Genomic DNA, 268,033 nt, shown 5'->3' on the forward strand with positions numbered 1-268,033 from the left:
AAAACAAGGATAATGTTACTATCGGCAACAAGAGAAGAACAAGAAGAGATTGGAAAAATAGCAGACTGTGCTATTACTACTAAACCTGTAAAATATTTAGGAATGGATGTAACAGTTCGAAATGAGAACTTATACAAGGACAATTATCAAAAAATGTGGACAAGCATTACTGAAGACATGCAAAGATGGGAAAAATTGAATATTTCATGGTTAGGAAGAGTTTCTGCTGTTGAATATACTGCCAAAACAGAACTTTTTGTTTCAAATGGTGTCAATTCATATAGATGAAAAGATTTTAAATAAGTGGCAGAAAGTGATAAATGATTCTATAACAAAAGGAAAGAAACTAAGAATAAGATTTAAATTATTACAGGATGAAAAATACAAGTAGGATTGGCAATATTGAATATTAAATTGTATTGCCAGGTTGCAGCATTAGTTTGAGTAACAGATTGGATCATAAATCCAAGCAGAAGACACACAAAATTGGTGTTAAGAAATCACTAAAATCCACTAAATCGCTAAAGTTAAGAAATCACTAAGACTTAAAAATGTTGAGTATAAAATATGGAAGAGATGACTAATTAAAAACTATTGATATTATTGTATAGGTATAAGCAATCAAGGAGAGGGAGAACTATCCCGTAAGCTAGTTATGTCTTCACATATTTAGAATATATTTTTCTGTTGTAGTTCAAATGTAATAGTATTCTGTATAAGTTTCTATGCATCTTCCATTGCCTTTTCTATTTCTCTTTTCAAATAAAACTTATTAAAAAAAATTTAAACTGTAGCAATGCTCCAGCACTTACTTTGATGTGTATTGAGCCTGCTCTTGGAATACTGTGCATCTCCTGCATTTGAGCATACATGACGAGAAAAGGAGTACAACTTTTTACTCACTGCAAGGACTCATTCGTTGCCTTAAATAGGAGGGTGGGTGAGATTGGGTTTAGCATGAATAGTGCACTTAGTAAAAGGACCTGGTGTTATGGACCACGGGGTGGGGGTGTCTTTTCTTCCCTCCCTCTGTTCCCTCAGTTTCTCCAGTAGTGCCTTAACTACCCCTACTAAAACAGAATTTCCTTTCACAAGCCATTGGGGAAAACTGGTTAGCCTTTGAGCATATATAGAGTTCTAGCATGTAACCAAGGGACATGGGTGAGGATTGACAACTTTTCTTAACCAAGAAATATCTTTATTGAATTTAAGACTGCCAGGTCCCCTGGTGGAGGATTCTCCACTCCCAGCATCAGCCACCCACCTGGCCGATGGGGAGGAAAGGTCCGAGGAACAGGCCAGGGAAGCAAAAAACCTCCCAAGCTAGCAGACAGTGGGTGCTCTCCTACCAGACACAATGATTTTACTTCCTTAAGTGACATCATCACGCCCCACCAGGAGCACTCGTGAGCTTTGTGCACACACTAGAAGATTGTCAAGGTAAGTTCCAGGTCTCCCCTGGCTGGGACAGTAAGGGAACCTGGCAACCCTAATTGAACCACTATAAATTACAGAATATAAAGAGCACACAAGTTAGAGGAAATAGAACTTGCCCAAGTTTGCAGCTACAAAAGAAAAGAAGTTGCTACTGTCTAACTGTCACCTTAAGGGTTACCACAAAGTACCTTATTCCTCTCCTACTTAAGATGGGTGCCTGGTGCCTAGAGGAGGAAGCAAGCCCAGCCATCAGTCCCTCTGTCTTCAGACTCCTGATCCTCACTACAGCAGATCAACTAAATGGCAGGAGCTTTTTGTATCCTCTCTTTCCCAAGGAGGGGAGAGTTCCCTCTGCTAAATCCAGCCTCTTTCCAAGCCAGCCGTGGTTAGCTGGCTCTCCTGGCATGTACCTCTCGGCTCACATGTGCCTAGTTTTGTGATGGTACCAAAAGGCTACAACTACATGCAATTTTTGATCCCATGTTGTCAGTTTTCTCAAACATCTATGGAGAGGTGTCAAGCGGAGCAAGTGGCCTCTCCATTGCCTTGCCTTTCCTGACCTCCAGGCTAACTCAGAGCTTGATTATGAAAAGGTGAATCAGAGGTAGGGCTGCCAGTCCACCTGTGGGAGCAGAGAATCCCCTACTCCCACCCTCCCCCTCCTGCCACCGCTCACCTGGCTGTCAGGGGGAGAGGTGGGGGAACAGACCTCCAAGGGCGCACTCCCAGCGTGGCACAGTGACGTCACTTTCAGGGATGAAGTCATTGCACAAGCCATGGGAGTGCTCCCATGCTGGGCCCCAAATGGGGCTCTTCTTTAAGAATCAGCCTGGCATAAAGCACAGGAGCACTCCCATGGCCTGCATGATGATGTCACTGTGAGGGGGGAGAGAGATCTCAGTGACCCTCAATATGGGGCATATCCCATCACTCACTTGGTGAAGGATATACCACCTTTCCACACATGTGAATGTGTGTAGCAGAATACACAGTGAAGTCCAGTGAGAAGAAATATAATTTAAGTTTGTTTAGTTAAAGAAGTTCATTTAAATAACTATTTACAATAATATAAACAACAAACTGAGGGAAACATTCATGCACAGGAGAGAGAGTTTTGCCAACAGACATTTTTACAACTGACATAGACAGAACAGAATCTTCACTCACAGAAGGGAGGGACTACTTCAGGAGCTACAGACAGACAAACTATACAGTATCAAGCCTTTCACTCTGCAAACACCCTGAACATTCAAATGAGACCACAGTGCTTTATTCCTACAGTCGTTCCTGGAAGTGATGTCATCACGCTGTGCCAGGAGTGTACCCTGGGAGGCCATTCCCTCTGCTGGCCAGGTAAGTGGCAGCAGGGGGCAGAGGGTGGGAGCTGGGAAGGACTTCTGGAAGGAGTACTGAGTTTCCCACCCCTCACACCAGGATGGTAAGGAGATCTAGCAAACCTAATTAGAGGCTGGTTTGATATTAAATGGCCCTAGGCCCAATCACAACTCTTGGCTTTCACAATAATATGTAACTGTCATACATCATTGGATGGCTGTCCTTTTGCGAACCACACATTGCAGGATGTTTTCTGCTGAAAGATGTCTTACTCCAGAAACTTAAAGAAAGCATCTATTCTGAGAATTTCTTTTTCAATATGTTTATTTGCATAAATGTCCCACACATGACATCCAATAGTAGACTATCCCTTTTTCTGTACATAGGATTTTTCTGAACAAATCATGGCCGTTTTCACACTGTCTATAAATCGTGCGAGACTCACGGAAGGCTGCCAGCTTTCTTGCGCGATTTTTGACGCCATCTGTTTATGTCACTATCACTAGATCAGGGCTGGTATCCTCTTCCTTGGAGGTTTTCCAGAAAAGTGCAATTACAGAAGGTCCTGCCTCAAGCCAGGACTAGGAGGCTTGTAAGATCCCTTTCAGCTATGATCCTGTATCATTCACACTTACTAATCTTTTGATGATTTAAGCCTTTTGTTTATGAAACTCATGCCCCAAGAAGAATTGTTTTAAATTGTATAATATAACATTTCCCCAGGGGAAAATCCATAATATTCAGTTAAATAGACTTTGGGTCAAATGGAATAGCATTTTTCAAAGGATTATGTTGATGTGGAGATAACTGGGGAAACACCAAGCGAAGTTGGATAGGAGATTTTAGAAATAGTAATTTAGTCGTGTGAGGTACTGTATTTCATTTTCAACATAAAACTCAAAACTGAACATCTGAACCACAATCCAGCAAAGAGCTGGGCTTATTTAAACTAACTGAAATCAGTGAGTTTAAGCACTCAGTGTCAGATTATCGGGTCTAGTTTATATATTTTAACACTGAGTTCTGATGCTTTCATTGGAAACATGAAGCTAATCTAATATCTCTGGCATGTTCAAAATTATGTAGTCATTGTTGATGTCAATTTTTTCCTGGTTGTGAATATGGAGTTTTGGCAGCTAAGGGTAGGAAGGGTCCCAGCAGTTCTCTCCAAAAGAAATTCCTTGACTTATTTTCTTTGAACTTAACACTTTAAAAATGCAGTGAGGTAGTTTAACAAAAGTGTTACGCGTTACCCTTTAAACGTTACTCTAGCCATATGGGAATCATTTTTTCATAAGTGGAAAATGATCCATCCATATTTATATACTTATTTATTTGGACATTTTAACATGATGGCTAAATTAACATTTAAAGGCCACTATAGTATGCTTGGTTGTGACTCTTACCTGCACAGATGACGTATTGTCACATTTCTTCATCAGACTGCTTCGCTTAATAGCTGGGTTGGGCTTTACCCCTTGTTTAATGTGCTCAGTATGAATAGTGATACATACAAATGACTATGAAAAAGGGGGTGAAGCTCCACTACAAGCTTGGGCAGAACACTGCCAAGGTGAGAATGAAATAAAAAATTAAGTGCATTGAGAGAAATAGTTAGCAGACTCAAGCAGTCATAATAATAGCAAGCATATAGCAACAGTATCCATTTTTAGAACACCAATGTAAGGATAGCATGTTCCAAATGCCCATATGCACTGTGTAACATTTCATGCTCAGGAAGGGGAAGACCAAAAGTCAAAGAGGTACAGCGAAAGTCAGTGCTAAGGTGGTTGTGCCAGAAATGGGATTTTTCAGCCCCTAAAACAGTGGCAGTCTTAGGCACGCAAAAATTTCTTGTGAAGATGATACTGAAGCAGGGCTGTGAGTGCTGCATTTCAAGAGGCACAGAAAGATAGCGTGAGAAGAGCATGAGCCCTAGGATGATTTGAGGACAGATTCTGGCTCCAGTTAGGTGGCCAAATGTTTGTTTATTATTTATGCTTGAGTTCAAAACAAATATTTCTCTCCAAGCCTGAAGAACTGGGAAGGGCTAACAGGTATGGTTCCTGGCTGGCCAAAGGTAAAAAGGAGATCTGGGATCCTGGAAAATTTTTCAATTAAGGAAAGAACAGGGAGTTTTTGAACAGGAAAGAACTATATTGGAGGCTGCCTTAGTTAATCATTGAGAGAAAATTCTAGGTCTATGTTTCCAGTAGTCCATATCGGACCACTCTGGACTGAGAGGCTGGGGATGCTAATGTAGGCTTAATTCTTTGTAAAGACTTTTGCATGCTAGAGTGACCAGATTCTAAATGTACTTTGAATAATTAGTGAGGTCCTGATTGATGGTCTGAAGGCCAGAAAAATGAATAGCCTCTTGGTTTCTCTCTTGAGACTGCTATTGTATCCAGTGAGTGTGATATTACGATGGGTGTTAAGCCTGATCCTGCACTTTCTCTGCTGGCTTTCGGTGTTTGTTTTGGCCCAGAACTTGTTTTCTTGGCCTCATGTGACTAAGGCCGATTCCAGACGGCCCTCTGCATCCCGAAACGTCGCGCGTCGTCGCACGGAAAATGCGAAATATCGCGTTTTCTCGCGCAAGTTTTGCACGAGGTCGCACAAAACTCACGTGAGAAAACGCGATATTTCACATTTTACGCGCGGCAACACGCAACGTTTCGAGATGCGGAGGGACGTCTGGAATCGGCCTAACAGAGAGGAGCTGATCTCCATGCCAAAATGGAGGGAAATGCTGCCATGTGAATGGTTGTGGCTGTCCCAGCAAACAGGCAGCTAGCTACATTGTCTCTCATCATCACATACACAGATTAGACTAGGCAGGAGGCACTTTGGCATAGAGAGACAAGGAAATGAACTAGACAGATTGGACATTTCACTAGAAATCCTGTCACAGTAGGGACATCCTGTACTCTTGTTTCATTCACTGACTCAGGTTTTAATGGGCAGAACCCACCATTTACTTGTGGATTAAGTACTTAATGTACATCTGATCTACACTCTGTTTACAAACTGTAAGAAGATTGAAAATGTGAGGATGTGCTCAAAGCAATACATCCAAAGGGGAACTGGAATTATTAGACAGAGTTGGAAACAGGCTGCTGCCAAAACAATATACTTCATAGTCCCAACAGACTTGTTTCGTGGGAAGAGAAAGTTGTATTCGTGTTCAACTGAATATGCTGGATTTCTAATGAAAAATGTTCTGTATGTTTGTCTTGTCCATTAACTGAATATATATATAAATTATAAAAATAAAATCCTGCCACTATTTGTAATGATAAAAACCCAGAGAATTACGTGGAGAAAGACAGAGAAGCTGGGGAGTGGATCAGAAAAGAGCTTCTGCTTTGCATGCAGAAGGTTCCAGATTCAGTCTCCAGGACTAGGCAGCCGGTGATGTGAAAGATCTCTGCCTTGAGACCCTGGAGAGCCACTGCCAGTCTGAGTAGACAATATTGACCTTGATGGACCAAGGGTTTAATTCAGTATGAGACAGTTTCACATGCCGTGTTCAGAAGAAAGGATCACAGGTAGAAGGATTACAGGTGCTTGGGTGATGTACCAAGAGCTAGTATTACCTCAACAAACATAGGTTTATTGCTGGTGTGAACTAGGAAGTCTCTGTTTCAAATCTGATCACACCAACAAACTCACCAGCGGACCTAAACAAGCCACAGTTTTCTCCATCCCATTCACTCATCCCACCTACAAAGAGACTAGAACAGGGTCACCAAGCAGGGCGGTTTGTAAGCATGACAGAGGATCAAGCCACATAACAGAAATGTATTTGCCTCATTATGTATACATGAGAGGTGGAGGATTCAGCTCCTCTCTGACAAGCAGCTCTTTTGATGCAAAATTAAAACACCTCCTGCCTCTTTATATGAACAGGGCAGATACATGAGCAAACAAAACATGGCCACCATATGCAGTGTGATCCTGAGGTACTTATTTGAGATGCATATCAGAAGTAGTATAGACATACTGTGTGTTGTAATAAGTATATATGAAGAAAAAGAAAGGCACCATTCATTGAGAGCTTTTTCACAACTGCTGTTTTATTGTTTGTTTAAAAATTCATATTCCTCCATTCCACCTTAAAATAATTCATAAAATCATAATGATAAATATAGAAAATATAGTTTTTACTCTAACCACAAAGTTAAGGGTGGCACATTCCATGCCAGAAACATAGTGGCATGCATCCAACCATCTGCAGACTGCACAAAGCAGGACTTTCTTCGTTTATCCCTCCTACTGTAGTCCACTAGCCCCTCTTTCTATTTTGACCCTCAGGAACAGTATAGAGAGCAAAGTAAATTTCTACAGTGGAAGAGGGCAATTGGAAGAAATCGCTATCCCCTCTTTGGCAAAGGTCATCTTGCTGGAGGAACCGTATGGGTGGATAGCTTTTTTGCTGATAAAATCTTGTCTCTCCGCCGTGATCTCCCAGCCACAGTTGATACAGTGTGCGAACTGGAGGCTCCTTGACCGCCTTCTGAGATGATATTAGACCATTTCAGTCCACTCTCTGGGGATGAGATTGACAGGATCCTGTGAGCAGTTAGGCCTACCACATGCTCCTTGGACCCGTGTCCTTCGTGGCTGGTGAAGGCCAGCGTAGATGGGCTACGGGATGCCCTGGAGGCCATTGTCAACATGTCTCTGAGCTCCGGGATCTTTCCGGAAGCATTGAAGGAAGCTGTGGTTAGGACTCTCCTGAAAAAACCATCTTTGGACCCTACCGACCCAGTCACTTACCGCCCAGTTTTGAACCTCCCGTTCCTGGGTAAGGTGATTGAGCAGGCGGTGGTAGAGCAGCTGCAGGTCTTCCTGAATGATTCCTCATCCCTAGATCCTTTCCATTTGGGCTTCCATCCAGGACATGGGACGGAGACATTGCTGGTCGCCCTGATGGACGATCTCTGTAGACAGCTGGATCAAGGTGGGTCAATGCTGCTGATATCGTTAGATCTATCAGCAGCATTCGACACGGTCGATCATGACCTGTTGGTCCACCGCCTTGCCAATGTGGGGATTCGAGGGACAGCTCTACAGTGGTTTGTCTCTTTTCTCCACGGTCGGGGACAGAGGGTGGCACTAGGGGAGAAGTTGTCATCCCGCCACCCATTGGTGTGCGGTGTCCCTCAAGGGGCAATACTGTCCCCCTTGCTATTTAACATATATATGAGCCCCCTCGCCCAGCTGGTACGGAGTTTCGGACTTGGGTGCCATCAGTAGGCAGATGACACCCAATTGTATCTGATGATGGACGGCCGGCCTGGCTCTGCCCCATATGTTCTGGAACGTGCCTTTGGAGCTGTGACTGGATGGTTGAAGCAGAGTCGGCTGAGACTGAATCCCTTGAAGACAGAGGTCCTGCATGTGTGTCTAGGGTCCATGGGTGCGGGACTCCAGCTCCCTGCTCTCGATGGAGCGCCACTTATGCCGGTGTTGAGAGTGAGGAGCCTGGGGGTGGTCCTGGATGCTTCCTTGTCTATGGAGGCACAGGTCGCAGCAGTTGTTAGATCCTCTTTCTTCTATCGAAGACAGGCTCGACAACTTGTCCCCTACCTATCGACTCATGACCTTACAACAGTGATCCAGGCAACAGTCACCTCCAGATTAGACTACTGCAACTCACTCTACGCAGGGCTTCCCTTGGGCTTGATCCGGAAATTGCAGCTGGTTCAGAATGCAGCTGCACGGGTGGTTGCCAGAGCACCAATCATGGCTCATATAACACCTATCCTCCGTCAGCTGCACTGGTTACCGGTTGCGTACTGGGTCCGGTTCAAGGTTTTGGTGTTGACCTATAAAGCCTTATGCGGACTGGGCCCAGCATACCTTCAGGACCGCCACTCCCCATATGTTCCCCAGAGGTCACTTCAATCAGCCGCTAAGAACTTGCTGATGGTCCCTGGCCCCAGGAAGGTCTGTCTGGCCTCTACCAGAGCCAGGGCCTTTTTGGTCCTGGCTCCAACCTGGTGGAAGTCTCTGCCTGAGGAAACTAGAGCCTGGCAGGATTTGTTATCTTTCCGCCGGGCCTGCAAGACGGAGATGTTCCACCAAGCATTTGGTGGGGGCTAGGCTGTCCTCTCACCGGCCATACCACTGAAGACTTTCCACCACCCATGCAGGAAAATGCTGTATTTTAATATTTTATACCTGCCAATTTTAATTGTTTTGATATGTTTTAATGTTTTTATAATGTTTTTACTGTTTTAAACTGTTGTTAAACCACCCTGAGCCCATCTGACGGGGAGGGCGGTCTAGAAATATGATTAAATAAATAAATAAATACATGCCACTGTCCTTCACTGAGCAGATGGTAGGATGCAACCCAGGGCTGGCATCAGAATGTCAGCTGCTGCAGCCCAGCTCTTCTGATGGGGCCCTCCTCTGCCTCCCCTGCTGCCCATCTGCTTGTTGTGAGCCCTCCTACCACCCACAGTTCCAGCTGCATACACCACCCAACACAGTCAGAGAAGGGTGGGTAAGCACTGGGAGGTGTGGCAAATGAGTGAGCAGTTGGGGGAAGGATGCATGGGCAGTGGGGAAAAAGAACATAGGCATGTGAGTAGGGGGCATAGTGGCAAGCAGAGGAGGGGAGAGAAGCCCTGGCACACCATGCCAGGGACCACCAAAACTGGAACCAGCCTTGATGAAACCCATACTCAAGTATATCCAAGTCAACATAAAAGTAATATGAAGCAGCTTGAGCCAAACCATTATTTAACTAGCTGAGTGCTGTTGCCCGACGGTGGCTCTCCAGGGTCTCAGGCAGAGGAAGGTCTTTCCCCATGCCAACTCCTGAAGATCATTTAACTGGAGATCTTTTAACCCCAGAATTGAGCTCAGTGTTTGAACCTGGGAGCTTCTGCATAAAAGCATGTACGTGGAGCCCTGACTCTTCTCTGTGATGTGCTTCTTATGCATGCTATTAAAGTTCTTAAAGGTGCTTTCATCAAGCTTGCAGTGCATGCCTAAGTTGACCAAAACACACATTTGCATGATAAACTACCCTTGTCTGCTGTCTCTTCCATATGCACAGATCAAACATGCTTATAAACAGCGTACAAGAAACTCTATAGTGAGTTATACCTTATGTTTGCAAAATTGCATGCATATTAACTATAAAGTCAGCATTAGCAAGTGTGAGAGTAGGAGTCTGCAAAACAAAATGAGAGGAAATACACCCAGAAATTGCTGTTTCATTTCATTAAAGCAGCTTCTGGAACAGTGAACCAAATCTGGGAAACCAAGTTATAATGGCACCCTCCCACTGAAAAGCTCATGTGTTTCATTTCAGTTGTTGTTGTTGTTACGCGGCAGGCAGGCAGGCAGGCAGGCAGCCATTGGAACGACAGCATATTGCTTTTCTTAATGACATTCTACCAACTGGATCCCCAGAGGAGAGAGCCCTTACATTTTACCAGCCAATTAACTTAGTTGGAGGGAAGGGGAAATGTGTGCATGAGGCATTTTTTTTGCAGCACTACCCAGGCACTGGGCTATCTCCCCCACCCCCCATCAGGGCACTTGGACAGTTGGTCACTGTGAGGAAAAATGCCACTGGGTGGGGTACAAATGGTTTGTTCAATCAATCAAACTTGAGAAAAGCCCTGGAAGACTTCAATCATAGGCTGCAATCTTTAAAATGCTTCTCTAGAAGTAAGCATTATTGAATTTTATTTAATTATTTATTTAGACTTTTATATCACCTCTCCCTCAAATGAGGCTGAAAGCAGTTTACTATGTTAAAAACACAATAAATATTGTATATTAAAACTAAAGAACATATCACTACAGTTGAGGGGTCCCACAAGAATAAACCAATAGTTAACTTCATAGTTCCCACCTATGCCACAAACAATCTACTTTTCTCTTCAGGTTCCCAAACTACTACAAGTCTGCTCCCCCTCATCCAGCATCTGCCAAGAAACTTACCTGGGAGTAAGCACTGTTGAATGACATGGGACCTAGAACGGAGTAGACCTGGTTAGGATTGCTTTGTCTTTTGAGCTCTCTCTTTTTCTGAATCAAATGGCAAACATGTACCCCGAGGAAACTTAAGCTACTTCACAGTTCCTACCTTTGCACCAACCAATCAAGTTTTCTTTTCAGGTTTCTCATCCTACTGCAATGCCCCCATCCCATCCAGCATCTGCCAAAGCATTATTAAAAAAAAAAAAAAACATTCTCAACATGAAGCTTAAGGCAAGCCCCCTGCAAGCCATTGGTCTGCTCCACCCTTTCTAAAACAATCTTGCCTGATGCCACAGCCAAAGAAAAACTTACGAAGGAAACATAGGTCTGCTTGGGTAGGGGTGTGGGATTCAGACAATCATTCTGCCTACTTGCCAGCCTGCACTTGGGCAGTAAAGAAAATGGGTAGTGATTAATGTAAGAACACCCCATTTTGTAGCAGAATGTTCAACGTCAAAAAGAAAGGATTTGGATTCACCCCTCACTATGGAATAAAACGGCAAAGCACAAGGAAACATGGCAGCAATAGACAACAGCAGGATGAAAAGGTAATGATTTATTTGCACTATAAATGTGAACATGAAACAGGATTGTTTTTAATGTCACCGCACTGAGCTGGTTGGAGGACTCTCCTGCTTGGGAACTACCCTAGTGCAGCCCCTCTACTGCTTTGCAAACCAGATTTCCGCCATAGTGATAGTGTGCACCTGCCAACACTTGCCTTCTTTGGGGTCTGGTAGTAGTGGTGGTCGTGGTCGTGGTGGTGGTCATGGTCATGTGTGTGTAGTATAATTGAGAAAAAATAGCTTAGAGGGAGAGGGGCTAATGGTCAGTGCCGTTTTTGGTTAAGAGCAAAAATAACCCCCCACTTGAAAAGAGCAGTGTGTGCATGAGCAGCCAACACTGTCCTTGATGCCTTCCTCAAGCATTCTTCAGGGTCTGTAAACACCAAACCTTGTTATTGTGGGAGCTTAAACTTGGTGGATTGATGGTTTGAAGGGAGGACTGTGTTTTGTGCAATTTTGGTGCCATTAACCACAAAAATAGCTGTCCTAAAGAACCTCGAAAATCTAATAGCAAAAACCAAATGAATTAGATCTGAACTGGCAATGTTCCACTCAGAAACACCCCCCCCCCCAATAATGTTGCATACTTTGTTTAGAAACCCCAAATTTGAAACTGAAACAAAATTCTCAGCGCATACCCCTATGTGAGAGAGTTCAACTTGTTAACCTAAATGGGGGTCTCTTTGTGAGTTGGGAGAATTAGTATTCAAGGAGACACAGTGAGAGACGGTAACAAGGATCTCCACCAAATGTATACCAGAATTGTTTCTTTAGAGAAACTCTTAAATGAACAGGCAGATGTTCTAAAGGAAAGGTTTCTTTATTAACAGAGCAATAAAAGGCAAACACACAGAAAATCACACACAGCATACACACAGGGCTAACTAGAAAATCAGAGAGGGAGAGAGGCTCAGGGTAGGGTGATATTTACCAGATTAGGAGAGGGAGGACATCCATAGAGGCAGCAATGTGAGCAACCAGTGCTCCATGGTAAGAAGAAGAAGGCTCAGACATGCGTCTGAGGATGTGCATATGAATCCAAGGAACACACACACAGCACATGGCTGGGAGCAACCCAGTTATAATGCAAAACGTACATCTTCTGCCCCCAAAACAATAGCTTGATGGCTTGTGCAGAGGTGAAACAAACTGGGAAAGGCTGAATTGAACATATCTGGGAGGAACTATAGGTGGTAAGGGTGCTTGATGCCCCATGATTGCTGGATGGGGAGGGCTCATCTGGTCCCTGAAAAGCCCTAAATGGAAAGGTGGGTGAGGGAAGGTATGAAAGTGTGTTGATGAGATCAAGCAGGAACTCCTGGAAGACCTCTAAGTGCTTCTCTGGAGCATAGAGGGGCAGTTAGTCAATCTGACACACCTTCTAGTAATTTTCCAATTCCAGTCAGAATTTGCATCTGTTCTGCCTGGCCAGGAATTGTGCTGTGCTTAAGGCACATGCGGAAAAAGTGGTTTTATGATATTCCATATTCAAAAATTGCCCTTTCAGTAAGGAGAAGGGGTATAGCAGCTAACAAACTGACCAAACTAACAAGCAGGGATGTCTAAGGAAAGCAGAATACAAACGTGCTTGAAAAGTACATTCTTGCGCATGACAAAGTTTCAACCTATGTCCCTTCCCCATTCTTTTAACCAAGTTTCATAGCTGTGTCACTCCTTTTCTCCCCTTTGATGCATGCACAACACACTTTGGGAGTTTTCACATGCAAAGCTTAATTTTTCTTTTAGCCTCTCTTGAGCTAACTATATTCATGTTTTAATGCATGAGAAAGAGAATGCAGAGGAGAGATGTTTGAGATGTAAAAAAGCATTCTAGCAAATACAGGCATAATGTTCCTATTATGAACCGAACTGAAGCAAGAGCTGCTTTAAGCCTCATGGATGGAAAAATCTTTAGGGTTTGTAATTCTCTAGAACTGACTCAGGATTAACTCTGATTTAGTTACTACTGGAAGATCCAGATGTACTCCAAGCATTCCAGGCAGATAAACATCAAAGTGGCAATGAAGAGTGTGTCAGGATTTGAAGTATCTATTTCATATGAACAGAAAATACCCTTATTTAGCTTTCTGCTCACTTACTACAAGAAAGTCTGGGACAACCATCTGCTCAGCTTGGGAAAAAAACCTGACAAATATACATCAGGCATTGTAAGCAGAGAAAATGAAAACAAAGACATTTTGAGTGCAAAAGCTGCCACACCTCTTAAGTCAAGTGTATCACTCCATGAAAAGAGAGAAACAAATGCTGTCAAAATTAGAAAAGAGGATAAATTTATTTATTTAGCACCATTCTTTCCTGCCTTTCATAAAGAAGCTCGGGGCAGCATATGTGGTTCTTTCCCCTCTTCTATTTTAACTTCACAGCCCTTTGAGGTAAGTTAGAATGAGAGAGTATGGCTGGCCCTAGGTTACTCAGTGAGTAGCAAAGAGGGGATTTGAGCCTGGCACTCCCAGGTCCTAGTTGAACACTTTAACCACTATGTCACACATCAGTGATGTAGCAGCGTACATTTATTGTGTAAGACTACAATCATAAGCACACACTGGTTAATAAGAAACTCTTAAGAGCCTTGCTGAATGAGACAAATGGTCCATCTAATCTAGCATCCTCAAATGCACCTAGAAAACCTATAAGATGACATAGAGACCAAAGTTTCCCCTTTTGTTACTGCTCATGAGTTGGTATTCACTGCCTCTGAATATGGAGGCTCCATTTAAATATAGCAGCTAATAACATCCATGAATTTATTTTAATCCCCTTTTAAAATCATTTTAGCGGTGGAGGCCTGATTTATGAGTAAATATGCGAGGATTGCTTTGCTCAAATAACTGCAAGAAGTTTCCTGGACTTACCTGGGGGCCAGTTGGTGGCATGAGGCAGAGACAGAGTGATGGAGAAGGAGGGGTTCTCCCTCTTCCCCGCTTTCTTCTGTGGTCATTTTTGCTGTGGCACATCAGGGAGGGCTCCAGCCAGTTCCTGGGGTTTTAAACAGGCATCAAATCACAGCCTGTCCTGGTAAAGCAGGAACAGAGCTGGCCAGAATTTGGAAGGGCCCTCATATATGCTGGGGGCCAGTCTGCTCTGGCTTCCCCACCAACCCTCCCTTTCTTTATTGGAGTGCATGGATGTGGAACATTTCTGCTCAGTTGCTTTATCACAACTTTCAGGTTGTGGTTTGAGGCATTGGCCAGATCCATTTGGAGTGAGACAGTGCCAATATGCTGTCTCACTCCATTTTGGGGGTTCCCTTAAGGGATTTAGAGGGGAAGCCACCTGAGAACACGCCCAGTTTGGGGGCCATCATCCTGCTTTACTTCCAGATTGCAGGGAAACCACAAAGTGGCTTGCTTCTGGGAGGGATTACATCTCCTACCATCCTGCAGTTGACTCCCAGCAAGCGGGTTGGGAAGGGGTGCCACTGGATTGCAGGCAGGTTATCCAGTGCTTGAATCAGTACTCTGTGCCACGCTAATGCTCCAACGGCTGTAATCAATAAAACTGTGGCCTTCTTTTCTCCAGTCCTGTGTGGTGGTCATTTTGTTCTCCTTTGTCTCCCACCTCCCCCTTTGCCCCTGGGACTACAATGAGCATACTGCCTGTAATCTTGGTGATAGAATTAGACCTCAAAAATTCAGTGATGAAAATGAAGACATTCAATTCAGGAGGAGCTTTCCTATGAAAAATAATGGAAACTGAAGTGAGATACTCTAGTTTGTGTGTTCAGTTTTAGTGCTTTCTTCTTTGCTAAAGCTGAAGTCTGTGTTGAGTTCATTGCCAGACCAGGCACCTAAAAGTTCTGGCATTCAACAAGTAACAAATTGGGTGTCAAGTAGAAAACCTTATCAGCAGATGGAGGACAGATGAGATATTAGAAAAACTGCAATAGAAATTGAAATTTGGATCTAGAATGTGTTTGGATTTCTTTAGACAAAGATTGCCCATAAGACATTCCAATACAATAATTTCCAATAAGGCTTTTTTGTAATTAGTAAAAGAAATGATAATATTATTGCCACATGCACTGAGCCATTCTTGGTTTTACTCTTCCCCCGCTCACCTGAGTTATGTCTATTTCATGGATCCTACTACTCCATTCAGCTAAGTATATAGCCTTCACCCAGTGCAAGAAGCCTTCTTCTGGAGGAAGAGCCAGAAATAATGTCTTCTGCTGGAGGAGTACTCCTTGCACCAGATGAATGCTTCACTTTTAGCTGAGTGGAGTGATAAGAGCCAACCCATAGCCATGAATGGTGGGGGTTGTGCTGCTACCTGATCATCTGCTCAATGGTGAAGAGAAATGTACAACATAAGAAATTTGGGGATGCAAGGAGTTGAACATTCTCCTTGTATCTTGACAAAATGTAAGCAAGGGTGGCTAAAAGGGATAAATTTTAGCACATATTTCCCCACTGGATATGTGTAGTAAAATTATCCTTACCACTTGATAGGAGGATACAGATAATCAAGTGGAAAGAGCTTAGCTTTGGGGAGTTTGGTCATCTATTGGGCTTGGGCAATTAGTATCTTGCATTGTTCTGTGCCCATTGTAGCAAGTTGTCACTTGATAAAAATTTTCAGGATAGCCATGTTGGTCTGTAGTCAAAAAGCAAGATCTGAGTCCAACAGCACCTTAAAGACCAACTAGATTTCCAAGGTATTTGTTTATGAGAGTCAAAGCTCCCTTCATCAGATATGAAGAGTGGAAAAAGGAAGGAGTCTTTATAATCCAGGCAGAGGGTGAGAGGGGTATTGTAAATTAGAGAGGAAGCTAGCTATATGTACAGTGAAATCCTAAGTAGAGTTGCTCCAGTCTAAGCCCATTGAAATCACTGGTAATTAATAGAGCAGGGGTACAAAGTGCAGAAAATTAGCATCAGTAATGCAAGAAAAGTCCTATGTCCGAATTCAGCCCTGGGGGATCCATTGTTGCAAATTTGCTAAAAAACTCAGTTTCAACAATTTTGCTTTGTAATTTCCCTTTGAAGTTTTTCTGCTTAAGTCAGCAATGGAATGTCCCCGATTAAAATGTTCTCCGACTGGTTTTTGAATGCTGTGATTTTTTTAACATCAGATTTATGTCCATTCATTCTTTGTGAAGGCACTGACCTGTTTGTCAAATATAGAGTTGAAGGGCATTGTTGACATTTAATGGCATATTGGAAGATGAATACGCAAATGAGCCTGAAATGGTATAGCTGGTTTTGTTAGGTCCAGTTATTGTGTTTTTGGAGTGTGTGACGGAATGGGCTTTTAGATGAAAAGTTTTCTAAATGCAACACCCAGAGAGTGGAAGAGAAAGGGTTAAAAATGCTTGAAGAGAGAATGATTGACAGGCTGCCCCATTCCAGCCCCCCCCCCTTGATTGGCCAGTGAGAAGGTAGCAATTGGAGGAATTTAAGTTTGAAGTCTGACAAGGAGGATTAGACTAGTAACCCTCTGTAAGGAAAAAGGAAATGTTTGCCCTAACTAGGACAGTTTTAGGTTTAAAGAAGACTTTTAGTTAAAGTACTTAAGTGTGAAAGCCAGCACTAATTTACACAGATAAGATAGAACTGGGGCAGTGTTGTCAGCAGAGGAAGTGGATAGTGAAAAGAGACTCCCCTTCAGCCAAGTGATCAGGTTTATGTCTTTTGGAGAAGATTAATTCCTGCCCAGTGTCTAAAAAGGAGGAGTTGGTTTTGAGGAGGACCCTGGGTCTAGTGTAAAGGGAAACGAGTGCTGTATTGAAGTTAGAAAACCTAAGCTGTAAAGTGAAATCTATGAAGGAACCTTGTGAATATAACCTAAGTCCGAACTACCAACCTCTCATTTCTAAGATCTACTGAAACTAAGCTTTAAGAAGATTATTGTGCCTAATGGTTGTGAAGTATTCTGTTCTACAATTCAAAGTTTACTTCAGCTTTACTTTCCCTACTTACCTATATACCAACCCTACCCATTTAATAAACTTGCTGTTTCCTTTTGAACTTTACTCAGCCTCTAGTACCATTTCATTTGAAAAAGACATGGGCTTTTGCTTCTCCTCTACCAAATATTTGGAATATAAGCCATAAATACATAAGCTTAAAGTGTGGGACAAGAATACCTTTAAATAACACCCACAGACTTGCTACCAAAGGCTGCCCAGCCACAGCAAGCAATCTTGAGAGAGAGAAAATCTGCCTCGCAGTGGGGGTTACATTATAGAGTGAATATGGGGAAATAATTGTATTGTATTCCCCCCAATAGGAAGTAAGTAGAGATGGCTAGAAAGCATGAGATAACTGTTGGAATGAGACACTGTGGCCTAATTTGAATTGAAAGAGTAAAGAGTGTTTGCAGGTGGAGAAGGGGCTTGATACTTTGTATAGTTTCTGTAGTGTCTGTTTATCTGTTGCTATGGAGTTGGCCCCTCCCTGCAGGGAGTGAAGATTCCTTCTGTGTCAGTTAAGATGTCTGCCGCTGTAAGTGCCCCTCTCACCTGTGTATAAGCCATGAATATGTTTCTCTCACAGTTTCTTCTTTATTTTACTGTAAATAGTTATTAAATGAAGTTTCTATTTATCTTCTTACATGATTTTACTTCACACTGGATTCTTCTGTTGACTCTGCTATTCAGTGGTATATTCTGAACTTGGTGAGTGAAGGGATATTGCCCCATCATGAGGGTTGTCAGGGATATTTAATTATAATTCCCCCCTCTCACAATAACAAAAAAGCTAGTAGAATGACAATGGCTAACATTTTGAATTTAGGAAGCATGAACTTATGATTATGCCTTTAAGCTATAGATTTCCCAAGTGATGATTTATTGCTTTGCTACGCAACACAATAATCCTCATAGCGTGTCTTTATTATGATGATCCTATACTACAGGGGGTATGCTAATGGTAATTACTTGCTATGAGGCTTATGAAAGATGCATTGAAAAACATGCTGTGCTCTGGAAATATTAGATAAATGAATATGACAATGTCTGTGTCATGTCTTTCCCCTGAAACAGCTGAGAAAAGCCACAAGCCTCTTCATCCAGCTGCAACTGGAAAATGTTTCAAGCATTTTGATTACAGGCAAGGCATTCAGACATGCTGAGGAAAAAGTGATAAGCATATTTTAAAATTCCTTCCATTGTTTCAGAATGCCATCAGTAACAACTGGAGACTAAACAATGAGGAAAGAGCATAAGCCTCCATCTGTAAACATATAAAGAGATCTAGCATGAGAAGGTTGATCCTCACTGAGACACATCCTTTTTTAAAAAACTGGAGTGAGGGGTTGAGGAGGAGAGGAGAAGCTATTGGGTAAATGAGGAGAGTGGTGAAGAATGTTTTGAAGGGCTTTTATACACACATACACTCTGACTTTTCCACAGCACATAGTCTATTTCCAGGTATATATCTACATACGGAAGCTGCTAAAAACTCTGCCTGTTCTTCCCAAAAAAGCACACAAGCTGAATCAGAAACAGACTGCAACTTGGGGCATTTTAGTTGTAATCACTGGCATCAGATTTAGAAGCAAAGTTCAATATATTATTATAATGGTGTGATTAATACAGCAAAAAGTTGATCCTATTGAATATATTGCAAAGCACATCTGGCTTTCTTATATTACTAGTAGGTTACTTTGTTCTGACAAATGGATTCACATTGAAGGCCAGAGAAGGGAAAGAGAGCAGTTTTTTTATCATAAAACTTTTCACTTTATTGGAGGTAGCATTCTGTACAATTCTGTTCTGTACAATTATGTCCACTGAGGCTCTGGAGTTTCCTTGCACATGATTCTTTAGGGTTTGCCTGGGGACTTCATGGGTCCAAAACTGGGCACTCCCACACACCCCATGAAAAAACCTAAACACTTCCATTTTTCTTCCAGTCACAGAAGCCTTTTCTAACAAAATTCTACCTCAATCTAAAGGCTGATCATCTAAATTCTGCTCAGTTCTAAGGCAGCCATTTTCTCCAGGGGAACTGACCTCTGTCACCTGGAGATCAGTTGGAATTCTGGGAGATCACCAGCCACTATTACCTGAATTGGTCTCCTTGCAAGTAATAGAGAGTGGGGGAATTAGCAGCAAGGTAGACAGCTGTGCGAGACGTGGTAACTACAGGATGTTTTCCACCAATTTTTACAGAGTCCCTTCCCAGATAGCAGATGAGACTGGTGATTTAAGTTCAAAGAGCAATCTTTTATTAAAAGAGGAAAAACACACACACAGGAGTAAATAATAAAATGGTTACGCACACACAGAGTCCTAGGAAGCTAGCCAGAAGTTGAAATAGAGTGAGGGAGGGGAAGTATATTTACCTATCCTGAAGAGTAGTCCAGTCCATGGAGGAAGAGAGTAGCTTCAGATTTCCAGCGTCCTCTGCCAAGGGAGCAAGAGGCTTGGGGTAACCTAAAGGGAGCAGCACTTCAGACCCAATAAGCGTGCACAATCTGAATAGGGCAAGGGCACTATTCTTATAGGGTAAAACATGCCCTGAGGTGGGAAAGCCCACCCAGCCATTGGAACAAAGACTCCAGTGGTCAGTTCCTGGGAATAACAAAGGTTTGATCATCTTGATTACTAGCTGCTGGGGTGTCAAAAGAGAATGCAAAGTCTCTCCTGGAACTGCACAAAACGGGCAGTTTGTTAATGGAGTCCACCGTTGCTAAGTTGATGAATTTCATCGAGGAATGTACCTTTCCCAGGAATGAATTATAAGATCTTATGAATGCTAACTGATTTTCTCCTCAATCATGGGCAGGAGATTTCATCACGGAAGGAGGGGAAAGGAATGTGTTAAGTGGGATGATTCTGTGAGACCTTTGTTGCTCTGGATTCCTTTTGGAGCTGGGGAGTCTGTAAAACTAATCACCACTGGTCACTCTTCATTTACATATGGCATTCCATTCATGCCTGGGTCTCCCCGGAGGGACTCAGCAACTGCTATCTGGAATTCCCATTTGCAAGCCAAGCTGTATTTTAATCCAGGGGTCTTGTAACATTATATCACAGGTAGCTATATTAAATAGCTATTAAAGATGGCGGAGGCCAGTCCGACTGCTTACACCACCACCTGGAGCTTGGGAATTCCACTTTTTAAGCAGAGGAGCAATATGTATTGTGACATCCAGTGCAACAATAATTATAATACACATATAGTGCTTTGGAGTGCTTCACATACATTCTTTTTCAGTAATGTCTTGCATTTTAAAAAAGCAAAACCTCAAAAACAACTTACATGGGCTCCCAATAGACTCAGTACTTCTCATAATAACCCTGTAAGGAAGATTATTACATTTTGAGAATGTAAGGCTGTGATGTAACAGTTAGTTTGCCCAAGGCCACCTAAGAGTTTGTGACAGAAGCAAGCCTGGAACCAAGAACTTACTTATAGTAGAGACTCTTAGGCACAATATGCACATTACAAATAGAGATGGGCACGAACAGCAATACGAACAAAAAAAAGCCACAAACAGCCCAATCTGCTGTTCGAGAACAAGCTGTTCGTGAGGCCCCATTCTAAATGAATAGGTGGTCGTTGCAAGCCTCGTTCGTTGCTGTTCATTGCTGTTCATCAAGCCAGACAGTCTGGCACCTGCAATCAATTCCCTTGGCAACTTAGGCAGGGATTGTCTGAACTCTGTCTGAACTGCTGTTGCCCTGGAAACCCCAATCTAAGCCCAATTTAGCTTAATAGGCAGGTCTTCCTTCCAAGTGTGGAGCTCCAAATTTGTTACAAGGAAACAAAGACCAGGAGGGAGGGGGGCTCCCAGCTCTGGCTTTGCAGACAGTGGAGAGGGAGAGACAGTTTCTGTTGACATTTTGATAGAGTGCATTGGAGCTTGAATTTTCTGTGTAGAGTAGGATAGGGATCTACCCCTTCAAGTTCCAGGGCTGCTGCCAGGCTCTGGGCCAAGCTATTATTTATTATTGGTACCTTTCCTGGTGCCTGCTCAGGTCAGGTTTCTGGGAGTGGTGCGGTAGGGATCTTGACCAAACTTGGATGATGGCTGGAGGAGAGCCTGCTATCCCCCACGAACAGCCAACCACAAACATGTTCATGAACAGGACCATGTTCATAGTTGTTCATGAGTCCCTGTTCGTGGATGGCAACGAACAACAAACATCATGTTCATTTTTTTTTCTGTTCGTGCCCATCTCTAATTATGAAGTCCTTGGGTTTATTGTGGAACTATACAAGGACTTCATATCACATATGCATGTGAGTTTTGTGCCTCCCAGATATACAACAGCTTTTTCCTGTTTGTAACCAACTATAGAGGCAGCTGTAGCTTTCCACTTGCTGTTATTGCTTAGCACCCATGGTTGCCAGGCTGACCCTGGCAACTGGTGGGAAGGCTGGAGGCAGGAACAGTGTGTATGTGATGTCAGTGATAAAACCCAAAAGTGACATAGCTGTCAGAGTGTCAGTTTGCTTGTCAGTTCTCAAGCCAAAGCTATGCCATGTTCTCATGTTATAATCTGTAGTTGTTTAGTTCTCCTCCTCCAGGCCCAGGTGCTGCCCAGGCTGCATATATCCATGGGAGCGAAGAATTCTTATCAACCCGTTCCAGCCGACCTTGACGTCCTCGCCTTCCCAGGCCTTCTAGACAGGACTAAGGGGGGAGGCTGGGAATGGGTGTTTGAAGTGTTGATACTTTCATTTTGTGTGTCATTCTCAACAAAGCTTTCATTCAGCCAAGGCTTTCCTAGTCCTTGGAATATGGATACTTATATCCTGAGCATTGTCTTTCAATAAACCTTTTGGAATCAAGAAACTTTGTGCTTCTTGCAGAAGGGGGGAGACAAACTCTAGATAACTGGGATTCCATAGTCTGACATTTTGTTGAGAATCCCTTTTAACTTCCCCGACCCCTCAACTGGGAGAGATGGATACGGGATTACCTCCGACAGACCCGTCTGATCCAGGCACGGAGGGTGAGGGGCTGTTTTCACAGCCTGACGGTGGGACCGACCAGGCGCGAGCAAACAGGGAAGGCACCAGGCCCCGGACCAGCATGGGACGAGGATTTACCCCTCAGACGTCCGGGCCTGCACCCCGGCAGGGGGGCCCACGGCCCCGGGATACCTGGGAAAGACATTCCAGCACGGTGTTTTCCTGTTCTATGATGGACTTGGCTCCAGTGTCGGAGGACCTGGGAGCAACAGGAGGCCAGATTTGGAAAACCGGCCAGATGTCCACTCTCTCCACCAGAGATGCCCGGGACAGCACTCAGCTGTGGTATCGATGGGATGAGGCGGTGAGGTGTCTGGTGGAAGTGAATCTGCCAAAAGAGACAGGCAGTCTCCCGGATTGGACTACGCCGCGCGCAGAGCTCATGAGCTGGGACTATGCGGATGTCGGTTCAGTCGGGGAGACTGAGACGGGAGTTCCTGAAGGATAGGGATGTTTGGCCACCCTGCAGGGGCAGGCCCAAGTGCTTCAGTACGGAGTATTAGCAATGACTGGAATTGCCGATGGTTGGGTGGCTAGTGCGACTGAGATGTCAGACCAAGGCACTTCGGGGGCAGCTGCTGCATCTGGTCCTCAAACTCAAGTTCAAGAGGCTCAGGCCACGGAGGAGGCGGTGGAGAGAGCCGATCGTCAACAGAGAGCCTGGGAGGAGAGCTTGATCCAGCCGCATGGAGAGGAAGAAACGGAGCCCAACCTCAACGTAGAGGAGGAGAACCGCTGCCAAGCCCTGGAAGTGCAAATGGAGGCGATGCGAACAGATTTAGCACAAGCCACCTATTTGATTGCATTGCTGGTCCAGGGAGAGGAAGGTGCGGGGCGAGCTGGGGCCCAGGCCCCAGCGGAACTACAACAGTTACTTGAGTTAGCGGCAGCCAGAGGCAGTGCAAGACTGGTCGTCCCACCCGCGCCGGGCCCACCACTCCCGTTGCCACCGCCACCGGGAATGGCTGGCCCCGCCAGGCTGGGAGGAGCCGCTCCCACAAGAAATGGAGCGCAAGGGGGGGCAGCGCCCCAAGGACCAGCACCTACCATCGGTGGAGCGGCCCCAGTGGGTCCAGGACCTGCTACCCCTGCGACAGCCGTGCCTCAACCTCAGGGGCCGGCGCCACCGCCGCAGCCGAGGCCGCAACCGGGACCAAGGGGAGCTGGGCCACCAGGGCGACTCCCCATTCCACCTCCACCTCAGCCGCATCCGGGTGCTCCAGGAGTGCTACCAAGACCAAGGATGCTGAGACCTGCACCGGTTCAGCCACGTCCCCAAGGCATACCTCCTAGAGGCCCTGCACCACAATGGCCACCTGTCCAACCTGTCTACATGGGAGGAGCCGGTGAGGGCGAATTACCAATGGGATGGATTAAGCTGGAAGCTACCTTTGATGGTGATCCCCGTAAGTTAGGGTTCTTTGTCGTACAAGCCCTGCAATTCTTCAATCAATGGGGTTACCTGTTCCCCAATGAGGAGAGCTAAGTGATGCATCTTGCAGCCCATCTGGAAGGCATAGCAACTGAATGGTATGTAACCCTCTACTATATGGGGGCCCCAGAGCTGGGAAGTCTGCAAGCCTTTATTGCCGCGCTCAGAGCCCAGTATGAAGACCCTCTTGAAGGGGAATGGGCCCGCACGGAACTGCAAACCTTGCAGCAAGGAGCCCAGTCAGTGAGAGATTATGCAGCCAAGTTCCGTCAGCTGGTGGCCAAGTGCCCACATCAGGAGGAAGGAACCAAAATTGTACTGTTTCGGAATGGGATGAACCCCAAGTTACTGGACAGGGCGCTAATGCAAGATGATCCACCAATGCTTCTGGGGTGGATTCAACTAGCTTGCGAAGTGGAGAATCGCACTCAAGTTGTCCGAATGGTTGAGCAACAACAGGCCATGGGGACCCAACGAGCCCCGCCAAGTCAGCAGGGAGGACGGGGCGCTCCCGCGGTGAGAGAAGCCCGTGAAACGAGGTGGAGACAAGGACTGTGCCTCCAATGTGGAAACAGTGGACATTTTGCGGCCCAATGCCCTCTCCGGGTGCAGGTGCAGGTGCCGGTGCCCTCGGTGCATCCCACTCCGGCCCCACAATCCAGCCAGGGCCGGGGTGCTAGAAAAGGGCGCACTGAGACGGGCTTGGAGGCGGAGGAAGTGTGCATGGAGTTCGAAGCCCAGGTCCCGGAGGCCGATGAGCTCATCCCGCCATCAGGAAACTAGATGGATCTGTTGTGAGGAGGCCCCAACGGCAGATCGAGAAGACGACCACCCCGGAGGAGGTGAGAGAAAGAGGGGCCATATGTTCCCGAGATATTATAGCTCCAGCGCTAGTAAATGGACTGGGGCTAGAAACACATGAACTAAAGGTCCCAATTATCTTTGAGCAAATGGACAGCTCTAATATGAACCCAGCTGTCCTAGAGACAGAGCAAGTGCCCACAGGCATGGGCAAACATTGAGAATTGCGTCCGTTTGTCGTAAGCCAAGCTGCCAAATATCTGCTCATCTTAGGCAGTAGATGGTTATGGGATCATAACCCCTACATCAACTGAGCCAAAGGAATGATAGTGTTTGATCAAGAATATTGCCAAAAACACCGTTGGAAAGCAGAATGGGGTGGAGTAGCCCCCACAGATTCAGAAGATGCCTTGTTAACCGCTGAGGAGCTAAGTCTAAGCCCTCCAGAACATCAAGACATGGCTCAAGCCTTTAGTGAGGAGGAGGCGGATAGCCTACTGCCGCACCGGAACACAGACTGTGCTATTGAATTAATTCCAGGAGAAAAACTCCCCAAAGGAAAATTGTATTCTAGGAGTCCGGCGGAGAGACAGGAACTCAGAAAATTCATAGATAAGAATCTAGAGAGAGGATTTATTCGCCTGGCTAGCTCCCCCCATGCCACCCCTGTGTTATTTGTGAAGAAAAAGGACGGGGGACTCAGACTTTGTACAGACTTTCGAAGCATCAATGCTGTGTCTATGACCAACGCCTATCCATTTCCGTTAATCCGAGACCTGCTAAGTGTAGTGGCGCAGGGTAAGATCTTTTCGAAATTGGATCTCAAAGATGCATATTTTCATGTCAGGATAAGGGAGGGGGATGAATGGAAAACCGCGTTCAATACCCCCCTCGGCCAATTTGAATACCTGGTCATGCCGTTTGGCTTATCTGGGGCCCCTTCGGTATACATATCAATGATAAATGAGGTTCTACATGAATTTTTATACAAAGGGGTCGTTGTTTACCTAGATTACGTGCTTATTTATTCAGAAAATAAAGCGGCACATGTGAAATTAATCCGAAAAGTCCTGGCCACCTTAATGCGCCGCAAACTTCCCATCAAGCTATCCAAATGTGAGTTTCACAAAGAGGAGTTGTACTATTTAGGCTATCGTATTTTGGGGAAAGGACTAAAAATGGACCCGGCTAAAGTAAAAGCAGTGCAAGAGTGGCAGGTGCCCACCACACGCAAACAATTACAGTCGTTCCTGGGCTTTGCTAACTTTTACACACAGTTCATTGAAGGCTTTGCACAGATAGCCCTCCCCCTAACAGAGTTGCTTAAAACAAAAGGGAAAGGAGAGCAAGCCGCCAAACCTACGGCCCAACTCCAGTGGAGTCCAAGCTGTCAGCTAGCCTTCGAAATGATGAAGGATCGGTTTACTACCGAGCCGGTCCTACAACACCCCGATGAGAACAGAGCCTTCATAGTACAAGTGGATGCCAGTGACTCAGCCATTGGGGGCGTCCTCATGCAGAAAGGGGAGGATGGTCAAGTGCAGCCCTGTGCATATTTGTCCAGAAAATTTACAGAAGCGGAACGGAATTGGAGTGTGTGGGAAAAGGAAGCGTTTGCTGTTAAAATTGCTCTGGACTCCTGGTGCCACTGGTTGGAGGGAGTGCGTCATCCATTTCAGGTCTGGACTGATCACAAAAACTTAGAAGCACTCCGAACGCCCCGGCGCCTTAATGCTAAACAACTCAGTTGGGCGGAATTCTTTTCTAAATTTGAATTCACTCTGAATTTCTTACCGGGCAAGTCTAATTTCCTGGCGGATGCCCTTTCGCGCATGCCCCAACACCAGAGCAGGAAGGAGGAGACTATTGACACAGTGTTTCCCCCCACCCAATTGGAGGGAGTGGTTACTACTCGTAGCCAGGCAACCAGGCAGCCAGATAACCAAAAGGGGTGGAGAGCTAAAGTGAAAAGCGAAGTGGAGAAAGAGGGAGAGCAAGCGCCCACAGGAAAAATTTCACAAACGGCAGCTGGAGAGTGGTTTAAGGGAAACCGGCTGTACATCCCTGCTAGTTTAAAATGGATGGTGCTTCAACCATGTCACAATGCCCGGACCGCCGGCCATTTCGGATACCTGAAAACCTTACATTTGATACAAAGACAGTTTTGGTGGCCCAGTATCCGAAGGGATGTGTCTCAATATAGTTTCCTGCCCAACATGTGTTATGGTGTAACCGAGGAGGGGGAAGCCCCCGGGACTACTACAACCCTTAGAAACTCCCAACAGGCCCTGGGAAGTGGTTTCCATGGACTTTATTACTGATCTCCCCCCATCTAAAGGTTGCACCTGTATTCTAGTAGTGGTGGATCTGTTCTCCAAACAAGCCCACTTCATCCCATGTTCCAGTATTCCATCAGCTAAGAAGTTGGCCAGTTTATTCATGAAACATATTGTAAGACTGCATTCTTTTCCTTCCAAGGTAATATCGGATCGAGGAATTCAATTTGTTGCCAACTTCTGGCAGGAGCTTTTACAAGTGGCGGGCATTGAACAAGGAATAAGCTCCGCCCATCATCCCCAGAGTGATGGACAGTCTGAACGAACTAATCAAGTGTTAGAGCAATTCCTCAGATGCTATATTAATTTCCAACAGGATAATTGGACCCAGCTCTTACATCTTGCCAAGTACGCCTACAACAATGCGGTACACAGCTCGACGGGAGAGACTCCCTTTAAAGTTGTCCATGGCTACGAAGGAGTAGCATTCCCCTTTGAGGTGCAACCTCCCAGTACACGCTCAGGGGACTTGGGCGAATGGTGGACCGCCCTGGCAAAACAATGGGTGGAAATCCAAACAACTTTGACTAAAGCCAAAGCTGACTACATGAAGTATGCAGATCGCCTACAACAACGCGGTACACAGCTCGACGGGAGAGACTCCCTTTAAAGTTGTCCATGGCTACGAAGGAGTAGCATTCCCCTTTGAGGTGCAACCTCCCAGTACACGCTCAGGGGACTTGGGCGAATGGTGGACCGCCCTGGCAAAACAATGGGTGGAAATCCAAACAACTTTGACTAAAGCCAAAGCTGACTACAAGAAGTATGCAGATCGCCATCGTGTGGCACAGTGGAAATTACACTCTGGAGATAAAGTGTATGTCTCCACCAAAAACTTCAGAATGGAACAACCTAGTAAAAAGTTGGGCCTGAAATACTTAGGACCCTTCCCAATAAAGAAAGTAATCAATGATGTGACTGTAGAACTGGAATTACCAAAGAATCTACGCCAAGTCCACCCAACTTTCCACATCAGCCTGCTCAAGAAAGCACCTCCCCCAGATGAGTGGCATCCTAGCAGATTGGTGCCACACCCAACCATGATAGAAGATCAAATTCACTATGAAATTGAAGAAGTCTTGGATTCCAAACGCAGACACAATAAGCTCTTTTACCTGGTTAGGTGGAAGGACTTTGAGGAGGGGTTTCGTGAGTGGGTAGAAGCTTCTCATGTAAATGCTCCTAGACTGATTGCTAAGTTCCATAAAAAGTACCCAGAGAAAGTAGGAGCAGAAGGGGGTGGGGAGGGATCTTAAGGGGGGCAGAATGTCAGTGTGTCAGTTTGCTTGTCAGTTCTCAAGCCAAAGCTACACCATGTTCTCATGTTATAATCTGTAGTTGTTTAGTTCTCTCCCTCCAGGCCCAGGTGCTGCCCAGGCCGCATATATCCATGGGAGCGAAGAATTCTTATCAACCCATTCTGGCCGACCTTGACATCCTCGCCTTCCCAGGCCTTCTAGACAGGACTTAGCGGGGAGACTGGGAATGGGTGAAGTGTTGTTACTTTCATTTTGTGTGTCATTCTCAACAAAGCTTTCATTCAGCCAAGGCTTTCCTAGTCCTTGGAATATGGATACTTGTATCCTGAGCACTGTCTTTCAATAAACCTTTTGGAATCAAGAAACTTTGTGCTTCTTGCAGAAGGGGGAAGACAAACTCTAGATAACTGGGATTCCATAGTCTGACATAGCAACATTGCTGATTTTTTCATTTTTCTCCTGCTGCTTCTTGGAGCTGCAGTAGGGTTGCCAGTTCCCCTTACCCTCCCGGTGGGACCTTGCACTTACCTTAATGATCTTCTAGTGAGTGTGCAAACCACATGTGCTCCTGGGGAGCATGCACAATGATGTCACTTCCATAAGTGACATCATCGTGCCCGGCTGGAGCATGCCCACCACCCACCGCCCACTGCCCAGGAGGTTTTTTGCTTCCCAGGCTCATTCCCTGGGCCTTTCCCCACTGCCAGCCAGGTGACTGGCAATAGGGGGCAAAGGCTGGGAGTGGGGGATCCCTTTTCCCCACACAGGGACATGGTAACCCTAAGCCACAGTGTGCAATGGGGCTTGTTGGTGGCCTGACACACCTAAAAGCATCTTATGGAACAGCTATTTGTTCTGTTGTAAAAAATCATGTTAAAACAGAGCCAACATTAGCTACACTGGGTGGTTCAAGGGTGAAATAACAGTGGTGGGAGGGAGGATAATGTTCCTTCCCCTTGTGTGATGTGGTCACAAACAGAAAAGAGCTGGAGTGTGTCTTGGAGGCACCAAATTCCCATTGCCTGTGATACAAAGTCCTGAGGTTGTTTCCCAATAAACATGAGGACTTGATAATTTGTAGATGGGCCCTTCAGCTGCTATATTAGCCAGGGGAAGGCTGTGGGTGGAGATATGGGGGGTGCAATGCTGGCTGTTCCGTCATGTCACTTTGAGTAAAAAAAATGGAATTGATGTGGGTAGCTCTAGGACTCACCAGAAACTCTATGGTAAAACCAGAGTTCCCAGTGATTCCTAGAGCTCCCCTATTTCACATCTGCTTTTCTTTACTGGAAACAACATGGTGCTGCATGCAACACTGTGGTTTTTTAAAAAATCTCTTCTGCTGTTGCTCTAAGTGGCTGTGGTGGGCAGGAGATTCCCTGCCCCACTTGGGTCTTGGCAGCCTCCTTGTCAAGGACAATAACTCTGACAACAAGATCAGCCTTTCAGCCTTCTCTAAGGCATTAATTTTTTGGCATAAAAATGTAAACAACAATTTTAAAGAAAATGTATACACTTCTTCAGTAGTGATAAAATTCATGTTTAGTCATTATCATTAGTCTGCTCTGTTTCCCCTGGTTATGATTCAGCCTTTCACATGATTCAAGGTTTTCTTTCTTTCTTTCTTGACCTTGCACGGTAACTTTTAAAAACACACATAAACACACATACGAAAAGATCTTTTGGCCACAAGGCTGCTATTTCTTGTGTTTAAATCAAAATCATATGGAAAGTGTATTTATTACAGAGACTCTATTTAGACCCTCTCAAGGAAAAAGCAATACTTACAGCAGATGTTTCCTCTTAAGACAGAACATATTAAAGAAACCAGGAAGAACTCTCAACCCAAATGAAGGGCAATCTTTTCAGAGTTCATAGTCTGAATCTAGGCAGCCTTCTCATGCTATGTACAACATTTTCAAAGGTGAAAATTATCTGCTAATGTTACTAGCCCTCTTGACCCAAGCTAGCTCACTCAAGAGTGGCTCTTTAAACAAGCAAAGGGTTAAAGGTCTTCAAAAGGAACAGGAAAGTACATTATATCGTTTTAATGCTGAAGCAGTCTCAGCAAAATAATGATTTTATGGCTTGACAGTATTGAAAAACTAGAACCAGTCAAGATTCGAAGACTGGGGTGTATCTACACTACGAAAGTGCAGCTCAAGTAACACAAGTTTTTATTTGGAAGTAAAGGATTAAACTAGACAAGACCCAAGGAGGTCTGTGATTTAAACTTCCAGCCTTAAAATGCTAAGAGAAGACATATGAAGTCCAAATCAGATTGTAGCAATGTGGGGGTTGTAAGAGGTGAAACCACATCTCCCCCATCAGTGTAAAACTAAACAGAGTTACTCCAGTCTAAACCCATTGAAATCAATGGGCATAGATTAGAGTAACTCGGTTTAGGATAGCACTGCATGTGATTTGATATACATCTGTGCATTCAGATATTAACTCTCAGAAGATGGAGAAATGATGGGGACTGTCTTTGAAGGCTAATACCACAGATTTCCCAGTGCCTTGCCTAGGGTAATCCTTGCTTATGTTAATGGCTGTCATAACGGTAGTCATTAAATTTCATCTTTTAAAAAATCCATTCTCATCTGGATTAATATACTGGCCATTACAGTAGTTTAATTTTTGGGACATTACACCTCTCAGTATCATATAAATGACCTTCAATAAATAAATTGATCTTCAAGAATCTACTTTATGATGATCACTACCTTCCTTTAAAATTATTGTAACATGCATACATTCAAAGAATAAAAGAATCATGCCTTGTTTAATTGAGCTGTTAAATAACGTATCTTTAAAAAGGTCCCAATATCTGTGAATTTTTAGCTATAAAACCATCAGATACTTCAGTTTTATTTTTCTTTAATTTCTTAATCCAAATTAAGATCTTTTGCACAGTAATTATTAGAGCTAAGTCTTGATTGTCCTCTATCAAGAATCTTGGACATAGCAGCTTTTCTTTCTTTTTTAAGTAAGAATTTGCGACAACTTTATATTTTCAGAATTATAGAGCCTTGAATTCACTAATTTCCACCAATGGAAGAGTTTCTACCCATGGAACATGATTTTCTCCCCTCCTCCTCCCATGCAACCCCAAATGCCCCTACATATATTGTTCCTGGGGTCCACTTATCCCCCAGAAGCAGCATTTCAGGAGGCATTTGGGATCCCCTGAAACGGGGGAGAAGATAAGGCAGTTATACTCCATGCTATGGAAATGCTCCAGTGTATTTAAAACATTATTTATTAAATTATTCTTTCAACTCATCATTTAAATTCATCAAGTCCCCAGTGATTTTAAAAACTGGATGGGGGAGACCCACAAAGTTCTAAACAAATCTTTTTAATAGCTGCCAAAATACTTTTGTTGAAGATACTTTAGCAAAAATATACTTCAAATTCACTTTAATAAAAATATTTTTTAAATACATTTGTTTTGCTAAAGATCAACTCTGGAGAGCAACTATCACCTTCAAACCAGTGTCTGCTTTCCCCCCTTGCTCTTTGATGTTTATATGTGCACGCAAATTTCTAGAAAACTATTATGAAAGAACAAGACATCTAACACCCAAGTAAAACTTAATCACCTCCCCCACCCCACCCCCCCAGACACTAGTAATCTCACAGAAAGGCTTTTAAACAGGGCTCATTTCGAGGGGGAATGCACAGGAACGCAGTTCTGGTAGTTCCCCAAAGAGGTCACATGTCCACACCCACCTGACTCTTGGCCATTTTGGGCCCATTTCAGCCTGGATTGGGGCCGAAACGGCCCGGATCGGGCCTCTGACAGGTGGTGGATCACTCTCCCACTCAGCAGTGGCCTGATCCTGACCATTTTGGGCCCCTTTTCAGCTATTTTCAGCCCCTTTTTGCCATTTTGGGCCCAATTTTGGCCCTGAATGGCCAGGATTGTGTCCAAAACAGCCAGGATAGGTGAAGTAAGGGGGTGTGGTATATGCAAATCAGTTATGCCAGTGACATACTCCTGGTGATGTCAAGGGGTGTGGCATATGCTAATGAGCTATGCTAATGAGTTCCTCCAGCTTTTTCTGCAAAATGACCCCTGCTTTTAAGTATCCCACCCCCAGCTACAGTTGCCATGGATAACTAAAATATTGTCACAATAGAAGTGAGTAGTACTGATGGGGGCCTAAGAAGTCAGATACATCAGAATACGAGACACTCAAATGTGAATTTTATTTATATATTTATGTGGATACTTTTACCCCACTTTTCTCCACTGAATGTGGACTCAAAGTGGATTACAGTACAAGAAAACAATAACAACAAACCATTTAATACAACCAATCTACCAGTCAGCAACAAACTTATTCACAGAGGAGGGAAAGGGAGAAGAGCAGGTAATAAAAACTCTACCCATCATGGCAACAGTTTCCCTCCCCACTTCTTCTCCTAGAGACCATCATGAAGAAAATGAAGCATTGATGCTCCTATCCAATAGGACTCTTAGATGTACAAATGCCTACTCATCACCCATAAACAGCAACCACCTAAGATGTTGTACTCTAAACTGGGCGGGGGTGGGGTGGGGGTTGCATTAACTGCCCACACTGCATTCACTATGAGTTTTATGCCTCCTAAAACAGATCTTGTGTGGGGCAACTTCCTTCTTATGCCTATTGGATTCATTAATTGAAAGTGGTTCACAACACAATGCTAAGAGCTGATATTAAAGGGGATACGAGAGAGTGGGTAGAAAAAAATCAATTTGCATGCACACAAACATTGATGCATGCCTAAATGGCTCAGCGAGTCTGAAGTGAAATTCTACAATTCATATTATTTTGCTGTTCTTATACAGGCCAAGCTTCTCCAGGGTTAAGAAGCAAAGGTATGTGCATTTATCCCATTGCCTAGAAATGACACACATTTGCCACCTACAGGAATTTCAACAGTATTTATAGGTAGACTGTAGCAAGCCATGATAGTATATGCTGAATGTCTTTGGCATTGCTCGTTTATTTTCCAGTCTGCCACGCTAATAAGCGCTCAGTTCCAAGTTGGCTCATGGAAGATTCTAGAAAGCTGATGTATTTTCAGACAGTTACTATGGCTTACTTTACAGAAACAAAATCAGTTTCTTATTCAAGGTAAGCAAAATAGCACTGAGTCGTGAAAAATCCTTTTCCTAAAAAACTTCAGATTCAGCATAAAGACTTTAGAGCTTTAAAATCACCTCTCCCCCTCTCCCCCTCATTCTTTTTACTTTAATAAGTCTAAGACATGTATACAGAACTCTATAACAATCTTTCTAAACAATATCCATTGTATCTCTTTCCTTCAAGTGGAAGAAGGAAGAAAGGAAGTTAGTTTGACATGGATTACATGAATTGCCTTGGGTCATTACTGTTCCTGGAACTGAGATTGTCTTTGTCCCTGGTTTCTCACAATGTCATGTATCTAAACATAGCACTGTGAGATAAACTGAACACAGGCAATTGATTTCCATTTGGAGGCCAAAATGAATCAAATACATTCAGTTAAGCTTAAAGAGGGAAATTGTTTTCAGCTTCTAAAAGAGAAAGACTCACTCTTTCCAATGATATGACCAGTTCTGAAGATACAGATACTTTCAACTGCAGCCAGATCCAAGGTCCAGGCAAAGGATGCAAATTTTACATGACAGGTGTCTAAGGTCATTTCCTCATGCTTTTATAGGGACAGCCCACTCATGGAACGCTGGTGGCTTTTTCGCAGGAATTCAGATGTCTTCATTTTCAAAACGATTGTGTGCTGTTTGGCTTCCGGGTTTTTTACACCTTTTCTGGGTCCGCAGAAAGTGCGTTTCCAGAAAAGCCCCCCCAAAAACCAGAAGCCAAACAGCACACAATCATTTTGAAAATGGAGACGACCATTACTTTCTCTAGGGTAGATTTTGCCTTTAATCTTTCCCTTACACCCTCTGGGTAGTTTGCTGCCACCAGGAATATTATATTCCAAGATATTTTATTTAAGTTTTCCCTTTAGTAACGTGCCTAAGTGTCAGGCTCCTTCATGGTTCTATGTGGCCATGAGGATAGGAATGGGATATAGCAATGACAGCTTACTCTGGGATATAATAAAAACAAAATAAACTTTTATTTTTTTCAAGAAGCGTATGTATTGGTTTCATAAAAGTAGTTCTCGGTTCTTAAAGTTACTTCATTTAAACTCATTCACACAAATCTCTTCTAAGGCTTCACACACAGTTAGCCTCTTACTCTGACTCAATATTTCTCACAGACGTTCTTAAAGTTACTTAGGCAGCACACAGCTAGCCTCTCTTTTCCTCACTAAATATTTTTCACAGAAATGCATAAACTGCTTAGGCAGCACATAACTTGCCTGCTTTCTTCTGACTCAATGTTTCTCTTAGAACTGCTTAAATGTATTCAGGCTGCACACAGCTTGCCTGAAACTTTGCTCTCCACTCTTAGTCTAAACTGCATTCACTCTGCCCACACTCTCCGTCATCAACCAATCATATCACTCACTCACCCCTCTCTTTCACCCCCACTCTTCACTTATCTCACACCAAGCATTTAAAGACACATGCACCCATTTACTTAAAATCAATACAGTCTGGATTCCTGGGGGAAAGCCACCAGTGTTCTGTGAATGGGCTGTCCCTATAAGAGCATGAGGAAATGGCCTTAGACACCTGTCATGTAAAATTTACATCCTATATGGCCTAAGGGAGCAACCCTAAGCAGATCTATCATAAAGTAAATCTCACTGAGCTCAATAGGACTTACTGCTAAATAACCATTTATGGGATTTTTAACAAATATGTTATGTTTTGGATTTTGAAATTGTAAGTTGCTTTGAGTATCTAGGCTGCAGAGCACTGTAAATATTTGGAAAGATGTGCATTTAAAAATTGTATTCTGAGGTAAGGATCCAAAGATGTGTAAATTAGCTTTATATTGTAAAGTGGCTATTGACTGACCTGAATAGTCCAGGCAAGTCCAATCTCATTAGATATTGGAAGTTAAGCAGATGGGTTGGCCTTGCATTGTAATTGGATGGGAGACCTCCAAAGATTACCATGGTCACTATGCAGAGGCAGGAAAACTAACAAACACGCCGTGATAAACTAACTAGCACCAAAGGGGTCAAATCCAATTTACTTGATATGTTCAAAAACAGTTAGATACCAATAAATTCAATATGTGCATACAGATAGCTTACATGAATATAAAGCAAACCATATTACAGTAGCAGCATTAGTATCAGCATACAAATAGTATATGCATAGAAGTAGGTTACATGTGCAAAAGGCAGGGCATATTTCAATAACAAGGTCAACAAAATTCCTATGTAGGTAAAGATGTAAAGTGCTTGTGCCTAACAATAGTACTAAATATCAATGAAAAAATTAATCACATGTACATAAGGCAAAGCATACATCAATACTAGCAATAATACAACAAATTTCCTATGTTTTTAAAGTGCCAGTGCCTGTAATTGACAGTGTTGTCTAAAGTTTATCACAGCGTGTTTGTTCGTTTTCCTGCATTTTACCATGGTACTCTCTTGTTTTCTGGTAACTATGCAGAGGCAGGCAATGGCAAACCACCTGTTAGTCTCATGCTACAAAAACTTCATGAGGGGTCGCCATAAATCAGCTGTGGCTTGATGGCACTCTCCACCACCACCGTCACTGACTGATAGTGGTCACATCTGTCCAGTGTATCATGACTTCACTAAATAATTTTTGTATCTCAGAACATCAAAATACAACCTCATTAGTGGCTTACTTAGGCACTTGGCATTTAAAACCCACATACTTGAAGTACTATTGTTACCCAAATAGGAGGTAACAAATTGGTTGGGGCAATTAGCATTAAAGGAGACACAGCAAGAGGGAGTAACTAGGAATCTCTACCTATGTATACAGGGATTTTCCCTTAGAGAACTCTCAAATCAGGCAGATGTTCAACAGGAATGTTTTTTTATTAAAAGAAATAAAAAGGCAATAACATAAATACACACAGCACACATACAAGGCTAACTTATAAAATCTGGGAGGAAAATGGGAGAAAGTAATTTGGAATAGGGTGATAATTGCCAGTCCTGAAGAAGGAGGGGTCCAGGGAGCAGCAGTAAAATGACCAGCTTTTCAAGGAGGAGGGGGAAAAGGCTCAAGCAAACTTGAGGGTAGGTGTATGGATCCAGAATACATGCACACTGAGCACATGGCTGGGAAGCCCAATTATAGGACAAAACATATCCTGGGACAAAACTTGCTCCCCACAAAAAACGCTTAATGGCTTGTCTGGAGATAAAAATACATTGGGAAAGGTTTGGTATGACTATCTGGGACGGACTATAGGTAAAAATATTGCTTGATGACCTGTAAGTATTGGATGGGAAGGCTATCAGGTGTGCTGAATAGCTTTGATTAGGTAAGTGGGAGAGGGGAAGTAAAGGAAGGTTTTGATGAAATTACGCAGGGAGGTTTCTCAGGAAGTCTTGTTATCTCTGCTACTCTTCAGAGCATGGAGGGCTGTTAGTTAATCATCCCCCCTATGGCACATGGCTTGGCTGGAAACTGAAATCACCTAAAATGTAAACAATTGTTTTGTATGGCAGGTTCTCACTGGAAAATGACAGAATAATTACCATACTATATGCCCTTTGTCAAATTAACTTGTGTACTATATTCACCTTGCAAAAAAGATTGCATGGCATAAGACTGGGGATGGAATCAAAATAGCATTGGAAAAGGCAGAATGATTAGCCTGAATTTGTCAGACCTGCATTAATGTTGAATTTTAGAAAATTGCCTAAGGCATTGCTTTTTAAAATAATATTTGGTAATATTATTAGACTGGTTTTTAGCATGTTTATGTTTGGATGTTGTCTCAAAGTATTTGATGAATCCCGAGTCCTATTTTTTTAAAGGCATCTTAGGATTGCCAACTCTGGCTTGGGAATTTCCTAGAGATGTGGGGGTAGTGCCTGAATAAGGGTGGAGAGCTCAGCAGTGGTGTGGTGCCGTAACATCCACCTTCCTAAACTGCCATTTCCTGCAGTGGAACTGGTCTCTGAAGTCTGCCAATTAGTTGTAATGCTGGAAGAATTCCAGGCCCCACTTTGAGGTAGTAACTATTTATGAATACCACACAAATACAAAAATTGTTTGTTATAATATAAACCTTATATTCTGCTTCCAGGATGCTTAGTATCTATAAAACAGTATTTTGTAAAATAGGCAACTGCCTCACCTCAATGGTCATTCATTTTATTTTATTTTTACAGTTCCTACTATCCACCGAACCCTGACCTGGATGGTCTGGGTAGCCAGATCTCATCAGATCTCGGAAGCTAAGCAGAACCAGCGTTGGGTAGTACTTGCATAGGAGACTACCAAGGAAGTCAAGGATTGCAGCGCAGTGGCAAGTGATGGTAGACCACCTCTAAATGTCTTTTACCTTGAAAAACCTAGGGGGTCTCCATAAGTTGGCCGCAACTTGACAGCACATTTTCTCCCCCAACAATCCACCTTTTTAATATATATATATATTAATTTAATATATATAATTAAATTATGCTTAATGAATAGTTACAAATATAATAAAGGTAGATATTATACAATGATATCAAATAAGTATTCTATTACAGATGTTAAAGATAGTTAGCATACAATGATATTATTAGTTTTCTTTCCAATGTTTACTACCTATAAAAAATAGTTAAATAAATGAGTAATTTTTTTTCTTAAGCATTATCCAAAGGCCTGACATTATTATTGAAAAATCTTTATAATATTATACTTGATATAAGGCTCTATTTCTATATTGATGATACTCAGTATATTGGTAAAGATAATATAAAAAATAGATTCTTTTATAAAGGTGATTAAATAAGCATTGTCATAGTGCCAGATCTCCTTCAGTAGATTGGTTACTGAAAATGATATATAAAAAAGAAAACAATGATTTGTCACCATTATTCAAACACTTATTAACCTGCTTAACTAATCCCTCCTTCCCTTCCCCTCTCCGTCTTAACTCTACTCCTTCTTAAAAGAAAAATATTGATTTGTAGCTTTTATTAGAACTCTTATTAACTAAGATAATTCCTTCCTTCATTCCCCCCTCCCACACTTAACCCTAATCCCCCTTTTTTTCAATGATATTAATACCTAGATCGGTTAAATAATATTTTACATACTGATAAATAAACTATGGTCTAAATTATGCTAAACAGTTCCCTGTAGCCTAAGAGATACACCCTATAGACTATTGGTATCTAAATATATACCAAACTTAAAGAACTGTAAAAAAATAAATGGGAGCCCTATATGAGCTCTGCTCCCCCCCCATACCTCTACTCCTATATGATTTTTAAAGATTATACGGTCATAACATATTTACATGATATTAAATTTTGCATTTTACTTGCATCCAACAATCCACCTTGGTTCTGATCCATCTCCACCACCTTTCTCTTTGTGTGTGTGTGCGTGCGCGCGCACACACACACACACACACACACACACACACAAGCTTTTCTTAACAAAATGTATGACTTCACAAAAGCTTGCAGATTGTGATCTTTTCAGCAAACAGCATTGGGGGTTATTTCAAGCTGCAGCAGGAGGGGGAAGATAAGCAGGTTGCACTCCACAGATGGTCTCTGACTCATTACTAGAAATGATCACTTCTGCCCCAGCATCTCCACTATCCCCTGATCTTTTGCTGGCCTATTTAACAATTTCTGCACCTTTATCATTCTTTATTCTACCCCTACCCCCTCTGAATATAGTTCATCCCACACAGATAAGCCTTTTCACTATTTTGTAACAGCACTCAGTATATTGACATAAAACAGAATATTTACTAGGTATCATATCCAGCAAATTACTTCAGGTGCTTATGCAGCAAACTCACTCATTTTGAGAATCTGCACTTGAGGGCTAATGATCTCCATCTACTGGAGAGAGTCCATACATTGCTCATGTACCCCACATGTGCAAATTTGCTAGGCGTAGAACTCCCCTGGGCAAAGTGTTTTCTTTGTTCAGCATCTGTGACTTTTGAGATAAGATCTGAGAGAATGTGCATGTTATTAAGCGCAAATAGAAGAATTTACAGTGGGAAAAAAACTGATTCAAAAACATATACTTACCACCACTGCTTGAAGAAAGTTTAGTGCCTAAAAATAATTGTATTCTGAATTTACTGCGGAAAGCTGCTTTGAGTTAAAAAAATTCTAAAACAGATAAACAATTTCAAAACAATTTTGAACCATTTTAATGGAAGGGCAATTAGAGATTATTAAATTGGTCAGGGAGAAAAGGGCTCACTTCCTGCTGAGATCTAGTGGACAATATCAAAAAACAAGTTAGGGTTATGTTTTTCCACTTTTTTTCCTGTGCAGCCCTTTACAGCATTGAGCCAGCAAAAAATGAGGCCCAACATTAAGGCTACCAAGTTGGTGCTTGGGATAGTTCAGCCTTTTGCAGCAGACCTGGGTCCCAACACTACCATAACAGCACCCATGAGTATCACTTTGAGTCAGGCCTGATGGAGCTCAGCTTTCTTAGAGCAGGGGTAGACCAAAGTAGGGAGAAATCCTAAATGCCTAGTGCCTGAAAACACTTTGCCACCTCACTAAATGTACAATGTCTTTACATAAGAACAAGGTACTTAAGGGACCATGATCAGCAAGCAGTATACCCCAGTTCTGTAGGAAGTTGCTTGAGCCACTACAAAAAAAGCTTCTTTTTTTATACTTGGGCCACTGGATGAGTACTTCACAATCACGACATTCCATTTCCTTTTGAACTATTTTGAATATAAGCCTTTTAGAATACAGAAATGTTATTTCACATTTCACCAGTTTGGTGTAGTGGTAGGACTCTCATCTGGAGAACTTGGTCTGATTCCCTACTCCTCCGCTTGAAGCCAGCTGGGTGACCTTATGTCAGTCACAGCTTCAAGCTCTCTCAGCCTCACCCACCACACATGGTGATTGTCACGATAATAACAACATACTTTTAAAACTGTTCTGAGTGTGACATTAAGTTGTCCTGAAAGGTGGTATATAAATCGAATGTTGCTGTTATACAATACTGTTGCTCTGATCTTGATGGTCCAGGCTAGCCCAATCTCATCAGTTCTTGGGAGCTAAGCAGAGCTGGCCCCAGTTAATACATGGAAGGCAGACCACCTAAGAAATCCAGGGTTGCTATGCAGAGGCAGGCAATGAAAATCCACTTTTGTTTGCTTCTTGCCTTGAAAGCCCTACAGGGTCATCATAAGTCAGATGCAAGTTGATGGCACTTCCCACCACTACAATACTTTGGGGTAGGCCAAATATACTGAAATACTTATCATGGGAGGGGTCTCAAATGCTTCGCTAATGAGTTAGGGACCACAGACTTCACCACTGCTGCCTTGCATATTATCTGTTGCTCGAATATGTACTCATACTACCTGTACTTCATGTTTATCTAATGTCAGTCCTAGAATTATGTTCTGTTTCAGCAATTCTTCAACTCCGTATTGGATCCTTGCTAATGTTATGTCTTTGTTAAATCCTATGCCATTGCTGTGGAAATGTCCTTAATACTGTATGAAAATCTTCCCGATACTGATTGTATTAATCTCATGGTACGTAATCCACCTTGAATCTCCGTGAAAACGGTGGACTATAAATGACATAAATAAATAATAAATAAATAAATTTCTCAATGAACTGAAAATAGCTGCACGTAAGTTAGCCTACTGAATAAAATGGCCACATCATCTGTCTTTCAACTTCTTCCTCTGTGCATAAATAACAAACTGCTGAATCCCAGAACATTTATAAGCAGCCGGGTTCCCAGTGTAGTCTGTTCCTTATTATAAAGCTGTTAAAGCACACATAAGTGTGTAGAAAAATCATATACTGTTCTCTTGCCAAACAACCAAAAAGAAAGAAGATATTGCTGGCAATGTTCAAAATCATTGGAGAAGAAAGCAAAAAAAAAAGAATATCCTTAGGCTACCCAGTGTTGATCATTAAACAGGTTCTGTTAGCCAAATGGGATTTTTAAGCATGGGACAGAGGCACCACCTGTTGGACAAAGTAGAGATAAACTGAATAAAAATTAGCATTCTGTAATTGGGGACTTGAGCATTCCTCAATGCTGGAGCACTCCTTTCTCCCTCCTTTATGGGGGTAAAAAAAGTAGAGTCAGGAGCACTTCAGCCTATAACTGTTTCTCAACATTTTTACTGTTGTCAAAGATAATTGTAGGAGTAGCCCAAGTACAGAACTGGTTCCCTGCTGTTAACATGGGGCACTTTTTCCAGGGACATATTTTCTTGGGTTGCATTCCAGCAACCAATCTCATTCCACTATAAAATTTTCTCACTAAACGAGGAAGAATTAACATATCTGGACACAGTGGGATATGTAGATGAAGGACTTTTAAAGGTAAGACTTCACAAAAATGGACAGGAATTCCTTATTACAATGCCAGTCATCATCCTGCCGAGTTATTTAAGAACTTTCCCTTTAGTTCTTTTTTATATATTAAATGTAATACCACATCATCAGATAGGTATTAGGCTGAATGTAATTCTTTGATACCTTAATTTTTAGCCCGTGGATATCCTTTACAAGTAATAATGGCAGCTAAAAATAGGATTTTTTTTCCAATGGAATTTTCTCCTTTAGCATATAACATCAGACGTGTCATTTTGAAACACTGGCATTTGGTTAATAACATACTGGGATGTGGAAGATATCCTGAAGTAGGTTTTTGTAGAACCTGGTCCATTGGGGATGCCCTGGTACATACAGAACTTAGGGCTCGAGAACACACTATAGACCCTAAGAGACATTTTAAGTTTGGGAGCTTTACCAGTTTTTGCTTTTCTGTTATTGAAAAACAACATAACTTTAATCATGGACATAGTGATATTAATCACATCTTTCTTCAGGAGGCTTTTTCAATACATACTCTGAATACTATACAACCTAATGACTTAAATGATCGGTTGGATTTGTCATCTTCTATCTGTATTATTTTGGCCCCTTTTAAGATGCAGTATCTCTTATAAAATGAGCATGAGTCAGCAGTTATCTTACAGCTGTGATCTTGCAGTGTTTTGAACCTGAGAGAAAAACCTGGTTATCTTGAGCTTTTTGAATCCATGGATAATTATGTAGCTTTTCTAGCTTGCTATTTACCTTTGTACAAATGATAACATGTTAATGCTGTCTTTTTCTGACTGTATCAGGATTTTATACTAAAGATATTTTATTATTTTGGTGGTATGGAGAAAAGTTAGTGTTTAAATTGTTTTAGGTGCCTTCATGTAGAAGAAAAAGTTTATTTCACATAACCTTGAAACAAGAACAATATTTTACTATCTGAAGATTTCAAAATGTACTTTGCTAGTAGCTGTAAAGTTTGGATGTGTGGTTGTTTTTTTGGTGATGTCTACCAGCTCTAATGAAATTTTTTGTATGCTTTGTAATGTGGAATATTTTTATGAAGCTCACAAGGTTTCATGTATTTTTGCCATACAGTTTCTTGTATATAGTCATTGGATTTAGATATTTTGATGTATATCTGGCGCTTAAGTTATGTTAGCTGTTAATGGATTTTTCAATCATTTTGCATTGTTTGCGGGTGTAGGTTTTGTTCCCCTTCATGTAGTAACACATTCTTTCATAGGTCCTTTGAAAGGATACCTTTTTGTTTTATTCTAGTTCTCTATATGACAGCATGAGGAAGCCGCCTATGCATACACAGTATAACCTCATTTGTAAGTTGCCATTCAAGCTCTGGACAACTGTATCTTGGTGTATTAAAATTGCCAGTGGTGAACTTGGCCATAGAATTTGGCCTGTTCCTCCATGCCAAGCAACCTCCTACCAGATGGGTTAAGGGTTAATCTAAGACCTAACCCTAGGCTTACCTGTTCCCTTCTCCCAAGGCAACTGGGACTAAGCCTTCTGTTTTCTAGGCTCTGGTTGCTCCTGGCTGCCCAAGGCTGCCATTTCAGAAGATCTAGACCAAACGTTGTGAAACATTTACATTGCATATACTAAACAACATCTAATTGTCCTGTACACAACCATCTACAGAGGTATACTTGTAACAACCAAAGAAGAATGTATCTGTGTCTTCCTTACACTGACTTAATGTGCCTGGACAAATCCCAAACACTTCATACAATACTTCTGAACTAATTAGGCCCTAAGTCGCCTGCAAGAAATTAAAAATACAAACAGTAAAAGTAGAACCAGCAGTTGTATTCATAGAAAAAAATCAACAACGCACACTAAAAAGAAGGGTTTGGGTACTCTTCTAAAGGGCCAAAAGTACAGATGTGATAGGTTTCTCTCAGGGGAAAAAAGCACCTGGGAGTGAGGAGCAGCATATTTCATAAGGGAATCCATTTCTCAGATATGCAGGGCAGTTTAGGTTTTTAAAGGTTAAAACTAGTGTTATGAATTTGGGCCAGAAAATAAATTACTAAATTACAAGCCAATAGAACTCACAGAATCAGGGTGACATATTCCCAGTGGGCACCTCAAGACCACTGTTCAGCAGTTATTTCTGTACTGACTTCAAGATAGGGTTGCCAACTCCAGCTAGGATTTTTCCTGGTGATTTGAAGGAGGTACCTAGGGAGGACAGAGTTTGGGCAGAAGGAGTCCAACAGGGGCATGATGCCACAGAGCTTACCCTCTGGTGCCATTTCCTCCTGCACAACTGATTTCTGTAATTTGGAGGCAACTGTAATTCTAGGACTCCAGCCCCGCCTTGAGGTTGGTAACCATATTCCAAGGTCCTCCTCATATACAGCAGACTACATAAATCAGATTGAGAAGTTTTCAGGACATACAATTGAGCAGTGAGAGCTTAGCCAACCAGAAGGGGCAGCTATTGTCTCAGTCAGAATTGACAAAACTTAATTTTGGTCAAAGTTGCTACCAGAAATTCTAGGAGTAAAGCTGGAGTCAGTAACTCTCTCCAGCTGCAAGCACGTTCCATGGGGAGTGTGAGTCCATTTAAGACAGTAATATGCAACTTCCTGGATGTCTCATTTTAACATCATAAATAACTTCATATAATCTAGAAAAGAGTCCAGTAGCACCTTTAAGACTAACCAAATTTACTGTAGCATAAGCTTTCGAAAGCTTATGCTACAGTTAAGTTGGTTAGTCTTAAAGGTGCTACTGGACTCTTCTATTTTGCTACTACAGACTAACATGGCTAACTCCTCTGGATATAATCTACAGTGACTCACCTTCACAGGGATCTCAATTTGAAGTAATCAGAGGAATATTTTACATAGAATTGACTTCAAATCCAACTTTTTAAACCTACCAAATGGTCTCCTTTATCTATGACCTTAAGAGCCATCCTTTTTAATACTTTGTTGGGCATATATTCTTGTGTATGTTGTTTGCTGAGAGAGGAAGCAAACATTAGAAACTCAGAAATGGAATTCTAAATTGGGAAGGTAGACCCCTAGAAATTATACAAGGGTACTTTCAATCTACCATAATCCAAACTAGTACAATGTGTCAGAAACACGAAACAAGAAATTTTATTAAAATTTTGAACATTTTCTAAACATTTCTCTTGTTTTCTGTTAGCCTAGCACATGTTAAAGGTAGGCCAAACCCACCCTAAATTTCAACCCAGGAACACTCCTCTGAACCATACAAAGTAGATATATCCAAGTTCAGGATGTTATATCACATGATAAACTTGGCTCAGTGCTATCATTCATATAGAGTGTTAGCCTAGGTCTCCATGTTATGTACTTCCCACAATCACAGTAGTGTATGTTACAGTGTTGCCTTGGTTTTCAAGTCTCACCTGTACCTAGTACACTTGAAAGTCCATTGTACTAACTGCATGCTTCATCCTATACAGTCAAAAAACATCATATCAGGAGACTTCCTGTTTGGGATCCATGGAGGTCTAACGCAGCTCCACTTGCGGAGCTGACCGGACTGCCGTTTTAACCGGCCGGCGGGGTGAAAATAGCCCGCGGCCGACTGCTCTCAGGCGGGGAGCAGGCAAAGAACGCTCAAGACCCTAGGGTGAGCTAGATCTCGGACGAGGGGGGGCTCTACACAGCGAGTCTCCCCCCGATCCTTGAGGTCCCACCTTGCGACGGGTCGGCTATAATCTCTGCGGCAGTTTTGGGGCCAATTCGGCTGGCATAAGACCTACATACCCAAGCATCGATTGGGGGAAGAAGCTGAGAGGAGAACTTAAAATCGAAACAGCGATTACAACCCGAGAAAAGTGAAGAGAAGGTAAAGATCATTATCTTCTGAGACGGGACAGATTGATAAAAACAGAGAGGAAAAAAAGTAGATTTTTAAACTGCAACAGACTAGTGAAAAGGAGGGGAAGACTCGGCAGGAATCGAATTTAAAAAGAGACTAAGTTTAAAGAAGTTATTAAAGAAATGGGACTATTGTTTTGAATACCTGTGGCTTTGGAGCTGTGAGAAAAAGACACCATCGCGAGATCTGCTGTGGGAAGACGGGAGACAGGAAGTGCGTAATAACAATAGAGTGGCTGGAGAGAAGCGGCCCTTGCTGGAGGGCAGGAAGTAGGGAATCGCCATTTTTGAAAGGGGAAGGGTCGCGGCTTCAGCGGAAGAGGAAGTAGGCCATCTTGGATTACAAAATCATAGAGAAACCATAGAGAAAAGACGCCCGACATTTTGGACTCTTTAAAACTTAATTTCTATAAGAAGACCGGGACATTTAAAATAGAAAAACGTTAAATTTTACGCCACGGAGTTAAGGAAGAGAGCGGATTCGTGGGAGCGAGCTAAAGCAAGCCCCACGATGTCAAAAAAAGAGTGGCAATCGGCAATAGAAAACCTGGATAAAAACCTGGACAAAAAACTTTTAGATATGATTAAAGAACTTAAGGACACGAAATTGGAGCTGATAAAAGAGGTTAAAGAGGTTACACAGACAGTAAAATCGGAGCTGTCAGAAGTGAAAAAAGGTATGGAAACAATACGAAGTGAATTACAAGGAACGCAGCAGAGAGTTAAAACAGTAGAAGACGCGATGGAGAATTTAGCAGATACGCAACAAACAGAGATGAGATTGGTGAAGGGGAGAATGTCAGTAGCAGAAACTAAACATATGGAGAAGCAGCTACGTTTTCGTGGCTTGCCAGAAGTGGAAGGAAAGTCAGCGCAAGAACAGATGACTGAGGTGTTGGCTGAGTACCTGGGGAAGGAGGAGGAGGAAGTTGTGGCTATCCTAGATGTGGCATACCGTGTGAATTCGAGAATAGCAACCCAGAGGAAACTACCAAGAGATGTGATTGTGCAGTTTACAACACGAAATATGAAAGAGAGGATTGTGGCAAAACAGTTTCAAGATCCATTGGAGATTGATGGCAAGACGATTATTATAATGAAGGAACTGCCCAGATCAGTGTTACTGGACCGGAAAAAATATAAAGTGCTAATTCAGATTTTGAAGGACATGAAAATCAGGTACAGATGGGAGTTACCGGAAGGAGTGTCCTTTGAGTTTGGAGGGGCCAAAAAACGCATCAGATCTGAGCGAGAGATGGAGCGATTTATTAAGGACAATGAAAAAGACTTACCAACAAGATTATGAGTATGGAGTGTAAAGTATTATCTTGGAATGTAAATGGACTAAACTCACCGAATAAGAGGAAAAATACTTTTCACTGGCTACTAAAACAAAAATGTGACATTGTTTGTTTGCAAGAGACCCATATCAGAAAGCAGGATGTAAAATATTTAAAATCTGGAAAATTGGGCAAAGAATATGTAGCGGCCTCCAACAAGAAAAAAAGAGGAGTGGTGTTGTACATAAAAGAGGAGCTACAGCCAAAATTTGTTATGAGAGATGTGGAAGCTAGATTTGTAGCAGTGGAATGTATTTGGAATTTAAAGAGAGTGTTGGTAGTCGGACTTTATGCACCTAACGGTGCAAAAGAAAGCTTCTTTGAGGATTTAAGGAAGCATTTAGACGATCTTGCATACGACCAGATAATTCTTGCTGGAGACTTCAATGGAGTGACAGACTTGGAACTAGACAAAAAGACTACAACGGCACAAAAGAAAAGAGGACTATTACCAAAGCTTTTTTTTGAGTTGATTCAACAAGAGACTCTTGAAGATGTATGGAGGAGAGAATATCCTAAAAGCAGACAGTTTACTTTTTATTCTGCAAGGCATTCTACATTATCAAGAATTGATATGATCTGGGCCTCAAAAGACTTAGCATTATGGACTAAGGAGGTAGAAATAATGCCTATGGTAGGCTCAGATCACAACCCAATTATGTGGAAATTTGGAAAAAAGAGAAAAAGGAAAGCATGGAGAATAAATGAGGACTTGTTACAGGAAAGAGAGAATATGGAAATACTGAGAAGAGAGACAAAGTTTTTTATACAATACAACGTGAATAAAGAAGTACCAACCAATAAAGTTTGGGATGCTTACAAGGCGGTTGTAAGGGGCATACTAATGGACTTAAATGGTAGAGCAAGAAAGAAGAAAGAGGAGAAAAGACAAGAGATTGAGGAGAAAATAAAAGCCAAAGAAACACAGCTAAAAAAGAGACCAGGGAAAAAGAAGGTATACCAGGAAATTAAAATACTTCAAGAACAGCTAACAGCAATGAGCAATAAAGAATTGGAGTGGAATCTCAAAAGACTGAATCAAAAAGCGTTTGAGGGTGCTAATAAACCTGGGAAGTACCTGGCATGGCAATTGAAGAAGAAAAGGGAAAAGAAGATAATAAATAAAATTTGCGAAGATAACAAAACGTATTTGGAGCAGGCTACCATTAGTAGAGCCTTTTATAAATTTTACGCTAAGCTGTATAATAAAAAAGAAGTAAACAAAGAATCAATAGCGTCATATTTGGAGAAAACCAAACTTCCAGAAATCTCGGAAGCTTGGAGAAATAAGTTGAATAGTGAAGTAACTGACGAGGAAATAAGTAAGGCAATACAATCTGCAAATCTAGGAAAGGCGCCAGGGCCAGATGGACTTACGGCTAAATTCTATAAGACAATGGCTAATGAACTGGCACCATTCCTAAAAGAGGTGATGAATGGGGTTTTAAGGGATCAAAGGATTCCAGAAACTTGGAGTGAAGCGAATATATCATTGATCCCAAAAGAGGGCCAAGACCTGACTAATGTGAAAAATTATAGACCTATATCGCTACTCAACAATGACTACAAAATTTTTGCGAAGATATTGGCGGAGAGATTGAAGGGGTGGCTCTCGGAAGTCATAGAGGAGGAACAAGCAGGCTTTTTGCCAGACAGACAAATAAGAGACAACTTAAGGACAGTGATCAATGCTATTGAATATTATGACAAGCGTTGTGACAAAGAGGTTGGTTTCTTCTTTGTTGACGCTGAAAAAGCGTTTGACAATTTAAACTGGGACTTTATGTTTGCCACTATGGAAAAGCTACAATTGGGAGAAAGATTCATCAGAGCAATTAAGGAAATTTATAGAGACCAGACTGCAGCAATTGTGGTGAATGATGAATTGACCAAGAAATTGACGATAAGTAAAGGAACAAGACAAGGTTGCCCGTTATCTCCATTGTTGTTCATTTTAGTATTGGAGATTCTGATGATACAAATACGTCAAGATGATGAAATTCGTGGAATAAAAATAAAGGACTATTCATACAAGGTCAGAGCATTTGCGGATGACATAATGTTAATTGTAGAGGACCCATTGGAGAACATGCCAAGAGTGATAGATAAGATCAAGGAGTTTGGAGACTTGGCAGGTTTCTTCATTAACAAAAAGAAGTCAAAGATATTATGCAAAAATATGACTAAGCAGAAACAACAATTGTTAATGGAAACAACGGATTGTGAAGTAACAAGTAAAGTGAAATATTTGGGAGTCGAATTAACTGCAAAGAACATAGATCTATTCAAAAACAATTATGAAAAACTATGGACTCAGATAGAGAGAGACTTGATTAAATGGAATAGATTGAATTTGTCATGGTTGGGTAGGATTGCAGCAGTTAAGATGAATGTGTTACCAAGAGTAATGTTCTTGCTACAGACAATACCAATCATCAGAGACTCCAAACAATTTGAAAAATGGCAGAGGAAAATATCAGATTTTGTTTGGGCAGGCAAGAAGCCTCGAGTGAAAGTGAAAGTTTTACAAGATGCAAAGGAAAGAGGCGGAATGCAACTGCCCAATCTGAGACTTTATCATGATGCAATCTGCCTAGTTTGGTTGAAAGAATGGATGACATTAAAGAACAAGAAACTATTAGCCCTAGAGGGATATAAAAAAATATTTGGATGGCACGCATATTTATGGCATGACAAAGTAAAGGTCAACTCGATGTTCCTGCATCACTTTGTTCGGAGAAGTCTATACATAATCTGGAAGAAGTACAGAATTTATCTACAAGAAGGAACCCCTTTGTGGGTGGTTCCATATGAGGTGATAGACCCGAGAGCTGTTGATAATGAACAACAATGTTTAACGTATAAAGAAATAACTAAAACTGAAGCATCCAAACTTAGAATAAAGACACAAGAGGAACTATCACCTAACTACGATTGGTTCCAGTATAGACAGATCAGAGACTTATATAATTCGGACTCTGTAAAGGGAGGTATACGAATAGAGAATTCGGAACTAGAGCAGACCCTTCTTAAAGAAGATAAGAAAAGAATATCCAAGGTATACCAAGTACTGTTGAAGTGGTATACCGAGGATGAGATAGTTAAAACACAAATGGTGAAATGGGCTATAAACTTTAATAAAGAAATAACAATGGAGGCATGGGAATACTTGTGGAAAACTACAATGAAGACAACGACATGTATTAATATCAAAGAGAACATTCATAAAATGATCTATCGTTGGTACATGACACCAAAGAAGATTGCGCTAGGGAATTTGAATACTTCTAATAAATGCTGGAAATGTAAGAAGCATGAGGGCTCCCTCTATCATATGTGGTGGTCGTGTGAGGTAGCCAGGCAGTACTGGGGGGAAATAATAAGAGAAATGAGTGAAATTTTACAATTTCAAATTAATAAGAACCCAGAACTCCTGCTACTGAACTTGGGAATGGAGGGAATTCCAGCCCAACACAGGACGTTGATATTTTATTTGACAGCAGCAGCTAGACTTTTGTATGCGCAAAAATGGAAAGTACAAGAAGTGCCAACTATTGAAGATTGGACTTACAAATTGCTGTATATGGCTGAAATGGACAAGATGACAAGAAAATTGAGAGATCTGGACTCAGGGCAGTTCAACACAGACTGGGAGAAGCTGAAACAATACCTGGAGAAGAAATGGGAGGTGGGAGGAAAACTGTGGCAGTTTGAGAACTACTGAAGTATTGAAGTAGAGGGGGGAGACTTTACCGGGGGGAGAAGAGATAAATGTGAATTAATAAGCAGTCAGATTAATAGATTGACATATATATAGATATATATAGGTTAACAAACAGAACATAGAGAAAATAATTAATTATAAGGACTAAATATAAGGAGCGATTAACTAACAATATTTTCTTTTTTTTCTGACAAGTTTTGTACCAAACTGAATGTCTGAAGATATAGATGGGTCAAATTGATTGACTACGTGAGGAGAGATATATAGAACTATTATAAAAAGATAGAATGAGTAATATATATAGAGAATAAGTCAAATTGTTTGATATAAACGAATGTATGATCTATATGGTTTATGATATATAGAAATACCTGAAATTGAAAAATTGGGATAAATTGTTTATCTAAGATGGAAACAAAGGCTTACAGTTTGGGCATATAATGTTAAAAATAGTTAAGGATGTACTGCTTAGAATAATGGAGAATATATATTTGTTTTAGATAGAGGAAGCTAATAAAAGTAAGGGAAAGGGGACAAAGTAAGGACATACAATTGAGCAGTGAGAGCTTAGCCAACCAGAAGGGGCAGCTATTGTCTCAGTCAGAATTGACAAAACTTAATTTTGGTCAAAGTTGCTACCAGAAATTCTAGGAGTAAAGCTGGAGTCAGTAACTCTCTCCAGCTGCAAGCACGTTCCATGGGGAGTGTGAGTCCATTTAAGACAGTAATATGCAACTTCCTGGATGTCTCATTTTAACATCATAAATAACTTCATATAATCTAGAAAAGAGTCCAGTAGCACCTTTAAGACTAACCAAATTTACTGTAGCATAAGCTTTCGAAAGCTTATGCTACAGTTAAGTTGGTTAGTCTTAAAGGTGCTACTGGACTCTTCTATTTTGCTACTACAGACTAACATGGCTAACTCCTCTGGATATAATCTACAGTGACTCACCTTCACAGGGATCTCAATTTGAAGTAATCAGAGGAATATTTTACATAGAATTGACTTCAAATCCAACTTTTTAAACCTACCAAATGGTCTCCTTTATCTATGACCTTAAGAGCCATCCTTTTTAATACTTTGTTGGGCATATATTCTTGTGTATGTTGTTTGCTGAGAGAGGAAGCAAACATTAGAAACTCAGAAATGGAATTCTAAATTGGGAAGGTAGACCCCTAGAAATTATACAAGGGTACTTTCAATCTACCATAATCCAAACTAGTACAATGTGTCAGAAACACGAAACAAGAAATTTTATTAAAATTTTGAACATTTTCTAAACATTTCTCTTGTTTTCTGTTAGCCTAGCACATGTTAAAGGTAGGCCAAACCCACCCTAAATTTCAACCCAGGAACACTCCTCTGAACCATACAAAGTAGATATATCCAAGTTCAGGATGTTATATCACATGATAAACTTGGCTCAGTGCTATCATTCATATAGAGTGTTAGCCTAGGTCTCCATGTTATGTACTTCCCACAATCACAGTAGTGTATGTTACAGTGTTGCCTTGGTTTTCAAGTCTCACCTGTACCTAGTACACTTGAAAGTCCATTGTACTAACTGCATGCTTCATCCTATACAGTCAAAAAACATCATATCAGTACAGGTAGCCACAGCAAGCTTAGCAGAAATTGGCAGAAATATCTGCCAATGACACCAATATCAGAAAGTTTTATTTTTTAATCATAATTAATAATAGTATCATAAAGAAGCTGCAATGAATGGACTGATCTCATTTCAACAACAAAAGAACAAAAATACATTTATTAAATACTCTTTATTCCAAACCAAATAACCTATAAATTCTGTGCAATGGTTCTTTTCATCTTAAAGGATATTTTTTTCTCTTTGGAAAGAATTTCATGAAGGGTAACTACCTATATTTAAGCATCTGTACCATATAGTGCAAAACCTGATGTTGTGATGAGCTATTGTTTGCCAAAAGTCTGTCACTGGTAAGACTACAATGTATTTCCCTTTTGTTTAAATACTGCTAGCTGTGCTGTTCAAGACATACAGGTCAGCTTTTCATGAAACCTAGTTTATAAACTGCTATAGGTGCTGCTGTTGTTTCTTGTAATTTTCTTCTGAACTTAGTACACTTAGTTTTCTTCTTTGTGCTGCAAAGAAAAGATGGTAGTGCCTAATCATAAACTGATACTCAAGGACAACTTCAGCCATAATTCCTCACTTATTTTTAAGAACTGCATTCTTTTAGAGCACTGCATAAAGAATCTATCTTTAAACAGAAAATTAGCATGTCAAGAACTACAGTCTCACCAACTAAGACGAACATTCAGCTTGTGTTTGATGTGAGAGAATAATTTCAGCAATGGAGCAATTAGCAAGTCAACTATTAGAAATTACTCAAAAGAAATTGTCTGAATAACATCACAGTTCTGGCTCTATTTGCAAGCTGTATATCTTGAAGACACATTCTCCCAGTTGATCACGTTCCAGATAGCTTTGAGATAGTCTGGTCTAACATTTTTATATTGAAGATAATAGGCATGCTCCCACACATCAATCCCTAGCAAGGGAACAAGACCTAGAAAAGAAGAAAATGCATACATCTTATTTAGCTAACAATACTTTAATGCTTGAAACAGCATTGAAAGAGCATTCATTTTTCCATTTTTAGTTAGTACTAAGACCCACATGAGCTTCATACAGTTCAGAGACATATACAGTATTGATTTTTAAGCAATTTAAACACAGCAGAGTTTATTTTTCAAAGAAAAATGGAGACCAGGGTCTTCAGGACACTTTTTTAGAATATTGTATTGTACATGGGGATGATTGTTTTTATATCAGGATAATGTGGTTGGACAGAAAAGGGCAATGGATGCACAATCACCTTCCTAAGGATATCATATGTCTTTAGGTTTGTCTTTTATAGCTGACACACGTATCTAAAAGTGGATGAGAAGTGTTTGCCAAACAACCACAAGTCAGAGAGGTGAATAAACTTTTAACAAAAACAGAGGTAAAGCTTTCGGGTCTTGCATAGTTCCTTCCTATGATTGGCAATATGGTGTGTGGCGGGGGGGGGGATCCCTGCAGAATTGTGTCTAACAGTCCTACTTGATCAGCCAAGAAGTTCAACTAGTCCAGCACTCTGGTTACCACAGTGACCAGCCAGAATCTTTAGAAAGTGCAGAAGGACATGCAGGCAACAGTTCACTCTTGCTGCCGCCAACTTTCCTTTGCATATGGGGTTTTATTTAGTTATAATGGCTAATGGCCATATCCACTGAGGGACTTAACCTCCAGGAATTTAAGCCTCTAAATTCATCTAAAATAAGATAAACAAGTCAGCTACACAATAAAACCACTCCTTTATACATTGTGTCCGTCTTGAGAAGATGTCACTTTCTTCAGAATTCGTGTAGAATTTATAAAGAAAAAAATTAAAATAAACCATCAAAAGAAATCAATGTTAAATATCCAGTCATTAAAAACAAGTTTAAATGAGTGCCTTCCACTTCTTCCTGATTATCTATTGCAAATTCTATACAATTTTTATTTTAGTCTAAAGATATTTAAAACAAAAGTGACCAATGAATTAAAATCAATGCCTAGCACCTCCTAAAAGTAACAGAAATAACTGGTTAGCAAATTGCTTCTGCAAGAAGTCTCCACCTATTGCACAGCAAATCTAGTACCTTCCAATGTCAGCAGAGAAAACCTACCAGTGGTTCCTTGGAGAGGGTCTTGATTGGAACAGGCAGCAAGCTGTAGTCGACCTTGTTCTTTGTTAAAACCAAGCCATCCCCATCCTGAGCCTTGGACACCAACTGATACATTTGTCAATTTCTCCTTAAAGTTTGCAAAGGAGCCAAAATCACGTTTAATGGCTTCCATTAACTCCCCTTCAAAAGAGACCATAATGAAAAAAGAAACACACACAAAAGCAGCACAGTAATTTTCCAATTAGCATCCTAAAGAATTCCCATGCACATAGTAAACCTGGTAAACACTTAACCATGGTCAGCAGAAAGTAACAGGCTGCAGAATCACTTGTTCCCTCTACCCAAAACATTTATAATTATCCCTATCTTTTACTTGTTGCCTTAGCCATTCTTAAGCATCACATTAATATCAATATTAAGGCTTAACCAAGATTAAGTAACTAGCTTCAAACTTTTTTAAAAGAATGAGCCCTAGCTGGTAATGCTGTGACAATGTAATGGAAGCATGAGGGGAAAAAAGAAGGGCCAAGCAAAAGACAATCACTGAGGATCTCTACTAAGCTATGGTTAAGGGATCTTCAGCAGTTCAAGTGTACTCTCTATCCTGAAACTTTTCAGTTCATTCTACACCAAACAATAACTACAGATATCTATCAGCTTTGCCCAGAAACTGTAATTTGACTTTTTCTTAATCATTATCACTAATGTTAAAAGTACCATATAATATCATGATGCAACATCACAACTACATAGTTGTCCCAATTTGAAGAACCAAAGGCTCAGAAGAAGATTGCACATGTACTGGTGTTTCCAAGATTAATAGTGTGAAGTTCATTAGCTTATGCACAAGCTGTCACGATATACCTCTAAAGTTACCCTCAGTAGCCTTACCAGATGGTCCGAAATAAGAGTGAACCGTGACTTACTTACTATACTAATTAAAGATACAATGTAACAAAATATCAATCAGTCTTTATACAGGAATCAAAGTTAATTGAAAACAAACTCTAAATGGTTATGTAGCTGGCAACAGTCAATACACTGAAGGTGCAGTGTATGAAGCAGCTAGCAGCATCATACAAAAACAATATAGTGCAAAAGTGCTTAGTCAATTCTAAATTCTAAAGTGCAAGGGCTAGCTTCAACAAATCACACCTCCTTAAACCACAGAGTATAGACCCAACTTAATGAGTAACAAACCAAGATGCATGGTCAGTTACATATCAGTTTTCATGCACAGTGGCCGTTCGCCATGATTCTTCTCTTTTGGTAACTGCCAGGAGGAAGGGGTTATCAGAAACGGGACTCCTCGCTAGCAAACCCATTACAGTTACTATTCTTTCATTTGAATATTCTTGATGTATGAATTGCTATAAGCCTTGTGCTACTTATTGAAACTTACTTATATCTTGTATCTTGGTTTGCAGCTAGCAGCATCATACAAAAACAATATACAATATACACTTTTTCCGTAACTCTCTCTGTATTGGGGGTTATCAGATGGTCCTGCATGCATTATTAGTTATTCCTTCTGTACAACCAGCTTTTGCACTATATAAGTAATCCACTTGCAGAAATTTGTGTGTGCTGGGTCAGGGTTACTATTAAATTTTTCTTCTTATGCAGTTTTTTTTTGGGGGGGGGAGTCTTCCCCAATATAAGTATTAGCCTCTATAGAAAGCCAACAATTTTGCTTTCATTATTTTTAACTGATATTTAACATGTAACATAAAACATTCTAACCAGTGTCCTGATAGTAATTTTACACAGATGCCAGCCCCTGACACTGGACATGGGAAAGCAATGGATTGACAGTAATGGCATCCTGATTCTTTGTGAACACTGATTGGACCAGGCTAAACTACTTCAGTGGAAGCACCTCAGGAGTGATTTCAGTTGCGTAAAACAAAAGTAAAACTTTTAGACACAAAATGTAATCTTTTTTAAACCAGTATTACAAGTTACAATAAAACACAGCGCCTGTTTACAAACCTTTAGGCTCCCCTCCACCATTTGGAGAAAGGTTTGTCCAGAAAACAGAATGATTGATGTGACCTCCACCATTGAACTTCAGAGCTGGCTGAAGAGACACCTGAGCCGTAACATCACCTGGAAACACAAAGATATATTAGTACATAGCTGCACCACCATCATAAATCTTTTTTATTTTTATCTGCCACAGAGCAGACCACTTAGATAACAGTACTACTGACAATAAATCAGTTGCTGCGTATGAGAGATCAAGCACTTGTCGATGAAGTAGAACTATCTGAATTCTTTGAGACATACACTTGTGCCTCAAAAAAAATTCTGGAGTTCTCCAGAATTACAGCTGATCTTCAGACTACAGAAATCAGCTCCCCTGGAGAAAATGGCAGCTTTGGAGTTTGGCAATACAGCCTCACATCACATGAAGCTGCCTTATCAGGGATGTGCAGTTCAGTTTGGTAATCCCTTAAAAATATGGAACGCCATCGGATTCGGTTGAGTTTAGGATTATTAAACTGAAAAGGGAAACTGAATAAGATTCAGAATACCCAAACTGAAGTTTACTGAATTAATTCAGAAAACTTCAGTAACCACAGCTGGACTGTTCCTTTGCTAAGGAACAGCAAAAAAATACTGTTCCCGGCCCTTTTTTCCCAGATAGGAGGGGTGAGAAGAGGGAGAGTGAGGCAGAGGCAGGAGGAAGGGGGAATGAGAAAGCAAGGGCAGAGCGAGTGGCCAATCCTTGCAGGAGCTCTCCTTCTCTGACCAATAGGATTCTCTAGAAGGAGAAACTGCCCTGCAAATAGTTAAATAGGCAAGCTTGCCTGAAAGCAGCATCTATTTTGTGTGGTATGTGGTTTGCCTGGAGATTGAGACACTGCATGACTGCTGCTGGCTGTTAGCTCTCTCTGGACTGCCCTGCTTTAGAGTTGATTCCTGCCTGTTGTCTGTTGAGATGTAGTCTGCTGCGTCACTTGGAGGACTTCTGTTCTGCTTCTGCATCTGGAGGACTTCTGAATTCCCTAGTTTGAAAGTTGTAGACTATGGCAACTACCCCTCACAGTCTTTCACACCCTTTCTACCCACTCCAAACCTCCCTTTTCACATGTTGGGCAGTATGGGGGCTTCAGTTTGGTTCTGTTGGACTGTCTGGTGTGGATCTTGCATTTGGGAGTGTGCCTTTGGCCACGGTAGTCTTGCTCCATGTTTTTCTGCAGTGGGAGTCAGTTTTGATTCCCCCCCCGTAATAGGAACAAACGGCGTGGATGGGGCACCTTATTCAGGGGTCCACAGAATCGGACTCCAGGGTCCAATCTTCCTGAAACGTGGGGGGGGGGGGTCTTTAGACTGAGGACAGTCAGTAGTAGGTCATCTGCAAATTTGGTGGATTTTCTTTGCAAAATGCCACCACCAGCTTCCTGGATAGCTCCTAGACATTATTCCCTTAGGGAATAATGGAATGGTTGGGCACCTTCTTTGGAGGCCCATGGAGTCCAATCTTTATGAAATTTGGAGAACTTTAGAGGGCAGTCAGGAGTAGATACTCTGCAAATTTGGTGAAGTTTGGTTGAAAATTACCACACCAGGGCACCAGATAGCACCCCCAATTTAATATCCCATAGGAAAGAATGGCGGAACTTTACCAAATCAGTTTGGTAATCAGAGATTGCCAAACTGAGCTTACTAATTTTTTTGTACACCCCTGTCCTTATACAGAATCAGACCATTAGTTCATCATCAAGGTCTCAGGAAAAGTCTTTCACACCAACTCTTGCGTGATCCTTTTCACTGGAGATGACAAGGATTGAACCTAGGGCTTTCTGCGTGCCAAGGACCGCTGAGCCAGGGCCCCTCACATCCCTGTGAGCTCCTTTCCCTCTCCATACTCTGCCCTCCACAGGCTTCACCTCCCAAATTTTCCTAGCCCAGAGTTGGAAATATGGGAGTTCACTTTTTAAAAAATTGGTATTATTTGGATCTGGGCATCCAGAATACCATAGACACTCAGTGTTCTGGATATTAGGGTCCAAAATGTATGATCTGGTATTCAAATTCATGTTTTATTCAGGAATCCAAATGCATTAGGTTCCACTATTCCCTATGGGGGATCCTATCTGGGGGCTAGGGGGGGGGCATTTCTCATGAAAATTCCATCAAAATTGCAGAAAACCTAACCCTTCATGTCCACTACAAATCCCCAAGTTTCAAGTCAATTAGACCAAGGTGTCCGGATTCTATGGGCCCCTGAACAAGGTTCCTCCCAGCCACTCTCCAATGTAGCCATTGGGGGTGGGAATTGTATGCATTCTCCAGGATAAAGAAGGCTTACCCAAACCAGAAAGAGCAACCACTGACCCAAAGCCTGCCCAAAAGAACAAATAAAGCCCAACAGAACTGGAGAATCCCAGCAGAACCCACATGCAGAACTCTTTGCCCTGACAGTACAGCTTGGGTCCCCCTCCCCACCTTTCCTTTGCTTTCCCAGCCAAGGAGGGAGGGAGGGAGATGATTCTCAAAACTGAATGGCACTGCATGTTAGGGAGAGCTGCTGCAAAAGTGCAGCTGTTGCATTTCGAGCCTTGTTTGGATTTCTCAAGCTCCAGTTCTGCTGAGCCAACACCCAGTCAAACCAGCTCCAAAGAACTGCAGATATAACTCCCCTAGTCCAAACTCTTCACAATCCTTGTAAGAGGGGAAATGCTGCAGCCCTGCTGAATTATTAAAAGGATTGCTTGTGGGAAACATGAGAAAAGCCCATAAGGAGCATTCTCTTACACAACCTTTATCATCCAAGCACGATCTCTGAAATGATTCCCTTTAATTATTGAGCAAGTTCCAAGAACTGGTTTTTTCAGCTTGTGCCAGACAGCTGGGCTGGGGGCAAAAGGGCCACCGACTAAGCTTAGACCTAGTAGCATTCTAAACCAGGAAAATGGAACACTGGTGGTGTTTGCTTTCCCAGACCTCACCTCGAATGCTAAATAAGCAAAGCTGAACATGGAGATCATAACAGGAAAAGGAGAAGAGTTTACTGAAGGAGATAGGATGCTGGCTCTGTTACACTGGTAGCAGCTGCTACAAAAGAGCTCAATGGGCTATGACCAGGCTTTTTGGAACTGGGATAGCTGGTCTAACTGTTCCAGCCACATGCACCCCAAAGATTTTTTTTAGTACCTTCCTTTTCTGAAGTGAATATAACTGGAACAGTTTAGACTTGCTTGTTTTTTGAGAGATGCTGAAAATGGTCTTATTAGGTTATCAAAAGCCCACATGCAGCACCTTGCAGTTGTATTTTCTCTGATGAAAAGCTGAACATACTATAGATCAAAACACACACTGAGTCTTTTACTATCACTTTCTAAAATTTGTATGGTTATTGACTGCTGATTTTCCGTTTCATGTAATTTGAGTAGAATCCTTATATCAGGCTATGTATTATTTACTGGCAGCATTTAGAAGGCAGTCAAGGGAAATTCCCCAGAAGCAATGTTGAAGGTGGTTGTTTGCTTATCTTGGGGCCATCAGCCAAGAGAGCACGGCTGCGTTTGTTTAACCATTAAGCTCTCAAAGGTGCAATAGTACTTTTCCTCCCTTACTCTTTTTTTTCTTTGCATAGCTTGTCTGGAACAATTAAAGAATACAGCATACAGCCCTAAGGAAGCTGTATGCAAGCACAACAGTAAAAAAGACAAAAAGACAATCTACCTTCTAAAGGGATACTCTAGAAGCTAAATTCAAAACTATTTCACATACAGTCGACTTGAAGATTTGTCAAGCCCCAAATAAGCTCTGCTGAAATACACTGGAAGTGTAGATAAAATAATAGTAATAACAACAACATTTGATTTATATACCACCCTTCAGGATAACTTAACGCCCACTCAGAGTGGTTTACAAAGTGAGGTGGGCGGGGCTAAGAGAGCTCTGAAAGAGCTGTGACTGACCCAAGGTCACACAGCTGGCTTCAAGTGGAGGACTGGGGAATCAAACCTGGCTCTCCAGATTAGAGTCCTGACACTCTTAACCAAACTGGAATAAATTCAAACAGTTATACACGAGATTATCCATGTCTTGATTGCCAATCCAAAACTGAATATTTTGAATGTATTCTGAATGCTCCCAAAGGAAAAGATCCTATAATCTCCACAGGCAGTTTATTCCATTGGCGTTCTGATAAAAAGCCATGCTTGTAATTTTTAGGTTTTGCTCTCAGGAGTTGCCTTTATAGAACAGGCCATCTCAACTCCTGAGGAAATTTAAAAAAAACCCTACCAATTCATATAAAATGCTGGTATTTTCCTACTGAGGGCCAAACTCCCACACTACTACTGAATTCAGGGAGGTTTCAGAAGAAAGGGGGAAGTTTTCCAGGGAAAGCTTCTGAGGAGAAATATCTCAGAAAAATTCAGGTATGAACACAGATGCCAAAAAAGATCATAACTCTGGACTGCAGCTATAGATTGAAACTTCTTCATAATGTGCATTTTAGTATTTAAATTGCAGTTCTTACATTGATTCAGTGTCCCACTAAGTTAACTCTAGCCTTAATGTTGTAATTCCAAGGTTATCTGCAAGCTTATCTTAAAATACAGTACAATGGAAAGTATATCTAGTAACTGAAATAAATATTGGCCAAATCCTTCCTATACAAAAAATAGCTGCAGTGGGCATAAAGTAAGGTAAAGGCACTGTGTGCACTGGAAGAAACCTGAGCTTCCATCACTACATACTTAAAAGCCTCAAGCTGGGAGCTTTTCCTTCATCTTCTAGATTTCCAAAATTTATAATCTCAACACACAAATGTGGAGTGATTTAATTAAAATGAGTTATATTTGGTTCAATTCACTATTTTAGTTTTTAAACTAGTTTTCAAATATCAGAGTTGCTTTGCCACATTATGTAATCACAAAGGTTAACAGAAGTCAGATTTACAAACACTAGAATGTGGGAGGGGGTGCCTGTTCGGAGCTTCACCTGCTTATTGGGACAATTATTACTCTAATTATACCAAGTGACTGGCAAATTATAACTGTGATATATATATAACTGTGATAAAAAATACTAATAAAGGTGGCAATCAAAACTGCTTGTTGATGAGAAAAAAATGTAAACTCCCCCCCCCCCCCCCGGCCCCGGCCAGTAGAGATCTATACAAGTTCTTAAGTCCCTTTCATTACCATTTAGTTACATTCTGAAATCTTGTTCAGGAGCAAAAGGTGTAAACCACAGCTCCACTGTATGATTGCTGGGAACTTCACAAATACAGAAGATGGTGATCTCTACACCAAACAGCCTCAAGACTCACTACAAGAGACAAATAGGCAGACACACAATGACAGACATGAAGAAACACCTCTAATGAAAAACAATAAGGCAACACACACTCTTACTTACATAGGGCTATCCATACCTTTTGCCAAGGCCTCTTTGTATTTTTCTTCTGTAATATTCAAGTTATTCACATAGGTAGCATGATGTTTGCTGTGGTGAAGTTGCATGATTTCTGCACTAATATGGGGTACCAGGGCACCATAATCATAAGGCAAGTCAGGAAGTGTGTGCTTTTGCCTGGAAACCAGGCACCCAAGAGGTGCAATCAGTTTAGTGCCATTTCTAAAACAGAATTAAAAAAAAGAATATTTGATTATTAAATGACAGTGCTCTTATTCTACCTACTTTGTGGGTCTGCCATATTACTTAACACATTACTATTATTTTATGCAAAGCAGAATCAACACAGAATACACATTTAAACATATTAACATGTTTTACAAACGCATCATATTTTGGGTAGGACCACTGCTCTGTCTATGCACATGGTCCCAGGTTCAATCCTCAGGATCTCCAGTTAAAAAGAATCAGACAGTAGGTGATGAGATGAAGCTTTGTCTGTGACCCTGGAGAGGCTGCTGCCAATCAGAGAAGACAATACTGACCTTGACAGACAAATGGTACAACTCAGTATGAGGCAGCTTCGTGTGTTACATTACACTAAAGAAACACAGTTACAACATCTACATCAAAATTAAGTTGACTGAACATTTAATCTGCCAACTTTTTCATTCTTTACTGCAACCCTCCAAACAATGTAATCATACACAGAGGAACATTATTATCAAATGGAAGAGCTTAAGACACTATACTGCTCAAATGCAAGCGAGCACAAGACGGCACACTAATGATAGACAGAGATAGATCCCTCTCAGCTTTAAGTTTGCTCACATGTCAACACAACAGTTCTGGAATTGCTACAGGTTATAGAAACTTTACTTATTGGTCACTAAGCTGCCGGAAATGAACTGTGGGAGGCAGTACAGTACAAGAAATAAGAGGCAGCATAAACCAAAGAATCAGCTGGGATTCAAAACAGTTACACTTCTGGTGAAAATCTGCAAAAAACCAAAGCCAACCAACCAAACATTTTTAAACTATCAACTACCTACTGTTCACTGTTTAGGGCTGACCCTAAATCTGGATGCTACAGAATAAACTCCGAGTCCTACAAGGATCCAAGAGCTTGAACACTTTTGTGTTTAGAATTGCTACTCTAAGATTTGCAAAGCAAGTGTGTAACACAACTTCTCCTGCAGGCACATCTTCTCCTTAAATTTTCTCTGATCAAGTTCTTCTCCTTAAACCCAGACACATGGGAAACATAACTACCAATTGTGGAAAATTACTTATTTAAAACATTTCTACTCTACCTTTCCACCCAAATAGGGTCCCCAAATGATAAATATCAAAACATTTCAACATTAAAACATTTAGGACATTAAAACAACATTTAAAAAGAATATATATTTACATATATTAAACAATTCAATAAAAACATATAAACAAGCACACACAACACAAACAGGGAGAAGACTCAATAGCAGCTATAGGGATGATGCCAAAATAAAAAAAAATACCCCTTTCACCTGCTGGCAGAGGGAGACAGGCGAGACTCCTTCCAGAAAGACCAAGACAACTATGACTGAGAAGGCCCTTCCTCAGGTTGCCACCTGTCTAGCTTCCAATGAAACGGGCACCCGAATCAGGGTCTCCAAAGGTTACCAGAGTGAACAGGCAGGTTCATATGGAAGTAGGAGACCCTTCAGGTATGCTGGCCCCTACCCATATACAGCTTTAAAGATCAATACCAGCACCTTGAATTGGGCCCAGCTGCAAATTGGAAGCCAGGGTAGATGGAACAAGACTGGAGTGATATGGGCCCTACAACCCACTCAACATTCTGTCTGCAGCATTCTGTACAAACTGTAGCTTCTGTACAGTCTCCAAGAGCAGCCTACACAGAGTCAGTTGCAGTAATCTAATCTAAATGTTACCGGGAGAATACACCAGTGGCAACATCTTTCCAGTCCAGGAAGGACTGCAGCTGGCTCACCAGCTACAGCTGGTAAAAGGCACCAGTTCACCACTGCACCTGTTTATCCAACAGGAGGCCCAGGTCCAGCAGCACCCCCAAGCTACAGACCTGCTCCTTGGCTTTAGTGGACTGTAACCCCACCCAGAACGTGAAATATCCCACCTTCCCCCCACCAGTGGCACCTCCCTTTTGTCAGGATTAAGCTTCAGCTTGTTAGCTCTCACCTACCCCAGACCTACCTCCAGGCACCTGTTCACAGTTTTTATAACCTCCCTGGGATCTGCTGGAAGTGCGACTCAGAAGTTAGGGAGAAAAGGGATATCATGGCAGACGTTCCCTTGATAAATGAGTCATAACATATTTTACCTGGTTCCAAGGAAGATGCTTTTGATTTTTTTCCATAAGGGCCTACAGAGTTACTTGCAACTTCGAGCGCATTCACTCCTACCCTGCCATGACCCAAGTTTCTGCCTCTGCCCAGTTGGCTTCCTTCCAAACACCTCATTGCTCCACTTATCTGTCTCAGCCTCGTCCCGAGTTTCTAATCTCCCGCCTTTCCCTCTACTACGCAGACTCTACTTCCTCGGCAGGCCCACACGTTGCCCTTGGCCAGGAACGCCGAAGGTCCTCACCTGCCCCGGGAGACCAATCGGCAGAGCATACCGGCGATGGGGCCCAGAGTCGGAAGGCAAGGGCGAAGCAAGGGCGTCCGACGCAGACAGCTCAAGCCCTCTCTCACCCCAAGCAGCCGCTGCTCCTGCCTCTCTGTGGGAGGCCTTCCGTAGCCAGCAACGCGCCTGCGTAGCCTAGCCTCTCCCTTCTCTCAGCCAACGCCGAGTAGGGCGGGGAGAAGGTGATTTCTGTCAGCCAGTAATAGAGAGGGCCGGTCTGAGGAGCCGAAAGCAGGCGGGTTAGGGCGGCGGTGCTACCGCGGCTCTTCAGTCTCTTTGCTTCTGGACTTCTGAGCCGCTGCTTCCTCGAGACAGGCCGAATGTGACACTGCGCCTCCGTATCGATGAAATGTTAAATTTCTGCCCGCAGAAAGCCTTTTGGTCATTTGTGGACTCTGGTCATATACTTATTGCCTTTGTTTACTGCATGGCTCCAGTATACCTATCTTTCCTCAGGAATGAAGGAGCCGCCACATGATTTATAAAGGACAAGGTTGCTGAAATGCTTCTTATCGTCCACGAGAATAGCAAGAGTTTAACGTGAAAAAGAAAATAAACGTGTGCTGAACTTAATTCAACGTGCTTTGCTGAGAGAGTGAAGTAAACTAGCGCTGAAAGACCGGGGGGGGGGGGCGTGCACTCTTCTGCGACTGAATGCACGTCAATTTTCCATTGTAATTAAAGATGTGTTTTGCTCCTTGTTTTGAACGTTCGTGGTTGACTGCTATGCACACATAAATGCAGCAAAACCAAAGAATTTGGAACTGGGAACAGAACTCAGCATCCCGAGATACCCAAGAGCGTGAACAATACCTCCTACTGATATTTCACTGATGGGTGTATGAGTGTCCAGGCCTGTGTCCTGCCTATCTTGTCAACCCTGCTAGAATTACTCAAAACATTATATGCAAATTAATTAATATAAATAGCCCAGAATTCAGCAGAAGAGGGGAAAGGTGTTTATAAAAATGAATACCTGGGCTTTTTTTTTAAAAAAATGTATTGACCATTTCAAAATTCAACAATTCATTTTCATGTTCCAAATGCCAGTGGCAAGCAATTTTAATTTCACACAGATTTTTTTCTTTTCAAATGGTTTTAAGTCTGGCCTTCAGATGATCACCGCACAGTATTTCTGGGTTAACTGCAGCTCAGCAGTCCTTGCAGGGATCCCCTGCCCCATTGATAAGAACTCTCCTGCCACAGAATCTCCAAAATGTAGTAATGGTACAAATATTTGAACACACATCACAATCCTTGAACAGTTAGGATTTCCAATACAAATCTCTGTCATCCTGAGAAAACATTTGGTATACAGCAGCATAGATACTGCGCTAAAAATGTATTCTGGAAATGAAAGGGCTCATTAAAGAAAAAATAATACCCCCTCCAAAAAACCCAGAGCTATTTATGTTATGTATAGTCTGCCTTTCTCACTGAGACTCAAGGTGGATTACAGAGTTTAAATCAATACCATCAACAGCGGGACATTCAATAAGCAATAAATTTGAATACAAGCATAAACATGAATAGACGTGAAACACTTGATATAAACCATAATTAATCTGACAACATATTAAACAATGCAGAAATTACCCAGTAGGGATCTATCTACATCAACGGACAGTACCGTCTATAGTACGTGTCCCTTTACCAAAGCATCTCTCAGCCATTTCTTACAGCACAGTCCTATAGCCTGAGCAAGAAAGCCCTCCTAAATAATTCAGTTTTGCAGTTTGCAGAAAGCCAAGAGTGGGAGCTTACCTGACCTCTTCAAGTAAGCCATCTCATAAGGTAGTGGCCACTACACAGAATGCACGTTTATGAGTTGATCTTGCAGAATGCTCCAGATAAATGAAGCCACCATGGCAGAGCATAGGGAAAGAGGTCATCCTGCAAATATGAGGTGTCAAGGCCATGGAGGACTTTGCGATAGCCAAAACCTTGAATTGAGTCCACTAACTCATGAGTAGCCAACTGAGTGACTGCACAATGGGAGTAATATGCACGTTCCACCTAGCTTTCGATAATAATCAAGCTGTGGCTTAACTGAAACAACCAGACTCAACTGACCCTCTATTAAAAATAGGAAGCACAAGGTCCTTCAAAATCTCCACATTCCTAATTTGGCAAGATAAAATTAGGCTTGAATGTTTAAGCACCGTTATGAAACCTGGTTCTAGTTATCGCAAAATAAGCAAATGTCTCTATTGTATTCTTTTTAGCTTGCAGATAGGTGGCTCACGTAAAGGAAGAATTTCTGCTTTTATCATAAACAAATGAGCATGTCACCCAGGAAGCTAGACTGGAATTCTTCTCCCTGGTATGCAAATTTTCTAGTAAGCATTCATTCTCAAGATCCATCCTTTAGTCTGCAATGATGGATCCCAAGAACTTTTTCTTTGTGAGAAATAGGGTTTGATCTAAGGAATTTGCCTACAGTACATTATAAGGTTGAAACCCAAACTCAACGGGGAGAAAAGCCCAACATTCAGAAAGGGAGTTTAAGCACTACTTGACTAAAGGGTAGGTGCCCACCTACAGATTCAAAAGCTTGAACGATCAAAGATACATACTAACCAATGGAAGAACGGGCAAGCTTATTTCAGACTGAAAACTGGTAGAATTTACATATTCAGTTTTCTTTTTCAAGTTCCTAATAAAACTCATTCTTGAGTATTTATGGGTAGATTCATAGGAGTAATACAGCAAATAACATGGAGGAACTGTGAGGCAAACAGTATAAATATGGCCTGTAAGTTTGAAGCAAAGACCACAATCTTTTATTCAGCATGGTCCAGGCAATGCTGACACACAAGGTTATGTCAGCAGAGTGCATAAATTTCAGGTAAATTCCAGGAATGTTTGCAAAGGTATCAGTGCACAACACATGCACTGGCCTGCTATCAAACTGTAAACAACAAGAACCTCTATATGGCATTGTGTTTTCCCCACAACATTCCTTACAAAGAAAAGGAGACATTGATGAAGACTCTTAAGTTCAGTTTTTAAAACATATAGCCTGTATCAGACTCAGATTTCAATTTAAGCCGTTGAGAGAACAATTATATATTAAAAAAATCCATCATACCCCAACCCTCGTGCCTTTTCACCATGACTTACCAAAATTGTGGTTTTGATGGATCCACAATACCCTCCATAATATAAAGGCCACCAAGTTTACCATTTTTGACAAAACCATGGAAGTGTGCAATTATTCACCCAGACACTTCTGAAGGGAACTTCTGACTATTGAAAACTTTTAAAATCTTCTTGGGTCCCTGTGGTGCCACCATACTCAGATCCTGTTCCAGATGCTGCTGTAACACAGCTATGAACAATATACTTTGTGACCATTTGCAGCAATTCCTAGCAATTCAACTCATAGTAGAAGTTATACTACAATGGCATCTGATGCATCAGTGCTGGTACTTACAAACTACAACCGCACCTAAAAATTCTGCCATGGAAAACATTTTGGCCAAATGCTCCTTTCTCCATTCACAACTGGGAGGATGTAACTATGAGTTTGTTACAGAAAAAGTTCAGTCTTTGCAGCAATGCTTGAAGCACCAGGCTTCACCTTTACCAATTAAGACCTTAATCTCCACTGTAAACCCATCCTGAGCTTCTTCACAGTGAACATTCAGTAACAATGTAATTACATCATCATCTACTAGTAGTTTTCAGGCCATAAACTGGGACCCTTAGGGGGTCATGCTGAATTACAAGCCACTTTTTTCATGGATAGCACCCATCCTGCCTCTCGCTATATATTAAAGGAAATACAGCAAGGTGATGCCCCTTAGTGGTGGAGAGGATTCTTCTATGACTCTGACCATTGGGCTTTTCCTCACTATGGTACACTTCCTGGGGCTTGGAATATGTTTCCTGTTCTAGGCTCCCATGGTCTACTGTCCGTAGTCCTGGCCCTGACACCAGAGAGGAGGAATGGGGAGAATGTGAGGGTATAAATGAATGAATGAACATTTTACTAGTTAAAAATATTGGCACTAATGTTCAGAACAGCATCTCCCTCCATATGAGAAGTAGCTTTTATTTACTGATAAAAGCTCTGTAAGGCATACCTTAAACAGACCTCTAAATAGATATCTTTTCTTATTACAATGAAGATCCCAATAAAGGCAGTAATGGAAGACTCAAATGAAGTAGGCACAGGACAAATGCATGGGGACTAAACTACATTATTAAAAATCTTTATTTAGGTTTGGTCAGTACAGGTAAGATAATATTGGAGTCACAGAGCAATATGCATTAACAGGATACAACAGTTCTTAAACTGAGTAACTATGCACACAAAATTCTTAAACATTCGGTCACCTAAAGAACACACAGATGCGTGGTGCCAAAACTGGAACACAAACTACTACAGGACTCCTTCACCAAGTTCTTTTTAGTTATAAAACTACTGTACTGGGCAAACATGGCAATCATTAACCCACAACTATTATGACAACTTTAGAGTGTTATAACAGTATGGGTAAAGAATGCCTTTACACAGCACAAGTTCTAGATATACACAAATTTGTACAGACATCATTTTGTTATACCTGGAAATAAATTCCGTTTTCAACTTCACATTAACTCAAAAAATACCTTGAGCCTACACAAACATCCTTTTAGCAACATTCAACGTAATTGTTAAAATTTCAGAAGTGGCAGAGGTATTGAAGCAAAAAACCACAAAGGCAGAATTGTGACATATATGCACTAATTTGAACAGTTCTGGACAGTTTCTTCTCCCAATTTTAACGACACTATATAAAAACGTTGCAGAAAAAATGTTACAAAACTGAACCCTGTACATTTACATTTGAGTCCAAACCATTCTGAACATGACGAGACCCCGCAGTTCTGTTACCTTTCACACTGACTGTTTTCTCCTCCTGAGGATCATGATTGGAGTCTGTGTCATTTGAATGGTGAGTTAGAGAATTCTCACTACCAGTGGGAGAGTCTACACTTTCGTACCCAGTACTTAGTTGATTTATATAGCTACCAGATCCTCTGCCAGTTCTATCTTCAGAGTGGTTGGAAAGCTTATTACCATTGCTTGGTGAGGGTGGAAAATCATCCTCTGTTCCACTTCCCTCTCTATAAAAACCAGACCCAGATGTCCTCTGATGGGAAGAGCTGCCATTGCTTGGTCCATTAGCCAGACGACTGCAGTCTTTGCCCATGGCCTCTCCCTGATCTGTTGGTTCAGAATTCGGAGTCCTGCTGGTACCTGGGGCTGAGATTTGTGACTGCTGCTGCTGGTACTGAACCAACTGCTGGCGAGTCTCCTTCAGTTGCTGCTGTAAGACTAGAATGGTACTCTGCATACCTTCTACTTCCTCATCGAGCTGGATGATGAAATCATTCAGTTCTACATGGAGAAAACACATTTGGAGGACACACTTAATAGCTCATATTTGTATCACATGGTCACTCACCTCCACATACTTAAGAACAACATTCTTGGACTCATATGATAAGGTCTATTTCTCTCACAACTTTGATGCAGCGTTCTTAAGAAGATTCATCGTGTTTATTTACCGTGAAGAGTCCTGCTGCTAGGACATCACAACTAATGACTGGGCAGAGAAGATGCAATACATACAAAGGGTAAAAGAACACAACCCAACAGGAAAAAATACTGTATCCTTCCCCTTCTAGGAGCAAAAGAATTATACTCCAAATCAGAAGGGCCTCTGCAAATCCACATGTAAGGAATTTTGTTCCTGGGCCTGAATCTGATAAATTATCTATCACCACAATAAAGTCAGAAAACATGAAGGCAGTGCCTACAAAATCTGCTGGGAAGAACATTTGTGACCTGCATGATTACGTGTCTCTTCTAGTTATTCTCCTACACCGTATACTGTTACAGCTCATAATTCTTGTATGACTTCTAAAAAACTCTTCACGTATTGAATTTGGAATAAGGTATGCAACAATATGAACAGCTGCACATATTGATCTACATGCAAATCTTTTCATCGTGGAAACTGTTTCTATGGCTTCGGCAGAATCCTTTGCTTTAGTACAAGGAAATGCAAGGTGCAGGTGCTCTTAATCATTTTAACAACTTCACTATAATGCAAATAATTTGGGACAGAAGCAGCTCAGGGACTGCCTGTTAACAAGACAAGCTTGCATGCATAACAAGATCATCTGGAAAGGCCTTATTTTATGCCCCACTACCTTCACAGGTTTGGTAGGCAATTAAATGGAAAGGGACTTCTTGACAGTGGTAGAGGTTAAAGAGTTTTCCATTCCTTAGGCAGAATATCTATTAGTCTTCCCCGGTTTATTAAAGGCTACTTTGAAAGCACTTTTTATGGTGATATAGTTAACTTGCTGCTTTCCTGTTATAAATGCTGTGGACATATGTGTGTAGTTTGTTTTATTCTGCTTACTTTCTTCCATTTTAAAAATGAACACTCTTATGTATTTTAGATGGCTGTACACTGGATATGGTGGGTGTGGCATTTTTAAAGTAACTGTATTTTGTAAATTGCTGGGGGTGGTAGAGTCTTATAAACCAAGAATGCGTTGTTAAACAAGTATAAAACTCACATGCAATTCCTATTGTCAATAACAAAGATCTAATTTTTTCAGAAACTCTGAAACCATGGGGGAGTTACTTCCCCCCTTTGAAGGGGAAAAAACCCTCAGTATTTCTGGGAAGAATTTAAATATATTCAGTACTTTCTCATCAACAACAATAACAATAACTGCGCGTATATACCGCTCTTCTAGACAGATGAGTGTCTCACCCAGAGCAGTGAACATGTTAGTGTTATTATTATCCCCACAATACAGCTGGGGCTGAGAAGAGTGGCCACCTACTGAGCTCAAGACAGTAGTGGGATTCAAACCAGCAGTGCTGATTCGCAGCTGAACCACTTAATCACTGTGCTACAGCAGCTCTACAAGCCTGAACTTATTTTATATAAAATGCATCATTTATAATTTAGTGCAGAGTTGTATTAATGACTTTTAAAAACAAAATGCATTCATTTTCTATGAGCCAAAGTGCAAATGTACCCAATACTAAAAAGTGCTACAAATTGCTGCTCTAGATACCTTAATTCGTGCCATTTGAGAGTTAAGAAAAATATGTTGAAAATAAAGAACAGACATTTTTTTTATCAAATCTAAATACGTTATTAGGACAGGCAGTGTCTCACAATAAGAATAGCAGTGTATTTAGATAAGGAGTTAAACTATCATGTTAAGAACACTGAACACTTCAGTAGTTTATCATACATGTTATAGCATATGACTTGTGGGCAGAGAAATCACGTCTAAACAACTTGAAAATGCTGTGTTTATCCACAGTATATACAAGAATCTAATGTTGTAGACTAAGATTGTGTTCCATGAAATCCTCATACTATGTATTTTCTGTGAATAAAACACCTTGTCTTAACATTTCAGTTTTTTCCCCATCAGCCTTTACAACTTTATTCAATACCAACGAAGCAATGTAGGGCTCTTTGGCAGATTTCAGACAGCCCCCAAGTATAAAAAAGCACTAACAGTACATTAACCATTAGCCATCACTAATCAAAGTAAATTTGTATAGCTGCAGTGGTCAGAAACGAAGAAAGGGTATAACAGAGAACAGAGATGTTTTAAACAGGTTTGATTCTCAAGTACCCTTCAGACTTATGGTCAAAACACACCTTGCAGATATTCTCTGTACAAAATAACTGACTTGTTCAATGTTTTTGGACCCAACATACATGAAAATTCTAACAGAGACCATTTGGACTTTTACTTAATCTCTTACAGACCAATAATCCTGCAACATCTAGGGTCACAAACAATGAAAGGAAAGACCTGTCCAAAGAGCAATTTTCCATGAAAAGCTTTCAATGTAATGACTAAAGCAAATTCTCTCCCCAAGCTGCTGGTGTTAGAGGAAAATTTCTGTGAGCTGTAGTATATAGCAGCTGGAATACAGCATTTTATCAAATATCTGGATGTCTTTACTGTAATCATGCAACAATATAAAATCCAGCACAATATTCAAAGGCAAGCACAAGTGCAACACTCACTTTAATGCTGTATGGATAATTTCTGTGTGTGTCCTTTTAGGTAATGTAAATGGCTTTTAAAAATAAAAACAGAACTAGGATACAGTAGAATTTACCAACCAAATAGTGATGAGGTTCGAGAGAGCTACTGTAGATACCCAAAGGCTTGCCTTGCTTCAATAGGATTTTTACATATTTTTCCCCATTTGAAAAGCAGGCCCATTTTATATCATAACTAGCAACAAAGCCCGTTGTGGGGAAAAATACAAGGTCTAGAAAGGGCATTACCACCTGCTCTGCACCTGATCCTGGCTGGGTGAGGGGGGGGGGGGTATTGCCTCCTTCTCCACCACTGATCCTGGCCAGGGGAGGGGGGGCAGGCATTGCCTCCTAATCCACTTCTGATCCCGGCTGGAATGGGGGGAGGTAATTGCCACCATTCCCTGCCCAATTGCTGCCAGATGAAGGCGGGAGAGATGGGCTGCCTTGCTGAGTCTTCCCACCATGGTAGTGCCCACTGGAGGCATACCAAGATAAAAGATGAGCCGTCAAGTAATATGGCTTGCCTTTTATATAATAGGACTAGTTTGATACCCATGCTTCACTATAGTATTTAACTACTTTAAATCCAGTTATAATACTTATGGGTATGTAACATTTTTTGGTTTGTGGTTTTGTTTGTTTTTTTAGGTGGTTTTGTAGAGTAATAGCATAGTACCAACTGTCTCTGGGGGGAGGGGGATGAGATCTAGAATGTAGTGAACCCCAATCAGCCTGCATATGCAAATGATCTTGAAAGGCTGGCCAAATCAGGGAAGAGTGGCCGAGCTGGTAGTGGGCAGGAGTGGAAGGAGGCAGCAGCCTGCCAATCACACAGGGAAGCTGTATCCCTTTGGGAAAACACACTTGACCCCTTTTTACCCCCTACGGGGTGAGTTTCTTAAAATCCCTTCTTAGTGGGTGTTTACATCATGAAAGGAACATTCTCCCCAAATTTCATGTTTCTAGGTCCAGGGGTTTGGGATGGAACGTTGATCAGTCAGGACACTTGTCTTTATAGATTACACCGTTTTAAATGCTTTTTGCTGTGTAGCAATGGAAAGTGCTGTTCAAGTAAGTAATATATACAAAGCACCCTTGGACTAACAGTAATTTATGTATTTAAAAACATTTCTATACCACTTTTCTAGTATTCATCATAAAAATAATCTTAAATACACATTTATTTCACTATTAAAAAGTAGGGACCTACAATTCTAAAAAGCTCAAGCTAAATATTAAAAAGAATAAACTGCAACAATTAAACTAAACCAACCAAAGGAAGATTAAAATTCAAAACTTTCTCAGCTGTTGAACCTAAATTGCTGAACTCTCTCCATCAGAAGTCATAACTAGCATCACTTTTACTGGCCCCCTGGCACAAATCTAACAAATATTTGTTCCAGAAGGGAAATAGTTGTTAAATTCTCTGGTATAAAAACAGAAATTTGAATTTAAGTGATTAATTTTAGTTATTATTTTCATTTTTACTGTTATTTATTTCTAGTTTTTTTCATAACCTGCCCTGGAATATTTTATGATTTAAAGAAAGCTCAGTGGGGAATAACAAAAACAATACTCAAACAAAAGCAGAATAAACTTAAATGTGCTTCAATGTAGAGGTGCCAAGCAGCTCTGAAACGAGTTAAAGAAACAAGGCACTATTAATAAGGCAGCTGAGTTAGTCACTACCTGCCCCACCTCAGAAGGAGGGGTACCCAGAGAAGAGCACCTTCCTTTTGAATGCTAGCCAGTTTGTTTTACATGTCAACAGCAAATTATAAATTTATCACAGTAAGGAACAAGTACTTTGTCAGCAGTGTGTATTTATTTTGCGCTGCTCATTTAGGATTTTGCAGAATACAGCAATAGAGTACTATACCCCACCCCCCAGAATGTTTATAAAGAATACTGGTATCATAACATGAGCTAGTGAAGCCTACACAAAGACAATTCTCTATTTTCTTTAAAAAAATCCCTTACCATCCTGACTGCTTTTAAGCTCTTCACTATATTTCTTCTGTAAAGCCAACTCTGCCTCAAGTTGTGCTATACGTCCTTGGGACAGCTGCCTTCCAAGCTCTTGATTCTCCTGGATAAGCATTCGACACTTCGCCATTAACTTTTTGCCTGTTTGGCTGTAAAGGAAAGAGCCATCTATCACAAAACGAAGACAAAATTCTCTTATCTCCCTTGTTAAAATCACTCACTGAGAATGGTATTTCTGCAAGTCTCCTAGCAAAGAATCTTACACAAGATCTTCTGGCCTCATTTGATGAAACTGAAAGACAAGTTCTTCTGTTGAATATTTAAGTGATCAATGCATTAATTGTGATCAAATGATCACTGCAATTCTAAATAAGCATTAGGTAATTTTTCAAACTAAGTTGAGCTCCCACAAAAAGGGGGAGGGGAGGGGAAGAGGTCTCTTTGGATATGGTTGCATTTTCTGGCTTGTGTGTACTGAAAAAAGTGGATAGCTGTGTTGGACTGCAGTAGAACAGCAGTATTTGAAACCAGTGGCATCTTAGAGACCAACAAGCTTTCCTATAAGCTTTCAAGTGTCAGAGCTCCTTTCTTCAAATAAGACAAATGAGCAGGAGAGCTGAGAAAACCTCTGCCTGAGACCATGAAAACCCACTGCCAGTCAGAATAAACAATGCTAGGTTAGATGTACCAACATTATCTGAAGAAGGGAGCTCTCTGACGCTTGACAGTTTATAACCTGAAAATCTTGTTGGTCTCTAAAGTACCACTGGACTCAAATCCTGTGGGGGAAAAACATTTCACATGAATAACCAGGATCCTAATCATGACGACTACTAAAATATGCACATAATCCCATGACTTCAATGTTACAACACATGGAAGGGCTTTACTAACTACACAACAATAGCTGGTCTACCTAAACATAATTAGGACAAGAGCAGCAAAAATTTAGGAAGGTATGCATTAAGTGCTGAGTACCACTAGGAAAATAAAGGGGTACACAATTCAGTCTCTTCCTGTATTGCATGCTTCCTTAATCCTTTCTCCTCCCACTCTCAATGATCCATAACATATATTGGCCCTATATCAAGCATGTTGCAAAATATCCTGTCAACTTTTGATATGCTATTATCTGTCTGCATCTGACTTGCATACACCCAGCACCCCAATCCTTCCCAGTCTACCCCTCACACCCAGAAAACGCTGCCAACCAGCAGAAGTGGGTCCAGGGAAGAATGGACTACTGTATACATGTAAGTGCAGGACAGCTTGGACTTACCAGGAATGGCTACGGACACTGCAGTACACTTGACAAACGGCCAGTAAGGTAGAGTTACTTTGTGCTAAGACTATACTCATTGTCTTGGGCATTATATAAGTAATTCCTACTTAATGTACCACTTGTAATTACTGTGATGGGTAGTTTCTGTCTTTTTATGTAGGGGACTACAAAAAAAATTACAAACATTTAAGGCCATGTGTAAACTTTGTGTATGTGTGCATGCACACGTGTTATACAACCTGTTCTGATCAAGATAAGGAAGCTGTTCAAATTCCATATTAACATACTTCCCATATTTTGTCGAAGGCTTTCACGGCCGGAGAACGATGGTTGTTGTGGATTTTCCGGGCTGTATTGCCGTGGTCTTGGCATTGTAGTTCCTGACGTTTTGCCAGCAGCTGTGGCTGGCATCTTCAGAGGTGTAGCACCAAAAGACTGTGACACTGAGAGATCTCTGTCTTTTGGTGCTACACCTCTGAAGATGCCAGCCACAGCTGCTGGCGAAACGTCAGGAACTACAATACCAAGACCATGGCAATACAGCCCGGAAATTCCACAACAACCATCTTCCCATATTTTGTTGAGCAAATTACACATGCGTAACTATTTCATATTTTAAAATTAAGTTTCAAACATATGACTTGGCATTCAACATAAGATGGCAGAAGTAGAGTACAAGTTTTCCATACTGAAGATACCAGATTCAATCCCCAGCAGGCTGTGCAGGAGTGCTGGGAAAACCTCCACATGAAACCTTGGAAACCCACTGCCATTCAGAATAGACAATGTTTGGTTAGCTGTACCAATAGTCTGATGTAGTACAAGGCAGCTTTGTACATTCAAATATTCCTTAAAGTTGTGTTCTAGCTAGGGGATGGAATAGCAACTAGATTTCTACCCCCTTCTGAGGCTTCATAATGCAAGGAAGATACCCCCTCTCACTGAAGGAATGTACGCAAATTCAGTTTCAGAATTTACATTAAACAACATTGAGGCAAGCTTAAATCACACTATTAAAAGTTTGAGACATAAATTTGATGACTGTCACAACAAAATATCAGAACGAGACTAAGTACTTGGCAATATTTGTCTCATTTATTCTGCTTTTTATCAATTTCCCCTTTAAAATGCTCTTCTGAAGTTGGGATACCATTTATTTTACCCATTTTTCCTGGGTATAGAACTATGTTCTTGAGGCTTAACCATATAGACTCCTTATAATCAAGGCTATAGAATTATACTTGTTTTCCTTGAGAAATCCTTGTTTCTTGCAAACCTATGAGTACCTATCAAAAAGCATAGGCAGACAGATAATGGTTTCACCACTCAATTCTCAACATTTTGACTGTACATAGAAGACATCTGAATTTTTTTTCCTGCACATAACAGACAGGGCTACTTTGTGCAAGGAGTTTTTTCTTTATCTATCACTTACATATAGGAAAGCTAACTATACACCATAATGTGTACCAAATGCACATCTATTTTACTGCAGAAACATGGAACCCACTGCAAATCACAGCTTCTGAATACATGTAAATGTGGTAACATACAAATGAGCATTTGTTACATGCTGTGGCATATACACTTTTTTTCAGTATTAACCAGATATTCATGAAGAAAGATGCTTGGAGTTAGCGCTTGAAGCCTATGGCTGACACCCAGTTAATAAGACTTACAGTGCTAACTCAGTGAATTTTCTTTTTTATTTATTCTGTTTGAACAGCCAGGACCCATGATATGTAATACACTTTTTAAAATACTTTCCTAATTTTGCCATGTGTCATAAAACATGGCTGTCTGTGTAGCCCACTTGGGCTCAGAACAGTACTATCGTTGGATCTTGGTCAATGGCCCCCAAGAATTTCTCCATTATTAGAATACCCATTTTGTATTTTTCAAGCCTTCTTAGATATGGATGTTAAGGCTCCCTTACAAAAGCAGAAGCCTTATTTTACTGTATGAAGGAGGGGAAGGGGTCCCTGATTTTTGCCATTCCCCTTCCTATTGCAGCTTCTGCCGCTACCTTTGATACCATTGCTTAAGAGTCCCCCGACCCTCAGGTGTGATTTCTTAGGGACAGGGGTACAGGTGGAGGCAAAAAGCCCTGTTCTGTTCATATAGCTTTCAAAATTTATTGGAACTAAGTCTGACACACACACTTTAAATTGTTGTTTCAAATTCACCAAATATTTGTAGCACCTAATGACCAAGAAACTACTTCTTGTATATTAAGTTATAGCATTAAATAGATGATAGAGGCAAGAATAACAACTATATAGAAGTTAGAGCTACAGTACCATACTGCTGTGTAAATACTTACCTATTTAACAAACCCAAATATATAGATACTAGAAATATTTCAAAATATTTACTATTAAGTAATTAATGTCCATGGTTCTATTAAAAACAGTTAGATACTACATATGATGTCTGACAGCTGCAAGACCTTATAAACTTAGTATCTTCCCACTGCAATTAAGAGATGTGTCAACAAGGACAATGAAATACAATAATTTAAATAGTTGAAATAATAGTAGGATTTTGAGCACAGACTGGCAAAGACATCAACCCACAAAAAGTGTTACGTAAACACAAGATTTTTACCTTATGACACTCTAGAGTCACTTTAATAGAATGGAAGAGTGCACAAGCACTTTCAAATATGTTAGAAACACTGTGGCAACACACAGAAATGAATGATTTACGGGCAATATATTATGAAAGGGAAACCATTTTGGGGTCCTTCAAAAACGTAGCTAACTGTGCAATGTGAGGCAGTGTAATGTAAGGCAAATCAAATATCTAAGGGGATGTAATTTCATACTAAATCTGATTTTTCAATTAGTGGAGATTTTTGCTATGTATGTCAAAGACTCGTTTGAGATTAGTAAATAGTATTGATTTCTAAAAATCCAAGTAGAAATTTGTTCGCAGATATTTTGTGTTCAACTAGACATGAGTTACTCTCAGATAAAACACCATGTTTAGAACCTAAACACATTTTGTTACCATTCCTTATTAAAACATGGAATCATTTGGTTAACTTGGACTTCACAAATAATCTGTACAACATACCACAATTAACAGAGACCTATGAAGAATGATTTTCTGATAATACATTCAATAAGTTTTACAAAGTCAATTGCAACATACCAAGATACTTTGTTTTCTATTTTTACTGTGAATGTCTTACCTCTGTTTGATGCTAGATCTTTAAAATATTCTTCTACACCATCACACCAAAGCAGCTTTCAGACAATATTTTTATGAATTATGTAACGTTTTCTTTTGATGTATACCAAATGATAAAAAGGATTTATATACCACCACATTTTGTATGTGGCAATGATGATCTAAAACAGAGCTAAAATTTACTTCAAAGTAGCTTAAAAATAGATCAGATGTAATGAATACTGTATCTCGAATAGAAGAACAAGGTAACGATTTTTGCTCTTTTGAGATTTTATCTTCTATTAAATGACATTGAATTTTAAACCTATGGACACTGGCTAAGATACACAAATACTATGCCAGTCCAAACAATGTAAAAGTTCTTGCCACCCTAAGCTGTCCCACAGTACTATTCCTGGAATAATTTGGGACTAAAAAGCAAGAGGCACCAGGAGGTATCATATCTTCTGAACTGATGCCAACCAGCAAGATGCTTACAATTGGCTTCAACAGGACAAGATTTACCTGTTGTCAATGCTTTTAGATTCATATCCCACAAAACTTCACATACAGTAGTATAACTGGCAGTAGTCCCTGCACTATGCATTATAACTATTTCAAGACATGTGATATAGAAGTGCAAAATAAAAGTCAGATATACAATGGATTGCAAAAAAACCCCACACCAGCAATGACAGGAGCTGCCACTATAGTGGCAGCAATGACAGGAGCTGTACTTCTATAGTCTACGTGTATTTCCTCAGGATAAAATGATAAATGGAAGTTAAAAAATCACAACTTTTAAAAAAATATATGCTAGTTGTGACCAAGCATGTCTATATCAAAGTAAAAGATGTAGTTAAATTGCAATTAAACGTTTGTACAGTACTAAACTTATGAATTCACATTTTGCCAGCCATCCACAGAACATTTTGTTATTAAAAACCATAACAAGGTTCACTAAAGTCCTATAAAACCCAAAGGCTAATAAAACCAACACTGACTGTTTGCATGTTTTCATACCTATTCAAAGCTGATTACCAAATGTATCTTTAAACAAAATTCACCTCATTGAGTTTTGACCCAGCAGTTCAGTGAACAATGAGGAAGTCCACAGTCTTAATGGCAAAACTGACTTAATCAGTCTCTAAGTCACTAGGTTTAGTGTTAAGAGCGAAGTATATTCCATTTTTAGGTTTTACTTGAATTTGACATGATCAATTCATGATTTAAAATCTCTAGGTTCTCCTCCAAACTGTCTGTAGACATAGTGTGCCACAGACTTTAGACTTCTGCTTCTCTCTCTATTTTCTTCAAATAGAACCATTTTGCAAATGTCTACATGTTCTAGAAAGGACACTTTTGAGGTGGCCACTTCTTCAGAATAGTCCGACGCTGTCAGGCCTCTGAAGCAAAGGGGGAGAAAAAAAGCTGAAACACAAGGTTCATCTGGTAAGTTTACATTAAGCATTACAAGCTGGACAGTAAAAGAATGTGGCTTTTGGCTCAAAACGTCTGAGTCTTGGTGTGGAAACGAGTACGTGGTTGTCCCACCAAAGCATTCTCTGTCAGGGAAGTCTTGACTGGGGAGTATGTTTTGTTTACCTATCAGGTGTAAATTTCCAGGCACTCAGTTCATTTTGGGCTTGTTCCAGTTTGTCTTTAGTCTGTTCCAGTTCACCTTTCATTTTTAGGAAAAACAAGTTGATGGCTGGATCCACCATTGTTGATCTCAGTTGAGCAACACTCGGCTGCTGGACTTGCTTGAGGTACTGGATCTGATTCTGCATAAAAAGAAAGAAAAATTATTGTCTGCTTTCATAATACATGAGCCCTTAAAACTACTTTCTCTGACAGCCCCACATTATCTTTCAAATTGTCATACTAGTATTTTTATGAACAAGGAACTGAACTCACAACTGAAAATGAATTTGAAGTTTAATCACTCACTAAGTATGTTCTAGAGAACAGTGCAAACCTCAGTTTGCTTTATCAGTGAATTAAGAGATTGTACAGGACCTCTTAAAGCAATGAAGTCCTAAAACATCCTAACTCCAGTTAGGGTGGTAGGCTCACTACAAATCTTTTTAATGTTGTCCATGGTTTTCATCCTTGCATGCCCACCTGTATAAAAATACAGATGGTTAAATGGATTTCCAAGGAGACAGCTAACCAAATTTTGTGATCTTGGTACTTCAAAACGACTTTAAAAAAAAAATCAATTATTACCTATCTTGATAGAAGGAATGCAAGCAGGGCTAAGAATTCCCTTTAACTCTAACATGCTGACCCCTCAACCCACATCAATATTTACTGCTGTAAAACTCAGCTGGCTAGACAATACGTTAGCCCTAAACTGTGGGTCACAGAGGTATTTCAAGACCCCTGAGTATGAATTCAAAGGCAGCCATTCTGGCATGCAAGAACTTTCTTCTCAAGATCCCTACTGCTGCTGGGAGGCAGAAAGCTCACAGAACAAGGAATATGCTGTTTCTAAATGCAAGACAATAATATAGTATTAGACTTTATGGTGATAAAGAAAAAATGAAAATATAACCCCCAGCACCTCTCTACAAGGTCTATTAAGTAGTTTTCAAGGTTTTATCCCACCCATCCCATTTTCAGCAAGAGCTCCAACAGCTGTTTGTTAATAGACTGTTGCGAGTCACTCTGGATTCTTTGGAATGGAAGGGTGGAATATAAATATAGAATATTGGAGATAAAATCCTGCATAAGAGCTAGTCTGATGGCTAAGTGACTGAGCTGTAAACTAGGAGACTGACTTTTCAGATCTCATCCCTATCACAAATTCACTAAATGGTCTCAAGTAAGCCCATCCCTTTGCATTACAGCCTCAACCTTCAATGTGTTATAATCACATACAGTACAAAATTTTTGTACTACTGAGAGAACACTGAGAATGCTAATGGTAAATTTCATAACTACAAAAAACACCTTATTTCATTTAAGAACCACGTAATATCCTGCCACTACAGACCTCTTCATATTGCCCAGCGCTGTTCCTGGAAGTTCCCTAAACCTTAAGGGCAGTATTTTGGGGGCAAAAGGTTGCAGTGGAAGGGGAGAGGCAGAAAAGTTCCACTCTGCAAGTGGAGCTTCATTCTCAGTATTTTTTATCCATCTCTTGAATACAGGTTGCAGAAAAATCCAAGTACACAATATATCCTGAGCTAGGGCCTGGCATCTGAGAGCCTATTATGCTGAGAATAAAGGCATATAGCTGGAAACACCAGCCTAGCCCCTGAGTACCAATATGCAATAGGGCTCCATGCTAATCAGCAGCAGCAAAGAGAAGCCCAATGATTGACAGTACCATCCACAGCACAATTTCTGCATTTATACAGATGCTCTTACGCAAGCAGCAAGTGGCAATACAAACATACAAAACAATTTCACTTACGGTACACTCTTGCATTTCTTGTTCCTTAGTTGCTAGGCGCATCACCAGGATATTTTCCCTTCTAGCAGATTCTTGCTGCTGCTGCTTCAGCTTTTCTTCAGATTCTCTCAATCCAGTTACATCATTAGCTAGTTTAAATGGAAAAAAATACTAGTATAAGTCTTTCAAGTTGTTAAATCACACTACTTTTTATAAACAAAGAGTCATCAGTAAGTTGGTCAATATTTTGTCCCATGCTCCCAAGCCACTCATGGGAATGCAAGAGAGAAATTTAAAAAGCTCTACAACCACAGCTGGGTGAATGTAGCAGCTTTGAAAGAGGCAACCCTAGAGCTACTTTCTTTTCCCATGTCTCTGTTAAGGAGATATCATTCCCCTTATACAAATGGTGACTCCTGTACTGGTAAAGTTGTGGTTTGTTCTTCCGCTCCTGTCATCATACATAATGTGGCTTGAAGGGCAGTGGAACAGAACAAGTTTTTTCCCCCATTTGCAGGGACTAAATACTCTTCCCTATTTGTAACAAAGGTTTTCTTCCTACAGCAATAGCTACGTCAATCCTACTGTAACAAAAACGACAGAGTTTTGTGACCCCTTAAAAACTGCCACATTTAACATGACCCAACTTCTTAAATGCTTGTCCAATTCATGGTATCCTCAGCTGACCGTCTCACCAACATACGATTCAGATGTTTTATCAACCAAGAATGCTGAATTGTGAAACATAATGCAACGTTAACTTGTATACCAGGCAGGAAACTGAAAAGCAGCTTTAGAGGGCTTCAAAGGCTTTCATTAAAACTACACATTAATAATTGTGACTGAGGTATTCTATATATCCATGTACACATACTCTCCTGAGCAAACAAATATTACTTTTTATCTGGATCCACGCCACTGACTTAGCACCACATTTAGAATGTTTCACACAAACAGATTGATAATTAGGTTCTATCAATATTTCCGCAGGCAAGAATAAACTGTTGAACAAGAAAAGCACCAAAAATGGCTGCTTTTGGAAGTCCAGAATGTTCTAAGGGCCTAGTGAGAGAAGGGAATTTAGCATTTCTACATAACTCCATTTCATTTTGAGTTCAGTCAACAGATTCATACTAATTAAAAATCAAACTTGGACTAGAACTCTCTTAGGTACGTTTAGGAAACTAGCTTATTCACTGCACTGTAGAAGCATCACACAGTTACCTGTTAGTCCTTAATTGTCCACGGTATTAATCCCAAGGCAGACAGGCATGTTTTTGTTGAACTTGTATCGCCAAAGGGATAATTTTGCGATTATGCAAAAGAGCTCAAAATAAACTCAAATCCCAAGGATACAGAGCAGTGTAACCACCTATGTTTCATTACCAATTTATAACATGAAGGTTTGGTGGCTTATGTTTACGCAAGTGAGGCAACTCCATTTTTGATGACCAATGAGGGGAAAAAATTGAACAAAAAAGTCAAAGGACTTAAAAACAAAACAATTGTTTTAACTGTCAACCTCAGCTGCACATGGAACAAGAATTTTTGGCTTTTTAAAGTTTAAACTAAATTGGCTAAGACCACCACAGACTTTTGCTTCATTAATATAGACAGTTACTGCATCCAGCACGAGTTCAATATCAGAGGTCTCTTCTCGATTTGGAAAGTGGGTAATGAACACATTAGGTGGTAAATTATTCTCGTTTAGTTCATAGTCATTAATATGAGAACTAACAATATGAAATGTAGCCATAGTTTCCATTAGGTGGATATTTCATTAAGCTTCATCCACAAGCAGATGTTCTCAAATGTGCCATGCCAGGACTTGAATAATCAAATGGAAATAGTCTAAAAATGATTCAAGGAATATGAACTACTTAGGCTCAGATCCTGTTGTCATTCCATCACCATAACAGCATTTCCATTGGTGGAACAGGAGATGGCCGTCTTTGCTGATTCCCCAATCCTATTACAGACACTCCCCTCAACCCCAAAAGTGTTACACCCTGAGGGAGAATGACAACCAGCTTCCAAAAGCAATTCAAATGGAACCCATCTCTCAAAATTATCTTGCAAGGTACCATCGTTGGTTGCCATAGAAACCTGATAGATATGAAGGGGGTGGAGAAAGAGAAAGAGGGGACACAGGAGGATAAAAGGTGAGGACCACCCACAATTTTAAAAGTAAGCCACAGCAAGGTTAAGAAATACATATTCAAATGCTTTTAAATAAAATGGGCATTAATTGCTTATGACATGCTAGTCTAAACTACACAGGACAGCGACAGAGCTTCAGTATGCTGGACATGCTGATGACCCAGCAATGTCATCAACATGCTCCCCCTGCCCCAAAGATAACATTCCAACCCCTTCATAGACTGTGATTCTACAGTGCCTTCCTAAGCAATTACACCCTTCTAAGCCCACTGAAGTCAATGGACTTAGAAAGGTGTAACATTACATAAAACGGCATTGTAACTGATGTGTGAATCAGCTTGTCGAAGCATAATTAAAAGGTATTTTTTAGAAATCCCTTCTGGAATATACTTATGCACAACTCAACTGCTGACTTCCAGAACCACTTTACAGTCACTTCCATTTCTCATGGAAAGCCTCAAATGTCATGTTACAATTCCCTTCCAACTTACAGTTAAGGTCTGTGTATTTGCCCTCCAGAGCTTGCACATATGCTTCATACTGTTTCCATCTAATGAGAGATTTAAAATGTGTTAAATTTAAATGATTATGGCAAAACTAAAATATACAAGAGATTACCGAAACACATACACATTCATTCTACCAACTTCAATAGATTTACTTCCAATCAATCAATATGTTTTTCAGTTTCTATCTACTGTATAAATTACATTAAGATGTATCAACGCATAAAAACTTCGTAACATTGCTAGCTTTTTCTCTTCACAAAAACATTTTTTCTTAAACCCACACAGTTAGCATGGACAATGGTTAGTTTCCTATTCTACCAATGAAAACAGCTGAAGTATTTCAAATAAGTTAATTAACGGTCTCTATTGGAGTGATCATTTTTTACTTTTTTAAAGCTATTATAGGTGGGATTCAAAACGTACAAAATGTTAACATACAGCCTTCCTCCCCATGCAAAGCAGTATTAGTTGTGTACAGAAATTAATAATACTTATGTGATCATTTATTCAGTTTAGCTTGTCACGATTTAGTCCTTCGGCCAAAAATGTAAAGCAAGGTACATGTGGTTATCTCATTTCATCATCACAATTGACAAAGTACAGTAGGATGAGAAACTGTAAATAAGTAAACTTACAGTGAAATCCTAATCACAGTTACTCCAGTCTAAACCAACGCTTAAGACTGGAGTACCTCTCCTTAGGATTTCACTAATAGTAACAGAGTAGGAAGAGCCCTGTGGCGCAGAGTGGTAAGATGCAGTACTGCAGCCCAAGCTCTGCTCACGACCTGAGCTTGATCCTGGCAGAAGCCAGGATCAAATGGCTGGCTCAAGGTTCACATAGCCCTCCATCCTTCCGAGGTCAGTAAAATGAGTACCCAGTTTCCTGGAAGTAAAGTGTAGATGACTGGGGAAGGCAATGGCAAACCACTCCTTAACAAAAAGTCTGCCAAGAAAACGCCGTGATGTGACATCCCCCCATGGGTCAGTAATGACTTGGTGCTTATACAGGGAACTACCTTTACCTTTTGAACAGAGTAGGAACTTGGGCTTCCCAAGGTCCAATCTAATTAACTAGCTTTGATGCTGTTCCAATAAGCTTACCATTACATACTGCATCCTAAACAACTGTATTATACAATTTTAAGCAAATTTCTGAAATCGGTGATGAAGCAAAGCAGTTCCTATAAAAACGAAGAGGGACTCTCAGTGGGAAGGGAGGTTCACATTCTTTCTGACCTGTTCCCTCATGTCTTACAGCATACAGAAACAGCAAAAAAATTGACGTTTTAAATTCTAAACTTACTTAGTCTAAGTATTTCACGTTATTTTCCCCATTGCCAATAAAAAATGCTATAATCTTATCTCTTCTTGCCTAACATCTCAATTTTAGCAAGCTATGAAGTTACAAAGGTACCCTTTCATTGTTGCTTTAAAAACAGCTTTGCTTCCAGTAGTGAGATGTTATCATGAAGATCGAAATTATTCAGAACGCAACACTGAAAAATAAACTGTGCATAAGTAGAATATGATTATTTTACCTTAAGATCAATTCTTCTCTAGGTAGAACCTTGAAGTCTGTTTCACTGAGGCGAGCCTATAGAACAAAAGTAATCAAGATTTAGTCCTACTTTTATTTATTATTTTAAAAAATACAAGAGGCAAAAATTTTCAATCTCACCTTCTTTGGAAGCGGCTCTTCATTAGTCATCGTGAACTCTGGGGAAAGAAGCAACAAACACTAGGGTAATTCAGCCCTCTTAGTTGCAGTCAACATCTTTGTAACACCAAAAAATATTAACGCTAGATCCTATTTTGTATATACTTGAAATAGCACCTAATGAATTAAATACAATTTATTTCTAAATAAACATGCACAGAATCAGGTTATTTATAATCATTATTAACTTCATTCATTGCCTGCTTTTGTCACTAAGACTCAAGACTTTAGAGAACAGAGGCACAAACAAGCCAACGCAGCAGTACTAGACAAGGTTTATACTAGACATGTAAAAATCACTAAAAATCCACTTAAGTTATACCCCATCCCATATGGCTTTTTATGTCTTACAATTTAGTTCCAGTGAGACCCAGCATTCTGTCAACAATTGAACTGCCATACTTTTCTCAGGATCACAGACCTTAGTAACAACAACCATTCTATTTATATACTGCCTTCAAGACAACTTAACACCCACTCAGAGTGGTTTACAAAGTACGTTATTATTATCCCCACAACAATTACGCTGTAAGGTGGGTAAGGCTGAGAGCGCTCTGGAAGAGCTGTGACTAACCCAAGGTCACTCAGCTGGCTTCAAGCAGAGGAGTCGGGAATCAAACAAGTTCTCCAGATTAGTCCCACCGCTCTTAACCACTACACCAAAATGGCTCTTAGCGAACCCAGAACATGTTATTTTGTTTCTATATAGCTTATGGCCTTTACAAGGAACATGGTTATCACTTATCTTGCTGTTGCTTCACAGATATCTTTTATATCTTGTTCCTGTGTGTTTTTGATCTGCATTATTATTAGTCAAAGCACTCCTTTTCCAGGAGAAAACAATCACTGCTTTGTGCACAGAAAAGCTATATCCAATGAAACAAATTTGTGCTTCATGAGATTCATTGCTGGTATCTCCATTATTGTATGGGAACCATCAGTATCTATTAAACTGAAAACATTAACTTTTCTAAATTTCTCCTCCAGTCTGTCAATAACTTGATGACAGACGCTTATTTGATAACTCTATTCAAAAAACGTTTTGATCACAAAAATAGAACAGTATATAAAATCTTTATGACAACTTAAACTAGCTTGAGAGACACTTGAGGAATTTGAGTTATTACTCACAAAATCAGGTTCAACTATCACACCTTCATACATATAACTTGCACCTTGAGAATCAAAATCTTTCAGGATTCATCAACAAACTATCATCTAGTTTCAAAATAAATTTTAAAGTATACTTAAAACAATGTTGCTTATAATGCTGGTAGCTTTACTCAAGCCAGTTTCTCCAGAGCAAGTGAGCAGTACTTTGTGTCTGTTCCAGTTTGTTTTCAGTGTGCAGATGAACCTTGTATATTTGGAACTTGATGTGACACTAGACATCAATGCAAAAGCAAGTTTCTACATCCATACCTTGAACAACTTCATAAATGCTTAACTATTTAAGGGGAACAGTGGAAAGAATCACATTCATATTTATACTAACTTTTTACTAGGTTATGTTGCCAAGATAAAATTAGCTGCATCAAGATAATTCAAACAAAATAATCTTTTAACATACTTTGTAAACTGCAAAGTTTAGACATATTATTGTATGTGGTTAAGCAAATTTATGCATGGCCAGACATTAAAATATAACTTAAGTGAGATATACTAAATATTTGCTGTCAAGCATTTTAATGCCATATATACCACTCTTTTAACTATCAGTAGGGTTCAATGCAAATTGCAACTGACTGTGCGATGAAGCAGATATCTGACTGTGCTGTCATGAGACCAGATGGATTTTCAGTACTTGATGAAACTGCTTTATCTCACAAATCTTATCTAAGCAGAGTATTCCTCTCCAAAGAGCTGAAAGAGACATAATGGTGACCATTAGTAAACTGTTCAAGCATATAAGTGTTCCAAAACAACGCATTATACATGACATGCTAAATATTGGCCCTTTCTAAGTCATTAACTGGTAGCATGCTTACCGCGAGTGTGAATGGACTGACTTATGTATTAAATGTGTCCCTATGTGACAGGGTGAACAGGGAGTATCTCCACCGATAATTGATCTGTGGTTGCACATCAAGTGCTTTAACCCCCTGGATAAAAGTTTCACTTTATGTAGAGTTATAACACACATTAAACTTATGACTGCACAGCAAAGGCATTATTATTTATTTACAACCAGCCTTTCTCACTGAGACCCAAGACGGATTACACAGTGCAAGTGAAATTTTACAGTTAAATTATACTGTAATGCCTAGCCACACATGAAATAGCTTAACAGCATAAAATTATCAAAATACTGCAGTTTACAAAGTATGCAAGGATGTCTATCATATTATGTTGAGCCTTATACCGGCCAGGTAAAGCTTGAGTTTGCCTTTAACAAACCAGCTAATAATGAAAAAAAAGCAACAACCTAGTCTATCTTTAACATCAAGATGGATCGACACAGTAACGACTGTAACAATAACAATGATGCAAACTGCTTTGGATTACCACTTGGGCCAAATACGGGATATAAGTATCTAGATAAATACATCATGGCTTTTTTTGGCACTCCGCAAAATTACTCGTCGCCTAACCATCTATGCTACGTGCAGCTCAGTCCTAAGCTCGTTTATCCAGAAGCAAGCCCGACTGTGCTCCCACGTAAATACGATCGGATTGTAGTCTACGGATTTATGCACCCTAAACACATAAACTGGCCTACTGAACTGAACTCGATTATTCAAACATCATAATAATATAACTTGTCTTTAAGCCTTTACGGAGCTTATATCTAAGGGGTTTACTGCTTTTACATGATTTTGCAATGCCCTTGTTCACCCACACTTCTGTAAACAAGCATCCCCCCCCCCCCCACTTCCCAGCCCAGCAATGGAGACGAACTGCGTGAAATAAGCCCTACAGAGACTAGCTTGACAACAGGGGAAGGTGCAATCACAAGAAAAGGATGCGCGCGGGCGGGGCAGGGAGATGCGGAGACTCGCACAGCATGGACGCAAACATCGCCACAAAACCAACCACGGCCAATGCCCGACAAAGCGGCGGCCTTCGCCCTCATCTTTAATCCCTCTCGGTTCGGTATCGGCGGGCCTATCGCCTCCCTGGCAGCGGAAGTACGGCGGCCCGCGCGTGAAGAGGTTGCTACTCACCTCCCGCCCGCGGCGACGTCGAGGCTTCGTCTCCTCCACGTACAGAGCCTCTCCCAGCCTGGGGGATTTCTGGCGCATCAATAAAACGGGGCCAGCGATACCTGGCCCAGCGGCAGCCGCCGTCACCACGCTCGCTGCTCACCCGCTCTTTATTTGCTGGTTCGCTGCGCTACAAAATGGCGCCGGAGAAGGAAATGAGGAGCCGCCTCGCCCCTTCCTTGCCTCCCGCCGTGGCCGAGCAAGAAGGCAACAGCCGCGCGCAGCCAACCGCTGACGCTCGCCCAACCACTCTCCACTTTCCTCTCTCTAACCCCACCCTCCGCCCAGCGCGCGCATCTTTCTTTCCCTCACGCACTTACCGGCCCGGCCTGCGAGTAACTGCCTCTGCAGCGGCGGCGGCGGCGCTTGCTCGGCACCGGGACTACTTTCTACACCGACTTTTCACCCCCTCCCCTGTATTCTTTCAGTGTCTGAAGTGTTTTCACCCCTTCCGCGAGATAAGGCTGCGGTTCACGCACGGAGACGAGGAGAGGAAAGCGAATATTTCAGCATGACAGTGGCCGGGGAAGAGGGAAGAGAGAGCAAAAAATGCCCGAGGCATAGAAAACCCTCACACCTCCTAAAGTACGCAGCCGCGGAGTATTATGGGAGGGAGAGAATGGCGGAAGGATTTGCACACCGTTTTCTAACCACCTGCAGGAGTAAGGCAGAGATGAGCGGAAGAAGACGAGAAAGCAAGCGATTGCTAAAACAGAGGGTGTAGCGTTAAGCTTTATGGGCGACGCCTGCTTGCTCCGACCCTCGGTTGGGTCAACATATCGGAGTTAAACTGCAATATCTGTATGTTCTTCGTACTCCCGTCGGGGGTTGACCCAGGTATTAAAAATCAATGAATTTGAGCGCGTGTAACTGCATAAAATCGGCCTGTGTTAAGTAGCACGTGGGGGTTGTATTAGGAGTCCAATCCTAACTATAGTTGAAAACAGGTAACAAAAAAATCAATGAAGTTTCCTTACAAATATTCCTGGGACTGCACGCTAAACCGCCGGAGGTAAATGGAATCTAACCGCTCAATCTAGCAAGCTTTACGGAAGACTGAAGAGTGAGGACAGACAGAATTGGGAAACATTCTGTTTCAATTAAACGTACCACAAGAACTCTCCAACAAAGGGCTGAAAAGAGAAAATAAATTTTAACAGAGACTTTATGGCACTAGCAAATGGATTAAGAATTAGAAAGATTACTAGTCGCTATCAGCAATGATAAAGTACATTTGTACGCTACTCTTCCTCCAGGGAACTCGGTAAACTATGTGGTTGTCTCCCTTGTTCCATTTTATTCTCCTAACAACCTGTGAAGTGAGTTAGATGCAGTGCACTTAGCTCAAATTCATCCAGATAAGTTTCATGGCAAGTGGTGGCCTTTCCAGAAGTGCCTTTTTCTTGGAAACAGAATGCTAAAGCGAGTTGACTTTTAGTCCAATTCAGGAAGGCAGTAATCATATTTGCAGCCCTAGGTATATATGATGTAAGTCCAATTGATTTTAGTGTAGGATAGATGAAATTAATGTTTTTAAAATTTATATTGGAATTTTAAAATAATGTTGTAAATGTTAGAGCATTAAAAATTAAGCATGTCCAACCCATTCAGAACTGAATGGCCCTTATCAAACACAAAAAGAAAAATGCTTTTCCAAGATTATAATTAGAGCACAACAAATTACATTGTCGGGTTGACCATTCTGCTGTGGCCTTCTGGTCCACCTGCTGCTACCATGTTTTGTAATCTGCCTCCCCTACTCCATGATATTTGGAGTGCTAGGATGTATTGTCTGTGAATACTGAAAGCCGCATCTCAGATAATTTGGTTTTAACTTTTGTGTTGTGATTATATATTTTTATCTTATGTATTGTATCCTTTATCAAATTATATTACTTTATTCTGTTGAGACCAGCCCTGAGCCCACTTGTGGGGAGGGCGGGTAAAATCTAATAAATTAAAATATAAAATATTATGGGCTTGATACTGAGAAACTGGCAAGTCAAGTCCTCACAAGTACTGCAGTTCCAGAAGATGCTAACCTGTATATCCTTGGAATTGCTATTGCTCGTCCTCGTCACAGGTCCTCATTAAAATATATCTTATTTTCCTCACCCCAAAATGTTCCATGTGGCTTACAATAAAATATCCGCAAATCACGATATAAAATTAATCTCATAACCAGATTCTTGAAGCAACTCATAAAAATAACACATCAATAAACCATAACTATAATGAAAGATAAACATTTTAAAAAACAACAAAATGAACTATTTAGCCAAGGACCTAGAAAAATTATACCATCTTTACTCAGTGCCTAAAACTGGGCACCAAGCAAATGGATGCAGGGAGGGAATCATAGAGTTGGAAGGGGCCATACGGACCATCTAGTCCAGCCCCCTGCCCAGTGCAGGATCAGCCTAAAGCATCCCTGACAAGTATTCATCCAGCCTCTTCTTGAAAACTGCCAGTGAGGGGGAGCTCACCACCTCCCTAGGCAGCTGATTCCACTTTTGAACTACTCTGACCGTGAAAAAGTTTTTCCTAATATCCAGCCGGTACCTTTGTGCATGTAATTTAAGCCCATTGCTTCGCGTCCTACCCTCTGCTGCCAACTGGAACAGCTCCTTGCCCTCCTCCAAATGACAGCCTTTCAAATATTTAAAGAGAGCAATCATGTCCCCCCTCAACCTCCTCTTCTCCAAACTAAACATTCCCAAGGCCCTTAGCCTTTCATCGTAGGGCTCAATCTCCAGACCCCTGATCATCCTCGTCACTCTCCTCTGCACCCTCTCAATTTTGGCCACATCCTTTTTGAAGTGAGGCCTCCAGAACTGCACACAATACTCCAGGTGTGGCCTGACCAAGGCAGTATAGAGAGGGGCTATGACCTCCTGCGATTTCGACGCTATGGCCCCTTTGATACAACCCAAGATTGAATTAGCCTTTTTTGCCACTGCATCACACTGACTGCTCATATTTAGTTTACAGTCCACTCTTACCCCAAGATCCCTTTCACATATACTACTGCCCAGAAGTGTATCCCCCATCCAGTATTTGTGCTTCCCATTTTTGTGACCGATGTAATACTGTGCACTTGTCTTTGTTGAATTGCATTCTATTCACAGCTGCCCACTTCTCCAGAGTATTCAGGTCTTGTTGAATTTTACTTCTATCTTCTTGGGTGTTTGCTACTCCTCCTAATTTGGTATCATCAGCAAATTTAATGAGCAGCCCTTCCACTCCTTTATCCAGATCATTGATAAAAATATTGAAAAGTACCGGACCCAAAACCGAGCCCTGCGGCACCCTACTAGACACCTCCCTCCAATCTGATGAAATGCCGTTGACCACCACTCTTTGAGTGCAGTCCTCTAACCAGTTCCCTATCCACCGAACTGTCCTATAGTCCAGTCCACAGTCTTCCAGTTTGCCCATCAGAATGTCATGGGGGACCTTATCAAAAGCTTTACTGAAATCCAGATAAATCACGTCAACAGAGTTCCCCCAATCCAGTAAGCTGGTCACTTGTTCAAAGAAGGAAACCAGGTTGGTCTGGCAAGATCTGTTAGGAACAAAACCATGCTGACTTCCCTGGATCACTGAGTGGTCCTTCAGATGCTTACAGATTGATCCCTTTAAAATCTGTTCTAATATCTTCCCAGCAACAGAAGTCAGACTGACCGGCCTGTAGTTTCCCGGATCATCCTTCTTCCCTTTCTTAAAGATTGGGATAAGAAAGGGAAGGAGGATGACCGGGGAAACTACAGGTTGGTTAGTCTGACTTCTGTTGCTGGGAAGATATTAGAACAGATTTTAATCCTTAGACAAAATGCCACTACAGAGAAGGCCTGATATCTGGTGGCCACCCATGTCACCTCTGAAGATGGATACACAACAGAGCCTCAACTATTGGGCAAGTTCATGTAAGAGCAGAAGGTTTTTAAAATACCAGGATACTTAAAGCTTTGAAGGTAAGATTCAGCAAGCTGAATTGAGTTTGGAAATGAACCACCAGGCAGTGAAGTTCCTTCAGTGCAATCAACAAGTTCGCAGCTGTATTCTGAATTAACTGAAGTGTCCAAAAAGTCTTCAAGGTATCTCCAAGTAGAGCACATTGCCCTAAACTTTACCAGAAAGAAAAAAAACATGAGAATAATGCTGCTTTCACTCACACTGAATAATGCACTTTCAATGCACCTTATTGATCATTTGCAACTGGATTTTCCTGTTTCATACAGTAAAATCCAGTTGCTAAGTTGAAAGTACATTATGTAGCATGCGTGAAAGCAGCCAGTCATGACATACAGCAGAAATCATCCGAAGGCAAAAGAAAATATGTATTTCTTTACTTGGCACTAACAACAAAAGCACCAGATAAGATTTCTTTAGATACAGTGTTGTGAATGAGTCCTTATATACATTTGAGCAGAAGTAAGTTCCACTGAGTTCAGTGGGATTCACTTATATGTAGGGCTGCCAACTGCCTTAAGGGAAAAAATATCCTTTTAATAGAAGCTTAATGGGATGTGGGAGCCCCGTGGCGCAGAGTCGTAAACTGCAGTACTGCAGTCCAAGCTCTACTCATGACCTGAGTTCGATCTTGGTGGAAGCCGGGTTCAGGTAACCGGCTCAAGGTTGACTCAGCCTTCTATCCTTCCGAGGTTGGTAAAATGAGTACCTAGTTTCCTTGTGGTAAAGTGTAGATGGCTGGAGAAGGCAATGGCAAACCACCTTGTGACAAAAAGTCTGCCAAGAAAACGTCGTGATGCGACATCCCCCATGGGTCAGTAATGCCTCGGTGCTTGCACAGGGAACTGACTACCTTTATCTTTTTTTAATGGGATGTTATTTACCATATGATAATACCTCCATTCCATGGGCATGGGAAAATCTTCAGTTGCCCATTTCCATATATTGAGCCTCTATTAAAGGAACAGGGCACTGGCAACCCTATTCACAAGACTTATTTGAATTTGATAAAAGAAAAGTAGGTTTTAGAAGTAAAAACTCAGAAGTTTTTATTTATTTACGTCATTTATAGTCCGCCTTTCTCACTGAGACTCAAGGCGGATTACATAGTATGAGATTAGTACAATCAGTAGCAAAAACAAGGGCAGACATTTCCATACAGTGTCAAGGACATTTCCATAAACTGTCATAGGGTAAAGGAATACAAGTTTACAAAGACATAGCATTAGCAAGGATCCAATATGTGGTTGAAGAATTGCTGAAACAACATTATCAATTCTAGGACAGGACTGAAACCTTAATTAGTTTTCTTGCCAGAGAAATCACTTTCTACCCACAGAATGACCAGGATGCTGACACCCTTCTAGAAAACAGTCCAAGTCACATTATTTTCCTCAGAAACCAGGGAGATGGGCATGAAGAACTACTGAAACTAATTAGAGTCAGCACAGAATAAAGCATGTACATGAGGGCCTTTAGAAGAGTTCATGCTCACAACTCATACATTCCACAAAAGCCACTTAAAAGTACTTTTGAACCGCACCAGTCGTTGGTGTTCATGTTTGAAAGAGATGCAATTTTCTATGCACTTGTATTTTTTTAAATCGATAGCCATGGAGGAAAATACATTTTCAACTGCGTTTCATTCTTCTTGCATTTGTGTCACCTGTGACCCATACACTGTGCAGTTGAGAATAGCTTTTTAAAATTTACATTCTTCTCTCTATACATAAAGGGGGACAGGATATCTCAGTTTCATATAAACAATTCTTTTTTCCCCTCTCTCTGCTGTTTGGTTAAAGTGGCATGGTTGAATAAAAGCCTTTCAGTTTTACCACTCACCGATCCATTTTCTCTTCAGCCATTAAGTGCTCTGAGAAGGGTATCTCCCCCTGCTTCCCCTTGTATGTGTACCACTGCAAAGCACTACTCACATTTTTGGAAAAGAAACTGACAAGGCTTTCTCCAAGTTTGGCAGGTTAAGACAACAAAAATGGGTAGGATAGAAAATGAAGGAAATAGCAGTGGAATTTTGAATACTGTGGCAGTGAGGCAGGCTAGGGAAAATACCTGTTAGATTGCATCCTAGTTGAAGGGCAGCCTGAGGCTGTGTCTGGGGTAGGCAGGTGAAGAAAATGTCTTCTCTCACACTAGATGGTGGTGATGCTTAAAGCAGGGAAAGTGTACCTTAGGAACAATAGTCATCCGTGCTGATTGAAGGAAGATTCATAAATAATGTAAGCCATTAAAATTCATATATGACTTTGGCCTTAGTATATAAAAAGCTTTTATTCTCTTTGCAGTGTTACCTTTAGCATATTGAGTAAAAAGATAAACTAGGCCATCACTAGATGGCAGGTGTGCTACAGTATAGACAAGGAAAGGATTGTAGAATTGATCTAGAGAGAAAAAAATCATTTCCTAGGATAGCTGTTGGAAAACTGCCACCCATACCTATGTTGTAAACTATGATTGGAATCCTAAGAATTCATTCCTAGGAGTATGCCCCCGGAAAAGTGATAAGAGGAATAATATATGATTTTGGAGAAAGGAAATCAATAAGGTAGCTACCAGGGCTGGCAAAAATGTTCTTCTCCCTCTGAGGCGGAGGACATCTTGGGTGATTCCCACCATCCAATCAGGGAGGCAGGAACTAACTTTCTTCCTCTTCCTGTCTAGCCTGTGGGACCACCTTCTCTTCAGTTCTGTTCCTGCCTCCAGGGAGAGCAGTTCTGCAGCAGACTAGCTCTGCTGCCTTTTTTCTCTCTATCTCTTATTTATCTTTCTTCTTCCTCAAATCATTCTTTACCTTACTCCTTACTTACTTCATTACCTTACTCTACTCCCATTTCCTCTTCTTTTACTCCTCTTGCCAAAGAAAGAAAAGAAGAGGAAGAGATGGTCTCTAGAGAGTCATCGGACTCTGAGGAAAGCTTCATGGAGAAGAATTTGGGCTGTTCCCACGGAGAGCCATCCTTCCGGTGGCGGGAACAGGCCCAGCCAGCACCAGCATGCCTCTGAGGCTGTATGGGTTCCCTGGCAAGGAGAATATGGGCTGTTCCCATGGAGGGCCGTCCTACTGATGGCGGGAACAGGCCCAGCCGGCACCAGCATGCCTCTGAGGCTGTATGGGTTCCCCGGCAAGGAAATGGCCTTGGAAGAGACGCAGGCCTCTCAACAGCTCCATCTTCCACAGAGGGAGCTTGTTAAAACAGCGTGCCTCAGCCAGCCAGCTGAGAACAGCGCCACCTGGTGGAGCTCAATTTTGGCGGGAAACAACGCAATGCACTTGCCAATCTCCTGGCAGGAGAAACACGGCTGAAACATAATCCAGACACCCAGAGCTCCAGCCGACAAGCCCAGGAGGGCCACGTAAGTGTTCCCCCGAGCGTGTTATACCTCCAGAATTCCTGTCAGCAATTAGACTGGCTGTGAGGGTGGAAATCCTGTTACTTTACCAGTCAGAAGCACCTTGGCCCTATAAAGATTCCAGGAATCTCCTCAGTCCTGGCTCCATGTGAATGTGCCCATGCCAATCTCCTGGCTGGAGATTTTACAGCAGGCCTTTCCCCTTTGGATTTAGCCCTGCTTTTACAACAGGATCTAGCCCTGCCTTTCCCTGTCAGATGGGTAATGTATAAAGGGCGCAATTTTGCTGGTGTCTTTGAACCTTTTAACTCTTAAGACTAACCAGGAGAGAGGAAATAGTGGTGTGGTGTCTACCTCCTCCTCCCTCCATGAGTAAGGCTGTAGCTCTGTGGAAGAGCTTCTGCTTTGTATGCAAAAGATCCAGGTTTGTTCCCCTTAACTCCAGTGTAAGAGATTAGGTAGATGAGGAGAAAAAAAAAAAAACCTCTTCCTGAGATCCTGGTGACCTGCTGCCAGTCTGAGGAGAGAACACTGACCGATGGTCTGAGTCAGAATAAGGCAGTTTGTAACGTTTATAAGTCAGGGATCCCCACGGAGCAGGGGAATCACCCTCAGATGGAGTTTGTAATGACAGGGAGAAGGATGAATTCCTTCAGATGTGGAAAAGGAAGAAATATCCCTACCAGAACAGTCAGTCCAGCTGTCAGAATCTGAGGTCTACCAGTATTTACACCTAAGACATTCTCAGCCTTAGAGCTGTAAAAATTAGCCTTGGGGGAGTAGGACCCTTAGACTGGGAATACTAAATCCAGCCCAGGGAAACGAGTCACTTCCTCGTGAAGGTTCCTCAGAAAATGTCCTCCCATTTCCAGAATATTTGTGGAGAAGGTTCAAGGCTGAGTGTTCTACACCATAAGCCAATTAATAATCCCCAAACTTGGTCTCCCCCCCCCCAAAAAAAACCCTGTACTTACTACCTTTTATGCTATGAGTTGTTGCAGGTACCTGCGATGGAACCTCCAGTGGCTACTCTTCAGTCATCTGGGCTCTGGTCAGAAGATGGGTAAGGATCAGTCAGAGACCACTTAGACAAGAAGAGAGAGGCCATGCTAACAAGAGCTCACGAGTCCGTGACCATGGCTATTAGGGCTACAGCTATTGTCTCTATTGCCTCAAGAGTGTCAGGAGTATGGATCTGGAAACTGATCCAACTCCTCCTGTACAACAATAGCTGCCCCCATTGAAGGGGCAAACAGAAATGTAAGGGCCAATACCTTCAAGACAGACATCATCCTGGATACATTTACCTTTTTCTTCTAGGATTATGGTCTTGACAGCAGTGACAAGCTGGCACGCTTGAGTAAGAGCATGGCCAGCAGATTCACACTCTAAAATTATCATCCTGGCTTACCTCTTTCAGAGAGACAAGCTATTTGGGGGTGCCCTGGGAAAGATCTAGATTGAGACCTAGGACAGAAGAATGTGTTGCCAAAAACACTCAAACAGTCTGAGAGGAGATCCATTGGACCTCAGCCTTTTATTCATAACACACACTACTAAGGTCCAGACAAGATTCCAAATGGCCATCCTGAGGTTAATCTAGGCAACCCTTTAATAAGGGTGTGTGTGTCTTTTTAAGACCACACCTGTAGTATAACGGTTAAATAACTGAACAGTGATGCAGTACTCTGCAGGTTTACTTCTCACCGCTGCCATGAACTTGCCACATGGTCTTGGATAAACCAGTCCTCTCAGTCCCAGCTCTCCAGCTGTATTGTGGGGATAATGCTTACCTTTTCCCAAGATCAAACAGACAGTTCTCCACACGGGGAAAGAGATCAACCTTAATACCCAGATCTCTAAGACAGAACTTGCTAGCTGTCCCGTGAGAGGCCAACTACTCTTTACCATCAAGCTTAGGTTGACAAGCAGGCAGGCCTTACACATAGTCTCACAAAGCTATTCCATACAATTTGAAAGCTGCCCTCCAGAAAGGGGTCGGTTAAGCATAGGTATACAAAAGAGCATTCTGATCCTGACATTGTTATTATAGGAGAACTCTGCTAACGGGAGCAAATCAATCCAATTGTCTTGTTGGAAGTTGATGTAGCATCTTAGGAATTGTTCTAATATTTGGTTAGTTTTTTCGGATTGTCCGTCTGTTTCTGGGTGATGGCTTGAACTGAGCCCTTGTTCAATTCCCAGTAGTTGCAAAAGCTCCCGCCAGAAGTTGGCAACGAATTGCCCGCCGCGATCCGAAATCACCTTGGATGGAAAAGAATGTATTTTCACAATGTTTTTCATAAAAATATCAGCCAGTTTTCTAGCGGAGGGTATGGTGGTGCACGGTATAAAGTGTGCTTGCTTGGAAAACAAATCGACCACGACCAAAATACAATTATGTCCCTTAGAGGGAGGTAGATCAGTAATAAAGTCCATAGAAATAATCTCCCATGGTCGACTTGGCGTTTCTAAGGGTTGTAAAAGCCCCGGAGGTTTGCCCTTTCGGGATTTGGCGCTGAGACAGATGGGGCAAGAGGCTACGTATTGGGAAATGTCCTTGCGCATGCCTGGCCACCAAAATTGGCGTTGCACCAAGTGGAGCGTTTTTAAGTAACCGTAGTGTCCCGCTGTGGGAGCATCGTGACAACGTTGTAAAACATCCTTTCTCAGACTTTTAGGCACATAAAAACGGTCTCCCCAAAGCCATTCCCCCGTGGCGGATTGTTGCAGTTTGTCTTTGGGCGCCTCCCCCCCCTCCTTCTCCACCTCAGCTTTCAGTTTTTCTCTCCACCCCTGATCGGGAGACGGGGAGGGCTTAGCGCGGCTGCGCGTAGTCATCACACCCCCTAATTGCGTAGGTGAAAACACCGTGTCGATCGTCTCCTCTCTTTTGCTTTTATGTTGGGGCATGCGTGATAGAGCGTCAGCGAGGAAGTTAGTTTTGCCTGGTAGGAAGTTTAAGGTAAAATTGAATTTCGAGAAGAATTCCGCCCACCGCAATTGCTTGGCGTTTAGTCTGCGAGGGCTGCGCAGGGCCTCTAAATTTTTGTGATCCGTCCAGACTTCGAACGGATGTCGGGCTCCTTCTAGCCAATGTCTCCAATTTGTGAGCGCCGCTTTAACAGCGAAGGCTTCCTTTTCCCACACATTCCAGTTTCGCTCTGCCTCAGAAAACTTTCTAGAAAGGAAGGCGCAAGGTCTGAGATTTCCGTCCTCTCCTCGCTGCAATAACACCCCCCCAATTGCCATATCGCTGGCATCGACCTGTACTATGAAGGGGCGGTTTTCATCGGGGTGTTGTAGGACGGGTTCGGAGACAAATTGCTCTTTTAACTGATTGAATGCTGCCTCGCATTCGGGTGTCCATGAGAGCTTTGCACCAGGTTTTTTTGCTTGCTCCCCCTTGTCTTTCGTTTTTAACAGTTCAGTTAAGGGGAGCATGGTCTGGGCGAAATTAGCAATGAATTCTCTATAGAAATTGGCAAACCCTAGAAACGACTGCAATTCTTTTCTGGTGGAGGGAACTTGCCAATTTAATACAGCTTGTATTTTTTCTGGGTCCATTTTCAAGCCCTCTGACGATATACAATAGCCCAGATAAGTGAGTTTTGTTTTGTGGAACTCACATTTTGAAAGTTTAATAGGCAGTTTGTTATTCATGAGTGTAGTTAGCACCTTTCGTACAAGTTCCACATGTTCTTCCTCCGTTTGTGAGTAAATCAACACATCATCAAGATACACCACTACCCCCTGGTACAGAAATTCATGTAGGACTTCATTGATCATGGACATGAAAACTGACAGGGCTCCAGTCAAGCCGAAAGGCATTACTAAATATTCATATTGTCCGAGTGGGGTATTAAACGCGGTTTTCCATTCATCCCCTTCTCGGATACGGACATGAAAGTAAGCATCTTTTAAATCCAATTTAGTAAAGATCTTACCTTGGGCCACGACGTTGAGTAGATCCTTGATGAGTGGAATGGGGTAGGCGTTGCTAGCGGACACAGCGTTTAGTCCCCGAAAATCAGTACACAGTCTCAAGCCCCCATCCTTCTTTTTCACGAACAACACTGGGGCTGCATGGGGACTATTAGCTGGGCGGATGAACCCCCTTTGCAAGTTGAGATCAATGAACTTCCGAAGTTCGTCTCTTTCGTTGGGGCTCATAGGGTATAACCGACCCTTCGGCAGTGAGGCCCCTGGTAAAATTTCCACAGCACAGTCTGTCCTCCTATGCGGAGGGAGCGTATTGGCCTCTGCTTCTGTGAAGGCTTGAGTGAATGCCCTATATTGTTTGGGTATTTGGTTAATTTCTTCTTAAGTGAGTAGAGCTGAATCCGACATAGTGGGATTTCTCCCCCAATTTTGATCCCAACGATGATTTTTGCAAGATTCATGGGTGAAAGTAATGCTCCCTTCTGCCCAATCAATGTGGGGGTTGTGATCACACAACCATCGGCTTCCCAGTATCAGGGGATATTTAGCTGTGGCACTAATGACAAAGGATCTGACTTCCCAATGTGATCCCATGCCGGTTATGATCGGAGCAGTCTCTGTGGTAACCGGATTCATGTTAGTGCCATCCATTTGTTCAAAAATGACAGGTATATCCAAATCTTTCACTGGGAGTACTAGTCCATTAACTAAGGCAGGGGCAATAATGTCTCTAGAGCAGCCCGAATCAATAAGAGCTTGCACACGGATGTGCATCTTCTTGTCAGCGTTTACTAACGTTACAGGAATGAACAGTATGGACCCCAGGGGTCGGTTTAACACCGGACCAGACTTACGTGTGATCTGCCGTTTGGGTCCTTTTACGACAGATCCATTTCGTTTCCCGACTCCGGGCTCGCGGGATTTCCTTCCCCGATCAGGGCTGTTTGATCGTCTTCGGTGATCTCCTCCAATTCCAGTCCTCTATCTGGGAAACTTTTCCTTGGCGCTCCCCTACTCCTCGGGGCAGCTCTGGGTACCGGCGAAGGGCGCGGCAGCGCCGGGCTGGTTAGGGGAGCTGGGCGTCGTAATTGGAGCGGAGGTCTTTGAACAGGCCGATATGGACATTGCGCTGCGAAATGGCCACCCTGGCCGCACTGTAAGCACAATCCCTGTTGCCATCTAGCATCTCGCGCTCCCCGGGTGGCATACCCAGTTCCCCTGCTCCCTCTCAGAGACAAAGGTGTGGAGGAGCGTCTTTGGCTCGGGGGTTGCTGATGTTGTTCCGCTAGGCGAACTTCCAGGAGTCGATTTTCAACTTCGCACGTCAACTGTATCCATCCTAACAGTGTAGGCGGATTGTCTTGCATGAGCGCTCGGTCTAGCAATTTTGGATTCAAACCTTGTTTATACAAGATGATCTTGGTGGACTCCTCGCACCTCGGGCATTTGGCAGCGAGCTGTCGGAATTGTGTGGCATAGTCTCTAGCCGACATGCTGCCTTGTCTAATTGCTTGCAACTCTGTTCTAGCCCGAGTTTCCTCCAAGGGATCTTCATATTGTGCCCGAATAGCATCCACTAATCCTTGGAGAGTTTCTAACTCGGGGGCCCCCACATTATATAATCCCACGTACCAGTCCGCAGCTTTACCTTGGAGACGCGATCCCAGATGCTCTATCTGGCTGGCTTCGCTTCCAAACAGGTGTCCCCAACGATTAAAAAATTGCACCACTTGTACCAGGAAAAATCCCAATTTGGAAGGGTCTCCATCAAAAGTAGTGTCCAGTTTGACCCATCCCATGGGTAAATCTTGTCTGGGGGTTTGATCTGGCATGGGATAAACGTCCATTGGCCCCAGTTGCAGCGGAGGCTGGCGCGGGTGGGGATACGGTTGAGGTTGGGGAACCGGTTGCCTTGGCGTCGGCTGCGGGTGCAAAGGTTGTAGGGGCGGAGGGGCCACCGGCCCCGTTAGCGGTATCGACCCCGGAGACGGCAGGGGTCCCCTCGGTGTCGGCTGGCGCGGCGTCGGTCGGGTTGGCGCTGGTCGGGTGGGGCGAGGTCCCCTCGGCGAGGTCTGCGTTCCTTGAACCACCCGCGGCGTAATTGGTTGACTTGCTTGGGTTGTCGGTGGGTAAACTATAGGGGAAGTCTGCCCGCGTGGTTGTGCCGGCAAAGTTCCTGGAACCACCGTCGGTGTGGTGGGCTGACTCGCTTGAGTGGTTGGTGGAGGAATTATAGGGGAAGCCGGTCTGCGTGGCGGTTCTTCCTCCTCCTCCTCCGTCTCCTCGCTGCTGCTGGTATCAGTGGTGGCAGGCTGGTCTGGGTACCGGTCGTCCGGACACGGTTCACCACCTTCTCCCGTCAAGAGGGAACCCCCTCCGGTGGCCCCAATCTCCTCATCCGTTTCCGACGGTTGCTGCGGCCATATCTGGTCTTGCAAGTTAGCCAGACTCTGGCTAATGCCAGACAGGCCCGTTGGCGGGGCCCTGTCTCTGTCTCCCGCCACTAAAACTGAAAGCAGATGTACAGCGTTGGCTAGACTCTCTTCCATATTCTGTAGTCTGTTCTCCAACCTCTGTACTCTGTCTGTGGACTGCTGCGGATCCCCCGTATCCCCAGTAGTTGGAGGGGTTGTCGGGTGGTCCGTGCTCAGCGTCTGTTGCCACGGCAGGGGGGCTTCCACCCCTTGTTCCTCCTGCGACCGTGCTGCAAGTACACCTTTGGTTAATCCAGTGATTGCTGAAATCCCAGAATCAATGGCAATGGTTCTACTCTGGAGCTGTGCCCATTGATGCTCTCCGACATCTGGTTCCCCCGCTCTCGGGGTGACTTCGGCATAGTCCCAGCTCAGAGCACTTCGTTGGGAAGTATCCCCTTCCGTTCGCTCGGCCGTCCGGTTCCAGAACAGCCATGGACGGCCCTCAGCTTGCTCCGGTATAGATCCCAGGCTACGCCGGCTATCCAACTGTATTTGGGTAAACATCGCGCTGATCCTCCGCTCCCTCGTCTCTCTGGGCCGGGCGCCCCACTGCGTCGGGGTCGGCACGCTGAACAATGGAACGGCTGATGCGCTGGGCCTCGTTCTCTCCGTACTGGGAGCGAGGGTAAAAATGGTTGTAACCGTGGATCCTTGTCTCCTTGGCACAACTTGAGAAGATTCCGAGCCTCGGGGACCGGGAGAGACATACGGATCGAACAAAGGGTCCCGGGGCGGGACAGCTTTGGAGTCCGTTTGATCCGGTTGAGGCATTGGAAGGAGGATTGGTAACAAAATGTCAGAACTGTGGCTAGATAAAATCCTTACTCCAGTCTGCCTTCTGCAATTAGACAAAAGTCCATTGTTTCCAAAAAGCATTTAATGAAGAAAAAGATTATTATAGTCCACTGGCCTGAATGCAATATCCAGGTTGGTACATATGCATTGTTACCAATGCCAGGCAAAGCAAGAGATACATATTAAATATCATAGCTGACCCATCCTCCCCCCACAGTTCTCAAAATATTCCCTTTGAAGCTGCGAAAGCGAAAGCTTCCCCAAGGCCGGTTCTTGGTGGAACGTCGGTAGCCAAAACAATGCTGGTCTGTGAGATAGCTGCCTGGGAACCTCTGCACCTGGGGAAGAAAGCACTGAACACTGAAAGGATTAAATATGGAGTCGGTTAAGCATAGGTATACAAAAGAGCATTCTGATCCTGACATACTCAATCTTCTTCTCAGTCCCTAAAAAGAATAGGGACTGGAGGGTGTTATTAGACCTCAAGTTTTTTGAACAAGTTTATCAAATTATATCACTTCTGAATGGAGACTCTGTGCTCAGTCGCAGTGACTAATCAATCAGAAGAACACATGACATCTACAGATCTCACAGAGACATACCTCCATGTACCAATTCTGACAGCCCATCAAAATTATCTAAGATTTTATGTTTTTAAAATAAATAAATAAATAAATAAATAAATAAAAATAATAATAATAAAACAAAAATTGGCAGTTCTGAGCCATCCTGTTTTGGCCTGTCCATCACACCAAGAGTATTTACAAAATTCATGTTCAACCCCATCATACGTTTCAGAGACGGGGTATTCATGTTCACTTGTACCCAGATGATCTCCTGATCGGTTCAAGAGAAAATCTCACCACAACACTCAATTCACCATTCAGTTCCTACAAGCTTGAACACCTGGGTTAGATCACAGTCACCAAAAGGGTTTTTTCTATCCCTCACCAAAGAAAAGGTCAGGAAGACCAAACTGCTGACTGAGACTGTCATCAGAGTGCAAAATCACTTCTCACAACACTACTGAAACTGATGGGTTTGCTAGTTGCTACCTACAATGCAATACCTTTGGGGTCGTCTATAGGCAAGACCACTTCAGACCTTACTTAGATCTGATTAACAACAGATCATGGAGAAGACAGATCTTCCCATTCAGATACCACTTCAGATCAAAACCCATCTGAGCTAAGGTTACCAACCCAATACAAAGCAAAAGATTCATGATCCTTCAAGAACAACAAATATTTACAGGTGTAAGAATCAGGTTAGGCATGTCTTCCTATCAATGACGTAGAAAGGGGAGCAATTTGTCTGGCCCTTTTCCAGTTCAGAGCTCTGTATGGACAAGGTTGCAGACAAAATATATATAAACAAGCAGGGGGGATTCAAGACCTTGAAGTGACACAGGTGGCAGCAAGGATACTTACCTGGGAGGATGGTCACCTAGCTTCAATCAGAACTGTACACATCAAAGGCATATGCAATGCCCAGGCAGACTGGCTGAGGGGACAACGGGTATAGTCCCTTAAGAAACATCTCATAACATTGCACTTTACAACACCTCATGAACCTGTGTGCGCCCCAACACAGCCATCAACTACTGGGGTACATGACAAGATTTGTTCTACTCACAAGCAGATGCCCTGACATTGCAGTGGCCATTAGGCCTCCTCTATGTATTACTACCCTTACCAGTAACAGACCATGCCTTTCCACCCTCCAACAGATGGTGATATTTCCACCTCTCATCCTACTGACCTATCCGGTCAAGTTACAGCAGGGGCCGATTTGGCTCTCTCATTTAGACTTATTCTGCTTAACCGTGTGGAAATAGAAAGGAACACCTTCCTAAGATGGGAATATTTCTGAGAGGTGGCCGACATTCTCCTAGCATTCAGAAAACAGTTCATGCTCAGAATTTACAACTCTTATTGGGAAGCCCTCATTCAGTAGACATTTTACACAGCCCTGACCAAGCATCCATTTGAACCAGTCAAGGATGTTCCCCTGAGAAGGCCGAGAATGAAGACTATCTTCCTTATTATGTTCGCGTCTGCCAGAAGATTTAGTCAGACCTGAACTCTGTATCTTTCCCAATAGTAAGGTGATGCCTCGTACTGTCTTCCAAAACCGTATTCCAAACTGCATAGTTTGCAAGAGATAAGGCTACCATATTTATACCTGTACCCTAAATAGACTAGGGAGGGGCTCTGACACAACCTAGATGTCAGAAGGAGGATTAAGGCCTCTGCTCCGAATATTGCAATTTAGAAAGTCAGTCTTACTGTTCTTAAATATATCTCATCTCAGTTTAGGGAAGAAAATGTCTTCAGCAGCAGTAGGTGCCAATAGCAAAACATACACTATCGAAACTCCTAAAAACTCTTTTTGCAGAGGTTCCTTGTGGGATACCAGCTCACTCTTTGAGGGATGCTACTACCAGTGCAGCGTTACACGGGAACACTTTTGTAGAAGGCTGCAAGTTTGTCAGTCTTGACCTTATTAAGATGCTACAAATCGAATCTATATGATTCAGCGGACAGCGACTGTAGTGGAAAAGTACTGCAGTGCGTGATCATGGACGAAGACCACATCCCACCCAGAAACTGGAAACTGCTTTGGGAGCACCCAAGATGTCCTCCGCCTCAGAGGGAGAACGGACCTTTGGACACTTACCGTGAAGGGTCCTTCTCCTCTGAGGAAAGAAGGACATCTTGCCCTCCCCGGGTCTCCGTCCTTCTCTACCCTGCTGCCTCATTCTTCTACCTCCTCCGGGTTATGCTTTATTTACAGTACATGTTAATGCAACAGGTGTTTTTTCTCTCAGTATTAACAGTTGCTGAATGATAAATTCAATGTTACTGCTTTGTGGAGTCACCTGAACTGAAGAGAGGGTGGTCCCACAGGCTAGACAGGAAGAGGAAGAAAGTTAGTTCCTGCCTCCCTGATTGGATGGTGGGAATCACCCAAGATGTCCTCCTTTCCTCAGAGGAGAAGGACCCTTCACGGTAAGTGTCCAAAGGTCCGTTTTCCTTTAATAGAAGCTTAATGTATAGAAGTGGGCCGCTGAAGCTTTTTGTGGCATAGAGGTAAAGAACATCACCAGGTAAATAGTAGCCCCTTAAGCTCTATTAAAAAGACAGGATGATTTCCTCCTGGCAGGTAGCAACCATAGAAACAGAGTTTTCACAGTATTTCTGTTTCTAAAGCTAGCAATACAGCAGTAATTGTTGGAATATAGACAGATAGGACTGCAGGGCAGTTACTTTCTTTCTTGAGATCTTTTATGCTTTGTCTAGAGAATGCTACACTTAGGCTGTCTTTCTAGAACTCTCCACACTTCATTCTCTCTCAGGCTAGGTAAGCAGTTAGGTGTATCTCTTCACTCACCTATCCAGTTTTGTCAGTTCTAATAATAAAGCTTTTGTTAATCTTGAATCAGTTCAGTATCCTGACTGCTGCAAAGGCACTCTACCAACAGTAATGACACCTACTCATAAAGATTATGGCTTTGGGCGAAATGAAGGGTGGGGGAATATTCATGATAACAGTAATAACAATGTGCTTATATACTGCTCTTCTAGACAGATTAGTGCCCACGAATGGTGAACAAAGTCAGTGTTGCTATCATCCCCACAATGTAGCTGAGGAGCTGAGGCAGAGAGGACTAGCTTGCCCAAGGCCACCTGCTGAGCTCATAGCGGTAGAGGGATTTGAATCAGCAGAGTAATGATATATCCCAATCATTTAGCCACTAGGCTACAGCATCAAAGCTTTCTAAAGCTAACCATGCATTAAGGCTACAGCAGTACCTAATATGCAGCTCAATGCTACCCATACTTACTCAAAATAAATTGTGTGAAGTAAAATTAACTTACTCCTACATATGAATATATAGGACAGGGGTTCCCGGTCTTATTGGGCTTGTAGTCGCCTTTAGAAGGTGTAGTCACCTAGATTGGGAACTTACTACATTATCATTTCTTTCCTGCCCCGTGGCCCAACTTGAATTGGAATATAAGGGTAATAACTGAACAAAATCATATTTTACTTGCAGCCAATTCTAGTTATTATTGCTACAGGCCAAATAAGTTGGAGATTGTAATTGTTATGGCTTATGACTAGAGAAAGGCTCTGTTTTATTGTAGGTCAAATTACTAAATATTGATTGAGTATACAAGAACTAAGAAAGAAAACCTGTATCTCCTGAACAGATAAGAAGAGTTGGAATTCTGAGTACTGAAGCTATGTCTGTGAAAAGAGAAAGCACATCAATGAAAGGGAACACAGAAGATTGTCTTAAGGCTCCCACCCATAACACTTAAACGCTTAATAGCAAAATAGAAAGGAGAAAACACAGATATTTGAAAGCAAAGATTTGATTGTTACTCATTAACCAGTTTAAAGCTAATGCACAAATTATTAACATGTTTAAAACAAACTGATTAACTGACTCCTTGCAGTATGCAATATCATATCAATTTTCATTTTGGCCAAATCTCTGGATATTTAAATCCAGAGGCTGGAGACATGGACAGATAAGACAGATCTTTCTGAAAAAAATCCTCAGGTTTCCAAAAAAACCCTTTAAAATATATTAGACTGGTGGTGGTGAGTGCCCTCAAGTCAGAGTTGACTTATGGTGACTCCTGGTGAGGTTTTCATGGCAAGCGGCTAACAGAGGTGGTTTGCCATTGCCTGTCTCCATATTAGGCTTTTAGCCCCCACCATAAATAAAAGCAGGGCCTATAGCTGTAAGAAACAAATGACCTCAGCAGTTGTTGCTATTCTTCAATCCTTGCTTTGTTAGCAAAAAGCAAGGATAGGGCCTTTTTCATGGCTGTTTTGTCCTTTTAGGGAGGACTCATTGGGGTGAGGGCCCACCAGTAACCACCAGGCAACTTGCTATCATGTGACTTTCATGACTCATCTAGAACCAGTGTCTTCTTAATGTTCAACAGGAGTTACATTATGAAAGCCAGTGTTTTGTAGTGGTTAGAGTTCCAAACAAGGATTTGGTAGACCTAGGTTTGAATTTGCACTCTGCTGTGAAAGTTCACTGTAAAACCTTGCACCGGTTGCATATTCTCAGCCTAACCTACCTCACAGGGTTGCTGAGGATAAAATGGAGAAAACTAAAATTATGTACACGGCTTTAGGTTCCCATTGGGGAGAAAGTTGGGAGTATAAATGAAATAATAAATATAGCTGAAGATGTGGGGCAGATGAAAGGTAGGTTGGTTACAGTGAGAGTGGAGCAGGAAAGGTAAGGCTATGGGGGCTGCCAGTAGGAGGGGAAGGGGATATGGCGAGAAATGAAGTGCCCCTTGCAGATTCCCTACTGTGCATCTGGGCCTGGCAGCCAATACTGTACAACTGGGCCATAGTTTTCCTGGGTAAAGGCTGCCTGGGATAGGAGGATGGAAGCAGATAAAGATAGGTTGACTAGGGTGTGAGGGAGGGAAGGAAGCGGGAAAGGGAGAGGCAAGGAAGGAAAGGCAGCAGTAGTGGGGAAGAGACTTACATCCCTGCAAGTCCTTGCAGGTCCCCTTCGCGTCTATTTTCTATTTTGATGCATCGTATGGCACTCAGAATTCCTAAGAAGTTTTGCGCTGTGGAAACTGGCCACACATGAAAGTATAGTGTGGATTTTGAAAAACAGTTTAAGATGAGAGGGGGCAGTAAATTATCATCTAGGCTGCTGTCCTGAATATGCTTTGGACAGAAGACTTTCTCAGCAGTTTTTTTCTTTTAAGGCACAGATTATTTGTCATGAAGGCAGTCAGAATCATAATAAAACGAAAGTCCAGTGGCACCTTAAAGACTAATATTTATTTCAGTGTCAGCTGTGACTTATGAAAGCTCATACTGAAGTAAACGTTAGTCTTTAAGGTGCCACTAGACTGGTTTTATTTTGCTGCAACAGTAATGCAGCTACTCATTTGCATTCAGAATCATACCTACTCTGTTGCTACAGCTTCCTAATGTTTATTTAGTGGTAAGTGCTTGGCTTCAAACTTTTGCTAGTATTCAGTTCAAAGGGACCTGTCAGCCTGTCCGGTTTCTGATTTACCAACATGTCTTTGCAGTTCACCTTTGACTATCATTTGCACTGGAGATGTATTAGTATTGCTTTGTCTTTTTACAGTACTTTAGACCAGGGGAGGAAGGCACCATTGGCCTGTGGGTCCCTTTTTATGGAAAGGATCTACCACCAGCCTGTGGAACCTTAAATGGAGAGAAGCCACTTAAGAGGTGGAGTTGGAGATGCCAGCAGAGCTCCAGCCCCTCCCCCCCCTTGCAGACTTTCAGAGTGGGGAAGATCTAGGCTGATCCTGATCTACTCCTAACCTGAATCTTGGTCTATTAATATCATTTCAGACTGCTCTGTTTGCTTTATGTGCTTTTATGCTCTGGCCCTTTTAATTGGCTTGTTTTTATTGGCATATTTTTCATCAAACTGCTTTATTTATTTACTTTACTGGGTTGGCTGTTTTACTGACTGATTTTATTATGTGATTTGTTTTACTAAATCGTTTTATTGTATTGATTGGTTTTGTTTTATTGTTGTGAGTCTCCTTGAGGAGGCCTGAAAGGCAGCTTACAAATTTTTAAAATAAATAACATTTTTTAAAAATAACATTTCATATGTTCTATGATTGAACCCTGAGTACTGAAAACAGATTCCAAAGCTAGCCTGATACTAGAGTCTTCATTCTAATCCCACCTTGGTAGTCTGCATTCTTGGATGTGAAATAAACAACTGCCAACCCAGCCAGACAAGAAAGAAATTGGTTAGAAGACCACTGCCTCACAAAATGGCTTTCACCTATACAGGTGAAAGCAGTAAGAATGGAAGCATGATTATGTAGCATTAAGCCAAAACCAGAGAAGCTTCATCCCAACATGGCAGTTGAAATAAAACTTTGTTAGTGTAAAGGGCTCTTTAGACAAGACTATATTTTACATTCAAACCAAAGTCCAGTGGCACCTAAAGGCTAAAAATATTTCTATCAATGAGCTTTCATGAGTAACTGCCCACTTTGTCAGGTGGACAATATATCTATCAAATATCTATGAGTAATAAAAGTACTTATTGAAATTAAAAAAAATTTAGTTGCCTCTAGACTGCTATTTTACTATGACAGACTAACATGCCTATTCCTTTACATTTTATGTTGGCCAATTGTTGAGTTTAAAGTACTGTGTTCATATAGGTAACCCACTTTAATATCAGATGCGACTTCAGTTCTCTTTAGCAGCTGCTACACAGTGAAAAATCAGATGCAATTGATGGGTATAATAGATATAATGGATATAGGACTAGGTTTTCTAAGGAGAGTTGAAAGTTGTTTTGTCGAGGTTTTGCTTTCAATGCTGTATGTATCTGTTTCTTTTTGCCCCAGTGTTGGTTCTTGTCAAACAAATTCTGATTTTGCTGATCCTTTAGTTGATATCAAAGGTGAAGGCTAGAAGAGTGTCATATCAAGAGTAGTAGCTCATCTTTCAAACTGCCTTCCGCTCTTTGGAAAGATCATTTATCCCAGCTTTAGTGACAGAGCCTAGATTTAAATAAAGGAAAACTGGGTTCATACCTGGGTTCAGACACAAAACTTGCTGCATGTCTTTTGGACAGTCACTGCTTCTCAGGCTGATGTGGGGCTGGGGGCAGGGGGAATGCAACTTTTGAATCAAGGATAGGTGCCCAGATCTCGTATAGAGGTGGTTTCTGGAAGGCACTCTACACAAAACCTAGGGAGTTCAACTTAGAAAACTCTTTTTTTTAGTCTAATGGGAATGAAAAATGGCCTTGCATTTTTCTGGTAAACTGGCCCCAAAGCAAACAATTTACTTTCCAGTTGGTTGGCAACTCTGCTGTGATTACAAAATGGGCAAACATCCCTCCTACGCCATCTTGAGATCCTTGGAGGAAGGGCATGCATGCGAGGGAACTTATTGTCAGTGAGGCCTCCTGCCTGTATTACAAGAATGTCTTCGATAAAGATGAAACCCGACTATGTTGGAAATTATTCGGCCGCGAGCAACAGCTCAACCCAGACATTCCCTGAGAAGCTAGAACCAGCCTACTCTCTCACCCCTCCCCCGGCCCCGGCCTTCGCCCGTCACGTGCCCGTAGACGCCCCTCGGTGACGAAGCTGCGGGGGCTGGGGCGCGGTCTTTTACAGCCAATCAGAGCACGAGTGCTTGGCATTGGACGTGAAGCCAAGGTAAATATAAGGCGGATTTGCTCTCCAGAGAGGTTGAAGCGCAGAGTGGTCGCAGTAGAACCGGCAGCAGCGCCTGTAGTCATTATGAGCAGTGATGGGGAAGCGGTTGTGCTCGTTGCTGCTACAAGGACCCCGGTTGGTGAGTGTGCGGTTAGGACGATGCTTTGTTTTTCAGTGTAGTATCATTCGCTGCGTAGAGTAGGAGCGTTGATCGAGTGTAATGGCATTTCCGAATAATCCATTTATTTAGGGGTCCGATTTTCCCAGGGAGGAAACGTCTCTCTCCTCCACCATATTCCACCTATTAATATCCGTGGTACCTTGATGCTGTTCTGATCGTGGCGGAAGAAAGAGCGACAAGAGGGCAGGTTGGAGTTTAGGAAGAGCGCTGCAGTTTCAAGCTAATGGCTCGGTTGGGAAGTGCAGATATGCTAACCTTTAATGGTTGGAAGAGTATGGATAGATGCGCGATTGTCTTTAATAATAAATATGAGTCGTGTGTTTGATTCTTGGTCTTTTAAGGCATATGTTACAGAAATCATCTTTTACCCATGAGGCCTGGAAACTTTCCCCAAAACAATTACCTGGCTGAACCCCCACGCCACCCCCCAATCGAAGCCATTCTTTTGCTTTCAGAGTCCCTACGCTTGCAGGGGATAGAATTAGGTGCTGCCGTCTTGAAGTGGCTTACTGAAGAACAGTCCCGGAGATTTGAATGAGATTATTCTAGAGTAACTGACTCATCTCGATTTCCCGCTGCCGAGAGTTACTCCGTTTGCTGATACCAGCCGGGCGGAACGGAGAGCACAATGTGACCATCGCGGGCTCCTCCCTCGCCTGCGCTGTCTCTGCAATGATTGGACAGTGACTGTAGGGCCACCAGGTGGAGCTGCGCTGTGATTGCTTAGTGGGCGGTGCTGGCGCGCCGTTCTCCCTCTGATTGGGCTACGGCAAGTAGAACCACAGGACCCGATCGCCGTCTCTTCTCTCGTTCACGTAGTGGACTCGGGGGGGGGGGGGGGGCTACGCTGTTCTACTTTAGTCGTGTTGTGTGTTGCCAGAAACCTAAGCCAGGAGTCAGCGACTTTTTAAAAAGAAAGATTCAAACTGCCACTTAAGTAGTTAGTAACTGTTCACCTGTCTCATTTTCCTTCCTTCCTATTGCCTGATTGTTCTAGCCCACTGGAATTTGTATCCACCTCGATCCAAAGTACATTTACTTGGATTTAAGATTGACTGGGAACTGATTCATGTGATTCTACAATGTTTTTGGCCTCCAAGGCAGGTTAAAATCGGATGCTAAACTAGATGGACTACTGCTCTGATCCAGTAGGGCATTTCTTAAGTAAAATGTATATAAATGGACGGTATACTTCCAGAGGTGGTAGCTGTGTCAGTCTGCTGCAGCCAAAAAGGCATATTAACATCAAAATTAAGGACTCAAAGGGTTTTGATTGTCAGCACACTAAAACTTGAATAGATTTGACAATAGATGAAACAGTAGAATAAAATGGAAGAGTTCACCTTCGGACACCCTTACTCAGGGGTCATTTTGTAGAAAAAGAGCTGGAGGAACTCATTAGCATAACTCACTAGCATATGCCATGCCTCTTGCCATCACTGGAAGTGTGTCATTAGTATAACTGATTTGCATATGCCACACCCCCTGACATCACCTATTCTGGCTGTTTTGGACCCAATCCTGGCCATTCAGGGCTGAAATTGGGCCCACAAAGGGGCTGAAAAGGGGCCCAAAATGGGCAGGATCGGGCCACTGATGAGCGGGAGCGTGATCCACCATCCATCAGAGGCCCTATCCGGGCCATTTCGACCCTAGTCCAGGCCGAAACAGGCCCAAAATGGCCAAGAGTAAAGTGGGCAGGGCCACCTGACATGTGATCTCTTTGGGGAACTGCCAGAACTGCGTTCTTGTGCGTTCCCTCTCGAAATGAGACCTGCCTTTACTAAATGTAAAGTTACCAAGTGTATTTGTTTTTTAACCACCATAGAAACACAGAGCTGGAAGTTACCTGAGGGTCATCTAGTCCAACTCCCTGCCCAATGTAGGAAATTCACTGCTGTCTCCCTCGCTTACCTCCCCCAGTGACCCCTGCTCTATGACCAGAGGAAGGCAAAAACCCTCCAAGCCAATATGCCCTGGAGGAAAATTCCTTCCTGACCCCTAAGTAGCAATCAGCATTACCCTGGGGATGTAAGAAAGGGCCACAAGAGCCTAGCATAGAATCAGCATTGCTGTCAGATGACCATGTAGCCTCTTCTTAAATACTTCCAAGGAAGGAGAGTCTGCCACCTCCCAAGGAAGCCTGTTCCACTGAGAAACTGCTCTTAACTGCAAGAAGTTTTTCCTAATGTTTAATCAAAAATTCTTTTGCTTCACATTAAAGCCTTCAAAAACATATGGCTCCAAGCAAATATGTTCTGCATAATAGATAACAACAAAAAGAGGAATCATAAATAAAACAGAATTAGAACAAAAAATAAAACACAAGATTCATTGGTTTACATATTTTCAACTCTCAAATATGCTACAACAAATAAAAATACAAAAAAATTCTTTTGCTTTAATTTTAACCCATTGTTTCTGGTCTGGCCCTCTGAGCCAACAGAAAATAAGTCCGCTCCATCCTCTTTGTGGCAGCCCTTCAAGAAGAGGGCTATTGTATCACCCCTCAGTCGCCTCCTCACCAGGCTAAACATACCAAGACGTGGCATTTGTTTTTAAATCCAGTTTTTCAAGATGCAGTCTTATGTTCTTTACTTGGGAGTAAACCTCACTGAAATCAGAGGGACTTACTTCTAAGTAAGCATGTTGTAAATGACATGGCTTCTCATTTATTGGGGAACATCATTTTAGTTATGCGTTCAGTTCCATTTGTATAGCACACACACCCTCCTGCCGTGTATATTTTGCAAGGACCAGTTTTTATGAGCACTTTCCTAAAATGCTTCTCGGAAAAGGGTCCAATGAGCATATATATACCTGTCTTTGATTTAAAATGTTTTGTTTAGGATCCTTCAATGGTGCGTTGTCTACCTTGCATGCCCATGAGCTTGGTTCCGTAGCTGTTAAGGAAGCCTTGAAGAGGGCAAATGTCAAGCCTGAAGAAGTGTCTGAGGTTATATTTGGACACGTTTTGGCAGCAGGTATGTCTTTAAACATAATCCCAGATTATGGACACTCTTTATAATCTCTTCTCTAGAAATGTGTCGTGATGAGTTGATAGAATGTGCATTTTTATCATGAATCACAGTTATTGAAGTTCTGTCATCGTACAGTTCATCTTTATCCCATCTAAATAATAAGCTAGTAACCTGAATTGTATACTTTAATATCCTTGACACACCAACAGATGAAGCAACTCTGCCTTCTCACACTTTCTATAGTGTTCTCATCCACCTCCTATAACAAACAGGATTTCGGGTGTGGTACAACAGATGGGGAAGATGCAGATTATAGGACCAGGGAAAGATCAAGAGAAAGACGCAACAGTTGTCTTGCCTTCTGTTTCATTGTGGAGTTCAAGGTTACAGCATTTTAGCAGTCAACCCTAGTTATAAATTTGATTAATTTATTAAGTTACATTTTCTGAGGGAAAATACTTTGTGAGCATAAGGTAGAAGAACTATTTTTAATGTTTCAAATTTAATTCTAGGGTTAGAATTTCATAAATCAAGGAACACCGCTGAAAATTACTTATTTCTCATAATAAGTAGATGGTGGTGTCAATTGAAACGCTGTCAACTCAGGATGGTATTTGGGGGGGGGGGGACCCTGAAGTATAATTTCATTGTAAGAAGTGCCTTCCTATCTCTGAAAATTCAAATCCTAAGTTACCCACTTCTAAGCTTTCTGTCTACTTCTTAGCTACTTCTGTCTACATCTTAGCAACAGAGCAGAAGAGTACCTTTTTCTCTCTCATCATTTCCCCACAAGACTAATGCTTTGTCAGTTCTTGCAAAAATGTCTCTGATCCTCAGGCACTTCTGCATAGCCACCCATTGCATATTCCTTCCCTTTACACTCTGTTGTTCCCAAATCCATTCAGTTCTTTTCGTAATTCAGAGTGTGGCTGAGTGTGGCTCAGCCCTTCATTCCTACAACATTGTCCCACCCAAATGATCCACCAGGGGCCCTCCCTTGTTTGGCAGCCCTCAATAGAAGTTTACCTGCTTTGGAGAGTGCTGAGATGACCAAATGTAATGCCATGATGAAAGTTGCCTCCAGGCTAAATTTGAGGGGGGGGGGGAAGCTTTTTTAATTTAGCTAACTATAAAACATTCTGGAAAAGAATGTACTTCTGTCTATGGGTGATATGTAATTGTCAGTGGGATGGTCAGAAAGGAAGCTAATATTTTGCTTTGTTTGACTCATAGAAATGGCCTGTTATCTCATTAACTGAATGTAATTGAAAAGTTATTCACAGATGGAGTGATAGCGAGACTATGACAGTGCAGGAAAGTTATAATTATTCCTAAGACAAAGTAGGTTCAACCCAAGATGCTCAGAATAAAGATAATTTAAGCAACTAAAACATAAAGGTGTTGAAATGTAGAGTTAAGGAACATAATAATCATATACTTTGGAAAGCAATCAAAGCAAGAGCTGGTTATCAATTTAAAAACAAAATTAGATGATTGATAATGTTGTGGCCAAATATTATCTTTGTCAGGGATGGCGGGGCAGAGAGCAATTTAGCTTCTGCGTATTTCGAGTTTAGTCTGTCTGTCTCTGCAGGTGCTGGTCAGAATCCTGCTCGACAAGCCAGTGTTGGTGCGGGGATTCCATATGAGGTACCAGCTTGGAGCTGCCAAATGATCTGTGGTTCAGGCCTAAAAGCAGTATGCCTAGGTGCTCAGTCCATTATGACAGGAGATTCCAATATTGTGGTAGCTGGAGGCATGGAAAGCATGAGCAAGGTGAGACACAGTGTTATTCATGACAGACCCTCAGACTTTAACAGAGATAAAGTATGAAAGATTTGGGCCAACTCGACATGGGCACTGAGAAAAGACCTGTGGCTCAGTGGTAGAGCGTCTGCTTTGCATGCAGAGAGGTCCCAAGTTAATTCCCTGACATGCCCACTTCAAAGGATCGAGTAGTAGGTGTTGTGAAAGACCTCTGCCTTAGAGCCTGGAGAGCTGCCACCAATCTGAGTAGACAGTTGTGACCTTGATGGACCTTATATTGTGTGGAAGAAGCTATGCAGTGGTGAGAAACACAAACCTCTTAGTGCTTCACTTGTTCCAGAGAGAGTTTGCCAGGTCCATGTCTAGAGGCTATCCTGAAATGCTCCAAGATACTTGGATAAGATGTAGCTGCTGCACTTCTACCCACTTTCCCTGCAAGATTTTATTCTTGCCCCACAGCATGTAATGGAGAAGGGTGGGTGAGGAGCGCAGCCGAGGCAGGCAAGAAGAGAGCTGCACATCTTCAGATGATGACGTGGCAATTGTAGTTGCCTGGCATTCTAATGCTGTTTTGAGACTAAGCCTCAGTAGCACATCAAGACTCTTTTCCTAACAGTTGTGAAGCAGATATATGCTTTAAAGAGCCAAAAATAGTTTAGAATTCCTCTGTGCTACTCCCACAAATGTCCTCTTTTTATCAGGACACTCTGTACTACTTGCAGTACAGTTCTAAGCAGAGTGAAACTTTTCTAAGTCAATTGAAATCAATGGACTTAGAAGGGTGTAATTGTGTTTAGGACTGCACTGCCAGCCTGCTTGCATTAATTGTTTCTTCTCTTGGTTTTTCAGTGATTCTTACTACAAAAAAAGCAAATTCTGGCAACTGATTGTTAAGCAGAATGACACAAATTTATTTATTTATTTTAAAAATTAATATTTCATTTAATTTCTAAAGGTATATTTACATAAATGGTGGTCCTACTCCAACCCTTCATGGGGAAAAAAGGAGAAGCTTAATTCTGATGAGATGTCTGTTGCACATAATCTGTAACAAGAAAACAATTCTGCTATTAACTTGTCACTGCTAGGGTTTGATTATGTGTATCAGCTTTAGGGTTGGAGTTGGAGGATAATTGCAGTTGTTGCAGGTGGTGTGACACTGGCTTCATTGTGATGTTTCTCAGAGATGACAGCAGAACAAGTTTTCTGGGTTTTTGAAAGACAAAATCATGTGGAAACAATTATAGTGGATGAGTATACACATAACAGGCAACAATACTACTTTCAGTTCTTGGGGGGCACTATTGTCTATCTCCAACCTTAGCTTAAAACATTAGACCTCTCTCTGCTGGTTAACACAATCAACTTTCTCTTATTTAAATGAAATGGCCTAAAGTTTCTGCTTACATTGGGATGTGGATAATTCTCCTCTATAGTGATGCTTCCTTCTTGTAAACCTGATGAATAGAAGATTCATGCAGTGATGAAGGGCTGGACAGGAGTGGTTGTATTTTCACCCAGTTTCAGACATTTTCATTTTAGATTTCTAAATATGTCAAAATGCTTCTCTTTCAGGCACCCCACATTATTCATATGCGCAGTGGTGTGAAGATGGGGGAGACCTCTTTGCAGGACACTATTATCTTAGATGGTTTGACAGATGCCTTTTACCACTACCACATGGGTGTAACTGGTAAGCCACGGGATTCTTCAAAATGGTATTGGTTGACCAAGAGAAGTAGGCTGACAGAAAGAGTATTAAATACGTTTATGTGCCACTGTCTTAAGAAACATATATTTGTTTTTACATATCTGTGACTTGAAACATATATGTAAACAACAATCTGAAAGTAATTGTTAAATATTAGAAATACAGCCCTGTAATCCATTAATAATAATAACATTATTATAAAATATTCTGGGGGGAAAGTACTTTTGTTCTAGCCATGGGTGTTACATAATTACCAGTGGGAAGGAATGGTAAGCAAGCAAGCTAATTTTTTGCTTTGACGGATAGAAGATGCCCATTATCCCATTAATTGAATGTAATTGAAAAGTGATCCACGGATGAAGTTTAAAGAGACTACGCCATTGCCTTTTGCACTCATTATAATTCCAAGCCCACCCTGATAGGCATACATATTTGAGAGTTTCCTTTATTTTCTGTTTCAGCTGAAAATGTGGCCAAGCAATGGCAAGTCAGTCGAGAGGAACAAGACCAGCTGGCTGTGAGGTCACAGAACAAGGCTGAAAATGCCCAGAAGGCTGGCTATTTTGAGAAAGAGATTATCCCTGTCCTTGTTCCTTCCAGAAAAGGTGTGTGTGCACATGTGCATGGTTCTCTTCTTTTATTCCTCCCTCCCCCCCAGCCCGGGTAATGGGACATCATAATAAGGCTTTAAAAGTTGGTCACCACTGACTTAGAGAAAAACTAAATGATGGGGATGTCTCTCAAAACATGTTTCTAAGTGGTTTAAGAAAGAAAAAAGGCAAAAGGAGACTGTTATTTTTCAGAAGTATTCAGGGGTTAACTTTAAGAAGTTCTGTTCTAGCACAGTTTGTTGAACCCTGAATATATTGGCTTTGAATCGGAGCCCTCGCATGCTCTTGTGGACACAGAGTCCCTGTATGAGCATTTTGTAGGTAAGTGTAAGGGAATGCACATTGAAACAATACATCCAAACTTTAAATAAATGCTGTCTGAACCTGCTGAGACTGAGAGGGAAAGGGTGTAGAGAAAACAAGGGGGAACAAAACAGGCTCCACTGGTCCCTGTGGAGAATCAATAGACTGCCACAATTCTCCCCAACTAAGTCCTAGCACAGAGGCTGGAGAACAAGCCACCCCTGCTTGCACGTTCTTTCTTTATTGTTGATTAGTAGGTTCCTCTCTTTTGCTAAGCTGAGATTATAAAGGTAGCAGGTCCAAATCAGCCAGGTACTGGTTTAGATTGATCCAAAGCGACACCAAACGTATAAAAATATTCTTGTTTGTTAAAACTTGCAGATTGTGCAGAAAGACTAGATAAAGCAATAAAGATAAAGCTAGTCCTAACCTCCAAAGAAGAGCAGGGTAGATGCAGACAAAATTCTTTGTTCTTCATCTGAAATGTGTAATGACTATAATATTACTTGCTGCCTTGCCTTGCAGGTCCTGTTGAAGTTAAAACAGATGAGCACCCCCGACATGGTAGTAACTTAGAAGCAATGGCAAAGCTAAAGCCTTACTTTGTGACTGATGGAACAGGAACTGTGACTGCAGCAAATGCTTCAGGTTTGTTTATGCGCAGCTTTTAAAAAAAAATGAAGGCCTCTGTCATGGCCTTCCTCACTCCAGTGAGAATCTCCAGTATGTTGCCCCACTTGCGAAGCTGAGATTGGGAAGCTCATATTCTGTTCCCTCCAACAACTTTGAGGTCAGCACTGGAATTTCTCTGTACACATGCCACCCCTCTTGATTTCTATCCCCAGCACCTAGAGACTTCCCCTTGTGCTAGGACAGGTGCCCAGGGGTACAGCTGGCCCCAAGGGGTATGAGGTAGCTCTGACCTGTGATCAGTGTGTGCAAGAGGAATCACTGCAATGATTCTTAACTAAATAACTTTATAAGTACCAAACACAACTCTAGGGTAATACAAGCAAAAGGAATTTACAAATTCTTCACGCCAGCTCCAATCGTGGAGGCTGGCAGATTGTATTGTAGGCACCTGCCAGTGCATGCAGAGAAGCACACACACTCATATACAAAGACAAAAGAACAGCACTTTTTTAGAATCCAGTCCACATGGGCTCCAAAGTAAGTTACTCAGTCTGCACTTAAAGTTGTGGAACCCACTCCCCCCAACCCAGAATTTTCCTATGTCCAATAAAAAAAGGTGTTCTAAATGAGAATGTTTCAACATAGGGCTGTAAAGAGTAGGCAGGTGGTTTTTCAGGCTGGCTGCAGATGCCATGGCTCCTCTTGCATCCTCAGTCACTTTATCAGTCATTCTCTTTCCTCCAAATGTTCTTGCCCTGCCTCATTTACATGACAGCATCAGTTTCAATAGGTGAAGCTGAATCCCCAAAAGATGGAGTCCCTCTACTTCGGTTGTGGGCCATTGAGTATGGGGATCTGGCTCCCAACCTTTGATGGGACACCACTTGTGCCCATTCCAGAAGTCAGGAGCCTAGAGGTGATGTTGGATACTTCCTTATCAATGGAGGCCCAGGTCACAGCAGTTGCCCAGTCTGCTTTCTTCCATCTTCGGCAGGTCAGGTAGCTTGCCCACTACCTTTCGACCCATGACCTAACAACAGTGATCCATGCAACGATCACCTCCAGGTGAGACTACTGTAACTCACTCTATGCTGAGCTTCTCTTGGGTCTGATCCAGAAATTACCATGGGTCCAGAATGCTACTGTGTGTGTCCTAACTGGTGCTCCATATAGGGCACACATAACTCCCATCTTGAAGCAGTTACACTGGCTTCCCGTGGAGTTCCGGATCAGATTCAAGGTTTTGGTTTTGACTTATAAAGCCCTTAGTGGACTGGGATACCTGTGGGACCGTCTCTTGCTGTATGTACCCTGGAGAGTGCTTTGATCAGCTGATAAACACCTATTGGTGGTCCTTGGCCCCAGGGAGGCTCGACTGGCCTTGACCAGAGCCAGGGCTGTCTTGGTCCTGGGTCCAACCTGGTGGAACTCTGTTCGTAGATACTCGGGCCCACTAAGATCTCTTATCCTTTCGGGGGCCTATAAAACCGAGATGTTCTGCCAGGCATATGGTTGAAGCCAGTCTCGTATCCATTTGGTGAGCCTCTCTACCGGTCTCCTGTGGGGGGGGGCTGTATAGTCATCTTACCCCCACCACATGACTCATAATGTGACCATAATGGCAGTCACCTCCCCCCACCGTGCGTCTTTGGCAGGGGTGGATGGTATAGACCACTATCATGGGAACCGTATTTTACTATATTTTATTATCATCATGATGATGTGATTTTATTGTGATTTTAAATGTATTTATACCCTTGTAACCTGCCCTGAGCCCACTTGCGGGGAGGGTGGACTAGAAATCAAATAAATAATTTACATTTTATTTGGCTTCAATGGGAAACATGAATAATATATGAAATACGGAGCCCTAAAGGATTGTTTTAGAATTTTAAGAGCATGCTTTGTTCTAAAAATTATAAGAAAAAGTAAGCAAGAGTTTCTCTCAACCAAAATATTTTGAGATCATAATGGCTGCATTCAGGTGTCACATATAACCATGAGTAAGGAAAAACGTGTATGAATATGACTTGTTGCAAGGTTTGCATAGGTGCATTGCTTTTCTTCTCCTCCCTCCCGCCTCACGTCATCATGGTTCTTTTAAATAGCTGTACCCTGTTTTTCTCACCAATGGGGAGCCAAAGCCGCTTACAGCATCATCTCCCCTGTGTTCACTCTGTGAGGAAGGTTAGGCTGAGAGGGCCTAGCCCAATGTTGCCCAGTCAGTTTCAGTGGCAGAGTGGGTATTTGAACATGATCCTTCCAGATCCCAGTCTGACACTCTGACTGCCACTCCACACTGGCACTTTTCAAACTGAGCATGTATGCATTTTTCCTTAACCATGGAATGTGACGCATGAATGCAACCTAAGACTGTTCTATTCTTCCTAAAGCTTTGAACTTGAGTGAGGCAGGATGGGTTTGCCCATGACAATTACTTTATTCTTCAGAGCTTCCTATTATTCCAAGTGTCCTACTCTTCTACATACAAATTTCTTCAGATTATTTCAGCCTTATCCAATCTTTTTGTCCCCAGTAACAAAACCCACATCAAAATTGTGCAAATGGAGTGAAGTATCCAAAGCCCCAACCTTTTGAGCCTGTGGGTATCTTGGTACAGTGTAGTGGGCACAACCACTAAATGGCTGCTGCCGGAGACGAAGCCAGATATACAGAGGAAGCCCAAGTGTAGTGGAAAAGTGGGATAATTTAAAAATTACACTGGAAAAAAGGAGTGAGATAACAAAACCAACACTGCAGTGGCAGCTGCCTATGAAACAAAGTTATTTTATAATCTGCCACTGTCAGCTGGAGATAAATTGTAATTCTTGGAGATTTCCAGCTGCTACCTGGAGGCTGGCAACCCTAAGTGTCCACCCAATCAGAAGCTCTGCTGAGCAAGTATTCAGCCCCACCCAATTTCTAAAAATACTTGGTAGACCACAGAGATGATGATGATGGGCAACATTGGGGATCACTGTGCTAGTATGGTGTAGTGGTTAAGAGCATGGGACTCTAATCTGGAGAGCCGGGTTTGATTCCCCACTCCTCTACTTGAAGCCAGCTGGGTGACCTTGGGTCAGTCACAGCTTCAAGGAGCTCTCTCAGCCCTACCCACCTCACAGGGTGATTATTGTTGTGGGGATAATAATGACATACTTTGTAAACTGGTCTGCGTGGGTATTGTCCTGAAGGGCGGTATATGAATCGAATGTTATTAATAGTATTGCACTAGAAATGTGAAACTAAATCTAAATTCTGCTTGCGCAAGAACCTGCTCAACCTCTTGCACAAGAGGGAACAGGTACAACTATAAAGTCTACTGTATCACTTCATGAACTGTTGTGCAAGCTCTTGCACAAGAATTTGCTGGACAGGCCTAGTGGCTGTTTTTACTTTTGCTCATTTTTAAAAAAATCGAAACCATTATATCTTCTGTTTTCTCTGTATTCCTCATTGTTTTTCTGAAATTTACCCATCTGATAGACAATACAGATAGTCTGCATTAGGAATAATGATACCAGGACTTGTTGAAAACCACAGGACAATTCAAAGTCACCTTTTCCAGAATCTCTTGCAGAGCAATTCTCATCAGAATTTCACCCTTCTAAGGCTGCTGAATGGGCTTAGGAGTACATGGTTAATGTTTCAGTGTTGCTCCTAAGTGTACACAACTCAGTTTGTTTTCTTGCTAGTGAACAGCGTGTACTGTTAGTTTCGCTACTTGAAAATTTAGCACCAAGCATAAGCTAAGTGTTTATTCAGTACTTGAGGCATAGGCTCACCAGCCACTTCTGCTATGTAGCTCCCACTGAAATGAATGGGATTTGTAAGAACTTCTTGATACATTTTGCCTTCACAAAGGTTTTGAGCAAGGACTTAATTTTTATATGACAGACAGGAGAAAGTTGAAGGTAAAGCTTGATTAAGAGGTGGTTAGATTAAAAATTGAGTTATAACATTTCTATTATCAGTTTTCCCTCTAAATCCTTGTTCAAAGTCCACATTTCTCACAGAACCTTCCATGAACCATCCTTTCTCAGGATAACCTTCTTCTGCCAAAGCAAGGATGGCAAAAAGGAAAAGGATATGCATTATTTGCAATGTAATGCGTTGGATCCCTCTATGTAAATAGCAGAAAATTTACTTTTGTGCTGGATGTTTCACAAGAGCTCTACTGTAAGATCAAGAACTGATTTTTTAACTTCTGGTCCAATGGTGGTGTCTACAAATATCACAAGACTGCAGTTATTACCATCCACATGAGAAGTGCAGTATGATTTGTTTGAAGGTCAGTGGGAGGTATGCTGAAATATATCTTGCTATTTCTTGTGCAAGTGGAAATGAAAGATGGGATCGTTGACTTAGTATAAGGGCTGCTTGTAATGAATTTCTTGTTTCTGCTTGCACAAGATCTCTTGTATGAGCAGAAATGTTCCATGGGATCCAACACAGTATGTCTACCAACTGTCACCTAGAAAGTGTTGTTCATGTTCATTTTTTTAACAGAGCAGTTATTCCTGTCTTTAGGTTTGAATGATGGTGCCGCAGCTGTAATTCTTATGAAGAAAGCCGAAGCACTTAGACGAGGTCTTACACCTTTGGTACAGATTGTGTCTTGGGCTCAAGTTGGTGTAGACCCTTCTGTAATGGGGATAGCGCCTGCACCAGCCATAAAGAAAGCTGTAAGTAAATAACAGTAACACAAGGTGCTGATTGCTTTGGAGTAACTAGTTAACCCTGAAAACAAAACTAGTATTAGGAACAGGAAGTATGTTCTGTACTTTCTTTGCTAATGGACCTTGATGCCAAAACGTCACCCTGTCTGACTGGACATCCAGGAAATCTGGATATAGTTATTTGCAATTGGGGGCGGGGGGGCAGGAGAGGGTGTTCTGAAAAAAAACAGAGGGTCAAGTGCATCCAGTGTATTAATGAACTTGGAAAGTGTGGGCACATTGCACATGGGTATTCATATTCATATGAATTCATATTCTTGTTTACTTGTGGGCACATTGCACATGGGTATAAATGAGCCCCACTTGGACTCTGTTCCTCTAGAGGGAAAGAAACTGGGCAATGGATATAGATCAAGATGGGTAGCCACGTTAGTCTGGACAATGGATAGTGTGCTTAAACAAAGAATATCCAAATTGTAGGAATGATGGAAATCAAGCATCTTCCAGATTTTCTTATTCTATAAAATACTGCTGAGTCTTTGAAAGGACAAGGAGAAGAGTACTAATGTCTTGACTAGAAACTATTAACAGCATGATTTGAGTCCAGTGGCACCCTAAGAGACCAACAAGATTTTCAGGTACCTGAAAAAGGGAGCTACTAAACTCAGGCTTTAGTAGGGGGACAAGAGTCTTTCCCCCCCACCAGCAGCTTAAAATGGCCCTCTCCTGGTTGCGGGGGAAGGAGCTATTATTGATAAGGAATACCACTCCTCTGCCATGCATACTTTGTCAGTGACATGGCCCCAATCTGTATTTGGTTCTTCCATGTCCTCGTAGTGCCAAACAAAATTTAGTACTCTGTTGTGTTCAGTCCTTAATATTACAACCTTAATGTTAATTCATACACCAATGATCTGGAGCACCACCTTATTTGAATAGTGCCTGGAATCTGTTCTAGCCTTCATTGTCCCCATCTTGAAGATAAAGTACCATGCTAGTATGAATCTGTTTTAACATTATTTTGTCTTCCAGGTTGAAAAAGCAGGTTGGACAATGGACCAAGTGGATCTGTTTGAAATTAATGAGGCTTTTGCTTCACTATCTGTAGCAGTAACAAGAGAGCTAAAATTAAACCCTGAAAAGGTATGTTAGCATGGCCACGAAAATACATTGCCAGAGATACTAGAATCAAGCAAGCTAATGGATTATATTTTCTGCAGTGCTGGCCCAATAGGGAGGAAGGAGTGCAAATAAATTTGTACTAGAGAACAATTAATGTCCAAAGCTCCTGAAAGTGACCCCATGATGATTGCTCGTAAGAAAGAACAGGGCTACTGTCCTAACAAATGTTAACTCAAATACTTCAAGCTAAAAATGAAAAAGGGTGGCAGGAGAAAAGAAGGGTAGAAGTTAGGAAAAACAGTTCAGTTGTCCGGTATGAAAAGCATAATTAGCATGATCTGCAGGTAAGACATCACCTGTCTTGCAGTACCTACTTAGGAAAAGCAAACAGTATGCTTTCAAATCTAAGAGAGCATTAAAAACCAGCATCAGAGTAGGCTAGCACTAAGGAGCCTGTGTAATCACTTGGCAACTACAAGCCCCTCAAGTACTGTGGTCAAAAGGCTAGGTTGTGCTTTTAAAATCCCTATTACAACAGTGTCATATACTTAGACTACAGGACCCAGATATTTTTAAAGGGAATAGAAAATCTGGGAAAGGAAGATGAGCAGACTTTATATACATGTCCAGGTCATACTGCACACACTCAGCAGTATGTGAACAGTAACAAAAGTAAAGAAAAAAACCTGCACAATTTTTGTGTGATTATACATCTGTTTCTGTTTTGTTTGGCAGGTTAACACTGAAGGTGGAGCTATTGCACTTGGTCATCCTCTAGGAGCATCTGGTGGTCGCATCCTTGTTACTTTAGTGCATGCACTGGAACGAACAGGCAAAAAGCGGGGAATTGCTGCTTTATGTATAGGAGGAGGGATGGGCATAGCTATGTGTGTAGAAAGATAATGGAAACTTTCCCTTACTTCTGTACTAATGTATAGCATGGCTTGCATTTTACTCATAAAGCTCTGATTGTATTTCATTTTATATCTCTGTATGTCTATAATACTGCCTGCTTCCTTCATTTAAAAGAGTCAAATCAGAATCAGCTAACAGTATAATTTTCCCTACTACAGGATGTACGCTGCCTCTCCTCTTCCCACAGCAAAGTTTCCATAATTGTATTACTTTTGCTATGAAGTGTCCACCGACATTAGCTTAGTACAGCAACAAGCTAGATTAAATCACTACTTACTCCCTTCCTTGCACAAGCAAAGAATGAATCAACAGGCTCTTCTCTGATCTTTTCACTGCTGCATATCACAAGAGAGTAGTCCCCTCTTGAGTGCACTAGGAGCTGCTTGAATTCAACCCTCCTTCAGTTCCCTGCTATATATAAAGAACTGAGGAAGGGGTCAACTTTCCCATGCCCCACAACACTGACAAATACAAAACATGGTTCTTATTTCATTTATTCATTAATCTTACGGGAGTGAACAGGATGGACAGTTCGTTTTATTAACATACCACTAACTACAGGACTAGAAAGAATTTTACAGGAACACAGTTAAATAAAAAATCCATTTAGTCTTCAATTGCTCCAGAGTTAACAGCATCCTCATAACACCCGCCTTTTTCATTTTTACTTTCAGGATGTAACTTAATAAGGTCATCAATTCGAAGAATAGTAATTGCTGCTTCTGTCGCAAACTTCAAACTCTTGGTTTTGACCATGGTAGGCTCAAAAACACCAGCCTGCTTATTATCACGTGGTTTTCCATTGACTAAATCAAGGCCAATCCTTCAAAGACAAAAAACCTAAGTAAGCATGAAGCTGATACATCAATTTCAAAATGGCCTTATCCCAAACCGAATCCCACTTTGAATTTTTCTGTACTAGATACAGCAAAGTCTATCAATTGTCACAAACGTATCTTTGACATACAACTTAGAGGTAAATGATTTAAGATCAGCATGTTAAAGAATTACTGTTTTTATGAGAACAGTGAAACTAGTTTAATAGTTGCCCACTATTATGTCACTGCCCCCTTTTCATAGATACCTACCATTTCAAATTTTTCCGTTCAGGATTGACTTGAGCTTCATTATGAAATGCCCTGAGTTTTGCAACAAGATCTATGGCATCTTGAGCAGCATTCACTGCTAATGTATTTGGAATTACTAGGAGAGATCTTGCAAATTCTGCAATAGCAAGCTGTTCACGTGATCCCTAATTTAAAAAAAAAGTAAGAGAAGTTGACTTATTAACTTTCAATGCTTTAAACCTAGTACTGCATTAACAGAGTAAAAGATCTATTTCATAAACTTTTATTTGGATTCCAATGAACTGGCAGCAAAATGCACTAAGTTGTACATATTCCTTTCACCTGCAACAGTCCTTTCCAACCCTGGGACAGTTTAATCTCAGGACTGCAGCACCTGCATGGACCAATATATGCCATGGAGGTGAAGGGGATGAAACGGTCCTTCCTAAAGGAGCCCCAGAAGCCCAGGAATAAACTCTCTCACAGTCAAAAAGGATTGCTGAGGGAAGGGTAAAGTGGTGAAGATCCATTATCCTTGTGGTGGATCCATCCAATAAACAGTTCTGTTTATTGGATGGATCCACCATATGGCTGCTCCAAAGAACCGCCAAAACCCAAGGTGACATGCAAAAATGCATCTCTGTTAAACCATCAGATCACTTACCATGCTGGTTGCGTAATTTTCTAGATAAATGGAAAGTGCAGCCTCAATAGCACCACCTCCTGGTACCACAGACTTTGATTCTAGCACTCTTTTGACAACACACAGAGCATCATGCAGAGATCGCTCCATTTCATCACACATGAAGTCATTTGCTCCTCGTAATATAATGGAGGCTGTTGTTCGTGCCTTAGTACTGTTGAAAAGATGTAAGGTATGTTAAAAAGATACTTTCCTAGAATAATTAACAAGAATTCTAATTAATTATCCTCTTGCCTCAATAGTTATATTTTTTGAGCTTCCAGATAGTCATTATGTAGCTAGTAAGTGTCCAGATCAATCAGTAAAGAGGAGACATTCCTGGTCTCACCATATCACTTACAGATGACTGAGGATAATCTACCCCACGCGTATAACTGCTCACGCTACTAAAACAGCATGGCAGCAATTAAATGGGAAACTATTTCAAATCATTAAATTAGACTGTATTTTATCAACTTAAAACTTTTCTTACTTCTTAATTAAGATCAATTCATCGTCACAAATTCTCTCCTGAACCACCTCTTCTGCCTGCCCCAGCATTGATGCTTCAAAGGTTTCTTCACCTTCCAGGTTTGCCAGGGTAGAACAAATGGTGGCTTATAAAGGCAAAAAACAAGGCTTTTAATATTATACACCTATTTACATCAAGCAATCCCAAACTAATAATTTGTTTTCCAGCCCAACTGTGAGTAGTACTACAATTCCAAGTATTTTAGTTTTCTATTAACATCACAAGCTATGGAATAGATTTAAAGTGCAGATCCTGAACCGTAATTACCTCCAGCAGCCTTAGCAATGCGTTTAAGGTCTCTCTTTAGAACTCTGCGTACAGCCATGGCACCAGCATCCACAAAGTATTTCAGACACATGTCATCAATGCCACCAGTGGTCAAAACAACATTGGCTCCTGTAACCAGGATTTTCTGAATTCTCTCTTTAGTGATGTCAGCCTCTCTGCATAAGATAGCATGTATGAATTAGTTAATAACAACAAAATTCAAGGTCAGTGGTAAAGCTGTTGGGAAAAAAACAGAATGGGGCATGTTTGTCAACCTTCTGAGATTTAATGCATCTCCCCTGTCCCTAATTGTATTAATAGGCATGTAAAAGTTGCATCTCAAACCTGTGAAGAATTCAGGAAGGATACTGTTGGGGGAAAACTGAGTAGCCAATTTAGATTTCCCCCTTTTCAGGTCTGAAGAAACTTTTCAAGATAACAAACAATGGTGGTTATAAAAAGAATAAGATTTGTTTAGAGAAATAACATTGATGCATGCATTCTTACAGCTGAATGTGTAACAGTAAGTTGGCAGCATCTGCATTTATACCTTTCCAACAATACAAGACAATATTGTTTACAGTACAGAGGATCTCATACAGTTCTATAAACAGTCAGTTCTTCAAATAATCAAATTACATGATTTCCTCAATATGATGGATTGACAGGTCATGACTAGCATTTAGAAAGGTCACTAATACAAACATTCTACATGGCACCAATAGTTTCATAACGTAACATGGAAAAGACATGCCAAGGCCTGGGCTAAAAGTTGTAGGCATAAACAATTGTAACCTTTGGTGTGTAATGAAAATTGCAGTGCTTGCTGTGCTTTTTGAGGCCTTCACTGTTATTGTTAATTGTAGAAACAAGAATGTTAAACAGAAAGAGTGCATAAAGGATTCATTCAGAAGCATTAAGTAATATAGATCAATGGATTTTACCTGGCATACAGGGGATTTCCCCAAATTCCCTAACAGATACTTCAACCTATCTTCTACGGAATTCCTTGCAAGATTATTAAAGGTTCCTAAATGAGAAGATCAGTAATGGCAAGACAAGCTTCCCTGAAAGGCATCTTTGCTCACTATAACCACTATCCTAGATGAGCAATCTGTTCCTTTAAGTACTGGTCCAGATCTTAAGCCAACAATTTCTAACCATAAGCACAGTTGTTCAATATAGTACAACTTAAAACAACCTCTAACTATAGCACCAAACCCATCTGTGATCTTGCTTCCACATGAACCAATAATTTTCCTGCCAATTTCCCTAAAGGAAAGGGAGTTCAGGAACCCTCCCCAAGAAGAAGATGCCTTTACAAGCTTGTTATGTAGGTAGAGACACACAGGCAGCACTTTGCTGACCAGAAGAAATAAATGGACCAGACTACACAAATATTGCTCTACTATTTTAATTTACACAGCAGCAACATTGTATAACAAGTGCAGATACTCTGATGCTCTTAATGCAACTGAGCTCTCGGGATCCCGAGACACACCAACTTCGGGCCACAAAACAAAAATTTGCTGGGCCTTGGAAATTTTTCATCAGGAAGAGCATTTTTCTGGAGTTATGAGGGAGAAGGATAAACTGCTTTAAATCTTTCTCATGTTAACCATAAATTGATGTTGCTACACTACCCTATAGAAGTACAATTAAAACTCAAAATCAGTGCTGTTCTTTAATAGCCAACTCAAACTGAACTGGCTTCTGTACAGCTTAGCAAGCACACAGAATTTAAAAACGAATGCTGTACAATTCTTATGACTCCAGATTGTAATTTGATATTTGATATGAACACACAGAAATAATATCATTTAGTGATAAAAATCAATTTGATTAAGACAAACTCTTAATCTTATAATTATGTATGACAGTCAACTGACAAGTTTAGAAATAACATTTTACAACTTCAGCTTTTAAAAAAGTAACAGCATACCTCTGCCTGATCTGGTCCAGTTTTTCAGGGTCTGTAATAACCACCTGAACACCAAGCTTCATTTTAGTCTTTTGCAGGCTGAAGTCAAGACATGCAATCTTTGCATTAACTATTCTTTTGGTCATGCCTAAAAAAAACACACCAATGACGCTTTATTCCAATACAGCTTTACAAGATTTGAAAAGCTACAGCCAGCATTTAGTTTACTGGATGTTTAAACTGTAGTTACATATCATTGTACAGAACAGGGCAAATTCCAGAAAATGAGTTCCAGCCACATCCTTCCAAAAACCCAAGATTTTAGCCTTACCTTGGGATCCCACAACACAGTTCAATGCATAGCCATTTACAAGAATGCTCTCCTCCTGACTGCGGCCATGTGCCTTCAACACATTAATAGAGTTGATGGGATAACGTGCTTGACCCTTTTGATCTGTATATTTAACTGCAAGTGCAGCATCCACTACCATGTTGGCAAAAAAATCATTGTCACTGCAAGAAGACTATTAAGGTAAATAAGAATAGTTGTATCAAGAGTTCATGAAATGTGTCATATTAAGGTAAATTAATAAATCAGTAGAATAGGATTTTGCAGTAGCGAAGGCCAATGTCATTTTAGAGATACAAATTCTCTAACAACGGTCTGCATTAATTCAACTATCACTACATCTAATAGTAAGCTGACAAAAGCAGCAATGCAACCCACAGAGAAAGGGTTTTCTGTATACTAAGAAGACTCCCCAGGCATAAAGAAAGATATGACTCTGTAAACTAATCAAAGGGGAAAAATCACTTAGAATGGCCTGGAAATTCTCCTAAACAGACAAAACATTGAGAGTAGATTACCATCCATTAAAGGAAAAGAGGGAAGGGGAAATCAGCCTATTCAAGCCCCTAAGAGATGTGTGAAGGAAGAAATTTTGAGGGGTGAGATCCCCTGTTCCCATAATTCCTCACAGCCCCAACTTGTACCCCACCTATATCTTGCACGGATCACAAAAGCAGCTAGAAACACATAAGAAAATTACGTATAGCTAGATAAAGCCTGGGTACCCAGAAAAGTGTTTGTTTCCTTCTGGAACACATATTGTGAAACAAATTGTGAAATGTTTTAAGGAGACTTGATATGTACTCTATAATCTCACTGCTAAAGAAATCAGGCAGCATGAAACAACATGGAATGTACATGTCCTGCTGTAAACTGTTGCTTCATTCATTGTCCTGCCAGTCTGGGAGAGTAATAAGGGCCATCTCTCTCTGCCTGGATCTTACAAGGTGTGACAGGGAAATCAAGGCACATATTATTTTGGGGTGGCTGAGGGATTTCCCAGAGACATCTCAGCTTTAGCCCCCAAAATGCCAGGTGCCATTGCTGGTCCAGACCAAAAATGGCATCGTGTCAAGATTCAGAAACAGGTTGCCTCTGTGCCAAGGAGTCATTGTTTGAAAAGGAGGAGGAAGAGATGGTTCAGCCATACCCAACAGGCTGAAAAGAAGCAGGAAGCAATTACATATTCCTCCTATTTACATTTTCAAACCTGTGTCTAATCCCTCCCCTTTAAAATTCTTAATGTACATCAGTGTCCCATATATAATATTCTTAATTATTTATAATTTACAATTAATTACGATTTACAAAATCATAATAGTAAGAACTCTAAACCTCAAGATTCTTAAAATAATAAATAACGTTCATACATTAATACATCCCGCCTTTTCTCTTCCAAAATTCCCCATACAATTCCCCCTACTTATCATACTGAATGTCTTCTCTTGATGATTAAATTGAAAAGAGGTAAAACATTTTTCCTCATTGAGAGGTATTGCTCGATCCTGTTTCCATAAGTACATCACAACTTTTCACTGTGAACTGAAAGGATACACTCCAATGATTTTGGAGGACATAGATGTTTTAGCTGCATTAATCAGACAGTCCCTGCCCAGCTCATCTGAGTTTATAACAAGATTTTCATTGATGTAACGAACTGCTTCTCTGTTTAGCAAAAAAAATGTTTTCCCAGAATTATTAGAATTTCATTTTTAATACTGTAACAAAGTTATTCTAATGTTCAATCCTTTGCCAATTTAATTATTATACAAGTTATTTAAATCTTATATTAAGGGAAAGCATTTTATACTTTTGTAAATGATGCAAAGGATAAGTGGACCACCAGTATGTTATCACCACACTGTCTGTTGAAGGACAACATTAGATTGCCCTTCATTTTAAATTCTCAGGTAAATTCAAAACTTAGCAGGCAAGGCTAAAAATGCTTGCCTGTACATATAGGCATTTCTTACTTGCAAGCAAGACGATATCCACTAATGATGGAAGTAGGATGAATTTTCTGTTTAACCAATTCATCTGCATTTTTCAAGAGTTCTGCAGCAATAATTACCTGTCATAAAAGATACACGATCAGGCAAAATACAAAGTACTCATTGCGAGTCAAACGCTCAATGAGAAACAGAAGACCATTTCAATGAAGAGGAAATACAATGTTAATACAAGTTACTTTGTATACAATTTTAGTACCTATAACTTACTACAGATAAGTGAGAACCTGAGATATTTAGGGCAAATCAGGCCTTCTAATCACAGTCCCCATCCCTCTATTTGGTCCAATTACTACAGTAGACCATGGAGGCCAACACTGGGATTTTAAAGGAACAAAGGCTGGTTCAAAGGATTTTCTGACAGATGGCAAGCTGAGGATAGCAGAGCGCATAAGGAGATAGAATGTGAGGGGTGGATCCTAGAGATGCTTTATTGCTTCTACTGTCCGTGAAGCCACCATTTTCTCAAGCAAGTACTAGAAAAAAGACTCCTTCTGACGATCAAGAGGAAGAGTGATAGCTATTCTTCCCATTTTGTTTTATGTGCTTGTTGGGGAGGAACATAGGCGTCTAACATGTTACATTCTGTTGTTTACTGCTAAAGTTAGGAGGATAGAGTGGTAGTGTAGAAAGAGATTTGTTCCTGTGTTCATGTGAAGTGACTAGGGAAGTAAGACACTGTTCACTCAAGACAAACACAGTTTTATGCATGAGTCAGAACTGGGGAAGCATACGCATTTGTTATACAAATATGCACAACCAGTCTGCAAAAATTAACCACAGTATACCATTATAAAGCAAGCTATAACTGCATGTTCTCTCTCAATCTAAAAATTTTATCTAACATGTTCTGCCATTTCATGTAGGAAGAAGACAGTATTATTCTTCTCCTTCAGACTTTGGCAGTCTTTTTTTTATCCCATAAGCATAGCCACCTATTTTGTAGAGCAAATAGATGGTAGTCAAATGGGAAGGGTTTGCCTATAGTTTTAACAGTAAAAAGAGTATTCTAAATGGCTATGGGATCACACCCCACCAAAAATACTGACTTAGTATTATATATGTAATGCTTACTGACAGAATATATTGGCCTTTGCACAGAACAGGGAGTTTTTATGCATGCTTCTCTGTTTCTGAAGTATTCTAACTCCCAAAAGATCATTCCTAGGGTCACAGAACTCATGAAACAGCCACCGGGTTGGGAGGGCTGATTTGAGAGGGGGGGGGGCATTAATTACTCCTTCCTCTTCTATAAGCACTGTTTCAATGAATAAAAGGGTCAAGTTCATCCTGTTCCATCATGGCAGAGGATCCTACAATCCCAGAAGTGATCTTTCCAAAAGTCAAGAGATAGGTCCAGGAACAGAGAAAATTGTGGGGAAACTTCCATGCACGGATTGTTGGAAACTTCCTGTTGATAGTACCAATAAAACTTGTGCAGTTGAATTTCAGTTACAGACTAAGATTACAGTCCTAAACAAGTCAAGTGCAACCAAGTCGTACTAAAACTGTATGGGGCTTACTTCCAAGTAATCATACTTAGATATGTTCTCCAACATAAATCCTCAGGCTCAACAAGTCACCTGAATGCTGCTTCAATTATCATTAGTTTGTGTTAATGCTTTCACACAATCGGAAAATTACATATACGGAACTGATCTTAAAATTATAAACTCCATGAAAAAAACAGATACTTTCACACTTTTTGGTTGTGATGTTAGAATGATTGCGTATTAAAACCTTCAAGACAGGAAATTAGCCGAGTCTTGGCAGTTACTTGAAATAATGTGAAAAAACTTGAGAGCAGCATAAATGTTAAACTTACATAACAGTACAGAACAATGACTTGCTCTCAAAACCCTTGAGTTTACATATGCACACATACCACAGAGGTGGTTCCATCTCCTACTTCCTTGTCTTGTAGATCTGCTAGTTCACACAGAACTTTTGCAGCAGGATGCTCTACTTCCAGCAACTTTAGAATGGTTGCACCATCATTAGTAATGGTCACGTCCTAGTTACCAAACATGACAAAACGTTATTAGTGCTCATTTAGCATTTATTATGATCATGAAATAATCTGAATAAAAATACTGAAAATGAAATATGCAAACCCCATTAGCTAGATGGGTGAGTGACAAGAGCTTTTGGGTAAGGATGGGCTGCTGTTCTTAACAAGGTTCTACAATGCACCTATAGATATTAATCTCTCAGATCTTATGCTGTCTTAGCTATTTAAGTGATTAATGGGAGTATTTAATGGGAATAAATCTCATTAGATAAACTGGAGCTAGTTTATGAGGAAGCATAAAAAAACTGGCATTAAGGATGGCAGGATGATCCTGATCAACTAGAATGGGGTTTGTTGTTGCAGACTTTTCCTTATTTTTCTTATTCACAAATCCAGTATGATGTGAGCTGGCTAGTAATTCTTTTTTCAGGACATGTAACTAACTTGTAAGTATTTGCAAAGTTGCTAAGGATGGTTCCTCAGACTGACATGCATATTATGAACTTCAATATTGCTCTCAATGAAGTCTTTTATTGTTCTGGCAAGACATTTTATGCAAATTACTTGATTGTGATAAATATGTTTCCTATGTTATAACATGCTTTATGTAGATGTCAGAAAGCCATTGGCTTCTAAGTTTTTAAAGAAATATGTGACATACAAAAATCAGAATACTAAATCCTTAAGAATCCTTAAAATAATAAATTTACCATAGATTAAACAGCCAAAAGATGCAAGGTATGGTGCAACGGTTAAATACCTTTATAGAAGATGTGTATAAAATTTAATCTCTAACATTTGATGGTGCTATATACTTTGCTCTAAAGCTTTCTCACTAGAAATAATGTTTACTTACACCAATGTCATCCACCAACATTTTATCCAAACCAACTGGGCCAAGGGAACTCTTCACAATGTTGGCAATGGAAGCAGCAGCCATAACTGTTTCAATAGAAACAAATGAAATGTCTTCACTAAATAAAGTAAATCAAAGCCCTTAAAGAAAGCAAACTGTTAATGGGAATGTCCTGATTGCAAGACTAAAAGAAACTGACAGGGCTTTGTTTACTATGGCCTGGTTTATAGCAAGAAGGTGGTGCATATCACAGCAGTGCAGGAACAAGCCTTGAGTTTGTGCACCATGTCTCTGTAATGAACCTATGAAACCAGTTCCTTCATACAACCCATTCACTCTTTATTCACAAGAGATGCATCACATGAACTAAGCTTACTTATACAGCTATATTCTTATTTAGAAGATTTCATAACTAGAACAACTTAACAGGCACATAAGCTCAACTTTCCCTTTGTCACATACACAATAGTCACATGGAGGCATACTATGAACCTAGTCAGTGCCAAATTTCAAATCTGCTCTCTTTCTTTTATCCCATAAGCATAACCACTTGAACTGTAACATACTAAATGGTAGTTGAATAGAAAAAAATCAACCCGTATTCAAACACAGCTTCTAAATAACCTTCCAACTAAGTTTGGAGGCCTTAGCTACATATGCCAACATTACAGATTTAGAAAAGAAAATACATTAACAGGATTATTACTCCTCTCCTAGCACTGTTTTCTATCAGGTGGTGAAGGCTTTTTTTGTGGAGTGTTAATTCAGTGATTCCCTCCTTCCTGTCTTCTATTTTAATGTTGCTGTATTTTGGTTTTTATATATGTACTTTTAGCTGTTAATTACCATTACAATGTATTTTATTACTCTGTTTTAATTGCTAGACACTTTTGCGGCCCTGATTGGGCATAAAATAAAAATATGCATCCTGTAAATAAAAATTAAAACCAATTCTTTTAAATATGCCATTACCAACAGAAGCCAATATATAAAAATGAATCATATAATTTCTACAAGTACAATAATGAAGTTACTTATTTGATATTCATGCAAACCCATACAGTGTACACAAAATGATCCACTAAACCAATGTTTAAAAAAGCCACTAATGAGATAGCAATCTTTCAACCTTAAGTGCCATATAAGGAAGTGATCTGGATAACCCTTGTAAGAACTTTGTCTCTCCAGTCACTTAGCAAACTTTTTAAAATAAGGCTTTTCATTTTTTTTGTTGTTGGTACTGTAAAGGTGCATGTTGGGGGGAACCTAATATGCAAACTCAGCATAAACTGCATTCTCAAAGCAGCAAATCCTCACTAGGGAGATATGCATGTGGATTATCAGTACAATTCATACATTGCAAAGTATGCCCCGGTAGATCTAGGAGACTGCAAAAAAAAATTCTTCCTGATCTTTAAAGCCCCACTTTAGTAGGGGAAAGAAGAACCTCACTATCTGCAAAAAGAAGGATGGCAGGATTTGAGTTTAGTGGAACCCTAGAGACCAACAAGATTTTCAGTGTATAAGCTTTCAAGAGTCAGATCTCCAGACTCTGAGATCTTCTTTCCTACTTGTGTCTGAAGAAGGGTACTCTGACTCTCGAAAGCCTTACACACTGAAAACCTTGTTGGTCTCTAAACTGCCACAGGACTCAAATCCTGTTCTCCGGCAGACCAGCACGGCTACCCACCTAAAATTAAAAAAGGATGGGGACAGAACTTGGCCAATTTGGGCGGATGGGAGACTGCAACTGTTAACTGAATAAGAGCAAATGTTTCAGGTGTGAACACAGCAAAACAGTACACAGCGGAATAATTCGTTATGGCAAAGATCTTGCACTGGCGAACACACTGACAAGCCCGTGGCAAGACCTTGAACAAAGAGGGCAGTAAGATAGCAGAGAAAACGTTCTCCGAGGTAAGGTTCAATCGCCGTTCCTTCTGATGAAATCGCTTGCCACCCAACACCCCACCCACTATAAGCCCAAGCAATACATCTTGACGAGTCACGCGTGGCCAGAAAAGTCGCCCATTTTGTCACGTGCGCGCGCCTCAACTGTCCCCAACAGGCAATAACATGACAGTTAAGCAGCCGTAAAACGAGATGGAAGGACGAAAGAACAAGGAGAGCGTTTTCTTTTACCGTTCTGGGCACGAACGCTCTCCCCGGTGCCCCGGTCTCCGAGGACCGCCAAAGGCCCCTCCAGCGCCGCCATCTTTTCGGACAAAGAGACCGAAGAAGCCGCGCGCGCACACCAGCGAGCACACCACGACGCGACGATTTCTGGGTAGCCCCGCCTGTCAAGATGGCGCCTGGGAGTAAGGGAAGCGAACGGTGGGAAAAGTCGAGAAAGGCGCGCGTAGTGACTATGATGTAAAGGAAAGTTAACCAATTCAGATACTCGTTACAATTCGGTCGGTTACGTTGTTGCTGCTGATTGGCCTTGCTTTAAACAAATAAGCGTACTCCCCTACCGTTGCGTAGCAACAAGTGAGACAGGTCATACGCTGGTAGCGGCCGTTAGATGAGTTCCCGGAGGTTCTAGAAAGTGTATCGATACTAAGCAGGCGTGGTTTCTCCAGAGTGGGGAAAGCACCGGAACTGATTAGAGGTGTTTCTTCTCCCCCCAGCTCTGGTGTTTTAAAGAGAACCCCACTTTTCGTTTTCTCTCCTCAGTTGCTCATGGGTGGCGTTTGCCGTAACACCTCTCCCCCCCCCCAGCCTCGATTCAACAACTTAAAGCTTCTTAAAAAGAGGTGGCCTATGAGCTTCTGCTACATCGTGGGCTCCATGCTGCACAAAAAAGAAAGTCTATTGTTTGTTTGTTTTCGATTTTTATTCCGCCCTCCCCGCGCAGGCAGTATTTTGTCTTATGGGGTTAGAGGATAACCTACACAAGTATTAAAAAAAAAGCCGTGACACTATAAAAAGCTGCGTTGGATATAAGTGAACTCTCCGGAACCTGTCACAGCCATCAATCTCCAGCGGCTATTGGCTGAATAGGACTTCCCTAAGAAGAAACGTCTATTTGAGGTGACCAATCAGAAGCAAGGTTGGTGAACTTTGGTGGTGCCATTTTTGTATAGGGCAGCAGTTTTTCCTGCTTAGAGGATGAAGTAGAGGGTGTAACCATTTTGTTCCCTTACTAAGGATGGCGTTGCATGGCGTCTTGTAGTTGTGGCGGTCTCCACAGCTCTGGTATAATGGCTTTGAAAAGACTGACTTCGCAGCTGGGGGTTGCAGCTAAGGCATTCCGGGAAGGTGGTCAAGGTACAGAGCATTTTGAGTGCGGGTTAGACGTAAAAGTGCGCGAAATTAACTTAGGGAGAGTAGGTCCCATACAAGAAAGTGGCAGGTTGCGCCTTTTATAACTGCGTCCCAAACACGTTGGCTTGGGAACTGAATTGTGGCTTCCGGAGAATTCGTTTTAAAGTAAAACTTGGCTGACACACGTAGTCGAATGCGGTGCAGAGTTCTGTTGTAGATTTGGTTGAACCGTTGTAGACCAGTTTGTCGGTTCCGGCTTAGATTTTTTTTAAAATATGTAAAAAGCATGCAGTGAGAATAGAAAGCGTAATAAGGAGTCATATTCTGCCTTTTCTTTTTGCCTGCTGAATTTGTTTTCTGTTTGTAACATTTTGAGTCTCTCTACACAAGACATCTTACATAGGAATGCTCAAATGACTTCCTGTTCGGTCTTATATTCAAGTGTACTCTGTCTCTGTAGCAGTGCATGTGTATCCTCAATGTGAGAATAAGGGTAAGATCTTTCACTCGAGTGTCTCCATGTAAGATGTCTTGTGTAGAGAGGTTTTAACATAGGTGAGCATTCCAAGATAGGATCCTTCACCTGCAATTTGAAGTATTGTCTATTATACCATCTCAGGTTCTTGCATTCTCACTTCCTTGCATGAGTGAGTCTCAGTTTGTTTACTGGGGTTGCATCCTATGAAGCTGATCCTAAGTAGGTTTCTTAAGAAGTAAGCCTCACTGCTTAGGATTGTAGCTTTAACCATTGGCCTAATGTGAAGAGAGGTGGTAGATTGACCTTTGCATTATTTTTTTTATTATTATAAAGTTTTTTATTGGATGAGGTAATATAATATTTTGTTTAGTACATACATCTTATCCAAATCATATCCTTCTAAATATAGAACTCCCCCCTCCCCCTTTTCTCCGTTTACTTCCCCAACACTCCAACCCCCTGTTAATTTATATACGTTATTATTTGCTATACTTGTTATTACTTTAACCATGGTAAAAATCTTAATGTCTTTTCCCTTCATTATATTCTTATAATTTAATTTGCAATCCTTCCAAAGACCACAATTGTCCTTTAACATCCCATTTTTTTCCAAATATTCCTTGAACTTTTTCCATTCTTCCCAAAAATGTTCTGGATCTTGCTCTTTAAAATTTCTAGGCAGTTTGTCCATTTCGGCCACGTACAACTGCTTCCTTGTCCATTCTTCAATTTCCGGTATTTCTTCTTTTTTCCAATATTGAGCATATAAAATTCTTGCTGCTGCTAACATATAGTATAACAATATCTTATCACTTCTACTAGCTTTTTCTAAATGTAAAGATAATAACAGCATTTCTGGATTTTTAGCAACATTTTATTGTAATATCAAAGACATTTCAGTACATATTTTAGACCAAAAGTCTCTAGCCTTTTGACAAGTCCACCACATGTGAAATAGAGAACCTTTATGCTCCTTACATTTCCAACATTTATTCGATAACTGTTTGTTAGCTATGGCTAATTTTTTAGGTGTTAGGTACCATCTATATAACATTTAATAACCGTTCTCTCTCATGCTGGTACAAGTTGATATTTTTAAGGTATTCCTCCATAATTGCTCCCATGCTTCCATAGATATATCATTATTACAGTTTATAGCCCACTTTACCATTTGCACCTTTGCATTATATGGGGTAAGATGCGCTGTAGTGGAACAGTTTCCCATTCATATAAACATACCTTTTTTTTGTTTCATTTGTTACATATACTTGCCTTTCTTCCTTTTTGCCAAACGTTCTTCTTTGTAAGGGGTTAGACTGTTGGGGTTAGATGAGGTGATAGCGAGGAACAGAACCTTTGCATTTGTTGGGATAATATTTGTTTAACATGGGGATAGTTGGGTCTATGAACAGGTTTGTAATCGCTTTACTTGGGACCAAGCATACATACCCACTTAATAAAACTTGTTTTCCTGCTAAGGCTGCAATTCTGTGCGCACTTCGGAGTAAATCCCATTAAACTCCGAGGGGCTTGCTTCTGAGTAAACATACATAGGATTGGACAGTATGCCCACCAAGAAGTAGGTAGCATAATCTTTATCGTCACACAGATGTCAATAGATAACTTAATCTTTCACTACAGAGCTCTGCATTTCCCACTGTCTTCGCCTACTGTGTTAATCTGGTTTTCATTAGCCATTCTTGTGCTGGATTCTGAAGCATGGAGGATAAATAAAAATATTGTTAGCCAAACTGGTTACTCTCACAATGAATCTGGTGGTATTTATAGAAGAGCCGCATCTTGAAAAATTCATCAGTATATCTGTAGCAATGCATCTGGGTTGATAGAAGGCTATCCGCACTAGACTTTTTATCCATGAATGTACATTTATTTACATGTGCACTACAGTCTAGATGCATCTCTCTCATACTTACACACTGTGTTTTACTTCTACACGGTTCTTCCTTCTGTTTTACACTCGCAATATCCCCATGAGATAAGTTTATTTATTTATTTTGTTGGATTTATATCCCACCCTCCCTGCAAACAGGCTCAGGGCAGGTCACAATATCATAAAAACCATAATTTAAAATACAATAAATAAGTTAAAATAAAAAAAAAAATAAAGTAACAGATCTCATTAAAAGGTGGAGTGAAACAAAGCAAAACAGGCAAGGGCCAATGAGGATAGTTTGCCAGTTCCTCAACCCCTCTCATAGGCCTAGCAGAACGTCTTCGTTTTACAGGTCCAGCGGAACTGTATTAAGTCCTGCAGGGCCCAGGTCTCAACTGGGAGAGTGTTCCATCAGGCTGGAGCCAGAGATGATAAGGCTCTGGCCCTGGTTGATACTAAGTGAACATCCTTGTGGCCTGGGAGCATCAGTAGATGTTGATCTACAGAGCATAACACACTCCAGGGAACATACAGAGAGAGATGGCCCCAAAGATATGCAGGTCCCAGTCTGTTAAGGGCCTTAAAGATTAACGCCAATGCCTTGAACTTGACCCAGAATTCAACTGGGAGCCAGTGCAGCTGGTGCAGTACAGGTCGCATGTGTGTCCTAAACAGGGTTCCCATTAGGACATGTGCCACTGCATTCTGGACCAATTGCAATTTTCGGGTCAGTTTCAAGGGTAACCCTGCATAGAGTGAGTTACAGTAGTCCAATCTGGAGATGACCGTTGCATGGATTACTGTAGCTAGGTCATGGGCAAAGAGGTAGGGAGCAAGTTGTTTGACCTGCTGAAGACAGAAAAACGCAGTTCTAGCAACCAGTGAGACCTGGGTCTCAGTTGACAAGGAGACATCCAGAATTACACCCAGGATCCTCACCGTCAAGCCAGGCATCAAAGGTGCCCCGTCTAAGGCTGGGAGCCGGATTCCCGAGGTCAACAACCCTTGACCCAGATACAGGACCTCTGTCTTCACAGGGTTCAACTTTAGCCTACTCTACTTCATCCATACAGTCACAGCATCTAAAGCCCTAGCCAAAACATCCAGGGCTGCATCCAGCCAGCCGTCCATCAACAGATACAACTGGGTGTCGTCAGCATTTTGATGGCATCTCAGTCCAAAACTTTGGGCTAACTGGGCAAGGAGGCGCATATAGATATTAAATAGCATTGGGGAGAGAATTGCCCCTTGAGTAACACCACATACCAGTGGGTATCTCAGCAACAGCTGTTCCCCAAATGCCACGCTCTGTCCCTAACCGTGGAGAAAAGAGATTAGCCATTGCAAGGAGGCCCCATGTATCCCCACATCAGTGAGGCAGTGGGTCAGAAGGTCATAATTGACCATGTCGAACGCTGCCTTCAGACCCAATAACACCAGCAGTGCTGACCCACCTTGACTCAGATGCCAACTAATCATCTGAGGGTGACAAGCAGCATCTCTGTCTTATGGTCAGGGAGGAAGCTGTTCTGAAATGGATCCAGGACTGAGGAGTCATTCAGGAATTCCTGCCGCTGCTTTGCCACTGCCCGCTTGATCACCTTACCCAGGCAGGGGAGACTTGAAACTGGGCAGTAACTGGACAGATCAGTAGGGTCCTAAGATGGCCTTACCACTGCTTCTTTCAGTGCTCTAGGGAATACACCCGAGCTCAAAGATAAATTAATGATCTCCACCAATGGGACCCAAAGTTCGTCACTGCTGGGTTTAACCAGCCATGATGGACAAAGGTCCAAGGGGCAAGTAGTAGGCCTCACAGCAGGGAGGGTCCTGTCAACCTCATTCTGGGAGATGCAGCTGAAATGATCTAAAACCAAACCAGAAGTTGGCCAAGTTAGGTAAAGAAACAATGTCCTAGCTCATGGTCATTCACCTACTTTCCTAACAAGCAAAGAGAGGACCTTCTTGATCATGGTACCAGGGTGGATAAAAATCAATGATTTAAAAAAAAAATCGGATTTTTTTTATTTAAATCAGATTTTTTTTATTTAAATTGGATTTTTTTAAATAAAATGCTTTTTGAGGAAAATATATTACCATCCAAAGGTTATTCCATCATGAAATAAAGATTAGTTTTTAATTATGTAGAATAAGGCTGTATATGTTTAACTTTTTGGTAAATAAATTCCATTAATCCATTCACAATGTCATGCTCTTCCAGAGGTTTTTGTAAGATTATTGGGCAGTTTCTCTGCCTACAAGATATTATCACAGATGCTTGGTTTTGCAGTTCTCAAAACTGAATTTGTGTCAGCTCAACAGAGATCACATGCCTCTTCTTCACAGCAAAAATGTTATAACATGAACAGAGTTGAGAAAAAGACCTTAATCCTATTGTTCTACAAACCCATGAAGACAGAATCAACCGCTCCAGTGCTAAGTTTCAAGAAGTTCAGTGAATATAAACAATATTTTTCTGATTGTTTGGAGTGGAATAGATCTGCACAAGAAGAAACTAAGTGTGAGGAGGGAGGGGCAAGCAGTACAAAATGAAAGTGAAACTTTTTGAGCACAATACTGCACAAGTCTTTGGATCTTTTGTGTGTATGACCTGAGGTTTATCACATTCTTTCCTTGGAGGAAAAAACCTATAATGGCAGCAGGCCGTAAAAGAGACCCAGTTTGGGAATACTTTAATGAAGTTCCTTTACCTATCGGTAAGGCAGGCATCTACTTGCATATTAAAGTTATACCAGCAAGAATTAGTCTTTATGTAGAAAACTATGATTTAAATCAAGCCTTAATGACTAGTGATTTAAATCGTGATTTAAATCAGTTTGATTTAAATCAAATCCACCCTGCATGGTACTATGGAACTCTTCCCAAGGAGATATGTCTGTCCCTTCTACCAGTAAGTGAAGACTTTTTTGTTTCATTTGGCATTCCTTCAGAGAGATCTCCTTCCCAGCATTGCCTGGTCCACCCATGTTAAAACTTGGGGGCCACAAGTACTCACCTGTTGGCATGCCTGTATTCCTCAATGATTACATAATTTCTGGCATGACCTAAAAACAACAGGTCACACCAAGGGACAATTCTCCCTGTTTCTGGATGCCTTTTCTCCCCACCTGCCAAACCAGCAGCAGCAGCTGGTGGAGTATCTCCCCACTCCATAGTAGAGGATATGACAACCTTGCTCCCTCTTTATCCAATGTTTTAACTTTTTTTTGTCTTTTTGTATTTTACCTCTGGTTTTAATTGTCTTAATGATGTGTTCTTTTGGGTAGGTTTTAATGCTTTAAAATGTGATTTTATTATGTATGTTTTAATTCATTAGCCATCTTGGTGGCTCTTATAAGGGCAGAATGTATTTTTTAAAATTATAATAGAATTTGAACCTGGGTCTCCCTAGTCCTGCTCTCACACTGTAAACACTTCAGATCTTGGAAGCGAAACAAAGTCGGTCTTGGTTAGTAATTGGATGGGAGACCTCCAAAGAGGACCGTGGTAGCAGAGACAGGAAATGGCAAATCGCCTGTTAGTCTTTTGCCATGAAAACCCCACTAGGGGTCGCCATAAGTCAATTATGATTAGATGGTACTTTCCACCACTACCAATGCCATTTTACTCTGGAAGACAGAGTGATTTACTTAAATTGATCTTAATAAAAGATGTTAAAATGACTTTGTTTTGGATTTTGCTATGGACCAATGCAGTTAACTACTTTTTTTGTAGTAAATATGGACATATTGTTAAAAAGTCACATCAAAGAGAATAACATATTTAGGATTATAGGTATGACAAGATTGACAGACTGTCTTTAAGTATAATAGCAAAGAGTCCAGTAGCACCTTTAAGACTAGCCAACTTTATTGTAGCATAAGCTTTTGAGAATCACAGTTCTCTTCGTCATGTTTCTTAGACACAGTTCAGTTGAGTTAAATGGGATGAACATGTTACATCTTCTCATATAGATTGTGGTTGACAGGGTTCCTATGGAAAATTTCTGCAACTGTCTTTTATCCCTCTCTTCAACAATAGACTATAGATTATTTTACATTAACATTCAATGGTAAATGTATTTGTATTTCTGCAGAACTATGTGTTTATAATGTAAGCTGTATACTAGGACAGCATTATATTCTGTTCTGCTTTACTTCGCATATGCGCTGGGTTGTTTTCAACATCTATTAATCATAGTAGTTTTTCTTTTATTCCTTTGTAGGTATTCGATTCAGTTCTGCAGTTCCCAATTCCACACCTTCTGTTGAGGATGAACTGGACACAACAGACAATGAAATTGTTGCCCCTGATTTTACTAACCGGAATCCTCGTAACTTGGAACAGTTGGCTCTAGCAAGGAAGGAGAGAGGCTGGAAAACGACATGGCCATCGCAAGAGTATTGGCACAGGTGTGTTATAAAAACAAAAGATAGCAGAGGTCTACAGAAATCTGGAGAGTATCTTGTGACATTATCCTCTAGAACTAACCTGTTGTCCAAAAGCATAACACTGCTTTTGTCTTCTAATCTGCAGACCACAGTCATGTTTTCAAAAAATCCTCGCGTCCATAAATCTGCACTGATTTCCTTTGGTTTTCACCATCCACATCAAACATCTGATCCTTGCAGTTAAGTTGCTCTGCTCCTATGAAGACTCCAGTGACCTCTCTATAGGCTGCTCCATGATTGTTTTGCTCCATGCAAATTCACAATCTGTGCCCACAGGCTGCAGTATATATCACCACCTTTAAGGCATCTAACTGCTAGTTCTGATGTGAGCCCTAATGTGTTACAGTGGTTAAGAGGTTGGGCTGCAAGTTAGCACTTTGCTGTTTCAAATCCCACTACTGCCATGAGCTTAGTAGGTGGCCTTGGGTAAACCACTGCTCTCAACTCCAGCTCCCCAACTGTATTGTGAGGATAATAATATCACTTACTTTAGTCTCTTCTCTAAATGGGGCACTAATCTGTCTAGAAGAGTGGTATATAAGTACAGTTACTATTCTTATGTGCAGTGGTCCTTCTGCTTCTGCCGAGGGAATGAGGAAGGAATCAGTTGTTTGATCCTCTGAAGAAAGTTGCGGAAGTGCCTCTGTTTAGAAGCATGAGCCTGCCAAGGCGCAGCATACTTAGCAAAACAGCAGTGCATTGAGCAGATATTCTGTCATGTTAGTTTCTTATAAGAGGCCCATCATCAATTCACTGGTTTCAAGCAGGGTGTCTCCCCTCCACTCTTCTATGTAACATAAGTTTCTTATGCAATCAGTACATCTTTTTATGGGTGATCTTGTTTGCCTGCATTATTTTAGAACTTGAAACCTATATGGTATATATGAGAATCTATTTTATGTAACTGCAGGGTGGCATTTTTGAGGACCAGTCCTGTCTCTAGTTCTACAGTATTAGTGTTTCGTAGGATGGAAGAAACTTAGTTTCCTCCTTCAGTCCTGACTTTGTGTACACAATGGAATGGGGAAAGCATCGTTTAGGCATTAAGGATTCGTAGTGTGTCTAATATGTGGAAACATCTGAGTCACTGCTTGGCTCTTTTATTAGCTGTTGTTACTGATAGTCCTCTCTGTCAAGAGCATGGCTTATGAGCAGTATTAGACATATTGTATCAGGTCACCCCAGAGAAAATTACTGCATCCTTCCTTAGGAAATTACTTCTTAAGTGACATTTTTTGTAAGTCTGTATGCTGGGCAGTCTCTTGAAAATCATTAGAGTCTCTTGACATTTAGCCTCTAATATTTTAGTTTCAATAGTTGCTGTTTCTTGGAAGAAAGGTGTCCCAACTGGGAATTGTAGCTCTAGTGACATTTGGTCCCATCCTGACATTAACATCTTTTCTACATCCCAGAAGGGACTGTGGCTCAGTGGAAGAGTCTCTGCTTTTCATATAGAAGGTCCAAGGTTCTATCATTGGCATCTCCAGGTAAAAAGAACCAGGCAGTAGGTAATGTGAAAGACCTCTCCCTGAGACCCTGAAGAGCTTCTGCCAGACAATACTGACTTGATGGACCAATAGTCTGATTCAGTATAAATCATATGTTCATCATGCAGTATAGGATGCACATATTGGGGGGTATAGAGAAAACCCAGTAGGGCTCTGTTGCTGGGGCATGTGTGCATGTGGAAGGTTATGGAGGTGTTTGTGTACCAAGTGTACATATTTATGACTGATGCCATTTTTTGGAATATTTATAAAGAAAATGGATCCCAAGTAACTAAAATTGTGACAGCTGTGGCCAAACAAGATACCTTGCATTTTGGTTAGTGGCTTTGTGATTTCTTTAGTTGTTTTTGTAGTGGAGGCTGGGTATTATATTTTGTATACAGGTGTTAATAGTGAAGTATAACTTAAATACTTAGTGTTTTTTCTTATTATTTTACAGTACTATCTATGTATGTGGTACTTTAGATGTAAGTAGAAGACGTAGCCTCTTGTTGTTCCGTTAGCTAAATTTCAGTGGTGTGGGCGTTCTTAAAATTAGGGATATGAGCTAAGAGGTTTCACAGGTTTCACAGAAGCGGTGAATTTTAAACTCAAGCTTGAAATGGGGTGGAAGGAGAGATGTATGCATGCATTCTGAGATCCAGTTTCAGACAGAAGGCTTGAGATTCTCTGACTTTGAATAATAGAGAATTTTGTTACTGGTAACTGGAAAAGAAAATCAATGAATTACTGAAATAAGATCATGACATTTTTCTTGGTTTGCAATCCAGGTTGAGACTTGAGCAAACAAAGTACCACGTGAACGCCTATGTTGAGCATTGCAGTGGACACATTGTAGTCTCTGCTTCCACTCGAGAGTGGGCCATCAAGAAGCACCTTCATAATACAACAGGCGTGACAGCATGTGAGAATGTGGGACGTGTGCTAGCTCAACGTTGCCTTCAAGCAGGAATCAACTTTGTGGATTTCCGAGCTATAACTCCATGGGAAAAATGTTGTGATTCGGCAAGTTGATTATTTTAGGGGCTTTAGTAAACTAAAAAATCTAGATTCTATTCTTATTACACATCTGGCTTGATAATTGTTTACTTAAAAGCACGGAGCAGTAGTTCGGTATAGTGTTAAATGCTTTAACTGACAACGTGCAGTCCTGCTCAATGAATTATATCAGAAGATGAAGTCTGTGTGGAGAAAAAAAGTCAGCTCTGGCATACTCTTAACGTGAGACATGCAGTATTGTTTAAAAGGGAAAGATCTCTTAAAGGACTAGGTCAATAAATTGAAATAATAATAATTTATTTAATACAAATTATAATAACGAGTGATTTAATTCCTCTCTCTCTTTCTATTTCTCTTTAAAACAGATCCAGAGCTTCCAAAATGCTGTGAGTGAAGGTGGTGTTGAACTGAAAGAACTGCGAAGAATTTATAAATAAGTTTAAAACTTGTGAGAATATGCTAAGAGACTATTGAAACCTCTTACATTAAATAAAAATCTAATGGACAAACATATTGATGACAGAGGGTTTTTTTTGTTTAAAGTAGATTTTTCTAAAGGTTGTCCTGCACCTGAAGAAGCCTCATGGGGCTAGTTGGATTCCAGAACAATATCGAGGATATTCCTAACTTCAGTATCTTCTCAGTCCACAGCCTTGATCTGTCTTCAATCAGTGCAGTAGCTTCCAGTTATCCCAGCTTGCCATTCTGGTGCCCCAAGCTCCCCTGATGTATCAAACTATCAGGGACAGATGAAATGTGAGAGAAAATAACTGCAGGTGGTGTTTACTTCACACCACAGCTTACCAGTTGTATTATGTAGTAGATCACTTTTAAATTGTTTCAGCAGCTTTGCAAAGTACTATTCAGGACTATATTACATTTTGCAAGGTAAATGGCCAGGCTACTCTGGGCTGTATTTGTGCAAAATCTTCTCTACAAGGTCATCAAAATTATTTGGGCTGCAACTTGTCTCAAAGACTATCCTGTTTGTTTAGATTGGTTTCCATTGCTGCTGCTACTGTGGATTCTGTCCCTGTGGTTAAAGGGAGGCCCATGTCCATTTTTGCTGTGAAAGCAAAGTTTATGCATTTTCTCATATCTATGTGAAACATGGCATGCAATAAAGTATTACCTTGAAGCACATCTCCCGTTTGCCGTTTGTTAATCATCAATAGGTCTAATTCTCAACATGGCCATATTTTTGGATACTTAAGTCCAAATCTGAGAAAACCCCCAGGTTTGTAGCAAAATCTGAAATCTTAAAAAAAAAACCACACACAATCATAGGGGATTATAATCCTTTCCAAATGATAGAATCTGCATCTGTAACTTTAAGAAACATATGCCATCAGTGACCACCGCTAGTCTATACTATTGCCAGTCTTCAATCCTTGAAATCTGTCAGTAAAAATAAGGGGAAAGGGCCCTTTCGAGGGCTATTTTGGCCTATGAGGGAGGACTCATTGGCAGCAGCTGATGGACAACTTGCTATCATGGGACTTGCATGACTTAATGAGGCCGTTTTTTACTAATGTTCAATTGCAGCCACCCCATAAAAGCCAGTGTGGTGTAGTGGTTTGAGTATCCAAGTAGGATCTGGGAGACCCATATTCAAATCCCCTCTGGTCACTAGGTGTCTTTGGGCCAGTCATACAGTGTCGGTCTAACCTACCTCTCGGGGGTTGTGTGAGGATACGAAAGAATGATTTTGGTTCCCTAGTTGGGAGAAGGGATATATATAAAGTAAATATATAATAAATATAACTAAAGATGGGGGCAGGTAAAAGTTAGGTTTGTAGTTGGATAGGAAGGAAAGAAAAAAATCTTAAGGATATGGGGGCTGCCAGGAGGAAAGAGGAAATTGTGTGGAGAGGGATGGGGGGGGATGACATGCTCTCCTACAAGGCCCTTTATGGGTCCTGTTCCTAACTTTCCATTGTTGCTGTCAGTAAATCCCTTGAGAACGTTTGTCTAAACGAGGCCCATAGCCAGAAATTGTGTTCTTTTAAATTAAAACTGGAAAATGGCATTCTTAGTGCTTGCACTACAAGCCCAATGCAAGTTTATGGCCTTGAACAATTGTGAAGATTAATCACCATTCCACTGACTTGCACTTTAGCAGAAAACTTACCAACCCAAGCTAAAATGTGTATTTCTGACTGCTAGGTAACTCTTATATGCTCCAATTTGTTTCCCAAAGTTTACAGAAGTGCTAAGAAAATCTGATCTTAAGCATTTGGGAGTGGGTTCCACTTAAATGGGATTTAGAATCGAAGTATTAGAATATCAGCAAATAGGATTCATTTGTACGCCCCCCGCTTTTTTTTGTGAAGCATGATCCCCATGTGTGCAGCGACAGCGTGTCGAAATTCCAACAAAGGAAGTTTTCCTTGCTATACGGCTATAATTATGGACCGAATATCTCTCCTAAAGCTTTTAAACGATACTGAAATCCTAACAATAAAAAGTGGAACAATGAATAGGAATTCCGTTAGTGGAGAACGCAAACTGGGATATCCCTTTTAGAAGCGGAGGAAGGAGTTATTCTTGAAAGGGCCAGGCTTTCTTTAGCTGAAAGGCGGTGTACGGTTCAGGGAGATTGTGTCTTTAAAAAAATGCGGCGGGAACAGCGGCGCGTGTTGCTGGAGGGAGAGGGAGAAGGGAGTATGGATGTGGGCGCGGCGGAATTTGAGGAGAAATTGCCGAGGCTGCGAGAGCTCATTCTTGACTGCGACTTTGTCGGTGAGGCAGACGAGCCGGGAGGAAAGAACAATTATGGAAGCAGCTCCTGTCAGAGCAAGACGGGAAAAGGTTAAAGAGCTAGGCTGCGTGAGGCTCGTAGTAACCAATGTCATCTTGGGAGGAAAGGGAAGGAGCGGACTCTGCATCACTCTACTACTTTGTCCTTTGCCTCTTTTAGGGTTGCCATCTCTGGACTGAGAAATTCCTGAAGGTTTGGGGGGTGGTCGTGCCTGGGGAGGGTAGGGAAGAGGCCTCAGCAAAGTATAATACTATAGAGTCCACCTTCCAAGGCAGCCATTTTCTCCAGGAGAACTGATCTCCATGGCCTGGAGATCTGTTGCAATTCCTGGAGATCTCCAGCCCCGCCTGGAGCCTTAACCGTTAAGAGCCAGTTTGGTGTAGTGGTTAGGAGTGCAGGACTCTAATCTGGAGACCCAGTTTTGATTCCCCACTCCTCCACTTGAAGCCAGCTGGGTGACCTTGGGCTAGTCACAGCTCTCTGGAGCTCTCTCAGCCCCACCCACCTCACAGGGTGTTTTGTTGTGGGGTAATAATAACATACTTTGTAAACTGCTCTGAGTGGGCATTAAATTGCCCTGAAGGGTGGTATATAAATCGAATGTTGTTATTATTATTACTAAGTAAGCCCCACTGAATTCGATGGGGTTTTCTCCTTAGGAAGTGTGTTTGTGATTATAGTCTTCAATTTATTTGCATTAATTTTTCTGTGTTCTTCCTTTCTCCACAATGGGACCCCAAGTGGCTTATATCGTCCTTCTTTTCTCCATTTTATCCTCGCAACAACCCTGAGAATGTGTGACTGGCCCAAAGTCACTGAGAAGACTTCCATGGCACAGCAGAGATTTGAACCCGGTTTGCACTTAATGTAGTCTGACACTAACCAGTACACCCTGCTGGCTCTTTTAAGTGTGTTGAAGACTGCATAACTTAAGGGACATTTCCTTGCTCCAGGGAGTTTTGGAGATTGCAGCTATGGATGGGGTTGCTACAGTTGTCTTGCAGATTTCTGAGCACTGTCACTAAAGTACAGTTTCTGGAATTTTGGGGGAACTTGGTTGGAGTGTCAAGCTATATCTAGTCACACGTAGAGTCAGTCCTGCTTATTTCACAGGGTTGTTCTGAGAATAAAATGGAGGACAGGAGAACCGTGTATTTTGCCCTGAGCTCCTTGGGAGAAGGATGGACTGGAGAAAAAAGTGGCAGTGCGATGGACATAGTTAAAACTAGCATAAAACCAACCGGATGTGCAGTGTGTTCAGTGACACTGGATTCGTAACTGTGGGATTTGTTAGGTAACACAGAAGAAACACAGAGAAAATCTTTATTACCTGTTGCTTAAAAAGAACCCTTACTTACTCAGCGAGTAGTTCTGACAATTGTGATATTTGTAAGGGTGCTCTTTTAAAGAATATCAGCAGCTTACTTGTATAGGGTTGCTGTTCATTTACAGATAAATAGATGTACTTCTCTGGTTTGCAAAAAAAGGAGGTTTAAACTATGGAGCGGAGGTGATTTTTATTTCCTACTTGATTTTATATGTACAGTAATTATGCAGCTGAGAAGAAAGAAATCTCAATTGAAATACTAGTCCATTGTTCTCTAACTGAATATGGTTATTTCAGATTATTTGAATCTCAAACATCTAGGAAGGCTTGTCCCAGTATGTAAAGATATTACAACACCTAACTGCAAAGGACTGCACCTCACTCTGTTTCGATGGTACTGACGGGCCTCAGTGTATGAATTTGTTAGGGTTCTACAAATCCTGCAACACCTATAGGTCTGCAGAAAAATCTAAAACTAAAAAAAAAATGGGGGGGATGACAGACTCAAAATTTGTGTGTGAGTTATTTAAAAGGAAGAAAGCTGGCCCATATGCAGTCTATCATGAGTTTGGTATGGGGTCTTGAGGGCATCAGGTAGTAGAAAGAGGAATGGCTAACAGGATAAGAGGGGTAAGGTGATGATGAAGGCAGGTGGAAGAGATGAGCGTCTTGCATCTCCATTCTTGTCCTTCTTTTTCACATCTTTCAGCTGTAAGTGCTTTCTTCCATCTTCATTTAGCCCATAGGATAACTTGCAAGACTACCTTAACCCAATCTAGCCACACTGATTCATCCCCCATAAACCTCCCCACTAGACTATTGTAATGCCTTTGAAGACAACTCAGAAACTGCAGCTGGTACAGAATACTGCAACTCAGTTACTATTGGAAGCTAAGTAGAATATGCATCTTAAACCGATACTGCAGTCACTACATTGATAACCAATTAGTTCCTGGGCTTAGTTCAATGTACTGGTTATCATCTGCAAAGCTCTTTATGGCTCATGACCTATATATCTGCAGGACTGCCTCTCCTGATATACTGCCCATCAGCAGCAATGCTCTTTCGCCTTCTAAATGTTCCACCTTCATTCTGCCACTGGGTAAGGTCAGCAGCTTCTTGTACTGGAGTTTTCTCTGTTCTGGCTCCCACCTTGTGAAATGGCCTGCCTAATGAGAGCTGGAAGACTTCCGCAGTCCCTATCATTCTATAGACTGTGTAAAATGAAGCTGCTCAGGAGGCAGTTCTATAAACTGAATGTAGTTAATGTGTTTTCATTTTGTGTATTACAGTGTTTTTGTTTTTGCTTTGTTCTCTGATTTTGTGATCTTATTTTTGTTGTATGTCTTACAATGTTTCACTGTATTGTTCTCCAGTTTTGTAATCCCGCTTTAATGTCTGTATTATACTGTATTTTTAGTGAGTTCTCCAATTCCTATGGTTTTATCTATTATACTATTCTTACTGCATTAGTACTAGTTGTAACCTTTCTTTAATCTCAGTGAGGAAAATGTACTATAAGTTAAGTAAATAAATAAGGATAGAAAACCACTATTGTGACAGTGCTGTGGGGATGCTTAAAATCAGCAAAATGCATGCGGTTATTGACTTTTAGTGCCAAGCATTACTGCTTAAGCAGGATGCAAGAGCTTTAATGGGGCTTGTAAGGGATACGCTTGGGAATATAAAAAGCAATTACATGTAGTGAGAATGGTAGAAATAATGGGACACTGCTCTGGGAGTTTGAGGTTGTGTGTGCAAGAAGGATATATATTCATAATCACTTTAACCACCTTGCACAATTGGTATTGTTAGATTGCAGAAGAAAAATGTCTACTTCTCTGTAATTCTTTGTGTCTTGCAGGGTTAGATATGGAATTCACAGGTTTGCATTCAGCCTTTCCACCAGGTAGACAGCCCAGGTAAACTTGTCTAACCAAGCATGGTGTCAATTTATTTGTTCAAAGGACTAGTATGAAGAAATACAGCATGCACAAATCAATATAGAATATTGTCTTTTTTCCCCCTTTAGTCTCTATGATTACCCTGCTGAGTTGTATCAGAAAGCCAGACGGAGCGTTCAGCAGTTTACCGTGTGTCAGCTTGGTGAGCACTCTTGTTATCAGACAAGCTGAAATCCTGTGGCACAGGTTTGGGAGGGAACAGGCGCATGACAAAAGGGAAAGGAAGATCTACAGTTGCTATATACCCTGTTTTAATAGGAAAGTTGAAGGTCCAGGTTGCTAGGTAGCAAACCAAGTAAGTGCCTTGAGTTGCCAGCATCCAGATTTTTTTTTTCCAAATAGCGCTTCTGTTTTAATAGCACTTCTGCCAGCTACCTTGATCTATATGGTCAACAAACAGAACACGGAGGCCAAAACCTCCCTCTGATTTCATTGCTGTACCAAGTTAATGTGGACAAACTAACTAGTGTGGACAAATGCTTGAGTTAAGCAATTAGCATTTGACTTCACAAGTAAAAAGTATCTTTCTACTTATTTTGTATAACTCTAAAACAGTAAATCTTCAAAAGGAGAGAAAATGATCCAGCATTTTGCTTTTATGCTGTTGAAGGCAAGAAATTTATAGTCAAACTCCTTATTCAGTGTGGAAAGTAGATAATTTCAACTGAGGAAAAAAATCAGGAATATGGATTTCCTACCCAGTTGGTTTGTGCAGATGTTAACAGGAGTGAAAACTGTTCTCAGGGTGTCATTGCCCACCACAGAGAACATGACTACTATAGAAAATGAAAGCTAGTTGGACTCTTGGGTAGCCCCCATATTTAGGAGGGACCTTCAGTTCCAGTTTTAAAGCTTTAGCTCCAGAAAGTTCCATGATGCTTAGTGCAGTACCAATTTGTGTGCCTGCTTAGAACTATAACAAAGAAGAAAGCCAAGGTGGGCTCTTTGGAAAGCCAAGGTGGTCTTTGGAAGGACTCTTGTGTTTGTGTGCGAATAATATATTTTGTTCCTGTTGTGTATATGAACAGCTATAGACAAAAGTTACTCCTTCCTGACTCAGCTTCCAAAAGGATCCTAATGATTTTTTGCTATGTTGTTTATTACTCTGTGTATTTGGAGCCCTGGCTGAAAGATGCCACAGCAAGTAAATAAGCAGAAAAATATGTGACATCTTTAACAGTAGGCTCAGATAACTTTAGAATAGCTGTATGCAAGAGATAGGGAACAATAAATTTCCAAGAATATTGTGTATGTGTATGTAACTGATTTTTAAATGTTTATTTCAGGGTTGTCAATATTTTCTAGTGAAAATGCAAACAAGTAAGTAAAGTATTTTCTCAACAAGGCTCATGTTTAAATGATGATCACTGGATACAATGTGGCCTTAGTTTTTCTGTTTTATATTGCAGGTATATGGCACATTCATATAATTTTTTCCTCTTCCCCACAACATTGGGCCAAATGGAGTCTGAATTCTCTTTCCAAGCATTTAGCATTAAGTTCCTGACTCACTATGGTTTTGACTTCAACAAGGTATACCTTTTGCTACAGATAAATTTTATCTTTAGTCTAAGTAGGGGAGAATTTGTCCACAAGATTTTGAGTTTTTGTTAGCAAGTGCTCCTAACATACTGTATGTTCAAAGGTATCTGAAAATGTATGTACAAGTTAAATTGTTGGAAAAGTAACTTTGTAGTCTGAAATCACACATGTTTAAAACATATTAATTATCACCCGGGAATCTTTCTCTGCTTTATTTATCTCCTATGTGTAAGAAGTGAAGGATTTATATGCTGTCTCTTGTTCCTGGTCTCAGATTACAGATGGGGCTTACAATAGAGTTAGAGAGGAAGATGCACTATACTGCTCAATCTAATGCTGTCCCTTTGATGTGTAGATTTACTTCTCCCAGGGAACTTCCTTCCTCCTCCTTCATCTCTCTCATGTACACATACACTCTCTCGCCATCTTACCACCATGGAGGACACAGAGCTTTCTCCTTCTATCCACCAACATCCTACCTTAGATAGATTATATTAGATTCTGTCTCCTTTCTTATGCTGAGTGGAGTTCCTAAATAAAAGAACATACTTTCTTTACTGAACTAAGTAGACTTTGTCTGAGAGCCAAGCTACAAGTGACGCCTTACACAGGTTGGACACTTGTCAGCTTACCTCAAGTTTTGATGGGAAATGTAGGCGTCCTGGTTTTACAGCTTGGCTCTCCATTACAGCTGCAAGACCAGGATGCCTACATTTCCCATCAAAATGTGAGGGAAGCTGACAAGTGTCCAACCTGTGTCAGGCATCACTTGTAGCTTGGCTCTGAGTTTATTATCAGCTCGCACGCACAAACACTTAGCTATACTCTCTGAATTGCTCTGCTTTACTTAATATATCTTACATTGCCAGCATTTGGTTATGGGCCCAGCCTTCTAAATCTACTAGGCTACGCTGTTTTGATATTGAAGTGCCCTGTACCTAGATTTCTCTGCTTTACTTATTTACTTATTTATCCTATATTGCCAACAATCCTACATTGCAACAATATGCCTAGCCTCTCTGCTTGTCCTGTGACTAGACATGGATGAATCCCATAATATTTGCAGTGATAAGTATGTTGCTTAAGTGGTATACTCGGGCCCTCCTGTCTTTGTTTTTAATTAAAGTATGACCATGCATTAACAATGCTGGTTTGCTTACATGTCCTTTTGAAAAAGTCCGTCTCTGGAGCAGCAGTTGCTAGATGCTTGGGGTGAGTGGTGGGTGGGAGAGTCTCTTTTCAAAATAGCACTTCAACCTTCTTGGAAAGGAGCAAATTTATAGCAAGCATGGCCAGGATACTGTTGCACATTTCTTCTGTTGATTTCTGAGGTATGGGGGAGTTAAATAGCACATGGATGTGGAGAGGGGAGCGACTGTTTGCTGGGTAATCAGGCAGAGAGAAGAAGGAAGAGAGTGGAAGTAGCTCAGGAGAAGCAAAGCCTCTCCATGTAAGTGCTGCTGAAGTGCTTTACCTTGATGAAGAAGAGGGAGGGAAGGAGGCTTTGATACACTGATTGAGCGATGTGGGGTAGGAGCTCTGGCAGAGGGCTTGTGGTTCCACACAACACACAGTATTTGCTGTTGTGGAGGCCTCCTGATATTGTAATAATTTGAATGTTGGTGGTTTTTCATTTCCAGGCAAATTTTTCTACAGATTGCCCCTAGTCTACAGTTTTGGATCTAGCCATAGTGCCTTGCGAATATATTAATCTATTGCCTTAGTGTTTTTAAAAGAAAAAAAGCAACCGGTTTGTCCTCTTCACTTGCTGTGCTGACATCTCCTGGAAGGAGTTCCCTCAAAACAGGATCGCCATGCTGAAGAGCATCTTTTGAATACCGTGTGATGGAATGCTTAAAAAACACAAAGGGGCATGGCACTTTCGAAACGTTCTGTAGAATTTCCAAAGAGAGGCTTCTCAAAAAGTAGAGGCATCTGTGTTGAGATTTGTGTGTCAGTTATGAGATGGCTGAAAACTAGTTCTCTGAGTGATTGTTCTTCTCTTGCTCAGCTGAGCAATAAGAGCTATTGGAGTATCTTGCATTTGAAGTTTGGGGTTTTTAAAAATTTTATTTGAAAAGAAAAATACAAATAGGAATAGAAAGTACATAGAAACTTATAGAAAATACAAAATACTTACATTTGAACTACAACAGAGAAATATATTCAAAATATGTGGCAACATGACTTACTTATAGAATGTTTCTCCTCTCCCTCTCCTTAATTACTTATACCTAAAATTCCATATCAATAGTTTTTAATCAGTCATCTATTTCATATTTTATACTCAACATTTTTAAGGTCTCTATAATTCATCTGTTTCCATATTAACTACTCTTTTCTTAGCTTCGAGCTACGTAATCAAAGAAATCATTCAATTTTTTTCTGAAACGCCGATATTGGTCTGTTAACGGGTCATTTCATAGAAAAAGAGCAGCAGGAACTCATTAGCACAACTCATTAGCATATGCCACGCCCCTTGACATCACCGGAACAGTGTCATTAGCATAATTGATTTGATCAGGCCCAAAATGGCCATTTTGGGCATGTTTTGGCCAGGATCAGGCCCCAAAGGCCCAGATCAGGTCAGTGCTGGGCAGGGGAGGGGTCCCCCGCCAGGCACTGACCCAATCCTGGCAGTTTTGGCCCTGATCCTGGCCGAAACAGGCCCCAAATGGCCCCAAAAATTTGGCCCGAAGTGGCCCAAAGATGTTTGGCCAAAAATGGCCATTTGGGGCCCGTTTGGGCCTGGATCAGGGCCAAAACAGCCCGGATCAGGTCAGGCAAGGGAGGGTTCCGCCATCTGGCATTGACCCAATCCCAGCCGTTCTGGCCCCAATCCTGGCAGAAATGGGCCCAGAATGGCCGAAAGTGGCCATTTGGTGCCCTTTTGGGCCTGGATCGAGGCTGAAACGGGCCGGATCGGGTTGGTGCTGGTTGGGGGAACCCTCCCCCGCCTGGCACCATCCCAATTTGATCCGTTTTGGCCCCGATTGAGGCCAAAATGGCCCAAATGGCCAAAAGCCAGGTGGGCGGGGGCACCTGACACGTGACCTGTTGGGGGAACTGCTGGAACGACATTCTGGAGCGTTCTTCCTCAAAATTAGCCCTGGTTATGCACAAAAAAAGTTAATTTAGCTATCAGTACATAGTCGTACACTTTATCCATTCACTCAGATTTATCAGGGCAACATTCTGTCTTCCATTTTGTTGCATATAGTACTCTCACAGCTATCACCATGTACTTGAAAAGTTCTCCATGTTCTTTTGTAATATTGCTCAGTAGAATATTTAATAGAATTTTTTTGGGATTTAATTCAACCCAAAGCTTGAAAATCTTCTGCATCTCTTCATGTATTTTTATCTAACATCTTTGTGCATTCTTGCATAACCACCACATATGATAAAACATTGCCTTCGTGCATTGTCATTTGCAATACTGTCCACTGAAATCCTTATTGATTCTTGCAATATCTTTAGGTGTGAGATATCATCTGAAGAACAATTTATACCAAGACTCTCTTAACAGTTGACTATCTGTAAATTTGATTTCTTTAGTCCATTGATTTTCCCATTGATTCATGGAAATGCTTTCTCCAAATTTTTTCATCCATTTCAACATACATTTTAACTTGTTCCATTTCTGTATAATACTGCAGTAAATTTTGTAGATTTTTCCTAATAAATGCTTCAAGTCTCCACTTGTTTGAACTCTGTTTTCTCTCTTAATCTGCCACCTTCTTTGAGAGTTTGTTCTTTAAGTTTGGATACCGTTTGATGATACATTAACCATGGAATATATTTCCCTTAAGCTTGAATTTCTTGCCGTGTCTTTTTCATGTTACTTTGCTTATCTATCATCTATCATAGCTGACATGGTCAATTCTGTTTCTAGTGGTGGCATCATAATAGGTGTCTTGGTGATATCAGTGGTGAAATTGGTGGGCTTAATCTGTTTCTGCATTGAAGCCATGTTTTAAGTAATCCATCTCTTAGTATGCAAAATCACCTTGCTTTTGATTAGTTTTTAATAATTTCTTAACCCATAAATAGTTATGAATTCCTTCTTTGTCATCTGTTGTCTCCAATTTTATGTCTTCTGCTCAGATTTATAATCCAATCTGTTATCCAAACTAATGCAGCAGCCTGGTGATACAATTTAATATTCGATACTGCCAACCCTCCTTGTTTTTTTTTTTAATCCTGTAATACTTTAAACCTTATTCTTGGTTTCTTCCCTTTCCATACAAAATCATTTATCGCTTTCTGACACTTGTTTAAAATTTTTGCATCTATGTGAATTGGCACCATTTGAAACGAAAAATTCAGTTTGGCAATATGTTAATTTTGACAGCAGAAACTCTTCCTAACCATGAAATATTCAATTTTTCCCATCTTTGCAAATCTTTGGTAATGTTTGTCCACACTTTTGATAATTGTCCTTGTATAGGTTCTCATTTTGTACCATTACATTTATTCCTAAATATTTTGCTAAATATTTTGCATGCTTTGTGGTAATAGCAGTCTTTTCCCCATCTCTTGTTCTTCTCTCATTGCCAGTAATAACATTATCTTGGTTTTCTTTTTCTTCAATTTATCTCCAGAATAGTGTCCACATTTTAGTATTTGTTCAGTTACATGGATCAGGGAATAATCTAATATCATTTGAAGATTTAACTGATGTACAGCCCATATAGCATAAATATTGGTGTGGTCTAATGAGTAGAAAAAGATAGCAAAGGTAACTCTGGCTTCCATAAACTTTAGCATATGGACCATATTCTGTATAACTGTGCCTTCTTTTCAGTTTCTTAAGGATGGGATCCCATACATGAATGAAGCACAAGAGAAGAAACTTCAACAAGATCTTCTTTCTGGTAATTGGATTGTCCATAGGTAAAACTACTTCTATAGTACTATTTTGGTATTGACATTATTTTTTCCTTGGGTCATCTTTTTGTTGTGGCAATAGTTGGGTGAGCGTAGAATGTCCTTTAGGCCAAACCCGACCTACTCAGGAATAAGCAAGCTGCTCAAAGACCTGGCCTGTTTCTTACTTCCTCTTGCATGCTGAGTCCTTTTCATCACTAGTTCACTCCTGTTATTTCTCAGGGGTTGGTCTGAAGATACATGATGTAACAACCTTGCTGAAGCTAAGCAGGTCTGGATGTGGTCAGAGACTGGATGAAAACCCACTCTGTGCACCAATTTGAGTTCCCTAGAACAGTGGTTCCCTTTTTTGGTATGGTGACCCACAAGTCCAAATTTACTTGGTATGGTGTCCCATTTAGAAAAATTGAGCATGCACGAATCAATAAAACTACAAAAAGCCTGGGACCCTGTTTCACAGGCTTCTTGGCCCACTTTTGGATCAGGACCCACAGGTTGGAAAACGGTGCTCTAGAAGAAAGGTAGGATACAAATATTGTCCAGTCTTCTATACCTCACTCCTTGGCTAGTTTGTTGCTCTGGTTTCTCCCATTTCTGCTGATGAAGCCAGCAAAATGTCAGAAAGGAGCACCATGAAGAAATTCTCCTGTTGGTGGAGAGGGGAAGGGGGGGAGTGGCTTTGGTTATCAGTGAAGGTGTTTGCAGATGGTGCTTATGGATTATACTGGGCTCTGAATTTTGGAAGGCATCAGGCCGGTTGCTGCAGGTACAAACAGTAGCAAGGAGCTGGAGATGCTTGGGGAATGGGACTTGAGTTCAGCTTGGAATGTTGTTTTATGTAATTTTCTTGCTATATTCTCGCTAGCGTTATGGACAAGGACAAACTAAAAAAAGTGATTGATGAAGTAACATGCTGGCTATCATCTGCAGAAGAGGGAGAGTTTATGGTTCTGCATGACATATATGGTAGGAAGCGTGTTCCTTTTCACCTTTCTGTTTCCCAGCCCCTTGAATTAATAACTTGTTCTGACTTGTTTTTCCCTTGGCATCCTGCTCTCCCCCTTCCTCCCCAGTCTGTAACATTTTTCCTTGTTTTTTAAATTTATTTATTTAATTAAACTTATATTCCACTCTCCCCTTGCTCTATGCCTGTACCCTTTGGAGATAAAGGATTACATCTCTACCTAAGTAATTGCTACAAACCTCATTGCTTCTGAAGAAAAGACTTTTGCAAACTATGATGCCTTTAGCTTCGTTGATCTTCACTTTCCTACCGGGATAGAACAGGGATGATATTTTTCACATCCCTGTATTCCTCAAAAAAGTTACATTTGTTCAAGTAGTGTATAACTGTATCATGCAAAATTATTTCATAGTCTTTTTTTTCTTGGTAGGCTTCCAGATGTTTGAAATACAGCTGGTTTTAAGACAAGCTCTCCAAGATATTTGGACAGTCCCTCTGGGAAGTCAAGAAGTGAGTTAATACTGTGTCATCTAGAGGTGGCACCGGTGTCCAGAGAATTGGGAAAGTACATTAACCCCTTGTCCATTCCACAGTACCAGTTTCAATCTTTGGATCTTTGAGGGCTCTGCTAACCCTTTGGAAGCAGTGAATAAAAGGGATTTATATTAGTATCTCTTTTGATCCAATAATTCAAAATCTTTGGGCTTCTGGTAGTAGAGTATGATTAGTTGTACAGTATTCCCTGACTATTTTAGGCAGCTGAGAGCGCAACTGTTACTAGCCTTTCTGCTAGCATATACCTATGCTAGCCATTTGAGGTGCACTTTCTGAAAAGGAGAGTGTCAGTAAACAAACCTGCTTTAAAGGCATCATTTTGTTTTTTTAATGTTTTAATTGATATTGCTGACATTTGTTGATATTGTTGACAAATCTCTTATCTGCCTTATTTTTTAAATACTTGGGTATGTACTTAGGTCACAATCCTTCTCCCCTCCCCCCCAGCCCATTTGAGTTTTAGTACTGATTTGTTTCAGGTAATAGTGAAGAAGATAAATCCACGAGGTCGCTGGCTGCTAGAAAACACTTTGTATGACTCTTGCCGAAGAGAGCAAATTCTTCTTTCTGCAAGAGGTTTTACCAACCTTTTCCAGACGCTTGTGAAAGCAAAGAAGGTAAATCCCAGAGACTGGGATCTTCTGTAGTGATATTGCTTTCATATTAGTCTTTTCAAAGGAGGGACAAAAAAAGTTGGAATTATTTAGCAGCATGGTTTCTCAAACTGGCTCTTTAAATAGCATTCCAAAAGGAGCTGGTTTGGGGAAAGTTTCAATGTGCAGACAGCAAAAATTCTAGCTTTCAAACAAGTTCTACTCACAGTTCATATTAGTGCAGACATGGTTCAAACAGAGTAGATATTTTTATTCATTAGCCAAATCCCTTCAATACTTATGGTGAAAAGGATGGATTCCCCCATCCCCGGTTGGAGAAAGGTGATACAAAGAGTGGAAGAGATGTCATAAAACACAGGTCCTGCTCTTCCCCGGAGGAAATTGTTTAAAAGAGGTTAAGAAACTACATTTCCCATAAGTCTGTTCTTAAAGGCACAAACCCTATTGATTTCTGTTGCCAATATATAGGCATTTCTATTCTGCTGTAACAGAATACTCCATGAGGAGGCTCTATATGCATTTCTAGTCCTCTGACAGCACTTTTCTCACTGTGGTGCAGAATCAGTGCAAATATGTTATGTTCTTAAGATTTACATGGATCTGCATTTCTTTGGAATGCATTTGGGATTCTGTACTAATTGTGTTATGTATAGAAAACAGACATGAGAAGATTAAACTATGCCTCCTCCAGTTTGCAAGCTTCTTGCACAAGGGGATGTTATTTGGTGGAGTTTGCTTGAAGCTGAGAAACTCTTAAGCATCTGCAACAGTATGGGCCTGTGAGTTTTATGCCATTTTCTTCCCTACACATTTGAACTATTTTGCAATTCCTATCATTAACAGAGTTGCATAGTATGCAGGTATGCATGTGTATGTGTGAGGCTACATGACACTCAGCCTTGGTTAAGGTTTGGAAAGGTACATGAGTTTATTTATTGTTGGAACTCCATACAGGATAGGAAAGGGAAGAAATAAGTCTCTTTCCAACTGTCTTGTCCAGGATGCTAGGCAGGATGGCATGTCCTGCATCTATGGTGTCAAAATGGAGAAGAGACAGTGAGAGGAAGGGGTGGTGCAAGAAGGAGGAAGTCCCTGAGAATACAGTCTGCACATCAAAGCATAATGTTAGGATCGTAGAAAGCAAGAATGAACAGACCCCTGACCTTTCTATTTCTCTAACTCTTCAATTGGTCTCCCCACCACCACCACCACACACACACAAATCTTAACAGGCCACTTTTGGAGGCAGGGGATAGTTGTGTTGTGCTGTATGTTTTGCTTAGGGAAAAAAATTCCCTTCATCGGTATATGCTGCTGCTTTTACCCCTGGCAAACTCTTTATTTTGTCATAACTGTAAAAAGAATTATGTTTGTAAAGAAGCCAGTTTATTTACCATGTTATATTTCTCTTTCTAGCCATTGGTGGGACATAATATGCTGATGGATCTTCTGCATCTACATGACAAATTTTTCAACCCCCTTCCTGGTAAGGTCTTTCAGCACAATTAGAGGATGTGTTGTTTCTCTGCACCCCCATCCCTTGTCTGACTCTTTCAGTTGCAGTTTGCTGACTAGAAATGTCTGCACAAATGCTGAGCAGTACAAACCCCAGTAAAAATGACAGAATGTGGTCAGGTGGTGGCTGTTCTTCAAACATTATCTATGCTTAAGCCTCTATTATATTTCCAGTGCCTCCCCAGTAGCTTAGGGCCACACTACTGGTGGGGAAGGCTCAGATTCAGCTTCGGCTGTGCTTCTTTGCAAAGAAGCCAAGGAGAAGAAGGACAGGGCCAGCATGCTGGACTTCTGCAGGCACAAAGAACTGGCAGTGTCTTGTCTTCTCTCCCACCCCATTCCAGCTCCTTCCAGTTTGGAAAGTTCCCTGAATCCATCTGTGAGCAGGACCCAGTGCAGGGTCTGTAAGCTGAGCAGAATCTGTGTTTTCATTTGGGCACTTTCACAATACACTCCCCTCTTCCAGGATGGTTAAGTGCTGATAAATCTGTACTACTCTAGAGGAACACTCGCCCCTGCTTTTCAAAGGAAAGGAATACAAGGCCACTCATCATACAAAGTCTGTTCATTTTTGTACACAGTGAGGATTGCCAAGTGACACCCCCAGGTGCAGCGAACAGCCTGGAAGTTTCTTGCATCTTGAACATGTTTAGTGGGTGTAATTAATGGCAGGGAGACAGTAGCTGGGCTCACCAGCCAGGTGGCCCATCTTCCTTCTGCTAAAGGAGGAGAGCGCAGGAGGAAAACAAGCCTGCAAGACTAGGGCTGCCCTGTTGTGCCCCTGTTCGGGAGGGGGCCTCGCAGCTCTGTTAAAAAAACTACAAATCAATTAAAAGGGAACCCATCAATTGAAGCATGACCCTTAGTAAATATGTATATTATCAGTCAAGCATTCACTCCTACCCCTCTCTTTTGTATTTTCAGAAGACTATGAGGAGTTTAAAAAGAACATAAACACCTTGTTTCCTGTCCTTATAGACACGAAGAATGTAGTAAAAGCCATCTGGAAGGTAAATTTCACTATCTGCTTTTGTTTAGGTAATAGTGCTATCATTCCCTCATCATGTCACATCAAGAGAAAAGCTCACAACTCAATGGTGGAATAGATGCATCATCTGCATAGTCCCAGATTCAATTTTTGGAATCTCATGGATCAGGGCTGGGAAAGACCTCTGCTTGAGAACCTGAAGAGCAGCTACTGTACAGGGTGGACAATGTTGGCCTAGATGGTTCCATGGTTTATCTTGGTGAAAGTCAGCTTCATGAGTTCTATAGATTTTTCACAATGGAAGTCCACATGACCCCATCTTTCCTAACATTTTTGTCACTTGCTGAAGACGGTCCTTTTTGGTGATTCTTGGTGGATGTCATGGGTACAGGGTACCTTTGCCTCGACCTAGCTGAGGGCGAAGAGCTACAGGCTACCCTGTAGGCCAGTATCACACGAATTACAAAAATGGTAATGAAAGTCTCACAATTGCCTAGGTAGGCTGCCACCAGTCCCTTTTACTATCCCAAGGCGAAGGAGTAAAGGGAACAAAGCTCCAAGTATCAGGGAATTAACAGAGCAGAAGTCTACATTGCAAGGGTGGTTTGCAAGTAGTTCACAAAACAGAATTTTATTATGGTAGGTGGTTCACGAGCTTCACAAAGTGAGTTCAGCAAAGTGATTTATACTTTGAGGCTTCAGAGTCAAAAGAACCCACACAGAAATAAAATATAATTATTTATTAATCTAAAATTACAAGACACAATGTGAAGATAAAACAAAAAAATCCTAAAGCATGTAAGCACTTGCTAATACATACCACAGTAATTCCAAAAGCAGCAAATCAAGATGTTGTCAAAGATGCAGAAACCACAGTCTTATGGTCAAAAGTAGGGGTGTGCAGTTCAGAAATCCGATTCGGGGAAAATTCCCTAATCGGACCTGATCCATAAAGATTCGGGATTTCCTGGCCCCGATTCAGAAATACTGAATCAAAGCTTTCCGAAGCATTCGGAATGCCTTGGAAAGCTTCGGGGCTTAAACGGGCCCCACCACTGCTTGCAATCAGTGGCCGGGACCCTTTAAACACCATTCAAACAGCCCACTACACACCCCACTTACCTTGGCCCTGCGGTCGGCGGTGGCTCTGGCCCTCCCCGCCACCCGTGGGGCCACAGCCGGGTGGAGGAGGTGGTGCAGCGGCAGAGGAGCCAGATGGCTCTAGGTTGACGCCGCCACGCAACGACGACGACGCTGATCAACGCCACCACGGCCACTGCTGAGCAATGCCACCGCTGCCAAGTAACGCTGCCACTGAGCAACGCCACCAAGCAACGCCACCGCTGAGCGACGCCACTGCCACCGCTGAGCGACGATGACGATGCTGCCGCCGCCGCTGCAGCAGCAGCCCGCCGCCGCTCAGCTGATCCCCCTCTCCCTCCAGTTTTCATTCTGAAATCCCACAAGATCTTGACTTGTTCATTTTCTAGCACCTTTTCCACCTGATGTTCCCATGAATTCTTTGGTACTTGCAAGTTATAATTTTTACACAATGACCAATGAATCAGCTTTGTGACCCTGTCATGTCTAGCTTTGTAGTCCATCTGTGCAATTTTGCTGCATTCAGAGATAAGGTGGGCCACAGTTTCATTTTTTTCCTGGCAAAGTCAACATTTGGATTTTCACTGATTTTCAGAATTTTGGCTTTCATAACATTTGTTTGCAATGCTTGCTCTTGTGCTGCGAAGATCAGACCTTCAGTTTCTTTCTTGATTGTACTCATCCAACTATGCCCAAGTTAGGCTGTTGTCACTTTTTCCTTCAATATTTTTTAGATGTTGCCCATGTAAGGGTTTGTTCTTCCAGCCATGTAATCTATTCTCAAACTGTTTCTTCTTGTATTCAGCCTGTGTTTCGGTTGTTTTTAATATGTTCTGTTTTCACAGCCTGAAGTAATTTTTCTGTACTTCTACTGATGTAATCATTCAGGCCTCTCTTTTCTTCTTCCACTACCTGATGTACTTGTAACAGTCCTCTTCCACCAATTTTTCTTGGTAAATATTGCCTGTCAACATCACTTTTTAGGTGTAAAGAGTGATGCGTGTTCATTAGTTTTCGCGTTTTTCGATCCAATTTTTCTAAATCGCTTTGTGTCCGATCTATTATTATTATTTTATTTTATTCAATTTTTATCCCACCCTCCCCGCAACCGGGCTCAGGGCGGGGTACATCAAAATAAGATACAAGTTAAAATCCAACTAAAAACATACAATCATAAAAATACAGATTTCAGTCCCCAAGATGACGATCTTCACCAAGCAACAGTCCCCCCAACTACACAGAGCGGTGGGGAGGGGATAACATTCCAACAGGTGACTGGAGGGGAAGCTCAGCAGATAGCATAGAAAGAAATGGCCTCAACCATATGCCTGGTGGAACATCTCCATCTTACAAGCCCGAAAAGATAGAAGGTCTTGGCAGACCCGCGTGTCAGCTGACAGAGTTTTACCAGATAGGATCCAGGACTGAAAAGGCCCTGGCTCTGTTCAAGGCCAGTCAAGCCTCCCTGGGGCGGAGACCACCAGCAGATGTTTATCCGCAGATCTAAGTGCTCTCCAAGGCACATACGGCGAGAGCCGGTCCTGCAGATACAGTGATTCCAGTCCTCTCAGGGAATTATAGGTCAAAACCAACACCTTAAATTTGATCCGGAATTCCACAGGGAGCCTGTGTAGCTGCTGCAAGATGGAGTAATGTATGCCCTATATCGAGTCCCAATTAGGACACGTCAGCAGCATTCTGGACCTGCTGCAATTTCCGGGTCAGACCCAAGGGAAGCCCAACATAGAGTAAGTTACAGTAGCCAACTTGGAGGTGATCATTTATCATTGTCATTAGGTCATGGGTCGAAAGGTAGGAGGCAAGCTGCCTGACCTGCTGAAGATGAAAAAAGACAGACTGGGCAGCTGCCATGACCTGGGCCTCCATGGATAGAGAGGTATCCAGCATCACTCCACGGCTTCTGATTGCTGGTACTGCACAAATGGCACCTCATCAAAAGTTGGGAGCCAGATCCCCAAACCTAACAACCCATGGCCCAAGTGCAGGACCTCTGTCTTCATAGGATTCAGCCTCAGTCAACTCTGCTTCACCCATCTAGACAATGCCTCCAAAGCTCTAATTAATACCTCCGGGGCCGAGCCAGGCCAGCTGTCCATCAGCAGATACAACTGGGTGTCATCAGCATACAAGAAACCTAAGCTTGGGAAGTTTTACACAAGTGTGATTGGCATTTATGTCTAACTTTCTCTTCTCCACTTCCACTGTATAGTCCTTCGGCTCTTTCAAAATCCATGGCACCTGAAAGTATCTTTTCTTTTTAAACAGGAGTTTCCATTTCCCCAAGCTTCTAATCTTTTAGAGGTGTTTGAAATACTGTGCAGGTGAGCCTTACATGTTTTGGTTTTATTTCTGTATTGGCTGCCTGGAAAAGAAAGCAGATACTTTCCTGTTTGTAATAGAAGAATCATTTCTTTCCATGTTAGTTGGCAGTTAAGGCTTCCAAAAGTCAAACTTAAATCATTCTGGTCATCTGAATATAAGTGAGCATTCTGTTCACTTTATAGAGTGCAACAAATGAGCTGTACAGTTAGAATGATAAGCAAAATGAAGCAGTCCCATCTGCCTTATCCCGTCACCCAAACAGACTTAAGGTATCGTTAGAAGCAGCAAGTCACATAGATTTTTGCCACCATTATTGGGGGGGGGCAGTTTTCTGCTTAACTTAATGAAATGTCTGGTCAGAGAATAGGTCTACAAAATGAAATGTTCTAATGTTTGAAAAAACAATAAAACAAGGTATGTAAGGCCTTCTTTGAATATAGTTGCATGACAGTAGTATTTTATCTCTGTATTCCTGTATTTAAATTGTACGCTTCTTTTCAAATTTCTGCCATGCCTACCCTGTTGTATTGTTTATTGAATGTCCCGGTTGTTGATTGCATGAAGTTACATTGTGTAATCTGTCTTGGGTCTCATTGAGAACTATTAATAACATAAATAAAATAAAATAATGGTTATAATTCCAATTCGGAATATGTTGTCTAGTAAATATTCTTCTGGATCTTTACTTCATTGGAAAGGTAGATGAAGTAGATTAAATGATACAGCCATGGAGATAGACAATAAAAGAACAGAAACCTGACCATGGATACCTTTCTTAACAGTGACGTGAATCCCACAAATGGTTCTTGTCCAGAGATTTTTCATGCAAGCGACTGTCTCAGATATGGTATGTCTTGTTACAGAAGCTAACTCTTAGTGTGTAGCCCCAGAAACTAGTACAATGAATAGGTATAATCCCCAAAACAAACTCAGTGCAATCCTAAACAGAGTTACTCCATTCTAAGCTCACTGAAATCAATGTGCTTAGACCAGAGTAACTGTGCTTAGGATTGCACTGTAAGTGAATCTTATCGCAAAATAAGTGATTTAGAAGTGAAAATCTGGGCAATTAATAAGTACTATGATTACTGTGCCTTCACTGATTTCATGGTGGGTCATACACTGTTGAATTTGGAAAGGGACCTGTACACTGCATGCACTTCTGATCCCTTTTGCACATATATGCTAAAGCACTTGCCCTAGACTAGTTCCCATGCCCGTTACAAGCATCCCAAAACATTGGCATGATACATCCATGCACAGTCTGCAAGGTCAAATTAGCGAATATGAGGAAGCTCCAGTTGCGGTGCACATACCAGTCTTTTAAAAGGAGTATCCTCTGCTGCTGCTATTACCAATAAACCACTGAACTAGCAGTTCAGGCCTCTGCCAGGTGGACATGATATCAAGCTTTGGAACCTAATATCATGGCATCACTTTAAAAATCTTCCTTGTAGAGACTGGGCTCAGGATAGTAGAGTAGTAATACTAATGTCATATTAAAAAAAACTTACATATTGTTCTTCAGGCTTCTGCTGATAAGATGAATATTTGATCCAGAAGAGTTTCCATAGGCTGTCCTTAGCGATTTTATCTTTTCTGTTTTGTTGACATACTTTTAGCTACCAAGTTCCCCCATGAGGCTGCCTTTGATGCCTTTCTCTGTGGATCAGGTATTGTGATTTTCTGATTTCTGGAGCTCAAAGCATCCCATTCCTCAGGTGTTTTGCTTGTTCAGTTTGTGTACTCTATAAGCAACTAATTTTGTTCAGTGACAAGATCTTTGTCTGATTCTGTGTGCCTATAACATTATTGATGTATTGTTTTTCACTGTTATAAAGCATGAAACCTGCAGAAAATGTTTATGGCACACACCTTTTTGAGGTGTTGGAAAAATGAAAGGTCTGTGATATAATACTTTCAGAACAAAACTTCATGTACTTCAAACTGCCTATATCCCCTGTCCATTTCCTGCTGTGAAAAGTTAAAATCAGCACAAACCGTAGGGGACACTGTGTATGATTCCATCATGTAAGCTTCAATCAAGATTATAAGCAATTGCCCTTTAAAGTGCTCTGGGATGGTCTTTACTTCAGCAATTTTAGGCAGACCAGATAATTAATAGTTCTTCCCCCTGTAGAAGGAGAGAAAGAAGAGCAGAAGAGTTTGTGTGTGTGTAAAGATTGCCACTTCTTATCACTTTAGCTTTTATTAAGCTAACGGGTACCCCATCTGGGCAATACAGATATCAGCATCATATTTACAGTTGGCTCAGAAATGTTTTGAAAAACTGAAGGATAGATTATCTTGCTTTGACAGCTGATAGATGAAGAATAAATCAAATACTTATTTTTCAATATTCAGTAAAAGAGAGAAAACCTTTTATGGGATTTCCCCCTTTTTCCCTTTCACAATTATTTCTGGGGGATTCGTCTTTATTTGTAATACTACTAAAGGTATAATCCAGAGTTTATTTCTTTTCTTTTTTTAGTTCTTCTGAAAACAGCTCATTTGCTTCTTTGCAAAATGTCTTGGTAAGTGATGGTTTGAAATATCAGCAGCAAAGTTAATAAGTCTTTGTGTCATGTATGCCATGCATCCATGCCATTGTTGTGTTGTATGCCATCAATGTATTCTGACTTTCATACTGAGAAGGATGTAGACAATTCTGCCATTGTGGTCTGCAGCATTTTACACTGCATTTTATATTAATACTGTATCTTGTGCCTTATGTGAGAAGACTCCTGAGGGTGTCCAAGCTGCTAATATTAATTGCTAAAGGAGCTGGCAGGCTCTTCCTTATCACAGACCCCACACTTTTTGAATTTAAGACAAATAGTTGCTTTAACAGTGATTGTAAAAGAATGAAAAGGCATATTCAGATGAAGCATTGCGAGTTTAAAAGTAACTATACAGTATCAGCTCCCCAAGAGCTGATAGAATTTTAAAAAATGTACAGAGAACTGATCAAGATGAGGAAATGGGGGCATGGCTTCAGCGCAGATGGATGCCTGAGGAGCAAGCTCCATCTGTCTCCAACCTAAAACCTCAATAAAAAAGCACCATAACAATTTTGACCTTAACCCTAATGTGGGCAAACAAGATACTGAAAGGAAAAAACCATCCTCTAAAGTCTCAAGAAAACTGTAGGAATTCCTTCCGACAATGCAATAAACCGTGGCATTAGAAAAAAAAAGAAAACAAATGGTATAAGATGGTGGACATGCAGAGTTTTGAAGAAACAGTGTCATCTGAGAGCTTGCAGCTGGGTGTTGAAATGTATCTGCTTCACAGGAGAGAAGACTCCACTGTGTACCTTATCTCAGACTAAACTGCTTTTTGTTCCCATGTAACTTTTTAGGCTTTCGTGCCTAAATACAAGGGAGGGGGGAGGGAGAACGTCTCTCTATATCAGTAGTCCTATTTTTTGCCAAGTTATTTCTATTATCTGCTACCTATGAGTGAACACCTGAACTGTATGGATCTCTAAAAGAGTTCTTCAACCAGTGTACCTGCCTGCTTGCTGTAAGGGGGCTTGGGGATCTAACTGCCAGGGATTGACACCCTAGGACTGACATTTTGACAGAAGTCCCTTTTTCCCTTCTGTACCCGACACCTCTGGAGTTTGGCTACCAGCATCATGTCGTTGGAGTTGAACCCAAGGACCACGGAGCCAGAGGAACTACCTTACCACCCAGCCCCCTTGCTGGGTCCAGACTCAAGGGGGTCTGTCTAATGAATTGGACTTAACCTTGGACCAAGACCCCATAGAAATGTGTGAGCTCAGAGCAGTGGGCACTGTTCCAATATACAGGGAGCTTGGAGCGATCCCTAAGGCTGGTGTTACCCACTTAGCAGGGACTTTGCCTACTCCTAGACAATGGTCGCCACGTCCATGGGCAGAAAAAAAACGGCGGAGAGGAGCTCTGTTCAGACACCGGTCCAATGAGGATGAGGGATCGATTGATGGACTATTGTTCAGAATTTCACAAGGAACCCCAACAGTATGGACGGGGGGAGCAAAGAGCCTGGAGAGCGGTGGGCACCAGGACCCCGCCAGCAGGCATGGGCTCGAGGCGACAGCCACAACAGAGAATGGACTGGAGCTGTTGTGGGATACCAGTTTTGAACACCACATCAGCTCCCCATTAAGGAGAGACAGTTGTCTATCCTGGGGGAATGACCCCCACCCGAGATACGCTTAATGGGGATGGGGGACCCTGAAATGGGAGACACAAACGTAAACGATAGAAGAGCATTTGCCAAGGGAGTTTGTTCCTAGATTGAGGATCACCGGGACCCGAGGACACTACAAATTTCAGAGGGGTGAGGGAGGACCCATTAGCTGATATCCAGGAAGAGTTGCAAGTGATGAGATACAAACTGTTAGCCTTAACAGGGGTCACCGGGGGCTGGATGAGAGCAGCCATGGATGCACAGTGGCCGGGGCCCCAAGACATAACGGGGGGCCCTCTCCAAAATGATCGAGAAGTGCAACTTCAAGCCAGACCACTCCCTCCGCCTCCAGTTCCCCCGCGGAGGAAAGAGACGACCCTACCAGTCGATGGAGCAGCAAGGGGCTCCGTTTGCTTGAGCAATCTTGGGGTGCCACCACTATCTGGAGTGGCAATGGGATTACAAATAGGGCCTGGCCCTACACAACCGCAGGAGTAAGGGGTCATAACCTCAACAGCAGGCGACAGCTGGACCATCGCTGGGAGCTATGGTGCGTGCAACCAGCTGGCTGGGAGACGGAGGAGGGAGGTCGGCGAGACCTCCCATAACCGGGCCAACTTTAAAGCCACCAGTGGGATTACAATATATCCCTCCAGTGACTGGCGTACCCAAAGGTCCACTGACACAAGGGATTTCTCTTGGGCTGCAAACCCAAGGAATGGTGGCAAGCCAGCAAAGGGGAACCCAACCTGTCGCTACTACCCCTGCTACCCTGCTCCTGGTGTCGACAGTGGGGACACCATTCATCCCAGCAAGGAACGGATTACAGAGGGGGCCTACATGATCAAGGAGCCCATGCCATACAAAATCCTGTTACCCGGGTCAGGGACGTGGATACCATGGGTCCCAATGGGGACAGGATTACAATCAGGCCTGCCACATCAGGGAGACCCTACTCTACAACCTTCTTATGGAGTGCTGGGGGAACAAGCGCCATTATACCAACCACCCCCTATTGTCCCACCATTGGTAGCCCCTTTACAGTATAGGGACTACGTGGCACCCCAAGTGCCCCAAGGAATTCATGGAGGTCCAATGGCACAACCTCCCCCAGTGGCCCCAGTCCCAAGGCGACCGGCTGCTCCGGGGCCGGGGGCTCATGCAGTAGGGCCACCACAGGGGTGGTGTGAATTGAATGCTAAATTCGATGGAATTTTTTATCAAACTTTGCTCATTTAAACTTTGCCTGCCCCTTGCAAGCGACTGGGCCCTTTAAGCTATCAGCTGGCAGGGGGGATCCCCCCTCACCGCCTGCCAGCTGATAGTTAAAAGGGACCTGCTGCTTGCAAGCGGCAGGGTCCTTTAAATGGCCCAAACTCCGGCCCCCAGCCCACACACCCCCAGCCCTACACTTACCTTGCTGCTGGGGTGGTGGAGCCACCCTATGAGCTCGCAGCCGCTTCCTGTGAGAGGCAGGAAGGCCATTTTTTTGTTTCTTCTGCTGCTGCTGCATGGGCCCGCAGAGTGCCCTGTTACTCAGATGGCTGCCGCAGGCCCACAGGGTGGCAAAGGAGGCCGAAACAGCCTTTGCGCCCCTCAAATGGCCACCGCAGCAGCCATTTGAGGGGTGAGGAGGCTGTTTTCAGCCTCCTTTGCTGCCCTGTGGGCCCGCGCAGCAGTGGAGGAGGCCATTTTCATTTATCATAGAGTATATACATCAAGACCAATCAGGCTTCATTCTGGGAAGAGATTTGACAGATAACATCTACAAAACTCTTAATACTGTATCAACATGCAAACAATCAGTTAGGAGAGCCACTTTGGTGTAGTGGTTAAGAGCGCAGGACTCTAATCTGGAGAACCGAGTTTTCTTCCCCGCTCCTCCACTTGAAGCCAACTGGGTGACCTTGGGTCAGTCACAGGTTCTAGGAGCTCTCACAACCCCACCCACCTCACAGGGTGTTTGTTGTGGGGATAGTAATAACATACGTTGTAAACTGCTCTGAGTGGGCGTTGTCCTGAAGGGCGGTATATAAATTAAATGTTGTTGTTGTTACTACATTGAACAGAAATCCTGCTTCTTTCCCTTGACATCGAGAAGGCCTTTGACTCCTTGGAAACAATATACTTTAACAAACTCTTAAAATATATGGACTTTGGCAACAACTTCCTCTGTACATTTAAAACAGTCTAAAACAAAAAGATCTAAAACGATCTACACACAAGCCATAGTATAAGTATAAGTTAATGAAACACTATCTGAAACAACAGAACTCTCTAAAGGAACAAGGCAAGGTTACTCTTATTGCCAACAGCTCTAGAACCACTAGTTTCAAAAATATGGCAAAATAATCTAATCCATGAAGTAAAACTCACAAATGGAATATGTTCACTGATGACATGTTGTTGTATATCACTAAACGGGTAGAATCTTTGAATTACTTACAAGAACTCTGCAACTATTTGCTCAAATTTCAGGTTTAACAATTCCTCCAAATCAAGTGTTCTACCCATAAACATATCGCCTAAAACTAAAACGCAATCATTACACCAATTCAAATACCACTGGGTGGATTCATACCTTCCATACCTCGGTATCAATATTCCTATTAATATTAATCATCTGCTGAAATATAACCATCTCTGTAAAATCAAAGAAATCAAATTAGACCTCCTTTGTTGGAATAAACAGCATCATTCCTGGTTAAACAGATATCATTTGTTAAAAAACCTTTATATTACCAAAAGTCTTTTTTTTATTTTGAGCCAGTAAAATAATATTGCCACTAAAAATTATAGAACAATGGAAATCTATCATCAACAACTTCTTAGGAAATTACAAAAGACCCAAAATCTCACATCTAAAAATTACTCAGGGCTGATTTAATTTCCCTGATATAAATATATATGCAACAGCAACCAGATTGGTAAATAACATACAAATCCTATGAAATGAAAAACAAGCAGACAAGTATTAAACCTACTTCATCAACCCTGTTCCATGCAGGAGTTAATATGGAATAATCAAAGAAACCATCTCCCAATGATCAAATGGATGTACTTAAAGTCTGGGACTCACACAGACTGAAACTCATTCCAAAAATCTCAAGATATACAACATTCTTAATGCAAGCTTGGTTTTCCTCAGGCAAAAATCAACACCTATCCAACTTCTGGAGACAAATTAATACAATATGTTTAATAGACATCTCAACAAAAGCAGACTTAGAAAAGAAAACATCTCAAAAAACCCCATGGTTTTCATATCTACAAATTACCCATATGACCACTCAAATTCACCTAACAGAAATTTTGAAAAAAACCGATGACAGAATTTGAACAAATATTAGATCAAATAGAAGTAAAACGCAAAGGACTCATATCAACAATCTATAATATACTTATTTTAAAAAAGGAAACAAAAGCCCAGCTTACATAACAAGACTGCGAAACACCATTAACAGCAGAGCAATGGAATACAATCTGGTCTTCAAAACTCTTCAATTCACCAGTAGTCAACATCAAACTTCCAAAATTATAACTCGATGGTATTATACCCCCTCCCCAAAACTAGCTACAATAACATCAAAGTACTCCCCTCTTTGCTGCAGAAAATGCAGAGAAATTAGCTTGTATGCCCATTGCTGGTGGAAGTGTGAAAAAATAACCACATTTTGGAAGAAAGTACTAGAACATATTTTTCTTATAACCAACTATAAAATACCATTTCAACCTGAATTGATTTTTCTTGATCTTTGGCAAGACACAAACTCACCTGCAATCAGATGTGACCTTATCTCTAGCCTTTTAGTAGCTGCAAAAACAATGATAACGTTTAAATGGAATGCACAAGCAGCACCTATAATTCCTCTTGATGCAACAATACCCTGGCCCAAGGTTTCAACCAAGGCACGGTCACTTGCCTTATCAAAGGATTAAAACTAGGAAAAGCACTGGGCTCTGATCTAATTCCTAACAAGATATATAAGGCTGATACGCAATGGTGGACCACAGTTTTGGCCCCAGTTTTTACTCAGATTAACATCAGTGGACAAATACCTGATTTATAGAACCATTCCATTATTATCCCAATATTTTAAAAGGGTTCTAAACATGATCCATCTTGTTACCAACCGATCAGCCTTCTTTTCTTCTCCAGGAAAGCTATATTCTGCTTACCTATTGAAGAAGTTTCTGGATTGGATGGAATCAGAAACGTTATTGGGGTGCAAACAAGGGTTCTTCAACATATGACCATTGCCTAGTTCTTTATCACTTGACTGAGAAAGAGTAATCTTTTAAGGGAGCGTGATTGTATACAACTTTTATTGATCTTAAGGGGGCCTTCAATTCCATAAATCATCCCAGATTGTGGAACATACTCAATGAAACCTGTATGAATAAAAGACTTCTAGGATTTATTCAGCAATTATATTTGGGTTTGACTGCCAAAGTATGATGTGAGTACAAGGGGAACTTAACAAATCTGTTTAATTTGGAAAAGGGGTACATCAGGGATGTGTGCTGGTGCCTTTTTTGCTCAACGTGCTTAAATGATACAGCATCAATGTGTCTCAGTCCTTTTAGTCCTTGCATCCAAAAAATAAGGAATAAGTGTTTTCTGTTGCTCCCAATTTATAAATCAATGAGCTTCTAAGGGAATAAAGAGAAAGGAAAAGGTTTCCATACAAAGAGTTTTGTTTTGCAAACAGTTGTGGCTAATCGGGTAAGTAGTTAAATTAACTACTTATCTAGCGGTATTTTCCAGTATGAACCAAATTTGCTAACTATGTGGGCAGAAATAGAGAATAATTTCACAAAAGTTATATAATGACTTATAAAGACTGAACAATGTCCCACTGGTAGTTTACTAGAATATACGGATGATAACAGTATATCCCCATGTTATATGTCCAATTATTTATTTCCCCATGTTATATGTCCAATTAAAAGTAGGAACTGACACAGTTAGTGCAATTGAAGGAAGGAGGATAAATCAGTGAGGATTTTATTAATAGCAAAATGAGTCTAAGAGCTTCTAGGATATGTTGCATTCTCATGCTCTGGCTTCCAGTTATATATTATCTTTATTTTGTGTTTTACAAAACAATTTCTATCCTGAGGCAAGTGGCAGACATTTTCAAGGGTCTAGAAGGCAAAAAATAATAAAATAAAACTAAAGAAATAAGAGCCTAAAGAGTGTTGAGCATGCTGTCTGTCCATTTGGTTGGGAAACTCAGGAATGTGCTCCGGTGGTTATCATTTCCCTTTTTATTTTTCTCAATGTAGTGATCCAACAAGAACTTCCTCCTCTTTTTCTCAGTACCTTGATGAATTGGCTGCATATGTGAACCAGGTGAACCTTATCCGCACTCGTGTTCAGAAAATTGTGAGTTGAAACAATAATGAGCTTGTTCCAGATCCAGACTAACAGTTTTTGGGATCAGCACTTGGGCTGGTCCATAGACTTCTCTTACAATGGAACAAAGGATAAAGGAGCACAACAGTAGATTTATGAGTTTTGTTGTGGGGATGTGGCTTGAGTTGGATGCTTGACTACAGTAGACTGAGGCAAAGGATAGAACTGCAAGGTTACTCTGTAATCATGTCTCACTGAGAAAGATGGATTATAAATAACATAAATAAAAATAAAAAGATTCCTTTATGCCTCACTATACTGATTTGTATCTGCCACCTTAATGGATAGAAATGCTTGCTGCAATTAAGGCTTTATGCCTACCTTGGAACCTTTTTTTTAACCTTTTCTGGGGAGTTTTTTTGCCCAATAAAGGATGCAAAAGTGTTAGGCTGCCTAGAATATAGCTTGTGGCTATGCTACCTTAAGGTTATGCTAGCTGTATCAAGAAAGCTCAGATTTTGAAACGCAGTAACCTTAGCAGTGCTCTCCTGAATCTTAGAGTGATAGTGATACAATATGCTTTTTGCAACCTACAGTTTCTTGAAGATGGACTTCCAGGTCACTGAGACTCTGATCGATGCCTTACTAGAGAGAGTTACAATTATTCTTGATTTTAACTTTTACGTTTACGTTTATTTATTACATTTGTATCCCACTTTTCTTCTATCACCAGAGTGGTGTATGTAGATAGGTTCCTAAGAGGCTTTGCATCCTGGCACTAACCCATACCTGCACCTTCAGCAAAGTTGCCAAATCATTTGCCTTCTAACCATACCCTTGGACCAAGTGTTTTAAATCATTCTCTCCTCTCTGGCTTGCTCATTCAGAGGTGGTTTTCATGCAGGAACTGACTTGTGCGGTTTCCCTTTGCCAGTGTGGCTGCTGATACAGTGCATTGGCAACAGGGCTTCTCTGCGATTTCCCTGCCCCATTCCCCTAGTAGCAACCATTCCCCCCTCCCCTGGGTCTTTTTCAATTAAAAGAATCGTTAGTTTCATATTGTTATATTGATATACCATTATAACAATAAGTGCAATGAGTTCTGTCGATCTTCAGCTTTCCTTTTTTAAAAAAGTCAATCTTTAGTCCCTTCTGTTGTAGAGATATGCCTATCCTCTTATAGCTTTGCAACAAAAGGGGCTAGAGGCTTTCTTTAAAAATAATAGCTGAGAAATCATAGAACTGTTAGCACTGATTGTTATAATGATACATAGATAAAATTATATGACATTGATGATTTCTTTAAAAAAAACCTCTGTAGTACAGGGAGAAAATGGCCACTGTGGGAACAGGGTGAAGGAAAATAGTTGCCATGTAGGGGAGGAAATCCAAACTTTCCAACCCACACAGCAGCCATCCCCGCTTTATGACAGTCTTTTCCCAAACATTATAGCAAAGCTGGTTTGAGAAAGATTAGGGGAAAGCCAAGGAAGCCCAGGAAGGTGGACAAATGTACCAAAAGGTTGTGGGGAAGCAAGGAAGAATCTTACTGTGTTCTTAATCTGCAATAGTTGAGATAGAGAGGGATTTTTAAAAAACTTCTGTATAGTTATTTTGTGACCAGTTTTTAAAAAAATTAATTGTGCTAAAGGCTACTGGGATAAAGAATCAGTATCCATACTCTTTAAAACATTAAAAATAGCAGTTTGCCTCTGACTCTTGATCTTCAGACTAGAGCAGGTGATGGTGCCTGTGATATAGAAGTAAATGTCATTTGACCTGGTGGTTGCTCTAAGGTACATACGTGCTATACAAGAGTTCCATATTTATAATGTTTTTGCCTTTTTAAAAAAGATCAATTAGAGTCCCATAGGACTAACATGAAGATTGGAGATGATTCACAAAGGGTTGGGAACAGTTTCCACTCATGCCTCTCCCATGATTGAAATAGCCATCTGAAGCTGTAATTAGTTCTTTAGAAAGAAAATGACAGAATTGCTGCTTGCAGTTTAAGGGCTAAAATACTCAATAAGGGATACAATACACCGGAGTGTCACCTGATGCAGTTTTTCATATATCAGGGGACCTCTTTTTAAACAGATCTTGTTTGCTTGGTACTACAAGGGGGAGAAGGAGCTATCGTTTAACTTTCTGCACCGTTCTCATCAGTGGAACAGGCCTGGGTGGCTTTTTGTCCTTTCTATGGCTCCGTGTCCCTTACAAATGAGCTTATTTTCATGATAGAAGAGTCATGGGAGGAAGAAGTAAACCCTCCCCCACTCTTATTGGAAAAGCTTATCTTTTTTCCTCTGTTAGAAAAGCTGGGTTTCGCTCAATTTTGATATATTTTATTTTTATTTATTTATATTTGATTTATATTCCACCCTCCCCACACCAGCAGGCTCAGGGCGGATCACAACTAACATACCATTTAAAATTACATTAAATAATTAGTACAGTTTAAAACCATAAACAATTTACATAGTTAAATTGATACGGTCATGTATTCAGTTTTTGTGTGCCTGAATGTAGACATCAGTTAAGTTTGTTTTTCGAGTATGATTTAACAGACATTTAATTGCTTTTTTAATCTTAGTAATTTTAATGTAAGCAAAAAAGCCTTTATATTTTATTGGTAGCTGAAATATAACCAAGATTTTGTGTAATAGACTGTGAAGGTAATAATTAAGAATATTTTAATCCATGTGTTTCCTTTTTAAAAAATCTTTCTTGAATTCTTTTTTAATGTTATCTGAAGTGAGCTGCGGCTCACAAAAGCTCATACCCTACCACTAATTTTGTTAGTCTTATAGGTGCTACTGGACTCTTGCTTTTGAATGCTGTGTACTTGTTATGAGGCTTTTACTTAACATAAAAAGAGTTTTGTTGACTCAGATGCTTCAACAAAGGGATAGGGACGGTAGACCATACTACTGTATACTGTCTGTTGCTGTAAGTATGTTGTTACTGAGCAGTTTTCATGTTGTATTGTCGAAGGCTTTCATGGCCAGAGAACGATGGTTGTTGTGGGTTTTCCGGGCTGTATTGCCGTGGTCTTGGCATTGTAGTTCCTGATGTTTTGCCAGCAGCTGGGGCTGGCATCTTCAGAGGTGTAGCACCAAAAATCTTTTGGTGCTACGCCTCTGAAGATGCCAGCCCCAGCTGCTGGTGAAACGTCAGGAACTACAATGCCAAGACCACGGCAATACAGCCCGGAAAACCCACAACAACCATAGTTTTCATGTTGTTTTATATGTCATGTAAATTACTTATGTTTTGTTTCAGCATTGTTTTCAGTTCTGTATTGGATTTCTGTTTGTTTTCAAATTTCTGCAATCTCTACCCTATTGTATTGTTTATTGAATGTCCCAACCATTGATCATATTGATTTATACTGTCTCTCCTTGACTCATAATGAGAAGGGTGAACTATAAATAACGTTGTTGTGATGGTATCAAAGATCATCAGATGTTTGTGCTGGATTTTTTTAGTCCTTTGCCAACTTGGATTTTATCCAAAAATCTAGGAGTCAGTGAGATAATGCCTTAGTATGTGGCATGTTCCATGTAGTGTGGCTGTTTGCAGGTATCCAGTTGTTATCCTGTGCCAAATATTGCCTAGGTGTGTAGTTAGTCCTTTTGGGATCTTACCTAGCACTCCTATCAATGCTGGAATAACCATCGTATGTTTTCCCAGAGACGCTGGACTTCAAATCTTAGATCTTGATATTTTGTGATCTTTTCAATCTCTTTTTCTTCAATTCGACTGTCATTTGGGGTTGCTACATCCATCAGTTTGTCATTCTTACTTTCCTTTATTTTATAGTTTGCATTTTCTTTATTTAAACTATAAACTATACACCATAACATAAACAATAAACATAGAGAATAAGAAAAAACACAGTTCTAAACATGACACACTAACAATACATATATTAATAAAATTAAGAGAAAAAGAAAAAAGAAAACAACCCCCACCCTAAATTACACTACAAGTTGAGTTCCGATTTTCTCAGCAGCAAATATATATCATTTCTAGAGTCCCACTTATTCTAAGTTAGTCACAAAACCCCTCTCTTTTCTGTTGTTCATGTTCCTTAATCCATAAATCCGGAGTTTGACATTCTTACTTTCAACTACAATAATATCTGATTATGTTCTAATATCAGGTTATGTTTTTACCTGTTTAGATTTTGAAATTTCACAAGATCTTAACTTTCTGATCTTCAACAACTTTCTTGGGCTTATGTTCCCACTGATATTTCATAGACAGTAACTCATATTTTTACATAAATTCAAAGGCAGCATTGCAACTACTTTATTATGGCAATTTTATAGTCAGTTTTTATGATCTTACTGCACCTGCTGATGACGAGGTCAATTGTTTCATCCACTTCGTTACATAATCTATTCTTGCATAATCTACACTATGGTCTTTTCGATTTTAAATTTCTACTTTCGTACAGTTCATTTTTAATGTCTGTTCTTGTGTTCTGTCTCTTTTTTCAGTATCACTTGCATTAGCCATTTACAGTTGTTATTCTTGCAGTTTTTCAGTGTTTCTTTCCTTTATTTGCCTTTTTCACCTTTAACTTTAATTATTCCTTCTCTTTCTTGCTTTTGATGTAATCATTCAGTACCCCTTTTTCTTCTATTGTTTGTGTTATTTGTAACAATCCTCAGCCACCATTACTTTGTGGTAAATAGAGTCGATCTATGTTGCATTGAGAATGTAGGGCGTGATTGGCTGTCATGATTTTCTAGTTTTGCAGGCTAGTGCATCCAGTTTGCTTTGTGTCTAGTTTACAATTCCAGCACAGTATCAAATCGCTGGGATAGCCCAGGTTTTTATAGTAGAAATTATATTCCTACCATTTAATTTCCACTTGCGTACTTTTGGACCTTTGTTGAGACTCAAGGCAGATTACACAGAATAATTCAATACAGCTGGGACATTCAATAAACAATATAATTGGATATAGATGGCAGAAAATTTTTAAAAAGCAGAAATCTGATACAGAGCTGAAACAATGTTGAAACAAACATGAGCATTGACATAACATATTAAACAATGTGGTTCCAACCCAATAAGAACATATTTATATCAACATACACTAAGCAGTAGTAATAACTTTAAAAACAAAGCTGTTCTGATCCCAGTACAGTTCAGCTAGGATTTAATGCAAACTTCCCATGCTTAGTTATTTAAGGCTTTGCTTTTACTCTTTCATCAGAATTTTTCTGGCATGGATGACCCTACAAACCGTCCGCCGCTTCTAATAGCTAATGTTCGAGGGTGGCCTGGAGTGACTTCAGAGCAGATGTATCAAGAGTTAAGAGTCTACTGCAGGTTTGATGTGCAACAGCAAAGAATGAACCAGTTTCTCTTGTTCTCCAATAAATTTAAAGAGTGTGTAATCAAATTCCTAATTCTTACCCCTTTCATGCAGTTTTCCTGCTTTCAATTGATTCTATCTGGTATTGGAATCAAAATCAAAAAGAGTCCAGTAGCACCTTTAAGACTAACCAATTTTATTGTAGCATAAGCTTTCGAGAATCAAGTTCTCTTCGTCAGATGCATGATACAGAAACTGGTCAAATATAGAAGAGGAGGGAGGAGAAGGGGAGGAGAGAGAAGAGGCAATTAGGGGGGGAGAGAGGGGGAGGGTGCGACCAAAACATTCCTTTGCTAGTATATGTAAACATCTCCTTTTGGTGTGTGGATCAGTTGGCTTCAAAGGAGTTTGCCCTGTTAGTTTGTAGCAGCCAAACAGCTAGACCATCCAATTCCAATGCAGTATGAGCCTTCGATATCTGGTATTGGGGCATTCCATGCCAAATTAAAATATGGATCATAGTCATTGATTGTTTTGAAATTTTACAGGGTCTAGGCAGATGTTGCTTGGTAGAATTATAAATTACTAGTACTCCATGTTTGATTCCATATGTTTTTTCTTGATTGGTGGATGCTTCTCCTTTTTAAAGGGAAAACCAAAGCTCTCCAATTCTGTATTTTTGTACCCCATCATAATGTACACCTGGGGGATTATGAGAAAGGACTAGCATAAACAGTTCACTGCAGCCAAGAGCCAGAAGAGATGTGATGCTGGGATCTCCAGAGCATTTTTTTCTTTAAAATGGTCAATGTGTTCTCTTCTGATGGGAGTGCTTCTTTGGGTGGTACCATATTACCAACTTGAAATAGCCCCCACAGAATTGCTTAGTGCCTCAATATCAGCTATACAAGGCCATTTCAGATTGGGAGTGTGTGTGTGTTAACCTTCCCCTTTCCCCTCACTAGTCTAAATCCAAACTGTGGTGCTACTTAAAAGAGGAGGGGAATGCTTGAATTCCCAGTGTCACAGCTGATTGTTTATAATGAACAGATGGCAGGCAGATGAGCACAAGATTGCATGGAGAACAGGCAGAATCTGTTCCTTCCCATTCCCAGGTTTTCATTTTCCTTGGTTAAGGGAGGGAAGATTAACAATGCAGAGGGTTGCATTTGTAAATAGCAAAAAGGCTGTCTTAAAATTATAGACCCTGGGACTTGATCAACAGCAAACAGAGCTTGCACCCCTTTCCCCCAAAATCAAGAAGGGGGGAAGCACTTGGGAAGTAGAAGTCAGTAAGTGCCTGCTCCCCTCTTCTTTCTTATTTCCTGCTTTGACTATTGGGTATGTGATACGTGCATGACAGCAGGAGGAGAAGGCACCATGTAACTGTTCTGTGTGGCCTATGAAGGAGAAAGGGATTTATGTGTGATACAGGAAATATTTGTTTGTCTGGGGGTTAGGAGAAGACTGCCTGTTGTAGAGAAGGGATGGCTGTTGGTTTAAGGATGTAAATGCTCAAAACCTATCTGTCTGTTGCTGTGGCCCTGCTTTTTTGCACTCGCTGACTTCTGCCAGTACAGTGATTCTTCCCACCAACTCACTGAACTATGGGTCTAGTGGGCAGGGAATTCCAGCTACTACTGAACCTTTGTTTGACTATATGTGGGCTTCTTTATTAAAAATGTAATCACTTATTATTACAGTGTCAGGTTGATTCTGAAAGTATATAAAACTCATCCCAACCTGCAGATATCTGTCTACCACCACTGGAGGCATTCAACACAAGTAAACTGCTTCCTTCAGTAAGTGAAGATGATTTTATATGACAATTTTATTAACAGAGTTTTGGAAAGTTAGTGAATGGTTCCTGCTCTTCCCTGATTTAGGACCAGTTCAGGTAACATGTTCTGATCTAATGAACCGTAGTTTGGACAATCGGGAATATGCTGTGAGCACATGCACAAAGCTTCTGCCCTCCGCTTCCAGGTTTCCTTTAACCATAGATTAGTCATTGTTTGAATTTACAAAGTACGGCTTTTCATCTAGATGCTTGTAAACACTGTATATCTTCCCAAGCACATTAATTGTTGTAGTGGCTTTTGTGTCTGTCTACTCAAGTTTACTTTTGATGCTTTAGGGGTCAGAAACAGACAGGTATCTTGGTCAAGTTACAATTTCTAAACTGCGTGGAGATAGAAGGTTGGGAAATGGGGAGGTGAAAGATGCAGCATTTTTGTACCAGTCCAAGAGCTGAGGTAGGTGAGGACTTAGCTGGTTGACTCTTGAGGCTGATGGACTGTTGATCTTTTTTAAAATCTTTTCAGAATTTGTGGAATTGTAGCCTCCTGGTCTCTGATGGCTTTTCTGCTAGGAGGCTCTTCAAGTTGAGCATTGTAAAAGGTCTACTGGAAAACCATGCTTGAAAACTTACTGCTGTATTCTCTTCTTCTCTCCCCCCACCCTGCCACCAGTAAACAATGCTAATGGAAAATTAAAGTATTTTTGCATTTCTGTATTGATCCTTTTTTACTGTATGATTCCTTCTGTTGGCGGTAAATAGGGCAGGCTTGAATGGGTAGAGAATAGCTGCCAAGGAGGGAGGGAGGCTTCTCTGTGGCAAAAAATTTGGTAGATGACAAAGAATTGACATCTAACACCAGATACGCATGGATAGCACCAGATAGAGTGGTATGGTCACAGGAAGCAGCATGCTTGCTTCCTGTGCTGATTTTCCAGTAATGCATACATTTCTTATTCCTATTTATCCTCTACTTTTCCAGCATTGTATAGTGGTCAGTGTAGGTATTTGGCCTCCCTTCTTTCCCATGTCAATGCATATGGGAGCAGCAAACAGAGAGCATGTTTTGGAGCCATTTTATTTTGGCAATGGCCTGGCAGACTTTTAAGTTGTCGAAGGGAATTTTTAAAATAGTACTCTGCTACCAATTATAAATTTCCCTTCTACCACTTACCCAAATATAATCTGCCACTTACCCAAATATAATCCAAGACACTAACCACAGTGATACAGAGGGATATGAGTTTTATCTTCCCACGTGTGTTTCCAGTACTCTCTGTCCCTGGTCCATCACGATCAGGTTGCCCCTGCTGACCCCCTTTTCCTCGGAGCGCTTACCTGAATGGCCTCCCATGACCCCGATGAAATAAAGGATCTTATTGGTCAACTGAAATCAGGAAAGCATTCTGGGCCTGATACAGTTCTCCCTGAAATCCTAAAACTAGATTTGGATTGGTGGGTGGCCCGTCTTCCATCCTTGTTCACAATAAAAGATAGCTCTGGTCCTTTTCCCGATGTTTGGCACAATGTAGTTGTGATTCCAATCTACAAAAAATGTGATCAAACAACGCCTTCTAACTATAGGCGATTTAGTCCTCTCTCAATAATGGGCAAGTTATATGCTAAGCATTTATTAGTCAAGCTCTCTTCCTAGATGTCACAGCAAAGAATGTTAGGCCCGGAGCAGCTGGGCTTCTGCAAAGGGAAATCAACATTGAATCATTCTATCTCATTTGATCAATAAGTATGTTAAAAGAAGTAATTTAAAATTATATGCTGCTTTTCTTGATCTTAAGTGTGCGTTCAATTCAATTGATAGAGAACACCTATGGGCTAAATTACTTCAGTTAAACATAGATAGGAGATTACATAATCTTGTTAAAAAGCTGTATACAGCCACTACTTGCCAAATCAAATGCTCATTGGCAGGAAAACTTACGCCTAAAATCCCAACTAATAAAGGCGCCAAGCAGGGCTGCTTATTAGCACCTTCTCTGTTTAACTTGTTCTTTAATGATTTCACTCCCTATCTAGCAGAAGTTGATTGTCATTACCCTAAACTGGGCACCTTACATGTGCCCTTGTTAATTTATGTCGATGACACTGTATTACTTTCCTGTTCCAAAGTAGGTTTGAAACAACTCCTGAATAGAGTTGCTTCAGCTCCTGAATATAACTCCTGTATTCTTTTCATCTAACAAATTTATCCTGAATTATGAGAAATCAAAAATAATTGCTCTCTCGGGCAGTGCAATCCTAAGGAGGGCGGGGAAAGTGAATAAGAACTGAACTAAGCCTTGCAACAGCGGATCTGACCCCTACGTGGGCGAAAATGGTCTTCCGTCGGCGGTGCTACGAGGCACACGGCCGCTGCTGGGCCACTGCCGCTGCAAGCGAGAGGCGGCCGGGCGGAGGCGGAGAAGCGGCGTAGAGCCCTGCGTCGGCACAGGAGGGGGCGGGGAGGAGGGCGGGGCCGGAGTTAGTTTGCTCCCTAAGCCCTTCCAGAAGCGGGAAGGCCCACAGCGGCGCAAAAGAGCTACACCACGAAAGAACAAGGCGTAGCCCATAGGCGCCCATTGAATGGTGAAAACTCGGCCCCCTCTCCGAGAGCCCAGCCCTGCCCCCGTGGCCCAAAGGAGCATAGGATGGGAACTATCCTGGGGACCAATCAGCGTGCACTCCCGGTGTGGACGAGCCCTCCCCACACCCAATCACTCGCAAAAGCACCCTATAAAACATCAAGCCAGCGCTGCCCGCACCCCAGGTGAGTGAGCACATGGCGGGAAGCTCTGCCCGTTTGCTGCGTACCGTGGCCACTTTGAACATGAGGCGGAGGAGAGGGTGCTCATGGTGGCAGGCACTGGGCGCACTTTGGGGACTTTGCGAGAAAAGTGGAAGAACTGCACTTGCTGAAGGGAAGAAGGGCAAAGTCCAGAATGTCTGGCTAACTAACAACAGCCACTCCTGTTTCCTTGCAGGTGTCCTGACTCTGAAGTTCCAGCTCGGTAAGCAGTGAGGGAGCTCTGACTGGTAAGGAGGAGATGGGGCAATGGCGAACCTGTCCCTCTGATTAGTGCTAACCGCCCCATCACCTGAAAGCACCTGACCACTAGCCTCTTCAGGTGGGGCTCGGCAGGGGAGGGGGTGATGGTGGCCGTCCCTGCCCGCCCCAGAGGCAGTTGCCCAGAAAACTACTCTTGACCAGGTTTTTGTAACTGCCAGCTTGTTTCCTCCCTTAAAGGTAAAAGCACCCCAAGGCTGAGTGCATCCTCGCCAGACGGTCTTGCATCAGCTGGTTGCTGCCGCCCTCTACTATGTGCATCTTCTCAGATGTTGGAGTGTGGGGTTTGCCTTGACCATGGACCGAGGCAAAGCCCACATGTGTGTCTTTCTCTTGCAGGCACGTCCCGAGCATGTCCGCTCCTCCAGTCCTCTGCAAGTGACATTCAGATCCAGCCCAGGAAGCAATATCTCACCACAGTCCGCATCTCAGCCTCACCCCTGGGAGCAAGAAGAAGGGGCTGTGCGAAATGCCTTGGCTCCCTTTCCAGCCTAGAAACAAGGGCGCTTTTTCCAGTTTAATAAAATGAGTTGAAAAACAACAAACTTCTGTTTGCATGCCTGACTTTGTCCTTAGCCCCTCCCCCAACACCCCCGTCACACATTTCCACTCACACATCCCCACAAATGTATCAGGCAGACCCCGTTCAGCCTCCCTGCCCCCTTCCTCCACCCAATGTAACGTCAGGCAGAGGGGTGGGAATTGAACCGTGGCCCACAAATGTCTGCAGGGATGGGGGAGGCACCAAGGACTTTCATTCTCTGGTACGCTGAGCAGCTGGCATCTGATAAGCCAGGAAGACGGGGTGCAGGTGGAAAGCTGCTGCCAGGGGGTGGGGGTTGTGTTTGCGGAAGCAGGGATGGGCTTGGCATGGGGAGGGTCTCTCAGTTCACTCTGAGGGGGCATCTCCCCAGTACTGGGACATGGCTGTCAAGTCCCAGCCCCTGCTCTCACTTTGTAGAGATGCAGTGATGTGTTCCTGTTGCGTGGCAGCAAGTCTGAGCGCGCTTTTCATTCCCCTAGTTTCCAAACAGCCTCCTGGCCTCCCATGTGGTTCCCAATGTGTATTCCTGTCACTCATTGCCAGCCCCGCCTCCCCCCCCCACCTGCTTCTCGGAACCTGGGGACTACTTAGGGTTGCCGGTCTCCAGGTGGTAGCTGGAGATCTCCCAGAAGTACAACTGCTCTCCAGGCAACAGAGATCAGCTCCCTACTGTCTGGCCCTACTTTTCAGGGGGGGGGAAACCTTTTTCTTTTGGTAATGGCAGTGGAAGTAGGTATGTGTAGGCGCACTGAGCTGTGGCTACTGGCCTGGCCCTTATCAGAAATGGGGGCTGAACGGGCAAGCGGGGGGTTTTCAATCTGGATCTTCGCTGTCACCTCTGCCCCCCTCCCTGGCAGGGATGCCTGCCTTCTGACGGGGGCCTATTGGCGGCAATGGTGGTGATCGCAGCCTCCTCATTGGCTGCGCCGCCACTGTTCCCTCACCTGGATGTGAGGGGAGAGGTGTGGCCATTGGCCGATGTGAGCGGGGTTGTCGGGAACGGTGGGCAGGACCTCCCAGGGGCCACTGCATTTCACTTTGCCACGCTCGGGTGCTGGCGGGACTATCCTGCGAAAGTCTTTAGGGTGCCTTCCAGCACCACCCCATTTACACCAGCACATGCGCGACGGCGCTGCCTGGGGGGTTAGGATTGCACTGTAAATCTAGGAAATTATCCAAATGAGCAATTGGAGGGAAAGAAATTGAACAGGTTAAACACTTTAGGTATTTGGGGCTGCATTTCCAACATAATGCAACATGGTTCAGTCGTCGTAAATCAGTAATAAGCATGGCCAATATCAGTGCCTCAGCTATTTCCCGTTTTTTCTATAACAGAGGTAACAAATTTGTACCAGCAGCGCTGAAACTTTTTAAAGCCAAAGTGATCCCCCAACTATTATACGGCATCCCAGTATGGATAAGTGCATTTGATTGTACTACTAAACGGGCACAGGCCAAGTTTTTGTGGGAAATCATGGGTATGCCATGTTGTATTCCATATGCAGCTCTTTATCTTGAAACCAGCTTAAACCTTGTAGAATCAAGTGCGTGGCTTAGGACAATAAAATATTGACTACACTTGCATTATAACACAGAGGCAGGGAGCCTTATACAACACATGCTCTTATTTATTATTTATTTACATCATTTATAGTCCGTCTTTCTCACTGACACTCAAGGCAGATTACACGGTATGAGGTTAATACAATCAGTATCAAGTAAATACATTTCAATACAATACTATAAGGTAAACGTATACAAGTTTAAAGACATAGCTTTAGAAAGGATCCAAAACAGAGAGATATTGAAGCAAAACAGAATCAATTCTATGACTAACATTAGACAGCATGGAGCGATGGTTGTACATAGGAGTACATATTTAAAGCAGCAGATAATATATGAGGCAAAAATGGTGATGAAGTCTATGATCCCCAATTTGTTAGTGAAGCACCTGAGACCCCATCCAATGCAGCCCTGCCATTTGAGTAAAAAGCCTTTTTGAATAGTTTGGTTTTGCATCATTTACAGAAAACCAGGAGAGTAGGGGCTCTTCTGGGCCACGTGCTACCTAAGGTTTTTGGAAGTTCATGCTCATTCTACTAGATTACAGGCTTCCTCGGTTGCACTGCTGAAGGGTGTTCCAATTCAAGACATCTGCAAAGCGGCTACCTTGGCCTCACCTGATACCTTCATGAGATATGATGCTTTGGACATCCTGGACAGGAAGGAGACAGCAGTAGGCACGGCAGTCCTGCAGTCCATCTTCTCCTGATGTATCTCCTCCTTCCCCTGCCCAGGTAATTAAGTTCATTAATCTCCCATGTGGGACTGCACTGGAAGATCGACGATGAAAAACAGTATTGCAATTACCTGTAACTGTTGTTCATCGAGATCTTCCGTGCAGGCACACATACCCTCCCTCCTTCCCCACTAATGCTAAATTTCTTCTGATGAGTACAGCGGCAAAAGAGGACTGAGGGTGTCTGGGGGCGCCCCGCCCCTTGGGAGGCCATTACCGCAGGAAGATGGCCACGCATGCACGCTGAGAGGCAAGGGTGACCCCTACTGATTTTAAGCTAAAAAAAAATCTCTGACATTGGCAGGCCTGCACAAGCGCAATCCCCATGTGTGCCTGCACAGAAGACCTTGGCCGTTTCCAGACGGCTTACCTGCCTCTGGAACGTTGCGCCATCTTGCGGGGAAAACGCGAAATATCGCGTTTTCTCATGCAAGTTTTGCGCGACGTTGCATGACTCGCGTGAGAAAACGTGATATTTCGTGTTTTCCCCACAAGATGGCGCAACGTTCCGGAGGCAGGTAAGCCGTCTGGAAACGGCCCTGGATGAACAACAGTTACGGGTAAGTGCAACACTGTTTATATGGTGGTCCTTTTTACAGAGCATTAGAATGCAAGAGCACAGTTATTTCATGGGCTTATTTCCAGCAGGAAAGAAGAGAACATCCCCTTACCTGAGGTTAGGTGGTTTCTGTTGGAATATATGTGTGTTGCAAGGTCTGAGATTCAGTCATTATGGGGTTAATGTGTTTACTCGTGTGCTGACTCTCTATTGATTCAAGATCCATTGAAGAAAAAGCTATTTTTTTAACCTTTTTCCCCAACAGTTTCCAGGACCAGTCTGTAGGTGCCACAACAGACCTAGCAGGCTGTTCCTGCTAGGTGACCAAGGCTATTGTGTTCAACCAGATTTGTCAGACTTTAGGGCATCTGTACCCTTCTTCTCTGATGACCAATTAACATACCCATTAAGCGTTTCTGCCAGCTGCAGCTGAAGCTTTTAGTGGCATGGAGATAAATCATGTTGTAAATCATATCCTATTAAATCTTTATTAAAAAGACAGCACTTTTTTCTCCAGGCCAGTTGGCAACCTTAACTTTTTTCTCCAGGCCAGTTGGCAACCCAATAAAATAAACTACAAATACATACTTTTTCCAAGGACAATTCTAGGGGGACACAGGGACAAAAGAAATGACATTCCATCCAACCACAGTTGTCAGCTAATCTTTTAGACTAATTCCTCCCTCAAAGGAAAGGGGGTTCAAACACTATCACAGGAATAATGATTATGTGAGACAAAAAAAACTTTTTGCAAAGAAAGGGAGCTGTTTAAAATGCAATCCTAAACAGAATCACAACCTGAGTATATTGGAGTCAGTGGGTGTATAAAGGTGCAACTCTGCTTAGAATGCACTGTTAAAATAAAAATATATGTTAAAACTCAAAAGGGAAAGCCTACCTTAAAATGCTTGGAAAATCTATTCATAGATCTCCTTATTCTTCTTTGTTTAGACTCTGATTAACCACATTGACAGGTGTTCATTTCATCCTATAATGGCGCACTATATCTGCACTCATATATATATATATATAAAGCAAGAAGTACTACACACACACACACATATATATAGTCTTAACCTGCCTACTAGCTGCCTGTCTGCCCCTCCACCCAACATCTTAATTCTTGGCATTTTGGCAAGTCTGAAATGTTTAAATTGCCTGAGATCCCATAAAAGATGATACTGACAATGGGATATGGGTCTTCTAGATGGGTTTATTAGACAGTAAACAGCAGTATCTGTAATATGTTTATTGTGAATCTCAGAATTCTAATCAATAGTTCTCTATGTATAGTACTTCTTGTTTGGCTTCAGATGCTGAAGTTATATTCAGGCCTGCTCTTGGTCTTCTTGAGTTGTCATGCTAGTATTTTCTTCCCTATCTGTCAAAGCTCTCTCAATAAACACATGGATAAATCTCTGCACCTTCTGACTTTTCCACCAGCCAACAAATAAATAAATGTATGGGCAGACACTGCTGTAAATGCTCTCCAAGATGAGCATAACTGTAAAATGATCTGGAAAATATTTATGAAAAATCCAAAGACGCAGCAAATCGATAATTCTAATTGGTATCCAAAAAATAAAAAGCCGAACAACAGCAGCAACAATGCTGATGTCAAGTCTTGTTGGAAGATTTCTCTGTGATGGTCTCTGAATTCTGATTAAAAGTGCCAAAGTAGAAAAGAACATGACAGAAATAAAAATCAGGAAGTTGATGGCAGTGTGGATGGATATTATAATATCACACTTGAAATATCTGGTTAAGTAATATTTGGGATGGCAGGAAAAATATTCCCATAACATCATTACCAAGGATAGGGCCCAAAGAATGACACACGTGAAGACTGTGAACTGCTTTGGTCGGTGAAATTGATACCATGCTGGGAAAAAGACCATGAGATACCGTTCAACACAAATGACACTTAAAAAATACATGCTGGCATCATTTCCAAATAAATAGGTTATGTACTGTAAAAATTGTATCAGTACAAAATATCTTGTTGATATGAAGAAGATAACGTTATCTACAAAATAGTTGAATATTAAAAGTAAATCAGCACTTGTTATATTCAGAATATACACAGTAAACCTTGTCTTCTTGATCCTGCAACTAAGAAGATAGATGAGCATTCCATTTCCAATTATTCCCAAAATGCTGATGAGAAGACAAAAGGCTCTAATTGGCACATATTTCTTTCGCCACTCTTCTAGTGCCACATTTTTCAGGGTAACATCAGCAATGTTAGAAGACAAGATGTTTTCATCTATCATTATGAGCAACACAGGGTTTGCAGTAATTTTTGCCAACCTGCCAAAATTGAATACAATATGTTAAGATGAAAAGATATTTTACAATATAGACTGGAAAAGCTGGAAATTATTATTATATTGTAATAGTATATGCTCTTGAAATCTGCCTGGAGAAAGCTAAAATTGAACCCCTGTGGTTGGCTGTAGTGTGTTGTACTCTTTTGGGCTGGCTGCTGAAAAGTTGATGGTTGGAGCCTGGTGTGGTCTTTCACCCACCCAGAAATCCCCTCCCAGATCATTTCACTTGCAATGTACCTTTTTAAAAGGTACAGTACCTCACTGTGGATATCTCACTGCTAGGTGGAACTGAATACTTTGTTTCTATCAAGAAAACGATAAAAGATGACCAGAAAATCACCATGATCAGAGCAAATTTCTTCTATATAACATTTGTTCAGTGAAATGTTTGATATAGCCACATGCAGAAAAACATTCAAATGATAGCAGATTTCACGGTTCAGATATGACACAAAACGGTAGTTTATTTTAACCATGCTTAGTTTATGAATCTGTCAGCTGCTGAGTCATGGTTTACCTTGACAGATGCTTGTTTCATTGTCTTTACTGTAGTCAGGTTTCTTTGTAGCCAGGATGTACGTGAAAGCATTGTGGGGAGCAAGCCCCATAATAGCATGCAGTCCTGACTTGGACAGCCCAAGCAAGCCCAGTCTCAGAAGCTAAGTGGACCTCCAAGACCAGGGCTGCAGAGGCAAGTAATGGCAAACTGTCTCTGTTGATCTTTTGCCATGAAAACTGCACTGGGGTCATCATAAGTCAGGTATAATTTGACAGTACACTCCACCATGACTAATAGCATATGTCTGAACTGAGCCAGCAAGTACTAGAAACTAGAGCCATAACCTAGAGCGCTGTTTCCCAAAGTATGGGTCAGGACCCACTGGTGGGTCACGAGCGGATATTGGGTGGGCCCTGAAACTGATAGGGCGACAGTCGCAACACGTTGGCCGGGCCGTGTGGAAGCAGCAATATAACGCTGCTTCTTTTTCTTCATGTTAGGCACGGGTGCGTTATATATGGTTATTGTATTAGGTGGGTCCCGAACTTTGAATTTTTTTTTAAATGGGTCGCGGTCCAGACAACTTTGGGAAACACTGACCTAGAGGGTAAAAAAATAGTCTACTTTAGCTAGGAATTTAATTTGGTAATGTTATTAATATATACTTAATATTTAAAATAAAAAAAATCACTGAAGTCTGTGTGTGAAAAAGGCATAAGTGAGTTGTAGAAAATGGAAAAATTTGGCTACTGGTGCTTGGTACTGAAGATTTACTGTAAGGCATCTTAACTAACCAGGCAAATCCAGTGGTTCCATCAAGAAAATACTTGCACATGATCTTCTATAGAGAAGAAATCAGTTTTGATCTTGATAGCATAAAATATTTATTGTCAGAAGGCAATACAAAGTAAAATAGAGCAATCTCTATAGCATATACTTACAATCTATAGTCATCCTCACAATCTTGCCATGAAAGATAACTATCAAAACAAGTATATCTATTTCAATATTAATTAAGAGATCATCAAAATCAAAATCCCTATATCAGTAAGTATTCTAGAACCATTTCAATATCTCTTCTTTTATTCTATGAGATAGATTATGCTGGTTCCAGTACTATATAAAATGTAACCAAATGTTCACAGATTTATATGTCCAGGATTTTTATGACACATAAGCCCCTTCTGCACTGGGGTCAACTCACTTTCCCTGACGTCAAGCCGAAAGGCATGGAATCGGCTTGTATGTGGCTGTTTGCGCCTCTCATCGGATCAGCGATGAATCGCTGGCAAACCCATTCCTGCTTCCTCGGTTGCTCCAAAGCATATATTTCTCCACCATGGGATAAAAAGAGAATCTAAAACTTGATATTAAAATCTTTATTTCTGATACCCAGATATTTAGCCCCTATACTATATTCCCACCAGTGCCAAAGCAAAAAAAAGGGAACTTCCCCCTGTCTGCTTTCAAACCAGTGATTCATCACTCCTGCTCTGGACTTTAAAAAAAATTAAAGGAAAAGGAGAGGGGGGAAGAATGGAAAGGAGGGGAGTGACTGGTTAGATGAGAGTAGCCATGCAGTAGGCTGGCATAGGAGTGGGAGAAGTGAGGAAGGGGGTAGAACACCAAAAATGGAGTAAAGAGTATGCACCGGGAAACAACCTACCCCAAAGAGGATTTTTTTTTAAAGTCAGGGTATAAACGCTCCCAGGAAAGCCGCAGAGTCATAGTGGCAAATCTGGTGCAGACGGTCATGGGAACTAAACTGCCAAAATTGACTTGTGTAGACTCAGCTATACACTCACAAGTTTCTCTGAGGTATTTTCTTTAATTCTGAGCATAGAAATGAGCCCATATCTTGTGTGTATATAATGCTAGAAAGGCCTACTTTAGACTACATGACAAAATATCCAATTCGCAACATCTTTTTAAATTCTGAAGAATATATCCATGTTTATAATGGAGAATAATTAAGGGAAAGAACTTCATTTCTTCCAGTTTCCAGTCAGATATGGTCTAATTGGATTTTTGTTTCTTGTGCTGCCATATCCATGTTTTTAAAAACATCTGTATTCCTCTTTGTTCTAATTTACAAATGACACAATTTTCTTCCTGAAACCACTATTTTAGAGCTACTATCTAAGCTGATGGCATTAAGGACAGCAAGTTCTCCTTTATCTTATGATGACTGAATGATTTTACTGTGTCTTCTGAGTTTCTTGCTGCCATAAATAAATCTATCAAAAATACATTGTATCATTTAAAATAATCTCTGGGGAATTAGGAGCAGTAAAGTCGAGAATAAAGCTATAAATTTAGGCAGAATTTCCATCTTAATTGTGGCTATTCTATCCAGCAAAGATAGTTTAATAAATGAGCACCATTTGTCCAATTTGATATCTACCTTTTGTATTAAAGTGTCCAAAATTTTGTTGTCAGTTCTTCAATTTTTTTGGAGATGTGAATACTTAAATAACATATATTTTCCTCTTTCCACACAGATCCTGTAAGCCTAGTAATTAGCTCTTTTTCTTCATCTGTGATATCAAACCCCATTAGGACTGATTTTTCTACATTTATTTTAGAACAAAAAGCTATGCCAATTTTTTAAAAAATATATTAATAAAGAATTTTTTTTTTTTACATTGAAGACCACATCATCATTCACATGGAAGTAATTTAGTCTGGGGAAACAAATGTAAGTTGACACTAAGAAAAGTAAAAAAGAGAATTTGATTGTTGAAAACAATAAGCATTTCTTCAAATGTATCAGGACTCAGACCAGGAAACCAGCTAGGGAGGTGGTTGGGCCTTTGGATGGCAAAGGAATAAAGAATTGGGTAAGGAAGATAGGGAGAAAATGGGGTACATACCCACGCCAGAGCAGCTATTTCATGGAAAGTTGTCTGAAGATCTGAGTCAAACTGAGGTGACAAGAGATGAAGTTCTAAGACTACTAGGCAAACTGAAAACCAGTAAGTTTGCAGGTCCAGATGGCATATTCTGAGGGTTCTTAACAAAATCAAACGTGAAATTGCTGCTCTACAACAAGTTATAAATAATGTCACTGACATCAGCCTTCATGCTGGAAGACTGGAAAATAGTAAATGTCACCCCAATTTTCAAAGAGGAGTCCAGTGGGGATCTAAGAAATTACAGGCCAGGTAGCCTAACATTTCTTCCAAATAAATTAGTAGAAATTATTAAAAAGAGAATTATTAAGCACACTGAGGAACAAAGCTGCTGAAATTACAGACCCACTGTTGCTAACAGACACCCTTAAACAGATTCATGATGATGTGGCGAACAAAAAAATTGGTACTTTTTATCAAGTTGATGAGTAGATGCAAGATAGAAAAGTCAAACCTTCTATGGGCACACCCCTATGCCCTATTCCATTTTGTTTGATCGTGCTGTTCTTCACAGAAGTGTAATGTTCTAAATGTAGGAACACTTTTACCTTGACAAGCAAAATCTGAGAATCTTATGACCTCACAATAACTGCTAACCATTGAATCACAATAGCAACATTCTGGATCTATTTCAATTTAGTTTCTGGCCAGTTTGGGGTTTTCTTAGTTCTTGTACCTTTCTGGACCGTTGCATGGGATGGTAATGAGGGGCCGCAAAATTTTTGGACAGTTCCACTGGAACTCTTAGCAGAGAGCCCAGAAGACAGTAGTGAGAAGTTGCTGGTCTTAACTGTGGGAATTTCCCTACATCATAGGGCGTGGGTCTGTTTTGTTTTCATGTTTCAAAACGTTTCACTTTTCAATTTGGAATTGTGAAAGTGACTAATAGAATTTTTTAAAATATGAAGTCAAATACCAGTTATAACTAGCAGACAAGAATTTAACTCAGCAGCCAACTACTTATTAATTTACAGGAGCAGAGTAACCAGTTTAGCCCCAAAAGACTCAAAAGCCTTCCTAAGTGGGAGGGTCTTTTTTTAAGCCGTGCTTTCAAAGGGGAAGTTATCAACCATGTTCAGATGTCAACTGCTTTGCTGCCCCAGAACTGCAGATAAGAGGCCTCTTGGCCAAGTGTCTGAAAAAAAACATTGTAATGGCATTTATATTTTCTTTGGGATGTACATATTTGTACAAGTTACCTAAAATGAGCTCATTGCATAAGGAAAGGTGTTTTAGCAGGGGAATAAATTAATAACGAGAACATTGGTTTAATTCGATCAACATTGTTCTAGAATGTCATCACCAAAAAGTGAGAATGAATAAAGATAGCTTTTTAAAGCTTAGGATTGACAATAATAAGTCATTTATCTAGAGTATCTATCATAGCATTGCTAACATATCAGGGAGGAAGTGAATGTGTGTGTGTTGTTGGCTTTCAAGCTGGACCTGTAAATGATGGGATACCCATCCACAGATTTCTTTTTTCCTAGGGGCTTCCTTGATCCTCTTCTAATTGTGATCCCATAATATCCTTTTTATGTTGACCGTAGCCTGACCTACTTCCATTGAATGCATTTCTCATCAAGAGTTTCATCCCATTTGTAGGTCTAAGCTGACTAAGCACTAAGCACATTCACATGTCTGCAGTGACGCAATCACTGTGGTCCCCACTTGCAAAGATTTTTGTAGACTTCATGTGGTCTCTCATGTGCACACACACTCCAACATCTGTGCTTCTGTTCATCTGTCAAACACCTTAATTCTTGACCCCACATCAACATGAGAATGAACAGTAGAATGAGTTATCTGTAATATAAATTTATTCTGAAGCTACAATTCATAGTCAATATGCCTTTTACTGTTAACTTTTCCAGTTGGCTTCTGGGGCACTGGACGCATTCAGGCCCTCTCTTGGTCTGGTTGTGTTGTCTGGTTGCTATTTAAGTCATCCTTCAAAGCTCTGTCAAGAAGCATATGGAAGGGCTCCTGGACATTCTCCCTCTTCCAGCAGCCAACAATGAGGTATACAAAAGGATTAATAGTGGCGTCCATGCAGTCAAGTATCAGAGAAGCTCTGCGATATTGTGAACTAAGCATAAAGGCAGCCAAATAATGTATGAAAATAGCTATTTTAATAAATGTAGAGAGTAGAAGATGCAGAAAAACTGTGGCTACAATGCTGATATCAAGCCTTGCTTGAAGGTTTTGTGGTGGTTTATTTTTCATTTTGATAAAAAGGGCCAGAGTGGAAAGGATCATCACAGGAACAAATATTATATAGTTGATGATGTATTGGAGAACTATTGCAGTATGACAATACAAAAATCCAATAATGTGGGATGGTAAATATCTTGGATGGCAAAAAAAATATTCTATCATGGTCAGTATGAAGGACAGGGTCCAAAGAATGACACACACAAGAACTGTGAGATGCTTTGGTCGGTGAGATTGAAACCAGTCCGGAGAAGAGACCATGAGATATCTCTCAACACTGATAGCAGTTAAAAAATAGATGTTGGTGCCAGATCCAAATAATAAGGATATGACCTTTACATGTTGACTGTAGAAACTAGCGTGAGATGGTAAAAAAATTAAAAGGTAAGCAACAAAATAGTGGAGAAGTATAATAAAATCACCAGTTGCCAAGTTCGCAACATAGATGGTGAACCTTGACTTCTTGATGGTGCAGCAGAAAAGCCAGAAGAGAATTCCATTCCCAATTAAACCCACAATGCAGAACGGAAAGCCTATGTTTGCAACTATCCTAAAGTCCTTGAAGAAATCAGATTTGTTTATTGACCACAACTCCAGTTCTGTATCATTTTTCTTGATCCTATAAAGAGTGTGAAAAGATGTTTCCATGACGATACTATCAGTGTGTTCTTTAGTTCTTCTCTTCCTATCAAAATCAAACACAGTTGTAATTGAGGCGCTGGAATGTTTTAATATATTTAGGAAAGCTTTCAATGATTAAGTTTCCGGTCAGGACACTGTTGTGATAATAACACAGTTTCATAAGTTTTGGCTGGGAATCAGCTCTTGTGTGGGTGGCTGCCTGCCTTTTAGATTCCTGTGGGCAGGCTTCACTCAGGGACATGGGGATGGCTGGAGCTTAAAAACTTAGTTGTAGCCTTTCATGGTCTCTACCATAAACTCTAGAGCACTGCTCTTACCATATCATGCCCTCCAAGGAGAGAGCCAGTTTGGTGTAGTGGTTAAGAGTGCGGGACTCTAATCTGGAGAACCGGGTTTGATTCCTCACTCCTCCACTTGAAGCCAGCTGAGTGACCTTGGGTCAGTCACAGCTTCTAGCTCTCGCCGCCCCACCCACCTCACAGGGTGTTTTGTTGGGATAATAATAACATACTTTGTAAACCACTCTGAGGGGTGTTAAGTCATCCTGAAGGGCGGTATATAAATTGAATGTTGTTAAGGGAATCTGTTTAAAGGCTATAGTACCCATTTGCTCACTATGGCTATAAACTGCTTTTGTGTACTGAATTTTTGCAAAAAAAACTATGGAAGTTTTATAGAAAAGAGTGCAAACTGAAGTTGTTTCAGCTCCACTGTTCTTCAGGCAAATGGTGGGCACCAAATGTAGCCACATGTAGGAAAATATTTAAAAACACACAACTGCCTTAAATGCAGATAATTTTTATTCTGATGTAGTCTGTATCATATACTGCTGTCCTCCTATTTGCAGCTGTTTCAGTGTTAAACAAAGTCTACGTTACTTGAGAACTAGATGGGGAAACTTTCAACCAGCATGGAATTTAGAATTACAAACAGGAAACCCATAGAGATTTGTGGTGAGGGTACCTCATTCTCCCTTGTACGCCCTTCCCTATACTATTTTATCTTTCTCTCCTCTAGGCAGTCCCCATACCATCTCCCCTTTCCCTGCTTCCTTCTCTCCATTCCACCACTACCCAACCTTTCTTTTATCGGTCCCCCAGCTTCAGCATTATTTATTATTTATTTACTTTATTTATGCCCACTTTCTTCCTAGTGGGGACCCAAAACAGCTTACATCGTTATTCTCCTTCATTTTATCCTTATAACAACCCTGTAAAGTAGATTAGGTTGAGAGAGAATGACTGATCCAGGGTCATGCAGCAGGCTTCCATGGCAGAGTGGGAGTTTGAGCTTCAATCTTCCAGATCTTAGTCTGACCACTAGAACACATTGATTCTCAGCTTTCCTTCCTTCCGCCCCCATGGCAGCTGCTCTCTGGGAAAAGCCCCACCAAGTTGAAAAAGTCGTGTGGTAGTTCATTGCTCAGGTGAGTTATGTGGTGGCGAAGTTCCACAAGTTGTGTGGAAGTTGCCTCTGGGCCTGAACAAACTGCATGTCATCAAGTTGTCTGGTAGATAACCAGACCTGAGTAAGCTGGGTAGATTGCATGGTAGCAAGTCATGCAGTGGCTCCTGTTGCATAGCAGTGAATTGCCAGGTGGTCTGAGACTTTGCGCACCCATTGCCAGACTTAATAAACCTGAAACACATGTGAAGGAGAGCAAGAAATGAGCACACCAGCCTTACCACGTCAGAGGGAAGTGAGTGATAAAATTATTTTCTGGAGTCTTCCCTTCTTCACAATTTCCATTCCCATCTAGCATAAGAATACAAGAGTGCACATCCATTACTTGTGTGGTGGCATTAACACTCAAGTAGTCAGTGAATATTTTTAGGAGGAACTTGATGAGATATATCCAGAGTTATCTGATATGGCAAAGTCACAATGTCTGTTACACCCACAAATTACGTTGTGGCTTTTAAAATCTTAGTGGTTGCATTCAGACTAAAATTTTCAGAGGCAGAATGAAAATTTCCTGCTTCCTTTCTTACCACTATAGACCACTGATCTCTACTAAATGCTGATCCTGGTGGATACAGGACCCCAAGGAATGACATGGAGGGGTATACAGCAGGATGGGGGCTTGGTGGAAATCGCCAATTTAGTCTGAATCCAACCCAGTATTTTTTACCAAATGGATTTCAGCACCTGTAATTAAAAAAAAATACTACCACTGCTATGCTTCTGATCCTGCTTCAGCTCTTCATATAAACTGAATCCTGGAAAGATGTGACATTATGCTTATGTGTGTCTTATGTAACAAATGGAACACGAGAATCTCATTACGTCACAGCACCTGTGTGAAGTTCACTGTGACATCATTATGGATTGATTTCAGTCTTACTTTTGCCCAGGATTTGGGATGGAGGATCTGTTAGGCATCCTGGTAGATGCCAGAGGCCGAGGCCAAAAAGGGTCCTAGAAAAGGGCCATGCCCCCTCCTGCCACCACACCTCCCTCACCTAATGAAGGGCTGCAGAGCCAGCAGGAGGAAAAGGAGGCACCACTGTGTGTTCTTCCTTGTGTGAGCCAGCAAGGCAGAGGTGGGCGCTGTCATGCTTCTGTTCTCCAGACACACCACACCTCAGCTGGTACAGGGTGAAGCAAGGTTTTGCTGTGCTCATGCTCCTCCATGTCCACCTGGGCACAGTAAGGTCAGCGGAGTATAGGTAATGCTGTGCTCCTCCTCCCTGGTCACACCATGCCCATGATGGGTAGGGCAGAGCCAGACACTGTTGTTCCCATGCCTGCCCTTCACCAGGGCCGTTTCCAGATGGCTTACCTGCCTCCGGAACGTCACACCATCTGGTGGGGAAAATGCGAAATATCCTGTTTTCTTGTGCAAGTTTTGTGTGACGTCGCGCGAGAAAACGCGATATTTTGCGTTTTCCCTGCAAGATGGCGCGACGTTCCGGAGGCAGGTTAGCCATCTGGAAACGGCCCAGCTGCACTAGTTCTGGGCCAGCAAAGGGTAAAGCAGGGCATTGCAATGCCTGTGCTTATCTTCACTGGCCTGGGTGTAGTGGGGCTGGCATACATTATGTGTTCAGGACTTTTAAACCATTTCATAAATCATTATTGGTTTCATTGTAAAATACATTCCAAACATTAATTTCCCCTTGCCTGCTTGGGATGAAATTCTCAGGGATTCAATCCATTGCCCAGGGAAGCCTTCCTCCCAAATTTGGCAGATAAATGAAAGTTATAGAGCTGAGGATTGGCTGAAGGGGCCAAGGATCTGGCAGCTCTGCAGCTTTTTAGAGGTGCCTCTTTGCCTCTGTTCTCTACATGTATATTTGTAGCAAATATCATTACTTGCCCCCCATTTCTCCAGGAACCGAGAAATTCCAAGGGCAGTGGTTCCAAAGTTTGGTTTCCTTTGGATGAATAACCAGGTTGATAGGGCATGGTTTCAAGGAAAGATACTAAGAACATGGAATGTATGTGGGCTTGGTGATGTCCTAGAACCTAGTAATAGTTGATTATTCCCCAGCATGTCTTGTACTGTGTGACATGTTACTGTACTGGCAACAAGGCCATACTAGATGCCTCCTACCATACTTCTCTGTGATATATTGTTGATCAGGCATAGAGACATATGCCAAGAAACTGATTTGTCCCAGTATGTTTCTTGGTTCAAGTTCAGACTTTGGGTCTGATAGAAGCCTTTGCAATTTCAGAGCTCGGATTGCACAAAGGTGCAATGAGGTCATAGCTTCAAGGTCTTGTACTTACATTGCATCATTCTAGCAAACAACCTTGGGTGAGAGCACATGCACTGTCCTTGATTAGCTAATTGGGATCAAGCCAATTGCTACAGTTTTGAATATGCCAACAAGCAAAACGCAGAGGGCAATAACAATGAAAAGAATGTATATATATTAGAGGTAAATCGGCCAGTGGCCGATTCTTTGAGGTGCTTGTAATTAGTACCACCAGAGAGTCTCAGTGTGGTGCTTTTTTTCTCAGGTGTATTGTTTCTGCGACTCCTGAGGAAGGTTCCACGAAACAAGTCACTTGCTGGCTCCTTGTTGAGTTGTGGGTTGTTTGCACCCCTATTTCACAGCACCTGTAGAAAGGAAAAAGAAAAATAGACTATCATTGTGTGTTTGAAGTATTATATACTTACCTGGTATGATGAGACATCATTGCTCTGTCTTCTTCTCCTATTCTACTCAGCACCTGTATTGGTACTTAAATAATTAGTTACTAGAGAAATTGTGTGACAGCCGCTGACCTAGTTTACTATATAACTTTTGGACTAATGTTTTCACTATATCTAATCCTTTTTATGGTTATGTAGCATATGCACTTTACTATTCTTGGAATATACATTTAATATATATACATTCTTTTCATTGTTGTTGCCCTCTGTGTTTTGCTTGTTGGCATGTTCTCTCTGAGGACGGCTCTTTTGTTTTGCACAGTTTTGAATACAACAAAGATCCTCATTCTTGGATACACCCTATTGCTTTTGGACTCTGTACGGTTGCTGAATTATTTCTGCTACCTGCTTGTGTGCTCTGGACCTGCACATCTGGATTGGTGCCAGTCCAGGATTTCTGTCTCTGGATTCTGAGACTTGGAAATCTTGTTTGGACTCTATTGGTTTAGCCTGAAAGGTAACCTCAGGCTGGGAGACTGAAAGTCTAAGTATATTAGTTTAGATAACTAGTGTTGTTGTTTTCTTTTCTGCTTGCACATTTCTATGTCTGTATCCTTGTACACATTCATTAATAAACTCTTTTGAGTGTATCCTTTTGTGTTCTTTGGGAGTTTGAAAGCTTTAGTCTTAATCCAGTACTTTGGTCCATTTTGGCTACCAACTACCTAAATAATTGTTTTGGAATTCAGTCTGCAGGTGTCCTACTCTGCAGGGCTGACTTCTTGATTAAAACTTGGAAGGGCTGAAAACTTACCTCTTAGTTCTACAGCTGAAGGTTTAATCAGAGAGGCTGATGGCAGTGAATCATTACCCTGGAAGTGAAGGGGTGCCCCAGAAATCCATAATTTTGGCTGGTACGTGGCTCCACAGCTCCCCTTCTGCTGCAATCATGACAGCGGTGCCCTTGCATTGACTTTGGATCCCCCCATACACTAATAATCTGCATAGTTTATCAGACACCAGCAGTGCTGTGGGAGATTGTAGGACCCTCTCAGAGACCCCCTCCTCAAAGCAGCTGCACACTGTCTTGGACAACCCTCCAAATTGCACCCAGCCCCCTGCAGTATGTGCAAGGGGATGAAAGGCAGTGTTGACTTAAGTGTGGGCTCAGCCGCCAAGGTGCCATCAGACAATTGCTCTGTTGTACAGCAGAACAAAACAGAGGTCTGCTGCCACTTGGAAAACCTACTGGAGCTACCCCCAGAATTACCATCCCAGAGCTGGAGACCACCCTCTGGGATGTGTGAAGGTGCAGCTGTACAGGGAAGTGACAGGTGTGGGGGGAGATGGGGCATGAAGCTGGGGTCATCTGCACACAAGCAAACAGACAGGGAGACAGGTGTGGAACAACCTGGACTTTATTAATCTGCAAATTACAAAGGGGATTCCAGGACTCTGGTTGCCAACTTGTGGAGGCATGCTAAGCCATCCCTAGTGCTACATGGTTGTGAGCAAGACAGGCTCCCAAATTGAACTGCTGCTTGAGGAAGGATGCTCCAGGAGCCAGGCTAGAAATGTGTTCTGAGCAGTGACAGGAACTGCAATGGTCATGCACGCAGGTCTCCTGGTTTGCATGAAGGAAAAAATAGTCATCTGCTGCACTGGCAAAGGGCACAGCCTCGGTGTCAGCTGCAGCTAATTCTGCAGCTTCCTGAGAGAAACCATAGCTCCATGCTGGGGGAGGCAGGATACCCCACAGAGGCAGATGCTGTCCCAGTGACACTCACCTATTGAGCGTACTAGAGATTGATTTGCTGCTGCTGCTGCTGAGTGGGGCTCTGACCCTGCAAGGGAATGAGTCCCAAGGCTGCTTGGCCACTTTATTGAGGGGGTACAACTGGGCAGCTCCCAGCAACCCCGACCCACAGTGGTTCCCTCTCTTCTGGCCAAAGCAGGGCAATCCAGTTGAGGGAGTCTGCAAGCAGCTCTGTTATGGGTTGCAAGCACCCCTCCCCCAATCTGTTGAGTACACTTTCCTGGGAGCCTGCCCCATTGTTAGACATGGTACCAGAGGGCCAGGCTCAAGCTATCCCCCCACAACATGCCTCTAGCTTCGGTTGTAGAGGCTACCCTTGTGAAGGTGGTGCCCAGTTTCATGTGAGGAGAATGGGGCAGGCAGATGTGGGCAAGTGAGCAGGTCCCCTGCTCTGGCACACCTGTCAGTGCATCCTTGCTCCTTTGAGTTAAGCCTCTGGTGATGAGGTATTTGTTAGGGTCCTGCAATGAAAGATGTTAGTCAACCATTCTGGGCTTTGCCCTCTCAGGGTGCAAGTGCTAAGTACTCATCCAATTGTACAAAGTGATCACTTTATGCTTTTCCCACCACCAAAGTGCCTCATGCCGTAAGACCACATGGCCAAGGAGCCTCTGAGACAGAGCCCTATGCTGCATCTCCTACTTACAGAGTTCGAAGGCATCCTAGCTGTGTTTTATGTAGGGTGGGGGGCATGGTTAGATGCTGGGGAGGGGCTTTGTTGCCACTGGAGCACGAGAAAATGGGTTGTGGCTGTACGTGGCATTCTGTGCTCCTCTGGGCCATTTGGGCAGGGCCATGCATGGGGGGGGGGGTTTGACTTTTCCCTTTGCATGGTGCCCATGGGCTACATCATCTTTTTCGTGGCATAAGTGTCCGCCACTGTTTACGGTCATTACCCAGCCTGGAGCATCTTAGGAAGCTGACTAAATCCCAGCCTGCCTCCCAGCCTGCCCACTTCCACACCAATGCAGGGATTTATGCCTGAGTCCCACTAGCAGCTGGCTGCAGCAGGCTACCACTGCGAGATATGTTGGTATAAGGGCTGTTCAGCTCCCCGAACACTTTCAGGCCCCCTACTTAGGATTGCTCTGCCCAGTAACTAATGGTGAACAACTCAAATATACTCAGAATTATCTGTAGAGGCTGTTAATCATATCCAGAATCAAAATAAACTAAATTTTAAAAAAGCATAATCCTGACTGTACACACGTTTACTTTGAAGGAGTCACAAGCTGTGCGTAGTTACTCAGAAAATTACTTATTTATAATTTTTTATGCTGCCACTTCAAGTACTTGCTCAAGGCAAGCTTGCAAAATAAAAATTTTTAAAAAACATTTAAAAGATATTTATTAAAATACAACATTAAAAACCCAGTCCAGCATAAAAACACAGACCATAAAAACAGACCACAAATTAAACAAAAGAGCAGTGGCACTTAAACACTAACAACATTTATTCCTGCAGAAGACCTTGTGAGTCAGAATCTACTTTATCAGATACATGAAGCATACATCCTCAGAGATATATTTACAAGGTTACATGCAACAACAAGGTAACAACAACAGAAAGGTCCACCTATCAATTAAGATTATCTTCTGAGGCACTGTTCTGCCTTCCTTCATTTTCTATGGTTAGATGGGTCAATATTAGAAGCAGGACCTCCTTGTGACATCCTAAATATGAAAGACCTGCCTTTTAGTTATTCAGTTGGCACTGAGCCTTTTCAATTTTTGTCATGATGTGAGCTCTGATGTGATAGGATATGAGTTTGAAGTGAGAAGGTTGTTACTACTTTGAACTCTGTTCATTTGTCAGGAATTGAATGCACAGCAACTGTTTTGTATTCTGCCCTGGCTCAGAGACTTTAACTATGCATTTACCAAATGAAGGCATCTGTAATGCCATAATTTAGTAAATTTCAGTACTAAGTCACCCTTATGAATAAGGCACAAACAAGACTCCTGTAAATGAACATCCAGAAAAACTTTTAAAAAGTTCCCCTACAGGCTTTTCTGTGTTACCTTTCTTAATTTCAAATTTGTGACCATTAGTTTGTCCTATGCACAAGATGTGTCTATTTGTAGATCTTAAAGTGACTATCCTAAAAGTGAATTTCAAAAATAGGACACAGTAGGAGATCGCTGAGATAGCACTATAACCACTGACCAACTCCCACCTTTTCCTAGGTTTGGCCCAGCCTAGGGATGTTGTTAGGGGGTATCCAGGGGTGCATGGGCCCCCCAAATTTGTAGGATGCCCCTCCCTAAATCCCCCATTGCCCCACCTCCATAGATAGTAGAGGCCCCTCCCTATGATGTCATTGGGCCCCGGTTCTTTTAAGGACCTAGCATAGCAATGTCTCTGGCCCAGCCCCCCCAGGAAATTGGAAAGTCTGCACCCCTGCCTATATCCTTCTCCAATTGGCCAGGTGGCCAGTCTTTAATCCCTTTTCTTATTGAGTAGAGAGTATTTTACTCTGCCCAAGAGAAATACACCACAATATTCATTTGTGCTTTTTGTTCCAACAGGAGTTGTGTTGATTACTTGTTTAAGATAGGCTGATTTAGAAAATGACAAGACCTAGAAGGCTCTAGAGTATTGTTGTGTGGATAGTAGTGTTAGGGTTTGTGGAAAATTTCTAGAGTTTGTAGTTATATAAAGGAATTCTCCTCCCCCTGCTTAAATGCAAAATGAAAAAAACATGATCAATGGACAAAATCAGGCTGTAGGGGGGCAAAAGATAAGCATGCCTTCTTGCAGAAAGTTTGCAAGAGTACTGGCAACTCTTCGTGAAGCAAATTTAAGACAAGAATTTTAAAGCTAGTAGCTGAACACCATAAAATATCTTTCCATCAGATGTATATCTGCAAGCCTTCCCTCAATAAAACACTGGTCAGACTTCCAATAATTTTGAGACTCAAATATTTTCAGGTCTCTTATTTGTTGTTAGTGTGTTCTTATGCCATATCTTTCCATGATCTCTGAAACACCAAAGAGAGGGGCTCCTGGAATCTCAGTCTTTTCTGCCTTCCAACAAAAAAGTAAACAAAAGGATTGAGAGTGGAGTTGATCATGTTGAAGAAAAAAGAAACCTGAATGACATTCCATATTAATTTCAGTTCTGGATGCCAGTACCCTATCAGGCATGCAAACCTGCCTGGCAAAGCAAAGATGAGAAATATCAAAACGGTGACAACAATGGTAATGTAAAAGCGTGCTGAAGAGGAGGGCTGTGAACTTCTCTGCACTTTGATAAATACGATCAAACTGCAAAGAATCATGATTGGAGTAAAAATCAGGGAAATGGTGACAAGGAATATGCTGGCAGCACTATACTTTCTGTAACAGCATTCGTTAGAGAAGTAAAATACTGACCAGCAAGTAAAATATTCCACTACAGTCACCAAGCAGGAGACAACCCATAAAAGAGTACAGAGTATAGCTGAGAGATGTTCTGGACGATTAAAACGATACCACAAGGGGCAGAAGATACCAAGACACCTCTCAACACTAATGGCTGTCAACAGGAAAAAACTACTGTTGTAGCCAAAAAACCACAGGAGATCAAGCACAACATAGAGGAACTCCTCAAAAGCAAATCTTCTCCATATTATTAAACTTAAAACAGAAAATGTGATGTAACAAAAGAGTACTGTAAAATCAGCGATGGCCAGGTTCAGTACATACACGGTATACTTTGTCTTTTTTATCCTGCAGCAGAGTATCTGGAAAATAGCCCCATTGCCAAGCAGTCCCAAAATAACAAATGGAAAGGAAACATAGTTCAAGATTGTGGCAATGTATTCGTCTCTGTCAGTCCCATTCTGTCCTTGGTTTTCGATTGTTCTTGATGCATTTAGAGTGTAACAGGACATTCTGGAACTTGTTTCCGTATATGTATACTGTAATTCTTCCCTCCCTGTAAAAATAATAATAAATAAAGCTGGAAAAACACAAGACTCAAGCTTGTAATAACATGATACTGCACATATGGAATACATAAATTCAGAATGGGTATGCATTTGGAGATGAATTTGGCTGCCCTGTCTCAACAGTCACAAAATATATCAACAACAAAGCTGTCTCCTTTTCTTGATTTACATAAATACAGTTAACAAATCTCAGTAAGAATAAAGCTAAGATGTTAAAAGAGTGCAACTCCTCTTCTTCACAAACCCCTCTTCCAAGAAATCAAATGTGTGGGGAAAGTTCATGGAACAGAGTTTCTGATACTTGTCTCTGTGGATAAACATCAACAGTTGTTCTATTCATAGATATACTCAAAGTGGGCAGAGGGAGTAAGTCTCACAATAAATCCCCCTGCTCCTGCAGAGCTCAAAGGTGTTATCAGTACAGTGAAGCTTTGCCAAGCAGCACAATTGCATCAGCACTGTGGAGGATCTTGTGTGCTGGGCTGCTTCCACACAGCAGTGATTGCCCACTCACCCTAGAAACAAGAAAAAAATGTACAGGTTTAAAAATGGATCTGCAGAAAAAAACACATTAGTTCTGTTTAACTTCACACCTCCACTTCTAGGGTTCAGTTAAAACACTAAAGGCTGCTTATATTAGGACAATCCCACCCCGGCTCCAATCACAGTGCAGTACCTTGTTTTTCATTGCCTGCTGAGTCCCCACTGGTATCTAGGGGCGTGCATCCCCCCCTCCAAAAAAGCTGAAGTTGGATCTAATATTTGAGAATGCCATAAATATTCCGTATTTCTGAAATCCAAATCAGATACTCAATTCGGGTTCAGTTTAAAATGGGAATACTAAATATATTTAGCCATTATTCCCTATGGGGAAAATTATCTGGGAGGGTTGGGGGGTATTTTTCAAGCAAACTTTACCAGATTTTCAGAGAACAACAGATGCCTCAGGGTGCCTGCCAAGTTTCCCTGCATATCTCATTAACCCACACAATCCTGCCAACCTAGTTAGGGTCTTGCCAGTCCTGGGGTCAGGCCTATTTCAGCTACGTATTTCATCTGAGACAGACAGTATATAAAACAGATGAAAAGGCATGATCCCTGAGCATCTGAGAGTCCTATCTGTCCAATTTAATGGAACCTTTCCCCCATCCTGATCAACCTCAAGGTGACTAGATAATTCTAAACTGTCAATTCTAGGGGTGGGTGGGAGGAATAATGCCAAGCAAAAGAATGGCTGCGGAGGTGAAGCTATGCATATAAGGAGTTTCAACCCTCTCCAATTGGGTGAAAATAGCACAATAGCAAATACTACACTGTGTTCCTCACTCTTTCCAAGACTGGTGCAAGCAAAAATGCCCCCAGGCCAGTCTGTGGTGTGAAATGAAATTCTCTGTGTGCCTTTCATTGTAATGGAGGGTCCACAAAGTAGCTTTCCCCATACTTTCTTTGCCTCAGTCATATATTGGTGCCATATCAGCAAAGCTTCCTCCTACCGAATCAAACTACTGTTCCATCAAGGTCAGTATTGTCTACTCATAGCAGCATTCTCCAGGGTCTCTGGCAGAAGTCTTTCCCAGTACCTACTACCTGATCCTTTTAACTGAAGATGCTAGACATTGAACCTGGGACCTTTTGCATGTCAAGCAGATGATCTACCACTAAGCCATGCCTCCTCACCATTTCCCCTGCCACCAGAGGGAGTTTTTTAAAAACTGGCAATTGCTTGATTGCAATAGCACACTAATGTTACAATGTATTCACGTGATCTATTAGCTCCTCTAAGTTTCCAGCTTTCTTTTAAAAAAAAAGTTTCTAGCCCTTTTCATTGCAGAGAGGGGGGAGTAGCAGCCATGGGAATGAAGGAAAGGTAAATGGAGCCAATGTGTGTGGGGACGCCCCAACCCCAAATTCACACCTTTCCATCCACATAGCATGCAAAGGTGCATTCACTGCTATCTTTTTTTTAAAAAAGATCATATTAAACCAGGTTTGGGAAATATTGCATGAAAGCAAGAAAAAACTCAGAAACAGGATTATTAGTGGGATATCATTGTGTGGATGTCCCTCCTCAAAACAAAGTTCCAAATCCAGTTTGGATTTTGATGCCAAACTGGAGCAAAATCTCTGGAAGCATCCCTGGTCTGAAAGCAAGGAACTGATGAAGCAAGAAAATGTTTAAAGGGAAACAATTCTTAGGATCCCATGTTCTCCCAGGGCTCTTTCCCAGAGCCCACAATGGTGTCATTCTTAGAAACAGTTATATTTTGTTTTGTAGCACAGTTACCCAGTCAGAACTATTTTTCCCAAAGTGCAGTAATTAATCCTCAGACAATTACATTGCAGAAAGATTCCATTCACAACAATATCCTGGAGTAGAAAGGAAGAGTCCTAGTCTAAAGAATCACTTCCTATACTATGGCCAACTAGCACAGCATTGAGGCTACATGTGAATGTGTGGATGAGGCCTTCATGGTAGGAGCTCTGAAAAATTAATCCTTCCCCTTTGATTGGAAACAGTTCTCCAGAATCTTAAGCAGAGAACAACACCCACTTCCTGCAATCCTTTTACTGGAGGTGATGAATTGGTCTTCTACATTCTGGTGCTCTGTCACTGTAGAATCTGTCCCTACGAATGAATGTCATGAAATGGCAGAGATGGGGACATCTGGACAGCTGCACCTGTTGCTGTTACCATTGTTTCCATGAAAGCATCAGTCCACGACTTGAACCTTTCTCCTAGAAGAATTGTCACCTATTATTTTTCTGTACAAGCCCATCCCAGTGGGCTACAGGATGGGCTAAAGGCACTCCTCTTTCCTCTATCAGACTATAGCAATTTTCACTGACAAAATGGGACTCTTCTGCTGGCTGTCTTTGGGCTGCCCTGAGCTTCAAATCCTTACCTAAGAGAAACCCTGAAGTGTGTGGTTGCAGCCACCAGTTGTTCTCCTCAGTGCTATATCATGGATGCATCTGACAAGGGAGATATTGTAAACTATACTTGGGACCGGTTTTGTTAGTTATATGTGTAGGGGATGTTTACCAATCCACCAACTATCTTTAATTGTGGGGATTTTTTTTTGCAAGTGCTTCTATGCATGATGCATTTTCCTAGTGATATTCAAGTATATGCTGCTGCAAAGAATATTGTTCCTTGTTGGCTACTTGCACATTTGAACATCTTGGGGATCTAAACAGGAAGGTGTTCCTTCCTGATGTAGCAAATTTCTGAAATACAAACATGCTGGGGAAATTCTAGTTGTGACTACATTCTAATATTTATCACTTGAGGTCCAATTGTTACATCAAACTTCATGAAATGGATTAAATTCTTTATTCATCCCCCAGATCTATGGTATAAATCAATGGTATTTCTCTGCACCATATACTCTTGAAAGGGATACTAGACAAGGTTGTACTCTTTCTCCATTTATTGTTGATCTACGTTTGGAACTTCTGGCTTGTGTTATTAGACAAAGTAATAATATACATGACTTTATGTATAACTCTTTAGAATTTAAAATTATTTTATATGCAGATGATCTTTTATTATTTATTTCAGAACCTCAGTCTTCCATCCGTGAATTAATGAGCTTGATTAATAATTTTTGTAATTTGTCTGGTTTATTCAATTAATTGGACAAAATCAGAACTGATGCCACTGAGATTCAATATATCGCAGAGCATACTTACTGATGAATATTTTTGATGGTGCCAGATGCTATTACTTATCCTGGAATATTGATTCAAAGGAATATTAGGTAAATGATTTTGTTGAATTTTGATAAATTGATTTCAGATATATCTGCAGATTAGAATAAATGAGCAAGGGGGAGGGCTCTTCCAGAACCAAACTACAGAGCAACAAGGGAAAAAACCTTTCTGGAGGGAATCAACTGATCTATTAACAAGCACAAACAATCTACAATTATTTTAACAACATTATTAAATTTGTAAATGTTTATAATTGTATATTATGAAAGTGCAAAGTGCTCCAAGTGTTATTAATAAATAATTCTTCCAATAAATACAACAATCAATACAGTAATACATACAAAAATAATTAATCCACAGGCCTTCCAGTCTACAAAAATATCCACAATAGGTACAGTTTATAATATAGTCCACTGGTGAGGTTGAAGTTCAACAGGTAAGTAGAGCAAAAAAACCAGTCCAGTCATCTAGTGTAGTAATTTTGCTATCACTTCTTGTTTCTTCTCAGTATGGATATGTGTATATTAACAACCAAGGATGTCCAGTAATGTGGACTTGGAACAAGAAGGTCCCACTGGCCCAAATACTACAGAACTGATTCTATGAGCTTTGCTAGCTTCTAAAATCCCGTTTCATCCACCACTTCTTCACAGGCTCATAACAATATAATAGACATCCACTGGGATAAATAAGAATCCATAAAACAAGATCTCCATGTATAAACTACTATTTATGAAAATAAATGTATTAAAAGAAATACTCACAATGCTCATATGATCTATTCTTTCATGATCACCTAGTTGGTGCAACAATCCGACGGACTAGAGCCATGGAAGGGTGTGCTTTGCAATTCTGAATATAATACAAGGCTCATTGACCATACCAGTACCCCTTAAAGTGACAGGTATTAATTACAGATATTTGTAAAAGTAACATTAGTTAAAGTGACAACACCACATACAAGAAACAGGAGAATTCGATTTCATTGTTTAGTCCATATGGAAACAAAATATTCCATTTGTAAATCTATGCTGATTCCATTTGCAACAGTTTCCTAGAGGCATCAACAGTGCAGGATGATTTAACAATACTTAAAACAGAGAATCTAAACTCTCTACAATCAGAATGATGCTGCAAGAAATGGGATACCAAGGGTGCTTCCATATTCTTATTTCTGATTCTTGAAATATGTACTTGTATTCTTGTTTTTAATGGTACAGAAGTACTCCCTATATATAGCTTTGGGCATCCACATTGTATGACATACACCACATTCTGGGTTCTACCCTAAGGAATCCATTTTCTAGTGAAATTTGTTTTTGGAAATGATATATAGATGACGTGTGCATGATTATGTCTATGCAAACCCGTGCTGATGCATTTGTGAACTGGTTGAATACTCTAGACGGTAATATTCAATTCACTTATGAGGGTAACTTGGACTGTATTAATTTTCTAGACGTAACCATCTACAAAGACAGCAATGGAACACTGGGAGTGCACCCTTTTAAAAAACTTACAGATCACTGCTCATATTTACATTTTCCCGTTTTTTGTTTCTTTTTTGTTTGTATTGCAGTAGTAAATATATTTTTTTTAAAAACATCTTGTCAAATTGTCACCATGCACCAACCATAGAGTGCCAGACATAAATATCTCCTCCTTCTAAAACTCCGCCATGCTAAAATTATAATTGGCCATACTGGTGTAGGCAGCCTGAATTTATTATTTTTTTCTGCTGCACTACTGATGGTATTTGCACATGCCCGATATATATGGGAGCCAGCCCTTCTTGGCCCCTGTGCCAGACAGCATCCTGCCTATGCCCTTGCTTCCACATATGGCTGGTGCAGAGTTGTGTCCCAAAGCATACTGTGCAAGGGGGCTGGTACAGACCTTACAGGGATTCTGTGTCATGGCAAGTTTTCCTGTTCTTATGCCAACACTTTGGTTCAGCCATTATGCCTGTTCCAAAGGGCCAATACTGTACTTCATATAATCAGACCAGGTGCCTTGGTTGTTCCTGGCAACATATTTATTAGTTGGACAGGTGATTTTTATTCTGTCTTGGTATTCTTATTATTGTTTTAAAAAAACTATTATTGGAGTATATCTGACAGGATATAGAACAGCTTCACACCACTTACTCAACAGCTAATAGTATCAGCTAAAACAGGATGCAATCAGCCAATCGACTAAAACACATCGTAGTTACCAGCATTACTCAAATATACATCTTGCCCCCACACAAAGTCATCATCTGCATGATTTTATGCCTTGTAAGGTAATATTGTCCATCCTGGCATGTTATCAGTTTGTTCTGTCCTAGAAACCGAACATTGACTGAGAAGACTGCCAGAAATGAGCTTACAGTGGTTTGTCTCTTTTCTCCATGGCCGGGGACAGAGGGTGGTGCTTAGGGAGAGGCTATCAGCATGCCAACCATTGGTGTGTGGCGTTCCACAGGGGGTGAAACTCTCAGGGCCAGCACGCGTCCATACAGGCAGGTCCGGCAGCTGCCTCGAGCGCCAGGTGCAGCAGGCAGCCAGGGCAGTGCGCAGAGCGACTGAGCAGGACAGCTGGGAGGGCGCACGCATGCCGTCCCAGCTGCCTGCGGCGTGATGTCATCATGCAGTCGAGGTGCGTGCGCGCACACACGCGCGCGCACACGCATGGGGGCAGCAACAGCACTGAAGCTGCCCCCGCCCTCAGGCACCAGAAAACCTGGCACCAGGCCTGGATACTCTCCCCTCTGTTGTTTAATCTTTAAATGTACCCCCTTGCCCAGCTGGTATGGAGCTTCGGACTAGGCTATCACCATTATTATTATTATTATTGTTGTTGTTGTTGTTGTTGTTGTTATTGTTATTGTTATTGTTATTGTTATTATTAATCCTGCCCTCCCCACAAGCGGGCTCAGGGCAGGTCACAACAGAAGATAAAATAACCAAGATAAAATCACAATAAATTAACATAGCTTTCTAATAAAACACCTGCTCAGCATATGAAAACCATATAGCATCTGATGGAGGTAGAGGTGCAGCTTAACCATCTGTGGTCGCTCATATATGGGGGTAGATGGTCAATACCCTCTACAGACATGCGGATGCATTCTGTATGCGGATGACACCCAGTTATATCTGTTGGTGGGCGGCTGGCCTGACTCTGCCCCTGATGCCCTAATTAGAGCTTCGGAAGCTGTGTCTGGATGGGTGAAGCAGAGCAGACTGAAATTGAACCCTGTGAAGACAGAGGTCCTGTATTTGGGCCGTGGAGTGTCGGATGTGGGGATCCAGCTCCCAGCCTTTGATGGGACACCACTTGTGCCTGTCCCATTGGTCAGGAGTCTTGGCGTGACTCTGGACTCCTCCCTATCAATGGAGGTCCAGGTCGTTGCCTGGTCTGCTTTCTTCCATCTTCAGCAGGTCAGGCAGCTTGCCCCGTATCTGTCAGCCCATGACCTAATTAGAAAAGAAAAAAGCCAAAACCAGGGGATATCTCTAGACTATCAGATGAACCCAATCCCCTGCAACTCGTTATATCAATACCACTCAGTCAACTGTCATAAATCTATATTTATGATTCTAAATTCAATCAATGCAATAAATGCATATCGTATATTAAACAATCCTTCATACAAAAGTTTTTTCAGTAGCATATCATATATTCAACAATCCTTCATACAACACAAATTCCAGGATGCCTATGTATACATTTCATCAATATTCATTTACAAAAAGGGTTCCTATGCCTCAAAGTCAGTCCAGAACTGTAAACATCAGAACTTTTAGAGATAAAGTGCAATTAGCGCTGTGCAAAGCAAGATTCTTGTTTGTTGCGTTTGTCTCTCCAGACGTTCCTGCAGAAACTGCAGGACTGACTTTGATGCATAGGAACCCTTGTTTGTAAATGAATATTGATGAAATGTATACATAGGCGTCCTGGAATTTGTGTTGTATGAAGGATTGTTGAATATATGATATGCTACTGAAAAAACTTTTGTATGAAGGATTGTTTAATATACGATATGCATTTATTGCATTGATTGAATTTAGAATCATAAATATAGACTTATGACAGTTGACTGAGTGGTATTGATATAACGAGTTGCAGGGGATTGGGTTCATCTGATAGCCCATGACCTAATGACAGTGATCCATGCAACGGTCACCTCCAGATTAGACTACTGTAACTCACTCTATACAGGGCTTCCCTTGAATCTGACCCAGAAATTACAGTGGGTCCAGAACGCTGCTGCATGTGTCCTGACGGGTACTCCATACAGGGCACACATCACTTCAACCTTGTAGCAGCTACATTGGCTCCCCGTGGAGTTCTACATCAGGTTCAAGGTTTTGGATTTAACCTACAAAGCCCTAAACAGACTGGAACCAGCATACCCGAGGGACCGCCTCTCCCTGTATGTACCCAGAAAGCTCTGAGATCACTGGGCAACCATCTACTGGTAGTCCCTGGCCCCAGGGAGGCTCAGCTGGCCTTGACCAGGACCAGCGCATTTTCAGTCCTGGCCCCAACCTGGTGGAACTCTCTGTCAGAGGATACTCAGGCCTGCCAAGTTCTTGTATCTTTTTGGCAGGCCTGCAAGACAGAGATGTTCTGCCGGGCATATGGTTGAGGCCAGCATTAGGTTTGATCAAATGAGGTGCCCTACTAGTCTCCTGCCAGCATGGGGGCTATATGGTCATCTGTATAGCAATCTGCCCCCACGCACAAGCAGTTACAGAATAATATCAACCTGCACCTCCCCCGTTTCTGTGTTTGGTGGACAGGGAAGTGTGAAGGGGCTCCATCCTGGGATGTTGTAAATTATATCGTTGAGTTCTTCAATTCTGAAAGTTATGTTTTTTGTAATCCGTGATTTAATGCTGTATTTCTGTATTTCTATTAGTGTTGTAACCCGCCTTGAGCCCGTTCGCGGGGAGGGCAGGCTAAAAATCAAATAAACTTAAACCAAACCTAAACCTATCAGCTAAGCAGCACTGGAAAAAATCTTATGAAATAAAAGCTTGTTTTTTTTTAAAAAAAAAAAGCTTTGAGCAGATGTTTCCATGGGTCCTCTAAGGCATGCATGAGTTCTACTGCAACAACTGGCAAGCTGTCTGTAACACATGAGCTATCAGTTTGAGATCCTTGCTGTTATATAGTAAAGTTAAAAGATAATTATTATGAGCTCCATGACATCCATATCCATCAGGACGTCTCTGGACTAGCTGAAATGTCCTTAATACTGATTTTCAGTTTACATGGAAGAAAGATATAATGAAGAACCTATCAAGAATGACTTACTGTAAATAATATGAGCACAAACTTTTAGAAGATGGAAATAAGTAGAAGAACATCTTACTTGTTCTGTATGAATATTTGGTATCTGTTACTGTACTTGATGTTATATTACATTCCCAGGTATTTTCTTCTTGGAATCCAAGAGCCGAAGAGAAAGGGCATGTTGAAAAACACAACAAGGACTGATGAATTTCTGGCATACAAGTCTCATAAAAATCAATATGCATATATTTAGGCCTACTCCATTCCTATAAGGCATCACAAACTCTACAGATTGCCAAATGCACGGTCTTGTTAATGTGTCCATCATACATCAAGTTCAGGTGCTGACGGCATATATATAGGCAACCTAACTGATTAGCTTCCACAGGTTATATAAATACTTTTCATTTGGGCAAGTGTGCTTTACAGTCACTTGCAACCTAGTGTCCTCTCCATAAATATAACAACTGATATTTTCCCTTTTGCCATTATGTTCAATGATGCTTTGAAACTCAAATGTCGTACTCTCTTGTCCTAGTTTAAATTCACCCAATAGAAAACACAAATGAAATATACTATTTTATATACTTTGTCTTTACTGATTTTTTTGGGCTATGACAGCAACCACCATCAAATTTATTGAGATAATGTACTCTATAGACTTGAAAAAAGGGAGCTCTGACTCTTGAAAGCTAACACCTTGAAAATCTTGTCGATCTCTAAGGTGCCACTGGACTCAAATCCTCCTGTTCTACTGCAGACCAACATGGCTGCCCGCCGAAAACTCTAGAAATGAAAAATATGTGAAGAACTCTATAATGCAAATAGTTTTGATTTTCTCTCTTTCTCTTTTAAGGGTGTGGACAAACCAAATTCCAGTGGCTAGCAAATGCATTCTTACTATTCAAACCAAAAAAGACAGTTTGTTCAGCTTTTAATTGAGTAATTTCAGAACTATGTGTGCTTTTCAATCTGAGAAATCTATGACCTCCGTTTGAAGGCTAGGGTTCCATGATTCCTCAGAGATTTTTTTCCATTTGTCTGGAAGGTATTTCCAGCAGAAACCTGGTCTCTAAATTTGGACTGCTGCTACAGGGAATTTGACTTAAGCAGTTTGTAAATGGAATGGGAGCCAAGGGAAATTCTCCAGTGAACATACCCAAATTGCCTCAATACCAGTGTTGGTCCGGTCATTATATTTGGGAAGGAACAGCTCATTAAGGCCTTCCTTACTTCCAAACAGAGGCAATGTTCGTTATTCACCAGAATACAAAATATTCCTGTTCCTGCAGTCTACAGGAATATACACTCACACATACTCAGGGCAACTAAGGGTTGCTACAAGTGCACATACATCCTTAATGGTGGACAACTCACAGCTGTATGGGTGAGACTACTCCTTTCAAGTATGGCCAACACATGCCACACATGCCACAGAATGAGGTCAAAAGTTCCAAGGTGATAGAGTGAACTGCAGTACTTCAGACTGAAGATACTATTTTTGTATCTCCTTGACCTTGGAAAGCCCTCTTTAAGAGTAAAAAATAACAGTACCAAGAGAGATTGTCACATTATGCTAATTTTATAGGGAGTGTTTTACACATATATCTGGGAATATTAAAAATATAATCTGCCAGCTGCAGTCAGTATTGCAATCCATTCTTTCACTTCAAGACTCTACCTCCACATTCTGCTGCACGTGAAAGCAGCCTGAAAAAACAGTTGTGTGTGAGTTTATATAAAAGTTCTGCCTGTGGTGTTTGAGGTGTTAATGAGCACCACACTGTATACACTATTATAAAGAGCTACATATATATCAAAGACTGAATATGCAAAATGTAACTGATGTATATCTAAATATTAAAATATATGCATGTTGTAAACAGTGATGAATACACATGCATTACAAAATCATAGCACAACCGAGCACATAATAGAGAACAATATATATTGTAAAACGTGAACGGCATGTGACAGGAATCTCTTGTTTTGAAATTTCTTCATCAGAAGAGTACAAAATTGAAGTACGATAAAAAAAAATTGTAGCTAGGTCCCCAGTCTTCAATTATAATTAGCACAGCAGCTGAATATTCTGGCTCACTCCCCCAAAATGTAAACTTTAAATATTTGAAAACATTGAATAGAAAGTCATTTCTTACTGCTGCTGATCAGTAGTAGTAGTAGTAGTAGTAGTAGTAGTAGTAGTAGTAGTAGTAGTATATACAGCATGGTGCTAGGGTTGCCAGCTCCAAGTTAGGAAATTCCTGGAGATCTGGGGGGGGGGGGGGGTGAAACCTGGAGAAACCTGGGAAAAGTGGGGTTTGGGGAGGGAAAGGACCTTGGCATGGCATAATTCCATAGAGTCCACCCCCAAAAGTAGCCATTTTCTCCAGGTGAACTGATCTCTGTGGCCTGGAGTCCAGTTGTAATTCCGGGAGATCTCCAGCCACTACCTGGAGGCTGGCAACCCTACATGGTGCTCATTAGCATTTGGGATTTTGTGTTAGCCCACTGTGTGTTCCTCCTTCATTGTTGTCTGTGTGGTGTTTGAGGTTTCATGGTCCATTCACAAATACAAATAAACATTTCATGCAGCTCCAATCCTTGAGTGATGAACAACATGTATACATGCATCATCCTTTGCCAGAGGTTTGGGCAGATAAGAGTTACAAAAGTTTAAATTGCCACATGGGGAACTCTTGGTGATTTTAAATAGCCTAGAGTTCTGGAATCTGGAATGGTGACCCTCAGACAATGTGCTTAGTGGCTTGTTTAGATGTCAGTTTTGAAAAACATAGTTCATAGTTGTAACCTAAACTCCATCCAAAGTTTTTGCACAACTCATTCTCCTGTTCATTGTTGATAACAAGTTGTTGATTTTTGTTTTGCTTTGAATTGAATTGCCTAGCATATAGAAAGGTGTTTCAATATTAAAATAGTGAGCCTAGCTCACTCTAGTGACTTGAAAGTTGTCAGTCAATCAGGAAATACTGTTTGCACTCTTCATCCATCATTTGAAGTTCACTTGGGAGTAGCATACCTAAGCAGCCAGGGAAGTCTAGGTTCGTATTGGCCTGATAAATGCACACATCCCTGGATGTTAGCACATGTGTATTACCTCTAGAATTGCTACAATTATCCAAGAAATTGTGGGAGAGACCAAAAGAACCAAGTTCTCCTCTTCATTGTTGACTATAAGCTGTGGGTTTTTTTTCCAAATAACTTTTCATTGGCTTATTATAAGAAAGTACATGTACTCTACACCTATGAATACTTTAAAAGGACTCTTCTCTTGAAAAATACTTCACAGCAATAAAACTCTCCCCCTAGTCCCAACCGTCCCTATGTCCACTGCATACATTGAGACAATACCTGTCAAGCAGAACCTCTACTTGCAGAATTAGATGTAATCTATTAGCATTGCCTTCTAAAGAGAGAAACAAATACAGGAAAAAAAGGAAAAATAATATGGCAGGAAGCATAGACAGAGCTGCTTGGGGACCCTCACTGTTCTCAAAACAATCCCAAAAAAGGAAGAATATGTCACTAAAAATCTCCTCCTTTTCCAAGGAGGAGTAATCCATCCAAATAAGAACATATTTCAGCCTCTGACTCTCCTTGGGGAATGAAGAAAGGAATAGGAGTGTGCCTGGATTGCCAAGAATTCTGGGGCATCTGTACACACGTTAAATGGCAAACACGACTGCTATGTAGTTTATTTTTACATCATTAATACCTCACCTGACTCTCTAGTGGGGACAAAGTGGCCTCCTCTCCTCCAGTTTATTATCACAACAACCCTGAACAAGGTTCTCCCAGCCACTCTCCATTGTAGCCTATGTAAGGGGTGGGGGAAGGAATCACAAGCATTCTCCAGGATACAGAAGGCTTATTCAAACACAGAAGAGCAACCACTGACCCAAAGCCTCCAGAAAGGAACTAACAAAGCCTAACAGAACCAGAGAATCCCAACAGAATCCACCTTGCAGAACTCCTTGCCCTGAAAGTGCAGTTTGGTTACCCCTTACCTTTTCTTAACTTTCCCATCCAAGGAGAGAAGAAGGAGGGAGGGGGACAGAGGTGATGCTCAAAGATGAATGACATAGCATGTTAGGGAGATCTGCTGTGCTGTCTGTCCAATTACATGCTTCTTGGTTGAAAGGCATGCAATTCCCTGCCCCCCACCACCTTAGGCTAAAATGGAGAGTGGCTGAGGGAACTTGTTCAGAGGGCCATACTTGTCCTAGTTCAAAGACATGAAAATTTGTGCAACAAAGAGCAAAAAGGAAAATGGGCAGAAAGTATCTTTCCTCATTGTCCAGGTCTGTATCTTATTCCTGCTTGGAACTCCTGCTTTGTTTGCTCTGACTCCATAAAAAGAACTTGTCCCTTAGGGACATATCAAGAGATTAAGAAATACAGGATGGAACACATGAAAAGTATGGAGCATAGAAAAAGATAAGGGGGAAAGGAAAGAATAGGAGAAATCTACATCCCTAGGAACAGACCTGATTACTTACCAGTTTTCAATCAGTGCAGCGTTTCAACACATTTTCCTATCATGAAATCCAGATAGGAACAAAAGGATCCCCTTAAAGTTGTAGAATGTTGAGAGATGAAAAAGAATTGTAGCTGGCAGGCGGAAGTAGTTCTTCTGTGCTGCTGATTCATCTGTCTTTATTTTCACCAGTGCTCATCATTGGGCTTATACTCTGTTATCTGTGCTTGGCAGAGAGTGTATTTGGCCGACAAATAACACATGTAAATTATCTAAGCATATGAGAAAATGAAATCACATACTTTCCCAAACCCAAGCCCACAATGTATCTGGCCAGATATTTATATTTTGTTTCTAACTGGCTGTGCTCAGCCAATATTTTAGGCACTCTTGGGAAATGGAGGAACTGCTATATATGTAATCTAACCTTATCAGGCAGGCCATTCCATAAGGTAGGGGCCACAACAGAGAATGCACATGTATGGGCATTTGTTGATTTTGCCCATTTGCATGCAGACACCTACAGAAGGCCTTGCTCATGAGCAAGCCTGTTGTGGTGGAGCATTGAGAGGCAGTCCTGCAGATAGGAAGGAGCAAGGCCATAAAGGGCTTTGTATATGATAGCTAAAACTGAATTGACCTCAGTAACTGACAGGCAGCCAATGAGGTGACTGCAGAATGGGAGTAATATCCATGTTTTACCTAGCTTCTGAAAATAACTGAGCTGTGCCATTCTGCATCAATTGGAGTCTCTGAGTTGACTTCAAGGGGAGCCCTATATAGAGTGTGTTAGAGTAGTCCAATCTCAGTGTCACCATGGTGTGGATTTAGGTGGCCACATCAGCCAAATTAATGTATGGGGTCATCTTCTGGGCTAAACTGAATTTGTGAAAGGCATTTTTTTGCAATTGCATTACTTAGCTTCCCCCGAGTCAGCAAGGATCAGCTAAAACTCATCAAAGGTGGGAGGCAAAATGTCCTTCCAGATCTCTGCCTTCCCAACCAGCATTACTTCTATTTTGTCAGGATTTAGTTTCAGTTGGTTCACTCTTAGCCATTACAATCTCATTTCATGGCTTTCCCTCCTTTGTTTCTGATACTATGTCACTTAGTATGGCATACAGAGGTGCAAGTGTGCTAATTCATCATTTCATAGAGAAAAATAAATGAAACAAGAGCCTTCAATGCTTAAGAGTGCTTATGGATAGCAAAAATTAGTTCTGGGTTAATGAGGGATGCAAATAGGCTTGCCAACTTTGGGTTGGAAAATTCCCACTGATTTGGAGGTAGAGCCTGGGGAGGGTGGGGTATGCAGAGGGGAGGACCTTAGTAGGGTATAATGCTGTAGAATTTACTCTCTAGGGCATATTTTTTCCAGAGAACTTATAATTCTGTGAGATATCCAGGCCCCATCTGGCAACCCTTATGGTATTGTGGTGTGATATAGAAACAGTGTTCATCATTCTTCTTCTGTGCTGTCCCACAAAGGGACTGCACATGCACACAGGCCTGCTGCTTGGAACATTTTATAGCTTCTTAAAAGCTCCTTTAGGTGCCGCTTCTCCTGAGTGTCCAGTGATGCCGGCCTTTTGTCCACCCTCACCACCGGCCCTGCAGCAGCAGACACCCCCTTTAGGCCCTGCAGCACAGCCTCTGGCAGTACCTCAGTTGCAGGAGCCCCTACAGGCATCTCTCACCCTTAGGCCAGTTGCAGCCGACACCCAGGCACAACTCTGGGGAACAGCCTGCAGCCGCTCAGCAGACTCACCTGTCTCCTGCAGTTGCCCAGATGGCTCCACTTCATCCAGGCTGACAGGAGATTGCCATCAGCACACGCCAGGCTGGCACAGGCCCCAAGATGCCAAGGGAGCCACTGGGGAGGGTTCAGAAGCAGCAGGGGTGAGCCAGGCAGAGAGCAGACCAAATGCCCCACCCTAGGCGGGGATGGAGGGGGTGGGGCCAGGAGACTGCAGAGTCTACCCAGCCCTCCTATCAGATAGGCTGGGAGCAGGGCCAGTCAGGGAGACTGGGTGGTGACTGGGGGCAGAGCCGGGGAGGTGGGGCAAGGGGAGACCTTTAAATTCAGGTTCCTGTGAAGGCTGAGGAGGATTTTGCAGGGAGAGGCAGCTGGAGCGTGCTGCTACATCCAGGGCAGGAGAAGGAACAAGGTGGTACAACCCCCTTCCCTGCCCATCTGAGCCTAGAGGACACCTGCCTGGAGAGCTGGTAGGATGGCAGGCCGTCAGGTGGGGGCGCCAGTGAGGGAGGAGCCTCACACAAAGTCACATAAAGACCCATTTTCCCACCTAAATGGGCACGTGCCCATATTGTAGGAGCAATCCCCTCCCTTCTCTCAGTTCTCTCTGAGCCGCTACGAGGAGAGAATCTTATCTAGTTTGCGCCATATGTTCCTTTATATTTTCCCTGATATTTACTGGTTTTTGATCTTTTAGACTGACTTGACTCCTCTTTCAATTGTCGACTATGTTTGATGATCTCTGATAAGTGAGTGCTTTCCAACTTTCTCACCTATGTCTGAGGAACAGGCCTTGTTTAAAAAATGTGCCCAGTGTGCTACCAAGATGATGCACTCAGACCAGCATGAGCCAGGGCTCTTCTGCCTTGGTGAAGGCCATAATGTTGGGGTCTCCTCCATTAGCTGACAATTCATGCCTAAGTGTCCTGCTTCAGGCAGCAGCTGGGTCTGCAAAGTACTGCTGACAGGTAATGAAAACCAGCTGGCAAGCTAGGGATGCACCAAGTCCGTAAATCAAGAGTCAAAGACAGGCCGGGTCAGAGGTCAGAGAAATAGTTCCACTGTGCAAGCGCGGGCAACACAGTAGCAGTTCAGGGAACTCCTTGAAGCCGCGCTGAAAGGGCCCCTCCCTTGTTATGTATTGCTTGAGTAGAACGAAGTCTCCTGAAGCCTACAAAGCTATTGGTGTTTGGGTGCTGGCATGGCCAATCAGAAGTGTTGCTTTGTAGTCCCATTGCTGTTAATCTCAATATACAATACTGGCAACAAGGATGGGATGCAAAGGCGGATAGGCAGGCCCGCAATGTCAAAAGCTAAATCACTCCAGGCAGGTAGGCAGCCCTGCGACGCCAAGAGCTAATTCACAATCCAGAACTGATACACAGCTGCCCAGTCGCGATTCGCCGACAGTGAATCATGGCCTCGAAGGGCCATTTTGAACCTTTTGACTCAACCTCTGAGGACTGGGATGCATACATTGTGAGGTTTGAGTTCTATCTTGAAGCGAAAAAGGTCACAGATGCGGACCTCCAGAGAGTGATCTTCTTCAGCATCTGTGGGCGGTCCACTTTTGACGTAGCCCGGGCACTCGTGGTGCCGGCTCAGCTCCAAGCTACGGCCCATGACAGAAGCCCTGCAAATTCAGCAATGCTGAATGCCGGGCATGCCGAAAGAGGGGGCACATCGCAAAGGCATGCAGGGCATCCAAGAGCAGAGGCTCCCCACTGCAGATGCTGCAATGACAACGGCTGGAATGAAGAGGTTCTTTCTGGCTTGAAGAGTGCCACTCCGTAACCAAGTGCTCCAGCCATACCACAGTCCTGAACACTCAAATACCTACCAGAGGGAAGATCAGGGTAACAGTGTACATAGAAGGAACGCCGTGTAAGATGGAGTTCAACACCGGATCAACTCTCTCAATCATCTCAATGGACACCTACCACCAAGTGTGACCCAAGAAAAGAGACCAACAGCTCGAGCCATGCGATATACACTTGAAGGACTTTCAGGGTCGTCAGGTTCCAGTGGCAGGTGTCAGCAAGTTTGAAGTTTTAAATATTTTCATGGCCCCTCCGCCTGGTTGTCATTGAGGGGCACCGCACAAGTTTGCTGGGGCTCAATTGGTTTGAAGTGTTGGGAATCCATATCATTGGCATCCATCAAATCAGTCAATCGAACATTGAGGCCATCTGTTCTGAATTTCCATCCGTATTCGACGGCTCCTTGAGACGATACACAGGACTACCGGTATCCTTCGACCTAGACCCTACAGTGCTGCCAATCTGCTTGAAAGCTCGATGTGAGTACTATGATAAGAGCACATAGAGTATTGTCTATTTGAATAAACATTGTATATTTGAATGCAATATTCTAAACGTGGCAAGAGACAGCTGGATTAAGCCCTATATCCAGGACTTAGGAAGTATAGAGGATAATTTAAGGCTTCTTTTAGCAGGGGTGGATTTTAGTACTACTTTAGCAGTAGCCAAGTTTCTCTCCCAACTGGTTAAGGAAAAAACTTATTAAATTTTTAATACTATACAGATTATATATTAAAAACTTTTCCTTTTAATTCTAATTCTAGTGTGGCACTGCTCAGAGCCAAATAGGCTGCATGAGCAGTATCATTAAAGTAAAGAAAGCTCAACGTGTTCCCTTTGCTCTGAAGCCATGCATTGACAAGGAGCTGGACTGGCTGGTCACACAAGAGGTCCTTGAACCAGTGGGGGACTCCCATTGTCATGGCCATCAAGGACAATGGGGCAGTACATATCTGCACCCTAAATAAGGCACTGCAACAGCATGCTTATCCAGTGCTGGTAGTGAGTCACCTCCTGGCATCGCTAGCAGGGGGCAAGATCTTTGGGAAGATTGACCTGGCACAAGCATACCAGCAGCTTCCAGTAGATGACTTCACTACGGAAGCACAGACCATTGTGACTCATCAAGGCTCATTCAAAGTGAAGTGGCTCCAGTTCGGGGTCAGTGTGGCACCTGAAATTTTTCAAGGACTTATGGCGGGACTGCTCAAGGGCATCCCTGATGTCATTCCGTACTCTGATGACATCCTGATCGTGGGAACATCCACTACAGAACTCGCCGGCCGTCTGCAACAGGTATTCTACTCTGTCAGCTCAAGGTTGCCAGACTCAAGGTTGCCGGACTCAAGGTTAAGAAGGAAAAGTGTCAGTTCAGCATGGCTCATGTCGAATTCCTGGGATTCATGATTGACGCCGATGGCATCCACCCTACAGCCAGCAAGGTGAAGGCCATTCGCAGCGCACCAACACCTTGTTCCAAGAAAGAACTCCAAGCATTTCTCAGACTCCTAAATTTCTACCACTCTTTCCTGCTGCACAAAGCATCACTAGCCAAGCCGCTGCATAGACTACTTGAGAAGAAAGCACCCTGGGTCTGGGGTCAGAAGCACAACCAGGCATTCTTCGCAGTTAAGGACCTCCTTTAATCAGACAGTGTACTCACACATTATGATGAACTCAAGCCACTCGTGCTCACCTGCAATGTCTCACCTTATGGAATCGGTGCAGACCTGAGCCATCGAATGCCTGATGGGTGGGAGGCCCCTATCACATACTTTTCCAGGACCTTATCATGGGTGGAACGGAACTATGCTCAGATCAACAAAGAGGCTCTTGCTCTGGTTTCTGGTGAAAAAAAGTTCCACGACTATGTCTATGGATGGCATTTTGAGATCACTACAGACCACAAGCCGCTACTTGGCCTTTTCGCACCCAACCAACAGACCCCGCAGGTCATGTCTCTGAGAATGCTATGCTGATTGCTTTTCCTGTCTGCTTACGATTATGAGCTTTTCTATCATCCAGGCAAAGCCTTGGGACATACCAATGCCCTTAGTTGCCTGCCACTGTAGGGCCCAACCACAGACCCCACTCCTGTTCATGAAGTCATGCAGCTGGAAGATTTGCCCCAACCACCTCTCCATGCTGTGGACATTGCAGCCCACTCTGCCAAGGACCCCATGCTCTCTCGGGTTCTCAACTGGGTATGGAGGGGGTGGCCTATCGGCTTGCTGGATGTTGAGTTCCAGCCTTTCAACTCCCACCAGCATGAGTTATCAGTCCACAAGTGATGCTTGCTCTAGGGGAACAGAGTTGTTGTTCTGCCCAGACTGCATCAGCATGTGCTGGAGGCACTTCATGTGGGACACCTGGGGATTGTCAAAATGAAGTCTCTGGCCCACAGCTACGTGTGGTGGCCAGGGATAGCCCAAACTGTGGAGAGATGGGTACAGACCTGTCTGCCCTGTCAAGAGTCTCGGCTCTTCCAGAAATATAGGTCCTAAGACCAACGGGAAAACAATTATTTATCAATCATATATTACATATACATAATCATTCTTTTAATATCGCATATCACAATATTGCAGCCAATTTTTATCTTCGTTTTACAAGTTTCAGCATATAACTTATATTACATATATCATTCAAGAATCCTCCCCAGGAGGATCAAGGGGTGCAGCGGCAAATTAATGACTTGTACTATATCAAAGTCCTTTCAGGAGCTGGTTAGACAAGTTCATGGTTTGTTCCAAGATGAAAAGTGGAACCTTCAATGGTGCCCGGAATTAAGGCCGGCAATTTCCAATTAGTTCTTCGTCCCCACGGACTTCCTCAGGAGCAACCATTTACAACCATCCAAAGTCATTTAACAGGCACACCGTCAGTTCACCCAATGACGTGGAAAACTCCTACGCAGCGCTCCCGGCGCTGTGCGATGACATCACTTTTGTGACGTCATCACGCAGGGTGGGAGTCATGCGCGGCAAGCAGGCCGTTCCAGCACCCAGTGAGCCATGGAACTGACCGCGGCGTGGGCATGCGCTGGGGCAGCTGGCTGGCTTCCCGCATGCGCTGGACCTACCATTTTTGAATCCTAACAATTGGTTTGCTGTCCTGGACCTCAAGGATGCATATTTTGATGTGGCCATTAGAAAAGATCACAGAAAATACCTTTTCCTCAAATACTTGACAGGGTTTTTCTGTACACAGTACTACCCTTTCTACTGCACCCAGATTATTCACTAAGTGTATGGCTCCTGTTGTAGCGACCTAAGGGAACAGGGTTGCTCTATTTTTCCATACTTTGATGATTGGCTCATTTCAGATTCATCAAAGGAGGAGCTCTTAAGGGACGTGTCACTAGTAGTGAGCACTTGTTTGAGATTGGTTATCAATTTTAATAAGTTCAAATTGGAGCCTTTCCAAAAAGTAACCTACATTAGGCAATCCTTGACTCTATGGATGGCAGAGCCTACCTACCACTTGATAGGGCTCAAACCATCAATTTGCTAGTGGCAGTATTCTCCAACAATTGCTTTCAGCTTGTATGGAGAATACAGAGGTTGTTGGGCCATTTAGCAGCATCTACTGCTGTGGTGCCGTTTACACAGCTTAATATGTGCATGTTACAGAACTGTTTCGTAAGAAAATATCAGGTTAATCCACATTCTCCCAACCAGAGATTGTCAGTGCCCACACAGGTGGTTAGGTCATTACAGTGGTAGTATATAGACACAAATCTGCTTCAGGGGGCGCCGTTCAGCACGAAAGGTCATCAGATGACAATAACGACTGATGTCTTTACTCAAGGTTGGGGTGCATATTGTGTGAGTCAATGTCAATAAAGGATTACTGGTCAATAGATGATCAGTCATTACACAATAACATATTGGAACTCAATTGCTCTTGTCTCTTTCACATCTCTGCTTCATGGCAAGGAGGTGTAGATCCAGACCAACAATACCACTGCCATGTATTATATTAACAAACAGGGAGGCATAGCCTCCCTGGCCCTTTGTGCTGAGGCTACAACCATCTGGAATTGGGCAATTGGCATTTATGTTTCTCTCCATGTCATCTATATTGTAGGTTCGGACAACTCCAAAGCGGATGCCTTAAGCAGGGCCTTAAGAGCCAATCATGAGTGGACTCTGAACAAAGCTTATCTGAACCACATTTTTGCCCAATGGGGTGTCCTGGAGGTGGACCTATTTGCCACAGCCACCAATACCAAGTTTCCAGTGTTTTGCTTCATGGCAGAGAGTGATCCCCTATCCATAGGACACATGGACAGGCAAGCTGTTCTGTCTGTTCCTGGCAGTTCCACTGATACTCAGTGTTACCCAGGGGTGGCGCTTGGGGAGAGAGTGTCATCTCGTAGGCCGCTGGTATGTGGTGTGCCACAGGGAGCGATACTCTCTCCATTATTATTTAATATCTATATGCACCCAGTTGGTGCGGAGTTTCGGGTTTGGGTGTCATCAATATGCGGATGACACCCAGCTTTATCTGTTGTTGGACGGGCAGCCTGGATCGACCCCTGATGTCCTAGAGCGTGTTTTTGAGTCTGTGGCTGGTTGGTTGAGACAAAGTCAGCTGAAATTGAATCCCATGAAGACGGAGATCCTGTATGTGAGTCGTGGGGAGATGGCTTCGGGACCCTGGCTTTCTACACTTGATGGGGCACCACTTACATTGGCCCCGAGAGTTAGGAGCCTGGGGGTGATTCTGGACTCCTCCCTGAAGATGGAGGACCAGATCAAGGCAGTTGCCAGGTCCTCCTTTTATCATCTTTGGCAGGCCAGGCAGCTTGCCCCTTATTTATCTCCCCGTGACTTGACTACAGTGGTCCAAGCAATGGTCACCTCTAGGCTGGATTACTGTAACGCGCTCTACGCTGGGCTTCCCTGTTGACATAGTGAGCCAAGAAGCATGTCTATGTCTTGCGGTTTGTATCTGTCATGTCACTACTGATGTAAAAGATCTATTTGACAGATCCTTGGATGATGCAAGAGCAGAGAAACAACCTACGACACCTCACCAGACGTGTTATGATTGGACACTGGGGGGTGCTGTGGGAGGATATAAGCCAGCAGTGTCTTGTGCTGGAGTGGAGCTTGTTCCATTAGGTGCTTGGCGAAGCACTTTGACACTGAGAACAAGATTCTGTATATAAGTCACTGTAAATAAACTGTACATACACTTGAATGCTATAAGTGTGTGGAAGCCTTATTTATAGCTCAGCTACAGTTCAAACCACGCTGCACCAACATTCCCATGGGCCTGATTCGGCGGTTACAGCTGGTACAGAATGCAGCGGTGTGGGTCATTACTAGAGCACCGGTGTGGGAGCACATTACGCCGGTGCTACGCCAGCTGCATTGGCTGCCAGTGGAGTACCGAATCAGGTTCAAGGTTTTGGTGTTAACCTATAAAGCCCTATGCGGACTGGGACCGACATATCTGCGGGACCGTCTCTCACCATATGAGCCCCAGAGGACTCTTTGATCTAGTGGAAAATATCTTCTAAATGTCCCTGGCCCTAGGGAGGCCCGCCTGGTGTCGACCAGGGCCAGGGCCTTTTCGGTCCTGGCCCCAGCCTGGTGGAATGCTCTGCCTTGAGAGACTAGGGCCCGGCAAGATTTGCTTGCACTTCGCCGGGCCTGTAAGGCGGAGCTATTCCGCCAGGCATATGGCTGACGCCGGGCGGTGCCCCCCCCTGTGGAGGGGGGTTAAACTATTCCCCCATGTGAACGCAGATGCTGCTGCCACACTTCTTATTACGGTATGGATTTGCTCTGGTAACACCGCTGTGTGATACACTAAATTTCTGCTATGTGCTGCTTTTTAAATTTTTAAAAAAATATTTATATGTAATAGATGTAGATGAGATTATTGTGTTTTTTAAGGTGTTTTTAAATGTGTATATTTGTATTCTGTTATCCGCCCTGAGCCTGCAAAAGCGGGGAGGGTGGAATATGAATACAATAAATTAAAAATTAATTAATTAAAAATTATGCAAGTTAAAGCTGGACAATACGGATTGTATTCTTATAGCCCCTTTTTGGACAGACAAATTTGGCTGCCAAGGTTACTAGGGCTGCCCAGACAGACAGACATTCACCTACCATCGACCATGTGTTACCTGGAATGGGTTTCCTTGCAAATAAGTGGGGGGAATTAGCAGCAAGGAAGACAGCTATGTGAGAGGCAGTAACAATGGGATCTCCACCAATAATTTACGGGGTCCTAACCCAAGGATGCACACAAAGCCAGTGCTCTTAATTAAAGGGTAATTTTATTAAGGACAAATACATACACACACAAGATTACATGCAAACACACAAGAGGCCTAGGAAAAGCAGTGGTGAAGGTGGAATAGATTTGAGGGATTGCAAGGCGATAATTACCTATCCGGAGAGCAGGGAAGTCCATGGAGGAAGAGCTTCAAACGCCAGCATTTTCAGCCAGGAGGGCAAGAGGCTTGGAGTAACCTCAAGGGAGCAGCACTTCGGATCCAATTAGTGTGCATGATTTGAATGGGGCCAGGGCACTACTCTACTAGGGTAAAACATGCCCTGAGGTGGGATGGTCCACCTAGCCGTTGAGACAAAGACTCCAGCTATCAGTTCCTGGGAATAACAAAAGGTTTGATTACCTTGATTGGTAGCTGCTGGGGCTTGTGAAAAAGAATGCAAAATTTCTCCTGGGACTGCACAAAAGTGGCAGTTTGTTAATGAAATCCACTGGAGCTAAGTTGATGAATTTAGCTGGGGAATGTACCTTCCCAGGAATGAATACTTATAATGCCAGTTGATTTTCTCCTCAATCATGGACAGGAGATCTCATCACGGAAGGAGGGAAACTAATGTTTTAAGTGGGATGACTCTGCGAGACCTTTGTTGCACTGGATTCCTGGTCAGGGCTGGGGAGCCTGTAAAGTAATCACTGCTAGTCTCTCTGCATTTACATGCGGCATTCCATTTATGCCTGGGTTTCCCGGGCGGGACTCAGCAACTGTTAGCTGGAGTTCCCCTGTTTGCAATCCAAACGGCCATTTTAAATCCAGGGGCCTTGTGATTTTGTATCACAGGTAGCCATATTAAATGGCTATTAAAAATGGCAGAGGCTGGGCTGACTGCTTACACATTGACATACTCACCTGTGGGAAACTGTACCACTATGACCCCAGCACACTGCACCCGACAGCGTGGTGCATTCGAGGAGATACTTTGTCTCTAGAGGCTCAAAGAGTTCTATTGACTGTTTGAAGACCATCAACAAGGAGGTCTTACAAGGCCAAATGGAAGTGTTTCCCTAATCGGCCAAGGCCAGAAAACTTTCAGCAGCAGGCTGCTCCTTACATAATATTATGGAGTATTTATATACGTTAAAATCAGAGTGTTTGGTCTCAACTTCCTAAAGGTGCACTTAGTGGCAATTTTCACCTTTCACACACAGATTGAAGGGAAAACAGTGTTCTCACACTGCACTTGCCACCAATTCCTAAAGGGGATGTTTAACTTGCACCCACCTGTGTCACCTTCTGTGCCACAGTGGTCTCTACCACTAGTTCTATCCCAGCTTAAGCTGCTCCCATTAGAACCTCCAGCAACTTGCTCACTTGAATTGTTGTCACTGAAAGTGAGCTTTTTAGTGGCTATCACTTCAGCCAGATGGGTTAGTGAACTGGCAGCACTGAAGTCTGGTAACACAGTGGTCTTGAGGCCCAGGCTCCAATTCTTGCCTAAACTCTTATTGCCCTTCCATTTGAACCAGGATATCTCATTACCAGTGTTTTTCCCTATTGCACAATCAAAAGCAGAAAGGGCACTCCACTCATTAGATCTTAAAAGAGTTTTGTCATTTTATTTGTACAGGACAGGTTTTGTACTGATCCCCATTTATTTGTATGTTATGGAGGTCCAAACAGGGGTAAGCCCAGGGGTCATTTTGTAGAAAAAGAGCTGGAGGAACTCATTAGCATAACTCATTAGTATATGCCACACCCCTTGCCATCACCGGAAGTGTGTCATTGGCATAACTGATTTGCATATGCCACACCCCCTGACATCACCTATCCTGGCTGTTTTGGACCCAATCCTGGCCATTCAGGGCCGAAATTGGGCCCAAAATGGCAAAAAGGGGCTGAAAATGGCTGAAAAGGGGCAAAAAAGGTCAGGATCGGGCCACTGCTAAGTGGGAGAGTGATCCACCACCCATCAGAGGCCTGATCTGGGCCATTTCGGCCCTAATCCAGGCTGAAACAGGCCTAAAATGGCTGAGAGTCAGGAGGCGGGGCCCCCGGACATGTGATCTCTTTGGGGAACTGCTGGAACTGCGTGCTTGCGCATTCCCCCTCAAAATAAGTCCTGGGTAAGCCTGCTTCATCGCAAACAGTCTCAAGGTGGAGTGTTTCTACGATTCAAACTGCATATCAACAAGCAGGTGTTGAATGTCCTTTGCATGTCAGGGCACATTCAACTAGGTATCAGGCATCTTCATCAGCCTTCATGAGAGGTATACCTGTATCCCAGGTTTGCAAGGCAGCTATGTCTCCCATGTGAGCAAGCATAATGGGGATTTGCTACCCTATCATTGTACAAGCAGCTCTCCACATACCTTTTGATATCTCAGATCAATGCATATCTTGCTTCACATTATTTCATACTTCAAAAACTGAGGATGTTAGAATTCTCAATTCAGTAGATGAGATAGACATGTAAAGTGCACTTCCCAGGCAAGGTAGACTATATTTGAAGGCTGAAAGAGCAGTTGATAGCAAGACATCATGATGACATGATACAAACTAACTCAGCATGAAGGCAATTGTGGTCTTTTGAATATTTTTTTCTCAGTATGACTAAATTTGATAACAGCTAGGGGTGTGCAGAACTAAACAAATGAGCCAGAAATACACACAGAAATTGCTGCTTCATTGCTGTTTCAGACAGGCAAGCAGGCACTGTGGGCTGGCAGTATCTTGTTTTCCTTAATGGCATTCTACCAATAGGATCCTAAGGTAAGAGAGCCCTTACATTATGTTATACCACCCAATTAAGTCTGTTGGCAGGAACTGGGAAAGTGTGCAACGTGCATGAATGCATCTTTTTTCAGTGTTTCCCAGCCAATGGCATTGCCTGCTTGCTAATCAGGTCCTCACAAGGGAAGTCGCACCAACTGCTCCCCACCTATTGGCTTCAGAAATGTTCATTTAACTCTGTTAGAGGGATGGGGAATGTGCACCTATTTCTTTCGGCACTACCTGGGGAATGGTGTTGTCTTCCTGCCAACTGGGACCACGTAAGCTCCACTGGGAGGAAGTGTCTCACAGCAGCTCCAGCCTTGGACCTTTGGTCAGCCCCTATGGCCCCTTCTCTGGCATCAGACTCTGCTGTCTTGGCCCATGCATCTCTCCAGTTGGCCATATTTTTCCTTACGTAGCAAATTGGTGCAAGCCTGACACAACAGGAAGCACGCAGTTGCCATTTTGCCAACGTGCATGCCTATTGGTTGCTCCTCTTCTTCAGTATTACCAACAGTGAAAGACAGGATTACACACTTTAAAAAAATTGTCATTTTTTCTTCAGTGCTAAAATATCTCTTTGCTTCCCTGTGCGGCCAGCACTTCTTGCTGCGGCAGGGCCTCAATCACAGACTTGATTCCGCATGCAGATTGTGATGGAGGGGTCAGGTTTGCAGGATCCAGAGGGGGCCAAGTGGCTTGGGGGCAATTGTGCTAGCGGGATATCACCCAGAGGAAGGGGGCTGCTTTGAGGTAGTCCCCTACTGGCTCCAGGCATTAGGCACGTGGCTCCCTTATTGCCCAAGGGAGGGGGAATCCACCTGAAAAGTGCTGCTTGCAGATCCTAGCAAGGAGAATTCTTTCTTTGCAACCAAGTCTGTGGGTCTTAGACCAGGTACTCAGATGAACCCCCCCCCTTTCAAATTGCTGGCTCCTTCCTGTCCTAATGGCTTAAAACTCAACAATAGAACTCTTTGAGCCTCTGGCTGCCTGAGCCTCCACAGGAACTGGCTCTTCTTTCGTGAGGGTTGGGGGCTCGTCTGCTACTTCAGAGGGAGGCAGGGCAGGTTCTTCCAATGGCTCCTGGCCCAGTGTGGGCGGCTGTGAGTCATCAGCACAGAAGTCAGAGGTGTGAGTGGGGCTCATTGACTTGCTCTGCTGGGGGCTGGGGCTGGAGGCGGGGCTGCTGTCAGCCTTGAGTTGGTAGGCATCTGACAAGGAGCTCCGATTGCTGTTTTCATCCTGGAACTCCAAGAGGAGTGATGAATTGGCCACAGCTTCATCTGGAAAGCCATTGGGCTCCTGGACAGCAGCACTACTGGATTTGGACTTTTCTTTCTCCTTGCTGTCAGCCACAGGGACCCACTTGAATATCTGAAGGGATGTGTCTCCCACGGTCACCCACTTCTCCCATTTTCGAACGCACTTGATTGCCACTATCACTTTTTTGATGTCATCCTTGGCCTGGCTGCGGGCCTTGGCCCACACCAAGTGGCCTGACATGGCGCCAGTGGCCCCGGCAGCCCCTGTTCCTGCAGCAGCTGCCGCCGCTTCAATTATCATTTTAAATCCCCCCCATACAACAACATTGATGAACATATATGGGGGTGTTCTTAACCTTGTAGGACTATTTTCTGCTCTGTTAAGGGTTTTTTTCCCTGCTATTTTTTGAGATTGTCCACTGTATGCTGTTATGGCAGGTGGGACAACTAGTTCTGTGTGCAACTTTGATATAAACTGTAAAGGACTGATTTGATTCTGCAGTCTTTTGGAGGGACCAATGGTTTGGGGTGGTAGGTATATTCACAAGCTGAGTCTCTTCCTGACCAGTTCCATGTTGGGAGAACATATCTGGTGTATCTCCAGTTTAATGTTGGGTTAATTCCATCACTCTAAAAGGAGAAGGTGCACAACCACCTTCTACCACCTGTCAGTGCAATGATAGAAAAAAGGGGGAGATGGAATGACTGATCTATTCCTCCTAATGGACCATGTTGCAAAATGAGAGAAGGAACAATTTTTTTCTCATCCCTGAGTTTCAGGCATAAAGAAACATTGTAGCAGCAGGCAACAGCAGGATGCCTCCTTTGGGTCCCTTGTTTTGTGTGTGTGTGTGGGGGGGTGCGGTATACTCGAGGAAAAACTCAGTGGATCAACAGTTTGGTGGGAAGGGGATTAATGATGCAGTTTTGGGTTAAGCATGAAAAAAGCTGCCCCAAAGTCTCATTTCCCCAACCCTCGCTTGGAAAGAAGTGTGCATGTGCACAGCCAACACTCACCTCAGGCATTCTTCAGGGTTTGTAAACACTGAACCCCATTCTTATGTGTGCTCAAACTTGGCGGGTTGCTGATTTAGAGGGAAGGGAGTACTGTGTTCAGTGCTATTTTGGTGCTATTAACTGCAAAAACAGCTGCTCCAAAGACCCTCAAAGGTCTCATTGAAAAGAACAGGTTCAAAATTCATGATAACAACAACAAACCCCCAAACCAATTAAAGACAAACTGGCAATGCCCCACCCAAAAAACCCAATAACAGTAAATGGTTTGTTTGAAAACCTCAGATTTTTTTAAATGAAAATTTTCTCAGTGCACACCCTAATGTCAGTTGCCTCTCTGTTAAAAGGCTATAAAGATGAAACATATTTCAGCTGAGATGATTTTCTGTTCATTTGTGACAAACAGGACACGCTCCAGCTCCAGCTCTCTTAAGAGACAGCCAATGGGAATAGGCAGAATTCTGAGTCAATGAGAGTTAGAGTCTGTTGAGAGGAAAGGAGGCTGAGAGAGAGAAGAGTTTTGACTCTGTGGAGGGAAGGTAGTAGCTCTCTCTATTACTTTGAAATATTCTCTGGTTTTTAGTTTAAAATCCATTCACTCCTATGTTCCTTCTTGTAAATAAAGTTTAATTTTGTTTGGTTTAACCTGGCTGTCTTGAGATTGTCAGCTGAGGGGAAATATCTGGCACACACACAAATGCTCTGGTCATGTTAAATGGGCCTAGTCTAAATGGTGGCAGCACATATATATAAGGAAAGTACTTCTGAGTTCCCTTTTCTCCAATAGCCCTGGGCTGTAGTTGGGAACTTGTTGCCTGTCTGGTGGAGCCTCTGGAAGAGGAGAGAGGGGGCCCTATAAGGATTTGTGTCTTTACCTGCTGTAATGGAGGCTAGACAGGTGGTGGTGTGTGGTGATGGACTCCCAGGTATGAGAAAGGGTTGTGTGTTTGTATGGTGGAATTTACCTATCCCCGCAATATCATCTTATAGCTATATTAGCCAAAGTTAACTATATAAGCTGTTGTTTGTATCCAATGGCGAGGAAATAGATTCTGTATCCTATAAAAAGATCCATGTGGATGGCATGAATGATGTGCACTAGAATTTACTATAGAAACAGGGAAGGTCCACAGCAGAGTTTGCTGGTTTTGAAAATTCTCAAGTCCATTGAATGAAGCCTGCCAACCAGTGCATGAAGTACATGGCTGACATCCAGATGGACTGAAATCTAATTGGTGACCCTTTGAAAACTTTCCTCACTGTAGATTTCAACATCTTAATTATATCCAATTGTGTCTGACTTTAGTAGGATGAGAAGAATTGAAGCACACATTGGTACTTGGTAGTATTATCATGCTAGTGACAAACCTCTTGTTTTTGCATACTGCTGATGTGGACAAGAAATATAAGGGAGAATTGGAGTTGACGTCCATGAAACTTTCCCTTGTCTACTTGGATTTAAGGACAGTTTCAGACATATGTTTCGTATTCTGAATTTTGGGATTAATTTGGAATGGAATTGTCCTCTAGCTTCTCTGCTACTTTGTTGAGAAGACAAAGTTCATTAAATAGGCTTCAAATCTGGCAGTTGCTGATTTTATTATACTCCTCCACTACTTTGTTGCTTATATTTTAATTTTCACAACTTTTTATAGTTTACATATAACATTCATATGGTTAATATCTAGACCAGAAACCAACACCTATTTTTTAACAGCTATCAATGTTGAAAGGCATTCCAGTGTCTGTTTCCTGGTCTGGTTTTAATCTCTCTGAACAAAGTATCTCACAGCTGTCACGCATGTCATTCTTTGGGCTCTGCCAGTGTTAGAACATTTCTTCTGCAAGGAACAACGCTTTTCATCCTTGAATAGTTTCCCTTTTCCTCGTAAAACAGAGTTGGTATTACAAGGCAATTTAATCAACACAATCTTTCATCATGGTCTTCTCCACTCTGTCCCTCTTTATTAGAATTAAGAGAAAGCCACAGTACAACCTGCCAGTGAGGCTTGACATCAGTGTTGTGATCGCAGTTGTTTTGCATCTTATATTTTCTGGATCAACTGGAATAATTGATTTTATTAAGTATTTTGTTCTGTTCAAGTATAGTCCACAATATTATTACCTTACTCTGATCTTCTATTGAATAGCAAGTAGCATAAATCCATTTGTTTCCTCAGAGAGCTTTGAAGGATGAAAGAAATGGCAGCATAAGAACACAACTAGACCAAGAGCAGGCCTGAAAGTGTCCAGAACTCCAGAAACCTGTTGGAAAGGAATAAAAAAATGATTGCCAATCACAGCTTTAGAAGTAATTTATATTACAGTTTACTCATTTATTGTTCATTGCTCTGTTGCCCTTGGGGTAACGACTAAGGTGTTGGAGGCAAGGACAAGTTGGAAGCTGGTGCACAGGGGAAGGGAGAGGACAGCAAAGGTTTGGCCACTGTCAACTGAAGCAGGCAGGTCAATGAGCTTAATTAGCAAAGACCTACATGAGGGAATGAAGTCTTGGTGCCAATCTGCATGTCACAAATTCCTCATGTTTTTTGTGGGGTGGGGCTGACATTTGTATCAGACATGCAATGGGAGCTTTACAGTTCCCAGATGCATTCCAGCAATTTTCTGCTTACAACAGTGGATGTGAAAACACAGCTTCAGCTTTAACCCTGTAAAATGTTTTCATGTCCTCAAGCCATTTCATCGAGTTGCTGTTGGCTCCATTTCAAAACTTACATGTGATCTCACAACAGATCCAATAGTAGCAGGGCTGGATTGAGGGGGGGGCAGTGGGGTAGTCTGCCCCCGGCGCCGCCAAGGAGGGGGTGCTGGGAGCAGCTGCCAGCTGCCGGGAGCGCATGGGTGGCAGCGTGGGCAGCCTCCCAGTCCCCCACGCAGCCTTTTGCATGCCCCGCAGGACAGGGGGTGGCTGGCTTGCCGCGCGTCCCCTGTCCTGCAGGGCAGGCAAAAGGCTGCCCCCTGTCCTGCGGGGAGGCGAACGGCATGGGCGGCTTCCCAGTCCCACACGTTACCTCTGCCGGCGCACCGCATCCGAAGTTTCCCATCCGAAAGTTTCCCATCCGAAACATCTTTTCTTTGGCAACATGTTCATTTCTGAGTTATAAAAGCTCTCTTTCCTTCCTCTCCACCCCTGCCCCATTCCTTTTCTTGCTGAGCAAATATCAAAGGGAAAGGAAGTGTAAAAAGCTACTAAACCCAAAAAAGTACAGAAGCTGCTTCTGAAAGCACCTGAAAAATGGCTTAAAATAAAACTAAACAAAAAATTAGTGGCAATAAATCCTCTTAACAACACAGTGCAGCAGCACATTCCTGTCCCTTAACAGGCCCTATATAGTAAAGATCTCTTATTACCTCCATTATACAAAAAAAAAAAAAAATCTGTTCTGGCAATTGGCTGGAAGAGAAAAATATCATTTTTGCTCGTGGAAAACTAGCCAGCTGGCAACTGTACATAACAATAACCTTGCATTTCATTCACAATATTTACTGTTCTACAGTTCTCATACTGTACTGATATTAATTTTATTTAGTTGTTCTTATTAATCATTGTTTTAAATTATTTTTATAGTTTTAAATGTGAGCTGCCTTCAGGAGGTCTGGAGAGGTGACATGCAAATATTCTAATTAAATAAAATCTTATTTTCCTATATATTTTCATCTTTTTAAAGTGCTTTTTGCTACCCCCAAATGTTAAAGACTTCTACACAAGCTTCTTTCACAAGTAGACATGGGCATGAACAGGAAAAAAAAACCCGAACAGGCTGTTTGTTGTTCATTCCTGACGACGAACACAAACAGACGAGCGGAACCAAACATGTCCCACTAACAAACGTGTTCGGTGTTCGTTGGCACCAGAGCAGCCCCCTTAGCACTTAGAGAGCCCATATTCACAGGCAATGTGCAGCAGACTCTTCTCCAGCCATCACCCAAGTTTGGTCAAGATTGCAAGCTGGATCTCGGAGTTATACATTCCCAAATTCGATGCCCCCAGGAAACTCCCATTCAACACAAATGGAGCCATGTTCCCCAGTACACTTTGGCCCCATGCGGTGGTCCTGAAGGCAGGCCACCTCCCCTCTCAGGGGCAGGGGGTCTGGCTGCTGGCCGGCAGCATCCCCCATGTGCCCGCCTGCCAGGCATCCGGGTCGAAGGTGGACAACATATCCGCTTATGCAGCAAGGTGGTTGATGACTGTGGCTGCTGGGCCTGGTGGGCTCGGGGAAGTGGTGGCGGGCCGCCTCCTTTCTTGGGGGCGAGGAGTCTGGCCACTCGCCAGCAGCACCCCCCATGTGCCCACCCACCAGTCCTCTGGGTCGGAGGCGGACAAAGTATCCGCTTACGCAGCAAGGTGGTTGATGACTGTGGCTGCTGGGCCTGGTGGGCTCAGGAAGGCAGTGGCGGGCCGCCTCCCCTCTTGGGGACAGGGGGTCTGGCCACTCACTGGTGGAACCCCCCATCTGCTTGCCCACCAGTCCTCTGGGTCAGAGACAGACAAAGTATCTGCTTACGCAGCAAGGTGGTTGATGACTGCGGCTGCCGGGTGGTCAGGGAGAGGGGGACCAAGGGGTTCCGGCCACGGTGATGAGCCGTACCTGGAAGATCCTGCTAGAAGGAATGGGAAGTTCAGCGGCTGCTGGCATCAACCACCTCTCTGCCATCACAGAAAGGAGGGGATGGGGCGGTGCAAGTGGTGGGGAAGGGTCATGGCAGTACCCGAGAGGGAGAAGTATGGACCGGGAAGATCCTGCGACAGGGCCTGGAAGACCCCAATCCATCAGCGGCTACTGGCTTCAACCACCTCTGTGCCGTCACGGAAAGAAGGGGATGGGGCAGTGTAAGTGGTGGGGAAGGGTCGTGGTAGTACCTGAGAGGGAGAGGAGGAAAGAGGGGAGACGAAGTGGTCAGGGAGAGGGGGACTAAGGAGTTCTGGCCACAGCAACAAGCCGTACCTGGAAGATCCTGTGACAGGGCCTGGAAGACCCCGATCCATCAGCGGCTACTGGCATCAACCACCTCCCTGTCATCATGGAAAGGAGGGGATGGGGCAGTGCAAGTGGTGGGGAAGGGTCATGGCAGTACCTGAGAGGGAGAGGTATGGACTGGGAACTGGAGAGCTCCCAAGCCTTGGGAGTCCTCATCCGCCCAACCCACAGAGGTACTCTGCAGTGGCAGCAACCATCACCCATCCTCCTGCATGAGCAGAAATGATGGAATGGACAGGACAGGAGAGGTATTTGGGAGGTGTCGGAGTGGTCCCAGAGAGGAAGTGGAAGAAACAGGGCAGTGGCAGCAGCTGCCATCACCCACCTTCCTGCCTTTGCAGAAAGGATGGGCGTCGCGGGACACATTCCCCCCTGCTCAAAGGGGTCCAGTCAGTCCTATTGACAGGGGAGCTGCCATGCTGTGCAAATGTGCTGTAACCATATACAGTACAATCATCTGTGCAATCAAAGCCGAGCTATCCCTCGTGACCAAGGAGGTGGCAGTAACACGATAGTCCCTTGTGAAGTGGCGGCTGATATGACTCGCCGTCCTGCCTTCGCGGAAAGAAGGGGATGGACAGGACAGGAGAGGTTGTTCGTAAGGGTTGGAGTGGTTCCACAGAGGGAGAGGTAGAAAGCAGCCCCAAGAAATGAGGGAGGGCAGAGCAGTTCCACATCGCTCTGAGACACCTCACCTGAGCAGGCAGTACAGGCACTACTCATAACAGTTTGGGTGGCACAGCCAGACACCAGACACCTTCCTACCTTCGCGGAAAGGATGGGATAGGTTGGACAGCAGAGGTCTCCAAAGGGTTTGTAGAAGGGGAAATGGGGACCATGTGAGTGTGATGATGAAATGTGCAGGCACGAACCACCTTCCTGCCTTCGCGGAAAGGACGGGAGAGGAAGGACAGGAGAGGTTGCTAGGAAAGGTTAAAGTGGAAGCAGGCCTGAGAACTGAGGAGGGCTAGTGCGGTTACCCACCACTCAGAGACCTAACCTGAGTAGGCTCTACTCACTACTGAGAGCCTTTCCTGCTTTTGCGGAAAGGACAGTAGTCGAGGGACCCATTCCCCCCTGCTCAGAGGGGACAGTGGTTGCAATGGATCGGGGCACCATGTGGCTGAACTACATGTGCAACAGCTCCTGAGCTGTTGCACAATTGGCCAAAGGAGGCTGCCGCCAGCATCACTCATTTTCCGCCTTCGCAGAAAGGAGGGGATGGATGGGTCAGAGTGGTTCCAGAGAGGTAGAGAAAAAAATGGGGCAGCAGCAGCAGCTGACATCGGCCACTTTCCTGCCTTTGCAGAAAGGACATGAGTTGAGGGACCCATTCCCCCCTGCTCAGAGGACACAGTGTTTGCAATGGATAGGGCCACCGTGCGGCTCAACTACATGTGAAAGGAGGTGTCATGATGATCTGGCTGTGCCAGGAAGGCCTAGCAAGACCTCAGAAGCTTGTTAGCAGTGGGAGTAGGCCTGGCTAAACCTGACCAAAACGTGCAAGCCCTCATTCGAGATACCCGCCGGACTCGATGGGCCAGGGTGCGTGGCAATGGCATGGAGAACTAAGGGGCAAGATGTTTTAGTAGCCTGCGGAAACCCATGCACTCCACGACGGATGGAGGCAAGCCATGTAGGGTAATGGTCTCTGCCAAGATGCAAAGGCCCGCCTCCTGAGCCCTCAACCTCACTGTTCTAAGCTGCGCTGTCTCAGACCCCAAGGGAACAACCTCTGTGAGCACGGCCTGCCTGAGCACTCCGCTCCCACCAGCATCACCCTCAGGGCAAGGATTCTTGCTTGGGGTGGATTCCGGTGACCCTCCCACTGATTCCCGCTCAGAAGAGCTGGTCACCCCCTTTCTCCCCCCAACGGATGTTTTGCAAGGACGGAGACCACAGGCCTGGGTGTGCGTCTTCAGGTGCCAAATCAGGGCTGTCGATGACAGGTGCTCCGGGGTTTTGCCCCTGCACACCAGGACATCACAGGCATGGCATCGCACCACACAGGGTTCATTAGGAAGGGCCTGAAAGTGCCCCCATACGGAGGTGTTGAAATGTGGACCACCTACTGTCCTAGGGGAAGGAGAACGAACAGTTACAGGCTGCACTGTGGAGCTGGCCACGGACAATGGAGTGAGGGGTGGACTGCAAGCAGGGATACCACTAAGAGTTTGGGATGGGGATGGGAGGGATGTTTCATAAAACACAAACCATTCCTCCAGGGATCCATCACCCATCTCCTCCTCAAAATGTTGAGGGAGATCCTCTCCCCCCAGCAGAAAGACCTCTTTGGCCTCCTCCACAGCCCCCACAGGTGAATTGGAGGGAGTGGGACTACTCTCTGCTGTCCCCGAGCCACACCCACTACTGCTTTCCACAAGTAAACCAGGAGGATTGCCTTTGCACTTCACCCCATGACCACCCGTGGCAGCCACCACAACAGGAAGACTCATTGTGCCACCAAACTAGAACTAAGGAGGACAGAAAAGGAGAGAACACTGTGAGCCCTCAGCCAAGGTGCCCACTGAGCTTGGCCCCAGAGCCTGGCAGCAGTCCTTGAACCAGAGGCTGGGGCTAGAGCCCTAGCCCAGCACTCCCAGATACCTGTCAAGATCAGGCACTAATAATAATGTGAGCCCTCAGCCAAGGTGCCCACTGAGCTTGGCCCCAGGGCCTGGCAGCAGCCCTGGAACCAGAGGCTGAGGCTAGAGCCCTAGCCCAGCACACCCAGAAGCCTGACCACCAGATCAGGCACTGATTGTCCGGGGTCAGCAGCCCAGCCCCCGGACTTGCTGACAGACAGCGGCAGGAGGCAGCCGGGAGACAACAGTTCAACCGCTCTGACTGGCAAACAGAGCCAGAACCTGCCTACTCCAGGGGGAAGGGGTGAAAGGCCTAAGCCTCAGAAGGCTGGAGGGAGCAGGGAGAAGCCAGCTAGTCCCACCCTCCAGGGGGTAGAGAGGGGGCTAAGCAGGAGAGGGAACAAGCCTAGAAGGAGGGTGGGGCGGGGAAAGGAAACCCTATATAAGGTGGCTAGGAAGAGCTCTGAGGTAGTGGGTGTGAGTAAGGAGTGATGGTGTGGAGTGAGAGCAGAGCAATGCAAGAGTGGAGGCTTGGAGGAGAGTTCTGGAAGGTGGAGATGATGGAGGATGCAGAGGGTAAGCAGGCCAGGTTGAGCAGGCCAGTGAATGGACTGAGAGGGGGTCTGGGTGATGTATACCGCCCCTTCTTCCACAGAGCAGGATCCTGCAGCATCCCTGGCGCCCCTCTGATGTCAGGGCCGGCCCAGCTGGGGCCCTGCCCAGCGGCGGCAGCGACAAGCCCTGACACTGATATTGATACTAATAATAATCATTGTGAACCCTCAGCCAAGGTGCCCACAGAGATTAGCCTCAGAGCCTGGCAGCAGCCCTGAAACCAGAGGCTGGGGCTAGACCCCTAGCCCAGCACACCCAAAAGCCTGACTAGATCAGGCACTGATACCAATAATAGTAATAGTCAGGGTGAGCCCTCAGCCAAGGTGCCCACTGAGCTTGGCCCCAGGGCAGCAGCCCTGGAACCAGAGGGGATAGCTCCCTATCCCACCCACCACACACAGAAAAATGCCCAGCTCCAATGCAGTCTCCCTGTCTCTCTCCCAAAAGGCTATCAACAGCTCTCTCCCACTCCACTGCTTGCTGAAAGCCAGAATTGGGAGCACAGTGCCCTCTTATAAGTAGAGGTCTCATTGAGAAACGCAGGATGTCTGTGGTTGGCAGTCAGAACTGCCTAACAAGGTTTGCAGGGATGAGATTGGAGTTCCCATGGCCACAGAACACCCCCCTCCTCCCTCCCTCCCCCCTGGTGTCTGCTCCCACGTTACCGATTGTAACCAATTTGCAGCTCCATGCTTGGAAGTAAGACCTGCCCATCAAGCTAAGTTGGGCTTTGATTGGGGTGTCCAGGGCGACAGAGGGAGTGCAGACAGAGTTCAGGCAGTCCCTCCCTCCATTGCCGAGGCAATTGATTGAAGGCGTCTGAGTGTCTGGCTTCCCGAACAGCGGCTGAGCGCAATGAATGAGGCTTGCGACAACCACCTGTTCAGCTGGAATGGTGCATCAAGAACAGCCCGTTCACGAGCAGCCGAGCGGCCTGTTCGTTGTTTTTTTTCCCGTTCATAATGCTGTTCGTTTCCATGTCTCTTTGCAAGAGAAAATCCTGGAACTAGAGGATGCAGTGGAAATGTGATTTCACTTTTCAACCATGGTACTTTTGATTGTTTAAAAGGAATATATATATATGCATTACTTAATTATCCAAAGACAACAGTGCATTACACAGCGTTCTCCTCATTCGGTTTTAATTTTCATTGCAACTCCTCATGGTTTAGACAAAGGTGACTGACTGAGCTTTTAAACAGGTTGCAGTTTGAATGTAGGTGTTTATAATCCTAGACTGGCACTATAACCACTATTCAGCACTGCTTAAAGTTCTCTCTTATATCAAGATTTTGATAGTCCCTGGAGATCCATTGCAAGTCTGGCTTGACAATACTTTCAAATGATTGTCAAAAAAGTGGCCTGCACTAGGATACAGTTGCCACATATGAAGCACTCTTTCCATCAATACAGGGCATTCAAGGTGGTATCCCAAATCCTAGACAGAAGCTATACTGAAATGAATACAAAATGATATCACAGTGAGCTTCACCACACAATTGCTGTGAGGTAATGAGATTCTCCATTCCATGTGTTACATAGGGCATAGATAAGCATAGTGAAAGTGGGGAGAGGGAACAAATAGAGAGAAGCCTGTTGTTCTGACAGCCACTTGTGTCTGACATGGTAAGGCAAGTTTTCATTTTCACCCTCCTCTGCGTATGTTAAGACTTCCTAAGTCTGAAAAAGGAATCTCGACAACTCTTCAGAGGGAAGGCACATCCTCAGTCAAACTCTGGTGAGCTCCTCTTCACAATCAGATGATTACTCTGTAACTGTACTGAATATTTTCTAGTTAATTCCACTAGAATAGACTTATTTTGGCACACCAATTGAGTACAGTTAGGGTTACCATTCCCCTGCCGGGGGTGGGGGATCCCCTGCTCCTACCCTCCTGCCCCATGCCCACTTACTTGGCTGGTGAGGGGGCACACTCCACTGAGCAGCGGTGCGCCCCCAAGATGTGCTGCATGTCCCAAGCCGTGCCATGCACCCTGAGCCACACTGCATGCTCCTGCACCCACAGCGGGCCTGTTAGGGGGAAGAATCGTGCCCCGCAAGGCCTGATCTGGCCCTTGGTGAGTGCGGGAGCGCTCCCAGTTGGCCTTTGACCTCCACGTGATGATGTTACTTCCAGAAGTGACATCATTGCACAAGCTGGGAGCATGCATGCGAAAAAGAAAACTCCCTGAGTGGCAAGGTAAGTTCCAGGCTCTCAATCTTCCCCTGGGGGAGTAAAGGGACCTGGCAAACCACAGGTTTGGGGTCCAGGGGACCTGGTAACTCCAGGTACAGTTAATAGCCTGGTTTCAGTATCTTTGACCAACAGAAGTTTCTGTATCATTTTCAAAGGCAGCCCCACATAGAATGCATTACAATAATCTAACTTGGATGAGATCAAAGCCTGTATGAATCACCATAGTTAGATCATGGTTTTCAAGGAATAGCTGTAGCTCACATATTAGCCAAAGCAGATAAAAGGTTCTATGTGCCATGGAGTGTAAACCAGGATCCAACAGCATTCAAAAGCTATGAACCTGTTCCTTCAGGGGGAGAGCAACACCCTCCAGGGCAGGTTGTTTCCACAGTTTCCAAGCAGCTTCTCCAACAGTACTTCAGTCTTCTTTGGGCTGAACTTGGTTTTGAACAGATGGGCATTTTAAAACCTGTCATTATAGAGTAAATACACTTAAATGAACATTATACCTACAATTGTATGTTTTGCAAGCAATTCTTTTTCATATACTTTGCAGATATATTCATAAAATTAATACTTTATTTTGGAAATTTATGTTGGGCTCCTTACCATGCCAGATTTTTCTAACGATGACGCAACTTCCATTTAATGAAGGAGGATTTAGATTTCCTAACCTTAGTTTATATCATCAGGCACACTTGTTAACTTGTACTAATTATTGAGACTGCCCCTCCCAGGTAGATTGTCAGTCTTGGGCTCTTTTATTTATTTTTATATCTTATTTATTTATATAATCGAACAAGGCGGGCTCAGGGTGGAGTACATTTCCACAAACAATAAAATATTACATTTAAACATTGTATAAGTAGGCATTAAAACTTATCATACATTAAAAACATACTCCTTAAAACATATCATACAATAAAACATCCTCCTCAGATGGCGATGATAGAATAATAATAACCACAAAGTGCTGCGTTTCAGTCTGGCCCACATACAGGGTGGTGGGCAGGTGTTTTATATTTTATTTTATATTTTATGTTTTATGTGGCCAGCAGGGCCCAGCCTAGCCTCCACCATATGCCTGGCAGAACATCTCTGTTGGGCCCTAGTGTCATCAAACAGAGAGTTCCACCAGGTTGGTGCCAGGACTGAAAAGGCCCTGGCTCTGGTCACGGCCAGGCGGGCCAGGCGGGCCTCCCTTGGGCCAGGGATCACTAAAAGTTGCTTATTTGTTGAATGAAGCATCCTCTCGGATGCGGTCCTGTAGATATGCTGGGCCCAGTCCACGTAGGGGTTTATAGGTCAATACCAAAACCTTGAACTGGACTCAGTACTCAACTGGTAACCAATGCAGCTGGCAAAGTATAGGTGTTATGCATTCCCCAATCGGGACCCTTGCAATTACTCGCACAGCTGCATTTTGGACCAACTGTAGTTTCTGGATCAGGCCCAGGGGAAGCCCTGTGTAGAGCGAGTTTCAGTAGTCTAATCTGAAGGTGACCATTGCTTGGATCACTGCAGTTAGGTCGTGGGTCAACAGGCTCCTAACTCTCAAAACCAGTGCAAGTGGCACCCCATCAAGAGCAGGGAGTTGGTTTCCGGTATGGCAGTAGTGAGAGTCAGTTGTGTCTGGGGAAACTCCTCAAGTCATAATCTGATCCTAATCGTCTGGGGGGGTCCAGAGGCTTTTGGACTCCCACGGGAGACATTGGAGATGACCCCAAAGCCTGGGATGTGAGTTGGAGAGAGACTCTTGGATGCAGCTGAAAGGGATCGCTCCAAACAAAATCCATTCGCTCAAGACGACATGGAACCATTTTGGTAATCAGCTTCTAGCCACCGGTCTAAGCATTTTTACTTCAAACTGCAATAATCTTCTGCTTACAACTGCTTTAGGTAACCTCCTCTGTGTAAGTCTGAATTTCTCCAATTAACTTTGAATTGTTTTGGAAACTGACTCTATGGTTTAAGAATTAGATATCCTAACCATACTGATTAGAAAAAAGAAGATACTGGAGACTTTATATCGTTAACTAAAAGCTTTTTTCATTTAGAAGTGTCGGAGAAAACGTATGGAAACAATTTGATAAGATAGAATACTTTGCAAGATAACAGTTAATTGAAAATTGCTGGTGCATACTATGATTTAAGACATTTTGGCTCTTCTTGTCTGTGTGTATCTACATAATTTGGCTATTCCAGTGATGCTACATACTGAATTTGCAAATGTTGATGCAGGAAAGGGAGTGAGATTAATGTCTTAGACTGGTTGGGGACGCGAGCTTTAAATATGGTGTTAAAATCTACTAGAAGGGAAAACAAAGGAGAGAATTCTTGCTGCCTGTGTGTCTTGGAAAGAAGCCAGATTCCTGCCACCCACGTACACTGAAAAACTGTCTGCGCCACTGAAGCCTGACCGAAGGAAACCTTTGGGATTTTTTGCCAATTCATATACTGACACTTGTTGGAGAGATGGAGATGGGGAAGTCCCTACAGTAGACCATATGCTTAGATATGGGACAGATAAACACCTCTATGGAAGAAGTTTTAAACCAAATGATTAATTTGAGGGTGGAACTGATCGAGATGAAGGATATCATGAACAATACGCAACGACAATTCAAGGAAAATCAAGAGCTAGTAGACAAGGAGCTGGAAACTGATATGGAGGGACATGGAATGAAAGCCCCTCAGCAAAAATCTATACAAACTAAAGGGCCTGGAAACAAAAGAAGAGGGATAAATAAGAGGACAAAGGAACTCTGGGATGACATGAAGAAAGGTAAATGGCAAGATACTCGGCCAGACCTTATACCACAACCTCAAGTTATTCCAACCAATACTGGCTCAATGATTTGAATAATTCAACTGCATTCTTCAATTGCAAAAGAAAAAAAATGAAAATTAAATGGAAAGCAAACTGGAAAAAGAAGAAGAAGGAAATACAAGTCAGGCGCCCATCCCTATAAACAACAAGTTAGTTGGAACGAGGATGACGGATATTTGAAAGACCAAGACTTAAAAACTATTAGATATACAAATGTAGTTATGGCACCCATCTTTGCAAACAATAAATTAACTGAAATAATGATGTAATAGATAATTGAAGATATGGGAAGTCATAAAAACTTAGAAAATTAATTGTAAAAATCACATACTATTGGTATAGAAAAATAATACTATTAGTATATGCTGGAAAGATGTAAGAACATAATAATCTGTGTGATATGCTCGAGATGAAATGATAAAAAGAAAGAAATTAAAAGAAAATAGATTAGACAGATGCAACTAGGTGACTAAATAAATGGAGGTGAAAGGGGTAAGAATATCTTAAATAAATATCAAGAAAAAATAAAATTTAGACAGCAAAAAGAGCAATTATACTAAGCTCCAGACAATTTCTTTTTTAAGGTATATATAAAGAATAGATAATATTAGTTCATAAATATATTATTCCATGTTACATAGACGATTATACTTCCTAAGACAGATCCACTGGTTATTGATGTATCCCCCCCAAATGAAGATTATAAAGACTAAGAGAGAGAGAGGAAATAGCTAGACGGTAGAAATTACTTTATAGTATGAAAGATAACAAATGTAAACAATGATGAAATTAGTCACTATGTAAGAGGTATAAGGAATCATATGTTTTAGTATAAGTATTACTTATTAAGAAGATTGAAGGATATAGTAAATGCTACTGTAAGCAGAGCAAAGTGTAGAACTTGCCCCCTGTGTTTTTTCTATATATTTTTGTTACACTGATTCATTGTATTCCCCCCTCTTATAACTTGTGAAGCCTTTTTCTTTATTATGTGAAATGCATACAAAAAAACCCACCAATAAATGCTATTTTTTAAAAAAAGAGAGAAGAGCAGGGAGTTGGAGTCCCATACCTATGGACCCTGGACCCACATGCAGGACTTCCGTCTTCATAGGATTTAATTTCAGTCCACTCTCCTTCAGCCACCCAGTCACAGCTTCAAAGGCACACTCCAAGACTTCCGGGGCAGAGTCAGGCCAGCTGTCCGTAATCAGATATAGTTGAGTGTCATCAGCATATTGATGACACACAAAACCACACCAGCTGGGTGTGAGGGCGCATATAGATGTTAAACAGTAGTGGGGAGAATATTTCCCCCTGGGGGATGCCACACACCAACGGGTGGTGGGATGACAATTTCTCCCCAAGTGCCACACTCTGTCCCCAACCGTGGAGAAAAGAGACAAGCCACTGTAAGGCAGTCCCTCGTATCCCCACATCGGCGAGGTGGTGGGTCAACAGATCATGGTTGACCATATCGAACGCTGCTGACAAGTCCAATAGTATCAGCAGCGCCAATCCGCTGTGATCCAGTTGTCTGCAGAGATCGTCCGTGAGGGTGACCAGCAGCATCTCCGTCCTGTGTCCTGGGTGGAAACCGGACTGGAAGGGATCTAGAGATGAGGAATCAGTCAGGAAACCTTGCAGCTGCTCCACCACCACCTGCTCAATCACCTTGCCCAGAAATGGGAGATTCGAGACTGGGCAGTAATTAACCGGGTTGTTGGGGTCCAAAGATGGTTTCTTCAAGAGAGGCCTAACCATGGCTTCCTTCAACACTCCAGGAAAATCTCCAGAGCTCAATGACATGTTAACAATGCCCTCCAAGGCAACCCATAACCTGTCTACACTGGCCTTCACCAGCCAAGAGGAGCACGGGTCCAAGGAACACGAGGTAGGCCTCACCGCTTGAAATGATCTAATATCAGCCCAGTAGACAGCCAAGGGGCCTCCAGTTCACATACTCTATGAATTGTGGCCGGCAAGTTGCATTGGAGAGAAAAATTTTATCAGCAAAAAAGCTCCCCAAAGCCTCGCAGCTAATACTTGAATTCAGAATTTGACTGTCTTCCCCTGATAGGGTGACCAAAGACTGAACCACATTGAACAATTTTGCTGGGTGTGAGCTAGTTGATGCAATGGAAGCCGCATAGAAATCTTTCTTTGCAGCTTTCACCACCATCTCATAGGCTTTCATAAACGTCCTATAAGATGATCTTGTGTCTTCATCACGAGATCGCTGCCACACTCGCTCAAGCCATCTCAGCTCCTGCTTCATTCATCGTAGCTCCTTTGTATACCAGGGAGCCAGTCTGGGGCAGAGACGAAGAGGACAATGGGAGGTTATTGTGTCGATGGCTTTGGAGAACCAGACTTGCCAGTCTTCCACCAGCTCATCCAATGAACCGTCAGATCCCACAGAGCATTCTGGAAACCAATTGGATCCATAAGTCTCTGCGGGAGAGCATAAATAAGCTCATCGCCCTTGCAAGGGGGTGGGCAGCATCTCCAGCTGAGCCTTCAGAACCAAGTGGTCTGACCATGGCACCAGTTCAACTGTTTCCAGATCTACATTTATCCCCATTCCAAAGAACAAATCCAGCGTGTGGCCTGCTTGATGTGTGGGGGTCAAAACAATTTGGAAGAGTCCTAGTGCAGCCATGGAGGATACCAGTTCCACCACCTGGGAAGAGGTGGCATCATCGGCATGGACATTGAAGTTTCCCAGTATTATCAGTCTCGAGTACTCCAAGGCCCACCGTGCTACCGCCTCCAGCAGGCATGACAGGGTATCTGCTAGTGCCCTAAGCAGACGGTACACCACACAGATAGCCAAATTCTCCTCGGCACCCCACACTAGGCCCACACAATCAATGCCAGAGATCTCTGGGGCGGGGAGTGGCTTGAAGGAGAAAGCCTCCTGGACAAGAATCACCACCCCTCCCCCCCGGCCTCCTGTTCAGGACTGATGGAGGACCAAAAACCTGGGAGGGGTCAGTTCTTTTAAGGTGACCATTTCATCCTCCCTTACCCAGGTCTCGGTCATGCACACCAAGTCCTTATTATTCGCTGTGAAATAATCATGCAGCATTCTGGTTTTATTGTTTATGGACCTGGTGTTGCACAACAACAGCGTCAAAAGGGGGCTAGATGGTTGTTGTGGATTTTCCGGGCTGTATTGCCGGGGTCTTGGCACTGTAGTTCCTGACATTTCGCCAGCAGCTGTGACTGGTGTCTTCGGAAGTGTAGCACCGAAAGACAGAGATCTCTCAGTGTCAAACTGTGGAGCAGATGTTAGCAGGTAATTTATATCTACTCAGGAAGGTGGGTTTGGGTTGCGTCATCCTGTAAGAGTTTCCTGGGGTGTGGAATGCTAATGCTTCACTGTATCCTGAGGAGGTTCTTTTGCATATGGATTGGTGCTTGATATGCTAATCTTATCTGCAGGGTTATTGTAAGATGTAGAGTATTTTGTTAGCCTGGTGTTTTTCAGGACTGGAAACCATGCTCTATTCATTCTTTTTTTTTTTAAATTAAATTTTATTAAAGGTTATCAAGCACATAGTCCAATTCAAGTCTTACTTTTACATTCACATAACAATAACTTATTTACAAGTTTACTATTAACATTTAAAGGTTTTTTTCTTTAAATGGTTTTCCTCATATAGATCCATGAAAGTTTTGTTGTTCTTCGATTACTTATATTTCTATTAATGACTGGTAGATTGTGTTCGTAGACTGTATGTTGCTTGTTGTAATGTAGTCAAGAAATGGCTTCCACTTACTGTAAAATTCTGTTGTCTTTTCTTTTTCTGACGATTGTTGAATTCTTTCTGTAATTTTTTCCATAATCATTTGGTCCCACACCTTACTAAGCCATTGGTCTATATTTGGTGCTGCCTTAGCATTCCATTTTATTGTGATTATTGTTTTTGCTGCTACAAATAGACTACTTATGAGTTGTTTTCTAATTTGTGGAACTTTATTGTCTTGCCATAAGTCTAGAAATATTATTGTTGGTTGCAGTTGTATTGAATAGGTAGTTATTTTATGTATGATCTCTATTACTTCTTCCCAAAAGGCCATTATTTTCGAACATGTCCACCAACAATGGCTATAGGTCCCTGTACCCCCACATTCCCTCCAACACAATGGCGAGTACTTTGCTGTTAGCTGTAGCCATGAAGCTAAAAAATCAGACAGGTCTTCATTGGCGTTTATATTTTCTTGGAATCCCCTAAATTTGATATTCCTCTTTCTCGCTGTCATTTCCAGCCTTATTATTCTTTCCTGAAAATTTACATTTGTTTTTTGTATTTCTTTAACTTCACTCTGTACAGTACTGCTGATATCAATAGCAGATTTAGCATCCTGCACTGCTTTACTCAGTTCGATTTTCATTTCAGCAAATTGGTCTTTGAATTGCTGTGATAGCATTGACATTCTCTCAAGGAGATTTTGCTCCATCTGCTGGATTAAGCTTGTAACAACATTCTGCTGTTGGGAGAGTTGATTATTTTCTGTGCATTTAGTTGCGGCAGCCATTTTGTCTCCCCCTTCCTGTTTCTTAACCAGCTTTGTTGCTGCCTCCTGACTCGAAAAAAACTTCTGTAAGTTTTTAACTGCTTTTACCTTTTGCTTCTTTTTTTCAACAATTTTTTCAACAATTTTTTTCATTCGACTGTTTTTTCATACTCTGAGTGATTTTCGTTTAGTTGTGATGCTTTAAAGCAGGGATTTGTGCTGGGGAGGAATGGAGCTCTAGCAACAAGCGTCCATTTTCCTCTGCGCCGACACCACGCCCCCTCTATTCATTCTTAAAGTCTCTTCTTTCCTGTTGAAGTTGTGCTTATGTTTATGAATTTCAATGGCTTCCCTGTGCAATCTGACAAAGTAGTTGGAAGTGTTGTCCAGTATTTTAGTGTCTTGGGGGCTAGATTTCCTAATTCCACACCCAGCATTTCTCAGGATGGGACGCAGGTTGGAAGGACACTGAGCTCTACCATATCTCCGTGTCCTTCTCATCTTGACCTGGGTCCCACCGCCATACCTCTCTTGTCCCCAGAGGACCGGGATCTCTGACTCCATACCGGCCACACTCTTAAACCACCACTCTCTGGCTCACTCTATTTACACCAGCTATCAGATCTTTAGTAATTTCAGTTCTAAAATTCCCAGACACACAGTCGACTATTAAACCCAATAATTAACCAGTAATAGAATCCATATGCCCATAATCCAATTCAATGGGCAGGGTATCACTAATCTCCACCCAACAACAATTTCTCACCCTAATACCTTCTTGTTTGATTCCTCTTTTTAAATGGAGCACATTAGAAACTACTCATGTTAAATTGGATTTTGTTCCTCCTGCAATTTCTTCAGTTAAAGAACTATGGCGCACAATGTCACAACAATATCAATTTGACCCATTTTCACATGCTAAATTAATATTATGGGCAAGCCTCATTTTAAAATTGGGAGGAAATCTTTTCTTTGGGAGGCTTGGACAGATAGAGGGATTTTTACTTTACAGCAATTGATAGGTGATGATGATGAGTTTTTGTCATTTTCTCAGCTGAGGTCTACATATAATTTGTCAACTTTTGCTCATCTACAACATTTGTTGGTACCCAAGTATGGCCTTGCAGCATTGAATGTTTCAGGGTCTCCTGCACTTCTGGAAACTCCTAATTGAATTTATGCAAAAAACAAAATCTACAATATTTGTTTAGAAATATTTGATGTTGGTTAATAAATATGATATGCAAAATTGAATAAAAGCACCCAGTTTTGCCAAAGCATCAGGGTAAGGCCTTAAATCCTCTCTTCTAAGAATCTTAAACTGTGACTTATTCAGCAAAAAATTATGTTTAGGGTATATTGGATACCACAGCACCTTTATAATAAAGGACTAAGTACGATGTCTAATTGCTGGTGCTTTAGCTTATAGCATGCATGTCAGACTATGGAATCCCAGTTATCTAGAGTTCGTCTCCCCCCTTCTGCAAGAAGCACAAGGTTTCTTGGTTTCAAAAGGTTTATTGGAAGGATATGCTCAGGATACAGGTGTCCATATTCCAAGGGCTTGAGGCCCTTGGCTGAACGAAAGCTTTGTTGAGAATGACACATGAAATGAAAGTAACGTTTCAAGCACCCACTCCCAGCCTCCCCCCTTAGTCCTGTCTGCGAAGTCATGGGAAGACGAGGACGCCAAGGTTGTCGACCGGAACGGGCTGATAAGGACTCTTCACTCCCATGGATATACGCGGCCTGGGCAGCACCTGGGCCTAGAGGGAGAAAACTAAATAACTACGGATTATAGCATATTAATATGGCGTGACTCTGGCTAGAGAAATGACAATTGAACTGAGACTCTGACATTCTGCCCCCCTTAAGACCCCTCCTCTCATCCTTCAGCCCCTGCTCTCTCAGGGTATTTTTTATGAAACTTAGCAATTAGGGGTATTTACATAAGACTCCACCCACCCTCTTCGTAATGTGGGCATTTCGCAGCCAGCTGATGAAATTTGGCTGCGTAGTCCCTCACCGATTGGGATCCCTGCCACAGGGTTTGTAGTTCAGTGCGGGCCCTCTCCCCTTCCAGAGGGTCTTCATACTGGGCTCTTAGTGCAGCAATGAATCCCGGGGTCTTGAACCCCACTGCCAGGGCGTTGCCAACGATGATAGCGCTGGGAGGCCTCGTCCCACGCTGACTCTAGGCCTTAAAAAGTCTCTCAATCATATTCTCTGGCTATGTCCTGTTGTTAGACCTTTGGGGGAAGAAGTTTTTACTCATATTAATTTTGTATTAGAATACCTAGTGATCTCTGAGGATGTTTATGTACTCTAAATTACTTACACATATCCTGGAATCTAAGTGATGAATGGACTCTCTGTGCCCTTGCTGTAGCTAAAAGACTTCTATCACAACATTGAAGAGAGAAATACCCACCTCTGATAATTCAGTGGATTGAAAACTTTACAGCTTTGTCTATATTAGAATGTATGGTATATAGACAACAACTGTGGATGGACTTATTTTTAGATATTTGGGAACTTTTGAATGCTTATGTGTAGATTTCTCATTACTGTTTTCATGTATTTATTTCTATTATGTATGAAGCTTATTTTTATTTCTTATTTTCAAAATAAAAATTACATTGTTTTGGTTGAACTTCAGTTATTGGCCCTTCTCCATCTCATTAGCTTCTCTAGGTCCAGGCATTTGTGTAGGACTTCCACAGATCAACTTGACTTGGCTGCCTAGGACCTTAAAGGGCCAAAATCCTTGGGCAACCTCTCCCAATGGTTTCATGTAAATGTTTAATAGCAATGAAAACTTTCCTAACTATAAAAGAATATTTTAACAATTTATATAATATCTAATTCTTTTTGACTTTGGTAGGGTAAGAAGAATTAAAGCACTTGCTGGTAGTGTCATCATGCTACAGATAAGCCTCTTGTTTTCACACACTGCTGATGCAAAGAACTACAATGGAGAACTGGAGCTGAGGTCGATGAAAACTTCTCTTTTCACCTGGGACCTTGACACAGTTGCAGTCATATGTACCCTAATCTGCATTTTGGGATTAATTGGGAATACAGTTATCCTCTGGCTCCTCTGCTGCACTATCAGGACAACAAAATTTACTGTATATTTTGCAAATTTGGCAGTTGTTGATATTCTTGTACTACTTCGAACATTTATTACTTTTGTTGAATACTTGGCAAAAATTAATATGAGTCATCGCATTAGACACCTAATCATAATAATATTTTTCTTTGGACATGAATCCAACTCCCTCTTTTTCACAGCTATCAGTACTGAAAGGTGTCTGACTGTCTTTTCCCCAGTCTGGTATCAATCTCACCGACGAAAATATTCCACAGCCATAGTATGTGCCATTCTTTGGACCCTGTCTGTTATGCTATCAATGTTAGACCATTTCTTGTGCACTACCCAATACATTGCAACCTTTAATATTGGTTCTTTTCCTTGTAAAGTTGCAACAAAATTCCAAGACGTCATCACTGGTGTAATATTTATTCCCATCACAGTCCTTTCCACTTTGGCCCTTTTTATCAGAATGAAGAGAAAACCACAGCAAAACCTGCCAGCAAGGCTTGACATCAGCATTTTGGCTACAGTTGTTCTACATCTTTTTTTTTATATAACTACAGAAATGGTTGTTTCAGTTTATTATTTCTTTTCAACCACGTTTCCTCTAGAATATTATCTTCTTACACTGGTATTCTATTGCATGACTAGCAGTGTCAATCCTGTTGTATTTCTCCTTGTTGGCTGCTGGAAGAGAAGGGAAGCACAGGGACCTTTTTATATGTTTCTTGAGAGAGCTTTGAAGGATGAAAGAAAGGACAGTATGAGCACACAAGCAGACCAAGAGCAGGCTTGAAAGTGTCCGGACTTCTAGAGGGGAATTGGAAAGGAATTTAAAAGAGTACTGATTACCAATCATGGTGTCGGAATAAATTTGTATTACAGATTACTGATTTTACTGTTCATTGCTGTGTTGCTCAGAGGTCAATAATTAAGACGTTGCAAGGAAGGGCAGAGAGGAAGCTGTTGGGCAAGGAAAGGGTTGAGGGGGCAGGAAGTTTGCAAAAATCTTTAAAGGTGGGAACAGAAGTGAATGGGCTACAGGAGAGGATGACATGTCAATGCACAAGATATCTACAACAGGAAAGACTTGGTGAAAAAGGCAGTCATTGTGGTTGAGCTGACAGAGGGCCAATGTAAAAAGGAAACAAGGAGGTATCAAAAGGTGCTGGTATTTTATAGCAGTGATTAATACACAGAAGAAATAAGCAGCACAGACACGTCTGTGTTTTAGCTTCTGTAAAAAGAGTTTACTACTACATATAAAGGTAAAAGAAGGTTACATTGGAAAGCAAACGATGAAAGGCTAACTAAACTCCATCTTGTTTCTATGTTCCTTTCTAATGCCCTCCCAGCACCAGTGGAAAGTTATACCAGTATCCAAAGCCAGACCTCCTGGACTTCCCAGGACTCCAGCAGGTGACCATGAACCCAGCCCCAACTTCCAGGGCTCCAACCATTCTTACGGCCATCACAATGACCGGAGGGGTGGGGTCCACCATTTCCTGGCCAGGCAATGCATAGCTCATATTTAGCAGTGAGTGGCCCCTTGAAGGAACTGCCAGCAGTGGCTGCAGCTGGGCTAGATGGGATAGGCTATCAGGCGAATAGGGAATGGTTAGTGTTGCTAGGTTCCCCAGAGGCCAGAGAGGGGGTGCAGGAGGCTGGGGTACAGCAGGGTACTCACCTCCATGCTCCTCTGTTACTCTGGAAAATAACATCATTTCCCAGCACTGGATTGCTGTGGATTGCACTGAAGCCCAGTTAAGTCAAAATCACATGTTTGGAAGTGATTTTTAATTAATTGGGCTTCAGTGTGATTTGCAGCTCCCCTATTGCGCTGGAAAATGATGTCATTTTCCAGCGTGACAGGGGAAGCATATGCACGCATGCTCTCCCATTCCATTTCCCCATGCCAGATGAGGGCAGGGGTTTCTCCACTCAAAGCAAGGAGCTGTCAAGCCTAGGAACAGGTGTGGAAGGTCAGGGTCAACTGTTGGGCATGTCCACAATTAAACTTAGAACATATAATGGCCCAAATGGCAGGCCAGAGACGAGGCTGCAGGTCTTCTCATGGCTGTGGAGAGAGACTTGGGGACAGGAACAGAACACAGGATGCAGTTAACTCCTCCCCTCTCTGCATCTAAGAACTTTACCAGCCCTGGGGTCTTAGTTGGAACCACAGAGGCAGATAAGGAGGGCCAAGCACTTGTGGACTTCTTGATTAGGGTTGACAACTATAGATTGGGAAATTCCTGGAGATTTGGGGTGGAGCCTAAGGAGGGTGAGATTTCAGGAAAGGAGGGACCTCAGCAGGGTATAATGCCATACAGTCCATCCTCCAATTAAGCAGCCATTTTCTCCAAGGGAACTCTTCTCTATACTCTGGAGATCAGTTGTAAGTCCAGAAGATCTCCATGCCCCACCTGGAGGCTGACAATCCAATTCTGGATCTCCACAGCCAGCAACAACTGTGGTATAGCCTATAGGTGCCCATGCAATGGAAATAACAAAGCATTCCTCTGCAGCCACAGTCCCTTCTGCAAGTCTCAGCATGGCACGAGATGGCGCCCAACCCTCCTCCTCAATCACAGCTCCCCCAGCACTACATAAACCCCAGCCAGGATGCAGCATAGGAATTAGATGATAGAGTGTGCAGTAGACATGGGCACAAACAGCATTATAAACAGATATAACCCACGAACAGCCCAATCTGCTGTTTGTGAGCAAGCTGTTTGGGAGGCCCCATCCTAAATAAACAGGTGGTCCTTAAAAGCCTTGTTCGTTGCCTTCCGCAGCCATTTGGCAAGCCAGACAGTCTGGAGCCTGCCGCAATCAATCCCCTTGGCAATCAGAGAGGGAGGGAATGAACTCTGTCTGAACTCCTTCTGGCTTTCCTTCTGGCTTTAACCCTTCAAAGTACTTCCAGCAGAGAGTCCCGTTTTTGCCACTGTGAAGAGAAAATGACAACAAGGGGGGAGACCCATACATCATGCCTTTCCCGGGGTGCAATCTCTCTGAAACTTAGGGGTCTTCGGAGGACAGTGAGGACTATGTCCCCTGCAAATTTGGTGGGTATTGGACATTGGGAAGGACAATTTGTAACCCCTCAAAGTAGCTTCCACCTGAGAGTCCCGTTTTTGCCACTGTGAACAGAAAATGACAACAAGGGGAAGGACCCATGGATCATGCCTTTCCCGGGGTGCAATCTCTCTGAAACTTGGGGGGGGGGGTCTTTGGAGGACAGTGAGGACTATGTTCATTGTTCGTGGATAGCACTGAACAGGGTGTTCAGGGTTTTTTTTTCCATTCGTGCCCATGTCTAGTGTGCAGCACAGGGCTCTGTCCCAAGGTTCTCTGACTTGCATAGAGTGCATGGCGTTGCACTTTGGTTGAAAATGCACTTAGCACCACAGAGGGAGCACTTAGCACTCAACACCCAAGGGGGAGAGCAAATGTACTTGTTGTGTGACAACCATATCTCATTTCAAAACCAATGCAGGTACCCCATCCCTGGAGGAGGTATACATTGAAGGTAACACTGACAAGTGAGCAGGCGGATAATCTAGCAGCTTAGGTCTGGGAGTCTGAACCCATCTCTTTTTTCTTCCTCACACACCCCTGGGTTGTGCCTTGACAGTGCAGGCTCCCATAACCAAGGTGACAGGTGTGTGCATATGGGGGCAACTTGAAGCAGATTCACCTAGCAGTTTGTCCTGTGTTGTGTGATGGGGCTTACTTTGGGTAATGTGTACCCAGGAATGCCTATGATTGGGAGGGAAGGTATACTGGGAAACCCATAGCAGGCTGTTAGGATGTTCCCCTGCTAGGGCTGCTCCTTCTCCCTGGAGTTGAGTAACTCACTACTGCCCCACTGTGCACTGTGCTCCATGCCACTTGTTGCTTTGCAGTACTGGAGCCCTATGCAGCAGCAGCAGCAGCAGCAGATGGAGCTAACCTCTAAAATCAGCTTCACACAGGGGATGGATAGCCCAGGTAAGCCTGATCTCATCAGGTCTCAGAAGCTAATCAGGGTCAGCCTTGGTTAGTAATTGGATGGGAGCCCTCCAATGAAGACCAGAGTTGCAGAGACAGGCAATGGCAAACCACCTCTGTTTGTCTCTTGCCTTGAAAACCCCACCAGGGATCGCCATAAGTCATCTATGACTTGAGGGCACTCTCCACCACCACCACAGGGGATGGATAAATAGATGGCTACAGCATGTGCCTGAGGAGCGGTAGCCCAGCAAGTGAAGTCCCCAATAGTCAGAGGGGGAGCCACGGGCATGAACAAAGAGACCATGGCTACTCTGCTGTTTGTCATCATTGCATATGTCTCTGTTAGGCATCTGAGCAGGTAGTAATTCAACAGGGAAGAAGGATGACTTTGCTTGTGCAGTGTGCAGTGGCTCCAGTGACATGTCTACCATTTCCCTAACTCCAGTCCAGATCCTGCAGCATCCTGACTCAGGAAGCTGTCCATCTGGCAAGTCTATCCCACTCACAGGGTTAGGTAGGGCTTGCTCCATCTCCCTATGGCTTCCCAGAGCAGCTCACAAAGGCAAAGAGGTCACAGTGTAGATTGTGTTACAATTAGAGGGGGCCATTTGATCTTATTACTTGCTGCTGTTAACAAAAATTTGGAGTGGTCCACACCTGTGTCTGTCTGTTTGGGGTTTGTTGGTCAATGAGGCTTGCTTTCCGCTCCCTCCTGTGTGATATGGAATATAGATTCTATGTCTAACACTGATTGCTAATATAAGATGCTTCATTAGATGCTTATACATCTGCTTCTGAGTCTGCAATGCAGTGACAAGTCCTTTGCAGGCAGCATGGAGGGGCTGTGAAAGGGCGTGTCAGCCAAAATTATGGCTTCCAGGCAGGGCCGGCTCCAGCGTCGCCGGCACCTGAGGCAGCTTAATGGCTTCAATTTTAAATAAGTTTTCAATTGATCTTATGTTGCTTGTGATAGATACTGCTAGGCAGGAGACTTCTAACTTATTCAACAAATGGGAAACAATCTTAGAGATAAGACTTTCCAGGATGGGTTTGCAAATCGCATGCAAGAATTGGAAGTGCAGGTTAAAGAATTTGAGACAAAAATGAGGGAAGTAAAAATTAAAAAATATCACCGGGACTGTAAAGACCACAGGGAGGGTGTATAATGTTGTGGAAATTGTCGCTCTGCAACCAGGGACCAGTCCACTAGCTGCTGTCGGTTTGCTGCTTGGGTTTGCCTCTTACCATAGGCATGTAAAGAGTGCAACCTTGCTTGATCTTTCCCTAGTACTAAACTGATGTCTCTGCTAAGAATAATGGGCCAGCAGCAAGAAGGTCTTAAGCAAGACTGGAAGTTTTTTATTTATAAAGGCATAAAAAAACAGTTGGGCAAGGCACCAGACCTGGGCCCAGCCCACTGACCACTAGAGCGCTATAGAGATAGATACAGAATACAAGTTAGCATGCAAGATACAACAATATTATAAGATAATTACAGAAAAAAAACTTCCCTCCCCCCATTCCAGAGCTCTGGGACCCCTCTGTTGCACAGCCACAAAGCTAAAGCTAGCCTTTGCGTGTTGGCAAGTGAGGGGTACCGAGTTCTTGTTTCGTCCCCCTTTTATAGGGAAATATCAAAGATTTGCCTCATTAACATCTTAATCAATCACATTGTCTTTGTTCTTGAAAGACAGTTCCGTTGAGGGTCTTTCATGTAAACACCTGTCTACACATCCTTTACCTCATAAGATAGACTGCACCTTTGATATGCATTGTAAATTACAAAGGAATGTTTACACACCACTAGATGTAGTTTTGGAATATCCTGTTCTTCCCAGAGATAAGCTGTTTGCTGTTTGCCCTAGTCCTCATTACCTTTGCTCTTTTGGTGATTTATATGAAAAAGGCCAGAGGACTCAAAAAGGTCCCAAACAATTAACTTTTATGGCCTTATCTATTCCTTGTCACAGAGGGTGAGATCTTCCCAGGAAATGCAACTTTATTCTGCAGGGACAGAGAGAGCTTTTGGAAGATTTCTTTTTCCCAAACTTGGTTCTCTATTTCCAACATGAGCCAAAAAGGCCTGGTTCCGACCCACTAACAAATTCTGACAACATATAATTGTCAGAACAACCAACAACAGAGAAAAAAGGTCTCTTGGTCCAACCCCATTGAACTGGCATCTGCGTTAGAGACAAGTGAGGGTGATGAAACAGACACCTCCGCAGAGGAGGGGAGGTGTCTCTTCTAGATCAGCCAGGGGAAGGAATACACGATACAGGGGATGTGGCAATTTTTTATAGGGAGCTCCTCCATGCAGGAGAAGATGAACTTAGTTGTAAATCTTTCATCAAGGACCTTTACTGAAGTTGAGTTAAAGGCATTAAATAAAGGATTAGGCTTTGTGCCAACCTCCTATTATAACGGTTTTCAGACCAGAATTGACCTATTTAAAACATCCTAGGCCAGCGTGAAGCAGGTGTGCTCCCCGTGGGTGTGATGACATCACTTCTGGAAGTGACATCATTGCACCTTCCAGGAGCACACACACGAAGCGAGTGTGTGTGTGGTGGGATAGGGATCTACCCCTTCAGGTTCCAGGACTGCTGCCAGGCTCTGGGGACAAGCTATTATTTATTATTGGTACCTTTCCTGCTGCCTGCTCAGATAGGGTTTCTGGGAGTGGCGCGGTAGGGATCTTGATGGCTGGAGGAGAGCCTGCTGGCATCCACGAACAACCAACATGTTCATGAACAGGATCATGTTCGTCAACATTTGTTGTTCGTGGATGGCAACGAACAACAAACGCTATGTTTGGTTTTTTTCTGTTCGTGCCCATGTCTAGTCACAACCCTGATAGTACTAAAGTGCTAGCAGCCTAAATTCAAGATTTTAAAAAATAGCAACA

At 42.2% G+C, this 268,033-nt stretch overlaps 9 protein-coding genes and 1 non-coding gene across 15 annotated transcripts; 3 read left to right on the plus strand and 7 right to left on the minus strand.

Moving 5' to 3' along the window:
- Window positions 1-52,272: 52,272 nt before the first annotated feature.
- On the minus strand, window positions 52,273-64,356 carry SOD2 (superoxide dismutase 2). Of its 2 annotated transcripts, none has more exons than XM_054990322.1 (5): window positions 64,244-64,356; window positions 61,622-61,824; window positions 56,215-56,331; window positions 54,223-54,402; window positions 52,273-53,078 (listed from the first exon to the last, which is right to left on the minus strand). In XM_054990322.1, the coding sequence occupies exons 2-5, from the start codon at window positions 61,707-61,709 to the stop codon at window positions 52,936-52,938; spliced, it is 528 nt and encodes a 175-aa protein (XP_054846297.1). In that variant the 5' UTR covers window positions 61,710-61,824; window positions 64,244-64,356; the 3' UTR covers window positions 52,273-52,935. The 2 variants fall into 2 exon arrangements, with proteins under 2 accessions (XP_054846297.1, XP_054846287.1); XM_054990312.1 differs by having other exon boundaries at window positions 64,213-64,354.
- Window positions 64,357-68,452: 4,096 nt separating this feature from the next.
- On the minus strand, window positions 68,453-90,379 carry WTAP (WT1 associated protein). 2 transcript variants are annotated; one of them, XM_054970080.1, is made up of 9 exons: window positions 90,095-90,379; window positions 89,736-89,904; window positions 86,533-86,570; window positions 86,393-86,448; window positions 84,835-84,893; window positions 82,205-82,332; window positions 80,389-80,567; window positions 74,322-74,476; window positions 68,453-69,640 (listed from the first exon to the last, which is right to left on the minus strand). In XM_054970080.1, exons 3-9 carry the CDS (start codon window positions 86,560-86,562, stop codon window positions 69,057-69,059), a joined length of 1,191 nt encoding a protein of 396 aa, XP_054826055.1. In that variant the 5' UTR covers window positions 86,563-86,570; window positions 89,736-89,904; window positions 90,095-90,379; the 3' UTR covers window positions 68,453-69,056. The 2 variants fall into 2 exon arrangements, with proteins under 2 accessions (XP_054826055.1, XP_054826062.1); XM_054970087.1 differs by lacking the exons at window positions 89,736-89,904; window positions 90,095-90,379 and adding an exon at window positions 88,318-88,361.
- A 6,160-nt stretch (window positions 90,380-96,539) lies between these two features.
- Window positions 96,540-127,527, plus strand: ACAT2 (acetyl-CoA acetyltransferase 2). Of its 2 annotated transcripts, none has more exons than XM_054970103.1 (9): window positions 96,540-98,178; window positions 115,591-115,725; window positions 117,317-117,498; window positions 119,065-119,182; window positions 119,662-119,805; window positions 120,640-120,762; window positions 125,278-125,432; window positions 126,459-126,569; window positions 127,284-127,527. In XM_054970103.1, the coding sequence occupies exons 1-9, from the start codon at window positions 98,103-98,105 to the stop codon at window positions 127,449-127,451; spliced, it is 1,212 nt and encodes a 403-aa protein (XP_054826078.1). In that variant the 5' UTR covers window positions 96,540-98,102; the 3' UTR covers window positions 127,452-127,527. The 2 variants fall into 2 exon arrangements, with proteins under 2 accessions (XP_054826078.1, XP_054826084.1); XM_054970109.1 differs by lacking the exon at window positions 96,540-98,178 and adding an exon at window positions 112,566-112,699.
- A 414-nt stretch (window positions 127,528-127,941) lies between these two features.
- Window positions 127,942-139,407, minus strand: TCP1 (t-complex 1). Its single transcript, XM_054970096.1, has 12 exons — window positions 139,300-139,407; window positions 137,158-137,243; window positions 136,176-136,304; window positions 134,255-134,352; window positions 133,836-133,946; window positions 132,264-132,445; window positions 131,954-132,080; window positions 130,012-130,187; window positions 129,706-129,829; window positions 129,195-129,387; window positions 128,552-128,715; window positions 127,942-128,286 (listed from the first exon to the last, which is right to left on the minus strand). Exons 1-12 carry the CDS (start codon window positions 139,370-139,372, stop codon window positions 128,070-128,072), a joined length of 1,680 nt encoding a protein of 559 aa, XP_054826071.1. The 5' UTR covers window positions 139,373-139,407; the 3' UTR covers window positions 127,942-128,069.
- On the minus strand, window positions 135,130-135,264 carry LOC129346038 (small nucleolar RNA SNORA29). Its single transcript, XR_008598685.1, has one exon. It is a non-coding gene; the product is annotated as a small nucleolar RNA SNORA29 (small nucleolar RNA).
- Window positions 139,408-140,281: 874 nt separating the features above from the next.
- Window positions 140,282-150,265, plus strand: MRPL18 (mitochondrial ribosomal protein L18). Its single transcript, XM_054999677.1, has 4 exons — window positions 140,282-140,427; window positions 147,022-147,208; window positions 149,526-149,760; window positions 150,120-150,265. Exons 1-4 carry the CDS (start codon window positions 140,319-140,321, stop codon window positions 150,189-150,191), a joined length of 603 nt encoding a protein of 200 aa, XP_054855652.1. The 5' UTR covers window positions 140,282-140,318; the 3' UTR covers window positions 150,192-150,265.
- A 2,155-nt stretch (window positions 150,266-152,420) lies between these two features.
- Window positions 152,421-187,576, plus strand: PNLDC1 (PARN like ribonuclease domain containing exonuclease 1). The gene is made up of 19 exons (XM_054993778.1): window positions 152,421-152,496; window positions 155,707-155,764; window positions 155,875-155,948; window positions 157,093-157,126; window positions 157,216-157,339; window positions 162,156-162,244; window positions 163,104-163,204; window positions 163,633-163,712; window positions 164,237-164,374; window positions 165,788-165,857; window positions 166,811-166,896; window positions 170,262-170,317; window positions 171,101-171,165; window positions 171,941-171,991; window positions 172,810-172,852; window positions 179,784-179,883; window positions 185,087-185,262; window positions 186,892-186,990; window positions 187,513-187,576. The coding sequence occupies exons 1-19, from the start codon at window positions 152,421-152,423 to the stop codon at window positions 187,574-187,576; spliced, it is 1,584 nt and encodes a 527-aa protein (XP_054849753.1).
- A 13,513-nt stretch (window positions 187,577-201,089) lies between these two features.
- On the minus strand, window positions 201,090-202,052 carry LOC129327030 (proto-oncogene Mas-like). The gene has a single exon (XM_054975422.1). It carries the CDS (start codon window positions 202,050-202,052, stop codon window positions 201,090-201,092), a length of 963 nt encoding a protein of 320 aa, XP_054831397.1.
- Window positions 202,053-210,213: 8,161 nt separating this feature from the next.
- On the minus strand, window positions 210,214-225,574 carry LOC129334797 (proto-oncogene Mas-like). 3 transcript variants are annotated; one of them, XM_054987143.1, is made up of 3 exons: window positions 225,421-225,574; window positions 220,980-221,045; window positions 210,214-211,887 (listed from the first exon to the last, which is right to left on the minus strand). In XM_054987143.1, the coding sequence occupies exon 3, from the start codon at window positions 211,841-211,843 to the stop codon at window positions 210,926-210,928; it is 918 nt and encodes a 305-aa protein (XP_054843118.1). In that variant the 5' UTR covers window positions 211,844-211,887; window positions 220,980-221,045; window positions 225,421-225,574; the 3' UTR covers window positions 210,214-210,925. The 3 variants fall into 3 exon arrangements, with proteins under 3 accessions (XP_054843118.1, XP_054843110.1, XP_054843100.1); XM_054987135.1 differs by having other exon boundaries at window positions 220,980-221,048; XM_054987125.1 differs by lacking the exons at window positions 220,980-221,045; window positions 225,421-225,574 and adding an exon at window positions 216,379-216,456 and having other exon boundaries at window positions 210,214-212,415.
- A 13,376-nt stretch (window positions 225,575-238,950) lies between these two features.
- On the minus strand, window positions 238,951-239,517 carry LOC129324648 (B-cell CLL/lymphoma 7 protein family member B-like). The gene has a single exon (XM_054971999.1). The coding sequence runs from the start codon at window positions 239,500-239,502 to the stop codon at window positions 238,951-238,953; it is 552 nt and encodes a 183-aa protein (XP_054827974.1). The 5' UTR covers window positions 239,503-239,517.
- Between the last annotated feature and the right edge of the window lie 28,516 nt (window positions 239,518-268,033).

The sequence above is a fragment of the Eublepharis macularius genome, chromosome 1 (assembly GCF_028583425.1).
Source record: "Eublepharis macularius isolate TG4126 chromosome 1, MPM_Emac_v1.0, whole genome shotgun sequence".
In the NCBI taxonomy this organism is placed as follows: Eukaryota; Metazoa; Chordata; class Lepidosauria; order Squamata; family Eublepharidae; genus Eublepharis; species Eublepharis macularius.

What these genes read in the sequence shown, in the direction of transcription:
- ACAT2 (XM_054970103.1), top strand. Translation starts at nt 98,103, where the DNA reads ATGAGTTGTTGCAGGTACCTGCGATGGAACCTCCAGTGGCTACTCTTC. An exon ending in GCATGGAAAGCATGAGCAAG is followed by an intron (nt 117,499 to 119,064) that starts GTGAGACACAGT and finishes CTTCTCTTTCAG; the next exon opens with GCACCCCACATTATTCATAT. An exon ending in TAAAATTAAACCCTGAAAAG is followed by an intron (nt 126,570 to 127,283) that starts GTATGTTAGCAT and finishes TTTGTTTGGCAG; the next exon opens with GTTAACACTGAAGGTGGAGC.
- MRPL18 (XM_054999677.1), top strand. Translation starts at nt 140,319, where the DNA reads ATGGCGTCTTGTAGTTGTGGCGGTCTCCACAGCTCTGGTATAATGGCT. An exon ending in ATTCCGGGAAGGTGGTCAAG is followed by an intron (nt 140,428 to 147,021) that starts GTACAGAGCATT and finishes ATTCCTTTGTAG; the next exon opens with GTATTCGATTCAGTTCTGCA. An exon ending in TCGCAAGAGTATTGGCACAG is followed by an intron (nt 147,209 to 149,525) that starts GTGTGTTATAAA and finishes TTTGCAATCCAG; the next exon opens with GTTGAGACTTGAGCAAACAA.
- WTAP (XM_054970080.1), bottom strand. Translation starts at nt 86,562, where the DNA reads ATGACTAATGAAGAGCCGCTTCCAAAGAAG. An exon ending in CAAATACACAGACCTTAACT is followed by an intron (nt 82,333 to 84,834) that starts GTAAGTTGGAAG and finishes CATTTAAACTAG; the next exon opens with CTAATGATGTAACTGGATTG. An exon ending in AAGAAATGCAAGAGTGTACC is followed by an intron (nt 80,568 to 82,204) that starts GTAAGTGAAATT and finishes CTTTTTATGCAG; the next exon opens with AATCAGATCCAGTACCTCAA.
- SOD2 (XM_054990312.1), bottom strand. Translation starts at nt 64,241, where the DNA reads ATGCTCTGCCGATTGGTCTCCCGGGGCAG. An exon ending in CAAAGAGGCCTTGGCAAAAG is followed by an intron (nt 56,332 to 61,621) that starts GTATGGATAGCC and finishes TTGTGTTTCCAG; the next exon opens with GTGATGTTACGGCTCAGGTG. An exon ending in TGGTGGAGGGGAGCCTAAAG is followed by an intron (nt 54,403 to 56,214) that starts GTTTGTAAACAG and finishes TCTCTTTTGAAG; the next exon opens with GGGAGTTAATGGAAGCCATT.
- LOC129324648 (XM_054971999.1), bottom strand. Translation starts at nt 239,502, where the DNA reads ATGTCAGGCCACTTGGTGTGGGCCAAGGCCCGCAGCCAGGCCAAGGAT.
- LOC129327030 (XM_054975422.1), bottom strand. Translation starts at nt 202,052, where the DNA reads ATGGAAACATCTTTTCACACTCTTTATAGGATCAAGAAAAATGATACA.
- TCP1 (XM_054970096.1), bottom strand. Translation starts at nt 139,372, where the DNA reads ATGGCGGCGCTGGAGGGGCCTTTGGCGGTCCTCGGAGACCGGGGCACC. An exon ending in TGTTGGTGGATGACATTGGT is followed by an intron (nt 136,305 to 137,157) that starts GTAAGTAAACAT and finishes TTTGGTAACTAG; the next exon opens with GACGTGACCATTACTAATGA. An exon ending in AAAATTACGCAACCAGCATG is followed by an intron (nt 128,716 to 129,194) that starts GTAAGTGATCTG and finishes TTTTTAAATTAG; the next exon opens with GGATCACGTGAACAGCTTGC.
- PNLDC1 (XM_054993778.1), top strand. Translation starts at nt 152,421, where the DNA reads ATGGATGTGGGCGCGGCGGAATTTGAGGAGAAATTGCCGAGGCTGCGA. An exon ending in TCCCTCTGGGAAGTCAAGAA is followed by an intron (nt 163,713 to 164,236) that starts GTGAGTTAATAC and finishes GATTTGTTTCAG; the next exon opens with GTAATAGTGAAGAAGATAAA. An exon ending in ATTTTTCAACCCCCTTCCTG is followed by an intron (nt 165,858 to 166,810) that starts GTAAGGTCTTTC and finishes TTGTATTTTCAG; the next exon opens with AAGACTATGAGGAGTTTAAA.
- LOC129334797 (XM_054987125.1), bottom strand. Translation starts at nt 211,990, where the DNA reads ATGCATACCCATTCTGAATTTATGTATTCCATATGTGCAGTATCATGT.